At 45.1% G+C, this 288,358-nt stretch overlaps 1 protein-coding gene and 1 long non-coding RNA gene across 4 annotated transcripts; one reads left to right on the top strand and one right to left on the bottom strand.

The window, feature by feature from the left end:
- Positions 1 to 47,329: 47,329 nt before the first annotated feature.
- Positions 47,330 to 219,924, top strand: LOC137547203 (uncharacterized). Of its 2 annotated transcripts, none has more exons than XR_011026516.1 (5): positions 47,330 to 47,412; positions 126,887 to 126,976; positions 132,279 to 132,311; positions 206,907 to 207,053; positions 219,744 to 219,924. It is a non-coding gene; the product is annotated as an uncharacterized lncRNA (long non-coding RNA). The 2 variants fall into 2 exon arrangements; XR_011026515.1 differs by having other exon boundaries at positions 132,152 to 132,311.
- Positions 219,925 to 222,787: 2,863 nt separating this feature from the next.
- VGLL3 (vestigial like family member 3) lies at positions 222,788 to 258,376 on the bottom strand. 2 transcript variants are annotated; one of them, XM_068270491.1, is made up of 3 exons: positions 258,053 to 258,376; positions 231,380 to 231,626; positions 222,788 to 223,537 (listed from the first exon to the last, which is right to left on the bottom strand). In XM_068270491.1, the coding sequence occupies exons 1-3, from the start codon at positions 258,149 to 258,151 to the stop codon at positions 223,020 to 223,022; spliced, it is 864 nt and encodes a 287-aa protein (XP_068126592.1). In that variant the 5' UTR covers positions 258,152 to 258,376; the 3' UTR covers positions 222,788 to 223,019. The 2 variants fall into 2 exon arrangements, with proteins under 2 accessions (XP_068126592.1, XP_068126591.1); XM_068270490.1 differs by lacking the exon at positions 258,053 to 258,376 and adding an exon at positions 246,751 to 247,014.
- Between the last annotated feature and the right edge of the window lie 29,982 nt (positions 258,377 to 288,358).

Genomic DNA, 288,358 nt, shown 5'->3' with positions numbered 1-288,358 from the left:
GATGGAGATTTTCTTCCAAAAGATGGACAGCTGTGAGCAATGCGGTGGGCTCTGACCATCTCTCTTCCTCCAGTAACATCAGCAGGTCTCAGTGGGAGAAATGAAGGCTCCATTGGGCACAGCTGGACAGGGCAAGGTCTGCCTCATGCACGGTACACCGCAGGGAAGCCAAGAACACTAATGACTGGGTGAGGCAGCCAACCTCGTACTTGGCTATGCAGGGCACCTGTGCGATTATCCAGCCCTGACTATCTACTGATACTGGAGACATAGGTACTGGTTCACCGCAACTGAATATTGGATGTGTATAGTGTTCTCTTCTTCAAAATACTGCTTCTGCATTGTGCTGACAATATCTCAAAGTATTACCTTAAAGCGGTATAGAACCCTGACATAATATTCAATAAAAACATGTTTTCCTATTTTTTATATGCCATACTGTTATCATATTTGCATTTGTGCATAAGTATTATTATTCATTTAGAAATTACAAGTTCCCAAAAGTACAGTTTTTTGCTTTAACCACTTCAGGATTCTTGGTGCGTATATGTACGCCCCTGAATCCTGAAGTGTATTCCACATGTCAGTTCACGGAGGGTGTCTCCGTGAACACCCTGCGAGCCGATCGGCGGCTCGCAGGGTAAATGTAAACACACGGGGAAGATCTTCCCCGGTGTTTACATGTATACGGCGCTGCTGCGCAGCAGCGCCATAGAGGAGATCGGCGATCCCCGGCCTCTGATTAGTCGGGGATCGCCGGCATCTGATAGGCTAAAGCCTATCCCATCAGGCGCAGGACGGAAATCCGTCCTGCGCCGCTCACAGGGGAAGGGAGAGGGAGGGAAGGGGAAGGAGGCCAGGAAGCGCTGCGGAGGGGGGCTTTGAAGAGCCCCCCACGAGCGCAAGCAGCCGGCGGCGATCAGACCCCCCCAGCAGGACATCCCCCTAATGGGGAAAAAAGGGGGGAAGTCTGATCGGCCTGGCTGCAACCTGATCTGTGCTGTGGGCTGGAGAGCCCACGCAGCACAGATCAGCACAAAATAGCGTGGTACAGAAGTGGTTAAGAGCTGACTTTGCATTTTATTCATAACTAGTTTTATTCATTATGTATTGAAGGCAGAACTGCTTTGAGTGTCTGTCTGTGTCCAGGAGCTTCTGCACAGTCAGAGAATGTATCACATTCCTCACTTGATACAATTAAGTAAACAAAAACATTATCTCCACTTCGGATGCATCCAGATTTCTCTGCACTGAACTTTCAAGCCCTGTGTGTAACCCTTTGAATGCTTTTCTAGTTAAAAAAAATGCTGGTTGTATATAATATGCTGTAAATAATGTTTTAGAGCAAAGAAGAAATGCTGGGTTTTATTCCGCCTTAAGATAAGGGTTAAAGTGGACCTGAAATCTTGCACAGGACGGAAGGAAAACATAGATAAATGCACCCAGTATGTAATTAGAGACTTTAGCCTGTCTAAAGCCTCCTCATCTGTGTCTAATCACAAGTTGTAATTTGATTTCTCCTCTGTGTCAGCTGACTGATACGGCAGATAAGCTAATTTGAAAGCACAGGATTTTAACAATATGTCTGCTTCCATGAAAGCAGGAAGTACAAACACTGCAAATTTATTGTAGGATTTGTATCAGCTGTAACAAAGACATGTTTTTCTTTAAAGGTTATTATGCTGTTACTTATCTTTTAGAGCAGAGAGGACGTTCTGAATTCAGGTCCACTTTAAAGGGTTTAAGTTTAACAAGTATACATTAACATATAGACTGTTAGGGCTGGAACCCACAAGAGCGTTTTTTTGAGCATTTTGGCAGCGCTGCGATACGCTAGCGTTTTGCCAAAACGCTCAGCTGATGTTAATGGATGGGGCAACTTCCACAGGAGCGTTTGGGTTTCCCAGAAACGCAAACGCAGGACCTGCAGCATTTTGGGAGCGTTAGCGCTTCAATGTAAAGTATTGAAACGCTAGCAGAAACGCTCAGCAAAACCTAAACTGAGCGGTTTTGCTAGCGTTTTGCGGTTCAGCACACTGTAACAAAATTAAAAATAATTCACAGGACCAATCAGGATAAAAACGCGAAACGCAAAACGCTACACAACCGCTGAGGAAAAAAATACACTGTTGCAAAACGCGACCGAAAACTCGCATGAATCCGCTTGCAAACCGCTCATGCAAAACGCTAGCGGTTGCGTTTTGCGTTTGCGGATTTCAGTGGGTTCCAGGCCTTATATTGATCATCATTCAAGTAGCTAGCAATTGCTCACCATACTTGTTAGCAGTGATGAGCGAAAATGCCAATATTCTTTTTGCATGAATTTTCGCAAAAATAATGTAAAATTTGACTTTCAAGTGAAAATGGCAAAGAAAATAATTTTGTAAAAAGTTTGTGATTTTTCAAATTTTTCACAAATTTTCTTGCTAACATAAATTTTTTTTTGTGCTTTCCAAACATTGTTGCTGTAAAATAAAGTTATTTTTTACATCGGAAAGAAAACATTTTCCTTGGGCGTAGCAATAGCCATAGCAGCCATTAAATTGCTATGCCCCTCGATCATATTGGGCCCAAGTGGTAATTGACGTGTTAACTATTAATTTTCTTGTGTTTCTCCACCCTCTGACTTTACCTCGGTGCCCACAGACTGTTTGCAGTGTAACTTGCATAAGAATGCATATTGCCCAATCAATTCATATCCTATTGGGTAGGGACATGTGGTATTGCCAAAGAGTGCCTTAGTCTGAGGGCCCCATCAAAAGTCTGCTTTGGGGCCCCATAATTGCTAGCTACGCCTCTGCTTTAACCATGTTGCAAAAATACAATTTATTTTCGCAAAAATTTTTCTCAAAATCGAAAACAGAATTTTTGATGTGAAAATGAGCTGCGCAAAAATTTGCAAGCCGCACTGTCAGTATTTATAATTTTTCCTTATCTCATCTCCTTGTTTAGGTGTGTAGTAGACTACAATGACCAGATGTCCCAGTTTACCTGCAACATGTCCCAGAATTAGGGTTCCCTTTCGTAGGCACAAATATGGCCCAGTCAATGTCCCAAGTGGGCCGCCAAATATCCTCCTCAAGCCCACACTTCCTGCACAAAGGCCCTCTAAACATTTCTAACAAGTGCTTGTCATATTGGTTCTTGTGGCAACACTCCTGTCTGCAGAGCCGGGACAAGTTCCTCCAGCACCCAAGGCTGAGACACAAAAGTGCACCCCTCCATCCCTCCCACCCCAGCCGTCACACACTGATTGCCATTATGCTGGGTACACACAATGCGTTTTTTTAGTCGGTTTTTCGTCTGATCGATTTCCAATTTGATTCTGTTATCTTTTCTTATCTATTTCCATTCACTTCTATGAGAAATCAATCAGAAATCGATCGACAAGCCTTCCTGTGCAGCGTAGATCGGGAGCCTCTGCCGGGTGTGTGCACAGATCGCCCATCAGGTATTGCAACTCATAAAAGGATTAAGGAAACAGAGCAGCGGTCTGCGCCAGGATCCTGAGGAGCCTGGGATCACTGGAAGTGAGCGTGGTTGGCCAGTCTAATAGTGGCCAATATAGCTGGTGAGTTTGATCACTAGTGGGTGCTTATGGTGGAGGTGCTGCTGATATCTGATGCGACTACATTAATGCAAGGATATGGACAGTATATCGGAGCATATAAAGAGACAATACTGATGGTGTGCGCTGAACAATTGTAAACTGTAAAAAAGGTCTGCCTGAGCCTGGTGGTAGCGCACCCTATGCGATATAATTAGCTATAGCGCTTTGACATTTGTGTTCAAATTTGATTGGCTGTTTGTGGCTCTGCCCCTTTTTGGTGAATTTGAACCCCAGTCACCCAATGACTGAGTGGTGCAAGTTTGAAGCCTCTGCCATAAACAGTGTAAGAATGGCAGCAGTTTCAATATTCCCCTTGAAAATCAATAGGTGAATTTTGATTGGCTGTTGTAGGCTCCACCCACTTTTCTGAATCTTAATCTCATGCACCCAGTGACCAAGTGTGCCAAGTTTGAAAACCCTGCGATTAACAGTCTAAGAATGGTTGCAGTTTACATTTTCCCATTTAAAATGAATGGCTGAAATTTGATTGGCTGTTTTATGCTCCACCCACTTTTCCTTGATTTGTAACCTCGGTCACCAAGTGACGAACTGTCCCAAGTGTAGGGACTCTGGCTTGATTACTGTGAGAATGGCAGCCTTTTCCATTTTTTCTGATTGGCTGATTTGGGTGGAATCTGATTTGCTGTTTGTAGCTCCACCCAGGTGTGCAAGGGGGGTGCAAGACCTCCAGAACATACCATCCCAGGTAGTAAGGGATCTGTATACCAAGTTTTGTTCAAATCGATCAAGGCGTTTTCGCGTTATCGCGGTACATACACACACACACACACTCACACACATATATACATACATCTGAGAAATATATATATACATATATATATATATATATATACATATATACATACATACATATACACACAATCCACTTGGACCAATGCGTGGTTTCTGGTTTGACAATTTAATAGAACATGAGCAAAGAGTCCTTCCCACACCCACAGTACCAATAGATACAGTATAATGGTTTTCAATGGCAACAACAAGACCTGTCTTTGGACAGATAACTGGCTGTATTTACTCTCAGTATGACTAATGACCTGCTGGTCAGTAACACATAACCTGGATGTCTTGTATGTCTCATGCAGGGCTGGATTTAGGCCATGGCCTAGGGCACCACATTAGCAAGGGTACCAAAGCAGCAGGCTAAACTGGTGCAGCATTTGCAAGCTTGCAAATGCTGCAATACAGGGAGATCAGGCGAGCACCTGAGTGCAGTACTCTGCTGTAGGGCTGAGCTCTCGGATTCCGAATTTCGAGTTTGCCATCGGAATTTGGCAGTTCCCAGTAAGCACTCGAAACTCAAAAATTCAGCAATTTCGAGTACCGAATTCGCGTTTACGTTGAAGTCAATAGTGCTAAATTCCGTGGTTAATGGTGAAGCCCCCTTACATGCTATCATCACCAAATTTGGTATGTATATTAAGCAGATGAGTAGGAACATGGTAAAAAAAAATTGTGAAAAGACCTTATAGTTTTTTAAATAAACGATTTTAAAGTTTCATAGGAAAAATGGTTTTTAAACTGTGTAAAATGACACTGCTGCAGTACAGGTTACTGCATTCCGAGTTCTGTATACATACTGTATTGTATACATTTCATGAAAACAGCGTGGGGTCCCCCCTCCCAAGCCTCCTTAACCCCTTGTCCCCCATGCAGGCTGGGATAGCCAGAATGCGGAGTCCCAGCCACGTGGGGCTTCGCACCCTGAGCTATACCAGCCCACATGGTCCATGGTATGGGGGGGCTCTGGAGGAGAGGGGCGGTCAACCTTCCCCTCTCCCCCAGAGCCCTTGTCCAATCCATGGACAAGGGGCTCTTCTAGGGCTGCACGATTTTCCGGTTTTAAACCTGTGAAGACAATCTGGGGATCGTCAGTGTCCGGCGGTTTTCGGTTTTTAGTGCCTGCTGTGCCCGTGCTTGGCCGCATGGTCCGCCTACCGCTACGCGCCGAGGAGAGACGCCGTAGTGCATATTCCATATGTTAATGAGCCGAGGGGGGCTGGGGGCTTAACAATGTGCGTGCGGTAGTACTAATGTGCGGCGTACGGGACTCTTATGAGCCGGGCAGCGGGGGGAGGATCCACTGACAGAAGCAGTGCATATTCATGAACATGCCCGTTTCTAGCCCCGTGCGGGGCGTGCCACCGCCCGGGGCGCTGTTGGGAGGGGGGCGCTGTAATGTAGGGGGGAAGCACCGTAGCCGCGGGGAGGGCAGCCCGACCTCTCCCTCTCTCTCCCGGGCCGCCCTCCGTGCTCCCCCCTCAGATGTATAGCAGCCAGGGAGGGAGCGCTGTATACAACATACCTCCCTGGCTCCAAGCGCTGCTCTCTCGCCGCCGGTCTTCTTCTCTCTGCATACACGCTTATACACACGCTGCTTCCTGTTTAGCCGGAAGCAGCGTATGTATACGCGTGTAGGCAGATGGGAGAAGACCGGCGACGAGAGAGCAGCGCTTGGAGCCAGGGAGGTATGTTGTATACAGCGCTCCCTCCCTGGCTGCTGCTCACTATACATCTGAGGGGGGAGCACGGAGGGAGAGGTCGGGCTGCCCTCCCCGCGGCTACGGTGCTTCCCCCCTCCATTATGGGGGACAGCTACCTATCTAACCTATCCTGGGGGGCACCTACCTAATCTAACCTACGCTGGGGGGCAGCTACCTATCTAACCTATCCTGGGGGGCACCTACCTAATCTAACCTACGCTGGGGGGCAGCTACCTATCTAACCTATCCTGGGGGGCAGCTACCTATCTAACCTATCCTGGGGGGCACCTACCTAATCTAACCTACGCTGGGGGGCAGCTACCTATCTAACCTATCCTGGGGGGCACCTACCTAATCTAACCTACGCTGGGGGGCAGCTACCTAATCTAACCTACACTGGGGTGCAGCTACCTATCTAACCTATACTAGGGGGGCACCTACCTAATCTAACCTACACTGGGGGGCAGCTACCTATCTAACCAACACTGGGGGGCAGCTACCTATCCTGGGGGGCACCTACCTAATTTAACCTACGCTGGGGGGCAGCTACCTAATCTAACCTATACTGGGGGGCACTTACCTAATCTAACCTACACTGGGGGGCAACTACCTATCTAACCTATACTGGGGGGCACCTACCTAATCTAACCTACACTGGGGGGCAGCTACCTATCTAACCTACACTCAGGGGCAGCTACCTATATAACCTATACTGGGGGGCACCTACCTAATCTAACCTATGCTGGGGGGCAGCTACCTATCTAACCTATTCTGGGGGGCACCTGTCTAATCTAGCCTATACTGGAGGGGGGGGGCAGCTACCTAATCTAACCTATACTGGGGGGCACCTACCTATCTAACGTATACTGAGGGGAACCTACCTATCTAACCTATACTGGGGGGCAGCTACCTATCTAACCTATACTGGGGGGCAGCTACTTATCAAACCTATACTGGGGGCACTTATCTAACCTGTATTGGGGGCACCTACCTACCTAGCTAGCCTATACAGGTGACAACTATACTGGCTACCTATATTGGAGACACCTACCTAAATGACCTATACTGGGGGAACCTACCTATCTAACCTATGCTGGGGGCAACTATTCTGGCTACCTATATTAGAGGCACCCACCTAGCTAACCTGTACTGGGGCACCTACCTATCTAACTTATACCGGGGGCGCCTGCCTATCTAACCTATCCTGGGGGGCAGCTACCTATCTAACCTATCCTGGGGGGCACCTACCTAATCTAACCTACGCTGGGGGGCAGCTACCTATCTAACCTATCCTGGGGGGCACCTAACTAATCTAACCTACGCTGGGGGGCAGCTACCTAATCTAACCTACACTGGGGTGCAGCTACCTATCTAACCTATACTGGGGGGCACCTACCTAATCTAACCTACACTGGGGGGCAGCTACCTATCTAACCAACACTGGGGGGCAGCTACCTATCCTGGGGGGCACCTACCTAATCTAACCTACGCTGGGGGGCAGCTACCTAATCTAACCTATACTGGGGGGCACTTACCTAATCTAACCTACACTGGGGGGCAACTACCTATCTAACCTATACTGGGGGGCACCTACCTAATCTAACCTACACTGGGGGGCAGCTACCTATCTAACCTACACTGGGGGGGCAGCTACCTATCTAACCTATACTGGGGGGCACCTACCTATCTAGCGTATACTGAGGGGAACCTACCTATCTAACCTATACTGGGGGGCAGCTACCTATCTAACCTATACTGGGGGGGCAGCTACTTATCTAACCTATACTGGGGGCACTTATCTAACCTGTATTGGGGGCACCTACCTACCTAGCTAGCCTATACAGGTGACAACTATACTGGCTACCTATATTGGAGACACCTACCTAAATGACTTATACTGGGGGCACCTACCTATCTAACCTATGCTGGGGGCAACTATTCTGGCTACCTATATTAGAGGCACCCACCTAGCTAACCTGTACTGGGGCACCTACCTATCTAACTTATACCGGGGGCGCCTGCCTATCTAACCTATACTGGGGGCAACTATACTGGCTACCTATACTGGAGGCACCTACCTGGCTAACCTATAGCGGGGGCAACTATACTGGCTCACCTATGCCTGGCTACCTATACTGGGGTACCTATTCTTGGCTTCCTATACTGGGGGGACCTATACTAAGTGAAACTAGACCTGGCTAACCTATACTGCGGGCACCCATACCTTGCTCCGGGGGGGGGGGGGCTGCTAGGGAATTCCAGCTCTACGGAGGCCACCTCAGAGTGTCAGATTGAACGTTATTTCACATAAATAGGTGGGTCCAGGGGACCAGGGCACCTCCTGCTCTGGTCACCTAGACCCACCATCTATGTGAAAAATGGCTGGTCTTGCCACTGTAGTGTGGCCTCCAGCGTTCCGGGATTTCCCAGTGGCCATTTTGATCGCATCACTGTTTGCCGAAATTTCTTGTTTCAAAGGCAACATTTTCGTGTTCATAGCCTCTGCTATACAGATGCAGAGGCTGACTGTGACCATTCAGTGGCGGGAGTTCGTCGGTGTGGGAGGGTGGTGAGATGTCCTAAGAGGATACTGGCGTGGGACCACTTCTAAGGATACTGGCGTGGGATTTTCGCAAGGTAAGTATCCCTGGTTAATTCAGAGCAATAAAGGGCTTTTTTCGTTGTGTTTTTATTTCTTTTTTTAACTCTGCTGAAATGGGTAAGGGGTACTGTGTACCCCTATACTCATTTCTCCTGGGGGGGAGGCGGCTTCCGGGGCCCCCTGTTAAAGGGGAACCCCGGATGGCACCATGAACCCCCCAGGACGTCGGCGGCACGAACCTCCTCCTGGGGCTCCGGAGGTGGGGAAGAGCCCCTTGTCCATTGATTGGACAAGGGCTCTGGGGGAGAGGGGGATGTTGACCGCCCCTCTCCTCCAGAGCCCCCCCCATACCATGGACCATGCGGCCTGGTATAGCTCAGGGTGCGAAGCCCCACGTGGCCGGGACTCTGCATTCTGGCTATCCCAGCCTGCATGGGGGACAAGGGGTTAAGGAGGCTTGGGAGGGGGGACCCCACGCTGTCTGTTTTCATGAAATGTATACAATATGTATACAGAACTCGGAATGCAGTAACCTGTACTGCAGCAGTGTCATTTTACACAGTTTAAAAACCATTTTTCCTATGAAACTTTGAAATCTATTTGCTCAGAAACTATAAGGTCTTTTCACAAATTTTTTTTTACCATGTTCCTACTCATCTGCTTAATATACATACCAAATTTGGTGATGATAGCATGTAAGGGGGCTTTACAATTAACCGCAGAAGTTGGCACTATTGACTTCAATAGAAATGCACTCTGCTGCTACCTTGCTCTCTGTGCACACATCGTGGCCAGCGGCTATGGACTTGGGCAGCATTGGAGATGGAAAGTAAGAGGAAGCTTCTGCACTGAAGCCAAGTGAAGAAATTAGTGACATGAGTTATCTGGCTACCTATACTGGAGGCAAATGCGGTAGGGGTCATCTGGCTACCTATACTGGGTGAGTCATCAGGCTACCTATATTAGAGGCAAGGTGGAGGGGTCATCTGTCTACCTGTACTGAAGGGGTGCGGCTGGTGACAGTGGCCTTGGGCGGTAAAGAGTACAAATACGGCCCTGGTCTCATGAGTAAATAAAGCTTGTAGCTTTTCTAAAGATGGATTGCTGTACATTGCTGGGAACATTTTTCTACAGTACAGTAAACTGTGGCCATATATTGTATGCCAATACATACAAATTGTACTCTCCAGCGATGGCCTACTGCACCCAATTAATTGCACCAAACAACACCCTTCTGCGCTGTGTTAGCCAATAGCCATTACCACTGCACGCTGGAATGATTTTTCTTTTATAAGTGAAACTGAAAATGGTGAATTGAATAGTAAGTAGAAGCGCCCTGTTTTATCTCTCTAACTTCTTTATCTCTGTATGTAGTCTTAAAGAACAATTGAAGTGAGAAGAATATAGAGGCTACCATGTTTATTTCCTTTTAAACTGGACCTGAACGGGCCTAGGTGGCAGGCCCCCTAGGCCTGTCCCTAGGGCGTAAGATGGCTTGGGGCGCATGGGGAGCCACCCGCAGCATTTCCTATTCCCACATTGCGACAGTCTGCTCACAGCCCCCCACTTTCACACTGCAGATTGTCCCTGTGTGTGCAGCCAGGAACAAGATCAGCTGATCTGATCACCTGATGGGAACGCAGCAGCCATATTGATTTCCATTTAAACAATACCAGTTGCTTAGCTATACTGCAGCTCTCTTTGGCTGCAGTAATGTCCGAATTACCCATCTGAGACAAGTATGCAGCTAATCCAGTCAGACTTCAGTCAGAGGACCAGATCTGCATGCTTGTTCAGGGTCTATGGCTAAAAAGTATACTTTCACACTATGGGCTCTATCCAATTCAATTTTTCTCCTAAGTTTTCTCCTAGGAGATCATTTTTCATATTCTTTTTAAAATTACTGTTGCACTCTGCAATATTTTCTTGGTTGCTGGTAGCTTAAATGGCATTTTATTGATAAGATGGAAAATATCCCCTAGGAGAAAACATAGGAGAAAAAGTGAATTGAATAAGAGCCTACAGTATATCTGTTGAGTCCAGAATTTTCACATTTCAGCGCTCCTCCCATTAATTCCCCAATAACTTTATCACTACTTATCACAACAAAATGATCTATACCTTGTTTTTGCCGCCACCAATTAGGCTTTCTTTGGGTGGTACATTATACTAAGAACTATTCTATTCTAAATGCATTATAATGGGAATAATAAGAAAAAATGGAAAAAATCATTATTTTTCTCTTTTCAGCCATTATAGTTTTAAAATAATTCAAGCTACCTTAATTAAAATCCACACATTTTATTTGGCCCAATTATTGCAACATTAAAATTATATCCCTAGTATAATGTATGGTGACAATATTTTATTTGGAAATAAAGGTGCATTTTTTCAGTTTTACATCCATCACTAATTTTTAGCCCAAATTTTCATAATTATATGCCCTCTTGACATAGGAAACAATGTGTTGCTACATTCTAACTAAGGAAAAGACGCAGGCTTCCATTGGAAGCCTGCAATCACAGTGCCAGCGGGGAGATTAATGAATGGGAACTTAGTTCCCATTCATAAATGTAACGATCAGGCCGCGGAAACCGGCGGAAATCACAGCTGGAGATAGCACGACAGCTCTATGTAAGAATAAAAACTGTTTCTGAACAAAAACAGTGTTTATTCTTGTTGGTAATGTACGGATGCAGCCAATCTCCTCCTGCTCCCGGTAACAGCATGATCACAGGCATTTGCCCGCACGATCACCTGCAAACCCCCAATCTGCAGGGATGTGACTAGCGCATCCCTGCGGCTCTAGCAGCTGCCGCTGTGGACGTGAAGCTCACGTCCGCGCGGCATAAATGGTTAATTATCCAATTTCCTAAACAATCGATTGTCCAATCTGATTGTTGAGATTGATCAGAAACGATCATTCATGCCCACCAAAGAAGGGAGGAATATGATGATAATTATTCCAAAATTTGGAACAATCGTTCATCATCGAAAAATATAATTGTAAAGTGATACGATGTGATTATGTTGCCTGTTGCACCGAGAGGAAACAGACATAGGCACATATGCAATAAACATTTTTTCCTTTTCTCCTAGGAGATAATTGTTCAACTTTTTTTTTTTTTTTAAATAACTTATCAGCACTTTGCAACTGAAAAAGTACCAAAAAGTTGGCAAAAAAAGTTCTGCCAAAATTATTCAGGGTATCTTCTTGCTTGCTGATGCCTAAAAAGGCATTTTCCCTGGCAACTCCTATGGCAGCATAACATTTGGGCAGTTCCTCGCGTGTAACTGCCAGATAGGACCACCCCGAGTATAAAAGAGACTCCACCCACTGCTCAGTATTCCTTTTCATGTCCTCGCCGCCAGATAAGTGACCTTTTCCTTCTACTCTATTTCCCTGAGTACCTTTTTCGTTTTTTGTGATTTATTGTAATATAACCTTACCTCTGCGCTTTGCAGCTTCCAGCCGGTTAGGCCGCCGGCTGAAGCTCTGATCCCAGGTTTCTAAATGAGCCTATGGGGTCAGTAGTCTCTGGTTGGTCGCCAGTATAAACATACAATCATTAAATATGATTCATGACACTTCAGTTACCTGGTCTGTACTGGAGTTCGCCGGCCGAGTTAAGGCGCCTGGTGTATTGGGGCGGATAGAGGATACTATTCAGTAGACATAGCCGCCGATGTCAATCCCTTCCTGATGCGCCGACCCTGTGACGTTCTGCGCATGTGCGCAGGGAGCAAAGGTCGCGGCGGCCATCTTAGCTACTGGCACCTCGGCTATGATTATGGGGCTACAGTCGCATCCTGACTTGAGGGCAGCAGCGTCGGTAGGTCCTGCGGCAATAAAGCAGGATATGAGCCGGCGCTGTCTGTCCATAGACTTACCCAGGAACGGTGTGGACGCCTGGGGATCGCTGAGAGAAATTTGGTCTCAGGATTGGCATAGCCAAGGTGAGATGATCTAACTGATGCTGTAAAATCGTTCACTTACGCATACTAGTGGCTGCTGCAATATGGGCTCTAAAATGAGTCTTTTCTTTGTATTTATTACAGCTATCTATTGTTGTTACCATGGGGAAACATACATCAAAAGACCACTATAAAGATAATAGGTAAGGAAGGTAGGTGAGGCCTTTGCTCGCCGGAGGGTGAGCAGTCATTTATTACTTTGTTTTCTTTGTTTTTTGTTTAGCTCCAAGCATTATAAGAGACATAGTGAGGATAAGAAGAAGCATGAGAGACCCTCTACGTCTGCACAGCCGTCAAAAAATTCGTCTAATTCTCACACTAACTCGGATGGTTCAAAAAAGAGAAAACTTTCAGACAATAAATCCTCAGACTCATCGAGTGTTACCCACCAGCAAGCTGGGTCGTCAAACTCTACGCACCTTAAATCTCTTGCAAAGACAGATAAGCCTTCCGAATCTCAATGCTGGATCTGCGGTAAAGAAAGATTACAGGACAAGATGGTTTGTGCTTCTTGCCTTGGCGATATAGCCGGAGAAAGTAATGATCTGACAAATGTTATTAAAAAAACGGTTAAAGACGCATTGGAGGAGATGACAAAATCCTCCCATCATCCGCATACAGATGCCCAAACAAGCCAGCAGTTCAATGTAGATTCAGACCAGGAGTCAGAAGATTCAGAAGACTGGGATTCTGTTATAGACTTCTCCTCAATTCCATCTTTCATTTCTCATATTAAGGAAACTATCGAGTGGGATGAGGCAGTAGAAGAACCAGAGAGATTAAATAAAAAAGTTTACTTCAAACACCTGGATAAAACACGCATTTCCTTTCCTCTTATGGAAGAGGTTAAAAGTTTGGTGCAGGATGAATGGAAACAAACGACAAAAAAGCCGTCACTCAGAAATCGACTGCATAAGATGTATCCGCTCTCTGAAAAAGATGATTCCTTGGTAGATTCTTGCCCGGTTATTGATGCCTCTATTGCCAGGTTAGCAAAGAATTCGACACTACCTATGGAAGATTGTACCTCTTTTAAAGACGTGCAAGACAGACAGCTCGATCAGGATCTAAAGAAAGCATACATGACTGCAGGTGATGCTGCAAGACCAGCGATAGCACTTACATCTGTTTCCAGAGCAATGAAGTCATGGATCAATGACATGGGAGAGGCCATAAAAAGTGGAGCAGATAAAGATACGCTTTATTCGTTCCTAGACAATATGAGGTTTACTTCGGACTTTGTGGGTGAAGCCTCACTAGACATTATTAGAAGCGCTAGCAGGTCTATGCTATATTCAGTCCTTGGTAAAAGAACTCTGTGGTTGAAACCATGGGCAGCAGATCCTTCGTCAAAAGTAACCTGGTCGAGAATTCCATATGATGGCCAAAATCTCTTCGGTCCGAAGTTAGATACGGCAATTACACGCGTAACAGGGGGTAAATCGGCTCTAATTCCCCAGGACAGAAAATTCAGAAGACAGAGGTGGAGTCAACAGAGACAACAGCCGACACAAAGGTTCAGAGACTCAAAGCAATTCAAACCAGTAAGACAGTTTAACAAACCGTGGAGGAGCACTCAGTCTACATTTGTTAAGTCTTCCAAAAATAGGTCTACTGCGACTACTCTGGGCAACGAGAAATCTTTTTGATATAAGGCCCGCTCAGCTGGAAAGAGTGGGGGCAAGGCTATCTCGGTTTTTTCCAGTTTGGGCGGAAAAAGTAAAAGACCCATGGGTCAATCAGGTGGTGAAGACGGGTCACAAGTGGCGTTTCAAGAAGTTGCCGAACATACCTCGGGTGGTAGAAACAATGGTTCCAAACAATCCTCAAAAAAGAAAGATTCTGCAGGAGTATGTTCAAGCTCTGATCTTACAAGGAGCAGCAGTCCCAGTTCCGGAGAAGGAAAAGTTCAAAGGATACTATTCTCCGGTTTTTCTCGTAAAAAAGAAAACTGGGGACTGGAGACCGGTATTAGACTTAAAGGCCTTAAACAAATTTATCGAAATTCCAAAATTCAAAATGGAATCCTTACAGACCGTTATAAAGGCAGTGAGACCGGGGGATTGGCTATGCTCCCTAGACCTAAAGGATGCATATTTCCACGTGCCAGTGACTCGCTCGTATCAAAAGTATCTACGCTTCTGCATAGGGGAATGCCATCTCCAGTTTTGCTGCCTGCCTTTCGGCCTCTGTACTTCCCCAAGAACATTTTCCAAGGTGTTGCTGGCCGTCATATCTTTACTCAGACAGGAGGATATCAGGATTCTGCATTACCTGGACGACGTTCTGATACTGTCCAGGAGCAGGGAACATCTCGTGCAACATCGGGACAAGGTGATAACGACTTTAAATCAATTCGGATGGATGATAAACACGAAAAAAAGTCAGTTGGAACCAACACAGAATCTGGTCTACTTGGGGGCCTTATTTTCAACAGTAGCCAACAAAGTCTCGTTACCGAAAGACAAACAGGATTCATTGATGTACAGAATTGGCCTAATAAAGAAAAATCAGTTTCTAACAGCGAGAAAACATTAGGACTGATGACCTCAGTGATTCCTCTTGTCAGGTGGTCTCATTGGCATCTCCGGGACTTTCAATTGAATTTTCTTCGCCAGTGGGACGGAGAAAATTTGAAGTTTCCGATTTTTGTTCCTCCGAGAGTTTGGAAAAGTCTCCAATGGTGGAAGTCGAGAAAAAATCTCAACAACTGTTTTTCGATCACCCCACCAGCTTGGATTTCGGTGACATCAGATGCCAGTGCCCAGGGCTGGGGAGCAACTTGCGGAGACTGGGCAGTCCAGGGTCTATGGTTGACTCCTCAACATCACACGGTGTCAAACGTTATAGAGCTCAGAGCTGCCCTCCATGCATTACAAGCTTTCCTACCTCTAATCTCCTCAAAATCAATCCTATTGAGATTGGACAACAGGGCTGCAGTGGCCTACATCAAGAGGCAAGGGGGAACTCGCAGCAAAACCTTGATACAGGAGGTTCGTCCAATAATGGAGTTTGCACAGCAACATCTCTTGGACCTATCAGCTGTTTACATACCGGGTCGTCAAAATATTCAGGCGGACATTCTATCGAGGCAGATCGTTTCCAACAACGAATGGTCGCTGAATATGAGGATATTCCAGCAGTTGGTGAGAAAGTGGGGTCTGCCTCAGATCGACCTATTCGCAACGAAAGCAAATAGGAGGGTTCAGGCCTATTATTCTCGGTATCCGGAGGAACAGGCAGTAGCGACAGATGCACTGGCACAGGAATGGACATTCAGCAAAGCTTATGCTTTCCCACCAGTACCGCTCATATTCAAATTTCTTCAAAAAACTCTGACCTGTCAGGGAGAGATAATAGCTATACTTCCCGACTGGCCCAAGAGGCCTTGGTACACTCTGCTGAAGTCTCTTGTGATAGATCAGCCGATACGTCTTCCGCTAATACAGGATTTACTTTTGCAGAGGGAATTTCTACATCCCAGTCTGGACAAGTTGAGTTTGACGGCTTGGAGGTTGAGAAACACCGGTTACTAGCCCAAGGATGCCCGCAGGAGGTGGTAAGCACTTTACTATCGGCCAGAAAAGCTTCCACTACGAAGGTGTATAACAAGGTCTGGCAAAAGTTTGTTCAATTTGCTGAGGCATCTTCCTTTGATCCTTTGCATCCGGAGATTAGCCATTTACTTTCTTTTCTACAAAAGGGTCTGCAAATGGGTCTGGCATATAGTACCCTTCGCTCACATACGTCTGCAATATCAGCAGTGTTGGGAGTTACTTGGTCATCTGACATACTAGTAAAACAATTCTTCAGAGCAGCGCTGAAAATGAGACCTCCCAGGAAGCCTAGATTTCCACAATGGAACCTACCGTTAGTACTAGACTTTCTGTCTGAGCCTCCATTCATTCCAGTTCAAAAATGTTCCCTTTATAATTTAACCATTAAGACAGCCTTTCTCATTGCAATAACCTCCGGAAGGAGGGTTTCGGAACTACAAGCGTTAAGCTGTAAAGAGCCTTTCCTAACATTCTTCGAAGACAGAATAGTGTTGATGCCGGTGGAAGCTTTCCTACCAAAAGTTTCATCTTACTTCCACTATAACCGAGAATGGGCTCTTCCCTGCTTTAAAGACCCTTTGAATAAGAACAATCCTCATCCTCTCGACCCGGTCTCTACAATAAAGGCTTACCTGGATGCAACAAAAGCATTCAGAGTTTCGGAAAAGCTTCTGATTACTCCGTCTGGAATTAATAAAGGGAAAGAGGCGACAATTCGAACGGTAGCAAGATGGATTGTTGCCGCTATTCAAAAAGCTTATAAAGCCAAAAATCTTGCGCCTCCCCAAGTGATCTCGGCTCACTCGACTAGGGGGATGTCGACTTCTTGGGCTTCGCTCGGAAAAGTTTCAATTGAAACCATATGCAGAGCAGCAAACTGGGCCTCTGGCCACACATTTATTAGGCACTACAAGATAGAGCCGGCAGCTTTGTCAACCTCTGACTTTGGAAAGAAAGTTATTTCCCTAGCAGTTGATCAGAGTCTGTGATATAATTTCATGTGTACTACTGGGTTGTGTATTGTTCCTTTTTCTCTTGAGTGTCATATGATACTGTATAATTAAAAACCTTTCTTTGATTGCATTTCCCTCCCTTGTGTTTTTTTCTTAGCTAGTTAAGTGCCCAAATGTTATGCTGCCATAGGAGTTGCCAGGGAAATTGGAAAATTCAATTCTCACCTAAAAAGCAATTTTCCTTTCCTGGCAGACTCCATGGCAGCATACATTCCCACCCATTGTTCAGGCGGCTCGTACATTTTTAAGGAATACTGAGCAGTGGGTGGAGTCTCTTTTATACTCGGGGTGGTCCTATCTGGCAGTTACACGCGAGGAACTGCCCAAATGTTATGCTGCCATGGAGTCTGCCAGGAAAGGAAAATTGCTTTTTAGGTGAGTATTCAATTTTCCAATTTATTGACAACTTCAAGTTTAAAAATATCACCTAGGAGAAAGCACAATAGAAAAAGTTAATTGCATATGGGCCTTTGCTCCTTATTCAATTCACTTGTTCTTCAAAGTTTCTCTTAGGCCTGGAACCCACTACAAAACGCTATCACTAATCGCAATCGCTAGTATTTTGTATGAGTGGTTTGTAAGCAGGGGCCTAACTAGAAGTCCCCGGGCCCCCTTGCAAGAATTTGAGCGGGACCCAGGGGTTTGAGCGGGTCCCCCCCCCAGCCACCCCCAGCATGAGGGGAAAGCTTTGCACATTAGCGGGGAGAGGGGACAGCCCCCCCCCCCCTCCCTCACCTCGGGCTCTCCCCTCTGCGCTCCCCTCCTGCATCTACCTAAGTGTCAGCACTCAGCAGTGGCGGCAGCAGCTATAATTGCTTCCATTCACCACCGGCGGTCTCCGATCTGCAAGGGCTTCACATTACTTCCTGTTAACAGGATTGGCAACCTCCGTGGTGGATGGAGGTAATTGTAGCTGTTGCCGCCGCTGCTGCTGACACTTACATAGATGCAGGAGGGGGAGCGCAGAGGAGAGAGCCTGAGGTGAGGGAGGGGGGGATATGTTCCCCCTCCCCGCTGATGTGCAAAGCTCTCCCCTCATGCTGCGATGCCTCCTGCCCCCCCAAAACGGCCATGAGCGGGCCCCAGGAGGGCCCCGGGCCCCCCCGCGGGGGCAGGGGCTGCTTCCCCTATTGTTACGCCAGTGTTTGTAAGCGATTTCATAAGCAATTTTGGTAGCTTTTTTAAAAAGTGTCAGCTTTTTGCCAGAGATTGTGTAAAAAAGTGTCAGCTTTTTGCCAGAGATTGTGTAGCGATTAGTTTTTTTTAATTATGATTGGCCTCCGGGCACTAACCTGCGTGCTACAATTTTTGTAAAAGCGCTTTTCTAAGCGCTTTTGCAGAGCGATTTGTTTTTTTACTTCCTGACGCAAGTCAGGAAGTGAATCTTTGACCTGGAAAAGAATAAATACAATGTATTTATTCTTATAAGCGCTGGGGAAAATCGCTATACAAAGCGCATTTTCAATTGTTTTGTAATTTCCCTATACCTTCCATTGAGGCAAATCACCCCAAAAATGGTACAGGCAGCGCTTTGGTGAGCGGATCGGAATCGAACTGCTCAGAGATAAACACTCACAGGGCTCAAACCCACTAGAGCAATTTTCTGAGCGTTTAGGGAGCGATTCAAACCGATAGCGGTTTCCCTAAACGCTCAGCTGATGTTAATGGATGGGCCAAATTCCACTGGAGCGATTGTGATTACCAAATTGCAAAACGCAGGATATGCAGCATGTTTCTCGTTTAGCGTTAGCGATTAGCGTTTCTGCAATGTAAAGTATATAAACACTGGCGCAATCGCTCATCAAAACCTGCACAGAGCGATTTTGCTAATGGTTTGAAGCTACTGCACACTGTAACAAAATTTTAATTGAAAAGGACCAATCAGAATTAAACCGCTAATCGCTAACACAACCACTGGCAAATTGAATACACTTTTAAAAATCTCTCCTGAAAAAACGCTCATGAAATCGCTTGCAAACCGCTCATACAAAACGCCAGCGATTGCGATTAGCGATAGTGGGTTTCAGGCCTTATAGTGAATCATTGCACAAGCACTTTTAGGGCAATTTTGAAAATTGCCGGCGCTTAAAAAAGGGCAAAAACGCCCTAGGTCTTAGGCCGCATCCACAATATAAGAGATTGCGTTTTATTAGCACTTGCTGAGCGCTTGTAAAAAAAAAATCGCTCCCATTCACTTTCATTAAAATTGTTTTAAAAATCATGTAAAAATTGCTGTGATCGCATACACAAAAAATGTATGTGATTGCGGCATTTTTTACGTTATTTTTACGGTGATTTTAATGAAAGCGAATTGGAGTGATTTTTTAACAAGTGCTCAGCAAGCGCTAATCAAACGCAATCGCTTATATTGTGGATCCGGCCTATGGAGGTAATTTTTCATCTTCTGTTTAAAATAACTTTTTAGCCCCCTGCAAATGAAAAAGTAGGCGAAAAGTCCTGTCAAAATTACTCTGAGGATTTTCATACTTGCTGGTGGCTTAAAGAGAAACTCTGACCAAGAATTGAACTTTATCCCAATCAGTAGCTGATACCCCCTTTTACATGAGAAATCTATTCCTTTTCACAAACAGACCATCAGGGGGCGCTGTACAGAGGCAGCCTTAGAGTATGCGGGGCCTGGGGCGAGTGTCACATGCGGGGCCTAGAGCCATAAGTGTAGGCCATATACTGGGCACTATACTAGCTATATACTGGGCACTATACTAGCTATATACTGGGCACTATACTAGCTATGTACTGGGCACTATGCTAGCTATATACTGGGCACTATGCTAGCTATATACTGGGCACTATACTAGCTATATACTGGGCACTATACTAGCTATATACTGGGCACTATACTAGCTATATACTGGGCACTATGCACTTGGCACTATGCTAGCTATATTCCTGGGCACTATGCTAGCTATATACTGGGCACTATACTAGCTATATACTGGGCACTACACTATCTATATACTGGGCACTATGCACTTGGCACTATGCTAGCTATATTCCTGGGCACTATGCTAGCTATATACTGGGCACTATACTAGCTATGTACTGGGCACTATGCTAGCTATATCCTGGGCACTATGCTAGCTATATACTGGGCACTACACTATCTATATACTGGGCACTATGCACTGGGCACTATGCTAGCTATATCCTGGGCACTATGCTAGCTATATACTGGGCACTATGCTAGCTATATACTGGGAACTATACTAGCTATATACTGGGAACTATGCTAGATATGTACTAGTATATACTGTAGCTAGTACAGTGCCCAGAATATAGCTAGTATAGTGCCCAGGATATAGCTAGTATAGTGCCCAGGATATAGCTAGTATAGTGCCCAGTATATAGCTAGTATAGTGCCCAGTATATAGCTAGTATAGTGCCCAGTATATAGCTAGCATAGTGCCCAGTATAAAGCTAGCATAGTGCCCAGTATATAGCTAGGGATGCTCATTCGGATTCCGCGGAAATGCAATTTCCGAAATTCCGATCGGAAATTGCATTTCCGTATCGGAATGCGGAAATCGGTAATGCTAGTGCCGTAGGCGGATTTCCGCCGGAAATCACGGAAATTTCCGCCGGAAATCGCGGAAAATCCACCCGACTTTAACATCGATTTTCTCAAAAACTATAAGGTCTTTTTGAAAACTTTTTTTTGCATCTTGTTCACAAGATTTGGTTTAATAAACGCTGAAAATTTGGTGTTTCTAGGACTTAAGGGGGCTTTTCTATTAACCACTAAAGTCGGCGGTTTTTTACTGTAATGTAAAATGCAGAAAATCTGCATCTGCCTATTTTCTGCATTTTACATTACAGTAAAAATCCGCCGACTTTAGCAGTTAATGGCAAAGCCCCCGTAAGTCCTAGAAACACCAAATTTTCAGGGTTTATTAAACAGAACCTTCTGAGCAAGATGCAAAAAAAAGTTTTTAAAAAGACCTTATAGTTTTTGAGAAAATTGATGTTAAAGTCGGGCGGAATTTCCGCGATTTCCGGCGGAAATTCCGCCTTGGAATGCGGAAATTGGTAGCGGAAAGCGGAATCGGTAATCGGTACATGACGGAATGCGGAATTACCGCGGAATCGGAATTTGGCATTCCGACCATCTCTATATATAGCAAGCATAGTGCCCAATATATAGCAAGCATAGTGCCGAGTATATAGCTAGCATAGTGCCCAGTATATAGCAAGCATAGTGCCCAGTGCATAGTGCCCAGTATATAGATAGTGTAGTGCCCAGTATATAGCTAGTATAGTGCCCAGGATATAGTTAGTATAGTGCCCAGGATATAGCTAGTATAGTGCCCAGCATATAGCTAGTATAGTGTCCAGCATATAGCTAGTATAGTGCCCAGGATATAGCTAGTATAGTGCCCAGTATATAGCTAGCATAGTGCCCAGTATATAGCAAGCATAGTGCCCAGTATATAGCTAGCATAGTGCCCAGTATATAGCAAGCATAGTGCCCAGTATATAGCTAGCATAGTGCCCAGGATATAGCTAGTATAGTGCCCAGGATATAGCTAGTATAGTGCCCAGTATATAGCTAGTATAGTGCCCAGTATATAGCTAGCATAGTGCCCAGTATATAGCTAGCATAGTGCCCAGTATATAGCTAGCATAGTGCCCAGTATATAGCTAGCATAGTGCCCAGTATATAGCAAGCATAGTGCCCAATATATAGCAAGCATAGTGCCCAGTATATAGCTAGCATAGTGCCCAGTATATAGCAAGCATAGTGCCCAGTGCATAGTGCCCAGTATATAGATAGTGTAGTGCCCAGTATATAGCTAGTATAGTGCCCAGGATATAGTTAGTATAGTGCCCAGGATATAGCTAGTATAGTGCCCAGCATATAGCTAGTATAGTGTCCAGCATATAGCTAGTATAGTGCCCAGGATATAGCTAGTATAGTGCCCAGTATATAGCTAGCATAGTGCCCAGTATATAGCAAGCATAGTGCCCAGTATATAGCTAGCATAGTGCCCAGTATATAGCAAGCATAGTGCCCAGTATATAGCTAGCATAGTGCCCAGGATATAGCTAGTATAGTGCCCAGGATATAGCTAGTATAGTGCCCAGTATATAGCTAGTATAGTGCCCAGTATATAGCTAGCATAGTGCCCAGTATATAGCTAGCATAGTGCCCAGTATATAGCTAGCATAGTGCCCAGTATATAGCTAGCATAGTGCCCAGTATATAGCAAGCATAGTGCCCAATATATAGCAAGCATAGTGCCCAGTATATAGCTAGCATAGTGCCCAGTATATAGCAAGCATAGTGCCCAGTGCATAGTGCCCAGTATATAGATAGTGTAGTGCCCAGTATATAGCTAGTATAGTGCCCAGGATATAGTTAGTATAGTGCCCAGGATATAGCTAGTATAGTGCCCAGCATATAGCTAGTATAGTGTCCAGCATATAGCTAGTATAGTGCCCAGTATATAGCTAGCATAGTGCCCAGTATATAGCAAGCATAGTGCCCAGTATATAGCTAGCATAGTGCCCAGTATATAGCTAGCAGAGTGCCCAGTATATAACTAGCATAGTGCCCAATATACAGCTAGCAGAGTGCCCAGTATATAGCTAGCATAGTGCCCAGTGCATAGCTAGTATAGTGCCCAGTACCAGGGGTGTTTCTAGCCACTTTGTCACTCCAGGCAAGAAAACCTGTGGCGCCCCCACCCACATAGCGCCAACCCTTATTCCACCCCCACCCCCGTGCCCCCACCACAAGCAAGCACACACACACAAAAATGAGCGCATGGGCGTGATGTCACTCATGACGTCACGCACATGCGCAGAGAGTGCCCAGCAACAGGAGCGCGATACTAGGACGCGCACCACCGGACTACGCAGGCGTACTACTCCGGGTGATAGCGACCCGGAAGTAGCATAGGCCCAGATGTTCGCCAATCGCCAGCATCTCTGCTCAGCCACCCCCGCGCCCCCCCCCCCCCACACACACACACACTCAAATCTCAGGGCCAGCCAGGGGACAGTGGGGCATATAATATCAAGAGGGGGCACGCCACTCACTATGAGGGTCTCCCCTCTGCTGCTCTGCACACTGTGCAGCATGTGTGTCTCCCTCCGAGTCCTGCCCACTGTGCCCAGACCCACACAGCAGCAGGCATGATGCTATATGCTAATGCCCCTGTATTATTTAATATCCATTGCCAGAAGCAACATGGGCGAGCGGGGAGGGGGGGGGGGCGGAATCAGGGCCAGCCAGGATGCATATAGAAAAATTAGCAGTCAGATCTGCAGAGATGGCACTCACTGTATGTGAGGTGTGTGTGTCGTCGTCTCTGCTAGTTTGTGCGCACTGCGGTGCCTCAAGCACGTGTTGACAGGCGGGGGCGGAGTTAGGGGCGGCGCCGGCGCGGCGTGTAAACAACCTAGCGTGCGGCGGCCGCACGCTGTACACAGCGAGAGTGAGGGGGCGGGGAGAGGGGGCGGACCAGTAGGCGGCATCGCACTCGCACATAAACTAATGTGCGTGCTGCTGCTGCTCGCTCGGAGAGGAGGAGAGGATGGGGGCGGACCAGTAGGCGGCGCCGGGCACAGGCTGAGCTGCCTGTCACGGCCGGCGCCGACCTGGCTGGCAAAAATTAATAAATAAACACGCACAGAGCGGCAACTTGGCGAGAGGGCGCCTACTTCCACCCACGGCGCCATAGGCAAAAATGTAGAGTTGCCTAATGACTCAGACGCCCCTGCCCAGTACATAGCTAGCATAGTGCACAGTATATAGCTAGCATAGTGCCCAGTATATAGCTAGCAGAGTGCCCAGTATATAGTTAGCATAGTGCCCAGTGCATAGCTAGTATAGTGCCCAGTACATAGCTAGCATAGTGCACAGTATATAGCTAGTATAGTGCCCAGTATATAGCTAGCAGGGCCGGGCCGAGGCATAGGCTGGAGAGGCTCCAGCCTCAGGGCGCAGTGTAGGAGGGGGCGCAGAATTCAATTAGCTGTCATTCCTAATTGTGTTTGAAGCAGAAATAAATAAGAAAAGGGGATACATGGCAGTGACTGCAAGCCAGATAACTAGAGATTAAGGTGTTGGGGAGGTTGCGGGCCCTGTGGCGCCTCTTAGTCTAATAGCAATCAGTGTGTGGTGGCTGGGGTGGCAGGGATGGAGGGTAGTGTTGGGCGAACACCTAGATGTTCGGGTTCGCGAACGTTCGCCGAACATCGCCGCGATGTTCGGGTGTTCGACCCGAACTCCGAACATAATGGAAGTCAATGGGGACCCGAACTTTCGTGCTTTGTAAAGCTTCCTTACATGCGACATACCCCAAATTTGCAGGGTATGTGCACCTTGGGAGTGGGTACAAGAGGAAAAATTTTTTAGCAAAAAGAGCTTATAGTTTTTGAGAAAATCGATTTTAAAGTTTCAAAGGGAAAACTGTCTTTTAAATGCGGGAAATGTCTGTTTTCTTTGCACAGGTAACATGCTTTTTGTCGGCATGCAGTCATAAATGTAATACATATAAGAGGTTCCAGGAAAAGGGACCGGTAACGCTAACCCAGCAGCAGCACACGTGATGGAACAGGAGGAGGGTGGCGCAGGAGGAGAAGGCCACGCTTTGAGACACAACAACCCAGGCCTTGCATGAGGACAAGAAGCGTGCGGATAGCAATTTGCGTTTTGTCGCCACACAGTCATAAATTTAATACAGATGAGAGGTTCAATAAACAGGGACCGGAAACGCTAACCCATCACAGATGTTCATTGTTCATGTTACTTGGTTGGGGTCCGGGAGTGTTGCGTAGTCGTTTCCAATCCAGGATTGATTCATTTTAATTTGAGTCAGACGGTCTGCATTTTCTGTGGAGAGGCGGATACGCCGATCTGTGACGATGCCTCCGGCAGCACTGAAACAGCGTTCCGACATAACGCTGGCTACCGGGCAAGCCAGCACCTCTATTGCGTACATTGCCAGTTTGTGCCAGGTGTCTAGCTTCGATACCCAATAGTTGAAGGGTGCAGATGGATTGTTCAACACAGCTATGCCATCTGACATGTAGTCCTTGACCATCTTCTCCAGGCGATCGGTGTTGGAGGTGGATCTGCACGCTTGCTGTTCTGTGTGCTGCTGCATGGGTGTCAGAAAATTTTCCCACTCCAAGGACACTGCCGATACCATTCCCTTTTGGGCACTAGCTGCGGCTTGTGTTGTTTGCTGCCCTCCTGGTCGTCCTGGGTTTGCGGAAGTCAGTCTGTCGGCGTACAACTGGCTAGAGGAGGGGGAGGATGTCAATCTCCTCTTTAAAGTCTCCACAAGGGCCTGCTGGTATTCTTCCATTTTGACCTGTCAAACTCTTTCTTCAAGCAGTTTTGGAACATTGTGTTTGTACCGTGGATCCAGAAGGGTATAAACCCAGTAATTGGTGTTGTCCAGAATGCGCACAATGCGTGGGTCGCGTTCAATGCAGTCCTAGGCCGAAGAGGTCATAGCCTAGGGTCACAAAAACCTGTTTATTTGGGCTATTTCAATGGTAGTGATGGTGACGTACATAAATCTCAGCTATGGCCGTTAGCAACGTCTGAATTTCACGAAATGTCTCACGCAGGTAGAAGACATATTGTTAGACTTGGATTCCAAAGATGGGTTCCCTACATCTCTGCAAACTAGAGTTACAGGGGTCCAAAATTGGTAAAATCCCCCATAGACTTTCATTGCCTCCCTATTTCACTTTCCAAAATCTCACATCTTTTCAAAGGGCAATGGCTCAGCAGTACCAAATTTTCTAGCATTGTAGGGACCCTTAGGGGGAACATGACTGGTGAGTTTCGGGCCCCTAGGCCAAAGAGGTCATAGCCTAGGGTCACAAAAACCTGTTTATTTGGGCTATTTCAATGGTAGTGATGGTGACGTACATAAATCTCATCTATGGCCGTTAGCAACGTTTGAATTTCACGAAATGTCTCATGCAGGTAGAAGACATATTGTTAGACTTGGATTCCAAAGATGGGGTCAGTACATTTCTGCAAACCAGAGTTACAGGGGTCCAAAATTGGTAAAATCCCCCATAGGCTTTCATTGGGCCTACTATTTACCGTTCCAAAATCTCACACCATTTCAAAGGGCAATGGCTCAGCAGTGGCAAAACTCACCAGTCATGATCCCCCTAAGGGTCCCTACAATGCTAGAAAATTTGGTACTGCTGAGCTATTGCCCTTTGAAAAGATGTGAGATTTTGGAAAGTGAAATAGGGAGGCAATGAAAGTCTATGGGGGATTTTACCAATTTTGGACCCCTGTAACTCTGGTTTGCAGAGATTTAGGGACCCCATCTTTGGAATCCAAGTCTAACAATATGTCTTCTACCTGCATGAGACATTTCGTGAAATTCAGACGTTGCTAACGGCCATAGCTGAGATTTATGTACGTCACCATCACTACCATTGAAATAGCCCAAATAAACAGGTTTTTGTGACCCTAGGCTATGACCTCTTTGGCCTAGGGGCCCGAAACTCACCAGTCATGTTCCCCCTAAGGGTCCCTACAATGCTAGAAAATTTGGTACTGCTGAGCCATTGCCCTTTGAAAAGATGTGAGATTTTGGAAAGTGAAATAGGGAGGCAATGAAAGTCTATGGGGGATTTTACCAATTTTGGACCTCTGTAACTCTGGTTTGCAGAGATGTAGGGACCCCATCTTTGGAATCCAAGTCTAACAATATGTCTTCTACCTGCATGAGACATTTCGTGAAATTCAGACGTTGCTAACGGCCATAGCTGAGATTTATGTACGTCACCATCACTACCATTGAAATAGCCCAAATAAACAGGTTTTTGTGACCCTAGGCTATGACCTCTTTGGCCTAGGGGCCCGAAACTCACCAGTCATGTTCCCCCTAAGGGTCCCTACAATGCTAGAAAATTTGCCACTGCTGATCAATTGCCCTTTGAAAAGATGTGAGATTTTGGAACTGTAAATAGGAGGCCCAATGAAAGCCTATGGGGGATTTTACCAATTTTGGACCCCTGTAACTCTGGTTTGCAGAGATGTAGGGACCCCATCTTTGGAATCCAAGTCTAACAATATGTCTTCTACCTGCATGAGACATTTCGTGAAATTCAGACGTTGCTAACGGCCATGGCTGAGATTTATGTACGTCACCATCACTACCATTGAAATAGCCCAAATAAACAGGTTTTTGTGACCCTAGGCTATGACCTCTTCGGCCTAGGACTGCATTGAACGCGACCCACGCATTGTGCGCATTCTGGACAACACCAATTACTGGGTTTATACCCTTCTGGATCCACGGTACAAACACAATGTTCCAAAACTGCTTGAAGAAAGAGTCCGACAGGTCAAAATGGAAGAATACCAGCAGGCCCTTATGGAGACTTTAAAGAGGAGATTGACATCCTCCCCCTCCTCTAGCCAGTTGTTCGCCGACAGACTAACTTCCGCAAACCCAGGACGACCAGGAGGGCAGCAAACAACACAAGCCGCAGCTAGTGCCCAAAAGGGAATGGTATCGGCAGTGTCCTTGGAGTGGGAAAATTTTCTGACACCCATGCAGCAGCACACAGAACAGCAAGCGTGCAGATCCACCTCCAACACCGATCGCCTGGAGAAGATGGTCAAGGACTACATGTCAGATGGCATAGCTGTGTTGAACAATCCATCTGCACCCTTCAACTATTGGGTATCGAAGCTAGACACCTGGCACAAACTGGCAATGTACGCAATAGAGGTGCTGGCTTGCCCGGCAGCCAGCGTTATGTCGGAACGCTGTTTCAGTGCTGCCGGAGGCATTGTCACAGATCGGCGTATCCGCCTCTCCACAGAAAATGCAGACCGTCTGACTCAAATTAAAATGAATCAATCCTGGATTGGAAACGACTACGCAACACTCCCGGACCCCAACCAAGTAACATGAACAATGAACATCTGTGATGGGTTAGCGTTTCCGGTCCCTGTTTATTGAACCTCTCATCTGTATTAAATTTATGACTGCATGGCGACAAAACGCAAATTGCTATCCGCACGCTTCTTGTCCTCATGCAAGGCCTGGGTTGTTGTGTCTCAAAGAGTGGCCTTCTCCTCCTGCGCCACCCTCCTCCTGTTCCATCACGTGTGCTGCTGCTGGGTTAGCGTTACCGGTCCCTTTTCCTGGAACCTCTTATATGTATTACATTTATGACTGCATGCCGACAAAAAGCATGTTACCTGTGCAAAGAAAACAGACATTTCCCGCATTTAAAAGACAGTTTTCCCTTTGAAACTTTAAAATCGATTTTCTCAAAAACTATAAGCTCTTTTTGCTAATTTTTTTTTTCCTCTTCTACCCACTCCCAAGGTGCATATACCCTGTAAATTTGGGGTATGTAGCATATAAGGAGGCTTTACAAAGCACGAAAGTTCGGGTCCCCATTGACTTCCATTATGTTCGGAGTTCGGCTCGAACACCCGAACATCGCGGCCATGTTCGGCCCGAACACGAACATCTAGATGTTCGCACAACACTACACGTGACCCGTTCGGCCAATCACAGCGCTAGCCGAACGTTCGGGTAACGTTCGGCCATGCGCTCTTAGTTCGGCCATATGGCCGAAAAGTTTGGCCGAACACCATCAGGTGTTCGGCCGAACTCGAACATCACCCGAACAGGGTGATGTTCTGCAGAACCCGAACAGTGGCGAACACTGTTCGCCCAACACTAATGGAGGGGCGCACTTTGGTGTCTCAGCCTTGGGTGCTGGAGCACCTTGTCCCGGCTCTGATAGCTAGTATAGTGCCCAGTATATAGCTAGCATAGTGCTCAGTATATAGATAGTATACAGGATCTTCTAAAAAAATTAGCATATTGTGATAAAGTTCATTATTTTCTGTAATGTACTGATAAACATTAGACTTTCATATATTTTAGATTCAAGTACACACAACTGAAGTAGTTCAAGCCTTTTGTTGTTTTAATATTGATGATTTTGGCATACAGCTCATGAAAACTCAAATTTCCTATCTCAAAATATTAGCATATTTCATCCAACCAATAAAAGAAAAGTGTTTTTAAAACAAAAAAGTCAACCTTCAAATAATTATGTTCAGTTATGCACTCAATACTTGGTCGGGAATCCTTTCGCAGAAATGACTGCTTCAATGCGGCGTGGCATGGAGGCAATCAGCCTGTGGCACTGCTCAGGTGTTATGGAGGCCCAGGATGCTTCGATAGCGGCCTTAAGATCATCCAGAGTGTTGGGTCTTGTGTCTCTCAACTTTCTCTTCACAATATCCCACAGATTCTCTACGGGGTTCAGGTCAGGAGAGTTGGCAGGCCAATTGAGCACAGTAATACCATGGTCAGTAAACCATTTACCAGTGGTTTTGGCACTGTGAGCAGGTGCCAGGTCGTGCTGAAAAATGAAATCTTCATCTTCATAAAGCTTTTCAGCAGATGGAAGCATGAAGTGCTCCAAAATCTCGTGATAGCTAGCTGCAAAGACCCTGCCCTTGATAAAACACAGTGGACCAACACCAGCAGCTGACATGGCACCCCAGACCATCACTGACTGTGGATACTTGACACTGGACTTCAGGCATTTTGGCATTTCCCTCTCCCCAGTCTTCCTCCAGACTCTGGCACCTTGATTTCCGAATGACATGTAAAAGTTGCTTTGATCCGAAAAAAGTACTTTAGACCACCGAGCAACAGTCCAGTGCTGCATCTCTGTAGCTCAGGTCAGGCGCTTCTGCCGCTGTTTTTGGTTCAAAAGTGGGTTCATGCTTCCATCTGCTGAAAAGCTTTATGGAGATGATTTCATTTTTCAGCACGACCTGGCACCTGCTTGCAGTGCCAAAACCACTGGTAAATGGTTTACTGACCATGGTATTACTGTGCTCAATTGGCCTGCCAACTCTTCTGACCTGAACACCATAGAGAATCTGTGGGATATTGTGAAGAGAAAGTTGAGAGAAGCAAGACCCAACACTCTGGATGAGCTTAAAGAGGAACTGTAACGACAAAACGTCCCCTGGGGGGTACTCACCTCGGGTGGGGGAAGCCTCCGGATCCTAATGAGGCTTCCCACGCCGTCCTCCATCCGTCAGGGGTCTCGCTGCAGCCCTCCGTGCAGCGGTGACGTCAATATTAACCTTCCCGGCTCCTGCGCAGGCGCTCTGACGGCTGTCGGCTCCGAAGTAGGCGGAAATACCCGATCGCCGTCGGGTCTGCTCTACTGCGCAGGCGCAAGTTTCCAGCACCTGCGCAGTAGAGCGGACCCGACGAAGATCGGGTATTTCCGTCTATTTCCGTGCCGAAAGCAGCCACAGCACCCCCGCTGGAGCCAACAAAGGTAAATATTGAAGCTACAGTCGGCTTTGTCGCCGGCTGTTCGGAGGGCTGCAGCGAGACCCCCGTGGGACAGAGGACGGCGTGGGAAGCCTCATTAGGATCCGGAGGCTTCCCCCACCCGAGGTGAGTACCCCCCAGGGGAGGTTTTTGTTGTTACAGAGTCTCTTTAAGGCCGCTATCGAAGCATCCTGGGCCTCCATAACACCTGAGCAGTGCCACAGGCTGATTGCCTCCATGCCACGCCGCATTGAAGCAGTCATTTCTGCAAAAGGATTCCCGACCAAGTATTGAGTGCATAACTGAACATAATTATTTGAAGGTTGACTTTTTTTTGTTTTAAAAACACTTTTCTTTTATTGGTCGGATGAAATATGCTAATTTTTTGAGATAGGAATTTTGGGTTTTCATGAGCTGTATGCCAAAATCCTCAATATTAAAACAATAAAAGGCTTGAACTACTTCAGTTGTGTGTAATTGAATCTAAAATATATGAAAGTCTAATGTTTATCAGTACATTACAGAAAATAATGAACTTTATCACAATATGCTAAATTTTTTAGAAGATCCTGTATAATTATGCTCCTCAAATAATCCTACCTACCGGACCGGTATCTGTCCTGCCTGCCCCGGCCTCTAAAATATGTCCGGCGGCTGCTGCAGACAGAGTCTGTCAGTCCGAGTCGGCTCTTCAGGTCAGGCTGCCGCGGGGAGTGCTCTCTGCACATGCATATGACGTCAATCGTGACGTCACTCGCAGAGCGCACCCAGCAGCCGGGCAGAGGAGGAAACAAGGAACAAGCAGCGCGCCGTCCGGATGCCGATGCGCTCCAGTGCATACAGGAAGCCAGGGGCTTCAGGTCAGTGAGCGATCCGCGTCCCGGCCGCAGCAGTGAATATTTAATTTGTGGCGTGGCGGTGCGCGGGACCTCTTCAAGCGCGGGGCCTTGGGGCGATTGCCCCAGTTGCCCCCCCCAAAGGCCGGCTCTGTGCTGTATGACTGATATTGTGGTGAAACCCCTCCCACAAGAAACTCTGAGGACCTTGGTACTCCTGGCAGTTTCCTGTCTGTGAATCTTGCTGCATTGTGGGAAATAGCTGTTTACAGCTGTTTCCAAATGCCAAAAAAGCATGCAGCAGCTACATCACCTTCCAGCAGTAAAAATGTCACCATGTGATAAATGTCAGAATATAAATCAGAGATTTAACCTCTTGACGACCAGCTAACGCCGATTGACGTAAACTGGTCGTCTGCGGGTTTCCTTTCCATGTCCGTTCACGGAGGGTGTCTCCGTGAACAGCCGCAGAGCCGCCGATCGCGGCTCGCCGGCAAAATGTAAACACGCGGGGAAGAAATCCCCGCTGTGTACATCATACGGCGCTGCTGCGCAGCAGCGCTGTAAGGCAGATCGGCGATCCCCGGCCTCTGATTGGCCGGGGATCGCCAGCATATGATAGGCTGAAGCCTATCCTACAATGCGCAGGACGGATATCCATCCTGCGCAGCCCAGGGAGAAAGAGGTAGGGAGGGAGAGGGAGGGAGCACAGAAAACGCTGCGGAGGGGGGTTTTGAAGAGCCCCCCCCCCCCGCAAAGCGCAGCAAGCCGGCGGCGATCAGACCCCCCCAGCAGGACATCCCCCTAGTGGGGAAAAAAGGGGGTAAGTCTGATCGCCCTGGCATAATCCTGATCTGTGCTGCGGGCTGGAGAGCCCACACAGCACAGATCAGGCAAACCACCCCTGGTCGTCAAGTGGTTAAAATATTTTACAATGGGCAAACACTGACTAAATCGTTTATACATAATTATTGTAAAAATGAAGCACTTTTTTTAATTACATTATTTTCACTGGAGTTCCTCTTTAAAGGGACACTTATGCCAGAAAAAAAAATAAGTTTTACTCACCTGGGGCTTCCTAGTCACTCACTAATCATCTGGTCCCCCGCTGCCAGCTAGTTTCGTTTTTGCCGACAGGCCCGTCAGGACTGGCCACGCATAGCTTTTTCCGCATTCCCGACTGTAATTAGCGCTAAAATACCTTTTTAGGCATCAGCAAGCAAGAAGATACCCTGAATAATTTTGGCAGAACTTTTTTGCCTACTTTTTGGTACTTTTTTAGTTGAAAAGTGCTGGAAAGTTACAGTGAGATGCGAAAGTTTGGGCAACCTTCTTAATTTTCATGATTTTCCTGCATAAATTGTTGGTTGTTACGATAAAACATGTCAGTTAAATATATCATATAGGAGACACACACACAGTGATATTTGAGAAGTGAAATTAAGTTTATTGGATTTACAGAAAGTGTGCAATAATTGTTTAACAAAATTAGGCACGTTGGGTTTTTGTAGAGGCGTTTTTTTCCCTCTCCTGGCACTTGGGTGGGCGAAGCGGTTTTGTTAAAAGCGCTTTTCTAAGCACTTTTCTAGAGTGTTTTTTTTTTTCATTCACTCCCTGACGCAAGTCAGGAAGTGAACTCTTTGACCCGGGAAAGAATAAATACAATGTATTTATTCTTACAAACGCTCATGCAATCGCACAAAGCGATTTTAAGAGTGTTTTGCGTTTTTCCTATACCTTCCATTGAGGCGGAATCGCCTCAAAAATGGCCCAGGCACCGCTTATCTGAGCAGATCGTAAATGAACCGCTCAGATGTGAACTTTGTCATAGACAATCATTGCACAAGCAGTTTCACGACTATTTTGAAAATCGGAAGCGCTTAAAAAATCTCAAAAACGCCCCTAGTGTGAACAAGCCCTTACTTAGGAGAAAAAGTTAATTACATATGGGCCCAAGTGTGATAAGAGACTAAAGGCAGCCATACATCTAGGGATTCTGATTCAATCGACAAAGCGATCAACTTTATTAAGGAACTAGCTGATTGCCCGGCGTTGCCCGAGTATGTATTTGGCTGGTGTTGGCTCTGCATACTTTTTCTAACCCTAACACACAATCACTCACTGACCAAGTTTGTGAGCTTTGCGGTGTTTGGTATCAATAATTTGCATTGAAATAAAAAAAAAATCTGATCGGCTGTTTGTGGCTCCACACCCTTTTCTGAATTTGAACCCCAGTCACCCAATAACCAACTGTACCAGGTTTGAGGCCTGTTCCATTAACAGTGCAAGAATGGTAGCAATTAAATATTCCCCTTGAAAAGCAATAGGAGAAGTTTGATTCACTTTTGTAGGCTCCACCCACTTTTCTGAATATTAATCCCTGTCACCCAGTGACCAACTGTGCAAAGTTTGAGGACCCTACCATTAACAGTGTAAGAATGGCTGCAGTTTACATTTTCACAGTGAAATTTGTATTTGTCTCCACCCACTGATGACCCGGCATTGCCCGTGTATGTATTTGACTGGTGTTGGCTCCGCCCACTTTCTAACCCTAACGCACAAACACTCAATGACCAAGTTTGTGAGCTTTGGGGTACTTGGCATCATTAATTTGTATATTCCCATAGAAATTAAACAAATCAGATTGGCTGTTTGTGGCTTCACCCCCTCTCCAGCATTTGAACCCCAGTCACCCAATGACCAACTGTAGCAGGTTTGAGGCATCTGCTATTAACAGTGTAAAAATGGCAGCAATTTAAATATTCCACTTGAAAATCAACAGGTGAATTTTGATTGGCTATTATTGGATCCACCCACTTCCCTGAATATTAATCTCAGTCACTCAGTGACCATCTGGGCAAAGTTTGGGAACCCTTCCATAAATAGTGTAAGAAGGGCTGCAGTTTACACTTTCCCAGTGAAATTTGTTTTTGGCTCCGCCCACTTTTTGTAACCTGGACACAAAGTCATTACTCAATGATCAAGTTTGTGAGCTTTGGGGTCCTTGGCATCAATAATTTGTATTTTCCCATGAAATGAAACAAATCTGATTCACTGTTTGTGGCTCTGTCCCCTTTTCTGAATTTGAACCACAGTGACCCAATGACCAACTGTACCAGGTTTGAGGCTTGTGCCATTAACAGTGCAAGAATGGCAGCAATTTTAATATTCTCCTTGAAAAGCGACATGTGATTTTTGATTGGCATTTTTAGGCTCCACCCACTTTTCTGAATATTAATCCCAGTCACCGAGTAACCAGCTATGCTAAGTTTGAGAACGCTGCCATTAACAGTGAAGAAGGGCTGCAGTTTACAATTTCCCAGAAAAATCTGTTTTTAACTCCATCCATTTTTTGTAAACTGGACACACAGTCACTACTCAATGACCAAGTTTATGAGCTTTTGGGTTCCTGGCATCAAAATTGTGCTAATGGAAGCAGTTTATCCAGCAAAGAAATCTGGCTGTTTTTGGCTCCGCCTCTTTACTGAATTTGAACCCCAGACACTTAACGACCGACTGTAGCAGGTTTGAGGCCTCTGCCATTAACAGTGTAAGAATGGCTGCAGTTTCAATATTCCCCTTGAAAATCAAAAGGCGAATTTTGATTGGCTGCTGTAGGCTCCACCCACTTTCCTGAATATTAGTCTCAGTCACCCAGTGGCCAACTGAGAACCCTGCCAATAACAGAATAGCTGAAATTAATCTAACAAATCTGATTGGCTGTTTGCGGCTCCACCCCTTTAGTGAATTTGGGTCCCAGTCACCCAATGACTGACTGTATCAGGTTTGAGGCCTCTGCCATTAACAGTGTAAGAATGGTAGCAATGTGAATATTCCCCTTGAAAATCAATAGGTACATTTTGATTGGCTGTTGTAGGCTCCACCCACATTTCTGAATATTCATCCCAGTCACCCAGTGGCCAATTGTGTAAAGTTTGGGAACCCTGCCATGTTAAAAATTTAGTTGGCACCGCCCACTTTTTCTAACCTTGACATACAGTCACTCAATTATCAAGTTTATCAGCATTGGGGTCCTTGTTGTCAATACTTTGTATATTCCCATTTGAAACTAAACAAATCTTATTGGCTGTTTGTGGCTCCTCCCCCTTTCTTAATTTTTGGCCCTAGTCACCCAGTAACCAACTGTACCAGGTTTGAGGGATCTGCTTTTAACAGTATAAGAGAATGGTAGCAGCTTAAATATTCCCTTTAAAAATCAAAAGTTGAATTTTTATTGGCTTTTTAGGCTCCACCCACCTTCCAAAATCTTAATCTCAGTCACCCAATGACCAACTGTGCAAAGTTTTAGAACCCTGCCATTAACGATGTAAGAATGGCTGCAGTTTATACTTTCCCAGTAAAAGTTGGTTTTGGCTCCACCCACTTTTTGTAACCTTGACACACAGTCACTCAATGACCACGTTTGTGAGCTTTCAGGTTCCTGTCATTAAAAATGTTTGAATGGAAGCAGTTTATCCAGCAAGGAAATCTGATTGGCTGTATGTGGCCCCGCCCCTTTAGTGAATTTGGACCCCAGTCACCCAATGATGACTGTAGCAAGTTTGAAGCCTCTGCCATTAACAGTGTAAGAATAGCAGCAGTTTAAATATTCCCTTTGAAAATCAATAGGTGAATTTTGATTGGTTGTTGTAGCCTCCACCCATTTTCTTGAATCTTAATCTCATTCACCCAGTGACCAACTGTGGCAAGTTTGAGAACCCTGCGATTAACAGTCTAAGAATGGCTGCAGTTTACATTTTCCCATTTAAAATGAACGGCTGAAATTTGATTGGCTGTTTTATGCTCCTCCCACTTTTCCTGGATTTGTAACCTCGGTCACCAAGTGACCAACTGTGCCAAGTGTGGGGACTCTGGCTTGATTACGGTGAGAATGGCAGCCTTTTACATTTTTTCCATTGACATGAATGGGTGAAATCTGATTAGCTGTTTGTAGCTCCGCCCAGGTGTGCAGGGGGGACGCAAGACCCCCAGAACATATCATCCCAGGTAGTAAGGGATCTGTGTACCAAGTTTCGTTCAAATCGGTCAAGCCGTTTTTGAGTGATCGCGGCACATACACACATACATACATACATACATCCGATTTTATATATATAGATTGACTTCAGTATGGTCTATTGAATGTAGATCGACTATTGGCCCACACACTACAGACGATATCCTATGCCAATTCACCTTCACTAATCGATCTGACCGATGTTGTGTCTCCATGCTCTGAATGCAAAAATTAATTCAGAGTTGATAGAATGACATGTGAGCAGCAGCCCATTTCTGTGCGATCGACCAATAACTTGCATCCTGCACAATCCACTAAGCTGGTCGATTGGACATGAAATCAGCTACTTTTCATCGAATGGGAAATCTGGAACACACTCGATTCTCTCTCGATTCCCTCAAATGATCGAATTGAATAGTCGATCGCACAGCCAAGTTGTTTGATGTATGGCTACCTTTAGAGGCAGCGGATCAGTAGGACAGCCAGGCAATTTGCAAGGAAATAAGCATGTCAGCCTTCATATTCCTCTCACTTCAGCTATGCTTAAATGAATTTGCATTGGGATAACTGATCGGCCTTTATTCAAAGCATTGTGGAATTATTTTGTTGTGACTGCTACGACAGTAGCTGCTTGCAGAGCCAGCACTGTCCACTAGATGTCACTCTGTCACTGCCAATTAGTGGAGATATACTCTGCAATAGAAGACTTATGTGCAGAATATGCAGTACTAAAGTACATAAGCCTGCACTGAAGGGATATAGTGAACAGGAGTTGTTTAGCTCCATAGACACTATAGATTTTCTTCAATCAAAAAACTCATTCCTGACCCTCTCAGTCAGAAATCTAAATTGTGTGTATTCCAGCAAATCTCCGACTTACCCTCCGCCAGGGTAAAAATGGCTCTTGCCCGGTTAGCATGAAATATAGGAAATAGGAAAAATGGGCGTGGGGGTGAAGCCGAAATCTTTATAAACGATAACCATTCTGAACTGGGCGGAGGGTGAAGTCGAAAACAGGTAAACGATAAGTACTGAACGTAATAATATTGGCGAATGAAAATTGTTAACGATAATAAAACAGTACAGTGTTCTCCCCAGAATTTTTTTCCAGCCGGGTGCCATGAAAAAGCAGCCGGGTGGGGCGAGATGAAAATGCAGGGCAATTCTGCTTACAGCATAGGAGGAGGTGAGGAGGTGAGCCGATGACAGCCGGGTGGTCACCAAATCTAGCCGGGTGGAGCACCCGGCTAAAAGAGCCTGGGGAGAACACTGCAGTAGAAAATCTTACTGATATTTTACTACAGCCTAACCTAACCTTACTCTCACACAGTACCCTCCACTACCAATTCCTAACCCTAAACCCTCCTTGTGGTGCCTAACCCTAACCCCTCCTGGTGGTGCCTAACCCTAAGGCCTCCCCGGTGGTGCCTAACCCTAAGGCCTCCCCGGTAGTGCCTAACCCTAAGACCCCCCCTGGTGGTGCCTAACCCTAAGGCCTCCCCGGTGGTGCCTAATCCTAAGATCCCCCTGGGGGTGCCTAACCCTAAGGCCTCCATGGTGGTGCCTAACACTAAGACCTCCCTGGTGGTGCCTAACCCTAAGGCCTCCACAGTGGTGCCTAGCACTAAGACCTCCCTGGTGGTGCCTAACCCTAAGACCCTCCTGGTGGTGCCTAACCCTAAGACTCCCTGGTGGTGCCTAACCATAAGACACCCCCCCCCCCCCCCCCCCCGGTGGTGCCTAACCCTAAAACCTCCCTGGTGGTGCCTAACCGTAAAGACCCACCCTGGTGTTACCTAACTCTAAGACCATGGGTGGTACCTAGCCCCAAGACCCCTCTGGTGGTGCCTAACACCCCCCCCACACACACACACAAACACCCTTCCTGAAGCCTAACCCTAATCGTTTTCCCCTGCACAAGCACCCTTTCAAACATTAGATTTGTACATACAAACAATGAAATATTTGGTAACGTAAAATTTGAGCATACAAACAAAATAATATGACAAAAACTGTAATAATGGAATTTTCAAAACGATAACATATTTCAAAAACAACAATGTTCTAATGTTGAAAATTATATTTATCAGGCACTTAAATTTCTGCTTTGGCTGCCGCATTAACGATATTTGCATTAGAGCCCAGGGGCGTCGCTAGCCCTGTTTTAGGGGGGCACGTGCCCCCAATCTGTCCTGGGGTGCCACGGATCTCCGCCCGGCCGCCCCCTCTGTCAAGACTCAGCGGCTCCCTCCAGCCGCCGCGTCACTGACAGTCTCAGACCTCAGGATCAGGCGGCGAGCCGGCGACCAATCGTGCGGGCGCTAGGACCCAGCGCGCGCACTGATATGCGGAAGTGACATCACTTCCGCATATCGAGCGGGTGCGTCCAGCGCCCGCTCGTACATCTGGTCGGGTCGCCGCTGATCTTGAGGTCTGCTGAGAGGTAGGGGGGGGAGCGGCGGCGGCTAGAGGGGGGGCCTCCCTGTCACTCACTCACTCACTCACTCCCTAAAGGGGCTCCCTGGCACGCACTCACTCCCTAAAGGGGCTCCCTGTCACTCACTCACTCCCTAAAGGGGCTCCCCTGGCACTCACTCACTCCCTAAAGGTGCTCCCTGGCACTCACTCACTCCCTAAAGGGGCTCCCTGGCACTCACTCACTCCCTAAAGGGGCTCCCTGGCACTCACTCACTCCCTAAAGGGGCTCCCTGGCACGCACCCACTCCCTAAAGGGGCTCCCTGGCACGCACTCACTCCCTAAAGGGGCTCCCTGTCACTCACTCACTCCCTAAAGGGGCTCCCCTGGCACTCACTCACTCCCTAAAGGTGCTCCCTGGCACTCACTCACTCCCTAAAGGGGCTCCCTGTCACTCACTCACTCCCTAAAGGGGCTCCCTGGCACTCACTCACTCCCTAAAGGGGCTCCCTGGCACTCACTCACTCCCTAAAGGGGCTCCCTGGCACGCACCCACTCCCTAAAGGGGCTCCCTGGCATGCACTCACTCCCTAAAGGGGCTCCCTGTCACTCACTCACTGCCTAAAGGGGCTCCCTGACACTCACTCACTCCCTAAAGGGGCTCCCTGTCACTCACTCACTCCCTAAAGGGGCTCCCCTGGCACTCACTCACTCCCTAAAGGGGCTCCCCTGGCACTCACTCACTCCCTAAAGGGGCTTCCTGGCACTCACTCACTCCCTAAAGGGGATCCCTGGCACGCACTCACTCCCTAAAGGGGCTCCCTGGCACGCACCCACTCCCTAAAGGGGCTCCCTGGCACTCATTCACTCCCTAAAGGGGCTCCCTGGCACTCATTCACTCCCTAAAGGGGCTCCCTGTCACTCACTCACTCCCTAAAGGGGCTCCCTGTCACTCACTCACTCCCTAAAGGGGCTCCCTGGCACGCACTCACTCCCTAAAGGGGCTCCCTGGCACGCACTCACTCCCTAAAGGGGCTCCCTGTCACTCACTCACTGCCTAAAGGGGCTCCCTGTCACTCACTCACTCCCTAAAGGGCCTCCCTGTCACTCAATCACTCCCTAAAGGGGCTCCCTGGCACGCACTCACTCCCTAAAGGGCCTCTCTGTCACTCACTCACTCACTAAAGGGGCTCCCTGGCACGCACTCACTCACTAAAGGGGCTCCCTGGCACTCACTCACTTCCTAAAGGGGCTCCCTGTCATTCACTCACTCCCTAAAGGGCCTCCCTGTCACTCACTCACTCACTCCCTAAAGGGGCTCCCTGTCACTCACTCACTGCCTAAAGGGGCTCCCTGTCACTCACTCACTACCTAAAGGTGCTCCCTGTCACTCACTATCGGGGTCCCTGTCACTCACTACCTAACTGGAGGCGCCTGTCACTCACTAGCTAACCTGGGGGTCCCTGTCACTCACTACCTAACTTGGGGGGCTACCATATTAAGGGGGCATTCTGCCTATTTATGCGAAATGCTGTCTATTTATGTGCCTCATGACTGCTGAATTTGTCTTGTTGGGGGCCTCATGATTGCTGAATTTGTCTTGTTGGGGGCCTCATGATTTGTTGGGGGCCTCATGATTGCTGAATTTGTCTTGTTGGGGGCCTCATGATTTGTTGGGGGCCTCATGATTGCTGAATTTGTCTTGTTGGGGGCCTCATGATTTGTTGGAGGCCTCATGATTGCTGAATTTGTCTTGTTGGGGGCCTCATGATTTGTTGGGGGCCTCATGATTGCTGAATATGTCTTGTTGGGGGTCACATGATTGCTAACTGCGAGACTATGGGAAAAGCTGAATCCTTATCATATGAGACAATAGCATTAAACCTACTTTTTTAGCGTTTTAAAACAGAAAATAAAACTGGGAGGTTCTAAAAAATTGAATACATTTTTCAGGAGTAGGATGGATGAAATTGTTTATCTTCACAGTTTATTTTCAACTTGGATTTTCCATAATGTTCATGTATGAGTTAAAACGTTTGTACAGTATTTAGTTTAAATTGCTGTTGCCACTTTGCGATAGATAAGTGACTTTTGGGTTGCAGTTTGGGCACTCAGCCTCCAAAAGGTTCGCCACCACTGTCCTAATCTGATGTCCCACCATTGCTAGGTTCATGTAAATTTGTCTCCACCCGTTACCACACCTATATTCTGGTCCATGGCCCACCAATTTTTTGGTGCGGCGCGATAATCACGCCGCACAACGTGATCGTCATATTTTTGGCACGCTAGCTGCAGTGTGCTGAATTCTGCTGCCTACAGTATGTACAGTATACGCTGTTCTCTAGTGCCTGCACTGTGTGCTGATTTACCTCCAGTGTGTACAGTGTAAGGTGTTACTCTGTGCCTTTATTGATTGTAAACCAGCTGTATTGTATGCTGATCCCTGCTACTTTCAGTATGTACAGTATTAGCTGTAAAGCCCGGTACACACATACAATTTTGATTAGCCAATTTTAGCTCTGTTCATAAAATTCATTGTCTGTTGGCCCACTTACTGCACGGGGGTGGGAAAATTGGGGGTCAGTGATTGACCAATCAAAATTGTATGTGCGTATACATCTTTGATCTATGCCTATACTGATTGTTAATGATCTAAATAAAGGACAGGGGGCTCCGTCCAATATTTCGATGGGCAGGCCCGTTATCCGTAGCTTACACCGCTGCTAAGTTCATGTACATTTGGCTCCACCCATGGCCACGCCCACTCACATCATGGCCACGCCCATTTTTTGATGTACCTCCCCGCCTGGTGCCCACAGGTGCCACTGATCTCCAAGGACCCTAGAAACGCCGCTCTTAGAGCCTATGGGGCACCCAAATCGTCCAATAGCTACGGGCGCTCAAATTTCCTCCTACCCTTACCCGACACATTTTTTTCTTGTGGGGATTTTATAGAAAGTTGCTGCAGCAAGGCACCGCCCACATTTCTGCCAAGAACAGAACAGATTGCTCAGGTCAGCCAGACGCCCAGTAGTGTGTCTGTATCACTTAAAGGGCAACTGAAGTGAGAGGGATATGGAGGCTGACATATTTATTTCCTTTTAAGCAATACCAGTTGCCTGGCTATCCTGCTGATCCTCTGCCTCTAATACTTTTAGCCATAGACCCTGAACAAGCATGCAGCAGATCAGGTGTTTTTGACATTATTGTCAGATCTGACAAGATTAGCTGCATGTTTGTTTCTGGTGTTATTCAGACACTACTGCAGCCAAATAGACCAGCACGGCTGCCAGGCAACTGGTAATGTGTAAAAGGAAGTAAATATGGCAGCCGCCATCTTTTTCTCACCACAGTTGTCCTTTAAAGCACACCTGAACAAAGGACGTGTAGGCTGACTTATTTATTGATCTTTAAACATTGCAGATTGCCTGGCTGCCCTGATCCTCTGCCTCTAATACTATAATAGCCACAGACCCTGTTCAAGCATGAAGATCAAATGTGTCTGACTGGATTAGCCACATGCCTGTTTCAGTTGTGTGATTCAGATACTACTGCAGTCAAAGAGATCAGCGGGACTGCTAGCCAGGCAACTGGTATTGTTTAAAAGGAAATACATATTGCAGCCTTCATATCACTCTCAGTTCAGGTGTTTGTATTCTCACCTAAAACAATCCCTAATTATAATTTTGGATAGCAATTCTAGAAAGTTTGCGCAAGGCTTTAGATTGCATTGGTATGAAAAACAACTCAGCATTTGTAATAGTTACGACAATGATGAAAGTGACACATTTTTACTATGTAGAACAGATTCTAGCAACGACAGCAATCTTACGGCATTTACAAAAACTGCGTAACACTGCTCAAATGGAGAACTGCATTATATACGCAACACACGTTATATGCAATTATAGGCAAACGCAGGGGGGGATTACAGCTGCCCAGAATCCCCCCTCAGACCATAGCTGGTGCAGTGTCTGGGGACAGGCACAAGTTGAGACACGAGCTCACAGCACTGCCCCCTTTCTTTTCCTGCTACAGTTGACTTTGGATGGAGCAGCAGCGTGTGTACAGAACATGGAGCAGCTCTGGGGAACTTAACAGAGTCAGGTATGAGCACAGCCCTTTGCCCTGCTGTGTGATTGCTTCACTTTCCCCTTCATTATCAATGACGGCTGTTATAATCGGCAAAAATCAGACATTTAGGAAATAATTGTCAGATCCTCTTGAACAGGAAATGTGTACCTAGCATGATGTCCTACCATATTATTATACTGTATTGTGCGTGGCTGAGGATACCTTTCAGGACCCCCCCCCCCCCCCTTGAAAATCCTGAGTTTGCCCCTGAAAATGTTACGTGTATTTTCCAATATGCGGCAAAATGAATGCGATTCACATAAGTGTTCTCCAAGCCCAACATGCTTTATCCAAGTAATATTCGCATTGTGTACAGAACCTGCACTATTTGTGTTACATAGTTCTTATAAACACTGGTAAGATTTACGTGCGCTGCATGGCGTGCTCATTAACCAGCTCCCGACCGTTTAACGCTGATGGACAGTGGGACAGTGGCTCGCTGGGGACCGCCTAACACCGATTGGCACCAAAGTGCGGGGGGCAGAATTAGCAGGGAACGTGCACTCGCTTGCACGCGTGTTCCCTGCTGAGACACATAGCAGGGATACGTGATCAGCCTACCAGCTGCAATCGGAGCTGGCAGGCTGAATTAAAGAAAAAAAAGCAATTTACATTTGTACAGCACTGAGATTTAGCGCAGCACTGTACAGGGGACAGCCTAGTCACTTAACTGTCACCAGGAGTAACTCACAATCTAATCCCACTCATGAGCTGATGCCTATGAGAAGATACTGTAGCGTATGTATCACAGTCTAGGGCCAATTTAGGAGGGGGGGGGGGGATAAAAGTAATGGGCTTTTTTTTTTTTTCTTGCTTTTTTTTAAAGGTAAACTTTTATTAATTAAAAATAAATAAATAAACATAGGAGCAGCAATCAGAGACCACCAAAATACAGCTCTGCTAGTGGGAAGGAAAGGAGGTAAAATTCATTTGGGTGGTAAGCTGTATGACCGAGCAATAAATCATTAAAGTGACAAAGTGCTGAACTTTAAAAAATCGCCTGGTCACTAGGGGGGTATAAACCTCTGGTCCTCAAGAGGTTAAAGTTTACTGTAGTTTCATGGATATGCCCCTATATCACAAAACATGCACAACTATAGGAATGGTTATATGGGTGTAAATTGTAATTTTACAGCCTCCTTCCCATTATTGTTTTGCATTAACTTGACTGGTATAAAGCGCTCCTCCAACGATGCTGCGTACAACAGAACACTTTCACTTTACTGCATTGTCCACTAGATGGCTCCGCCTTCTCCAGAACAACAATAGTAGAGAACTGGAAAACTCAACTAGGCGAAAAACATTCCGATTCACTTTTAAAGAGGACCCGAACTCTTGCACAGAACGGAAGGAAATCATAGAGAAATGCACCCTGTATGTATTTAGAGAGTTTATACCCCCTCATCTGTGTCTAATCACAAGTTGTAATTTGATCCCTCAACTGTGTCAGCTGACTGCCACGGCAGAGAAGCGAATTGGAAAGCACAGGATGTTAACAAGAAGTCTGCTTCCGTGAAAGCAGGAAGTAGATTTACTGCAGATTTATTGCAGGATTTGTATCAGCTGTAACAAAAAAAATATCTTTTAAAGCAGAGAGGACGTTCTAAGTTCAGGTCCACTTTACGACTGCTGAAGTAAAACTTCACGAGTGCTAAATCCTGTGTAATCTGCATCAGCTATGGATGTACTAACAATGCTCAGCACTGAAAAGCTTTTCTGACAAAGAAGATTCCACACACTTAGGCCAGAAACCCACTAGGAGAGAATTCTAAGCACTAGTGGTTTGAAAAAGCTCTTGCTAATGCAATGCTATGGGGGATTTTTATAAAATCACATCGCTCAAGTGGGATCACACCCATAGGGCCGGATTTGTACTTTTTATCGCCCAAGGCCAACTATACCGTCTGTATGGTTGTTGTCTCTGTGTGCCCAAATGAGAATTTTACTTACTTTCATTGGATGTCACAGACAATAACTATTTTAGTAATACCAGTATAGATTATAAGTTATGTTTTCCTTAAGAACTTTTATGTTATGTTTGTCATCTCGTTAATGATGGACCCATTGTGTCACCATGAGAGTTAGGCTGATGTGTACCTGCAGGATAGAGCTTACAGGTCTTGTAGGGATGACACAAGTACCAGATAGAGAGTTCAAAGGTTAAAGCTGTCCTTGTAGATAGGGATGACTGCATAGAACCGCTTTACTGCCCCTCACTGAGCCGCCCCTAAATTTCTGGTGCCCTAGGCCATGGCCTATGCGGCCTTGCCAGAAATCCGGCCCTGCCCATAGCATTTCATTAGCAAGAGCTTTTCAAATCACAAAGCGCTCAGAAAATCGCTCCTAGTGGGTTCCAGGTCTCCATGTTTCCATCACAGCAGCTACTGTCAGGATATATTAATCTCTTTCACATGTGTCTCCCTCTATCTATCTATCTCTCTGCCTCCCCCCCCCCCCCCCCAAAAAAAAAAAAAGAAAAGAAAAAGAAAGCTCTGGTAGCCAAAAGATAAGGAATAGCTTTTGATCAGCAAGCAACTCAGAAGCTGAGAGACCAAGTGGATGGAAGACAGGGATTTCCTATGGCATGTATTATATCAAAGTGAAAAGCTATATCAAATAGAAGAAAGTAACCGGCACTGCTATATCTAGATCGTTCTGGATGGGATCTTTTGAGGGTCTGATGTTCAGGGTATGCTGCCCTTGATGTGCTCAGGAAGTAGAAAAACAACCATTTATCTCATCACCATAAGAAACAAATTTCCGGCACTATCACCAGGCTAGTCTTCAATAGGTTTAATGGTATCAACAAACCTTCCATCCATTTCAAACATTGTAAGATACACTTCACATACCCATATGATCTTTCTACCGTGGGGCAATGTGGGAGCAGCGGTCCGCCTGACGGCCGTTTCGCTTGGTGTAAGCTTCCTCTGAGGCTCCGTGCGCAGCAAAGACTCCACTTCCTTGTTCTTTTACACTACCGGGCGTTCGCTCCGTATACTGCGCCTGTCACGCCGCTTCCGCATCCCTTCCTGCATCCTTGCGTCAGCACGCACGCGTACATTCGTTTGCGTGTCACGCGTACGTTCGGCAGGAAGTAACATGCGTTCCACAGTGGGTCTTTGTACGTCTTTCGTTTGTGACATACAAATAGACCACTAGATGGTGCTAAATAATTAAATTGGCTCATGTGTTGTATCCTATATAGACTTATTTACACTAAAAACACATAAAAGGTATACTTTATTAATTCCATCATAAAAGAAAAAAGAGAGATATATTTGAGAAAAATATTTAAAGATATTATTCCTCTATATTATTTAAAAAGGGGATCTAGCTTCTCCTTCTGGGGCTATCAGGACATATTTTTGTTGTTCCTTTATTGAGGCAAAAACTACCTTATGGCGCTGTTTTTATACAATATCTGTTTTTCAATATTATTTCTTAAGCAACTTATTTAGCACCATGTAGTATCTTCTCACATTAATCAGAGGAAGCCTACACCAAGCGAAACGGTCGTCAGGCGGACCGCTGCTCCCACATTGCCCCACGGTAGAAAGATCATATGGGTATGTGAAGTGTATCTTACAATGTTTGAAATGGATGGAAGATTTGTTGATACCATTAAACCTATTGAAGACTAGCCTGGTGATAGTGCCGCAAAGTGAAAAGCTGTTAGAGGAACATGTTAGTCTTACAGATGCCACTGTAATGGGTGGCATGTTGGCATAGTGGATAACGGTCTCACCTTGCAGTGCTGGGGTCCGCAATCCTGACCAGGAGAACACTATTTGCATGCAGTTTGTATCTTCTAACTGGTTTTCTTAGATTTCCTCTTGACATTTGCAGTGACCTAGCTAAGGATCTATGCCTGCAAAGGCACAGAATGCTCCCGTCTGTGGGCGCACAACAAGGGGTAGGCGCGTGGCCAACCTGCGCATGTGCAGAGGAGTGCGGCTGGACGGATTGGGAGGCATAGCACAAGAAAGGAGGGGCCAAAGAGGACAACGTGGGAGGCCACAGTGCTCATGGGGCTGGAGGAAGCCCCAGGTAACTATAAATAGACGTAGTTTCAACATCTCAGATTCACTCAACATTTAAAGAAAACCCCACCTATCATCAGTACATACTTTTTCTCTAAGAGCATGGCTGTGCAGTGCTGTGGGGGTCCTGTCTGTGTTGTGACACCACTCAATGAGTCACACACAATGCTTCTGGCTGTGTGCCTGCTCTCTGTCTCTCCTCCTCCCATCAGCCCCAGCACAGTGTTGGGAAGTGAGGAGGAGACATGGGGGGCGGAGCTGAGCAAGTGGTGGACAGCAAGGAAACAGGAACTAGAAACCACCAGCTCAGGGAGGCGGGACAAAGAGGAGAACAGAGACTGTTGCAACATGAAGTGACCAGCCCAGGCAGGGTAATGTATTTAACATACACACATTACCACACAACACAAGTGCACATGCAACCTTCCCCCCCCCCCCCCCCCCCCCACACACACACACACACACAAACAGGTGGGTAGGGAGAGATGGAAAGAGCCGGGATGCAGGAATGGATAAGGGAAACTTTCAGTACATTACTGCAGCAGCTGGGGCCCAGTTTGTGTGACTCTGTGTTCACTGGGCTCTAGAATTAACTGGGCCTCCCTCCTGTCATATCTCTGATGGGCTGTAGGCAGCCCTGCCCTGGTGTCTCATGATCCTCCCTCCCTCATAGAGTTACCTGGTGTTTAGTGGTCATCCTTCCCTCCCCTATACAGTTCCCTGGTATCTAGTACCCTCCTCTCTCCTACCCCTATACAGTTCCCTGGTATCTAGTACCCTTTTCTCTCCTACCCCTATACAGTTCCCTGGTGTCTAGTGCCTCCCCCTTCTTCCCTCCCCTATACAGTTCTCTGGTGTATAGTGACCCTTCTCCCTCCCCTGTACTGTTCCTGGTGTCTAGTGCTTTCCCTCTCCCTCCCCCACATGGCCTCCCTTGTGATCTAGGGCTTCACCTCCAATATGGCCTCCCTTGTGGTTTAGAGTGGGTCAAAAATAATGCATAGATCAAACATAGATTGTCCAGCAAGCTCATGCTGAACCAGAACTTATAGGAGTGTGTAAGGGGCTAAAAAAAAATACCAAAAAAGCTCTTTTACTAAAATGCTATGCAAAACATAAATTTGCCTTTTTAAAACTGAAGATATTTGCAATTATTCAGTTTGGAGCGAGCGTATGATGTCTCCCACAATGCATCACTGGTGAATATGCAAACCGTCTCTTTGTTGTCCCTGTAAGCTAAACACACCTCCAGAACAGTTTGCATATTCAGCAGTGATGCATTATGGTAGACATCATACGCTCACTCCAAACTTAATAATCGCAAATACCTTTTGGTTTAAGAAGGCAAACGTCTTTTTTTGTATAGCACTTTAGTAAGAGGGCTTTTTGGTCCTTTTTAGCCCCTTACACATTCTTGGGAGTTTTGGTTCACCATGAGCTTGTTGGGCACTCTGTAACTCTGGGTGTTTCAGGTCCTACCCCATAAAGCCACATTAATCCAAGCCGTGCACTGATGAGGATAAATCAGTCTGAAACAATCTCTATGCATGTTGGATTATTCTGGCTCTAAAATTAACAAGCTCACGCATCATTGCATTCTAGTGGTTCTGGAAGTGTTTAGTTTACAGGGACAACAAAGGGACGATTTACATATTCAGCAGTGATGCATTGTGGGAGACCAGATATGCTCACTCCAATCTCAATAATCACAAATACCTTCTGTTTTAAGAAGGCAAACGTGTGTTTTGTCAGAAACATGTGATCTGCATGCTTGTACGGGGTCTATGGCTAAAAGTATTAGAGGCAAGTAGGCAACGGATCAAAAGGAAAACCAGGCAATCTGAACTGTTTAAAAGGAAATAAACATGGCAGCCTTCATATGCCTCTCACTTCAGATTTACTTTAATAAATAATACTTTGAATGATTTCTTATCTGGATTAGATGGTGCATGCCGTATATACTCGAATACAAGTCGACCTCGTATATAAGTCGACTCCAATATTCAACCCTCTTAAGCTGGAAAGTTTTATTGACTCAAGTATAAGTCTATCCAGCAAAGTTAACAGCTGCACTTGGGGACCAGGAGGGGTTAATGACTGCACTGCATACAGTACATTGCAGCCATTTATGCAGCCCAGCATTTTCCCCCTGCCCCTTTCCTTGTTAATTGATGTGGCCAGGACTTTCAGACCTGTGTTTTCTTGGCATTTCCTTTCCTCATAGTATCACTTTCAAATGGGTAAATTGCTGGCAATCGGAATGTCACTATTAGTACACACATTAATCAGTGTGCTCAGTGTTGCCCATGACTCGTGTATAAGTCGACCCCTATACTTTTATGAAGCGAATTGGACCTAAATTTCTAGACTTATACTCAAGTATATACAGTATTTCTGTTTGCTTTACGTTTATGAGTGTGTGTGTGTGTGTGTGGAGGGGGGGGGGGGGGGGGGTCTGGAATAACCACCTGGTCACATAGCCGTTAGTTTTGCTCTCCTCGTGTTGTACATTCTGACGGTTGAAGACTGGAACGCAGTGATGTATGATGGGATCATGGCGTATGGGGGGCCGTATTTCCCTGGAATGTTGGTCTGTGTGTATTTTATCACCCTTTTGATTTGTGGTAACTGTATCCTGCTGCACAGCAATGATATTGAACTAGCTACGCTCAGTAAAATGACATTTCACAAAGTTACATGTAAGTTTTCACTACCCGTTGTGCAGACCATCCACTGTTAGATTTTTGGGTAGATCAGGTAAGCAATCAGCATTTACCTAAAAATGCTCATTACCTGAATTACCACCTTGCAACACTAGATATCTGAGCAGATTACGGCAGAGATTTGATTGAGGCAGGGAACACACTTGACTGCTTTCGTACGCGTTTTCTGCACAGAATAACTGAGAACTCATGTTAATCAATGGGCTACTTCACACTTAAAGGGCTTGATTCACAAAGCAGTGCTAACTGTTTAGCACCGGTGTGCTAAACAGTTAGCACGTGAAGTGCCGTTCGCAGACTTTTGCGCACGCAAAGTGCAGCGATTCGCGCGATCGCGGACTTTTGCGCACGCAATTTGCGGCAAATTGCGCACACAAAAGTCCGCGATCGTGCGAATCGCAACACTTTGACCACGCAAAAGTCAGCGAACGGCACTTCACGTGCTAACTGTTTAGCAAACCCGTGCTAAACAGTTAGCACCACTTTGTGAATCAAGCCCAAAGTGTTTTTCGCGCACAGAAAAAAACCCTGACATTCTGTATCATGATTCTGCACATTCGTCAGTTTTCTATATCAATTACATTAGCTGCTTTGAAAAACCACGCGTGTTTTCCTGCATAGAAACACAGTTGGAGTGTAGAAAAGGTACGCAGAAAAACGCGCACAGAAAACTGAAAGAAAAGTGTGCTCCCTGCTTGAATACTGAATGGAATGTGACCATCGCTTGCTTTGTACTGCTCAAAGCAGCCATTGATTGTGCACCGTTCCCATACTGCACTCTGGACGCACTTCATCAAGAAAAAAAACACCATTCTCACTCAACAAAAATCGATCAAGCGGGCCAGGGGCGTAGCAATAGGGGTTGCAGCGGTAGCAACCGCACCAGGCCCCTTGGGCCAGAGGGGCCCCGAAGGGCCCTCCCTCAACTACAGTATTAGCTCTCTATTGGTCCTGTGCTCATAATAATCACTTCTATAGATACTTTGAATAGTAGTAATCATCAACAAGCTGCTCCCCATCCACTTCTTGCACCTCTGACACTGTAGTTGCCATTGGCAGGTTTTGGTGCGCCGTATCAATTGTTATGTATAGAGTGCTTGGGGGGCCCCATTGTAAAACTTGCATCGGGGCCCACAGCTCCTTAGCTACGCCACTGAAGCGGACCTTCAGTTTTGATTGTTATCATATACACTGTATTGGCTAATAGCAGCAACAGCATTGCAGCAACAGCGTCTTCTCTTAACAAAAACACTGTAGGCTATTTCTGTACATGCAGCTGCAGTATAAATCCCAGTCTTCATTCCTTCCCTGTATTTCCAACCCCTTGCCGTAATAACACTGGTATATGTATAAATGTGGCCAGAAAAATTAACTGTAAGGGGGTCAGGGGGATGCAAAGATTGCTGCTATGGCTATGTGAAAAAGGAGCAATGCTATAGACTCCCATTATAGAAGCCGTGATTTGCAGGAAAGAGAGGAAATGTGGCCACCGAGTCTATGTAAATTGCGGCTTTGCATGGCAGATGTGGAGGTGGGTTAAAGTTTAGACACCACCGGGGGGGGGGGGGGGTGTTAGGTTCAGGTGCCACCTGGGGGGGGGGTTTACGGTTAGGCGACACCGTGGGGGAGCCAGGATTTGCGGCAATGAGAGTAAAGTTGGATGCAGGGAGGCTGTGTTTCAACCTACGTGTGGCATTGGTGATCATTAGCATCTGTTTGGTATAATTGGTTTGTCATACACCTGACTATAATCCTACAAAATCCCTCACTTCGCAAGTGTACCTATAAGAGTTGATGCTGGTTTTATAGTAAAGGGTAGTAACACCAAATATTGACTTGATTTAGGCTGGGAGCACACATAACATAGCGTGAAAAGCTGCGTTTTATGTTAATGTTGTGTGCGTTTTTGCTGCATTTTTACTGCGTTTTTGCTGCATTTGCGATGCGTTTTTCATGCGTTTTGTGTGTATTTTAATGAATCTGTTGTTCGCATATACATATACGTGCTGTGCACGCTAATCACGATCACTAATCACGATCGCAAATCGCGGAACGCTCGTCTCCGGCAAACCGCTGCATGCAGCGCGGTTGCGGTTATCGGTAACCGCAGCCGCGGCAGTGAGAACACTGCCACTCGCTACATTCTTGCAGAACCGCTAGAACCGTAAATTTTGGGGTCCTAGACATCAATAATGTGAAAATGGAAGCATTTTACATTTTCCCATTTTAGTTGATCAGAGAATCTGATTGGCTGTTTGTGGCTCCACCCAGTTTTCTGACTTTAAATCCCAGTCACCTAATGACCAACTGTGCCAAGTTTGAAGATCCTGCCATTAACAGTCTAAGAACGGCTGCAGTTAAAATTTTCCCATTTAAAATGAATGGCTGAAATTTAATTGGCTGTTTGTGGCTCCACCCACTTTTTCTGATTTTTCAACCCCACTCATCCAGTGACCATCTGTGCCAAGTTTGGATTAAATGCTATGAGAAAAAACATCCTTTTTAAATATTGCCTTTGAAGTCAATAAGTGAATTTTGATTGGCTGTTTGTAGCTCCACACACTTTATCTAACTTTGAAGCACAGTCACCCAATGACCAACTGTGTGAACACTGGGGTCCTTGGCATTAATTCTGTAAGAATGGTAGCATTTTACATTTTTGCATACAAGTCAATGATTGAAAATTGATTGGCTTTTGGTTGCTCTGCCAACTAAAAAACAAAACAAAACAAAACACTCCAGTCCAGTGACATTGTAACCAATTGTGCTATGTTTGGGGACTCTGGCATTAATACTATGAGTATAGCAGTATTTTAAATTTTCACTTTGAAATCAATAGGTTAAATCTGATTGGTTGTTTGTGGCCCAACCCACTTTACCTAAATTTTGACTGCGGTTACCCAGTAATTAATTGTGCTATGTTTGGTACACTTGGCCTTCACACTGTGATAGTAGCAGCAGTATGTATTTTCTCATTAAGATCAATGGCTGAAATCTGGTTGGCTCCTGTATATAAACCACTGTAAATATATATTTATACACATACACACACTAACTGAAGACCCACCGTTGCTCGGGTATGTATTTGTTTTTGGCTTCGCCCACTTTTTCTAACTCAATGATCAAGTTTGTGGGCTTTGGTGTCCTTAGCATCAATAATGTGAGAATAGTAACATTTTACATTTTCCCTTTAAAATCAATCAAAGAAATCTGATTGGCTGTTTGTGGCTCCAGCCACCTCTCTGAATTTGCATCCCAGTCACCTGATGACCGACTGTGTCAAGATTGAATATCCTGCCATTAAAAGTTTAAGGATGGCTGCAGTTAAAATTTTTCATTTAAAATGAATGGCTGAAATTTGATTGGTTGTCATAGGGTCCACCCACTTTTTCTATTTTTTTAGACCCACTCATCCAGTGACCATCTGTGCCAAGTTTGGCGACTCTGGATTTAATGCTGTGAGAGTAAAATCTTTCAAAATGTTGCCACAGAAGTCAATAAGTAAAATTTGATTGGTTGTTGGTAGCTCCACCCACCTTCTCTAACTTTGAAGAACAGTCACCCAATGACCAACTGTGTGTCCAGAGGACGTACCACCAAAAGCAGGTCTTCGGGGATTAGTTAGTACGCGGTCATCCCCATCTGGCAGCTGGGCAAGCAGGAAGTGATGCTCACTTCCTATGTCTGAAGCGATCACATGCGCGAAAGCTCATTGCTAAAATACACATCTGCGCCTGCGCAACGTGTAAAACTTGCGTTTGGCATTTTAACAAACATGCGTCATCATAGACCTACATGACTTCCGGACCGCCATACGTCGCTGCAAAGCTGTACGGTACTGTAGGTTTGCCCTTGCGTTGGGGATGTGGTGAAATCGTCACTTGCATCGCGTCGCACTGCGTCGGTATGAAAGGCCCTTAGACTAACATTGCCCTGCAGTGGGGTGTGGTAAAAATGCAGCACCGCCCCGCCCCAGTGTGAAAGGGCCTTGAGGTCCTTGGCATTAATACTGTGAAAATGGTAGCATTTTAAAATTTTGCATTCAAGTCAATGAATGAAATTTGATTGGCTATTGGTTGCTCCGCTTTAAAAAAAAAATTCACTCCAGTGACCTTTTAACCAATTGTGAATCATTAATACTGGGAAGAATAGCAGCAGTATTTTAAATTTCCAGTTTTACTTTAATAGGTGAAATCTGATTGGCTGTTTCTGGCCCAACCCACTTTTTCTAAATTTTGACTGCAGTCACTCAGTAATTAATTTTTTGTAAGTTTGGTACACTTGGCATTTACACTATAATAGTAGCAGCAGTATATATTTTCTCATTAAGGACAATGGCTGAACCTTTCATTAATTACAGTTTAATATTAGCAGCAATTTATATATTCCCATTGTAAATCAATGTGAAATGTAATTGGCTGTAATTAGCTCCAACCACTTTTACAACCTTGTCCCATTGTGACATCTGATTGGCTGTTGTTGGTCCACTCCTTTTTTCTCCAATCCGTGAACCACAGTCACCCAGTGACCAACACTTTAATGTTAAAGAAGCCTGGCATTAAAAGCACAAAAATGGCAGCAGTTTTCATTTCTCAATTGTATGTAGGTAGAAAAAAAACAAAGTCTTGTAAAAGTAACACCTTTTAATGGCTAACTGATAAAGTTAAATAATGCAAGCTTCTGGGATCTAGTCCCCTTCTTCAGGCATATTTCCAGATGTAAGCTGTAGTAAAACACTGATGCAGGTAAACAGGGTCGGACTGGGACACCAAGGGCCCACCAAGGAAGTTTCAGCCTGGGGCCCACCCCCCTCTCCTCCTCCTACTCCCTCCCCCCCCCCCCCCCCCCCCCATTTTGGGCTCACATACACATGTACTTTAGAAATTTTGCATGACTTTATGGTAGGGAATAGATTGTGAGCAATTCTGAGGACAGTCTCCAATAGGGATATGTCTAAATGCGAAACTAAATGGGTGTCACCATGCACTGGAACATCGGCGTGGTCATGATGAGTCATGGGCAGACTTAAAAAAAAAAAATACAAAACACAAAATAAGTAGCGGCGTTATTCACAGAGATTAGGTCCGACCAGATACATTGTATATTCAAGTAGTTACATGCCTCATGATCATTCATCAAGTAGTCAAATGGCAGCAGATACCCCCACAAAATGCAATCAGGTTGACGGCAGATACCCCCACACAATGCAATCAGGTTGGTGGCAGATACCCCCACAAAATGCAATCAGGTTGACGGCAGATACCCCCACACAATGCAATCAGGTTAACGGCAGATACCCCCACAAAATGCAATCAGGTTGACGGCAGATATCCCCACAAAATGCAATCAGTTTGGCTGCAGATACCCCCACAAAATGCAATCAGTTTGGCTGCAGATACCCCCACACAATGCAATCAGGTTGGCTGCAGATACCCCCACACAATGCAATCAGGTTGGCTGCAGATACCCCCACACAATGCAATCAGGTTGGTGGCAGAGATACCCCCACACAATGCAAGTCCCCCCCAGCTTGGAAGGGGGGGCAGAGGGCACAGATCAGCGGGGAAGCCTCCCCCCTCCCTCACCTAGGGCCCCCCCTTCCGCGCAGCCCCCTCCTCGAGAAGTGCAGCCAGCAGCGAGCGGAGTATAGCTTACCAGCTTCAGATGATGCTATCTCCGCTCCGCATGCCGCTGCTGCCCTGCTGGTCTCTGTCTCCTGTAGTGACGCTGTCCAATCACGCTCTAGCAGGAAGTACTGCGAGAACGTGATTGGACAGCGTCACACACTACAGTCAGAGACCAGCAGGGCAGCGGCATGCGGACTCGGAGCGGAGATAGCATCATCTCTGTAGCTATTCTCCGCTCGCTGCTGGCTGCACTTCTGGAGGAGGGGGGTGCGCGGAAGGGGGGGGGGCCCTAGGTGAGGGAGGGGGGGACGCTTCCCCCCCTCCCCGCCGCTCTGTGCCCAATTCCCCCCCTTCCAAGCTGTGCCCCCCTCCAGTGGCGTAGCTAGGGTGTTTGACACCCGGTGCGGATAATTTACCAACACCCCCCCCCCCCCCCCCAAAAAAAGCAAAGCGCGCAGCGACAAAAAAAATGGGTGTGGACATGACATCACATGGGTGGGGGGTAATTGTAATGTAACTGTAACAGTAAGGCAGTGGGCTAATATAGGTAGCCAGAATAGTTTCCCTCAGCATAGGTTAGATATGACAAATATGACAACATGACAAATTCAGCAATCTTGAGGCCCCCAACAAGACAAATTCAGCAATCATGAGGCCCCCAACAAGACATTCAGTAACCATGAGGCCCCCAACAAGACAAATTCAGCAGTCATGAGGCACATAAATAAACAGCATTTCACATAAATAGGCAGAATGCCCACTTAATATGGTATACACCTCTCACCTGGCTTCTGAATTCTCCTCTACTGGCTGCTGTGCCAGGCAATACTGTTTTTGGCTGGATTGGGGATGATGTGTGGGCTGAAAGGCCTGGCGGTGATGCTGTGGCCGGCCTGGCGGTGATGCTGGGCTGTACTTGGCTGGTTGAAGTAAATGTTGGCCTGACTGTTGGTGGTGATGCTGTGGCCTTTTTGACAGTGATTCTGGGCTGGTTGGCTGGTGGTGATGCTGGGCTGGCCTGGATAGTTTAGGTAGTGACAGGTGCACCCTAGTTTAGGTAGCACCAGGAGCCTCCCAGCTTAGGTAGTGACAGGACCCCCAAGTTTAGGTAGCGACAGGAGCCCCCCAGTTTAGTTAGTGACAGATACCCCCCAGTTTAGGTAGTGACAGGAGCCCCCAGTGTTTGTAGTGACAGGTGCCCCCCAGTTAAGGTAGTAACAGGTGCCCCCCAGGGTATGTAGTGACAGGAGCCCCCAGTGTTTGTAGTGACAGGTGCCCCCCAGGGTATGTAGTGACAGGAGCCCCCAGTTTAGGTAGTGACAGTGCCCCCCAGTTCAGGTAGTGACAGGTGCCCCCAGTTCAGGTATTGACAGGCGCCCCCCCAGTTCAGTTAGTGACAGGTACCCCCAGTTTAGGTATGACAGGAGCCCCCCAGTATAGATAGACAGGTCTATAGGTGTCCCCAGTTTAAATAGCCAGATCTATAGGTGTCCTCAGTGGCAGCGGAGAGAGAAGAGAAGCGGTGGGGAAGGGAGGACGTTTCCCCCTCCCCCTTCCCTCACCTTGGGGCTCCCCCTCTCTCGCTCCCCCCTTTAGAATTAAGTGATGCGGCAGGCAGCGCCGCTGTGCCTGCCGCTTCTTTTCTCTCTCCGCTGCCACCCCAGGGCGGGCGGGCCAGCCACGTCCGGGTAGCTAGGGGGGGGCAGCAGCTAGCCAGGGGAGTGCGCATGCCCCATTTTGCCCTATGTAGGGACGCCCATGGCATGGTAGGCAGATAGGTAGCCGGGTAGGCAGTTATGTAGCCGGGTGGGAGGGTAGGCAGATAGGTAGCTGGGTGGGCAGTTAGGTAGCCGGGTGGGAGGGTAGGCAGTTAGGTAGCCAGGTGGGCAGATAGGTAGCTGGGTGGGCAGTTAGGTAGCCGGGTGGGCAGTTAGGTAGCCAGGTGGGAGGGTAGGCAGATAGGTAGCTGGGTGGGTAGATAGGTAGCCGGGTGGGCAGATAGGTAGCCGGGTGGGCAGTTAGGTAGCCGGGTGGGCAGTTAGGTAGCCGGGTGGGAGGGTAGGCAGAAGGGTAGCCGGGTGGGAGGGTAGGCAGTTAGGTAGCCGGGTGGGCAGTTAGGTAGCCAGGTGGGAGGGTAGGCAGATAGGTAGCTGGGTGGGTAGATAGGTAGCCGGGTGGGTAGATAGGTAGCCGGGTGGGCAGATAGGTAGCCGGGTGGGAGGGTAGGCAGATAGGTAGCTGGGTGGGTAGATAGGTAGCCGGGTGGGCAGTTAGGTAGCCAGGTGGGAGGGTAGGCAGTTAGGTAGCCGGGTGGGTAGATAGGTATCCAGGTGGGCAGATAGGTAGCCGGGTGGGCAGATAGGTAGCCGGGTGGGAGGGTAGGCAGTTAGGTAGCCGGGTGGGCAGTTAGGTAGCCGGGTGGGAGGGTAGGCAGAAGGGTAGCCGGGTGGGAGGGTAGGCAGTTAGGTAGCCGGGTGGGCAGTTAGGTAGCCGGGTGGGAGGGTAGGCAGATAGGTAGCTGGGTGGGTAGATAGGTAGCCGGGTGGGCAGCCAGTTAGGTAGCCGGGTGGGTAGATAGGTAGCCGGGTGGGAGGGTAGGCAGTTAGGTAGCCGGGTGGGCAGTTAGGTAGCCGGGTGGGAGGGTAGGCAGAAGGGTGGGCAGTTAGGTAGCCGGGTGGGTAGCCAGTGGGGGCCCCGACTCCTATGCTCCCCTTCACCTGGGTGTCCCCCCTCCTTACAAGCCGCGGGGAGGGCAGCCCGACTGTTTTTTTTGGGGTTTTTTTTCCCTTAAAAAAAACTATTTTCCCCGTGGGCCCCCTCCTATCCTCCCCCTCCCTCACCTCGGACTCTCGGAGGGCCCCCTCCTGTTACGAGCGGCGCCGGCGGGTACAGCAAACTTCCGGGGAGGTAAAGCAGAAGATAGAGGTCCAGCTGCCTCCCAGTCGCTGTCTCCTCTATGCCGCTCGCACTAAACCAGGAAGCAGTGCGAGCGGCATAGAGGAGACAGCGTAGCCCGAGAGGCAGCTGGACCTCTATCTTCTGCCTTACCTCTCCGGAAGTTTGCTGTACCCGCCGCTCGTAACAGGAGGGGGGCCCTCCGAGGTGAGGGAGGGGGAGGATAGGAGGGGGCCCCCCCGGGGAAAAGAGTTTTTTTTAAGGGACATAAAAAAAAAAAAAAACCAGTCGGGCTGCCCTCCCCGGCTCTCCCATGCAGCGCACGCCTTCTAGGGGCCCCCAGGTCAGGAGGAGGGGCAGTCGGGTCGGGGCCCACCGATGGAACCGTCGGTGGTTCGGCGGCTCTGTCCGAGCCTGCAGGTAAACAGCAAACACGAAGATGGCAGTTGTGCAGGTGGCTGTTTAGCAGTTAGATGTCAGGTGATCAGCAGCCTGCTTGCATGAGCCAGTGAGCTCATGCAAGCAAACATGAAATCTAGCATGAGCATGAGCATGAGCTCACTGGCTCCAGCCTGGTGATCAATAGGTGACATTTCATTGGCTGTTAGTGGCCCCACCCACCTTGTCCCATTGTGACATCGCGAGCCAAGACACATATTTACCACTGCACCTGACCTCCCATGCTCAGACCTCAGAGACTCTCTAGCTTGCGATTTGGATAGTGAATTACTGATACTGATTATTGGCTTTGGATTTACGGATTACGGCTTTGGATATTGATTTTGTTTTGACGACCCGGCACTGACTTACCTTATCTTCTCAACTCTTGGCTTTGGTTTACGGATTACGGTTTTGGATATCGATTTGGCTTAGACGACCCAGCTTGGATTGAACTTTCTGATACCGACCTTTGGCTTTGGACTACCGATTACTCTTTGAAAACATGGAAGACCTGTTTATGCTCAGCAGCAAATATCTTACCACACAGGCTGACGGAGAGCTGCTGGCTATCGAACTCTCCGGAGAGATTCTGCGCAGAATCTCAGGGCCTCTGCGCAGTTCTGGGATAAATGCCATTGAAGAACACCTGCCCTTCTTGATGCTTCAGCTGGAAAGCAGCAAAATACCACCGAGTGAAGCTGCAAAACGTACTCTCCTCGAGTGCATCCGCCATCTGAAGTGTACCAGAGCTCCCTGGTGGAGGCGACTTTTCAGACCTCGCCAACGACAACAAGATGCACAGCAACTCGCTGGCCTAGAGGCGATCCGAGACATTTATTCAAAGCTGAATAGCTTAAAGCTGTTGAAGACCGTTTTGTGTAACTGCCACAAACTGTTACAAACGGCAGACAAACCAGCTTTATGGAGGCTCATAAACCACCTGAAACAGAGCATAGCAGCACATGACTTACCTCTAGAGGACATCCAGCAAATACATCAGAACATGATGACTGCACTGGCCAGCTGTGATGAGGCTACAAGGAGCAACGCGCGCCTTATTATACAGGTGCTGGAGGTTAAATGGCCAGTCCTGCGTGTGAATGTTCCAGAGACTTTACCATTTCACCATCGGCTTGGAATTAAAGACCGCAGGAGGCTCCCAACGGACTAAAGAGTACAAAACCCAGTGTACTCCACTAACTATATATTTCTTTAAGTATTTATCTATTTCTTTAAGCATTTATCTATTTCTTTAAGTAATAATTAGTTTATTTAAGTATGCATATATACCACTGCATCACCATCCTGGCACTAAACATCTCAGACGGCTCCCAGCTATATGAAGGGCAGGAAACTCTGTGCACTCCACTAACTGAACACCACTGCATCACCATCTTGGCACTAAAGATCTCAGGCGGCTCCCAGCTATATGAAGGGCAGGAAACTCTGTGCACTCCACTAACTGAACACCACTGCATCACCATCTTGGCACTAAAGATCTCAGGCGGCTCCCAGCTAAATCAATGGCAAGAAACCCAGTGTACTCCACTAAATACCTCTGCATCACCATCCTGGCATTAAACATCTCAGGTGGCTCCCAGCTATAAGAATGGCAAGAAACCCAGTGTACACCACTTACCAAATAACACTGTATTACCCTCCTGGCATTGACGATATCAGGCGGCTCCCAGCTATTTGAGGGGCAGGAAACTCTGTGTACTTCGCTATCTAAATGCCACTGCATCACTATCCTGGCACTTAAGATCTCAGGCGGCTCCCAGCTATATAAAGGGCAGGAAACCCAGTTAATTCCACTAACTAAACACCACTGCATCCCCATCCTGGCATTGAAGATCTCAGGCGGCTCCCAGCTGTATGAATGGCAGGAAACCCAGTGTCTCCACAAACTGAATACCACTGCATCCCCATCCTGGCATTGAAGATCTCAGGCGGCTCCCAGCTGTATGAATGGCAGGAAACCCAGTGTCTCCACAAACTGAACACCACTGCATCCCCATCCTGGCATTGAAGATCTCAGGCGGCTCCCAGCTTTATGAATGGCAGGAAACCCAGTGAATTCCACTAACTGAATACCACTACATCCCCATCCTGGCATTGAAGATCTCAGGCGGCTCCCAGCTGTATGAATGGCAGGAAACCCAGTGAATTCCACTAACTGAATACCACTACATCCCCATCCTGGCATTGAAGATCTCAGGCAGCTCCCAGCTGTATGAATGGCAGGAACCCCAGTGTCTCCACAAACTGAACACCACTGCATCCCCATCCTGGCATTGAAGATCTCAGGCGGCTCCCAGCTGTATGAATGGCAGGAAACCCAGTGAATTCCACTAACTGAATACCACTACATCACCATCCTGGCACTGAAGATATCAGGCGGCTCCCAACTGCGTATATCAAGTGCTGGAAACCAAATGTATTCCACTAACTAAATAAATGACAAAAAACACAATGTTGACTTGGTGTTTTCTATGGTTATTATAGTTAATGATTGAGGTGTTAGAATGATATAAGATAAGGTATAAAGGTGTATAAGAAAAAAATCCAAAGTGTATTTTATATCTAACTTCATCCTTAACCCTCCTGGCGGTTTGCTAAAAAATCGCCAGGGGGCAGCAAATCCTTTTTTTTTTTTTTTTTTTTCATGTAGCGAGACAAAGTCTCGCTACATGATAGCCGCTGCTCAGCGGCATCCCCCCAGCCCCTCCGATCGCCGCCGGCGATCGGCGATCAGGAGATCCCGTTCAAAGAACGGGATCTCCTGGAGGGCTTCCCCCGTCGCCATGGCGACGGGGCGGGATGACGTCAACGACGTCGTGACATCATAGGGGATTCCGATCCACCCCATAGAGCTGCCTGCCACTGATTGGCCAGGCAGCGCACGGGGTCGGGGGGGGCGGCTGCGGCGCGACGGATAGCGGCGGATCGGCGGGTAGCGGCGGAGATCGGGCACTGCACGCAGCTAGCAAAGTGCTAGCTGCGTGCAGGAAAAAAAAAATTATGCAAATCGGCCCAGCGGGGCCTGAGCGGTGCCTTCCGGCGGCATAGCTCGAGCTCAGCTCGGGCTTACCGCCAGGAAGGTTAATGCTGGGTACACACTATGAGATTTTATGGTCGATTTACTGTCATTGATTATTTCCAACATTTCCGATTTGCGTTCCGATCAATTTCCGATCGATTTCTGTTAACTTCAATAGGAAATCGATCGGAAAATGCTCGGAAACCGATCGGAAAGCAAATGGGACATGTTGGAAATAATCGATCTGACAGTAAATCGACCATAAAATCTCAAATTGCACTGGTGGGCTGCAGACAAGAGGCTGAACTGCTTGGCAAACACACAGTTCAGACGCTCGTCTGAAAGGGGCCTTATGCTGGGTACACACTCAGCATAAGGCCCCGTTTGCCAAGCAGTTCAGCCTCCTGTCTGCAGCCCGCCAGTGCAATTTGGGTGCAGTTAAAATGCAGCCGAACTGCAGCGGTTGTAACACCACGTGTGTCAAGCATTGACACATTGGGGTGGCGCTACTGGGCGGCGGAGGAGGAATGCAACATGTCAGTTCTCTCACTCTGTGGGGAGGGGCCCCGGTACTGTATGCTAACAAGCGCCACTGCAGATGAGCAGCTGACAGGCGGTGACTTCACCTCTTGTCAGCTGCCTGTGTGAATCACACTGGCAGTCACACTGGCAGTGAAAACGTTCTGCTTCTGCGGATCAGCAGAAATACGAATGAATTCTATGCAAAGCAATAGGATCCGTTCACATCGGTCCATTTGTAATGGATCTGTTTTTTCCGTTCCGATGAGCGGATGCTTTCCAAGCTGTATACAATCTGCATTAAAGAAAACCTGTAACTAAAAAAAGTTCCCCTGGGGAGTACTCACCTCGGGTGGGGGAAGCCTCCGGATCTTATCGAGGCTTCCCCTGTCCTCCTGTGTCCCATGTAGGTCTCGCTGTGCCACTCCGAACAGCGGGATGTAGATATTTACCTTCCCGGCTCCAGCACAGGCGCAGTATCGGCACTCCGCTCAGAGATAGGAGGAAATAGCCAATCACTGTTGGTCCGCTCTACTGCGCAGGCGCACGTCTCCTGCGCCTGCATAGTAGAGCGGACCCGACAGAGATCAGCTATTTCCGCCTATCTCCGTGCTGAGAGCCGCAACAGCGCCCCCGCTGGAGCCAGGGAAGGTAAATATATCAAGCCTTGTCAGGCTTGTCAAGCCAGGATTGCGGGACACTTCGGGGAGCCAGCGCTGGATTGCCTGCAGCTACAGCAGAGGGGAGAAGCCCCTGAGGCTTCCCCCTCCCGAGGTGAGTACCCACCAGGAGAACTTTTTTTTGTTACAGAGTCTCTTTAAATTTGTCTTCAAGCTGGAAGCAATTTACATCTCATTGACCATCTCTAGCCATAAGCTGTGATCTTTTCAGTACAGTCCGTCTGAGCCCCACCATCTTATAGTCTCAACAGGGGGTGGGGCACAATGACACAATTACTGCATTTTGAGCCAATCAACAGGATCCTGCCAAGCTGATTGGCATCAGGTGTAATTGGGGGCTGCTGTGCTCAGGCTGGATTCATGGCAGAGGTGGTTGTTATCAGTAAGCCTCAGGCAAGTTTCGTCTAGCGTGTGTAGGAGGCTTAAAGAGGAACTCCAGCCTAAACAAACATACTGTCATTAAGTTACATTAGTTATGTTAATTAAAATAGATAGGTAATATAATCTATTACCCACCCTGTTTTAAAAGAAGAGGCAAATGTTTGATTTCATGATGGCAGCCATCTTTTTGGTTGAAAGGAGGTGACAGGGAGCATGAGACACAGTTCCAACAGTCCTGTGTCCTGAGCACCTCTCCCAGTTGCTAGGCAACGTGAATAACAACATAGGAAATCCCATCATGCTCTGCACAGCATCAGGGAAAAAAAGCCCAGGCTTTTTTTCTTTGATGGGTGGAGCATAGCTAAAAATGCAGCTAAAAATGATGCTTAGGTAAGAAAAACAAACTTCTGATGCTGTAAAATTGTTAAAGAAACACCAAGCCTTTCAGTCCTGCTGAGTAGATTTTTAGTCCGGAGGTTCACTTTAACACCTTTATTCACAGAGGAGCAGAGTCTCCATTGAAGACATTAATAAAAGTGCTGTTACAAAACATAAGCGGATAATGAGACATGTAATATTAAATACTTGCCAATGCAGTTGACATTCTTAAGCCCATTGAAGACATCTTTAGGGATTTTCTTGATCTTGTTTTCGTGGATGCGTAGCTCGACCAGGGCTTTAGGCAGGCTCTTGGGAACCTCCTCCAGACTGTTTTTAGAGATGTACAACTTGTGCAACCTCTGACATGGTTCAAAGGCCTTCTCGTGAATTTTGGAGATTTTGTTGTTTACCAGCACAAGGGCCTGGAATATTCAGAAAAGAAAAAGACCCTTATTTATCAATAAAGATACATCTTGAAAGTATCTCAGTGGCTCAAATTTCCAATCAGATGTTAAAGAGAGACTGAAGTGAACAAAAATTGCTATTTTTACCTTCTAGTTCGCTTCAGTACTCTCAGTAGATGTAAACCGCCGCATCCCCGTCGCAAAACGAGGGCTTTAGCCCCCCCAAATCCCCGGGGGGGGGGGGGGGGCAATCCGACCAGCGCTTCCTGAAAGAGGCAGAGCTTTCAGCTGCAGCTCTGCCTCTACTGATGTCAATTGCCGCGGATCACTGCCTCTCCCCGCCCCTCTCACTCTTCCTTCACTGAGAGGGGCGTGGAGAGGCGGAGATCCGCATGGCGATTGACGTCAGGAGAGCCAAATCCAACGTTTTGGGATGTCAGAGCGACCCTTTATCAAGGCAATACAATAAACCAGAATCTGCAATATAAACATGAGACCATCAATTTTGTGAATACCCAAATATCAAGAGAAATAGTCCAAATAGACAGCCAGAAATAGCCAGAAAAGCCTGTATAAGACATAAGGGTAACACTGTGTCACCACCTGCTATAGGAATCACCACACCTCTGCATATAGAATCTGGGAAAGGAAGTATTACATTACACCACAATGTGCTGAGGTACCATGAATATAGCTAAGAAATAAAGGTATGATACATAGCTGTGTTTCACATAAACATGTATAGCATTGCAGATGCCAGCACAATACTCTCTGTGTATGTAGAGAGTATTGTGCAGGCATTTGCACTACTGTCTTTTCTTGGGGGGAAATATATGCTAGGGCTTATTTTCGGGGGGTTGAGGGGCTTACTTTTAGGAGAGTGATAGACACTGTGTATGGGGAGGTGTGTGGTCTCTTTCCACCCTTGTGGCTATGTCCCCCCCTCCGTTCCTGGTAACTTCTTTGGTGTTGCAGCAGCATAGTATTGATGCTGTGAGGACGCCCTTTGACCCTCACACTGACACCGTACGACGCAGTACGCTTTGCCGGCTCTGCGCTGGTGCTCCCCTCTTTGCATAATCAATGTGTGCCTGGAACACATCAGCCGGGCGCACATTGATTATGACAAGAGGGGAGTGCCAGCGCAGAGCCGGCAAAGCGTACTGCGTACAGTGTCAGCATGATGGTCAAGGGGCGCCCTTACAGCTTGAATACTATGCTGCCACTACACCAAAGAAGTTACAAGGAACGGAGGGGGACGCAGCCACAAGGGAGGTGCGGTAAGAGACCACACAGGGGGACGCAGCCACAAGGGAGGTGCGGTAAGAGACCACACACCTCCTCATACACATAGCGTCCCAGCTAGGTCATATTTTCGTGGAATGGCTTATATTTCAAGCATGCTTGAAATAAAAGATAGGTCTTATTTTCGAGGGTGGTCTTACATTCGGGGAAAGATGGTATCAATCTGAAAACACGATGTTTTATGCCCTTATGTCCTATACAGGCCTTTCTGGCTATGTCTGCCTGTCCCAAATTTCGGCTTTCAACACCAAATAGTTGATATTTGCATTGGGCCCTATTGGGGCGCCCAATTTGTCCCTTAGCCGGTGGCCATCCTAATTTCTTGCTTCCTATGAGGACTCCTATAGGCTAGCTGTTATTTAGAAACATGTCTTTACAGTCTGTACATGGCAGACCAGAGGTGACATTGTATTATGCTGTGTACACGTAGTAGCATCCCCACAGATGTGAGCATTCCTCCTCCCCTAAATGAAATGATTGTGTCTGATCTCTGTCGGGTCTGCAGTAGAGCGGCCCGACAGCGATCGGCTATTTCCGCCTATATCCGAGCAGAGAGCCAACTGCACCTGCACTGGAGCCTGGAAGGTAAATATTTACATCCATGCCATTCGGAGGGCCAGAGCGAGCCTGCTGTGGGACACAGGAGTTCGGGGGAAGCCTTGATAGGATCTGGAGGCTTCCCCCTACCGAGGTGAGTACTCCCCAGGGGAATTTTTTGTTGTTACAGGTTTTCTTTAAAAAGTAAGAAATACTGTATAATGCATTACTGCAGGACGGTGCATGTATCTATTCACCCACTGCTCCACCCACGTATCTGCATTCTGCACATTTGGTCTGATCTGTAGTTGGAATACAGACAACAATGGAATAGATTAAACTGAGCACTTATCTACCTGATGTGCAGATAACAGATTACAGATACAGATCTCTAGTTTCATAGCATTTTTTTTTTACAGTCGTAATGTAAGGTAGACAATAGCTTTGACAGTCCTGAGTGATCTTTAGATTGTCAGCTCGCAAGGGCAGGGCTCTCTCCCCCTTTTGTGTCTTGGTAACCATTATACATTTTATTCATCATGTTAATTTTATCACTGTTATTACCAATTCTATAATTTGTATCATTCTTTGTATTTTGTCACCAATTATGTATCTTGTATATTGGTGTACACCATTGTCTGTATTATTATGTACCCCATGTTTGTTTCTTACTTTGTACAGCGCCACGGAATATGTTGGCGCTTTATAAATCAATAATAATAATAATAGCTTTGACAGTCCCGAGTGATCTCAAAATTATATTTTATATTACAAATACAAAAATATTAGCATTTGAAAAACGTCACTCACAGATATCTAAGTATTGCTGTAAAGGTACCCATACACTTCTTGATCTGCCACCAGATCCACAATCAGATCTTTCTCTCATTTAATCTTTTCACAGAGGGATCTATTGCCTGCCCACACACTGCAGACTGATTTTGTCTTAGCGCCACTGCCTGCTGGGCTTCAGCCCCATGTATGTGTCCCACCCCTGGGCCCATGGTGAGTGTTGCTGGCTCACCTGACATGCTGGCGTGACTCCTCACCTCTTCCTGTGTCTGGCGTCTTTTTTAATTGCCACCGGTGTGCCTGTATCCCTTGACAACTCCTCCTGTAGTGATGTCAGTACATGCAGCGGCGTCAGGTGGTAGAAGCACCGGGCGGTAAAGGAGAAAGACGCGGGACACAGGAGGAGGCGGGGAGGCATGCTGGCATGGCAGGTGAGCCTACAATACTCACCATGGGGTACAAACAGTACATATACGCTTGCGGGGGGGGGATCGGCTAGTTGGTTGTAGGAAAATCGAACGCTGTTACCACCACGCACCCAGTTGAGCCATTTCTACTGAGATTTTTCCAGCAAATCGAAATTGATCCAAAATGATCGACCAGGTGATCATGTTGCAGCATCGTTCTATGCCAGATTGTATCGTTATGATTAAATGGGCCGGATATCGAAGCCAAAAATTGAGTAATGTAGGATGAGCACCATTACTCACAGTGGGGGTCAGTGACAAACAGGGACGGGTTAAGAGGCTTGGTGGCCCTAGCACAAAGGTAATAAATCCCCCCCCCCCCCCCCCGATTTTTGGGGGGAGATGGAGGTGTGGTCCATGAGATAGACGTGAGCTCAGTAGGCATGGACTGGTTGCAGGGATTCATACTTTACCTGCTTCCGTTGGCATCACGGTTACCATGGTCCACTTCCTGTCTGCTGGACCACAGCGGTGCTCAACCCGACGTGACACAGGCATGTGACTTCACGTCGGATAGAGCTCCGCTGTGGTCCAGCAGACAGGAATGGTACCATGGTAACCGTGATGCCAACGGAAGTAGGTAAAGTATGTATCCCTGCCTCCTGTCACCTGCCTGCTGAGCTTGCTGCCATCTCTCGGTCCTCACCACAAAGATACAGTGCAGCCGCAGTGCCCAGCGGCAGTACAGTTAGAATTTGGGGGGAAATAGGAGAACCCTTAGGTAGAGTGACCAGATGTCCCGGATTGCCCGGGACGCGTCCCGGATTCGGGGTCCCCTGTCCCAGGCTTAATGAGGTCCCGGGAAACGTCCCGCTTTCAGCAGCGGGACGTCCCGGCCTCGGGACTCTGGCCACTCTCTCCTCATGAACTGGCAGCAGCGTCTATAGACGCCGTGCCAGTTCATTGCCTGCAGCCTTGCTCCAGCCTCCTCTTCCGGTGTCTGTTCCGACACCGGCAGGCGAGCAGGGCTACGGCAAGATGGCTGCCATCTTGCCGTAGCCCTGTCAGCGCGGGAGATATGCAGGGGGAAGGTGGTCCCGGGAGGAGGCTGGAGACTTCTGCCAGGTGAGTAAATGCTTTTTTTCCAGGTGAACTTTGCCCGCATTGCGTTTCTTGTCTGGTGAAATGTTTGCCCACATTACGTTTCTTTTCTGGTGAAATGTTTGCCCGCAGTGCGTTTCTTTTCTGGTGAAATGTTTGCCCGCATTGCGTTTCTTTTCTGATGAAATGTTTGCCCGCATTGCGTTTCTTTTCTGGTGAAATGTTTGCCCGCATTGCGTTTATTTTCTGGTGAAATGTTTGCCCGCATTGCGTTTATTTTCTGGTGAAATGTTTTCCCGCATTGCATTAATTTTGTGGTGAAATGTTTATTTTGCGTTTATTTTGTACTGACATGTTTGCCCGCATTGCGTTTATTTTGTACTGACGTGACATGTTTGCCCGCATTGCGTTTATTGTCTGGTCAAATGTTTGCCTGCATTGCGTTTATTTTCTGGTGAAATGTTTGCCCGCATTGCGTTTATTTTGTACTGACATGTTGCCCGCATTGCGTTTATTTTGTACTGACATGTTTGCCCGCATTGTGTTTATTTTCTGGTGAAATGTTTGCCCGCATTGTGTTTATTTTGTACTGACATGTTGCCCGCATTGCGGTTATTTTGTACTGACATGTTTGCCCGCATTGCGTTTATTTTGTACTGACATGTTGCCCGCATTGCGGTTATTTTGTGCTGACATGTTGCCTATTACGTTTATTTTCTGGTGTCCGGGGTAACTGTTACTGCATTTATTATTTAATGGTCATAGATGGCTATGTTTGCTGCTTTGTGGTTACGGTATACTATTAGCATCACACAGTTTCTGCACACCCATGATGCAAAGTCTTGTTTGTCCACATCATGGCGTAAACACTGCTTTCTTATGCCTTGCTGTTACATCATTACGTTAGCTCCGCCCATACAATGTCATGGCCACACCCATTTTTCGACGCCCCCTCCCCCCAGTCTTCGGCGCTGCGCGCTCCTCAGTCCTCCCCACTTTTCGTCCCACGTTCCCCTCCCCATCCCAGGTTGGACCCACAAAAATCTGGTCACTCTATCTATGGGCCCCAGTGCGAGTTTTACATTGGGCCCCCCAAGCACTCTATACATAACAGTTGATACGGCGCACCAAACCTGCCATGGACAACCACAGTGTCAGAGTTGCAAGAAGGGGATGGGGAGCAGTGTGTTAATGATTATTATCATTCAAAGCATCTATAGAGGTCATCATTACAAGCACAGGACCAATAAAGAGCTGATACTGTGATTGAGGGAGGGCTCTACTGGCCCTCTGGCCCACGGGCCCCGATGCGGTCAACCACCTCCACTATTTCATCCCCCCCCCTTCCATTAACACCCCCCCCCCCCGCCTTTGTGTGGCCACTGGCCAGTCACATACACAGCCACAGAGTTCCCCCTGCATGCAGAGTAATATGTGTATATTTATGTACTCAAGCATTGCCTGCGGGTGTCCTCTTCCTCCTGGCAGCTACTCCTTGCATGTTGTATCCCCGGATCCCAATCACATGACTTGCGCCAGGAACCAGTGGTATAGAAGCATAGAGCTTGTGGCTGCTGGGAAGAAGAGGAAATTCGACACAGAGAGAAACAGCACTTTCTTTGCAAGGTGGTAGGGAGGCCAGCCAGATGTGTCCCCTTCCCTCCTACAGACAGCCACATGTGCTCCCCATCAGACAGCCAGATGTGCCCCTTTCCCCCCCTACAGACAGCCACATGTGCCCCCCTTCCCCCTACAGACAGCCACATGTGCCCCCTTCAGACAGCCACATGTGCCCCCCTTCCCCCCTACAGACAGCCAGATGTGCCCCCTTCCCCCCCCTACAGACAGCCACATGTGCCCCCCTTCCCCCTACAGACAGCCACATGTGCCCCCTTCAGACAGCCACATGTGCCCCCCTTCCCCCCTACAGACAGCCAGATGTGCCCCCTTCCCCCCTACAGACAGCCACATATGCCCCCCTTCCCCCTACAGACAGCCACATGTGCCCCCCTACAGACAGCCACATATGCCCCCCTTACCCCTACAGACAGCCACATGTGCCCCCTTCAGACAGCCACATGTGACCCCCTTCCCCCCTACAGACAGCCAGATGTGCCCCCTTCCCCCCTACAGACAGCCACATATGCCCCCCTTCCCCCTACAGACAGCCACATGTGCCCCCTTCAGACAGCCAGATGTGCCCCCTTCCCCCCTACAGACAGCCACATGTGCCCCCTTCCCCCCTACAGACAGCCACATGATCCCCCCTACAGACAGCCACATGTGCCCCCTTCCCCCCTACAGACAGCCACATGTGCCCCCCTTCCCCCCTACAGACAGCCACATGTGCCCCCCTTCAGACAGCCAGATGTGCCCCCTTCCCCCCCTACAGACAGCCAGATGTGCCCCCCTTCCCCCCTACAGACAGCCACATGTGCCCCCCTATAGACAGCCACATGTGCCCCCTTCCCCCCTACAGACAGCCAGATGTGCCCCCCTTACCCCCTACAGACAGCCACATGTTCCCCCCTTCCCCCTACAGAAAGCCACATGTGCCCCCTTCAGACAACCAGATGTACCCCCTTCCCCCCTACAGACAGCCAGATATGCCCTCTTCCCCCCTACAGACAACCACATGTGCCCCCCTTCAGACAGCCAGATGTGCCCCCTTCCCCCCTACAGACAGCCACATGTGCCCCCCTTCCCCCCTACAGACAGCCACATGTGCCCCCCTTCCCCCCCCTACAGACAGCCACATGTGCCCCCCTTCAGACAGCCAGATGTGCCCCCTTCCCTCTTACAGACAGCCAGATGTGCCCCCCTTCCCCCCTACAGACAGCCACATGTTCCCCCCTTCCCCCCTACAGAAAGCCACATGTGCCCCCCTTCAGACATCCAGATGTGCCCCCTTCCCCCCTACAGACAGCTAGATGTGCCCTCCTACAGACAGCCACATGTGCCCCCTTTAGACAGCCAGATGTGCCCCCCTTTCCCCCCTACAGACAGCCACATGTGCCCCCTTCCCCCCTACGGCCACACGTGCCCCCCTTCAGACATCCAGATGTGCCCCCTTCCCCCCTACAGACAGCCAGATGTGCCCTCCTACAGACAGCCACATGTGCCCCCTTTAGAAAGCCAGATGTGCCCCCCTACCCCCCTACAGACAGCCACATGTGCCCCCTTCCCCCCTACAGCCACATGTGCCCCCCTTTTAGAGAGCCAGATGTGCTCTCCTTCCCCCTACAGACAGCCAGATAAGCCCTCTTCCCCCCTACAGACAGCCAGATGTGCCCCTTTCCCCACTATAGATAGCCAAATGTGCCCTCTTACCCCTTTAAGATAGCCAGATGTGCCCCACTTTAGATCACCAAATGTGTTAATAACAGCAGAAGACTCACCGGCTCCAACGTTCCAGTGATGATGTCATCTCTCCTCTGCAGCATTACCAGCATCTTCTCATTGGTAACAGCAGTGTCTCTTGTCACATGACACAGCTATTACCAAGAAGAGGATGCTGGGCGCGCTGCAGAGGAGAGATGATGTCATAACTGGAACGCTGGAGCCGGTGAGTCTTCTGCTGTTATTAACACTTCCATCCTCTCTGATGCACGTGGGGGTTCCGAGGCTGCGCTGAGCGCCCTCACAGTGCTGCGCTTAGGGATATACGGTATGTTCCCCCTTGCCCCCCTATAGCTACGCCTCTGAACAGAAGTGACTGGAGGACACCGAAGGAGCCCACATACTACAAGGGGCTGGAGGAAGCCCCAGGTAGGTATAAATCCTTTTGTTGTCTTTGCATCAGGTACACTTTAATGTTGTGGCTTACTGATGTATATGGGTTTTAGTTTATCTACAGTTTTAGTTCATGTTTAAAGAGACTCTGTAACAAAATTGTGAGCCTTATTTCTTCTATCCTATAGCTGTTCTAATGTGCTCTGTCTTACTGCAGCCTTTCCTAGTTGCACAGTGGCTGTATTATCTCTGTTATATGATCTAATCTTCTCTCCTCTGTCGGGCTGAGGCAGTCAGGCTGGAATGTGCTGTGCTGCTTGTGATTGGATAGAAGCTATACACACCCTCTCCAGGCCCCCTGCACACTCTGTATGACTCACACACTGAGCTACTCTCAGCGTATCCCTTGCTATGTCTTTTGTTTGTAAACACTGCCTAAAACTGGCAAATACAAGCCAGGATTGCAGCAGGGAGAGGCAGAAACAGCACAGAGGGGCCCAGGAGAACATAATGAATAGAATGGTATGTTTTTTGCTGTATGAATTTTACAGTACAGATTCTCTTTAAGAAAAATTTCTTTAAAAAAAAAAAAGTTTAGTGGAAACTACTAATGAAGTCTATGCTTTTATTTTATTTTGTTTATGTCTGTGTGCCCCGATGGCCCGAGTATAAACAGACCATATTCTGCACGCTTTATTTTTTTCCAAACTACTTAACCTTTGTACATCCCAGGTCCCTGCTGTCAGTCACTGCGCTTAGGCCGAGCCCTATCCACTTTAGCAGTAAGAGGGAGGGAGCTGAGAGGAATGTAAAGCAGCCCTTGGATCCCACCATGCAAAGCTGCCAGCTTGGCTGCTTTCCAGGAATTAGGGCTACTTTTAAAGCCTAAGGCTATATTCTATTCCTGTCTTTTGGACTTTGGACTCCTCTGTGTGAAACACACACTGAAGACAGTGAAAAGGGCAGACATGCTGTCTTCTGTCTATATTGCCAGCCATAAACAAGCTGCTAAAAAGAGTACAGTGGAATAAATGTTCTTAAGGAGGGACCCCAAACAGAGGCAGAAATTGAAAATCTGGACTTTCCTGGGGCTTCTTCCAGTCACCCGTAGCTTGCGAGGTCTCCCAGTATCCTCTGCGTCCCTTCCATGGTCCCGCTGGTGGCTCCAATAATCCGGCAACCTAGGCTGAAGTCGCGCATGCGCGGCCCATGGGTGCATCTGGTGCATCATCACCTCGTAGGCGTCCTGCGCATGCGAGGTTCAGTCTTCAGAGAACCACGCATGTGCAGGAAGCTTACGTCGACCAGCGTGATGTCACACCGGGTGTGCGCACGGGCAGTGCATGCGCGACTTCAACCCGAAGTTTCCGGATTACCAGAGCAGCCAGCGGAACCACGGAAAGGACCCAGAGGATGCCAGGGGGCCACCTGAGCTATGAGGGGCTGGAGAAAGCCCCAGGTAAGTGCATATTTTAAATGTATGCCTCTACTCAGGGTCCCTATAAAACAGTCGCATTGTTTTTGTCTTTTGATGGAAGTCATCCAGTACCCTTGTCACTAGTTCTAAGTGGATGCCCCCGTTTTCTTCTTAGGTGCCGCCATACACCTGCTCAGCCGCCAGATATTTACTGAATCCCCTGAGATGTCAACTGATGATGTAATCTGTTTTATGGTCTAGTTTTCTATAGGTTTGCGCAGAGGCATATCTACAGGGGTACAGGTTTGGCATGTGCCATGGGCGCCTCATACAGGGGGCGGTGCTCTATAGCAACATTAGTGCTCTCCATACAGATACTAGTTTTTATCTTCTGGGGGACATTCTGCTGCCTGGTTGCATCTTTTAGGCGAACAAGCTGCCTGATATTTGGAGGATATGCATAGGCTGACCCAGGGTTGGACTGGGACACTAAGGGCCCACCAGGAAAGCTTCAGCCTGGGCCCCCCCACCCCCATTTCGGGCTCACATACGCATTTACTCTAGAAATTTTGCAATATATATATATATATATATATATATATATATATATATATATATATATATACAGTATATAGTATATATACACATAATTTGGATAATTTGGTAGGACATTAGATTGTGGTAGCGAATAAATTGTGAGCACTTCTGAGGACAGTCCCCAACAGGGAGATGTCCAGTTGTCCACATGCGGTGCGCGCAGCAAAAATAAATGGGTGTCACCACGCACTGGAACATGGACGTGGTCATGATGGGTTATGGGCAGATATTAACCAGTTCAGCCTTCAGTCATTTTCACTTTATGCATCCGAGCAATGTTCACCTCCCATTCATTAGCCTATAACTTTATCACTACTTATCACAATGAACTGATCTATATCTTGTTTTTTCCGCCACCAATTAGGCTTTCTTTGGGGGGTACATTTTGCTAAGAGCCACTTTACTGTAAATGCATTTTAACAGTAAGAATAAGAAAAAAAATGAAAAAATTCATTATTTGTCAGTTTTCGGCCATTATAGTTTTAAAATAAAACATGCCTCCATAATTAAAACCCACGTATTGTATTTGCCCATTTGTCACGGTTATTTCACCGTTTAAATTATGTCCCTATCACAATGTATCGCGACAATATTTTATTTGGAAATAAAAGAGCATTTTTTCCGTTTTGCATCCATCACTATTTACAAGCTTATAAAAAAAAAAAGAAATATTTCATCTTTACATAGATATTTAAAAAGTTTAGACCCTTAGGTAAATATTTATGTGTTTTTTTTTTTTTTATAGTAATGTTTTTTTGTTTTTTTTTATTAAACATTTTATGTGGGCATTTTTGGGAGGGTGGGATATAAATAGTGTTTTATTTGGGGAAATATTTGTGTATTGTTATGTTTTTTTACTTGTTACTAGTTTTACTTTTTGGCCACAAGATGGCAATCTCGATTTTGTTTACATGACGTCACTCTAAGCGTACAATGTACGCTTAGAGGGACATAGCTTCAGAAAAAGCGTCGCTTCCGAGAGAAGCTGTCGCTTTTTCAGCGGGGGAGAGAAATCAGTGATCGGGCACCATAGCCCGATACATTGATTCCTTGGCTACCAAATCTGCGGCCGGGAGTGCGCGTGCACGCGCGCGATCGGCCTCGGGAGCGCGCGGACGCGCACGTGGCCTCCTGGAGGTAGGTACTACGCCCTGGAGGCATAAATGGTTAATACACAAAAAAACAAAAAAATACACAAAATAGGTAGCGGTGTTATTCACAGAGATTGGGTCCTACCACATACATTTTAGATAAGATAATCAAGTAGTTACAGGTATATAGGTGTCCTCAGTTTAGTCAGGTCTATAGGTGCCCCCAGTTTAGTCAGGTCTATAGGTGCCTCCAGTTTAGTCAGGTCTATAGGTGCCCCCAGTTTAGTCAGGTCTATAGTTGTCCCCAGTTTAGCCAGGTCTATAGGTGTCCCCAGTTTAGTCAGGTCTATAGGTGTCCCCAGTTTAGTCAGGTCTATAGGTGCCCCCAGTTTAGTCAGGTCTATAGGTGCCCCCAGTTTAGTCAGGTCTATAGGTGTCCCCAGCTTAGCTAGGTCTATAGGTGTCCCCAGTTTAGTCAGGTCTATAGGTGTCCCCAGTTTAGTCAGGTCTATAGGTGTCCCCAGTTTAGCCAGGTCTATAGGTGTCCCCAATTTAGCCAGGTCTATAGGTGTCCCCAGACTAGGTAGCCTGGAAGGAGGTTCAGTGGCAGGCATAAAGCAGCGGGGAGGGGGGCAGTCTCCCCCCCCTCCCTCACCTGGAGCCCCCCCCTTTGCCGCTCCCCCCTCCAGGCTACAATGAGCAGAGGCAGCGAGCAGGCAAAAACTTTCTACTTACTATTTTCTGCATCCCGCCTGCCACCACAGTGAGAGCGTGATTGGACAGCAATGCAGAGAAGACCAGAGCAGTGGCATGCACAGTGGGAACCAGGAAGTAGTAAGTTGATCGGTTCCCCGCTCGCTGCCGCTCTTGTCTACATTGTAGCTTGGAGGGGGAAGCGCAAAAGGGGGGATCCCCAGGCGAGGGAGAGGGGAGACTGCCCCCTCCCCGCTGCTCTGTGCCTGCCGCTGCTCCTCCTTCCTCTGCAGTGTTCGGGGTCCCCGGGGGCCACTAAAAGGGAGGCCTACTGGGCAAAATCCCGAGCTCTCGCCGGCCCTGTCCGAGCCTGGGCTGACCTATTGCGATACTCCATTCTTACAGGCCATGCTTCAACTCAAGTTGCACACAACCAATTAAACCAACATGTTAAGATATTTGAAGGATGCGCTCCGCTAGTGTTTGCCATGGGTGCAGTTTTCCCTAGATACACCTCTGGGTTTGCGTCAGTGTGAGAAGAGTTGCAGATGGCAGGAATCTTAGATAGTGTAAGGAGGAAACATGAATGATTTCCCAAGTGGCGGACCGCTGTGGGAGAATATAAAGGGGTGAAAAGGGGACATATGGGAGGTGGTGACCAAGTGGGCAGCTGCAGGGAGGGGGAGTAAAAAAAAATAGATTTGGGCTCTAAGGTGCTTAAAGAGGAACTCCAGTGAAAATAATGTAGTAAAAAAAGTGCTTCATTTTTTACCATAATTATGTATAAATGATTTAGTCAGTGTTTGCTCATTGTAAAATCTTTCCTCTCCCCGATTTACATTCTGACATTTATTACATGGTGACATTTTTACTGTGGGCAGGTTATGTAGCTGCTCCTAGCTGTTTTGGCTGTTAGAGACAGCTGTAAACAGCTAATTCCTGTCTGTGAACCTTGTTACATTGTAACAAAGTGCCAAAAGTACTGCGGTACTCAGAGCTTCTTGTGGGAGGGATTTCAGCACAATATCAGTCATACAGCGCCCCCTGATGGTCTGTTTGTGAAAAGCAATATATTTCTCATGTAAAAGGGGGTATCAGCTACTGATTGGGATAAAGTTCAATTCTAGGTTGGAGTTTCTCTTTAAAGAGAGGCTGAGGTGGGCTCATAAAAAAAAGGAGGCTACTTGATCTGGGGGGCTGAGCGTATCAAGTAGCCTCAAAAACTGCTGCACCCCGCCACTCCTGTGGGCCGCAATGGCCCACTTTCACCTGCGTGACCTCTGTGTCACGACGCTGCACCGAGAAACTGTGTGTCTCTCACAGTGTGCAGGGAGGCAGGGAAGCAGCAGGAGGTGCGGCCAGGGAGAGAGAGCTCTGGAAACCCTGTAGGAACACCCCTGGCAGGTGTTTTCAACAGGAGATCCCTCTCCCCTGTGCTTACCTCTGGGATAGTGACAAATATTGTCATCAACATCAGGGGGGGGGGGGGGGGTCATAGCACGGCAGTGGGGGGGGGGGGGGGGCAGTTAGCGGTGGTGTGGGGACACAGAGGCATGTCATGAGACAGAGAACATGCCTCTATGTCCCATCTGCCCCCCATGGAACCACCTTGAGTTCTCTTTAAAGACCGACTATCAAAGAAACTGTCCTTCTGTAAACACCACTTAATATTGAATTGTGACTTTTTTGTGCTCTCCGCTGCACTGTATCTTCTGACACCTTAAAGGACAACTGTAGTGAGAGGTATGTGGAAGCTGCCATATTTATTTCCTTTTAAGCAATACCAGTTGCCTGGCTATCCTACTGATTCTCTGCTTCTAATACTTTTAGCCCTAGACAATGAACAAGCATGCAGCAGATCATGTTTCTGACATTATTGTCAGATCTGAAAAGATTAGCTGCATGCTTGTTTCTGGTGTGATTCAGACACTACTGCAGCCAAATTGAGCAGCAGGGCTGCAGGGTAACTGGTATTGTTTAAGAGGAAATAAATATGGCAGCCTCCACATACCTCTCGCTACAGTTGTCCTTTAATGGATAATAAGAGCCAAATGTGGACTAGTTACAGCTGCAAAGTTGGCACCTTGGATAGTTTTGCAACCCACAAGTGATGCACCCTCTTGCTGGATGGAGAACCAAGCTGGGGGGAACAGTGTTTATGGGTAACAGAACTAAGCTAAGCCTCAGTTTGGCTGCCATGGGTATGCCACTATTCCCTCTGGGTGCCCAGCTGCAATCTGATGGCCCATTCAAGCAAACAGAGCTGCACACAGAGGCGTAGCAATAGGGGATGCAGAGATTGCGACCGCATCGGGGCCCTCCCTCAACTACAGTATTAGCTCTCTATTGGTCCTGTGCTCATAATAATCACTTCTATAGATACTTTGATTAGTGGTAATCATTAACAAACTGTTCCCCATCCCCTTCTTGCACCTCTGACACTGTAGTGTTCATTGGCAGGTTTTGGTGCGCTGTATCAATTGTTATGTATAGAGGGCTTGGGGGCCCCATTGTAAAACTTGCATCGGGGCCCACAGCTCCTTAACTATGCCACTGGCTGCACATGAGCACTTAGAGAGGAACTGTAGTAAAAAATAATGTAATTAATACTTTTTCTTTTTTTTCAGTATTCATTTATAAATGATTTAGTCAGTGTCTGCCCATTGTAAATTCTTTACTAACCCCGATTTACATTCTGAAATGTATCACTGGTGATCTCTGTCAGGTGATCTCTGCAGAATGGTTGCTTACTGAGAGTACCAAAGCGGAGCAGTGGTTTTCAGCGCAGACTGTCATAGGAATTACAGCTATAGCGCGCTCAGTGAGTAACATCTGCGCTGTCGGAAGACGGAGCTGAAGTTGCTTTTAAAACACAATAATTCGGCCTCCAGCAATAGGTGGAAGCCAAATTATATCATTCCCCCACTATCCATGTGGACCTGGAGGGAGAATAGCAATTAACGTAGCCGGGACTTGTGCAGGAGCAGGATTAACCATATACCGGCTGTATCCTGCGCCCAAGTCTACCGGCGCCCATTTCAAATGTATGCTACCAAAGCCAGTATAACTAATACCTGATCTCCCAGAATGCTCTGGCAGGAGGATTTTGCACAGCTAATTTGCCGAGGCTAAGCATCACTGGGAGAGTGGGACGGCATACCAATAGACAGCAATATGGAGATATAGGAAGTGGGTTTTGGTGCTTAAATCAGGAAGGCTGCATTTCCACTTGTGCGGTGCGGAATCGCCGGGAAATCACCGCAGACGAAATCGCATGCGGGTGCGATTTTGCATGCGTTTTTTCCCGCGATTTCGCATGCGATTTCGCATAGGGTAGTAGGTGGGCGATTTTAACCATGTCACTGCCTGTGTAAATTAACATCACCTCCTATGCGAAATCGCGGGGAAAAACGCATGCCAAAATCGCATGCGATTTCCCTATTAGATACATTGTATGCGATTCGCTTAGCGGTGTGCGGGGAGCGAATTCTGACGGCTCTGCCGTGCAGATTTTCCCCGCACACAAAAACGCTCCGCACAACGCACAAGTGGAAACAGGCCCATCCACTTGTATTGGCTGTGCGAATCCGCATGCGGACAACGCATGCGGATTCGCTATAGTGGAAATGAGCCCGAAAAGTACTGTAAAAGTGGGTATCCTGGATAATTTATAGCATTATACTCAGTGGCGGCGCTGCACTGGGGCAGGCTGGGGCACTGCCCCCACCCTCCCCAGGAATCACAGTGCCCCCCTGAGTGCCCCTCCCCCATTCAGTAACATACAGTTAACTGTTTCAAGCCTCCTGCAGCATGCACTGAACAGGATTGGGTCTATAGAAATACACTCTAGTTCAGTCTGAGTATATGTAGGCATTAAGAAAATGTCAATTTGCCATAAATACCTCTCAATCCTTGCAAAATCCCTTGTAATTAATGTACCTGGATGACACTTATATTTGCAAAAAAAAAAATCTCTCTTCCGCCTGATTGTGTGTATTAACATTGTCAGTCAACAGGAATAGAGTCTGAAGAATGCTTGCTAGCTGAAAGCTTAGGGCTCATTTACATTTAAGCAATGCAGGAGCCGAGCTTCAGTGGCTCTGCGTTGCATGTGACTTTCCCGGGGGGCGGTGCTTGCAATTCCATTCATTAAAATGAATGGGATCGCAGGCGCAATCGCCAAGAAATGCAGGCAACCATGCACTGTGATTCAGTGGTGAATCGCAGTGCATATATGGAAACATCAGATAGTGCAGTTTATGCACTCTCTGATGTCCCTGCAAACACGTTTCCAAAATTGCATCTGAAAGCACGCATATTGAAATGAGCCCTTACTGTTTTTCTTTTAAATTGGCCAATACATGTTTTTTTCCTGATTCAAAACTTCCTGTCTGTAAAATACAAGTTCTAGTCTGCAGCAATGCTTAGCTACTAAAACAAGGAATTACACACAGTGCTTCTCTCCCTTCTGCCTCTTCCAACTCCCCTTGCATGTAGATTTGTCAGACACAGGCTGGGGGCTGGAATAATTTGTCTGTAATCTGTCCACCCAGGAGCAGCTTGGTAGGAAATAAGGATTGGTGCACGCCAGCCAAATAGCCAAGTAAGGGCCAGTACACACCAAAAACCGCTAGCGTATCTGCAAACACTAGCGGTTTTTGAAGTGGTTTTTTTAGAGCGATTCTAGGCATGTTTGGAGCAATTTTCTAAACATGCTTAGCGTTTTTTGGAGCATTTTGGTGTAGCGTTTTTTATATTTTGTTACAGCACAGCTGTAACTGAACAGCTACTGTAATAAAAACGCTTTGAAAACCACTCTGATCTGCGTTTTTCAGAGCGGTTTTCCACTTTCCTATACTTAACATTGAGGCAGAATCGCCTCAGAAATCAGCAAAAATGCTGCAGGACCCGAGTTTGCGTTTAGGGAAAAAACGAACCGCTCTGGTGTGCACCATTCCATTGCAATACATAAGCCAAGCGGTTTTCAGCCCTCAAGCGTTTTTTAAAACGCTCAGAACCGCTCTTGGTGTGCACCAGCCCTACCTCTGTAAATAATTCTTCTTCCATAATAGCACCATCATTTGGACAATCTGCTCTGCTCAAAACCCTCTGAGTTCTGTTTGTGATGTTTACATTTGGTTCCTATCATCACTCAACTAGTTAGCCTCAATTATATCGCCTGAAGCAAAAAGTATCTAAAGCTCACCATACAAACATCGATTTTGATCATCCAAATGAGTCTCACTAGCCAGCCATCATGTCCCCTTTGTGCCCATATTACATTTTGAAACTAGAGCCGCCACTGATTTAACTAGATGTCACTACAGTGCCTCTTTAATCATAATTATATTACAAGATTGAAGCACTGATTGGCACTGCAGTTAATCAGACTGACCCTTTCTAAATGCATACATGTTAAGTCTGCTTTTTAAAAGATAACAAAGAAAGGATCCTTAATCCAGCTGTTACTAATTGTCATGCTAATTCAGAGCATGGCATACATGTTATATAAAGAATAACCACTAGATGGCATTAGACACCATTTTTCTATTAAAATTCAATGCTGTTAAACATGTGCTTTATTTATTTATTGTATTTATAAAGCGCCAACATATTACGCAGCGCTGGACAATATTTTAGGTTACAGGCAGCCAATATTTAGATACTGTACTTGCTTTAATATCTTAACGCAACAGATTCTTCTTCCAAGGAACTTAAACAACTGACATCTGTTTAATGAATGCTAATTGGTTAGATGGCTTATTGGCTGAGGTTAGTGAATCACTTGTACATAAAATGATTGGCTATTTCTTACTGCATTAGGACGGAAGAAGTTGTTCATAAAAAGTCTTCTAGAACTTAAAGGACAACTGAAATAAGAGGGATATGGGGGCTTCCATACTTGTCTCTTTTGAAGAAATACCAGTTGCCTGGCTGTCCTGTTGATCCTTTGCCTCTAATACTTTAGCCATAGACCCTGAACAAGTATGCACCATACCAGGTGTTTCTGCCATTATTGTCAGATCTCATGTTTGTTTCTGGTGTGATTCAGACACTACTGCAGCCAAATAGACCATCAGGGTTGCCAGACAACTGGTGTTGTTTAACAAGAAAAAAATATGGCAGCCTCCATATTCTTCTCACTTCAGTTGTCCTTTAAAGAGAATCTGTATTGTTAAAATCGCACAAAAGTAAACATACCAGTGCGTAAGGGGACATCTCCTATTACCCTCTGTCACAATTTCGCCGCTCCTCGCCGCATTAAAAGTGGTTAAAAACAGTTTTAAAAAGTTTGTTTATAAACAAACAAAATGGCCACCAAAACAGGAAGTAGGTTGATGTACTGTATGTCCACACATATAAAATACAACCATACACAAGCAGGCTGTATACACCCTTCCTTTTGAATCTCAAGAGATCATTTGTGTGTTTCTTTCTCCCTGCAGTTTTCACAGTTTTCATGCACTGAAGTTTCAGGCTGCTCTTTTTTCTCCTGCAAACAGCTTTGCCCTTGTCTGTAATTCTTCAGTATGTGAAAGCCCAGCCAGCTCAGAGGACGATTTATCCAGCTTGTAAAAGATAAGAGAGAAGAGAGAAGCTGCTCTAATCTAAATAATACACAGGCAGTGTGCATAGAGGGGCCTGGAAGGGGGAATTCATAGCAGAACCACAACACTGAAGAACTTGGCAGCCTTCCAGACACAGGCTGACAAGTCTGACAAGGGAAAGATACATTGATTTATTACAGAGACTGTGATAGCAGAAAGTGCTGCAGTAAGCCAGAACACATTAGAATAGCTTTTGGAACTTGTAGGATGATAAAAAACAGGATGCAATTTTTGTTACGGAGTCTCTTTAAGGCACTCCTACACTGTCAATATAAAAATAACATTGGATTTGATACAAATCTAATGACCATTTTAATCATTTTTTTAAAATCAATACTATTACTTAAATATCAATAATACAATGTAGATTGGACATACAGGTTCTTTGCTTGCTTAATCGTGACAAGAACCACAAGAACTGTGGGGGGGATTGTCTAACAGTAGAGCAGGATCAAGGTTCTGCCTAGCTTTGTAGTGCATCCGGTAGTATAAAGCTCGCACTGGTCAGATTGATATTAGATCAATAATGGACATTACCAAGTCAACAACTAAGTGCCCCTCATCAGCTGTTTTAGCATATGCTATATGCTGTTTTGCAGTTCGCGAACAGGTGAACCCGGCAAACTGCCATAGACTGCAATGGGCAGGCGAATTTTGAAACCTACAAATTCTGTTTCTGGTCACAAAAGTGATGGAGAAGTTGTTTCAAGGGGTCTAACACATGGACTGTGGCATGCTGGAGGGGGATCCATGCCAAAAGTCCCACCACAAATAGTCGGATTTTAATCCCTAAAGGGCAGAAATCACATTACATTCCTACAAATAATGCACAGGAGTGCTACTGTGCATTCAACACAATTTAGCAACAAAAGCAGTAGTGTGCACAACTCTGGGTGTCAGTAGGCTGTGGAGTGTCACACACAGAGAAATGCAATAGTACTATCAGAATAAAGTCTAAACTAATGCACTGGAGTCAGGGCCGGATTTACCATAAGGCACTGTAGGCACATGCTTACAGGCGCCTGATGATGGAAAGGCGGCTCACACACCTACCTTAGCGCCTCCCTCCCTCCTTTCCTATGCATGAGTCCTGAGCAGAGCGTAAATGTGAGGCTACTCACCCAGTTCTTGGCATTCCACTGACGAGATCTCCCTTTAGTTGGGGCAACCTCTAGTTACTTAAAACTGAGGCTACCTCTGGCTACCTGATGCTAAGGGACACCTGTAGTTACCTATGATGGGCAAGGGAAGTAAGTGAGAAGTAACAGCTGGGCAAGCCAGTACACCTGCAGTGTAGTTCAGCGGGAGGTTTGGAGATTCCTGGAGGGTGAAGTTTAAGATGTCAGGAAATCTGTGCCTATAGGCTCCTGTGATGCCTGACTGGAGTGATTCTGTGCCTGCAACTTAATGAGGCAACAACAATAGCAGTAGCGTGCACACAGCTCTGGGTGTCAGTTGGTTGTGCTAGCCCTCAAAAGTTAGGAATAAGAACACAGGCCTAGCTAATGCTTTCCCTGCCAATCTGCAGCAAGTCTGTCCCTGCTCTCACTAACAGTCAGCAGCCAGCAGAGAATGAATCCAATATGGCCTCTGCAACTGCTTTACTCTCCTGCACTGTATACTAGACCCTTGCTTGACACATTTTGTCAAGTTACAGGGAAAAAAAAGTTTTAAAAATACATTTTATCACTGTTTGCACAGAAATCCTGGGAATATTGAATGCCAGGGAGGTTAATAGGGGTGGGGAGTCCAGGAGGAGGTGCTAGCTGATTGGCTGCCATGTGTCTGCTGCCTGTGAGGTAAGGGCTCAAAGTTTGGCTCCATGATGATGAATAGGGGTGGGTCGAACACGCCATATGTTCGCAGTTCCACCGAGAACGCGAACAGTGGAAATTTGCCGGTAACTGTCTGCCGGCGAACTGCTCGGGCCATCTCTAGCTCCGATATGCAAACGGGTACTTATGCTGCTTTCAGGGGTTAGCTGAACTTTTTGCAGTGAATCCCTCATGATAAGTTTTGTGATTGATATAAAAAAGATAAATCATCTATAAATAAACCCAAATAAGTACTTCTAGTTAAAAGCCAAAATAACTGCTTTAAATGCTTTTAAATACTAGTCTAGCAAGAAGCGCACTATTGCGCATGTGCTGACCCAGTGGAGCGACTCCTTGATCATACTCCCATGGCCGGGAGTGTTCTGCGCATGTGCAGTTCATTAAGTGCTTGCACAGAACACTCCCAGCCACAGGAGCGCGATCAAGGAGGCACGACGCTGGGACAGCGCATGCGCCGTAGTGCGTGACTCAGCTGAGTCACGGACTTTACTGGCCCCCACAGCAGATCAATGAAGCAGACCGGGAGGGCTGCAAGGGATCCTGGGCCGGATTTACCATAAGGCACTCTAGGCACGTGCCTACAGACACCTGATGATGGAAAGGCGGCTCACTCCCCTCCCTGAGTGTCTCCTTCCCTATGCAGAGTCCCGAGAAGAGTGTAAATGAGAGGTTACTTACCCTGCTCTCAGCACTCCACTGACAAGTTGTCCTTCAGTTGGGGGTACCACTAGCTACTTAGTACTGAGGTTCCTCTAGCTAACTAATACTAAGGGTCACCTCTAGCTGCTTAATACTGAGGATACTTCTGGCTACCTAATACCAAGGGGCACTTGTAGGTACCTGTGACGTAAGGGAGAAGTGACAGCTGGGACAGTCAGCACACTTGCAGTGCGGGTCGGAGGGAATGTGTAAGTTCATGGAGGGTGAAGTCTAAGGTGCCAAGCAATCTGTGCCTATAGGCTCCTGAGATGTAAATCCGGGCCTGAAGGGACCTAATTACGACTTTAACTACTTTGGCCTCCTGGGCGTACTAGCTACGCCCAGGAAGCCATGTGCGTGTCCGAGCGCTCCCGCGGCCGATCGCGCGCGTGCACGCGCGCTCCCGGCCGCGGATCGTTAGCCCACGAATCAGTGAATTGGGCTATGGTGCCCGATCACTGATTCCTCTCCCCCGCAGAAAAAGCGACAGCTTCTATCAGAAGCTCCGTCGCTCTAAGCGTATGTTACGCTTAGAGTGACGTCATGTAAACAAACTCATGGCCGCCATCTTGTGGCCAAAAAGTAATACTACAACTAAAACAAAAAAAAAAATAAAAATCAACACACATTTACATTATAAACCTTTTGTTTACATCCCACCCTCCCAAAACTACCCAAATAAAATGTTCAATATAAAAAAATAAAAAAAAACATGTAAATAAAAAAAAACATGTAAATATTTACCTAAGGGTCTAAACTTTTTAAATATCAATATGAAGATGAAATATTTCTTTATTTTTTTTATTTTAAACTTGTAAATAGTGATAGATGCAAAACGGAAAAAATGCACCTTTATTTCCAAATAAAATATTGTCACCATACATTGTGATAGGGACATAATTTTAACGGTGTAATAACCGGGACATATGGGCAAATACAATACGTGAGTTTTATTTATGGAGGCATGTATTATTTTAAAACTATAATGGCTGAAAACTGAGAAATAATGATTTTTTTACGTTTTTTTCTTATTCTTCCTGTTAAAATGCATTTACAGTAAAGTGGCTCTTAGCAAAATGTACCCCCCAAAGAAAGCCTAATTGGTGGCGGAAAAAACAAGATATAGATCAGTTCATTGTGATAAGTAGTGATAAAGTTATAGGCTAATGAATGGAAGGTGAAAATTGCTCGGATGCATAAAGTGAAAACGACTGAAGGCTGAAGTGGTTAATATCCTTTAATAAAGACATTTCTTTTGTAATGATTTTGAGGAACACTGCTTTAAAGGATACCTGAACTAAAAGGTATATGTCATATTTATTTCCTTTTCAACAATACAAATTGCCTGATCTCTTTGGCTGCTGTAGTGTCTGGATCACATACCGGAAACATACATGTGGCTAATCCAGCCAGAATGAAGTCAGAAACATGTGATCTATATTTCTTGTTCAGTGCCTATGGCTAAAGGAATTAGAGGTAGATGATCAACAGGATTAAAAGGAAATACATATGTCACCCTCCATATCCCTCTCAGTTCAGATGTCTTTTAAAATACAAAAAAAGAAAAATAATAATTTCTGAGACTTAGATATAGTTGCTGTATTACATAGAACCACTGGGTGGCGCTAGAATGCCTCATTATCGTCTCCAGGATTGTTACAGCTTATGTCTAATCCAGTTACTTTTATAGCATTGTTAGTCATCAATGCAGCAAGCCTGGAAACTAATGGTATTGTTAATATTTTATGTGATCAGCTTGTTTATTAGATTTAAATGAACTTACTGCCAAGAAGGAAAATGGTAACAAATGGAGTATACAACAGACTGTGAATGAGAAAAAAAATGAAGACAAGTATTTCAAACCTGATAGATGTCATGGAGTTTCACTTTAGAGATTTATTGATTACTTATGGTACAATAGGAAGCAGAAATTTGGGTGCCGGCGGCTAGTGGACGATTTGGGCGGGCCTAATGCAAATATCGTAAATACGGCGCCCCAAAGCAGAAATTTGGGCACCCGATAGATAACGTTTTCAACATCACAGTTTTTGAAATATGTTATCATTTTGAAACTTGCAACGTTATAGTTTTTATCATATTATTTTATTTGTAGTTACAAATATTATGTTACCAAATATGTTATAATTATGGTTAGGTTTAGGCACTAGTGTTGGGCGAACAGTGTTCGCCACTGTTCGGGTTCTGCAGAACATCACCCTGTTCGGGTGATGTTCGAGTTCGGCCGAACACCTGATGGTGTTCGGCCAAACCGTTCGGCCATATGGCCGAACTAAGAACGCATGGCCGAACGGTCCCCGAACGTTCGGCTAGCGCTGTGATTGGCCGAACGGGTCACGTGGTTCGGACCCGAACGCGCTCTGATTGGCCGAACGGGTCACTCGGTTCGGGTAAATAAATACCCGATCCACGTCATTTCTCCGCCATTTGTCTGTGGGTTTAGCTTTGGGTAGGCAGGCAGGGTAGTTCTCTCTCCAGCCAGGCTAGCCAGGGTCCCCCCAGTCATTGTGTCGCTGCTGGGAACAGTAGTACACCGCTCACCAGAGCCGGGACAAGGTCCTTCAGCACCCAAGGCTAAGACAGCAAAGTGCGCCCCTCCATCCCTCCCACCCGTCACACACTAATTGCTATTAGACTAAGAGACGCCCCAGGGCCCCCAACCTCCCCAACACCTTAATCTATCTGGCTTGCAGTCACTGCTATGCATGCCCTTTTCTTATTTCTTTGTGCTTCAAATACAATTGGGAATGACAGCTGAATGAATTGTGCGCCCCCTCCTACACTGCGCCCTGAGGCTGGAGCCTCTGCAGCCTCTGCCTCGGCCCGGCCCTGCCGCTCACCCACACTATATAGCATTGTGTTTATTGCCACTCTGTGTCTCTGCTGGGAACAGTAGTACACCGCTCACCCACCACTGTATAGCATTGTGTTTACTGCCACTCTGTGTCTCTGCTGGGAACAGTGGTACACCGCTTACCCACCACTGTATAGCATTGTGCTCTGTGTTGCTGCTGGGAATAGTAGTACACCACTCACCCACCACTGTATAGCATTGTGCTCTGTGTCGCTGCTGGGAACAGTAGTACACCGCTCACCCACCACTGTATAGCATTGTGCTCTGTGTCGCTGCTGGGAACAGTAGTACACCGCTCACCCACCACTGTACAGCATTGTGCTCTGTGTCGCTGCTGGGAACAGTAGTACACCGCTCACCCACCACTGTATAGCATTGTGCTCTGTGTCGCTGCTGGGAACAGTAGTACACCGCTCACCCACCACTGTATAGCATTGTGCTCTGTGTCGCTGCTGGGAACAGTAGTACACCGCTCACCCACCACTGTATAGCATTGTGCTCTGTGTCGCTGCTGGGAATAGTAGTACACCGCTCACCCACCACTGTATAGCATTGTGCTCTGTGTCGCTGCTGGGAACAGTAGTACACCGCTCACCCACACTATATAGCATTGTGTTTACTGCTACTCTATGTACACCGCTCACCCACCACTGTATAGTATTGTGTTTACTGCCACTCTGTGTCTCTGCTGGGAACAGTAGTACACCGCTCACCCGCCACTGTATAGCATTTCTGTACTGCCACTGTACTGCTGCCAGTCAGCGTGTACTTTAAGGATAAGTGAAATGAAGAAGAAATCCTGTGAAAGAGGGAGGGGCAAGGGAAGAGGTGTTTCCCCTGATGGTTCACGTACAGGCCACAGTGGAGCACCGAAGAAAACCCACTCAATACCGCCCATGTTGTCCAGGAAATCAACCCTCACAAATCCAAAAGAACAGGACCGTTAGCGTTACCGGTCCCTTTTCCTGGAACCTCTCATCTGTATTACATTTATGACTGCATGCCGACAAAAAGCAAATTGCTATCCGCACGCTTCTTGTCCTCATGCAAGGCCTGGGTTGTTGTGTCTCAAAGCGTGGCCTTCTCCTCCTGCGCCGCCCTCCTCCTGTTCCATCACGTGTGCTGCTGCTGGGTTAGCGTTACCGCTCCCTTTTCCTGGAACCTCTCATCTGTATTACATTTATGACTGCATGCCGACAAAAAGCAAATTGCTATCCACACGCTTCTTGTCCTCATGCAAGGCCTGGGTTGTTGTGTCTCAAAGCGTGGCCTTCTCCTCCTGCGCCGCCCTCCTCCTGTTCCATCACGTGTGCTGCTGCTGGGTTAGCGTTACCGGTCCCTTTTCCTGGAACCTCTCATCTGTATTACATTTATGACTGCATGCCGACAAGAGCAAATTGCTATCCGCACGCTTCTTGTCCGCATGCAAGGCCTGGGTTGTTGTGTCTCAAAGCGTGGCCTTCTCCTCCTGCGCCGCCCTCCTCCTGTTCCATCATGTGTGCTGCTGCTGGGTTAGCGTTACCAGTCCCTTTTCCTGGAACCTCTCATCTGTATTACATTTATGACTGCATGCCGACAAAAAGCATGTTACCTGTGCAAAGAAAACAGACATTTCCCGCATTTAAAAGACAGTTTTCCCTTTGAAACTTTAAAATCGATTTTCTCAAAAACTATAAGCTCTTTTTGCTAATTTTTTTCCCTCTTGTACCCACTCCCAAGGTGCACATACCCTGTAAATTTGGGGTATGTAGCATGTAAGGAGGCTTTACAAAGCACGAAAGTTTGGGTCCCCATTGACTTCCATTATGTTCGGAGTTCGGCTCGAACACCCGAACATCGCGGCCATGTTCGGCCTGTTCGGCCCGAACCCGAACATCTAGATGTTCAAAGTACACACAAGAAGTGCTGTGCACCTTCCTTCAGCATGTTTATTTTCTCATCATCTCATAGCCAACAGCCAGCATAAATGACACTTGGAAAAGCAGAATGGTCAAACCTGGATCAATGAGGGTGCCGGGGTGCTCACCCCGGCACCCTCATTGATCCAGGTTTGACCATTCTGCTTTTCCAAGTGTCATTTATGCTGGCTGTTGGCTATGAGATGATGAGAAAATAAACATGCTGAAGGAAGGTGCACAGCGCTTCTTGTGTGTACTTTGAACTTGAATTTGTGCTCTGCACTGCCCCAAAGCTTGCTGCACTTCCTAATGTTTGGACTGAAGCTAACCTTTGGGTGCCGTTGAATGGGTGATGCTCTATGCAGGCATATTGGAGCTAGCTGTACCCCCCACGTAACCAGCTGTGTGCCAAGTGTTATTTTTCTACTGGAGTGTACATCTAGATGTTCGCCCAACACTATTAGGCACCACCAGGGTGATCTTAGGTTTAGGCACCACCAGGGGGGGTCTTAGGTTAAGCACCACTAGGGGGGATCTTGGGGTTAGGCACCACCAGGTGGATCTTAGGGTTAGGCACCACCATGGGGATCTTTGGTTTAGGCACCACCAGTGGGGTCTTAGGTTTAGGCACCACCAGGGTGGTCTTAGGATTAGGCACCACCAGGGTGGATCTTAGGGTTAGGCACCACCAGGAGGAGTTCTGTGTGAGAGTAGGGTTAGGTTAAATTGTATTTTAAAATTATGAAACAGTTTTTAAAGTAAATATCCTTTCGTTTTCATATCCCATCTGTTATAAAACTGTCCTTATCATTTACATGTTTTCGCCTTCACTTTGCAAACGATCGTTATCATTTATTGAGATTTTGGCTTCACCCCATGCCCAATTTTCCTTTGCCCCTATTTCATGCAGGCGTACAAACGCCTACAGACAGTTGCATAGCTATGGGGAAGCAGCCCCTGATGTTGGAAGGGGTGGGCCTGGTGGGAGGGGGGAGGGGCACATTTCTTACTTTCTCTGCGTGCATGAAATAGAGGCACAAAGAAAATTTGGTGTCGGGTGAAGCTGATTTAAGTCTAAATGATAAATACCATTGTGAATTGGGCAGCACATGAAAGTTAAAACATATTTTCACTGGTAATGAGGATAGTAAAACATTGCTAAGTATTAACGATATTTTACTACAACTAAACGTAGCCGCACTCTCACACAGAACCCTCCCCCTCCCTGACACCTGACCCTAAAACCCCCCTTTTCGGACACCTAACCATAAAATCCCCTTCCTGATGCCTAACCCTAAAACCCCCCTTCCTGACATATAACCCTTAAACCCCCCCTTCCTGATGCCTAACCATAAAAAAAACCCTTCCTGACACCTAAACCTAAAACCCCCCTTCCTGACACCTCACCCCAAACCCCCCGCTTCCTGACATTTAACCCTAAACCCCCCTTTTTGACACCTCACCCTAAACCCAAACAAATTTGTAATTGCGTAATTGCCATACAAACCGTTATTCGGAATTCCTTAATTGTAATTTCCATTCCCTAATTTCACCTTTCACTGCAAATTCACGTTTAAAGCAAAATTTTGTAATTTCGTGTCTTCTATAGAAAAAGTTATTTTAATTACGAAAATGGACATGATTTCGTTTCTAATAGTAATTATGTAAATGTAAGTAATTAATAACTCAAGAAAGTCACTCATTGATTGCAATTGCTGATTGCAATAACTAATAATGCAAAGGCACATGCTGTCGTTTTAAATGTATCAGGAGGCTCTACCTGCAGCCACTTCTAAGACAGGTGCTCTTTGTCAAGGTGCACTTAGCAGTTATGCTGAGACACTTGGTTTTGGGCTTTGTAATATCTGATAATGCAAAGGTCCCTGCACATGCTGTCACTTTAAAAGTATCAGGAGGCACTGGACTGGAACACAATTTTGAGAACAGCCGAATCTCCGAATTAAACACGAAAATTCCGTTATGGAAAAGATTGTAATTATGAAAAACAATCAGAACTACCAAATTCCGAATTTCCGATTACGGTCATAAATGTAATTAAGCTAAAAATGTTGTGTGATCGCAATTAGGTCATTACGCTCATCACTACTGAGTACTGATGCCTCACCCTGAAACCCCACTTCCTGATGCCTAACCCTAACACCCCTCTTCCTAACTCCTAGCCCTAAAACCCCCTTCCCGATATCTAACCCTAAACCCCCCCTTTCTGATGCCTAGCCCTAAAATCCCTCTTCCTGATGCCTGCCTCTAAAACCCCACTTCCTGACACCTAACCCTAACTCCCCCCCCCCCTCCTGATGCCTAACCCTAAACCCCCCCATCCTTACACCTAGAGCAGGGCCGAGGCAGAGGCAAGAGAGGCTCCAGTTTCAAGGCGCAGTGTAGGAGGGGGCGCACAACTTACTCAGCTACCATTCCCTTATTGTGTTTGAAGCAGCCAGATGACTAGAAATTAACATGTTGTGGGGGTTGGGGGCCCTGGGGCGCCCCTTAGTCTAAAAGCAATAAGTGTGTGACGGCTGGGGTGAGAGGGATGGAGGGGCGCACTTTGGTGTCTCAGCCTTGGGTGCTGGAGGACCTTGTCCCAGCACTGCTAACACCTAACCCTAAACCCCCCCTTCCTGACACTTAACCCTAAACCCCCCTTTCCTGACACCTAACCCTAAACCCCCCTTCCTGACACCTAACCATAAAACCCCCCTTCCTGACGCATAATCCTAAAAACCCCCTTTCTGACGCCTAACCCTAAAACGCCCCTTCCTGACACCTAATCCTAACCCCCCCTTCCAGACACCTAACCCTAAACCCCCCTTCCTGACGCCTAACCCTAAACGCCCCCTTCCAGACGCATAACCCTAAAACCCCCCTCCCTGATGCCTAACCCTAAAACCCCCCTCCCTGATGCCTAACCCTGAAACCCCGCTTCCTAACTTTATACTTCTCAAAACAGATTCATTTCAAAATGATCATTTTCAAAAACAAAAAATTGTGAATACAATGCCGTGAAGGGCACCAGGGTAGGCAAGGGAAGGTTGTGGATATGGGGGGGGATCATATTTTCGCTGGTGGGCCCTATAAATTGTAGTTATGCCACTGTGGTCTGTAAAATCACAGCTGCACATCATACAGCTCTCGGCTGTCTGTAGCCAGCTTTACACACAGTGATGTAAATTAATTTCCAAGACAAAAGAAAGTTGAATTACATTAGAGTTTACCTGCGGTCCTCGTAGTGTTGTCTGCTGGCCATTCTTTATCTCGGTGGCAGTGATGAAGGAAACAGGCAGAAGAAGTGTGGGAGGTCCCAGAGTAACTTCAGAAGCCTTGAGCGTTCCTCTAACAGCGTTCCACCATATTCCATGCAGTAATGATGTCTGCACCCTGCTGGGAGATAAATCGCATCTTTAAGTGGAAGTTTGGTTAATTTTAGATGAAGTAATTCAGTCTCGGGCTTCCCGGCATTACATATGTTCATTTTTCTCTGTGTTGCCAGACGTGTGTACAAATTGCCATAAATCACCGCTCGCTCTGCACTTACAGAAAACTAAAACATTGTCAGATACGTGTGTCTGCTGAACAGCGTATTACAAAAAGAAAAAAAATCACAACTAGTCTTATGGAAAAAGCTGTGAATATTTCTTCTCAGTGCCCCAGTTTTTGTTTTCTGAATTTGTTAGCAATATTTTAGTTTTAATACTTTTTTAGAGTAAGTTCTTTTTTAAAAATAAAAATAATAAAATGTAAAATACTTGGTGCAGATATCCGTTGCTCATAGCTCCCAATTGTCCCTCTTTTGGAGGGACAGTCCTTCTTTGGGAACCTAATCCCTCTGTCCCTCTTTTCTCCTCACGTGTCCCTCTTTCAGGACTGATGTGGAGATCTGTATATTTTTTGACTGCAAAAAGTGTTTAATTGACTCTAAACTTTATTACCATCCTTTAAATTGATATATTTCTTATTTTCAAGTGTTAATATGAAGGAAAACGAACCAGGATAGAAAGGACCAGTGTGGTCTGAATGACAAAACAACATATTTTTCTTCTAAAATCTTTATTGTATTCAAGACTAGAGGTGTTTTGGGAGGGGGGGAGGGATTAGGGGTGTGGCAGGGGCGTAGCCAAAGTGTCCCTCTTTCTTATCTCAAAAAGTTGGGAGGCATGTGGATGCTGCTGGTCTCCTTGCTTCAGGCTTGCAGTTGCTTCTCATAACCTACTCCCTCCTCTCAGTTGGAACAGGCTCTCTGAGGCCCTGGGGCAATTGCCCCCCTTTGCCTCTATGGAAGCGCCGACCCTGGTTGAAACTCCGCCTTCAATAGGGATGAAGGGTGACCTTTCTCTACGCTGAAGCCACACTTCCCTTTTAGCTAACATGTATTTCATGGCACACAAAATGAATTGGTTGCAGTACCACACATGGGGCCCTATTGCAAAACTGCCCTAGGGGTAGAACCCCCCCCCCCCCCCTGCCAATTAAATGGGTCTAAGGGTTCTAGTGTACCTATTACCCATTTCTTCCCCCAAAAAATAAAATAAAATTGAAATAAAAGCACAACAATGCAGAAAGTATTTTAATATTCTTAATTGGCTGTATAGTGTACAGGTCACATGAAACCTGAGTTTGAATCTTGACTCTTCCTCTTCAGTAACCCTGCACTGATTCAGTAAAGAGACCTTGGGCAAGACTCCCTAACACTGCTACTGCCTACTGAGAGCACCATAGTGTCTGCAGCTCTGGCCCTTTGAGTCCGACACAAGAAAAGCCCTATATAAATGTTCTGTGAAAGCAGAGTTTCACTTTAGTCTCAGTAATGTACAGAGCTGACATGACGAGAGTGGGGTTTCCCTTTGAGCTAGAAAGATGGCTTTTTGTTTTTTCCCTAATATGCCTAGAGTTCTCTCTTAACTTTGAAACCGAGTTTGTTGTTTCAAGCTTTCAAAATGTTCTTTTGACACGTCGGAATTTCTGGAAATAAGCGACTCCCACCTGGCCAGGCCGGGAAATGCGGCGATTGATGTTTTTCGGCAATGAAAAAGCAGCATTCCTCCGTTCATTTCCATTTGCAATAAATGTGGGAGTTTTTAATACATTTTATTATGTCTGTGCTTTTTTAGAGTATCTCAATCTTTCGCAGTGCAAACCGCTTCTATTTATATTGTTACAATCCTTTGACGTTATGTCACTGCAAGCAATAAGAACAGCCTTGTAGTGCGATACCATATTTGGCAAAGTCATGTGGGACGCCCAAAGCAATAGTGAAAGAGGAAAAAATATATAAAAACAGATTGTCTTGCTGATGAGCAAAGCCATACCAGTAGCAACGGCATTCATTTAAAGCAGGCGCATCAGGGTTGATTTATTAAAGGAGTCATATTCACTCAAGGTATCTGAGCAGCAGAATGAAATATTCTGCATTGGCATTAAGGCTGGGAAAAGAAAAAGAAACAAAAAACAAAAGTTTTGAAAAAAAAAAACAAGAATAAAAAAAAGAGAAACTGTCTCATCTTGAAGCTGTGCTTTAAAGTAAATCTAAAGTGAGAATAAACTGATAAGATAAACAATTACTCCTAATAGGAGTTTTCTCAAATAGTGTTATTTCGGTATTTAAAGCGTTCCTGAGATGTCGCTTAGGTATGTATTTATACTTACCTAGGGCTTCCTCCACCTCCATGAGGTGCATGGGCTACCTCGCCATCATCTCCGGTCGCTCCGTTCTCTTACTATGCCTCCCAGTAATCTGGCCAGTCGCGGACAGTCATGTGCTTCTGCGCATGCACCGCCCAGCTATGCTTGCGCTCCCGATGGAGCATTCGGTGCCTGCGCCGAACTCTCCTGGCTGCAGGAACGCGCTGCTGAGCTATGCATGCTGTGCGCACAGCTGAGCTATGCATGCCCAAAAGAGGTCGGCCAGCTGCATTACCAGGTGGAATTAGAAGATAACTGAGCATCCAGAGAGGATGGCGAGGGAGCTGGAGGAAGCCCCAGGAATTGGAAAGTATAAATACACCCTTGAGCGACATCTCAGGTTTATTTAAAGGCTAAAAATCTAGGTCAAGAATGCCACAAGTACATGTAGATAGATATTTTCATGTTTTTTCGCTCCCATAGAGGCATACATTTAAAATGGGCATCTTTTGAATTTGGGCGGCGGAGATAGCCACAAGTACAATATCATTAATTACCAATATTCTGCTATACATTACTAGTAGGGAATTTCGGTAATCTTTACTGATATTTTACTATGAACTAACCTAGACTTACTCTCACACGAGACTTCCCTCTGATGCCTAACCGACCCCTTTTCTCGATGCCTAACCCTAACCAACACCCCTCTCCTGCCATTGCCCAACCCTAACCAACACCCCCCCATCCGCCATTGCCTAATGCTAACCTACTCCACCACCAATGCCTAACCCTAATGGACCTCTCCTCCTCGATGCCTAACCAATTCCCCACACCATTGCCTAACCCTAAGGCCCCGTTCACATTACAAACACGGACGGCCTTGCGTGCGTAACGCAACGCATGTGAACAGGGGTGAGCCTGGGGTGCCTGGCACCTGGGTGCAAGATTTTCTCTGGCGCCTATGGGAGTGGTTAAATTAACCGCGCCCAACCACATAACCACGCCCATGTCCTGCCTAATCTTACCCACACCTTCCACCTCTTTACGCATGCATGTGATACCCCATTCCTACCCCTCTTCCATGGGCCTGCTCCTCGCTGGCTTTGGCTGCCTGCGAGTCTGCTAGTCTCTGGACTGACTCAGATTGAGAGGCTCTGCGAGTGCGACGCAGTCACACACTGCGTATTTATGGCTGCATGTGGCCACCCTATTCTTGCTCGCTGTCGTCGGCTCCTCCCCCAGCCCAGCCCAAGCGTGAGGTGGGCTGCCTGTATCTGTCCCGTTGCACCGCGCAGCCTGCCAGTGTTGCCAACCTTTCACGCTATTTTTTACTGACAAATACCTAAAAATTTACTGACAAAAGATTTTTACTGACAAAATTTCCCCACTAAATGCACATAAGAGACAGCGTTTTACCAGTAAATGCACGTAATGACAGACAGCTTTTCACCAGTAAATGCACATAAGAGACCATTTTTTCCACCAGTAAATGCACGTAACAAGAGACCGCTTTTCACCAGTAAATGCACATAATAAGAGACAGCTTTTTACCAGTAAATGCACATAATAACAAGAGACCGCTTTTCACCAGTAAATGCACTTAACAAGAGACCGCTTTTCACCAGTAAATGCACTTAACAAGAGACCGCTTTTAACCAGTAAATGCACATAATGACAAACAGCCAGTGTCCCCAGTATATGTAGCCAGGGATATATGTGCCCAGTATTTGTATCCAGAGGTATATGTGCCCAGTATATGGAGCCAGGGGGTATATGTGCCCAGTATATGGAGTCAGGGGTTATATGTGCCCAGTATATGGAGCCAGGGGGTATATGTGCCCAGTATATGGAGCCAGGGGATATATGTGCCCAGTATATGGAGCCAGAGGGTATATGTGCCCAGTATATGGAGCCAGGGGGTATATGTGCCCAGTATATGGAGCCAGGGGGTATATGTGCCCAGTATATGGAGCCAGGGGTTATATGTGCCCAGTATATGGAGCCAGGGGGTATATGTGCTCAGTATATGGAGCCAGGGGGTATATGTGCCCAGTATATGGAGCCAGGGGGTATATGTGCCCAGTATATGGAGTCAGGGGTATAGGGACCCCGTTTAGTTAGTGAGTGAGTGAGTGAGTGAGTGAGTGAAAGGGACTCCCCCCCTCTAGCCGCCGCCGCTACCCCCTCACCTTTCAGCAGCGTTAGACCTCGATCAGCGGGCCACCCGACCAGTAAGAGGGCGCCAGACGCACCCGCTCTATATGCGGAAGTGATGTCACTTCAGCATATCAGTGTGGCATGCTAGGTCCTAGCGCCCACACTACTGGTCGCCGCCTGATCGAGGTCTGACGTGGCGCCGGCGGCTAGAGGGAGGGAGAGAGCTGCGGCCACAGGGGGAGAGCGACGGCCGGGCAGCACCTCTCAGAGACGGGCGCCTGGGTGCCTTGCACCCGCAGCACCCGCCTAGGCTCGGCCCTGCATGTGAACGCACGCCATCCGCATTTGTATGCATTGCGTGGCTGATCCCATCACTGAAAAGTGAATGGGACTGCCGCACGTTTTGGCAAAAAATGCATGCAGCATGCGTTCCCAGACCGCACAGATCCGGAACGCATGCAGTGTGAACATCAGACAGTGCACTCCATGCACTGTCTGATGTTGTGCATGTCGGCCTCCCGCACGCGTTTCCAAAACGCGGCTGGAAACGCATGCAGTGTGAACGGGGCCTGACTGGTAACCCCCCCTTCAAAGTTAGCGAATACCGATGCCCAGCACTAACCTACCACCCCCTCCACAATCTGTGCCGATATAACCGACACCTTCGCTGAATGCTCCCTTCCTTTATGCTAATTAGCATGCACCAGAAGTCTAATCCCAATATTTATCGGGCTCCATCAGCATCCAATTTGCCCCCTGGGTTTTGCTATAGCTGACATTTCACATAGTGCCGCCAGTGCCCAAATTAACTGCTTGGCCATAGAGACATATCTTATATTTTTGAAGTTGTTACTTGTTCCCTCAACTTAGATGTGTTTTCTCAGCCACACAATGTAGTTCAGCTTTTTTTTTTTTTTCCTGCTTTTCGATTGAGGCCAACATAGTGAAAATCGAAAATGCAAAATGCAAAAAGTGTTTGCATTTTGAAATTGCGGTTTAATGATTTTTGGTGATAAATCTACGTACACTATTGTGTGAATCTTTGAAAGCACATTGAAAATAACCAGAAAAACATTGTTTATACTATATGTTCAAATCCAGAGCTGTCCGGAAGGAAATCATTTATCCCTGTTTCACCATGTTCAAGGCCTGGAACCCACTATAAAAAACCCACTCAAAAATGCTGCATGTCCTGCGTTTGCGATTTTGGTAATTGCAATCGCTCTAGTGGAATTTGCCCACCCATTAACATTAGCTAAGCATTTAGGGAAATCGCTAGCGTTTTGAAAACCTCCCTAAATGCTCAAAAAATTGCTCTAGTGGGTTCCAGCCCTCACACAGGACTTGACTTACAAACAACCAAATCAAACAATCTCCCAGAACCAGGGCCGGCGCTGCCATAGAGGCAAAGGGGGTAATTGCCCCGCACCGCAGACCATACTAAATTCTGCCTGCTCCCCCCACTTTCACTGCAGCAGCAGTAATTAACCTGTCCCGGCGGGCGGCGGCACCTACACAGTCCGGGCACTCTTTCCACCCAGTCCTCTTCCTTCTCTATGACTCGACACGTGTTTCTGCATAATGCTGGGGATACGCGGTACGTTTCTGTACCGTGTATCGAGCAGCTGATCCGGCCAGCTGATAATATTCAGCTGGTCCGATCACGCTGCTCGACCCCCGCCCACTCGATCCCCGCCAGCGGACAATGGCAGGGAATCGGGCGGCTGATAAGGTGCGCCGGCGGGGACGAGCGGTAATCGATCCGCGCGCACGCGCGAACGAGCGGGGACGCGGCTGGAGTCGATCCGGCGGCTAATCGGCTGCCGGATTGACCCGTGTATTCCCAACATAACACACGCCGGGTCTTAGAGAAGGAAGAGGACAGCGTAGAAAGAGTGTCTGGACTGTGTTGCCTCCACTGCCCTCCGGGACAGGTTAATTACTGCTGCATCTTTTCACACAAAGGCCCCAGAGAACAGAGGGGAGAAATAATTGCCGTGGGTGGTGGGGTGTCCGGGCAGGGGGCTCCCGATTCAGCTAGCCCCGGAGCCCCTCAAACTGGCCATGCCCAGAATGGAACCTGCTTGTAGGTAGGGGACCACCTGGTATTATTAAAATTGAAAAAAAATTCCCTTCCATAAATAATCACATTTGATTTGTTGTGTAGCAGTTGCGAATAAGCAACGCAGCCACCACATTTCATCCTGACATGTATTAATATGGCGAAACAAGGCGGTCATTGTACCACGATCCTCCCCGAAGGAATGTATGAAAATATATGTTTGAGAGAGACGCACATGGCGAGTTGAATGGAGTCTTGTATGTTATCATATAATTACTGGCACTGTGCTTCGTACTGGATGAGTTCATTGGGGTCTCCATACACCAGTGCCCTCGGTCAATGGGTAAAAGGGACCGACGGGATATTTTATAACTGCGGCATTAAACGGAATCTGAGTTATGCAGAACGTTCACAAATGTATGCAGTGCCACTAGTCGTCATCCACAATGCAGCCTTTCTATCAGCTGTCAATGAGGCCATTGTGGCATCAGGACACCAGGAGAAAACTGTCAATTCCATTATTGCATTGACATTCCACACATGCTGTTTTCAGAGTTTTGTCTCTTTTTGCCCAATGGAATTGTAAATGATTCCCCCTCCTTTACCAGACACCAAATGGTCCTCAGATGGATGTCCACTCCCCACCGGAGACCATCATTCTGAAGCCATTACAACTGTTTATAACACCTGAAAAGAAATGTTGGTGACATCTGCTGCTGGGTATTGTCAATCAAGTTTCTGAAGTTAAAAGTTGCCCATGCATCTAGTGATGTATGGGCAGATCGACCAAAAAACAGAGCTTTCTCTGATCAAATCTGATTATAGAGAGATCTGTTTGATGCCCATACACCGCAGGCCTATTCCCAACCAATTCCCAATGTTCTAAGTGTCGTCTCCACCTCCCCAGTGCCCAAGCATTCTAACATCACCTGCTCCAGCTGCTCCTGGTCTCTTTCGCGGTCACCCCTGAGCGCTGTGGTCATGCTGTATAGCACGTTGCGCATGGAGCAGTGCTTTTCAGCGCTGCTAGATTTGGGCGCAGCCGGCGCCTCCATAGACTACAATAGGAATCTCTCCTATTGCAGCGCTCAGTGAGTAACGTCGGCTCCGTCAGAAGACGGAGCCGAGGTTGCTTAAAAACACAATAATTCGGCCTCCAGCAATCGCTGGAAGCCAAATTACTTCATTCCCCCACTATCCATGGCGGCCTGGAGGGGGAATAGTAATTAAAACGGCCCGAACTTGTGCAGAAACAGGATCAGCCATATACCGGCTGAATCCTGCGCCCAAGTCTACCGGCGCTGATTTCAAATGTACCCTGTTGCGCATGCATGATGTCACACACATGCGCTTGGCGGCTCTTGCAGGGGGAGACGGCGGACAAGACCAGGAGGTGCAGCAGCTGGAGTAGGTAAGTTTTACAATGCACATGCAATTGGGGTGGAGGGGCACAATTACTTTTTGGAGGACAGCAGCCAGGGGTCTGCTGCGTTCATCAGTGGCCGCGTTATCCAGAGGAGAAGCTATGGGTGGGCAAGGGGGGACACATGTCCCAGGGTGCAGCACTGTAAGGCGGCGCAAAGCATGGCCACCGGTCCGCACCCTCAAGTGAGTGAGAGGCGGCTCGTTTGCTGCCCGAAGTGCCCCGCTTCTCTCCCTTCCTTCTGCAGAGGAGTGCAGAAGCATTAACAGCAGCAGAACAAGGGGGTCACATTTGACTAACTATAAGGGGTGCATCTGGCTATCTAAACGAGGGGAAGGGAGGCACATCTGGCTATCTAAATGGGGGCTCATTTGGCTATCCAATGGGGGGGGGGGATAGGGCACATCTGGCTATCTAAACAGCATTTGTACATTTGGCTCTAGAGATCTTGTGAAACTTCCGTAAATGTTTGTGAACAGGCGAATCTGGCGAGCCGCCATAGACTTCAATGGGCAGGCAAATTTTAAAACCTCACAAAATACAGAACACCAACACCAGTTTAGCTGCACTCATAAGAGAGAACCATTTATTGCACAAAAATATGCTTCACTGTTTGAAAATTTGAGCAAAAAAACCCCCAATAAATATAGGGTATAAATTGCATAAATCTAAAAATGACAAGATCCAATTGGGGCCCCAATACATCTACCAGAGAGAAACCACACTCACATCACCCACTCACTCATAAATATGCAGGGATACGACTTTAATCCGAAGATGCAGTAAATTATGCAGTGATTGATATCAACAATTCATCAAGATTAGCTAATCAAAAAAAGCTTTCTTCTGAAGTAAAGTGCACTTTTAGATAGAAAAAAACTGCATATGCAAAAAATAGTAGTTCCTATCCAGGAAATCCTATGTATAATTCAAGCAATCTTCTATTATGCCCATATAGTCCATGTGAGATGGTTAGCAGCATCTCTGCATCAAAAACAATGTAATGCTGAGGCAATGTTCCAATAAGGTTTACTTGTCATAATAATGATAAAAGGCAGCATACGACCTGGTAGATGAAAAAATCACATTCAAATTTTAAAACCTACAAAGACAGTTTATGGCCACAAAATTGATGAAAAAGTTGTTTCAAGGTGTCACCTGGACAGGGGCATGCCGGAGGGGGATCCATGCCAAATGTCCCACCAAAAATTACAGAGTTGACACAAAGTTTGGTTTTAATCCCTACAAGCAGGAATCATATTATGCACAGCTCTAGGTGTCAGTGGACTGTGAAGTGTCTCACAAAGAGAACTGCAATATTACTATCAGAATACAGTGAAAATAATAATGCACTGGAGTGGTTCTGTGACTGCAACTTAATGAGGCAACAGCAGTAGTGTGCGCACAGCTCTGGGTGTCAGTGGGCTGTGAAGTGTCACACAGAAAAAAAACCACAGGAAACCGATATGCAAGCCCACAAAAGGGCTATTTGGGATAATTTCACAGCAAGTGAGAAACAAGAACACAGGACTAGCTAATGCTTTCCCTACCTATCTGCAGCAAGTCTGACCCTGCTCTCACTAACAGTCAGCAGTCAGCAGAGAATTAATCCAATATGGCCACCGCAACTGCTTTTTGTAAGAGGAGTGGCGGGTCCAGGAAGAGGTGCTACCTGATTGGCTGCCATGTGTCTGCTGACTGTGAGGTAAGGGGTCAAAGTTTAGCTCAATAATGTATAGTGGGCGAATCGAACACGCCAAATGTTCACTGTTCACCACGAATATGAACAGCGGATGTTTGCAGAATATGGCTCGCCGGCAAACAGTTGCCACACCCATATTCTGATGCGTGGCCATGCCCTATTTGTCCAGAGGGTGGCGAAAAAACTGTCTTTGGACCCAGGCGCTGAAAAGCCTAGCTATGCCTCTGGCGTTATCAGTAGAGATGGCCCGAACGGTTCGCATGCGAACGGTTCCAATCGAACTTTCGGTGGTTCGTGTTCGCCAGCGAAGGCGAACTTTTGCGGAAGTTCGATTCGCCCCCATAGTGCGCCATTAGGTTCAACTTTGACCCTCTACATCACAGTCAGCAGGCACATTGTAGCCAATTAGGCTACACTCTCTCCTGGAGCCACCCCCCCCCCCCCCCTTATAAAAGGCAGGCAGCCGCGGGCTTTACAATCACTCGTGTACCTGCAGTAATTAGTGAAGGGACAGCTGCTGGCAGACTCTCATAGAGAAAGATTAGTTAGGCTCTTGTAAACTTGTTAGCTTGCTCCTGGCTGATTGTTATTGCTAAAATAGCACCCCTCAACAGCTCTTTTGAGAGCTATTGTTCTCCTGATGTGTTTTTTTTTTTGTGTTGCCCACTGACACTGACATTATACAGCCCTATCTGTTGCAGCTGCACCTTGGTAATTGTTATTACTGTGCCAGCCAGGCCCTGCCTAACTATCTATACTGGGACTCCTACCTATGCCTACCTAACTGCTGGGGCACCTACTTACCTATATGGGAACACCTACCTATGCCTACCTACCTATACTAGGGCACCTACCTATGCCTACCTACCTATACTGGGTCTCTTACCTATGCCTAGCTAACTACTGGAGCACCTATCATCTATGCCTGTCTACCTCTTTACTGGGACACCTACCTATGCCTACCTACCTATACTGGGACTTCTACCTATGCCTAGCTAACTACTGGGGCACCTACCTATACCTACCTACCTATACTAGGGCACTAACCTATGCCTACCTACCTATACTGGGTCTTCTACCTATGCCTAGCTAACTACTGGAGCACCTACCTATGCCTACCTACCTATACTGGTACTCCTACCTATGCCTAGCTAACTACTGGGGCACCTACCTATGCCTACCTACCTATACTAGAGCACCTACCTATGCCTACCTTACCTATACTGGGTCTCCTACCTATGCCTAGCTAACTACTGGGACACCTACCTATGCCTAGCTAACTACTGGGGCACCTACCTATGCCTACCTACCTATACTGGGGCACCTACCTATGCCTACCTACCTATACTGGGGCACCTACATATGCCTACCTACATAGAAGAAGATAATAAGGTTGTTGCTTCATTGTGGACAGACCAAATTTGATTAGCTGGACAGTCACTGTTGTTCTATCATTGAGCTACCACAGCCCGGCGACCATATGGACTGGAAAACCGCTATCGCCATGGTGCGCACCAGTCCAGCACGGCCGTCACAACGCAAACAGCTGTTTACGGTGCGTTACACAGTGAGTTTGGTGTATCAGTGTGAAGCAGTACTCTAATTACACTCCCTGATTGATGTATACACATGCAAGATGTTTTAAAGCACTTTAGGCCTGCAATTTAGCATTCAATGTGATTTCTGCCCTTAAAGTGAACCTAAAGCCGATAAAAAAAAAATGAGATTAACTCACCTGGGGCCTCCCTCAGCCCCCTGCAGCCGATCGGTGCCCTCGCAGCTCCGCTCCGATGTCCCAGGACCCGCCGGCGAGCACTTCCGGTTTCGCCGTCACTCGCCGTCACCGGCCGACAGGCATGGGAACGCGAGTGATTGTTCGCGTTCCCAGCCTGTATATCGTCCCCTATGCTGCTATTGCGGCCTCCTGGCCGCAATAGCAGCATAGGGGGCGATATACAGGCTGGGAACGCGAACAATCACTCGCGTTCCCATGCCTGTCGGCCGGTGACGGCGAAACCGGAAGTGCTCACCGGCGGGTCCTGGGACATCGGAGCGGAGCTGCGAGGGCACCGATCGGCTGCAGGGGACTGAGGGAGGCCCCAGGTGAGTTAATCTCATTTTTTTTTGTCGGCTTTAGGTTCACTTTAAAACGCTGCTTTGCGTCTAATCCAGATTTTTCCCCGAGACTTTTGGCGTCTATCCCACTCATCCATGCAAAAATTCAGATGTTAGACCCCTTGAAACATCTTCTCCATTACTTTTGTGGCCAGCATAAATGTTTCTAGTTTTCAAAGTTCGCCTCCCCATTGAAGTCTATTGCAGTTCGCAAAAGTTTGCGCGAACCAAACCTTTTGCGGAAGTTCGCAAACCCGGTTCGCGAACCGAAAATCGGAGGTTCGGGCCCAGGGGCAAAACTCAAAATCACTGGGCCCCCCTGCAAAACTTTGGATGGGGCCTCCTTCCACCAAAACAAATCTACAAATCTTTGTCCGCAAAACTATGTAAGATTCCTTATCAGTGGCTGAGCAAATGCAGTCATTAGAACAATTGTGCAGAGAGCAGAACGTTTTTTCTCTTCTTGCCCTTAGTTGTCAGTCTCTCAGGACGGGGCCCCCTTTGGCTTCTGGGCCCCCCTGCAGCTGCATCCCTTGCAGGGTCTATTGTTACGCCACTGTTCGGGCCATCTCTAGTTATCAGATGCCCTGACCACTGTGCACCCGAATGACCATGTCAAACCAAAATTTTCCAGCCTGCACAATCAATACATTTGATCAATTTCATCTTGAAATTATCGAATCTGTCAACTGACCATACATCACAGGCCAATTCCCGATCGATTTCAGCATGTCTGCCACGTGTACAACCTCCCTGCTGCCCCTAGTGTATAAATCTACCCTTGTGTGTGCATTTATACATTAACACTAAAAGATAAACCATCTGGCACTACGTTCTATAGGTCCATTGATCCATCATTTATTGCATCATTATTTCAACGTGCACGGAGCCTCAGAGGAAGCTTGTTCTCTAGCGAAACGGCCGTCAGGCGGACCGCTGCTCCCACATTGTCCCACAGCAGTCATGGACAGGGTATGAATTACTGTATGTATGAAATACTGAACATGGACCTATGCATGGTTTAAAATAATGATGCAATAAATGATGGATCAATGGACCTATAGAACGTAGTGCCGGATGGTTTATCTTTTAGTGTTATATGCATTGGATGATCCTTTTCAGCATCCTGAGCACACGGAAGGCTATTACCCTGTCCCCTCTGTACCAGGAAATCCCGCCATGTTTGTCTTATGACCGCAGTGCCAGTCTTTTTTCTTTTTTTCTTTTGTTTTTCTTCTTTTGATGTGCAGCATTTATACATTACCTATTCTGTGTCATCAAACGTGCAGAGCCCATCCGACTTCGGAATCCACAACCCTTCCATTTAGCAGTATACACACCACCAGCACTTAGCACATGGCATGTGTGATGGGCACCGCGCAGTGAAGGACACAAGACGGGTAATATATAAATGCTCACATGGGGGGACATTTATACACTAGGGGGGCAGCGCTGGGGGTTTTGTCGCATTTGTCGCTTATCCCGTTATTGTTCGCCGTTACTGCTGTGCACCTGATCGACCACGACGGCCCGACATCTTGCTGCATGTCCACTCGATACATGCGACCAATTTTGGCCCAAGATTGGTCTCATTGTCGATTGGGCATGCTCTTGGGAGCACTCATTTTCCTCTGATTCGATATTATTTATTGTATCGGATGGTCGTTTGGTCGGCCGGCTACCAAGTTAAGAGATGAATGGGCACCCTAAGAGGAAATATGACATCAATAGCTAGACAAGCGAGTGCGCTGTAATCTCTTCAAAGGCGTTCGGGAGAACACATCTTTGTTACAGGCCTCAGAATTACAAGGCTTAGTTTTTCTCCAGGCTTGCAGCAAGCAAAAGAGATAACATGAGTTTAGCTCAACTCTGTGGGGATTTGAAACAAATTGGATGCTAATTCCATTGTCCCCGACACCCAGTCATTGTTCTCCCAGTTCCCCAAGCAGAAAATTCCAAGTGTGCTTCTCAAGGAAAAAAAAAAGATCCCAGCCTCCCTGCTTGTTTGTTTAAGTCAAAGTCCACAGTGGCAGATCTCAAGGAACCTGAATTGACAGGTAACCTGTCCCACAATATGTCCCACTGTGAGGCCTCTGTGAGGGTGACAAGCCTTCAGAGTTAAGGGACTTTTGCCCTCAGGGGTGTCTTGTTTAGTATGTGCTGGTGATTGGCAGCTGTTGGCAAAGATGACAACAAAATAGTTTACATCTGTTTAGTATCGTGACTGCTGTCCACTCCTTCCCGCATCAACCATTGTCATTCTGGCCACATCTAGGAATTCAGAAGCTGCCAATGGACATGCCAGACCACTGTGGAGCTATAGTGCACACGTAACACACATTATATCAGGAATCAAAAGTGCAGCAGGGTCATGCCAGAGTGGAATGTGATGACTGTATTTCTGACACACAGTCAGCATTCCTATCATTCATATCATTCGGAACTACGTTTGAATAGGATTCTCAATATGGTGAACAGACCTCATCAAGACGCAGCAAAGCAAAGCTCGGGAGACGGTCTATACAGATCAATGACAGAAAACATGACATAAACGGGAATGATTCCTAGCCAATACACAACTCTAATTCTATGCACAAAGTACACATTTTCACTAAAGTTCATAGAAAGATGTAATGGAGGCTCCTTGACACCTACTAGGCCTCAGGCACCTTCCTCGGTTGCCTGGTGGATGATCTTGTTCTGCTAATGTTCCTTTAATACATACTTTGTGTATCCTGGCAGGGGCATAACTACAGACAGGGGCTAAGGGGCCACGGTCACAGAAGTCGCTCGTGCGACTGGGCCAAGCCCCTGAAGGGCCCGCTTGTTTCCCGCTACGTGCTGCCGCTGAGGGAGTCATCATATACTCACTTCGCCACGACCCACGCGCTGCATCTACAAACTTTTTCCTGTCCTACGTTCCAGCAAGAACAGGAAGAAGTTTGTAGATGCAGAGCGTGGATTGTGGGCGAAGTGAGTATCTGATGGCTGCTGGTTCGTGCTAATGCGTCCCCTCTCCGTCTGTAGCCAGGCGGAGAGAGGATGCATCAGCACGAACCAGCAGCCATCAGATACGTCAAATGTGCAGAGCCCATCCGACTTTTGAATCCACAACTCTTCCATTTAGCAGTAGTAGCTACCTATACTGAGGCATCTAATCCTGGCTATCTATACTGAGGTACCTGTTCCTGGCTATCTATACTGAGGTACCTATTCCTGGCTATCTATACTGAGGTATTTAATCCTGGCTATCTATACTGAGGTATCTATTCCTGGCTATCTATACTGAGGCATCTAATCCTGGCTATCTATACTGAGGCATCTAATCCTGGCTATCTATACTGAGGCATCTAATCCTGGCTATCTATACTGAGGTATCTAATCCTGACTATCTATACTGAGGTATCTAATCCTGACTATCTATACTGAGGTAACTATTCCTGGCTATCTATACTGAGGCATCTAATCCTGGCTATCTATACTGAGGCATCTAATCCTGACTATCTATACTGAGGTAACTATTCCTGGCTATCTATACTGAGGCATCTAATCCTGGCTATCTATACTGAGGCATCTAATCCTGGCTATCTATACTGAGGCATCTAATCCTGGCTATCTATACTGAGGTACCTATTCCTGGCTATCTATACTGAGGCATCTACTCCTGGCTATCTATACTGAGACATCTAATCCTGACTATCTATACTGAGGTAACTATTCCTGGCTATCTATACTGAGGCATCTAATCCTGGCTATCTATACTGAGGTACCTGTTCCTGGCTATCTATACTGAGGCATCTAAACCTGGCTATCTATACTGATGCATCTAATCCTGACTATCTATACTGAGGTACCTATTCCTGGCTATCTATACTGAGGTATTTAATCCTGGCTATCTATACTGAGGTATCTATTCCTGGCTATCTATACTGAGGTATCTAATCCTGACTATCTATACTGAGGTATCTAATCCTGACTATCTATACTGAGGTAACTATTCCTGGCTATCTATACTGAGGCATCTAATCCTGGCTATCTATACTGAGGCATCTAATCCTGACTATCTATACTGAGGTACCTGTTCCTGGCTATCTATACTGAGGCATCTAAACCTGGCTATCTATACTGAGGCATCTAATCCTGACTATCTATACTGAGGTAACTATTCCTGGCTATCTATACTGAGGCATCTAATCCTGGCTATCTATACTGAGGTACCTGTTCCTGGCTATCTATACTGAGGCATCTAATCCTGGCTATCTATACTGAGGCATCTAAACCTGGCTATCTATACTGATGCATCTAATCCTGACTATCTATACTGAGGTACCTATTCCTGGCTATCTATACTGAGGTATTTAATCCTGGCTATCTATACTGAGGTATCTATTCCTGGCTATCTATACTGAGGCATCTAATCCTGGCTATCTATACTGAGGTATCTAATCCTGACTATCTATACTGAGGTATCTAATCCTGACTATCTATACTGAGGTACCTGTTCCTGGCTATCTATACTGAGGCATCTAAACCTGGCTATCTATACTGAGGCATCTAATCCTGACTATCTATACTGAGGTAACTATTCCTGGCTATCTATACTGAGGCATCTAATCCTGGCTATCTATACTGAGGTACCTGTTCCTGGCTATCTATACTGAGGCATCTAATCCTGGCTATCTATACTGAGGCATCTAAACCTGGCTATCTATACTGATGCATCTAATCCTGACTATCTATACTGAGGTACCTATTCCTGGCTATCTATACTGAGGCATCTAATCCTGGCTATCTATACTGAGGTATCTAATCCTGACTATCTATACTGAGGTATCTAATCCTGACTATCTATACTGAGGTAACTATTCCTGGCTATCTATACTGAGGCATCTAATCCTGGCTATCTATACTGAGGCATCTAATCCTGGCTATCTATACTGAGGCATCTAATCCTGGCTATCTATACTGAGGTACCTATTCCTGGCTATCTATACTGAGGCATCTACTCCTGGCTATCTATACTGAGGCATCTAATCCTGGCTATCTATACTGAGGCATCTATTTCTGACTATCTATACTGAGGCATCTAATCCTGGCTATCTATAATTAGAGTTGGGCCGAACCTCCGATTTTAGGTTCGTGAACCGGGTTCGCGAACATCCGCGGAAGGTTCGGTTCGCGTTAAAGTTCGCAAACCACAATAGACTTCAATGGGGATGCGAACTTTGAAAAAAAAAAATTATGCTGGCCACAAAAGTGATGGAAAAGATGTTTCAAGGGGTCTAACACCTGGAGGGGGGCATGACGGAGTGGGATACACGCCAAAAGTCCCCGGGAAAAATCTGGATTTGACGCAAAGCAGCGTTTTAAGGGCAGAAATCACATTGAATGCTAAATGACAGGCCTAAAGTGCTTTAAAACATCTTGCATGTGTATACATCAATCAGGTAGTGTAATTAAGGTACTGCTTCACACTGACACACCAAACTCACCGTGTAACGCACCGCAAACAGCTGTTTGTGTAGTGACGGCCGTGCTGGACTGGTGCGCACCATGGCGAGAACAGGTATGCAGTGGCAGGTTCACTGAACAGAACAGGTATGCAGTGGCGGGTTCACTGAACAGAACAGGTATGCAGTGGCGGGTTCACTGAACAGAACAGGTATGCAGTGGCGGGTTCACTGAACAGAACAGGTATACAGTGGCGGGTTCACTGAACAGAACAGGTATACAGTGGCGGGTTCACTGAACAGAACAGGTATACAGTGGCGGGTTCACAGAAAAGGTATACAGTGGCAGGTTCACTGAACAGAACAGGTATACAGTGGCGGGTTCACTGAACACAACAGGTATGCAGTGGTGGGTTCACAGAACAGGTATGCAGTGGCCGGTTCACTGAACAGGTATACAGTGGCGGGTTCACTGAACAGAACAGGTATACAGTGGCGGGTTCACTGAACAGAACAGGTATACAGTGGCGAGTTCACAGAACAGGTATGCAGTGGCAGGTTCACTGAACAGGAATACAGTGGCGGGTTCACTGAACAGAACAGGTATGCAGTGGCGGGTTCACAGAACAGTACAGGTATGCAGTGGCAGGTTCACTGAACAGGTATGCAGTGGCAGGTTCACTGAACAGGTATGCAGTGGTGGGTTCACTGAACAGGTATGCAGTGGTGGGTTCACTGAACAGGTATGCAGTGGTGGGTTCACTGAACAGGTATGCAGTGGTGGGTTCACTGAACAGGTATGCAGTGGTGGGTTCACAGTACAGGTATGCAGTGGTGGGTTCACAGAACAGGTATGCAGTGGCAGGTTCACTGAACAGAACAGGTATGCAGCCAGGAACAAGCTAAGCCTAACTAATATTTCCCTATGAGAGACAGTCTGCAGCAGCTCACCCTACTCTCACTAATGCAGGCACACGCGTGAGCGTAATGGCCGCCGCTGCCTGCCTTTTATAAGGGGGGGAGTGGCTCCAGGGGCTAGTGTAGCCTAATTGGCTACACTGGGCCTGCTGACTGTGATGTAGAGGGTCAAAGTTGACCCTCATGGTGCATTATGGGGCGAACCGAACTTCCGCAATACTTCGCCTGCGGGACGCGAACGCGAACCACGGAAGTTCGCATGGAACCATTCGCAGGCGAACCGTTCGGCCCAACTCTATCTATAATGAGGTACCAATTCCTGGATACCTATACTGGAGGCACCTACTCCTGGCTATTTGGGAGGATACTGGATTGCCTGGAGGAAACCTGTGCAGAAACGGGGAGAACATACAAACTCCTTGCAGATAGTGCCCTGGCTAGGATTCAAACTGAGAACCCAGCACAGCAAGGCAAGAACGCTAACCACTACACCACCATGCTGCCCGATTTGCATGGTTCTGGCAGCTGTCCTTGTATCTCTCCTGCAAAGTCCCTTACAAGCTAGTTCCTACCATAGTCCAACATCCTAAATGGTGCCCACTAATGATCCAATCTTGATTGAACAATCTTACCACTTCCATTTAATATGAGGGACTACCTTATGTATTTGTTTAAAGGTGGCCATTACCAATACAATCCCATGGATGATTGATCATTTCTGATCACCGCAGTAATCGATTGAAACAATCGATTGTGCCCATTGATTGCAAAAACCTGCTAACCAATCCGATCAGATTGATAGAATTGATCCAGAAAACAAATCCATTCCATTAATCTGATCTAATTGGTTAGCAGATTTTCAGTCGTTAATAGCTACGACCAATCACTCTGAATGGCCAGTACCCTTTAACTACGGAAATTTGGTAAGATTGTACAATCAAGTTGTTATCATTAATGGTCATCTTAACACAGTCAGGCCAATTTCTGGGGAGAGTCAATTAATTTACAATTTGTTTTTGGAATGTGTAAAGAAACCAGAAGAAACCCACACAAACATGGGGAGAGCATACAAACACCATCCATGCAGATAGTGTCCGGGGGGATGGGGGACCTGGTTTAACCACTTAACCCTATAGGGGTTTTTACCCTAATGGACAAGAGCAATTTTCACTTGTCAGTGCTCCTCCCTTTTATTCGCCAATAACTGTATTACTACTTATCACAACAAAATGATCTATGCCTTGTTTTTTTGCCACCAATTAGGCTTTCTGTGGGTAGTACATTCTGCTAAGACTTATTTTATTCTAAATGCATCTAAATGGAAATAGAATGAAAAAAAAAATGGAAAAAAACATTATTTCTCAGTTTTTGGCCATTATAGTTTTAAAATAAAACATTCTCCTGTGGATAAAACCCACACATTTTATTTGCCCATTTGTCCCAATTATTTAACCGTTTAAAATATGTCCCTATCACAATGTATGGTGACAATATATTATTTGGAAATATAGGTGTTATTTTTCAGTTTTTTGTTTGTTTATTTTAGACCGGTCCATAATTACAAGCCCCTATGTGGTGAAATAACAGTAATATACCCTCATAAGATATAGATTAAAAAAGTTGAGTCCCTAAGGCTACTATTTTTTTAAACTGATTTTTTTTTTTTTACAAGTGTTTTTTTGTTCTAGTTTTTTTTTTGCGGGGGGGGGGGGGGGGGGAAGCTTTGGAAGTGTAAGTGATTAATGTTATTAATATTTAATAAGTTTATGTGAATTTCTGTGCCTGTATGTATTATTTTACTTTTTGGACACTAGATGGTGCTAGTGCACACTACCCTGTTTTATAGGAAGTGTTCACTTTTTCTTTTTTTTACATTTTACTACTTCTGACTGCTTCCTGTTTTATGAATGGGCATGGCCCCTTATCGGAGTCATGTCCATTCATTCCAGGCATTGCGATTGGGTAAAGACGCACTCGGTTCTCTTCCCCAATCAAGAATCCTCGGTGTCCCAACGGAGAATGGAGGCGGGGGGCGCACACACGTGCACATCGGCAGCGAGCGGCTTATTAAAACATCCTGGAACCGTTAACAGGCTCAAACAGGACGTTTTAATAAGGCGGCTTGTCAGGGAAGTATTTAAACATAAATCTGCACATTTCCAGTTGCGTCCAGTACTGGCCTGTCCTGTCAGTTTGTACCAGTTTTTATAAGTTTTACCTAACTGGACTGGAAATCTTTTATGTGTGAACACACCCATAGAAACACGTACAAAACTGATTAAAAACTGACAGGACTGGATCGGACCGGAAATGTACACCTTTTATGTGTGAACACATCCATAGAAACACATACAGAACTGATGCCAACTGTCAAAAACTGATTGGACAGGACTGGACACCTTTTCATGTGTGAACTGAGCCTAAGTATTTCTCTGATAAAACCATAAGGCCAGGGTCACACGTCGCAAAGTCAAATGAGTTTTCCTCATAGCACAAAGTGGAAAACTCAATTCTGCTAAGTGCGACCATGGCCTAACTAAAAAGTTATGTTCAAATAATTAAAATTCTAAATGGTTAATTTTAATGACACAAGGCTTCTCAAATTGGTGTAGATGCTCAAAAATGCACACCTGCTGCTACCTTTTTTGTACAAACTATTGATTCCTAGTGAGAAGAATTTGGGAATGGAAAAAAAAAAACGTTTTCTATATTGACGAGCGACAAAGCTCAAAACACCTACAAATGTAAAAAGTAGGAAGGGGATAATTTACTAAAAGAGATGTCAAGTGTAAACCAGTGATAAGAACGCATGGAATAAATAACCTATAGCAAATAAAAATAAACTTTTGTTTTTCATTTGTACGATCACAAAAGAGTTGATACAAAGATTACCTTTTTGAACAAAAATGACTCTGACTTTCACTGTACTTTGCTGACTTTAACTTTTAGGTCTGTTGTTATAAAAACATTTTGTTTGTCTTTTTTTTCCCTTCTGGGTCTATTTTCTTTATTTCTTGCCTTGAATTTAGCATAACAATAAAGACATTCTTTGCAGGACAATCGGTTGCTCATTGGGTGGTTCCAAGTGTTAAACTCAGTCTTAACAGTAAACTTAAACTAAAGATAATGTAACCCGGAATCAAGTCTGAGATTACCGGTTTAATAAGCTTTGGTGTCAGTGATCTGTAGAAGGAATTACAAGTTTTTATGTGATCTTAACCAGCAAAGACTGTCTCACTTGATTTAACATGTTAGCCCCTGCGTTTCATGGCTCATTAGCCTTTTAATGGCGGGATTAGTCAATACTCAAACCCCTGCGGTGGGGAAGTGCTTCAATAACCAAGTATTGAGACTTTTAGCTGTTCTTACACTATTGCTGCTTATTTACACTTATACTTATCTACACATTTTGTTTTGTTTTTTCTGAGGATGCACAGTTAATGTTAAAGTGGACCTGAACTCTTGCACAGGACAGAAGAAAAACATAGAGAAATGCACCCTGTATGTATTTAAATAATTTTTGGTAGCGGTTTTGGTAGCGTTTTTAGAACCGCTTGCGAATGTGGAAACGCTTGGGTAATGTATTTCAATGGGCTTGTGCACACCAGAGCGGTAGGCGTTTTGCAGAAACGCATACTCCCGGGCTGCAGCATTTTTTGGATTTCGGAGGCGTTTCTGCCTCCAATGTTAAGTATAGGAAAAACGCAAAGCGTTTGATAAAATGCCAGATCAGAGCGGTTTTCCAGGCGTTTTTGCTACAGTAGCTGTTCAGTAACAGCTTTACAATGGCCTCGATTCATCAACACTTAGCAAATTTGTTAACAACAGTTTGGTAAAATACCGAATTTGTTAACTTCATTTCAGGATTCATCAAAGTTATCTACAGCTGTTAGCGAACATTCGTTAACGATTCGTTAACGATTCGCTAAAACGGAATAAAGTGCAATTCATGAAAAAGAAAGTGAGCGTGGTTTAGCGTTACATTTAGGATTAGTTATCTCCTTCACTGCTCTGTCGTTATTCCTGTCAGATCATTGCTGACAGAGAAGATGGAGCCATTTGAAGTGGTTATGTATCAGCTGAGAGTGATTCAAAGGCGCAGAAGGGAAAGAATAAGGTCTGCAACCATATAAATTTGTAAGAGAATAGATTTATTTGCTATAACACGACATCTGCATTTCTCTTGAATCATCTTGTAAGAGAACACAGGTAGTGTCAGGGATAACTAATTTGCTAGCTGCACTATAATTTTTTAGAAAAGGCTCCTATCAAATTGTGGGATTGTCCCAACCACTTTCAGAATCCTGGTCCAGGTGTTAAGCCCTATTCAGAATGTTGCTACGTAGTGTTCAAAGGACTGCCTTTTACCCACAATTCCATGGGAATCTTATGGCCTTGTGTTAAAGTACCACTGTAAAATGGAAATATCGACACGTTACCGAATTGTTATCGAATTCACACCGAATGAGGAAAAACCTTGATGAATACAACTAGAAATCGCTAAACTTCGAATTCGGTAATTTAACAAGCTGGAAAAAGTTATCTCAAAGACAATGATGAATCGAGGCCATATCTGTTATCTGCTACACAAAAAACCGCTACACAAAACCGCAAAACGCTAGCAAAACGCTTCCTAATAATAAGAAAAAAACGCTTCACAAACCGCCAGCGTTTTGCGCATATGCTAGCGGTTTTTGGTGTGCACTAGGCCTTACTCCCCCTCATCTGTAGCTAATCACAAGTGTAATTTGATCTCTCAGCTGTGTCAGCTCAAGGATCTCCTCTGCCACGGCAGAGCAGCTAATTTGGAAACACAGGATGTTAACAATATGTCTACTTACATGCAAGCAGGGAGTAGACGCACTGCGGATTTATTGCAGGATTTGTATCAGCTGTAACAAAGAAATGTTTTTATTTAAAGGTTATTATGCTATTGCGTATTTAGAGCAAAGAGGAAGTTCTGAGTTGAAGTACACTTTAAAGAGGCCCTGTAGTGACATAGTAGAATGTAGTAAAATATTTAGGATACCCACTTTTTCTGAGATTTTCCTGGTTTCAGCATCAGAAACACTTCCTATAGCTTTACATTGCTGTATATTGGAATGAAGCTCCGCCCTCCCAGTGATATTAAGCCTAGGCTGTTTAGCCATGTGGAACCCTACTCCCAGAGCATTCTGGGAAACCAGGTATATTTTCTACTGGTTTTAGAGCTCTCAGTAAACCAACATTCTGCAGATGTCACCTGACAGGACTAAAGACATCGCCACCTGTGATAAATGTTAGTATGTAAATTCAGGTGATGAAAGGTTTTACAGTGGGCAAACACTGACTAAAGTAAAAACTAATTTTGAAAAAAAAAAGCAATTTTATAAATTGCATAATTTTCACCACAGTTCCTCTTTAATATTTATCTATCAAAACCTATTCTATGATCTGCCAAAGGATGTCATTTATATAGCAGCAGTTTGCTCTTAAAATTTAATTGACTGACTCTCTTTGGATAGAGAAAATTAGTAAAAATATATTTTATCGATTCTTCTTATTATTACATTGTGTATATATTTTTAGGGTAAGTTCACGAAGAATCCACAGAGTTGTACATGCAGCACATCACAATGGAATCCAAAATTAGAAGCTTCTGGTCACATGCATGGCTATACAGAGGACCTGGTCACCATTCATTTGTGACACAGGTGCATTGTCTGGCAGCAGATAGCTCAGCTTGCATTGTTATGTGAAGGAGCCTGGTGCACCATGTAAGCAATGGAATTTTACAAATTTTTACTCTCACCCCCCAGATGTAGCTGGACTCCAGGCCTGTCCATGATGCCAAGTGAGGTGACTTCCTCAAGCGGCAGAAGTCTGGGGACAGCACCAGGCAGAAACAGGAAGTGAAGAGAGTGCCTTGCCAACCTATACTGGGGCAATTGTACCTGGCTAAACTATACTGGGGGCAACTGTACCTAGCTACCAATACTGGGGACACCTATACCTGGCTACCTACCTATACTGATTGTGTTTTTTGAGGGGGCTTACCACAGCTTTAACGTGCAGTGCTAATTTGTTGGGTGCTGTGCAATCATTACAATTTGGGAAAAAGGGGGGGGGGGGGGGGGGGGTGGAACGCATCCTCACAAGTTTGCCTCAGGCAGCAAAAAGTCTAGAATGGCCCTGCTGGACTCCTCTGCTGCTGCAGTGTACACTGGTGCCATTCCCGGAGCTCTGCCAAGACAGCTTGGATGCCATTCCCACATGGTTCTCTTCCTGTGTGCTACCTCATGCATTTTCTGTGAATGGGGGGAGCTATGGAAGTAGTGAGAAGTCCAAGGTTGTTTAAAGTGTACCTGAGACAAAAGTAAGAACAGCATTTATACTGTTCTGCCAGTCCTACCCTCCAGTCCAACCTACCCTCCATCTTGTCCTGCCAGTTCTACCCTCCAGTCTTTCCTGCCAGTCCTGTTTTCCAGTTCATCCTGTCTGTCCTACCCTCCAACCCATCCTGCCAGTCCTGCCTTCCACACGATTCTGTTGATCCTCCCATCTTGCCAGTCTTAGCCTTTAGTCTGTCCGGTCAGTCCTACCATCCAGTTAGGCTTACCAGCCCTACCCGTCCATTACCCCAGCTAATTTCCCTGCCCCTCCTTCCCTTACTATAGGGCCCATCCTCCTTTTCTTTCCCGTCACAAGTAATCCTGGGGGTCATGACCTGGTGCCCACTAGTCAGCAAGTAGTCCATTACATGCTATTGCTGATGGCCCATAGCCAACCAGCAACTAGGGTTCAAATCTTGACTCTTCCTGTTCAGTAAGCCAGCACCTATTCATTTAGGAGACTTTGGGCAAGACTCCCTAACACTGCAACCACCTATAGAGCACGCCCTATTGGCTGCAGCTCTGGCACGTTGAGTCTGCCAGGAGAAAAGAGCAATATAAATGTTCTGTCTTTTCTTGTCTCTTGGTCACTTAGACCCTATGCACTAGGAGCGTCCACAGCAACCACCAGTGGCAAGATCAATAGGGTCCTGACAATCACACTGAGAATGTAGCATGTGCTGTGCAATGAATGTGTTAAAGCGGGCATGGTCGATTCTAGTAACAATGGGGCCCTAGGGAAAAATTTACCCGAGGGCTCCCCAACAGACACTCCCCAACCAAAAATCGGCATTAGGGACTTTTTAATGCAGCCAAATGTCCCCCCTGGGCCCCTAAGCTGGCTTCTGTCCCTCCTCTCCACCCCCCCCCCCCCAATCACCTCCCAACTTAATTGTGCTCTATGGCAGAGCCGGGACAAGGTCCTCCAGCACCCAAGGCTGAGACACCAAAGTGCGCCCCTCCATCCCTGCCACCCCAGCCATCACACACTGATTGCTATTAGACTAAGAGGCGCCACAGGGCGTACAACCTCCCCAACACCTTAATATCTAGTTATATGGCTTGCAGTCACTGCCATGTATCCCCTTTTCTTATTTCTTTCTGCTTCAAACACAATTAGGAATGACAGCTGAATGAATTCTGCGCCCCCTCCTACACTGCGCCCTGAGGCTGGAGCCTCTCCAGCCTATGCCTCGGCCCGGCCCTGCTCTATGGAGCCCCCATCCAGTCTTTGGCAGTGTAGCATCTCACCTACCTGCCAGCACAAGTGGGACACTACTCTGCCAAAGACACTGCAGAGGTCCCAGGGAGCAACAGTTAAGTTGGGGCGGAGATGCCTTGGGGGCACCAACAGGCTCTGGGGCCCTGGAGCAATTGCCTCCTTCGCCACTATGGTGGTGCCGGCCTCGATTATGTGGGCATCACTAGTGTAATGTGTGTTTTATGTGTGTTATGCTACTTGCGTAGCGCACTTTGTGCATTATCCTTGCAACACTCATGGTACTGCAGTAGCATGGGTCACGCTAATCTGATATGAGTGTCCCAGTAGTTGTAATCCAATCTACTAATGGGTCCCACAATCTAGCACCTAAGTATCTCTTGACAAAGTGTTGATAGAATCTTTCTTCAACTCTGAAGGTCCACCCCTGCATAATAAACATGGGAGTATTAGTGCTGGTGGATATGATAGTTCAGTGAAAAAATCCTGTAGCCATCGAAAAAAAAATAGTCTAATAAAACATTCTAATCATTGGTGCTATTCAGCTCTACTCTGCAAACCAAATAGTCGAGCAACACTAGCAGCATACTGTATATACTTCTCATGTTTTCTGTATGTTTATGAAAAGTTAGAATTACAAAACTTCACTAGTATTTATATCCTGCAACTCCAGCCTCTTGAATAATGGCACAGAATGATCTCTGGTTCTCGAGAGTCAAAATGTTCCATATCCACAGAACACATTGTTCCCTGGCTAGGAAACATTATGGGATCAGGTGGGTCCTAATAAGTTCAATTAAATATAAGAGAATGAAAAGAAAATACAATAACGCCCTTCAGCAGCAAATCATTATAGACATCCCCGTCAGTTATCAATCAACAGATAAACAAACATGGAAAGAGAAGGTTTTCGATTTTCTTTGATACATACAGCACTGTGATAAGATAGGTGGTCTGTATAATGAGTTGTAGCCTTGCTTCAACAAAAAACATACAATTCCCTTCTGTCTTGGAGGACGTGTATGTATCTAAAAAATAGAATAAATCGAGGAGCTGCAGATGGAGCCGAGTCTGGCTTGTTTTTAAGTATTTGTAAATCAGTCTACACTTTTTCCAGACATGTTTCTTGTTATATTAGTAGCTTGACATCGTTTGGTTAACGTTTCCTAGAATAAAGTCTGGGATTCACCAAGAAGGAACTAAAGCCCCATCTACACGATACGATTCTTTGTGCGATTCAATTACGATTCTATTTACGATCCGATTAAATCTGACATGTCCAATCGGGATTTGATTCGATGTGCCGTTGTTTTGCAATGGCAAATCAAATTGAATCGAATCGAATACCGATCGGACATGTCGGATTTAATCAGATCGTAAATAGAATCGTAATTTAATCGCACAAAGAATCGTTTCGTGTAGATGGGGCTTTAAAGAGACTCCGTAACAAAAATTGCATCCTGTTTTTTATCATCCTACAAGTTCCAAAAGCTATTCTAATGTGTTCTGGCTTACTGCAGCACTTTGTACTATCACAGTCTCTGTAATAAATCAACTTATCTCTCTCTTGTCAGACTTGTCAGCCTGTGTCTGGAAGGCTGCCAAGTTCTTCAGTGTTGTGGTTCTGCTATGAACTCCCCCTTCCAGGCCCCTCTATGCACACTGCCTGTGTTTTATTTAGATTAGAGCAGCTTCTCTCTTCTCTTTTACAAGCTGGATAAATCGTCCTCTGAGCTGGCTGGGCTTTCACATACTGAAGAATTACAGACAAGGGCAAAGCTGTTTGCAGGAAGAAAAGAGCAGCCTGAAACTTCAGTGCATGAGAGATGCAGGGGGAAAGAAACACACAAATGATCTCTTGAGATTCAAAAGGAAGGCTGTATACAGCCTGCTTGTGTATGGATGTATTTTCTATGTGTGGACATACTGTACATCAACCTACTTCCTGTTTTGGTGGCCATTTTGTTTGTTTATAAACAAACTTTTTAAAACTGTTTTTAACCACTTTTAATGCGGCGGGGAGCGGCGAAATTGTGACAGAGGGTAATAGGAGATGTCCCCTAACGCACTGGTATGTTTACTTTTGTGTGATTTTAACAATACAGATTCTCTTTAAGAAAACTGCAAGAAAGGGCATCTCAGTTCTGAAGCTTCAAACCTTTGTTGAAAATTATTTAACAGTTGCAATGAAGGAAGAACTGGATGAAGATTGTGAAGATGTGGAGTTTTGAGTCTGGGTGCCCATACATTACTCCATTTTGTGGGCCGATCAACCTTTCAAATTTAAAGGATCAGAGAAGAATCGATGTCACAACTTGGCCATCCAATCGAACCTTGGCTGGTGCGCTCCCAAGTGTATTATAAACCTCCTACCTGCTTCGCCCATGGTGGGTGGCTTCCACTGGAGCAAATCCTGGCCTACCCTATTGCCCAGCCTCACCAAAGTGTCTGTACCACGTGACACCAGAGCATGTAGTGTCACGTGGTACTGACAGAGAATGCAGATGTAGACTTTTGAGTCTGGTGATTGGCTTAAAATCTCAGTGGTATTCTGATTTCCATGGTGCACTTCTGTATTCTCTAATTGGTCCAATAGTTACATAGTTATTTTGCTTGAAAAAAGACATTAGTCCACCAAGTCCAAACAGAAAAAAATAAGTAATTGTTAGGTACCTTTCTCTTCTGCACCCTCACCTATACCAGTTGATCCAGGGGAAAGCAAAAAGCCTTACAAGGTTTTGTGTCAATTAACCATTAATTTCTTGCCGACCGCTCCACGCCAAGTGGTGTAAATGCGGCGGCAGCCCCAGGACCGCTCAACGCCAATTGGCGTGAAGTCCTGGGGGCGGAGATTGAGGGGGTGGCTCACGCTCTCCGCTATCGGTCTCCTAGCGGCGATCACCACTAGGAGACTGTCAGACGCCATCTATTTACATGGTACAGCGCTGTGATCTATGGCAGCACTGTACTGGGGACAGCCGTGTGACACAGCTGTCCCTCTATGAGGCTCAGGAGTGATCTGCTGTCATAGGCTGAAGTCTTTGACAGACGATCGCTGTCATTGGCTGGCAGGGTAAGGGAGGGTGGGAAAAAAAACAAATAGATAGGAAAATGTATTTTTAAACATGTATAAACAAATAATAAAAAAAAAACATGCTGGCAGCAATCAGAGCCCACCGACAGAAATATCTGTTGGTGGGCAGAAAAGGGGGGGAATCACTTGTGTGCTGAGTTGTATGGCCCTGCAGTGAGCCCTTAAAGCTGCAGTGGTTTAATTTGTAATAAATAGGCCGGTCATTAGGGGGGTGTAAGCCAATGGTCCTTTATTTTTATCTGGTAAACAAGTATTAAGGATGCTAGCCAGGCAATCCAAAAGTTAAAGTCACGATTACTTTTCTTGTTGATAAATGATTATTCCCCAGTGTACCTGACTCTTATTTGGTACACACAAAATTTGGTATGCACAAAGGAAGTTGCAGGGCATGCTGGGTTGTACTTTTTTGCTTCTCTGCTTTCCCCTCAGACTTAACTGATACAGCCTGATTGGCTGAAGCCTCTTTCCCTCCTATTTTCCCCTCCCACACCTCTGTTCCTCTCTGATTGGCCAATATTCCTCATGCTGAGACAATGCACTTTCTATAGTGGAGAGAGAGCAATGCATACACAATCAGGCAGAGGAGAGTAAGGGAGGAAATGACATCAGGATTGGCTTCAATGTAGCCACATTTAAAATGGGAAATGCTAAGAAGGATTTTCTATTTTTTTTTTACTGTAGAAAAATCACTAAAATCAAAATGTGGACAGTGCAATACATATGTTATGTAAGTAGAGCAAGTATTTATCTACTTACATTTGTGCATTTTTTTTCTAAAATAATGGCTGACAGCTCCTCTTTAAAGGAAAAAAAGGTGGCAGTCAGATAAAATCCCTGATCAACTTTGCTGGGAATTAACAAGTTATTATAGTAGCAGATGTCCTTCAATTTAAGGAAAGCACCAAACCCCTTTTAAATGCAGATATAGAATTTGTCATAAGGACTTCCTGTGGTAAAATATTCCACATATTTACTGTACAGAACCCCTTCTTAAATAGTTGTTTAAAACTTTTTCCTCCATACACAGATCATGCCCCCTTGTCCTTTGTTCAAGCCCAGGGACAAAAAGCTCATCTGCCAAGCTTTTGTATTGCCCTCTGATGTGTATATGCATATTAATTAGGTCACCCCTTAGCTGTGTTTTTGTCCAAGCTAAATAAACCCAGTTTGTCCAACCTTTCTTGGTAAGTGAGATCTTCCATCCATCTGATTAATTTAGTTGCCCATCTTTGTACCTGTTCCAGTATATGAATGTCCTTCCTATATTGTGGTGCTCAAAACAGTATTCCATACTCTAGATCAGTGATGGCTAACCTTGGCACTCCAGCTGTGGTGGAACTACAAGTCCCATCCCATGCAGGGCCGGTTTAAGCAACAATGGGGCCCCAGGGCAAAATAAACTTGGGGGGCCCCCCGACAGATATCCCGGACCAAAAATCGGCATTAGGGGACCTCTTTTGCAGCTGGTATAGTCAGGGTGTGAAGTCCCAATCGGTCGGAGCTCCACATTCTGGCTACCCCAGCCTGCATGGGGGACAAGGGGTTAAAAAGTTTCAGGAGGGGGGACCCCACATAATTTTTTTTTTTTAAATTTCCCACACTCTAAACATAAAAAAAATTGGGAAAATAGGAAAAAATGCCAGGGATCTTCATACAGCGATATTGCGGCTGTATAGCGATCCCTGGCCAAAGCGCTGCGGCTATGTATGGACCCCCGAGAAACCCCGTCAGGAAATTTATTGCGCTTTCTTTTGATGCATGTAAAATTACACTACCGTTAGGTTTGCTACTAAAAGTGACATTTACCGCATTTAAAAGTATACTTTTTTCCTTAAACTTTTTTCTTTTTTCTCAAAAACTATAAGGTCTTTTTGAAAAATTGTTTTTTCCTCTTATTCCTAATGATCTCTTTAACAGATCCTGCAAATTTAGGGTTTCTAGCATGTAAGGTGGATTTGCTATTAACCATTAACCAGCTGAGCGGTCTGGACGAGCTCAGCTCGTCCAACACCGCCAGTGGCTGCCGCTCAGGCCCTGCTGGGCCGATTTTGATGAAATAAAAAGCAGCACACGCAGCCGGCACTTTGCCAGCCGCGTGTGCTGCCTGATCGCCGCCGCTCTGCGGCGATTCGCCGCGAGCAGCGGCGAAAGAGGGCCCCCCTAGCCGCCTGAGCCCTGCGCAGCCGGAACAAAAAGTTCCGGCCAGCGCTAAGGGCTGGATCGGAGGCGGCTGACGTCACGACGTCGGCTGACGTCGATGACGTCACTCCGCTCGTCGCTATGGCGACGATATAAGCAAAACAAGGAAGGCCGCTCATTGCGGCCTTCCTTGTTTATTCTGGGCGCCGGAGGCGATCGGAAGATCGCCTCCGGAGCGCCCTCTAGTGGGCTTTCATGCAGCCAACTTTCAGTTGGCTGCATGAAATAGTTTTTTTTTTATTTAAAAAAAACCCTCCCGCAGCCACCCTGGCGATTTAATCAGAACGCCAGGGTGGTTAAAGTCTGCAGGTTTTTAAATGTGTATTTTTTTGCCTTTGAAACTTTCTCAAAAACTATAAGGCCGATTTGAAAAAAATGTTTTTCCTCTTGTAGCCACTGGGGGCCCCTACAAGCTCTGGGGCAGCTGCCTCCTCTGCCTCTATGGTAGCGCCGGCCCTGGTCCCATGATGCATAGCAATACTCTGACAGCTCTAAGCATAACTCGGGGAGGCAGAGACATGATGGAGTTTGTAGTTTTGTCACAGCTGGAGTGCCAATGTTAGCCATCACTGCTCTAGATGTTTATAAGTGATTTATACATAGGGAGTAGTATACTAGCATCTCATGCAGGGCCGGATTACCGACCAGGCAAATCAAGCATTAGCTTGGGGCCCCAGTAAGAGTCTAAGGGCCCCATCAGCCAACCGAGGAGCCAGCATCTTACATTCTATCAGTCGCTCTCTGGCTGGAGCTCCTCCATGCCTCAACTCCTCTCAGCCCAGACCAATGAGCGAGTGAGCAGCGGCCGTTGCTATGGAGATGTGGCCGCGTGCCAGCTCTGCTCACTCCAGCCCAGTCTTTGCAGTCAGACGTAGACTGATGTCAGCAGCGTGCGTCACGCTGTTGACATCATCAGTCTGCGTCTGACTGCACAGGCTGGGCTGGAGAGAGCGGGGCTCGCATGTGGCCATATCACCATAGCAACGGCCGCTGCTTGCTCGCTCGTTCATCTGGGCTGGATCACATGCTGCCGCATCGTCAGCAGAGTGCTGAGAGGAGTTGCAGCATGGAGGGGCTCCAGCCAGGTAGAGGATGATAGTAGGCAAGATGCTGGCTCCTCGGTTGGCTTCATATGGGGGGGGGGATCTGTAAGTCCGCTTAGGGCTCCATTCAGCCTTAATCTGGCTCTCATCTCATGATTTTATTTCTCGTTTTATGCACCCAAAAATTTTACATGCTTTAGATGCTGCTGCATGGCATTGTACATAGGTGTTTAACGTGTTATCAATCAGTATTCCCAAGTCTTTCTCCAAGCCTGATGTTCCCAGCTGAAAGTCATTTATATTATATTTTGCTCTACCATTGGCATGTCCAAGGTGCATGACCTTACATTTATCTACATCAAATTTCAGCTGTGCCCAAAATAGCTATGCTGTAAAAATCCTATTATAAAATGTCACTATCATGGTTAGTGCTTATAATGAATTCACCACTTCATAAAAGCTGAGCATGTTGGTGAGACATGACCTGTCTTTAGTAAAGCCACGTGGATTGATTAGCTGAAATTAGATTATTCTGTGAAATAAAATCTTGTATAGCGTCTCGTAGAATACCTTTAAACAATTTACACACTACTGATGTTAAGCGCAACGGGCGTTTTAACTCACCTCCCCCGGGATCCAGATGCCGGCAGCCATTCTCCTTCCTGTCCTCCGGGTGGCGCTGTAACCCTCTGGTGAGATTGCTGTCCGTCGTCATGACGTCAGCCTGCGATCTCACTGCGGGGTTACAGTGCCACCCGGAGGACAGAGGGAGAACTGCAGCGATAGATCCCAAGGAGGTAAGTGCTGGAATGCTGCAGGCTCTCTAGCAGCATGATTTTCTTCCGCTTTTGGAGTCTAAAAGCATGCAAAAATTGCACCACTTTTAGACCCTAAAATACATAATTAATCATACCACCAGGGATGTTAATGCAGATACAGTCCCCTCCTGCTTTAGGGCCCTAAAGGCACTTTATTTTTTCACTTAACGGATGCCCGAGGTGACATGTAACACGATGAGATAGACATGTGTATGTACAGTGCCTAGCACACAAATAACTATGCTGTGTTCCTTTTTTTCTTTCTCTTTTTTCTTTGCCTGAAAGAGTTGAACATCAGGTATGTAAATGGCAGTTCCTGTCTAAGTCAGGACTGGGTCAAACTACAGTGTGACCCTCACTGATAAGAAATTACAACTATAAAACATTGTCCTAGCAGAAAATGGCTTCTGAGAGCAGGAAAGAGATAAAAAAAAGGTCAAAAGTTCATAACTTTTAGCTCTGGCATACTTCAATGAATGAGTCATTGAGCAAAAACAATAAAACAGTAAAAACTTAAAAAAATAGATTTAAATATAAAATAAAACTGTGTAATATCTTAAAAAGTCATTTTTAGGAGAAGAAAGATGGATACAATTGTTTATTTCATTAGTGTATTTTAACCTTGGGTGTCCTTTAATTGTGTCCACAGCTGTATTATTTATCCATACTGGCCCTTTTCTAGATCTAGAAAATGACCCGTATCACGTCCTAAACTTTCCTGTTTTTGTTTTGTAGACTTTTTTTTTGCAGTTTCCGAGATGCTGCAGTAAATCTTAAAAAATCTACATGTTTAGAAGAGTGGAGAATTATGTTTTTTGTTTTTTTTTGCTGCTTCTTACGTCAGAACTAGACAGATATTAACTCAAATGTCGTGCCTGCATAATTTGCGGTTCCACCAAAGAACATTAGTTTAAGGGGCTTTTGTTCAAAATGCATTTATTTAATATTTTCTTTTTTTTCAGCCTACGCTGACATAAATGGATATCCTTGACTAAACATTCAATGACCCTATGGAGAGCCAAGCAATTAATTATCAGGAATCCTTTTTTCAGGTATTGCCATAGTAACTCTTGTGTAGATAACAGGGTAAGATGCTCCTGAGATTCTTAAATAAAGCCAGTAAAATGTATTTTATTTTATTTTATTTTGAGCAAAAGGTCAACATGTATTCGTGTTTAGTATCTATGGGGGTTTTTTATATTTATTTGAATGGATACAAAGAATATGTATTTGAATTCGGAAATACATAATTAAAATGTACCGTAAACAGAGTTGCTTATTAGTATTCTGTTTTGTTTTGTATAATTATTTTTACTAACTGTATCTTGTGGATATTGCATATCTCTGAAGTTTTGTATTATCAAAATGTCTATGTAAAAGCTCAGTGATTTTGATACATCATCATGTCCACTGGAGCAGATACTTGGGGCAGCCGCAACACTCACACATTCTCTACCTGCTGGACTCCACCCACACTCCCCATGACCCCTCCTCCAACTCTCCTCCACCCCCATCCAGCCCATGGCTAGCTGTAGTGGCATCATTAGGGGGGTGCGGTAGGTGTGGACCGCACTAGGTTTCACCAGCAGATGGGGTGACACCAAGCTCCAAGCTAGGGGAGAGCGGACCAAGGCTCCTTAACCACTTCAGTTTTCAGTTGTTTTTCACCTTATGCATTCGAGCAATTTTCACCTCCCATTCATTCGCCAATAACTTTAACGTAACACTAATTATCACAATGAATTGATCTACTGTATATCTTGTTTTTTCCGCCACTAATTAAGCTTTCTTTGGATGGTACATTTAGCTAAGAATTATTTTTTTCTAAATGCATTTTAACAGGAATATTAAGAAAATTAAAAAAAAAAAATCTTTATTTCTCAGTTTTCGGCCATTATAGTTTTAAAATAATACATGCTACCATAATTAAAACCTATGTATTTTACTTGCCCATTTATTCCAGTTATTACACAATTTAAATTATGTCCCTATCACAATGTATGGCACCAATATTTTATTTGGAAATAAAAGGGCATTTTTTTAGTTTTGCATCCATCACTATTTACAAGCTTATAATTTAATAAATATTAGTTGTGTACCCTTTTCACATGCATATTAAAAAAGTTCATTACCTAAAGTAACTATTTATGTTTTTGTTTTTTTTAAATTGTATTTTTTTTTATTTATTTTTTAGTAAAAAATTTTATTTGGGTGTTTTTGGGGTGTGCGAAGTAAACAGTTAATTTTAAATATAATTTATTGTGTCTTTTTGTGATAAAAAATGTATGTGAATGTAGTTTTACTATTTGGCCACAAGATGGCCACAGTGATTTTTTGTTTTTCTATCCTGTGAACAAGCACGCTCGCTTACTATAAGGAGGACGTGTTTTTTTGTTTTTGTTTTCAGAAAGACCGCGGCTTCTGATTAGAAGCTGTCGGTTTTTCTACTGGGGACTTAAATCGATGAATGGGAATTATGTTCCCATTCATTGATCTCCGGGCTAATGGGGGGCACGACAGCGCACACAGGAACATGCAGCACCACAGCAGCAGCCGCTTGGATGTGACAATCACGTCCAAAAGGCTAAAATGGTTAAAAATAGACCAGGCTAGTGCCTGATGTAAATCTCCCTTCTGCAGATAATGGAGTTTAGAGGCCAACAGGGCCATGTGGTAATCAGTTTAACATCCCCTAAGCACCTAAATAAGCTAAGCCACCACCAAGCCTGGATTTACCTCACAGGAGCCTATAGGTGCAGATCTCCTGCCTTCTTAGGTTCTGCCATCTATGGACCTATAAACCCCCTCCAAACGGCACCGCAAGTGTGCTGGCTGGCTCAACTGTCACTTCTCCCTTACTAGCCCCTGCCTAAAGGGAGCTCTCGTCAGTGGAATGCTGAGCCGGGTGAGTAACCTGTCATTTACACTCTCATCAGGACTATACATAGGGAAGGAGGGAGGCACTCGGAGAGGGAAATGAGCCACCTTGTCATCATTAGGTGCCTGTAGGCACAAGCCTACAGTGCCTTATGGTAAATCCGGCCCTGGCCACCACATACGTTGTGTAGACCAGTTTTGGATAAAGCTTGGAAAACATTCTTTCTGCTTATGATGCTTATGATACTAATGTTATAAACATATACCTGATACGTCATCATGTCTACCATAGCAAATACTTGGGGCAATGCACACATATCGTCTATCCGCTGGACATCACCCACACTCACCAGGACCCCTCCTCCAACTGTCCACCAACCCCCATCCATCCTATGGCTACCTGTAGTGGCATCACCGGGGGGGGGGGGAGGGGTAGGTGTGGACTGCACTAGGTGTCACTATGTCACTGATGTCGATATCCCTCCTGCTCTCCTTCCTACTGGCTGCTCTCAGTGCTCTGTGCTGAGCTGATGAAGTTCAGAGGCCTCCAGGGCCAAGTGGTCATTATCTTAACATCCCCTAAGAGCTCAGCACCTGCAGCCACTGCATATGGGGACTCAAAGAGTAAGTTACAAGAAACGAACCCTGGAGGTATTTATAATTTTCTCTGGGAAGAGGATCTGTACAATGTTTAGTTTACAAGTCCAGCTATCTCTCCTTTCTCCTACCTTCTCTGGTAAGCACTCATGATAGTCAATGAGATGCAAGTAATTTTGAGTTGATGCAGGGTTATGCAAGTTTTGTGTGCACATTTTTGCAGCTTGAAAATGGACCCATGTTTTTACCATAGCAGGATCTGATTGGTTCATTTTCAAGCTGCATAAACTTGCATGCAAAATCTGCATAATCCTGCATCAACTCAAAATGATTTGCATCTTATTGACCTTCTCTAGCAATGGCTATCCATTCAGCTGCATCTCTACTCCCCTGCTCCACCTGCTGGCATGTGGCATTAATTCACACAAAACAGTGAGAAAATGTGAAAACCAAAGTGGAAAAAATAGACGATTAAGGTGGATTTCTGCAATTGCAAGGCTTGTTGTGAAACCTAATTCAAACTAATTAATCTGCTCATCAGTAAAACTCTGTTGTTAAGGTGTACCCAAGGCCATGGATGACATGATGAGATAAACATGTGTATGTACAGCACAAAACATATTAATAACCAGGCATTGTTACTTGCTTTATTTTTGTGCCTGAAAGAGCTAATTTTTAGGTATGGAAGTGACAGCTTCTGCCTTGCCGAGAATATAGTAAACATCACTGATAAGCAAATTACAGCCATAAAAGTTTTCCTGGCAGAATACAACTACGGAGAGCAGAGGGAGATACGAAAATGTTAATAGTTCATGTATTTTCATATAGGGACACTTAATAGGCTGCCACTGAGCAGAGACAACAAAATATCCAATCTACTTTGTAAATGTTTAAATATAAAATGAAACCACTAAATATCTAAAAAAAAAAAGGTCATTTTTAGGAGTAGGAGGATTAACACAATTGTTTATCTCATCAGTTTATTTTCACATCCGGTTCACTTTAAATGTTTTTCCATCAGCAGGGCCGGCGCTACCATAGAGGCAAAGGGGGCATTTGCCCCGGGGCCCCGACCTCTGCTGAGGCCCCAGCAGCGCCGACCCTGCTACATTCTCTCCCGGGGCCCTGTGCGGGCGGGCAGTGCAGTAAGTAACCGAACCTGCTGGCAGAGGGAGAGACATGATCTATATACATACCTCCTCCGAGCGGTTCGGTTCCAGCGTCTGTCTCCTCCAAGCGGTTCGGTTCCAGCGTCTGTCTCCTCCAAGCGGTTCGGTTCCAGCGTCTGTCTCCTCCAAGCGGTTCGTTCCAGCGTCTGTCTCCTCCAAGCGGTTCGGTCCCAGCGTCTGTCTCCTCCAAGCGGTTCGGTTCCAGCGTCTGTCTCCTCCAAGCGGTTCGGTTCCAGTGTCTGTCTCCTCCAAGCGGTTCGGTTCCAGCGTCTGTCTCCTCCAAGCGGTTCGGTTCCAGTGTCTGTCTCCTCCAAGCGGTTCGGTTCCAGCGTCTGTCTCCTCCAAGCGGTTCGGTTCCAGCGTCTGTCTCCTCCAAACGGTTTGCTTCAACCAAACCGAACCGTTTGGAGGAGACAAACGCTGGAACCGAACTGCTTGGAGGAGACAGACGCTGGAACGGAACCGGAGCCGGAGGTATGTATATAGATCCTGTCTCTCCCTCTGCCAGCAGGTTCGGTTACTTCGGGGGGTGGGGGGGGGCGGGAGTTGTAGTTGGGGCCCCCCTTGCTGAAGCTTGCCCCAGGGCCCCTGGGCCCCTTAAACCTGGCCCTGTCCATCAGAACATGAGACCATAATAGTATAAAACATAACTGATACTACTTTATTATTGGTTGTGCTTCCTTTTCTTTCTTCATATCCCTTCCAGTTTTCTGAAGTGTCTTGGGAGGAACAGATAGAGAACAAAGAGGCAGAATATGCAGATGACTTCCTCCCTGGGCATAATGATTTCATATAAGGAAGTGGTCCCACACTGGGATCTCAGGAGCAGAATGATAATGGTGTCTTCTTATATATAGCAGCAGGGGGGCCACTGTACTTGTACTGTCTATTGTGCTGGATTGAATGGACAGGTCCTCCAGACGCTCCAAATAGAATGACAGCGGTAGAATCAGCACACTCCATTCCCAGAGATATTCTGTGTTCCCTTACGTTGCAATTAGCATTATGGATCATTGCATCCAAAATATGCTGTAAGGTTAATTGGCTTCTTCTGTATAAAATAATCTTATAATAGTTTGACCTTGATCTAATAAAGAGCTTTTATTAACTACAAGTTAGTAATCCATTTATAGCGTAGCCTAATACATTGGTGCGTTAATAATAACTAACAATACTTGTAATAATGATTACTATTAATAGTTGCCTATGTAGTTTCTACTACACACTATAATAATGTATACCAGCCTGTTTAAAGTAAATAGCTTTTACCCACAAGCGTCTTCATTACTAAAGTCTCTCCACAGCTGGAGAACATTGGAGAGTGTAAAGAGAGACGAATTTAATGATTAAAAATGCTTGCTTTTTTAATTTATTTATTCATTCAAAATTCATTTATACACTATTTAATCAATTAATTTAATTCAATAGTTTGCCCATTGTACAATCTTTCCTCAACTCACTTCACATCTTTAAATCTTTCACATGTGGCATCTTTACTGGTGGCAGTGGCAAGGTGCGTGTTTGTTTGTTGTTGTTCCGAAATGAGCAGAAACAATACCTGGCTTATATGCAATTCACTTTTAGATGTTATTAGATGCTCGTACCTGTTACCCCTGACATTCGGCGCTGTTTGCAGATATTGACATGAGGAAGCGTGTGAAACCTGAGAAACGCATTGTCAAGCTTTGATTGTGCAATCAATTTTTTTCAGCTTAAACCATTGGCTGATGTTCTTTCAGGAAAGGTAAGCTTACACCTCCTTTAATAACCCTTTCTGCTGTATAGTTTACACTTCTGGAAGGAGTTTGTAATTTTAGTTTAGTACCTTTAGGTCACTAATGTACCGTAATCACCAAGGAGAGCTACCATCTGTGAATCCCGGATAGTCAGAATGGGGAAGGCTAATTCCCCGGTATTCTTTAAAGGGGGTTGCTTATATGTGCAACCAGGAAAGTGTGAGTATTATTCCTCTTGTTTACATCTTTGGTGCTTTTGACCATCTACACTATTGGCTCCCAATTTTCTTTGAGCCTTTCTGGTCCAACCTTTCAACTACAACTTTTTAGTACCGCTCCCTTCCCCACCATTCCAACTAACATAAAGAAGGTCCCTCCACCACCATTTTTGCCACTCACACCCTTAATCATTTTACAAGGGTAACTATTAAAGCCACAGACCACCCTCCACTCCAGTATATCAAGTATTGGGGGGCATGGCTTTGGCAATGAGACATGATGAGGGGTGTGTTTATGTTGGAGCTACATGGGGTTACTTATGATGTGGAGCGGGGGGAAGGGTATGGTCACTACTGATAAGTGCCAACTAATCTCAGAGGGATGTTGGCTCGATGGCTGCCCAACCTGATGGGGCCATGCACTTCCAAATTTGAACATTCCTCAGAGGTCAGCATGGGGTGTTTTGGAAGGGCCACTAAAGGTCCAATTTCTAGCAAAGAATCATTTGAGCGATTGGATAATTCTTATCGGAAGTGAAATTATTCACTACACCATCAACGAACCAATCTTTGATTCCTATCTATCACAACTAACAAGAAAATCCAAATTTTACAACCAATCCAATCAGAATTTCTGATCGGTCAAATTATTTTTTGCTAGAAATTGTATGGTTAGTGGCCACCTTAAGTTAGTTAAGTGAATACAGAGGTGTTAGGGTAAAAATGTAGAAAACGGCTTTACGTGTGTGGATGGGGAAGTGGGTTTGTAGGAAGAGCTATTACGTTACATAGGTTTGCTTGCAGAGTGCAGAGACATGAGAGTGGGAGCAGAGGATTTATTTCATAGTATACAGGCTGCTCCTTGTAAACAAAAGGCCATCAGGGGGTTAGAAACTACTATGAATTACGTAGATTGACAATACTGATCAGGCAGGAAGTGGTGGCTAAGATCGTATATCCTATGTAATAATATCCCTATGTCCCTGCATCCTCCTTTTGCTTCCTGCGTTCATGCGTACATGTCAGTGACAAGCATTGTGCGCATGCGTGGCCAGCGAATCCACTTTCAGAGGCCGCCAGCACGCAGGTCAGCCGCCTGTGTCCGGCAGTGTCAGCAGAAGATGGTGGGTGTGGCGTCTCCGGGCTGAGGCGCCACCAGGAAAAAGTGAGTGTCTGGGCAGAGGATGTGGGGGAGGGGTGGCAGCGGAAGAGGCTATCATGCTAGCGCGCGTTATTCTAACAGGCCTAAGAGATGGTTTAGTATTAATAAATACATGTCACTGTACTGGATCATGCATCAACATGGGTATAAAAAATACATTTTTAATCCAGTAAGAAATATCTGTAGAATAGAAATATGAATTAACGTCGTAAGAAGAACACAAAGCAAACCAGAGGTCCTGAACTCACCTGCTTAAGGAATATAAATTTTACGGATTTTCCAGTGGCACACACTGTATTGTGTAACTTTTCCAGTGAATACAGAGAATCCAAGAAGAAGAACAAAGCCGTGAGGTTAAACTCCAACTCCCGCTAATCAGACTTATTGCTAAAACGCTGATGACATAAGAGTCTCCTAATGACATAAGAGTAACATGGGAGTGAATGTAAAACACATGTACCATTACAATTATCTGCACTGTAGACTAATGGTAATGAGCGTTTCCAGGAGGATGACTAGTAGAGAGACTGGAAAGCAGAATGGCTTTATACATTAAAGAAGAACTCCGACCATGATTAAACTCACCATCCAGTATTTATAAGACCAGTGTGGACTGTGGATACTTGCCATTTGTTTTCAGCATTAAAATCTGCATAAATGCCCTCAAAATTAATGTTCAAAATTCTTATTACAATAGGTGATTGCCAACAAAGATTAGGATAGTTAAAGCGATGATCTGGGCGCAGGATACAGCCGGTATATGGCTGATCCTGCTGCTGCACAAGTTCCAGCTGCGTTAAATACTATACCCCCTCCAGGCCGCCTTGGATGGTGGGGAATGAAATAATTCGGCTTCCAGCAATTGCTGGAAGCCGAATTATTGTGTTTTAAAAGTAACTTCAGCTCCGTCTTCTGACAGCGGCGAAGTTACTCCCTGTGCGCCCAAGTCTCCTGCGCTGGATTCACTGTGTCTGCTTTCTGGTAGTAGCAAGTGGCTTTGAAAGTTGGACTATAAATAAGGCCGGCCTTTATGCAATTAACTTTTCCTCTTGAGTTATCTCCTAGAAGATAATTTTCATCTTTTCTATAAAATAACTTTTCCAAATTGTACAATTGAAAAAGTACCCAAAAGCTGGTGAAAAAGTACTATTAAAATGATTTGAGTATTTTCTTGCTGGCTGGCAGTTTCAAAAGAATTTTATGACAAAGTGGAAAATATCACCTTGAAGAAAACGGCGAAAAAGTGAATTGCATATGGGCCCATTTGTAGAAAAAAATGTGTGGAGAAAGCTTCTGAGAGTTCCTTGGACTGCTAAAGCTCTAACCAGTCAATACTTATAGGACTAAAGGCCCATACTCACGGGCTACATTTGTTGCCTGTCGCTAGCACACGGGAGCGTGTGCGCGACAGGCCGGCGACAGCTCGTCGCCAGGTCCCTCCGCATACACACGGCGATGCGCTGATGTTCCTCCCCCCGCCGGAAGCTCAGGGTATTCCCTGCTGGTTGCTGTCGCTAGTCCGCATACCCACGCGGACTAGCGACAGTTGCGGCGGAGTTGCGGCGGCAACTGTCGCCAGGCAATTGATCGCGCCAATCGACTGGCGACAGCGGCGACAATTGTAGCCCGTGAGTATGGGCCATTAGGCCAGAGGGTTCCCTAGAAGGGTTGATATTACTAATAAAACTCAGATATTTTGGTCACCTATTAAATTCTTTGGGAAAATCCTTCATGCTTGGAAAAATTGAGGGAAAAGATGCACAGGACGTCAGAGGCTAACATGGATAGACAGCATGGCCTACCGTATATGCAATTAACTTTTTCTCCTAAATTTTCTGCTAGGTGATATTTTTAAACCTGTCAATAAAATGTCTTTTAAGCCACCAGCAAGCAAGAAAATACTGAAAATAGTATTTCCACCTACTTTTTGGTACTTTTTCGATTGCTAAGTGCTGAACAGTTATCATTTTAAGCCAAAGTTGAAAATGTATCTCCTAGGAGAAAAGTTGGGTGAAAAATGTGAATTGTATACAGGAAAAGACAATAGTGCGGCACTCTCTATGTATTCAACGTATATGTGTGAGAAAGTAAAGAAAAGCAATTCTCTCACCACTGTTGTTGTATTCTTCTACTGTTCCACTGGGACGTGTACTCCGTCGTAGTAGAAGAAGAAAGAGATCCAATCTATTGCATATAAGAAAAAGCATGTGCACCTTTCGTCCGTTGCTGTGAACGTTTATTGGCAGTGGATCATATCCATTACAGTGAATACCTTACATCATGGTCATAATGTGGTGTAGACCTGCATGGCAGCCATGGTGGAGGAGGTGGGTGGCAGGTAGTAACTGGGGACAAGCGACGGCCGTTTCGTGTCAAACTGACACTTGGTCATGCTGCGAAAAAAGTGAATTGCATGTGTGCCAAAGGCCTTTCAAGCCACCAGCAAGCAAGAAAATACTAAAAATAATTTTGACAGTACTTTTGTAATTTGCAAGGTACTGAAAATGTATTATAAAAAGAAGTTTAAAAATTATCTTCGAGGAAAAAACATATGGGTCCATATATGAAGCTAAGTTGATGCTTATGCAATGGTTGAAAGAAGCAGTGATTGACATGCACATGTGGAAGAGGAAACGAGAACCAACTCAATCAAAGGCGGCATATGTTTTCCATGTTGAAATAATGTACTTTGCTACTACTGTACTTACTACTGACTGTAGAGGGTGTGGTATTTGCAAGCAGGGAGCACCTCTATCAGAGCTCCCTGCTTGCAAATCGCTAGTATTAAGACACTTTTGTTATTTGATCTGAGGAAGTGACTGCGATCCGTGAAACGCGTTATCATTGTCATGGTTTCTATTAAAACTTTTATTACTTTTTTGGGCTACCCCCTTCTGTTAGAGGTAAGCCTATTTACATATGTTTTATCCAGCTTATATTATCCATTCCACACATCACATCCTGGGGTGCCTCCTCCCTCCCATTAATTACTACTGACTGCTACGCTTTTCAAAATTAGAAGCCGCTGCAGTTGATTGGACCACTTCCCAGCTGCAAACACTTGTATTAAAGAGAGTCTGAAGCCTAAGAAAAACTACCTGTTTTTACTGGACAGTCCTCTTCAGCAATAAGACCATAGCTGAAACGCCGCATTCCCATAGCTGAACAATCAATACCCCAGAAATCCCGGGGGGAAATTCCATGACTTTCCAGGTCATTGATTTTGGGTGGCAGAGCTTTGCGCTGTAGCTCTGCCTCTGATGCAGTCCAACCTCCGCCGATCTCTGCCTCCTCCTGCCCCTCTCAGTGAAAGAAGACCGAGGAGGTGGAGATCGCGGAGATTGACGCAAGCAGAGGCAGAGCTACTTCACAAAGCACTGCCTCTACCCGGAAGGAGTACCAAATTTTTCCCCGGAGATTTCGGGGGTTTTGATTGATCGTTCTGCCACGGGAATACAACATTTCAACTATGGTCTTATTGCTGAATAGGACTGCCCAGTAAAAAGAGGTATTTTTTTAGGCTTCAGACTCTCTTTAAAATCTATTTAACTTGGAACAGAAATCTCATTGACCACCCTTATTCAGAGTACACAGGCTTCATTTCCAGTGACAGGCACACACAAAATTGGACAAAATAGCCAGGTATAGTGTTATGGTGGCCACTAATTATATAAATTGCTGAACGATAGATTACGAACGATTATTCATATGAACGATCGTAAATGATCATTTTGGGACCACTAAAGGACAAAAATCTCCTAGGTGTAATTTGCCTTCTTAAAACAGAAGGAAATCTGCAATAATTCAGCTATAAGTGAACATTTGTGGTTACCCACAATGCACTGCTACTGAACATGCAAATTATCCCTTTTCGCCCTCGGTAAGCCAGGCAAGCATCCAGAACCGCTGGTGTATAGCAAGCCTATAGCTTTAAATTTTACACAGCCATATCAAACCCACATGTAGACAGCCTGTTTTGGACTTTTGGTCCTCATCAGTACATGGCAGGGATTGATAAGGCTCCTAATCAATCCAATCCCATTAATGAAATTGATCCGTTTTTTGGTTCGATCTCATCAATCTGATCGAAATTGGATAGATTTTTGTCCATTAGTGGTCCCAAACAATCATTTCCGATCGTTCATACAAAAAATTGTTAGTAGTCTATCGTTCAGCAAATTGCATCATTAGTGGCCACCTTTAGTCAATTTTTATTACCAAATCTTGCTATTTGTTTGCCACGTTTCTCTCTTTCTCATCAAACCTAGACATTCATTCCAAATGAGAGAATTTTTTTTTAGTACATGCCAAACATTAGAAGGGCCAAGGCTAAGAAAAGCCATGTAGGGTGAGAGTTGTTTGGGGGGTGGTTAATAATTATACAATTTTATTGGAAATTCTTAAACAATGTATATCTGCCTCATCCCCTCCACCTGGTGGTGCCTAACCCTAACCACTCCCTCTGCAGAAGCACTCTTTTACACATAGAGACGATAATATCTTTGATAACGTAAAATCTGTGCATACAAATGAAATAATATGTTAAAAACTATAACTTGGCAAACTTCTAAAACGATAACATGCTTCAAAAACTGTAATGTTCTAATGTTGACGATATTTATCGGGTGCCCTTTTTTTTGCTTTTTTTCGCCGTATTAACGATAATTGTATTAGAGTCTATGGCGGTGCCTTTTTTGTCCTCCCTCAGCTGGTGCCCTTTTTTCCTGCTACCAGTTTTTTTGTAGCTATCTATCACCCTTATGTTGTATCTAAGCTTTCCAGTAGCACCCATATGGAGGTTTCTATACAGCAGTGGTCCCCGAATTGTTGCCCAAAGGATCGTTACCTGAACTCCAATGGGTGACATTTCTCACATGTGTGTACTTAGCTTTTGGCTGCCCAAAACAATTGTTCATGATCATTTTAGGAACTTTTGCAAATTTGCTTAGGAGTCCATCATCAGCAGACACATCCAGACATGCACAACAACTTATCTGAGTACACACACACACACACACACACACACACACACACACACACACACACACACACACACACACACACACACACACACACACGCTTACCTGTACAGTGAAGAGAAGCCTAAAATAATCACAATTGATTGATGAAAGTGTGTACTTTACGGTAGTACTATCACTTTTAGGGCTAGTGCACACACTAGATACTTCTCAGTCAAGGCCACCACCAGTCAGGCCCATCATTGCTGGGAATCTTAATGCCTCAACCAAAGATTTGCCTGGTGGATCATCTCAGCTGAGTTCAGGTCAAGGGCACAATTCTCCTAATTATCTCGTATGCACTGCTGCTTTGTGCACTGTGCTGTTGGCCCTCCTTCATAGCAGCAGAAAGCATTGCTGGCCTACAGACTATGCACAACACAGCCCCAAAGTGTCAGCTGAGGGTTATAATCCCGATCAAGTCCCTGTGGGCGACAGTTTTTGTATGCGTGGGTGAGGCTTTCGGTTTGAGAGGAGCGCACAGAATGAGCAGATTGGATGGAAGGGCACGTAAACTTTATCAGTGGAGAGGGCAGTGGTGCCTGGAGGTTGAAGACTCAGGTCCTGTACATTAGTGCTTCCTAAACTCCCTGAAAGTAGCCATGAAAAGAAAAAAAAACATCCCCATGCAAACTCATTTTATGTATTCTAGGCTGCATAAATTCTACTGATAGCCTGTTAATTTACCAATATCCACTAAGTACTATTACCGTTTAATAAGCAAGAGGAGATTACAACTAGGCAAATGAAACAGATGAAGAAACTGCCTATTTTATCAGCCAGAACAAAGAGATTTCATGAAGTAAAATGGATGCCCGTAATGCAATGAGGCAGGTTTATGTTGGTTAAATTACTTGCGCATCAAACAGCGCTGGGAATATTGATCCTTTACACACAAAGCAAACCCACAACATCTTAACGCGTTACATTCCTGCTATTTTGGAGGTTTTGTAAACATACTTCGCTACATGTGGAACGTGTTGCGTTTACAATCGGCGAATCGTGAGCTTTCTTCTAAATATATGAGCGTAAGCGGACGCACACATGTTTAATATTACAATTAACCTAACTTGTGTTTTCTTCTGCACTTGATGCGATGCCAGCATTCCTCTGCATTGTTAAAATATACATCAGTTCTTGCCTTTCGTATACATTAGGTGAATTAGCATGCGGGCAAATTGCTGTTAGAAAATGGGAAAATTAGCTGGAGAAAATCATGGCTCATTTAAAACTAAAATGCCATTCAGCTGCGAAAGATCAAGGCAAACAAAGCATGACTTTTCAGTCACTTTTATGTGGCACTTTTTTTTCCCTGAGCGCTTGGGGAGGTTTTGGCATTGCAGGTGTGTCAGCATTGTTAGCGCAGCGAATATTCAAATGGAAGTTTGTGGTTTAAAACAAAAACAGTATTAATTAATTAACATCCGTACACCTGAAGTGACCTCGAAAAAGAGGGGACCTTTGCTGCTTGCCTCATATATTAACAATCATGCTGCCTGGTAAACTCTTGATTGGTGATTGTCTCCACAGCAATACAGCACTCATAAAATAGTGATCCGCCCGCACCCATCAAGTACACACAGTGTGAAAAAGATAGTGTAGGACTAAAAGGTGAGTATACACACGGGCAGTATGGTGGTATAGTGGATAGCACTCTTGCCTTGCAGCACTAGGTCACCAGTTTAAATCCCAGCCAGGGCACTATGTTCACGAGTTTGTGTGTTCTCCCCGTGTCTGTGTGGGTTTCTGCTGGGCACTCTGGTTTCCTTCCACATTCCAAAAACATACAGATACGTTAATTGGCTTCCTGCTAAATTGACCCTGGACTACAATATATACACTACACGATATTAACATATGACTATAGAAGGGGTTAAATTGTGAGCCCCTCTGATTGACAGTTAAGTGGCGAGACAATATACTCTATACAGCGATGCAGTAGATGTTAGCACTATATAAATACCTAATATTAATAATAGGGTTGGGAACTTGATCCCTCAGGTAACAGTTTTGGGCAGAGTGCTGTTTAGATGCATTGCTAGGCTATTGCTACTGGGGAAGGAGCTGACAGTTAAGGCGGGATTTGTACTTTTTTTTAGACTTAAACCAGTGGTTCTTAAACTTTTTGGGACGAGGGCGCCCTGAGGCCTTTGAAACTTTTTCAGGGTACCCCTAGGCAAAAAACTACTGAAAAGCTGTTATAACTTTTTATTAGGCAGCATCCCCCCCCCCCCAAGTTGCTAGTGATACTAATTAGTCTTCAACCCCCCCCCCTCCCCCTCCAAGAAGTTAGTGACCCCCATTAGGCAGCATACCCCCTCCAAGTGGTACCTGGCCCACCCATTGTATATCAAAGTGCGGTTGCATTATCTGATGGCAATGCACAAAGGATGGGGATGAATGCCGAGGCACCCCTGGGGGGTGTTTGAGGCACACCAGGATGCCGCAGCACCCAGTTTGAGTACCCCTGCCCTTGACTAACTTTCTTCTTACTTTCAACCCATGCGTAACGGTGCTTCTCCCATTCCCTGTGCTGCCCCCTCTTCTGAGTGTAATATCCATGTATAGCAGTTCCACTCATTCATCTACAGCTCCCTTGAGCAGCATATATTGTCCTCCATATGTTGCTCCCGATTTGTACCCTTTCTTTTCCATTTCTAGACTTTCTTCCATATTAAGCAGCCCCTTTTCCATGTCCAGCCACTCCCTTTACAAGGAGCCGCCCAAGGCTGGGCCTTAATGGCCTTTCCAGAAATCCAGTCTTCATGACGTTGTGGTGATGAAGCGGGGAGTTGCTGTTGTTGATAGATCTAAAAATGACATGTTGGAGCAACAGCACACATGCTAGATTTTCGGGCCAAGACAGCCCTGATTGGTCACCTCTGTCGAGTTTCTAGCGTCAGAGCAGGATCATCCACCAGGTGCCTGGGCCCTAGTGGGTGTCATGGGGCCCACCAGCCTCCTGCTGTGACCTCTCTCCACTTCATCTTTTCAAAATGACTACAAGGAGACCCCATTACATCTTAATCCATCTCTGTCTAGTGTGTGTGCAAGGCTTTAGCAGTGCAATACAGGTTCTACTATACCCCCTTGTATTGCTCTGGCTGTCTCTTCTCCTTGAACACCTGTAGTACATACAGTATATATATATTATATACTAGGCATAAGCCCTCCCATTGAAAATGGGCACTAGGGTTCAGCCGCCACTCCCTTCACCACCACGTTGTCCATGCTGCAAGCCACGCTCCCCGCCTGGATCGCGCACGGCCACGCCAGCGCACATGTCCACGCTCCCCCTACACCCGTCCTCCTGCTCTCCAACGCCCACCCGCGTGCCACACATGTGCAGTAGCGCAAACTCAGGGACACTGGGATTTTATTATAGAGGAATTATATACAGTATATGTTATGGCCAGAACCCGAAGTCTGGTCACTTCGGAGGTGGGCAGGGGAGGAGCCAGAGCCGAGGAGCCGACTTCATTTGTCACATTGCCACCAGGAATCCGGAAATCTTAAATTATTTCTGACATTGGCGGCAGTGAGACGGCCACTTCTAGTTTTGCCCAGCCAGAACTGTTCTGGAAGTAATATATATGTATTTATATATACATTATATAATTTATTTAATTTTTGTTTTTTCAAAGACAGGCTCAGTAGTTATACCATCACTTCCTGGTGATTTATAGTTCTATTGAAACTTCCCCTTCTGTTGGCTCAGGTATGTTAGAATTTTGCAGTAGAGCGCAGCTCTGCATTTTCTAGCCTTACTTGATCTTCAATAACATTTTCTCAAAATCAAAAATTCCATTTCCAATGCAAAAATGACTTTAGCGGAAATGTGCGAGCAACACTGCTGATTTCATTTAGAAAGTGCATTTCTATCTCTCTCTTCAGTATCAGTAATACATGCTTATGGTTTCCTATTTTTGTAAAGCTTCTTTGGATTTCTCAGAGTGCTAGGCTCTTCTAGGTCCCATTTCTGTTTAGTTTTCTTTCTTCCTTTTATTATATTCTTCCATATTTTCTCTTGTTGCTTTTTGAAGGTATTTTTTGCTTCACTTCATTCTTTTGATCCATTGCGTGTTTACATTATGGGAAAGAAGGCAGCAATAAGAGGGAATATAAACCTAATGCACTACATTAAATAAATGCACACACACCTGAATCAGTGGAAATAAATGGCTGTGGTACTTTATCACAGGTTTACTCATCAACACATAACTTCAAACCAGGCCAATAAATAAATAACCAAAATACTCAAATCACTTAAAGGAATACTATCGATACCCAAGTGTTCTAAAATGACAATGTACAAATAATGTCTAAGTAGCTGTGTAAACATTTTCCTACTTTTCATGTTAAATATCAGAGGCAAAAACTGTAATTTATTGAGGGTAGGATTTAGCTATATTGGGACAAATCAATTGCAGAAGGGGTGTCTGCTTCAATGCACAGCCAGAGTTGCATATCAGACTACAGAAAGCAAATATCAAACATATCAAACTCTGAAAGCAAAAATAGTATGAAAAGCTGTGACAATTAGTTACATTTGCTCTGCTCTCTTCAGACACTTCAGTCAGAAACACAGGAGGACACAGGAGCTGCAGCTGTTGGGAGCTCTCTTCTCTGTCACAAACAGAGCTAACTCTGTTAACTGATCAAGTGTGAGGGGAATTTCCCCTCTCCTCATGGCTCAGTCAGCCGTCAGTTTTGGCTTCAGTAAACTTTGAATGTATTTTGCTAACAGTAAACAAAGAAGTTGCTACTAAAATGTATACACCAGTACTTAGCAGCACTTCCCAAACAATTCCTGTGTCAATTGAAAAAAATATGTGAATCGATAGTATTCCTTTAACATTACACCGATATCTACACCACTTCAGCACTTTCACTTACAGACTCCCTAGACACACAGGGATCGATTCACTAAAGCGTGATAACTGCTATCATAGCAGCTATCACGCGGTCTGCCGCGTGCGGCGATTTGCGCACGCAAAGCTCCGCGCACGGCGGATCGCATGATAACTGCTGTGATAGCAGTTATCACGCTTTAGTGAATCAAGTCCACCGTGTGTCACATTTAAAGAGAAACCATCACCAAGGATTGAACTTCATCCCACTCAGTAGCTGATACACCCTTTCCCATGAGAAATCTTTTCCTTTTCTCAAACGGATCATCAGGGGACTCTGTATAGCTGATATTGTGGTGAAACCCCTCCCACAGTGTGATGACAGTGTGCTGACATCACAATGTGGGAGCCTCGTTTCACTGTGGGAAATAACAGCTGTTTCCAACTGCCAAAAACGCAAGCAGCAGCCACTTCCACTGACATCACCTGCCAGCAGTAAAAATGTCGCCATGTGATAAATGTCAGAATTTAAATCAGGGACAGGAAAGATTTTACAATGGGCAAACACTGACTAAATCATTTATACATAATTATTGTAAACATTAAGCACTTCTGCTTAATTTACGTTATTTTCACTGGAGTTCCTCTTTAAACACTACCAAACTAGACCCGCCCCCCCTGCCCAAGTTTCCTGGATGGCACATATATTTTTCACTCACGCTACATCGATCCCATGGAAGTGCACACCCTTCTTTCATTCAGATCTTCATTCTTAGGTCTCTTCTTACATCCTGCTGTGTTTTCTGCCACATTGGCTATTTCCTGCGGAACACTCACCAAACCTTCATCTTCTCTTTAGCTACTTACAATCCAGAGCCGGAACATCCGCAAGGCAAACGTAGGTAGTTGCTTATATGGCTGGATAGTGTACTGGTTAAAGGATACCCGAGGTGACATGTGACATCATGAGATAGACATGTGTATGTACAGTGCCTAGCACACAAATAACTGTGCTGTGTTCCTTTTTTTCTTTCTCTGCCTGCAAGAGTTAAATATCAGGTATGTAAGTGGCTGACTCAAGCCTGACTCAGACAGGAAGTGACTACAGTGTGACCCTCACAGATAAGAAATTCCAACTATAAAACACTTTCTTAGCAGAAAATGGCTTCTGAGAGTGGGAAAGAGATAAAAAAGGTCAATAGTTCATAGATTTTTAGCTCTGGCACAATTCAATGAATGTGTCACTGAAGAAAAACAATAAAACAGCTAAAAAGTACGTTTAAACATAAAATAAAACCGCTGAGTATCTTAACCACGTGAGGACCGCGGTGTTAAACCCCCCTAGTGACCTGCCCATTTTTAATTAAATAGGCCACTGCAGCTTTAAGGCCAAGCTGCAGGGCTGTACAACTAACCACACAAGTGATCCCCCCCCCCTTTTCTCCCCACCAACAGAGCTCTCTGTTGGTGGGATCTGATCGCTCCCCAATGTTTACTTTTTTTTTTATACAATTTTTTTTTATAAAAAAGCCTGTTTCTTTAATATTTTTACCTCCATACCCCACCAGCCTATCACAGTGATCGGCGGTGATAGGCTTCAGCCTATCATCGCCGATCGCTTCTGTGTCCCCCGGGGGGACAGCCGAGTCACATGGCTGTCCCCAGTACAGCGCTGCCTTAGATCGCAGTGCTGTGCTACCCTATTATTTCGCCATCTAACAGTCTCCGACCGGCGATCGCCTGCGCACGCTCTCCTGCTAGCCCCATAGAAGGCCGTTCACACCAATCAGCGTGGAGCAGTCCTGGGGCTGCCACACTGCTCACGCCAATTGGCGTGGAGCAGTCGGCAAGTAGTTAAAAAGTAATTTTTAGGAGAAGGAAGATAGATACAATCGTTTATTCATTAGTTTATTTTCTCCTCAGTTGTCCTTTAAGGGCTCTGGCTCTGACACAGGAAACCAGGGTTTGAATCTTGGCCCTTTCTGTCCAGTAAGCTGCACCTATTCAGTAGGAGACCCTGGGCAAGACTCCCTAACAATGCTACTGCCTATAGAGTGCATCCTAGTGGCATCTTAATCCTTTTCCGCTACTATCTATCTTTAATTATTGAGGAGTTCAACATTCAGTTCCATCATCCGAGCTTCCACATAATGTTCTAGCGCACAGTCTAACTCTGCTCACATAAATTTACCAACTGACACATCACGTGCTTAGTGAAAGTCATCTATATTAACGCAGTGACTTGTGACAGTTTAATTATGTTTTATTTATTTAATATACAGCGCTGTAGTCTCTTAACAGAATGCAAATTGTTCGCTACATTGCGAGTTTTTGCATTACCCCAATAAAAATGAGCATAAGTCCTAATTACTGCATCTCCTCAAATTATATTGCAGGCAAGTTATATATTCCCAGCAGAGGACAAAACTAATGCGAGTCAGCTTTGGAAATTTATGTACTTCATACAACCAAGCCCCTCGGATTTTCACGGGGCGATAAAACACCAACGGGACTATTAAGGCAGACAGTGGGAATATCAAATATTAATTACGTGTTTCTTAATATTCGATGTAGGAATGATAGAATGACTCCTTTTCAGTCAGCCCTGGAAGAATCAACAGAAAATCGTGAGGCCAGATACTTGTAATAACACAGCGAATGCGATGACATCATTCACATTCAATGAAAAGAGCCGCAAGGAGGAGATGTATAAATACTATCAACATATTTTTGGAGCAGAGTGGTCTGTACACACAGATAGGCAGACAGTATGACAAGTTAGAACTCTTTACTGAAGAAAAACATGCAAGGATAAAATATAAACCACCATCAGGTAATGCAGTTTGCTTAGAACAAAAAGGAACACAGAGAGAATACAGGAAATAACAATACAATAGAGATCATCATCACATTTTACAGACAGTGACGTCTTGTGGTTGTTTTACCAACCTGCAGTTTAGGTGATAATCCTGTTGATATTACATATTGGTTATGTATTAGATATGAGGGGCTGATTCACAAATCATATGAGGGGCTGATTCACAAATCATATGAGGGGCTGATTATTTCACCTTACTTATTTTTCGCCTCAACTATAAGGAGAGATAAAGTATTTTTACGAGATAACAGAATAAAGGATTTGATTCACAAAGTTTTTCTGCTGAAGTATCTCACCACAATTATTTTTGACCTCATCTTTTAAAAAAGCCACAGGAAAGTTAAATAGAGGCCACCTTTATGTCCATTTAGGTTTCCCTAAAGGACTACTGTAGGGGGGTCGGGGGAAAAAGATTTGAACTTACCCGGGGCTTCTAATGGTCCCCCCAAGATGTCCTGTGCCCGTGCAGCCACTCACCGATGCTCCGGTTCCCGCCTCCGGTTCACCTCTGGAATTTCCGACTTCCGACCGCTGACGTCATCAGGAGTGTATTGTGAAGGCCCAGTACAGTCTGCGCCTGCACCTGGTGACATCAGCAGGAGCGAGGACACGGCTGCTTAGGTGCAGTGGTTTTCTGACTTTAATGTCGTAAATTCCAGAAGTGAACCGGAGCATCGGTGACTGGCTGTGTGGGCACAGGAAGTCTGCAGTGGACTATTAGAAGCCCCAGGTAAGTTCACCTCTTTTCCCCCCTTCCCCCTACCCCCCATAGTAGTCTTTTAAGGTACAGTGACCAGATTTTTCTTGGCTCAACCTGGGACGGAGGGGGCGCAGTGCCAAAAAATGGTCATGTCCGTGAATACAGTGGAAAAATGGGCATGTCCATAACATGGTGTGGGCAAAGTGAAATGTAATGTAACTCTGAGGCAGTGAGCCAGAGTTTCCTCCCAAAACACAGATAGGCAAAGTGACCCTAAAGGTAATTTGGTAATGTTCCCCAAACACATAAGAAAAAGCAGTGTTCCCACAGTGATGTGGTGAAATGGGAGATTTGCATCATGGATGTCAGTCCATGGCATGACTATCTACTCTGTAATGTGCTGCAGAAGATGCAAGTGCTACAATACAATAAATACATAATAATATGGCGGGACATTAGACTTTGACTATGGCTGGGATTAGATTGTGAGCTCTGCCAAGGTCATGACTACATTCTCTGTAAAGTGCTGCCTTAAGATGCCAGTGCTATATAAATACATAATATTGTAGGACATTAGACTATGACTATGGTGGGATTAGATTGTGCGCAAAATCTGCAGAAGTTGCTAATGCTACAGTATTAGCATACCCTTTAATAATCATGAGCCTCCAAAATGCCAAATGCTGCAACAATAACCCCAAAGTAGCAAATGCAGTCTCTATGGCCATCAAATAATAACTGCAGCAACTGTTACCTCTGACACATGAATTGCAATAACTGTTACCTCTGACAAATTAAATGCAACTACTGTTACCTCTGACACATGAAATGCAGCAGAAAACGATTACTCCGACTCCACAAACGGTAAATAAGCCAAACATTACCTCACGCGGCCACAGAGTCCCACGGCTAGGTCATCCGGCGGTCAAAGTGGGACATAACCTGGGACACATTGCAGCCTGGGACAGTGGACCCTGAACCTGGGACGTGTCCCAGGTAAAAAGGGACGTCTGGTCAGGGTATTTAAGGGAAACCTAAATGGACATAAAGGTGGCCTATTTAACCTTCCTGTGGCTTTTTCCAGCCCCCGACAGTCCTGGTCACCTGCAGTTGTTCCACTCTGCTCAGATCAGCATCTGTGCCCCTCCAAAAGCTGCATACCCTGCCCTAGTCTGTGCTCCTTCTGATCACGCTCTCTCAGAGTGTTCTGCGCTTTCCCAGTTGGTAAAAATTGCAACTGCACATGCTTACAATCGAGGAGACACTTGGCTGGGGCCGTGCATGGGCAGTAGCCCCCGTCTGGCCCAACTGGCCAGCTTTCACAAGGACACTGCCGCCAAACAGAGCAGAGAGGAATGACGGTGAAGGGCCAGAAGGAACACAGGGGGCTAGAGGAAGTCCCAGGTAAGTTAAACTGGCCACTTTTATTTCACTTTAGGTATCCTTTCAGGAAAACAAATTCAGAAAAGGAGTGTTAACTCAGCAATGCACTACAATTTTACTGTTTGTTACGCAAGTAGCATAATGTGCATTGCACACATAGCACAACTCACATTATGTACACAATGCTTGAGGTGGCCATACACTTATAGATTTGCAGCAGATTCGACCATCAGATAGATTTCTATCAGATACCTGTCAAGTTTAATCTGCCAGGAATCTATCTGATATGTGCCACACACTAGGAACAGATTTCCAATAGATTTCAGGATGAAATCTATTGGAAATCTATCTAATGCATTATTGGACCATTAGATCCAATGCAACTCTATGGGCCATGGATCTGCTACCAGCGAGCAGATCGACCTAGATCTTCCATCTTGTCAGATAGATCAAATCCATCGAAATCAATCAAAATCGACCACAAATCGATCGATCAATAGATCTGAAAGAATCGATTTCTGACCGATCGGTCAAGTCTATAGAATTAATCAATCGATCGATCGATGGCTGAAATCGTCTAGTGTATGGGCCCCTTTACACTAGCTCTACAATATGCATTACTGCAGTGATTGGCTCAATGGCAGAGCCGTGGTCCTGCCCGTGGGACCAGCGGCTCCAGTTAGAACAGCGGGCAGTGATGATTGGATGGATTTGTTGCAGCTCCCCTGCCTGATTGGCCACACAGCGCTGAAGGCTGAAGCAAGTCCTGTTGAGCCGGGGACAGAGGAGACACAGGGGGACAGAGGAGACACAGGGGGACAGAGGAGACACAGGGGGAAAGAGGAGGCACAGGGGACAGAAAAGGAGAAGGGGCACAGAGGAGACACAGGAGGACACAGGGACAAAGAAGGACTCAGGACACATGAGGGGCAGAGAAGGACACAAGAGGTACAGGGGGGGATATTTGGGAGGGATTAAGGGGAGAAGATCCACAAGACACCCCTGCACCATGGATGCACCAGGTTTAGTGTTTTGGTTTTTTTTTAACCTTGTTTCCCTGGTTTTTGTCCTCTAAACCTACTGTAAGTGTGTTTTATTGTCAGGAGTGTCTTAAGGTCCAAAAAATGCGGTAATTTAACTTCAGTGGGATTTGATTGGTTCAATTTCCAGTATTAATGGACATGTCTGTGTGTTGTTTCCTCTCCGATAAGTTGTACTCATGTCCCATGTACTCCCCTTTCCCCACTTCATAGAATAAACAGGAACATCCTCCTTGCACTGCTTTCTAACAGGACCACCAAACAGTATAATATATGGGTATGACTGATTGTAAGAGCTACTCACACGCAACTAGTGAATTATGGTGGCATCATGTGAATATCACCCTGAGCAATAGCGTAACATGTCCCTAAGCATTTAGACTACAGATAACAAGGACTATTTGCAGACACTAATCATGGTAATTACACTTGGAAATCTATTAATTGAGCCCTCTAGATCAGACTTTCATTTACCTTGGGAAACTCGAATTGCTGTTTCAATAAATATTTTTATTTCTTTGTAAATCAATAAGCAGAGGCTTGGGAACAGCCGTCAATAGGATGACCAATGCTAATCAGCCTCTCGATCTCGACGTGCGTGCTCCCCCACAACATTGAAAATCACTCTGTAGATGAGCGCATAATGTGATCAGGGACAATTAGCAGTGTATAAAAAGACATCTCTGTCATTGGGTAAGCTTTAGCAATGTTCAGTGAAACAAAGAAAATAAGTTTTAATTACACTTAAAAGAAATAATCAGCTTTATTATAACCATATGTCGTAGAAGCAATGTTAGTGCTTATATAGCAATAAGCTTTGCACAGATGTTACTGCATTTTGCTTAATCATGTACTTAATCATGCTGGAATGTGGCACAAAACTTTGTTTTGACAATTTCCAAACCCCAGCAGACAATTAATGGTGAAGAGTCAAATAACGTTGAAAGGGAAAGAATGTAGAACTACGGGATGGTCTGACGTTGGGATTGTAGAACTCTGTGCAGTAGGTAGGCAAACTCTGCTAGCTTATGTACAGTATTTTCTCAGCAGCAGCAGCAGCATCCCAGCACCTAACTGAGCATTGTGTAAATATATATATATACTGGAGATAACAGTGTACTGTATATTGCCATTTATAAAGTTCATGGCCCTTCATTACCTCTTCAGGACTTTATCCTACAGCTAAGTACAGGGCAGCACGGTGGCATAGTGGTTAGTGCTCTCACCTTGCAGCACTGGGTCCCTGGTTCAAATCCCAGCCAGGGCACTATCTGCACAGAGTTTGAATGTCCTCCCCGTGTGTGCATGGGTTTCCGCCGGGCATTACGGTTTCCTCCCACACCCCAAATTTCATAGAGATAAGTTAATTGGCTTCCCCCTAAATTGGCCCTAGACTACGATACATACACTACACGATAACACATGACTATGGTAGGGACTGGATTGGGAGCCCCTCTGAGGGACAGTTAAGTGACAAGACAATATACTCCATACAGCGCTGAGGAAGATGTAGGGCGCTATATAATTACGAAATAATAATAATAAGTGTCCACTTGAAGATGGATCGGGGATTAGCAGTGACCAACTATCATTCCCCATTCCATGCTCATGATTGCAGTAATAACAGTGCGAACAATGGTTGCAACAGTGATCATTCTTTCATTCATTGGACACTTTGATTGGATTTGGTAACATATGTTCCCATTCATCAGTCTGTGCACTGCCGCTCAGTAACAGGAAGAAACGAGTAACTGCGTCCCTGGGAGCTAAAGAGTAGTCTTCAGGGACGTAGATACTTGTCCCGCTGGAGAGGAAGTGGTTAACTGTAAGGGAAGCTAATGCATGAGATAAAGAAATGAGGAGAGATATTTCATGAGATAAGTACGGGTAAATTACTAAAATTACCAAAAAGGTCCTCTTGTTCAGTTCTGCAACACTGTTGGATGGTTGATGGTGGATGTGGTCACGTCATTTCAGGTACCCTTTAAAGTGGATGTGACTTCTTGCAAAGGACAGAAGGAAAACATAGAGAAGTGCACCCTGTATGTATTTAGAGAGTTAAGCCTGTCTAATTCCCTCTCATCTGTGACTAATCACAAATTTAATTGAATCTCTCAGCTGTGTCAGCTAATATGTAAACACAGGATCTTAACCCTATGTCTGCTTCCATGAAAGCTTCCACCATGCATATTTATTGCAGCGTTTGTATCAGGTGTAACAAAGAAAAGTTTTATCTTTAAAGGTTATTATGCTGTTGCTTATCTTTTAGAGCAGAGAGGAAGTTCTGAGTTCAGGTTCACTATAGAAGGAAGCCAGCAATGGCACTCTCTGTATTACCCTTGCTGTAGGTTTCTTGTAAAGAATAGGGTGATGCTATAAGAATGTCTAATATGAAACATGCAGTAAATAAATATTTGTACATATTACAATAATATTCAAAAAATAAAACTGAGCCCTTCTGAAGGACAGTTAGTGACATGAATTGCTCAGCGTGCTCATAAAGTGCCACAGAAAATGTCAGAGCTCCATAAATGCACAATAATAATATTAATAGCATATTGTGTATTTATTATGTGCCCTAGTGTTAGTATAATTAGTTCCTGAAAATGCAAAGTTTTAATGTTTCTGTTTATTCTTTTGTAGTAATTTTCTTCATTTTTTTTTAAATCTTTAATGTGATCATTATGTTTCTCATTTCAATGTACAGCATTTTTGTTATTTGATTTTAATAATGTCATAAAAAAAAACAAAGATTTTAGTTGCCTCTGCCAGAAAGCGGATGTTTCAACCTGCCGTTATTGGCGTTCTCACCCACTGTCTTTCCCTCTGGCGAAAAAGAGTTGATTTTAAAATCAACATAAACCAGCCGTAAAGCTCAGCCGAGCCTAATATATTTATTTTCGGTTTCATTTAGCACAGGTTGGCGCTCACGCAGTTTAAGAGTAAGTGCAGATTGTTTCACGGGGAGAGAGAAATAAACATATGCTGGGTGGCAAGGAAAGTTTAATGGCAATATGCAACAGCCCGCCAGTCATTAACACGCTCGATTCCTCCGAGGGTTGGTGGATGTGGCACTACAATGAACGGAGTATCCTCCTGGCAGTCAATAGGTTACAAAAAGGAGCAAAGCATTTAAAATGCGCACTTAAAAAAATGAGAAATAATCCAAGTTTTTCCTCAAAGTAAACCTGTGATTGCAAAAAATAAAAAAAATAAAGAGATCGATACATAGCTCAATAGAGGGAAGCCTCTGGGTAGTCCACAGGTTTCCCTAACAATCCTGTGGCCCCTTGTCCCAGAGTGGGGTCCCTCTAAGCATATTCATTCCCGTACGAGCACAACCATACTGGGCATGCCTAAGTATGGCCCACTCCTGCATTGTAGCCAGGGGCAAACCTAACATGAAGTCACTTAAATGAATCGCTGATTCAGATGGCAAAATCTAGGTCACAGCCCTCCACTGCTCTTTTTGCTAACTGGTACCCATGGTCTCGTGGGCGGGCCCACGGCACCATCATTGGGCCAATCACTGCACTCGATCGGTAGCAATGACATCTGATAGGTCACTGCAACTGATCAAGTGCAGTGATTGGCCTAATGAAAAATAAGGTAAGTATGCTATCTTCTTCATTGCAAACACCTGTTAATGCCTATAAATACCTTACTTACTTACTTACAATCAAAGGCAGGTAAGCAGAAATTCTCTGAGATACACTTGTATGCACTGCAGTTTCTCTAGAAACTTCCATCACATGGTTCCAAATGTTATTGAAAACTAGCAGAAATTGGATATATTACTGGGTGGGGAATTTTGAAACAAAAGCTCTGTGTTGGGCATCAAGGCCGGATTTATACTTTTTTTTACCTCTTGACCAAGTATGCTGTGGCTCCCCTTTTATGTGCAGCAGCGCCCCTCCCATTCTATGTGCAAACCCCTCTTTAATGTGAACCATCCATGGAATCTTCCATGTGAACCATCATAGGGGATTCTCAGGGATTTATTTATTTTCAAAAGCACTTAGTGAATGGCAGTTGCTATGTCCAACTGCCAAAAAATTGTGTAGCAAGCAGGGAAGCTGGACAGCATCCGTGTGTAAATCCTTCTTATGATGGCCATACATGGTACAATTTTTTCATCCAATCTTACCATTTCTATGTAATATAAGGGAACTGCCTAAATTATCCTTTCAATATATTCACTTAATTTACCCTTATACTACATAGAAATGGTAAGATTGGATGAAAAAATTGTACCATGTATGGCCACCATTAGGGAATATCTTTATAAAGAAAAAAGCCTTGCTTAGAATCCCCTATGAAGAGATGGATTAGTCCAAAACCTGTCACTTCTGTCAGTGAACACCTACTGTAAGCGACAGCAACATAGGAGAAAAGTAATTTATGGCTCATTTTACTCTGGAAAAAACGTACTTCTTATTTGTTTGTTTTCGCCATAGTGCCCCTTTAAGTTATTGTTTTACTGCATACATTACCAAGAAGTAAACTGTACCTTTTCATCAACAGAGGGGGATGGGTAATTAGAACAACTTCTTAAAAGATCTTGTCCAGAGTGAATGTGTGAAGATAACATCTGTGTCTTCTGAAAATAACTGTGAGAATGGGAGGGGGTAACATGGCAGCTCCTATAGCGAAAGAGAAAGAAAGGGTGCTTAGTTCCCTTTAAAATTGATATATTTCTTATTGTCAAATGTTAATATGTAGGAAAATGAACCAGGATAGAAAGGACCAGTGTGGTTTGAATAATAAAACAATATATTTTTCTTATGAAATCTTTATGATATGCATGACTAGGGGTTTGCCAGGGGTGTGAATAGGGGTGTGGCTTAATTGTCCCTCTTGTCTCAAAAGTTGGGAGGTATGGTGACATACTGTCTAACCTTTCCTTTTCGCTCAGGGACAGTCAGCTGAGTTTCCATAGATCTCATGCAATTCACACTCAGTTGGAAAAGGTCCTTCCACTTAGACTCCTCAGTATGAGTCTCTGTTACTTTTAAAAAACAACTCAGTTCTGTCAGATCCCTGTAAAATTCTTCTCTCAGTACATACTGTAGTCTCCACACACACTTTAATTTAATAATTGCTAAACAGCTCACTGAATTATTATTACATTATATTGAATGCTTTAATTCAATACAGACTTGTAACAATGGAAGCCATGAGTGTAGCTTTGAGGAATGTATGAAGAAAAAACTATTTTGAGCACCATCACATTTTCAGACATCAACATCAACACTTATATTTTTCTTATTGTTTTGATTTTGTATAGTGATTTCAGATTGCTACACATGGGACTACATGGCGACAGACCAAAGTGCCCATGCTGTCCCCTGTCCATAGACGAAAGAGCGTCAGAACTGGACAATGGGGCAAGGGAAGATGGTGGCCTTTTTTGATGAATTACTTTTCCTTCTAGATCATGTGACTACGGTAACTATTAGGATGGTAGCAGGAAAAATGGGTGTAGGCTGAGGGTGAACGAAAAGGGCGCCGCCATAGACTCTAATGCAATTATCGGCGAAAAAAGCAGAAAAAAGGGTGTCGTGATGAATATCGTTAATAACATTAGAACATTAAAGATTTTGAAGTATGTTATCATTTTAGAAGCTTGCAAAGTTATAGTTTTTATCATATTATTTCATTTGTATGTTCAGATTTTACGTTATCAAAGATATTATCGTTTCTATGAGTAAAAGGGTGTTCCTGCAGAGGGAGTGGTTAGGGTTAGGCACCACCAGAGGGAGTGGCTAGGATTAGGTACCACCCGGGCAGTGGTTAGTTTTAGGCAACACCAGAGGAGGTGGTTAGGGTTAGGCACTACCAGGGGGTGGTTAGGCACCACTGGGGGAGGAGGGGGCGGTAGGGTTAGGCACCACCGGGGGGGTGGTTAGGGTTAGGCACCACCCGGGGAGTGGTTATGGTTAAGCACCACCAGGGGAGTGGTTCTGTGTGGGAGTAGGGTTGGGTTAAGCTGTATTGTTGAATTACATAACGATTTTTAACGTTGATATCTCTTCGGTATTATTTCCCGTCTGTTTTTACAACTGTATATATCGTTAACCAAGTTTGACAATGATGTTTATCATTATCAGATTTCGTTATCCACCGCCGCCATTTCCTTATCGAGCCGTGCCCTTTTTTCACGGCGCCTTTTTTTCATGCATGCATGAGGACCCTTTATGGCAATGGTATTCCCTGTTGGCAAAGGACTTAAAGCAGCAAAATGATCATGGAAAAGCCCCCCACCCACGAGCGTCATAGCCAGACAGAGACCAACATAGTAGCCATTTCACCTCTATCCCCCCTCCCCCCTTGTTGAGCGTAAGCACAGGGTATGCTGTTATATTTACCTAGTCCATTCTGCATCTGATTTGCACTGTTAGCTGTAAAGTCGAGATATCCTTAGATCTCCTTAAAGGGACTCCGAGCTTAAAATAAAAATGAAATTGCTACTCACCTCGGGCTTTCTGCAGCCCAGTGTAGGTCGGGAAGTCCAACGACGGCGTCCTGGCTCTTCTCCTAGGCCCCGCTCAAAAATGGCTGCTCGGCGGCTCCCGGTGACATTTCATCGCGGCGGCCGGCATGACAGTACGGCGCATGCGCGATTAAACCGCGCATGCGCGGTAAGGTCATGCCGGCCACCGTGATGCGCGAGGCGGCCGGCGTGGTGACGACAGCCATGACGAATGAGGAAGAAGGAGCCTGACATTCGGTCCAAATGTCACCGGGAGCCGCCGGGCAGCCATTTCTGAGTGGGGCCTAGGAGAAGAGCCAGGATGCCGTCGTGGGACCTCCCAACCTACACTGGGCTGCAGAAAGCCCAAGGTGAGTAGCAATTTCATTTTTATTTTGAGCTCGGAGTCCCTTTAATCACCACTGCAGTGAATCTGTTTCTTCAATGCACAATACATTTGTTTAATTTATTATGCATTTAAATAGCACTGGCGCATATTTTGTGGTGCATTTCTGAGAACGTTGAAGAAATCACATCACTACATGCCACTGGACAGGGTTCACAATCTAATATCATAGTCATAGGGGTGGCTTAGTGACATAGTGGATAGCACTGTTCTCTGACGGCACTAGGGCCGTGTTTCAAATCTGTGCCAATATGGAGTTTGTATGTTCTCCTTGTATTTGGATAGGCTTCCTCTGTGCACTGAGTTTTATTCCCCCACATTTCCAAAACACACTGGTAAGTAAATTGACTTCCCAACATTCCCTTAGCGTATGATAGGGCCAATATACTACAATAGGTATTAGATTGTGAGCTCCTCTGAGGGGCAATCAGATACAAAAGTCATGTTCAGTAAAGTCCTTCAGAAGATATCAGCACTGTATCCTCTATAATAATAGACAACTGTCCCTGCGTAGCCCGCTGCACACCCGGCTGGCCGCCCGCTCGCACGCCCGCCTGGCTGCGTCCCTCTCGTCCTCCCTGTGTGAGGCTGGGTCCGTGCTGCGCACATGCGCAGTAGCAAAAGGCACGGACACAGCCTCATACAGGGAGGACGAGAGGGACGCAGCCAGGCAGGCGTGTGAGCGGACGGCCGGGCGGGTGTGCGGCGGGTGCGCGCGGAGACAGACCTAGCCTGTTTTTAAACGGGCTAAGGTCACTAGTAACATAATAATAATGCATAGTCTATGGCCAATTTTGGGGGCAGAAGGAAAACGTGGAAGAAACCCACAAATATACAAGGAGATCATGCAAACCCCATGCAGAAAGAGTTCTGGTTGAGATTTGAATCTGAGAATCCCAGACTCCATCACTAAAGAGTGTAAGTGTTAACCACTTCATCCCCATCACGCGCACACATTCTTCAAACTTGTGTGGAGGATCTTTAAATCCAGTAAGGGCTGAAAGCCACTAGCAGCCTTTTCTAATTGCTAGTGATTTGAAAAAGCTCTTGCTAATGCAATACTATAGAGGATTTTTATAAAATCACATCCCTCAAGTGGGATCACACCCATAGCATTGCAGAAGCTGAGGAAGATAAGGTGTTCTGTGTTAAATAGTCAACTATGTCCTAACAATCTTGGGAGTTGATGGCATGTGCCTTCTGAACACTGTACTTTGGTCCAGGGCCTCACGAAATCACGCCAGCACAACCTCGAACAGACCTGCTGGGTGGCCTGCCATTGGCTCTGCCTGTTGTTTTGTCCATATTGGGGAGGATGAAGTGAAAGTTATACACTGACTTGACCAATACAATGTGCAGTCACACAGATGCAGTGAAAGGTATGCAGTGACTAGTGGTATAATACAATGTGCAGTCACACAGATGCAGTGAAAGGTATGCACTGACTGCTGTATAATGATGAGACGAATACACTTGAAATCCTATAACGAGAATCTGTTATGGAGGGCAAGTCTTCCATCCATTCAAGTGAAAGGTATGCACTGACTGGTATATAAAACAGCGTGCTGTCACACAGATGCAGTGAAAGGTATGCAGTGACTGATGGTGGTATAATACAATGTGCAGTCACACAGGGGCAGTGAACAGGTATGCACTGGCTGGTATATAAACAGCTTGCTGTCACACAGATGCAGTGAAAGGTATGCAGCGACTGCTGGTGGTATAATGCAATGTGCAGTCACACAGGTGCAGTGAACAGGTATGCACTGGCTGGTATATAAAACAGCATGCTCTCACACAGATGCAGTGAAAGGTATGCAGTGACTGTTGGTGGTATAATGCAATGTGCAGTCACACAGGTGCAGTGAACAGGAATGCACTGACTGGTATATAAAACAGCGTGCTGTCACACAGATGCAATGAAAGGGATGCAGTGACTGCTGGTGGTATAATGCAATGCGCAGTCACACAAGTGCAGTGAACAGGTATGCACTGACTGGTATATAAAGCAGTGTGCTGTCACACAGATGCAGTGAAAGGTATGCAGTGACTGCTGGTGGTATAATGCAATGTGCAGTCACACAAGTGCAGTGAACAGGTATGCACTGGCTGGTATATAAAACAGCATGCTGTCACACAGATGCAGTGAAAGGTATGCAGTGACTGCTGGTGGTATAATGCAATGTGCAGTCACACAGGTGCAGAGAACAGGTATGCACTGACTGGTATATAAAACAGCTTGCTGTCACACAGATGCAGTGAAAGGTATGCAGTGACTGCTGGTGGTATAATGCAATGTGCAGTCACACAGGTGCAGTGAACAGGAATGCACTGGCTGGTATATAAAACAGCGTGCTGTCACACAGATGCAGTGAAAGGTATGCAGTGACTGCTGGTGGTATAATGCAATGTGCAGTCACACAAGTGCAGTGAACAGGTATGCACTGGCTGGTATATAAAACAGCTTGCTGTCACACAGATGCAGTGAAAGGTATGCAGTGACTGCTGGTGGTATAATGCAATGTGCAGTCACACAGGTGCAGTGAACAGGTATGCACTGACTGGTATAAAAAACAGCATGCTATCACAGAGATGCAGTGAAAGGTATGCAGTGACTGCTGGTGGTATAATGCAATGTGCAGTCACACAGGTGCATTGAACAGGTATGCACTGAATGTGCTGGGCCTGGCACAGTATTGCAATTAGCAAGGGCCAGCTGCGACAGACGGCTGTATATGCAGTGTCAGTGGCACACACACACACAAAAAAACTATTCACAAGAAAATTTGTGGTGCTTTTCCGCAACAAATATCAGCAAGGAGCAAGCTAACAGACCTCCTAACTAACCCTTGCAGCAGCAGTCAGAGTGAGAAAATGGCCGATGCTGCTGCCTTTTATAAGGGGGGGAGTCCAGGAGGGAGTGCAGCCTGATTGGCTGCCATGTGTCTGCTGACTGTGATGCAGAGGGTCAAAGTTTAGCCCAATGATGTAGTATAGGGGTTCGGGCCATCACTACTGACAAGATGTGAAAATATCACCTAGGAGAAAACTTAGAAAAACAAGTGAATTTAATAAGTGCCAATGACTGTTGCTCTATTGACAGTGACAACAATTCGACTTGCCAGGATTTAATAGAACCGTAAGTGAGAACAATCAACAGCTGCTTATGTAGTAAGGCCTTACTGGCAGATAGGAAAGCAGTAACTTTAAAGTGGACCTGAACTTTTAGGCCATAAGGAAAATATATAGAAATGCACCCTGTATGTATTTAGAGAGTTTAGCCTGTCTAAGTCCCCCTCATCTGTGACTAATCACAAGTTGTAATTAGATTCCTTAGCTTCATCAGCTGATTGCCATGGCAGAAAGGCTAATTTGAAAACACAGGATGTAAACCACTTAAGCTCTCAGTCGTTTTCACTTTATGCATCCGAGCAATGTTCACCTCCCATTCATTAGCCTATAACTTTATCACTACTTATCACAATTAACTGATCTATAGCTTGTTTTTTCCGCCACCAATTAGGCTTTCTTTGGGGGGTACATTTTGCTAAGAGCCACTTTACTGTAAATGCATTTTGACAGTAAGAATAAGAAAAAAACGGAAAAAAAATCATTTTTTCTCAGTTTTTGGCCATTATAGTTTTAAAATACTACATGCCTCCATAATTAAAACCCACGTATTGTAATTGCTCATTTGTCACGGTTATTTAACTGTTTAAATCATGTCCCTATCACAATGTATGGCGACAATATTTTATTTGGAAATAAAAGAGCATTTTTCCCGTTTTGCATCCATCACTATTTACAAGCTTATAAAAAAAATATAGAAATATTTCATCTTTACATAGATATTTAAATAGTTTAGACCCTTAGGTAATTGAGAGGGTGGGAAGTAAATAGTGTTTTATTTAGGGAAAAATTTGTGTAGTGTAATTTTTTTTTTACTTTTAGATGTAGTTTTACTCTTTGGCCACAAGATGGCAACCTTGAGTTTGTTTACATGACGTCACTCTATGCGTACAATGTACGCTTAGAGGGACATAGACTCAGAAAAAGCGAAGCTTCCGAGAGAAGCTGTCGCTTTTTCTGCGGGGGAGCGTAATCAGTGATCGGGCACCATAGCCCAATTCATTGATTCCTGGGCTACCGAATCCACGGCCGGGAGTGCGCATGCACGGGCGCGATCAGCCGCAGGAGCGCTAATGTCCTCCTTGACATTTTTATACGTCAAGGAGGACAAAGTGGTTAATATGTCTGCTTCCATGAAAGCAGGAAGTAGATACACTACATATTTATTGCAGGATTTGTATCAGAAATGTTTTTCTTTAAAGGTTATTATGCTGTTGCTTATCTTTTAGAGCAGAGAAGAAGTTCTGAGTTCAGGTCCGCTTTATCAGATCACTTCTTCACATGCTATTGTAGTTTGGCAGAGTGTAGCTAACTATAAGCTAAGGATTGCACCGCAGGTCTTATAAATGAACAGGTCAACTATTTTTCCTGATACACAGTAAATAAAAATTTAATGCATGAGCATTAAGTCAATAAATTAAATGATAGCGTCAGCTGAAATGAAGATTCCAGGGCATTGCTTATGAAGTCATCCAGAGGAAAGAATGTGTTATATGCTAAAACATCCCCCCTGATGAGGAATGATGGAGGCCCACACAGCTGCTCCAAGTGTCCCCAGTAGGCTCGGCACACATCTTTCTTGCTGATGGAAAACTGTGCAGCACGCGTCTCCCCAGACAGCTCTATATAGCAGCAGACTGACTCCACTATCTGATGCTAGATTCATTCTATTCATTGCAGCAGAATCCTCTTGTTCATGAAGAGCTCTCATTCCAAAATAGTTTGGCTAATGTCACACCATAATGTTAATAACAAGTGAGTGTTTCTCACACTATGGAAAACAAAAGTTTGCTTTCTTAAAACAGAAAGTAGTTGTAGATAATTCAGGTTGGAGTGAGCTCCGAGATGTCTCCCATCATGCATCACTGCTGAATATATGCAAATCAACCATTGTTGAGTTCTGGTTCACCATGAGCTTGCTGGTTAGTCTGTACCTCTGGGTGTTTTAAGCCCTACTCCACAGAGCCATATTATTCATAATAATGTTCACTCCACTGGCTACCGATAAAATGGAGAAATTTGTTTAATATTGGCTTACTGACATTCAAATCCTTGCACAATCTGGGCCCTGGATACCTGAAGGACTTGCTGAAACTGCATCACCCCCTCCCCCCCCCATCCCCCCCACACACACACACAATCTTAGATCAAAAAGATATAACACCTTGGTCACCCCCAGAGTCCACCTCAAAACCTTTGGAGACAGAGCCTTCTGTCATGCTGCCCCTAGACTTTGGAACTCCCTGCCACACGCAATTCAGATATCGTAGCACCATCCCTGGAAGCATTTAAGTCTAAACTGAAAACCCACCTCTTCAGTCTGGCATTTATGAACATCTGACTATCTCCTCTGTTTCACAGTCCAGCCTGCAACCCTGTATTGATCTGAGACACAACTATGCACTTTGAGTCCTACGGGAGAAAAGCACTTTACAAATGTTATTGTATTGTATATTGTATTGTTAATCCATGCCATGCACTGATGAGGATCAATCAGTCCGAAACAGTCTGTATGCATGTTGGATTATTATGGCTCTGTACAATTAACAAGCTGACGCATCATTGCATTCCAGCGGTTCTGGAGGTGTGTTTAGCTTCTAAGGGCAACAGTGGTTGATTTGCATATTGTAACGATTGGTGAATGATCTCCACGGTCAGCTGACTCTGAGGAGATCTCCCACAAGCGTTCAGACAAAGGAGCCCAGTAATCGTGGAACACACTTGTGGAGGAACAAAACCAGCCAGCAGGTGGAGCTGTGAAGCACAGAGACAAATGCTCTGAACAGTCCACAGACAACAGACAGAAATTGCATGAAGCGAATGCGGCGATGAGCAATATATTAACATGACAGGAACAGGAACAGATCTGCAATAGATCAGATGAATGTCTGTCAAACTGATAGCAGACTTTGAGGAAACAGATATTCATTCACAGAGCATCCATACATGCCAGACAGAAATTGCACAATGCAGAGCAGCAATGAGCAATACAAAAAGTATAAAACATAACAAATCAGTATACTTTATTATTGTGAGAAGTACACGTGTTTGGTGCACAGTAAAGTGGCAAACGTCACCAAGGCGGTAAGCCCCAGTGGGAGGAACCCACTGGTGGCAGAGTAGTCAAACAATCAGGAGTCGGCAACAGATCAGGAGATACAGTACAGAATCGTAAGGCAGAAATCAGGGTCGGTAATCAGGCAGAGAATCGGCAACAGATCAGACAAGAACAGTACAGAATCAGGAGGCAGAGAGTGGAGTCAGAGGTTCAAGCAAAAGGTCATACACAGAATATCAATAAAAATTACAATAATGAACCTAAGCTATGTGTGAATCCCCAGGGTCCTGCCGGATCAAACACACCAGGATCTGACTAAGGTCTGACACAGAATATCAATACAGTAATAGTAACAATCCTACGCTATGTGTGAATCCCTGGGGTCCTGCCGGATCAAACACACCAGGATCTGACTAAGGTCTGAGAGTTATCACAGAGAAGTGTTCGCATGAACATAGACCCAGGACTACAGTCCTATAGACTAGCAATATGTCGGGCGGGGAGGCAGAGTCAGGAAGTGACTTTTATGGATGAACACACCAATCAGAGAGAAGCATGCAAAAGGACAAGGCAGCCATCTGCATTCACTTAGCATGCATCTCATAAGTTCATGCATCCCCATGCAAACAGCATAGCACTTGAATTCAGAATAGCAGACCACACCACAATGGAATGCGAATGAAATGCAAATGGACAATTCATTCATTGTAAATGTCAGAAAATCTCTGCAAACAGCAGCCAGCATAGTCTGCAGTAGTGTCTGAACACAAAACAAACCTCACAGAGGAGATCATTATACATATATTCAGCAGTGATACACTGTGAGACATCTCGGAGCTCACTCCAACCTGAATTACCGCAAATACTTTCTGTTACAAGAAAGCAAACTTATTTTCCATAGCATTTTAGTAAGAAGGCTTCAGGGACCATTGTAGCCCCTTATGCTACGCACACACATGCGACAACGATCGTTCGTTGAGAACGACAAACGAACTTTTAATTGATGAAAGAACGACCTAAGTAAAGTTAGTTTTAAAAGGTGTGTAACGATCTGATCGTTAGAACGAACGTTACATCACGTAAAGCAACTATTGCGCCTACGCATAAAAATGAGAAGTTTCAGGGAGAAATAGTGAAATGCGCATGTCAAGCCTAGTACGAACGACCGTTTCCAACGATGTACTACTTTTGCAAACGATCGTCGTTGGTTAAAATCCGCCGAGACAGAACTTTCTTTTGTAGCGATTTGGCTCGTTCGTCGTTTGCCTTAATAGTCGGTGGTTGGTTTTTTGTAACGATCGTCGTTGGTAAAGATCGGGGAACAATCGTTACAAACGACTATAGTCGCATGTGTGTACGCACCTTTACACTCCAGTGAGTTCTGGTTCACCATGAGCTTGCTGGTTAGTCTGTACCTCACAACACAAACCCCTGCTATGCTTACAGGGCTGGTTCTACAGTAGGGCCATGGGGAAAAAGCAATAGATTTGTACGCTATATTTTTTCAGAAGGACAATATTAAATATCCCTAATGAAAATATTGATTTTTTTTTAGCACCACCACCATCTTTTTTTGTGCATACATTTAAAAAAAAGGTGTGGGCTAAAACGGACGTGGATTTACTGGTTAGTAGAATACTGTTACATTTATTGATATTCTATGATCTTCTTTTTCCTTTAGCAGAATATCTGTAAATTTACAGATATTCTACTATACCCTAACTTAACTCTCACGTTAGCCAACACTAACCCCTCTCACCTATACCTAACGATAACCCCCCAGCCCCCACCTATGCCTAACACTAACCCCTCCCCATCTACTCCTGACATTAACCTGGCGCCATAAGCCCGAGTTCTGCTATAGACATATAGCAGAGCTCTGGCACTCGCTATAGCTGCAATGAACCTGGAGCCCAGATTAAACTACCAGCGCTGGCTACTGGTGCTAAATATAGATTTACAGAGATTTGGATTTTTATTCACTAACTCGCTAAAGCTTTTTACCCAACAGAAATGAACTATGGTTTCATTCCCTAAGGAAATTTACCATGCTTTGATACGTGACCCTGCACCCAATTTTCCTCTGTCCTCCACTAGAATCTCCTCCTCACAGTCCCATATACAGGACTTCTCATGAGCTCATCCACTCCTCTGGAATGCCCTTCCAATACATTGTAGTTGCCCACCAACCCTTTAAACCATTACACACATACTTAAACCTCCCCTCTTTATGCAAGCATACAGTCTAGCCTAGGTCATTCCTCCAGTCACCAGCCAAGCTTTGTTGCAAAGCCTGAATTTTGAAGGAATCATCAAGGAAATAATAAAAAGATTTACTTACCAGGGCCTTCTACCAGGTTCAGGAAGCCTATGTGTAATGAACAGCAGAGATGCTGCCGCGTGGTCTAGTGACAGGGCGGCTATCTCCGCTTCCAGACCGGCGGTTTCCGCGCAGCGACACGCCACACGCGTCTGGCTTGGCTGGACCTTCTAGTTCACACAGATGGAGAGCTACCCGTGCGCGCGACAGGACATTTATACCAGCAGAAGGGGAATCAGCTGATCAGGCCGATCAGCTGATCCCAGCTGGACTCTGGATTGGCTGAGTGGCTCGAGCGGAGCTGCACAGCACTGCAAGTATATATAGATCTTGCTTGTCAGTTGCTGGTTGTCTGCCGTTGCGAATACTTACGTGTGAGCACTCAGACCATAGTCAGATCCCACAGTGTGTTAGAACCAGGTGGACCTGGGAATTCACACTTAGCCAGATTACGCTATTGTTGTATACTGTGTTATACTTTAGACCAGTTCCAGGGTGTTGTGACCAAGGACCTCACACCCAAGCTTAGGATTACTGTGTTATACTTTAGACCAGTTTTAGGGTGTTGTGACCAAGGACCTCACACCCAAGCTTAGGATTACTGTGTCATTACTGTGTTATACTTTAGACCAGTTCCAGGGTGTTGTGACCAAGGACCTCACACCCAAGCTTAGGATTACTGTGTCATTACTGTGTTATACTTTAGACCAGTTCTAGGGTGTTGTGACCAAGGACCTCACACCCAAGTTTAGGATTACTGTGTCATTACTGTGTTATACTTTAGACAAGTTCCAGGGTGTTGTGACCAAGGACCTCACACCCAAGCTTAGGATTACTGTGTCATTGCGGTGTTATATTTTAGACCAGTTCCAGGGTGTTGTGACCAAGGACCTCACACCCAAGCTTAGGATTACTGTGTCATTGCTGTGTTATACTTTAGACCAGTTCCAGGGTGTTGAGACCAAGGACCTCACACCCAAGCATAGGATACTGTGTTATTCTTTAGACTTGTTCCTGGGTGTCTAGACCAAGGTCCTCACACCCCAGACTAGGATTGTGATTTATATCTGTATGACCATTTGCTCGGGTGTTGCCGACCTGGCCTGCCCGACCCTTCTGGCTGTCACTCATCCCTCGAGTGTTCAGTCTGTCTGTACTACCCGTGACACTATTCCACCAAGTGTCAGTCAGCTGCAAGGACCTCTTGCTCATCAGAGAGTCCTTCCTGCAACACAACCAGTGGCCTCTATCCCATTGGAGTCCCCTGGCTGCAGTACAGTCTGATTTCCAGTTTACAAGGGAAATACTGGCTGCCAGATTATCTCTATCTCCTCTCTCAAGGAGATAGTCCCTGCACTGCCCAGGGCCACCTGCCCCTCAGGTGGTTCCTGGCTGAGCTGCCCGTATCTCCCAGCCTACAGTTACACTTAAAACTTACACTTTATTAGGTGTCCAGAGGTTAGCCATACTTGTATTATTGGTGATTCTGCAGATCATCCATAATCAAGTATACATCTGTATTGTTGATGATTCTGCAGATCATCAATAATCAGATTCTCTCTGTGTGCTGACACCGATCGTTACACTATGTGTGCGAGAGCAGAGCTGTGGCGAGGGACACATAAGCTTCCAGGGGCTGGAGGAAGCCCCAGGTAAGTAAATCTGTTTTATTTTGTATTTCCCTGATGTTTCCTTTAAGGTGCTCATCACTTCTGAATACTTATATATTTGAATACGTCTATATATTTGCACCATAAGCTCGCAAGGGCAGGGTTCTCTCCTCTTTTCTTTAGTGACTGATGTGTGTTTCATTAGAAACTGTATTAGTCACTGTGGTATGTATTTTGTCTACTGCCTCTGTACTGTGTACCCATGGTTATATTATGCGCCTACACTTGTTTTTTACTTACTTTCGTACAGGAGCACAGAAGATGATTAAGTCAACAATAATATTAACAATAATACTGTTCTACAATGACCTGACCCACAGTGTAGAGCTGTGCTGACAGCATATTACAGAAATTCTAAAAATAGTGCCACCTGCAGATTGACCTGAGTTGGCAAAGAAAGATGAAAAATGTCATTATTAGTTTCTACAGGATGCACAAATGATCAAAATTACAAACGTGAAATGCAATTATAATTCTTTGATTTGTTTTCATTGCAGATTTCTACTTCACTAATGTACGATAAATTAACAATACATGTAAATATGAAAACCTAAGCACAGTAAGCCAGAAACACTGAATTAGGAAGGTGATATTATTATGATTACTAACTAATGGCCCAGTGTTGCCGAAGTATGTATTTAGCTGGGGTTGGCTCCGCCCACTTTTTCTAAGACTTACACACAATTACTCAATTACTCAATGACCTAGTTTGCATTAAAATAAAACAAATCTGATTGGCTGTATCTCTACCCCCTTTTCTGAATTTGAACCCGTCACCCAATGACCAACTGTAGCAGGTTTGAGGCTTGTGCCATGAACAATGCAAGAATGGCAGCAATTAAATATTCCCCTTGAAAATCAATAGGTGAATTTTGGTTGGCTTTTGTAGGCTCCACCCACTTTTCTGAACATAAATCCCAGTCAACCAGTGACCAACTGTGCAAACTTTGAGAACCCTGCAATTAACAGTGTAAGAATGGCTGCAGTCAGGGGTGCAGCTAAGGTTTTTGTGGCCCCAAGCGGACTGCAGTAAGTTGCCCTATCCTGCCATGGTGAAAAATGGGCGTGGCTATTCCACAGAAAGTGGACGTGGCCATGACATGTGGGTGGAGGGGGAACTGGTGTGGCCGAAAAATGGGCATGGCCATGACATTGTATGGGTGGAGCGTAACCGTAACCCCAAAGCAGCAAATATAGCCAACTATGACCATTAAATAATAAATGCAGCAACAGTTACCCCAGACACCAGAAAATAAATGCAATGTGGGCAACATTTCACCAGAAAAAAAAACACAATTTGGGCAACATTTCACCAGAAAGAAACGCAATTTGGGCAACATTTCAGCAGAAAAAAAACACAATTTGGGCAACATTTCACCAGAAAGAAACGCAATTTTGGCAACATTTCATCAGAAAACAAACGCAATTTGGCAACATTTAAGCAAAAAACAAATGCAATTTGGGCAACATTTCAGCTAAAAACAAACGCAATTTGGGCAACATTTCAGCAGAAAACAAACGCAATGTGGGCAACATTTCAGCAGAAAACAAATGCAATTTGGGCAACATTTTAGCAGAAAACAAGCGCAATTTGGGCAACATTTCAGCAGAAAACAAATGCAATTTGGGCAACATTTCAGCAGAAAACATACGCAATTTGGGCAACATTTCAGCAGAAAACATACGCAATTTGGGCAACATTTCAGCAGAAAATTAACGCAATTTGGGCAACATTTCAGCAACAAACAAACGCAATGTGGGCAACATTTCAGCAGAAAACATACGGAATTTGGGCAACATTTCAGCAGAAAATAAACGCGATTTGGGCAACATTTCAGCTGAAAATAAACGCAATTTGGGCAACATTTCAGCTGAAAACAAACGCAATTTGGGCAAAATTTCAGCAGAAACCATACGCAATTTGGGCAACATTTCACCTGCAAAAAAAATAATTTACTCACCTGGCCTCTGGCGCGCAGCTCCCCCGGACGATCTTGCTCCTGCAATCTCCCAAGCTGAATGGAATAGCAGGGCTACGGGAAGATGGCACCTGAAGCCCTGTACTGGAGACACAAATAGTCTCCAGTACAGGGCTTCGGACGCATCTTCCCGTAGCCCTGCTCTGCCTGCCGAAAGACTATGCAGGCTGGAGCGGGGCTGCGGGCTATAAACTGGCGCTGCGTCTATTAGACGCCGCAGCCAGCCCAGTGCGGACAACAGTGTGACGTCACGACGACGTCACAGAATCTCCGAGGCCCCTAAAAACATGAGACCCCAAGCGGCTGCTTGGTGCCTGGCATCGCCCCTGGCTGCAGTTTACATTTTCCCAGTGAAATTTGTACTTGTCTTCACCCACTTTTTAGTTATGGGGATAAAAAGTATCCTATATGTTATTCTAGGTAATGTACTATGTGTGTGCCAAATCTCATTCAAATCCGTCCAACCATTGTTGCGTGATTGAATAACAAACATCCAAACATCCACACTTTGCACTTATAATATTAGTGAGATGATGATGATGACTATTATTGATTTTATTTCAAACAAATTGTATAGAATCAGACAAAAATAAAGTCATGACATTTCTATTATTAGTACTTCTACTAAAAAAAACGTGATGCAGAGATAACATAAACAACATTTTCATCATCCTCATAACACAGCAAGGAAGTCTCCCAACAGGACAATACAATGCTTAAAGGGATTCTGAGGGAAAATGAAAAGGTTCCAATTTGGGTACTTACCATGGTAGAGGCACCTGGAGGCTTCCCTCTCCCGAGTTAAGTATCTACATCTTTCAATTTTCAAACTCCCAAATTTGCTTGAGACTGGATTTACATCTAATTTTTGTGTTGCGGTGGGAATGCAAAGCTCCTGCTGCATCCCACCGCAACACAAAAAATGACCAACATATGACCATGCGGCAGAGTGTGCCAACAGGATCATACGCATAGGGCCATCCTGCTGGACAGGAAGTCCGTCACTGAGATTCCCGCCACAACGCCACCACCAACCTTTTTAAAAGGTATGCATCACCCATTGACTTCCATTACTTCCGCCGCCACGTAAGTCCGGCAGTAACACGCTGTTGCCCCTGTGTTGGCTGAGTGGCAGATCAGGGTACTTCCAATGTGATGAAGTAAGTGTGCTAGGCCCCATTGCCTTGCGTTGCGTTACCCTGCTGTAAAACAGGTCAATGCAATACACACTTGCAATGCAAGTGTAAAAGGGGCCTTAAAGGACCACTATCGCGAAAATCACAATATTTTAAATACACGTAAACACTTTCAAATATGAAGTGCATTTTCTCCAGAGTAAAATGAGACATTAATTACTTTTCTCCTATGTTGCTGTTACTTACAGTAGGTAATAGAGTTCTGACAGAACCGACAGGTTTTGGACTAGCCCATCTCCTCATGGGGGATTCTCAGACTTTTCATTATTTTTAAAAGCACTTAGTGAATGGCAGTTGCTCAGTCTAACTGCCAAAAAAATGTGCAGCGAGCAGGGAGGCTAGCCAGCTTCTTTGTATAAATCCTTTTCAGAGAGTGTCCTTATAAAAAATAAAGGCCATGGTGAGACTCCCCCATGAAGAGATGGACTAGCCGAAAACCTGTTGGTCCTGTCAGATTTCTACTACCTATTGTATGCGATCGCTAGGACCGTTGAGCGGTCCTGGGGCTGCCGCCGCGTTCACGCCAGTCGGCATGGAGCAGTCAGCAAGTAGTTAAAGGATCACTATCATGGAAAAAGTAAGCAGTTAAAAGCTGACAGAACCGACAGGTTTTGGACTAGTCCATCTCTTCATGGGGGATTCTCAGGGTCCTCTTTGTTTTCAGAAGCAATTCCTGAATGGCATTTTAACTGCCAAAATAGTAATATAACAGCCAGCCTCCCTACTCACTTGCACACTATTTTTACATGTTATGTTAGACTTAGCAACTGCCGTTCAGGAACTGCTATTACAATCAAAGAAAAGCTTGAGAATCCCCCCAAGATGAGATGGACTGGTCTAAAATCTGTCATTCTGTCAGCTTTTAAACTGCTTGCTTTTTTCGCGATAGTGGTCCTTTAAAAGATTCCCGAACTGACATGTGACATGATGAGATAGACATGTGTATGTACAGTGCCTAGGACACAAATAACTAGGCTGTTTTCCTATTTTACTTTCTCTGTCTGAACGAGTTAAATATCAGGTATGCAAGTGGCTGACTCAGTCCTGACTCAGACAGGAAGTGACTACAACCTGACCCTCACTGATAAGAAATTCCAACTATAAAACACTTTCCTAGCAGAAAATGGCTTCTGAGAACAAGAAAGAGGTAAAAAGGGGGAATTTCTTATCAGTGAAGGTCACACTGTAGTCACTTCCTGTCTGAGTCAGGACTGAGTCAGCCACTTGGATACCTGATAATTAACTCTTTCAGGCAGAGAAGGAAAAAAAGGAACACAGCATAGTTATTTGTGTGCTAGGCACTGTACATACATGTGTCATCTCATCATGTCCCATGTCACCTCGGGTATGCTTTAAGGTACGTATTATCAGCAGATGAATTCTCATACAACAATGCATAACTCAAATCCTTGGTTGGAACATTTTAGGTGTTAAGCCGTCAGCAACATACTGTACTACTGTATGTCATCAATCTGATAAAATAGCAAGTGAGAAGAAACAACAAAATAAAAGTATGGACTAAAGTAAGATCCAGTCCTTATATGATATGTAAATTCCATATATTAGGCCGCCTGTAATTTTATTTTTACTTCTTATAGAAATACACACGCGTGCACTTTAACACAGACACACACTTTTAGTGCTGTAACCAATGAGATTCTATCTCCTAACAGGCCATTTGTCATTTTATGCGGATTAGTGACACAGTGCAACACAGCAAATTAGTATAAATGCCGGAAGCATTCTCGGGTTTTAGCGTTAATCTCGGAGGATACACAGTTTCTGAACTCTGCACAGCGCTGCAGGCCTGTTGTGACTAGCAGCCGGGTAACCTGAGCACAGCTGGGATTAATGTTTGATATCAGGTCCTTCTACCAAAAATCCAACAGGAAGCAAGTGCTACCAAAAACAAAAAACAAAGAAAATTCACTTACAAAGCGGATGAAAAAGCTCTTATTTCTACCATCGCAGCCGTTACTTCCCAAGTCACAGCGTTACATTCTGATCAGCCTTGAGAAAAAGTTACAACTGCATTTATTTGGTCCAAGACAAAGCGCTTTGTTAAAAACAATTGTTGACCAAGGGTCTCTGTAGGAGAAGCAACCTGAATGGGTGACATACTTTTTATGTGCAAAGCTGCTATGCTATCTTTAGGGAAGGTCATAGTCAGCCAACTTCGCTACGCTGGAACTACGCGTAGTTCTACGCAATTACACTTCGCAAACTACGGTTTCCAAATCAAACTTCGCTACGTTCGCATTTCGTAAGCGTTAAAATACAGAAGCTTCGCGTAGTGCGAAGCGTAGTGTATGTGGACGCTTATGCCCTTATGCGAAAACATTTCTGCAATAATCCGCTAAATATGCGCATGGGTGAACTAATATATGTGTACATTCCACCTTCCAATGCGGAATTGTATACGTAAAGAAGGGCAATAATATTTCTGCGCATGCGCAATGATCCGTATAGACGCAGTTACCGCACACGTAGTTGACTTCGCAATACGTACGTCAACTACACGTAGCGGGCGAAGCTTCGAAAAGCGGTACTACGATTACGCGGAAATACGTACGCGATGTTTTTAAACTTCGTCTATGAACTACGATGCGTAGATTCGCACTGGCGTAGTTTACGAGCAACCCTGGCTATCTTTATGTCTTCACTGCATTTGCTATTTAACAGATGTTGTCGGTAGCTGGTGCTCATTTGAATCAGAATCAGAATCAGAATTATTTATTTCGCCAAGCATGACAGGATCATGCCTGGAATTGGGTTTGGCACATTACAGAGCTCAACATCTACAAGGACATGAATAACAGTGCATTAAACAAGAGGGATACATGATAAGCATTTAAACAAGATACAACAGATAGTGGAGGCAGGCTATGAGGGCTCGGCCCACAAGTTCCAAGCGCGTCTGTGAGTCTAAGAACAATGGGGTGGAGATGAGCCGTGGGCGGAGTTCAGGAGATTGACTGCCGAAGGGAAAAAAGAGTTCCTGTGCCTCGTGGTCCTGGTGGGGATGGCCCGGAATCTACGCCCTGAACGCAGGCGACTGAAGTAGCAGTGGCCAGGATGAGAGGGGTCCATGGCTATCTTTAGCGCCCTCTTGTGTAGTCTCGAGGTGTAGAGAAGATCAAGCGGAGGGAGGGGTTTCCCGATGATTTTCTCCGCTGATCTAATGACCCTCTGGAGTTTTTGTCTGTCCCTGGCGGAGGAACCAGCGTGCCAGACCAGGATGGAAGAGCAGAGGATAGATTCTGTGGTGGCAGAGTAGAATCTTGTGAGGACATGATGGGGCATGCCAAACTTTTTCAGCTGACGGAGAAAGAAGAGTCTTTTCTGGGCCTTTGCCACGGTGGAGCTGGTGTTAGCTAGTGATGGGCGAACAGTGTTCGCCACTGTTCGGGTTCTGCAGAACATCACCCTGTTCGGGTGATGTTCGAGTTCGGCCGAACACCTGACGGTGCTCGGCCAAACCGTTCGGCCACATGGCCGAACTAAGAGCGCATGGCCGAACGTTCCCCGAACGTTCGGCTAGCGCTGTGATTGGCCGAACGGGTCACGTGGTTCGGGCCCGAACGCGCTCTGATTGGCCGAACGGTCACGTGGTTCGGGTAAATAAATACCCGAACCACGTCATATCTCCGCCATTTCTCTGTGGGTTTAGCTTTGGGTAGGCAGGCAGGGTAGTTCGCTCTCCAGCCACGCTAGCCAGGGTCCCCCCCAGTCATTGTGTGTCGCTGCTGGGAACAGTAGTACACCGCTCGCTCAGCCACACTATATAGCATTCTGTTTACTGCCACTCTGTGTACCTCGCTCAGCCACACTATATAGCATTCTGTTTACTGTTCTGTGTCTGCTGGGAATAGTAGTACACCGCTCGCTCAGCCACACTATATAGCATTCTGTTCACTGTTCTGTGTCTGCTGGGAATAGTGGTACACCGCTCGCTCAGCCACACTATATAGCATTCTGTTTACTGTTCTGTGTCTGCTGGGAATAGTGGTACACCGCTCGTTCAGCCACACTATATAGCATTCTGTTTACTGTTCTGTGTCTGCTGGGAATAGTGGTACACCGCTCGCTCACCCACACTATATAGCATTGTGTTTACTGTTCTGTGTCTGCTGGGAATAGTAGTACACCGCTCGCTCAGCCACACTATATAGCATTGTGTGTACTGCCACTCTGTGTACACGGCTCAGCCTGACTATATAGCATTGTGTGTACTGCCACTGTGCACCTCGCTCAGCCACGCTATATATAGCATTGTGTTTACTGCCACTCTGTGTACACCGCTCAGCCAGACTACATAGCATTGTGTGTACTGCCACTCTGTGTACACCGCTCAGCCAGACTCTATAGCATTGTGTGTACTGCCACTCTGTGTACACCGCTCAGCCAGACTATATAGCATTGTGTGTACTGCCACTCTGTGTACACCGCTCAGCCAGACTATATACCATTGTTTACTGACACTCTGTGTACACCGCTCAGCCAGACTATATACCATTGTTTACTGACACTCTGTGTACACCGCTCAGCCAGACTATATACCATTGTTTACTGACACTCTGTGTACACCGCTCAGCCAGACTATATACCATTGTTTACTGACACTCTGTGTACACCGCTCAGCCAGACTATATACCATTGTTTACTGACACTCTGTGTACACCGCTCAGCCAGACTATATACCATTGTTTACTGACACTCGGTGTACACCGCTCAGCCAGACTATATACCATTGTTTACTGACACTCTGTGTACACCGCTCAGCCAGACTATATACCATTGTTTACTGACACTCTGTGTACACCGCTCAGCCAGACTATATACCATTGTTTACTGACACTCTGTGTACACCGCTCAGCCAGACTATATACCATTGTTTACTGACACTCTGTGTACACCGCTCAGCCAGACTATATACCATTGTTTACTGACACTCTGTGTACACCGCTCAGCCAGACTATATACCATTGTTTACTGACACTCGGTGTACACCGCTCAGCCAGACTATATACCATTGTTTACTGACACTCTGTGTACACCGCTCAGCCAGACTATATACCATTGTTTACTGACACTCTGTGTACACCGCTCAGCCAGACTATATACCATTGTTTACTGACACTCTGTGTACACCGCTCAGCCAGACTATATACCATTGTTTACTGCCACTCTGTGTACATGGCTCAGCCAGACTATATAGCATTGTGTGTACTGCCACTCTGTGTACACCGCTCAGCCAGACTATATAGCATTGTTCACTGCCACTCTGTGTACACGGCTCAGCCAGACTATATAGCATTGCGTACTCTGCCAGTCAGTGTGTATATTGCTGGGATCAGTAATACTCCACTCACCGTCAACCACTATATGAGCTCACCATGAGTTCCTCAGAGACCTCCGCTGTGAGCAGCACTCCCAACAACAGCAACAGCCAACGCCCCACGCAAGCTATAACATCCACCCCAGCAGCCAGTGGTCAGCAGCAGCCCTCCCCGGAGGAGAACGTTGTGTCCATCGGTCCGGCGCCAGAGCGATTAATGAGGGCTGCCATTGAGGGGATGATGGGGCCTGATGTGGAGGAGGAGGTCGGGCTCAGGCCAGCATCCCAAGTTAATGTTGAGGACGATGAGGGGTCTGTGACTGTGTCTGGGGATGTTGGGGTGGCAGAGGTGGTGGGTGGGTCAGACTCAGGAGAAGAGTTGTATGATGAGGATGATGATCGGGACCATCTGTATGTGCCTCAGAGTCCGACCCCGGAAAACATGTTGTATCGTGTGTTTAGGTACTAAAATCTGCGTTCCCAGTAGTGTTGGGCGAACAGTGTTCGCCACTGTTCGGGTGCTGCAGAACATCACCCCGTTCGGGGTGACTATATAGCAGACTATATAGCATTGTGTTTACTGCCACTCTGTGTACACGGCTCAGCCACACTATATAGCATTGTGTTTACTGCCACTCTTTGTCTGCTGGGAACAGTAGTACACCGCTCACCCGCCACTGTATAGCATTGTGCTCTGTGTCGCTGCTGGCAATAGTGGTACACCGCTCACCCACCACTGTATAGCATTTCTGTACTGCCACTGTACTGCTGCCAGTCAGCGTGTACTGTAAGGATAAGTGAAATGAGGAAGAAATCCGGTGAAAGAGGGAGGGGCAAGGGAAGAGGTGTTTCCCCTGACGGTTGTGCTGGGGAGCTGTACTCCACGGCGGCGGCCCCCCACAATGACATATGACGAGTTTGAGGAGATGGAAGAGGAGGGTATGGACAATGTGGACATAGACCCAGATTTTGTTTGTGAACGAGAACATCGCCGTCGTAGCAGCAGCACAGATGAGTCTGTTGAAGAACCCACTGCTGCACGAGTTCGCCTTGTGCCACAAGGTAGGCGGCGCGCAATTTCAGGCACCACAAGCGTGGAAGTTCAAGTGAGAGGCAAAAGAGGCGCAAACAGAAATCGCCAGCAAGGCAGGTGCTCCAAATTCCGGGCTTTCTTTGAAGACTGCACTGAGGATGTTACCATGGCGATTTGCAAGGTGTGCAAGACCCGCCTGAGCAGGGGGAAAAGTATTAACAACCTCTCCACCACCAGCATGAGCCGCCACATGCTATCCAAACATCCCACTCTGTGGGCAAACGCGGCAGGACAGGGTACCACCAGCAACACTGCCTCCCTTGGGTTCACCAGACTCACCACCAGACCCGCCTCAGCAGCAGCAGTAGCCCAGCCATTGCGTGGTTCAAAACATTCCAAAAAATCAGATGACGCTGACACTGTCACTTTCCGGAGTAGTGCTCTTGAGGTCTCCCAGTGTTCATCAAACACAACAACCAACAGCCCTTCGTTGTGCAGCCCTACGGTTCAGTTGTCTGTCTCGGAGATGTTTGAGCGCAAGAGGAAATTGCCAGCAAATGACCCCCGGGCCGTGGCAGTAAGAGCCAGCATAGCCAAGCTTCTGGCCTGCGAAATGCTGCCATATCGAGTGGTGGAGACAAACAGCTTCAAGGGCATGATGTCAGTGGCCATCCCACGTTACGTGGTTCCCAGCCGCTACCACTTTGCGCGCTCTGCAGTGCCTGAGTTGCATGAGCACGTGGTCAGCAAAATAACCCGAAGCTTGAAGAATGCCGTTGCCTGCAAGGTTCACGTATCCGCCTCTCCACAGAAAATGCAGACCGTCTGACTCAAATTAAAATGAATCAATCCTGGATTGGAAATGACTACGCAACACTCCAGGACCCCAACCAAGTAACATGACCAATGAACATCTGGGATGGTTTAGCGTTTCCGGTCCCTGTTTATTGAACCTCTCATCTGTATTACATTTATGACTGCATGGCGGCAAAAAGCATTGCTGCTATATCCGCACGCTTTTTGTCCTCATGCAAGGCCTGGGTTGTTGTGTCTCAAAAAGCATGGCCTTCTCCTCCTGCGCCTGCTCCTGTTCCATCACGTGTGCTGCTGCTGCTGGGTTAGCGTTTCCGGTCCCTGTTTATGGAACCTCTCATCTGTATTACATTTATGACTGCATGGCGGCAAAAAGCATTGCTATATCCGCACGCTTTTTGTCCTCATGCAAGGCCTGGGTTGCGTCTCAAAAAGCGTGGCCTTCTCCTCCTGCGCCTCCTCCTGTTCCATCACGTGTGCTCTGTGCTGCTGCTGCTGCTGGGTTAGCGTTACCGGTCCCTGTTTATTGAACCTCTCATCTGTATTACATTTATGACTGCATGGCGGCAAAAAGCATTGCTATATCCGCACGCTTTTTGTCCTCATGCAAGGCCTGGGTTGCGTCTCAAAAAGCGTGGCCTTCTCCTCCTGCGCCTCCTCCTGTTCCATCACGTGTGCTCTGTGCTGCTGCTGCTGCTGGGTTAGCGTTACCGGTCCCTGTTTATTGAACCTCTCATCTGTATTACATTTATGACTGCATGGCGGCAAAAAGCATTGCTATATCCGCACGCTTCTTGTCCTCATGCAAGGCCTGGGTTGTTGTGTCTCAAAGCGTAGCCTTCTCCTCCTGCGCCTCCTCCTGTTCCATCATGTGTGCTCTGTGCTGCTGCTGCTGCTGCTGGGTTAGCGTTACCGGTCCCTGTTTATTGAACCTCTTATCTTTATTACATTTATGACTGCATGGCGGTAAAAAGCATGCTATCTGCACGCTTCTTGTCCTCATGCAAGGCCTGGGTTGTTGTGTCTCAAAGCGTGGCCTTCTCCTCCTGCGCCTCCTCCTGTTCCGTCACGTGTGCTCTGTGCTGCTGCTGCTGCTGGGTTAGCGTTACCGGTCCCTGTTTATTGAGCCTCTTCTCTTTATTACATTTATGACTGCATGGCGGCAAAAAGCATTGCTGCTATATCCGCACGCTTCTTGTCCTCATGCAAGGCCTGGGTTGTTGTGTCTCAAAAAGCGTGGCCTTCTCCTCCTGCGCCTCCTCCTGTTCCATCACGTGTGCTGCTGCTGCTGCTGGGTTAGCGTTACCGGTCCCTGTTTATTGAACCTCTTATCTTTATTACATTTATGACTGCATGGCGGTAAAAAGCATGCTATCCGCACGCTTCTTGTCCTCATGCAAGGCCTGGGTTGTTGTGTCTCAAAAAGCGTGGCCTTCTCCTCCTGCGCCTCCTCCTGTTCCATCACGTGTGCTGCTGCTGCTGCTGGGTTAGCGTTACCGGTCCCTGTTTATGGAACCTCTTCTCTTTATTACATTTATGACTGCCTGGCGGTAAAAACCATGTTACCTGTGCAAAGAAACATGACATTTTCAGCATTTAAAAGACAATTTTTCCTTTGAAACTTTACAATCAATTTTCTCAAAAACTATAAGCTCTTTTTGCTAAATTTTTTTCCCTCTTGTACCCACTCCCAAGGTGCACATACCCTGTAAATTTGGGGTATGTAGCATGTAAGGAGGCTTTACAAAGCACAAAAGTTCGGGTCCCCATTGACTTCCATTATGTTCGGAGTTCGGGTCGAACACCCGAACATCGCGGCCATGTTCGGCCTGTTCGGCCCGAACCCGAACATCTAGATGTTCGCCCAACACTAGTGTTAGCCTTCCACCTCAGGTCGTTTGATATGGTGGTACCCAGGAGGCGGACGCAGGGAACAATCGCCACTTCAGTTCCGTCAATGTGGATTGGTGATGGAGAAGGGGCATGCTTCCTGAAGTCGATAATCATCTCCACAGTTTTAGCTGTGTTAAGGACCAACCTGTTCTCCCTGCACCAGTGGCAGATACTGTCTACCTGCTGACGATAGGCACTCTCGTCTTCTTTGGTGATAAGGCCAACGATAGTGGTGTCATCTGCAAATTTGATGACCTTGACAGAGTCCGCTGTAGATCTGCAGTTGTTGGTGTAGAGGGAGAACAGCATTGGAGACAGGACGCAGCCTTGTGGAGCCCCCATGTTCGTGGTCCGTGGTTGGGAGGAAATGTCACCCAGCTTGACAGATTGTGACCTGTGGGATAGGAAGTCCGTGATCCAAAGGCGTAAGCTGGAATGGACACCGAGTGTAGCTAGACCCTCCTGAAGTCTGCGTGGACAGATGGTGTTAAATGCCGAACTGAAGTCCAGGAGGAGGACTCTGGCATACGAGTCTGGCCTGTCCAGGTGGTTGCTGATGAGCTCCAGGCAGATATTGATTGCGTCATCGGTGGACCTGTTTTCCCTGTACGCAAATTGGTATGGGTCTAGGAGGGGCGTGGTGGAGGACTTCAGAAAGGACAGGACAACCCTTTCGAGTGTCTTCATGATAACGGAAGTTAGTGCCACAGGCCTGAAGTTATTAAGGTCAGTGACGCCCTGCTTTTTGGGGACTGGAATGATGGTGGACCTCTTAAAGCAGGCAGGAACCTTGCCCATTTGAAGTGACTTGTTGAAAATAGTGGTGAGAATAGGTGCAAGTTGCCTAGAACAGGACTTCAGGCAGGCAGGGGACACTCCGTCCGGGCCAGAGGCTTTCCTGGAGTTCATAGTTGACAGGTGATGTATGACGTCGGATTCGTTCACAGCCACGGGGGGTGGGCTTAGACTCAAGGTGAGGTCCGCATGTGCCAGAGGGGAAGTGGGTGGTGACAGATCCCCCGCCGGCAAGTCCTGGCACTCGAACCTGCAGTAGAATTTACTGAGTTCTTCAGCAAGTTCGATGCTGGGTGGAGCGTGACGGGGGGGAGGCTTGTAATTGGTGGCAGCTTTAAGGCCTTTCCATACGGCTCGTGAGTCTTTTGAGCAGAGGTTTTGTTCCATCCTCTCAGCGAACTCCCGTTTGGCAACCCTCAATTCACGATTGAGGTCGTTCCTCACCCTCCTATATTCCTCAAGGTTGCCTGATTTGTGCGCAGCTTCCTTGCGCTTCCGAAGTTGCCGTAGCTTGTTGGAGAACCACGGCTTGTTGTTCGGAAAGACCTTGTAGGTTTTGGTTGGTACACAGGAGTCCTCACAAAAGCTGATGTACGATGTAACGTTCTCCACCCACTCATCCAGGTTGGGTGCCTCCAGAGCCTGCCAGTCCGTACAGTCAAAGCAGGCTTGGAGTTGGAGCTTGGCCTCACTAGACCAGACCTTGGAGGACCTGAGGGCCGGTTTTGCTGACTCCAGACGCCTCTTGTAGGTAGGGATGAGATGAATGAGGCAGTGGTCAGAGGAGCCCAGCGCAGCCCCTGAAACCGCTTTGAATGCATCTTTCAGTACGGTGTAGCAGTGGTCGAGTGTGGCCGAGTCTCGCGTGGGGCAGGCAACATGCTGCTGATAGCGCGGAAGCTCGTGGCGGAGGTTGGCTCTATTGAAGTCGCCCACAACTATGAACAGAGAGTCCGGGAGGGACGTCTCCCACTGGGAAATGGAGTCGCTCAGGTCGAGCAGGGCAGAGTTGACATTGGCATCCGGTGGGATGTACACTCCAACCAGGACGAAGGAGGAGAACTCCCTTGGTGAGTATACTGGCCTGCAGTTAACAAGAAGGAGCTCAAGGTCTGGGGAGCATTTCCTGGCTAGTACTGAGATGTTGGGACACCATGCAGAGCTGATATAGAAACAGATGCCGCCGCCTCTCTTTTTCCCGGACAAAGCGGTGTCTCGGTCAGCTCGTATGAGGCTAAAGCCAGGGAGTTGTAGGGCCTCATCAGGGATATCCTTGTGGAGCCAAGTCTCTGTGAAGCAAAATATCGGGGTGTTAGCGCTGTACTCCTTCCTGTCGCAGAGGAGGAGCAGTTCGTCCAGCTTGTTGGGCAGGGAGCGTACGTTTCCTAGGAGGATTGAGGGGATGGGTGACCTTAGGCTTTTCCTCCTTAGCCTCACCAGTGCACCTGAGCGACAGCCCCTACGCCGCTGTTCCCCATGGGACCTTGGGGCAGAGGCAGAGATTAGTAGTTGGGCATGGCTCCAGACCGAATCGTGAAGTCGCGTGCCCTCAGGGAATGAGGAACCATATGCTTCCCACTGGAGGAGCTGTGCTCTGGAGAGGGTGATGCGACTGGTCTGTGGAGTGGGGGGAGCAGATCCCAGGCGGTTGACGTTGGGTTGTCGGGTGCTGGTGGAGGTGGAGAGCCATCGGCTGCTGGCGGGTGGCATAGCCAAGTGGATGGGTAAGGTCAGAAAGATCGGCCCAGACGATATGCCCCAATGCAGATAGCAGATCCCGCAGCCATGCAGGTTAACAGCCTATACGCCCCGGTGCAGTAAATAACAGTCCGTATGCCGCAGTGCAGAAATATAGTTGGATAACAGTCCATAAAGCCACAGTGCAGTTACATAGTAAAACAACAGTCCATATGCCACAGTGCAGTAAAATAACAGTCCATGTGCCCCAATGCCGTTGGTTAACAGACTATATGCCACAGTGCCGAAAATACAGTTAAATAACAGTCCATAATGCCACAGTGCAGTTACATAGTAAAATAACAGATCATATGCCACGGTGCAGTAATATAAAATAACAGTCCATGTGCCCCAATGCCGTTGGAAAATCGACTATATGCCACAGTGCCGAAATACAGTTAAATAACAGACCATAATGCCCCAGCGCAGTTTTGTAGTTAAATAACAGTTCATGTGCCACGATGCGGTAAAGAACAGTCCATAGTCCACCGTGCTGTTGGATAACAGACCATATGCCCCAAGTGCAGTTAAATCGCAATCCATGTACCACAGAGCAGTTGGATGGTCCCAAACAGTCGATATGCTCAATACTAAGCGCAGATCTCGCAGTCAGTATGCTTGATGTCCCAGTGTAGGCAGAAAAAGTACGGTACAGGACATGTAGGGAGCCTGCTCACCCCAATTGTAGCTGGCAATGCAGGGCTGGCTGGCTGGGCCTGTTCAGCGGATACAGGGGACAGGGAGCAGGTGTAAAGGAAACAGGCTTACCCTTTTAGTGAGCAGGCGATGGAGGAGCCTGGAGGAGGGAAGAGGGGTGTTGCGGTTGCCGGGCGGTACGTGACCCGCAGTATGCCTGCGGGGAGGCCGGCCGTGACCCTTCCAGATGTTGGGGAACAGCAGCAGTGAGGTCCACGTGGATGGCCAAGGTGCCGATGCCCAGTCCGCTGTGCTGCGGTGAGGTCTGCTTGTATGTGGGTGGTCGAGGAGCAGAGCTGGTACCAGGGCTTCCCCACCCGATGCAGGGCCCAGCCAAAGAGGAAGCAATCCACGTGGTGGCACGTGGGAGCAGGCCTGCAGTGATGGCGGGCTGGAGCGGTGGCTCGCTGCAGTAGACGGGAGGGAAGCAGCGGCGCACAGCCGGAGGCGGAAGAGCAACGCGGCTTGCTTCTGCACCTGGCTGGAGACCAGCGTGAGGGGCCGCGGCTCTCTGTCGGCGGCGGATGGGATCAGCTCTCTGGCGGCGGATGGGTAGAGTCTGGGAGACCCCGCGGTAGGGGGACCTGAGGACACAGCCGCGATCTTCCGGTGGCGCCGGGATGAGGGCACTCTGCGGTCCAATGGCCCAGTGCGTTCCGATGGCCCAGTGCGAGCAACCTTGGAGCAGCGGGATCGAGCAGCTGGATGGAGGCAGAGGAACAGTACCAGACCGTCTGCGTACCCGAGGGTGAGCAGGATCAGGAGGCCAGGAGGTATGCTACCTAAATGCTACCCTGCACTAACCTAGCCGACTGCAGGACTAGAAACTACTGACGGGAGCCAACTGGACACTAAAGCAAACTAAACAGACTAAAAAAGAGAGAAAAAGAGACAGCTAACAGACTAAAAATACTAAAAAAGAGGAAAACTACCGGAGCTATGTGCCGAGGCAGCCTTCCTCGGCGCCATCTTGATCCACTTTTTGTGTACTCCATTTGATTGTGTACTTATGTCGAAGATATTTATGTGTACAGTGTATCCCCTTATATAAATGATAAGTGCATTTATACATAATGTATGAAATCAGCTCCAAACTGCCTACGATTCAGGGGGCGTGTCTACAGGGGGGCAGCCACTACGACTGCAGGGGAGCCCAGAGCTGGAAGGATGTCCTAACTACTACTTCTCTCCCTCTAATAAAGGGGTCCATCCTTCAGATCGGTTGTTTGTGTGGTTACACTTGTTATGGGTGTAATGATTATGATGTCCACAATTGTGTTAATACCCTTACAAGATGGGCCCCCAGGCTGTGTGGGTCACTAGGGGTAGACAAGGGAAAGGGTGTAAACTTTGGTGAGCCCCATCAAAGTTTTGCTGGGGGACACCCCTGTGATTTGTAGTTACGCCGCTGCTCTGATCAATAATGCCATGTACAGATTACAGTATTCCCTGCTACCCTTTCTTCTTTATTGTAAACAGTGACCTGTATAATGTATATGTTACAGCCAGAACCCGAAGTCTGGCCAATTCAGGTTCTGGCCAGTCAAAACTAGAAGTGTCCGTATCGCTGCGGCTAATTCGCGATATGAATTGAATTCGTGGTGGCTCCGTTTATGTCCCCGGGCACTGGCTCCTCCCCCTGCTCCCTCCTATTGGCTTCTGGTAGCTGGGGACACAAGCAATGCAGCCAGAGTCGTTCGTTGCAGCAGGGAAGCAGAGTGGGAATGCTGCAGACATTGCTTCTGCCAGCACCCGCTCTGCAGGAACAAACGGCATGAATCCCTGCTTTCCTGCCGAGATGAACAACTCTGGCTGCATAGTGTATGTCCCCAGTTGCCAGAAGCCAATAGGAGAGGGGCAGGGGGAGGAGCCAGAGCCGAGGGGGAGAGGAACGGAGCCACCGTTATTCAATTAATTTCGCACATTGGCCGCAGCGAGACGGCCACTTCTAGTTTTTTGACTAGCCAGAACCCGAAGTGGCCACACTTCAGGTTCTGGCCTAGCATATACACTAAACCAGGCTTTCTCAACCAACCCTGAGGACATTGCAGGGGTTCCATGGCATTTTACCTCCAGTGAGACTGGCCACAGTTGGAGGAGTAAAAAAGTAACTCCTTGGCAGTTGGCACCTCTATGAAAAAAAGGGCTAAATCGGGGGTCAGTATAAATAGGAGTGCAGTAATAAAAAACAGTATGATAGTGAGGTAGTGTAACCCCCCCCCCCCCCCCCCCATCTACTCCTAAGAATTTTGGGCACACTATAATTGTGGTGGGAGCTATAACTTGACACAATAACACTGGAGGAACATGGAATAGGGGCTAAGCAACAAAGGTACAGTACTCTTTACTTTTTTTGTGGACGTAGAGCTGATATGGATTGTCTCGACTATTATCCCATCTGTCCAAAGGATTATCACCCACAAGCTTTGCTGCAAAAATCCAGGGTGGTTTTTCATGTCTTTGTTTCAATAAAGGAATTCTCCTGGATCTTCTTCCTCTGAGACAAGAGATAGTGTGACCAGACACTGGTGCACCTCGACTTTGGGGTTGTTTGGACGTTGCCTTGGATTCTTACCTAAGACTCTCATTATCATTTTGCGCATTTTAGGGTTGCTGTTCCAATTGCAATTGCATCTAGGAAGGTTGGCTACAAACCCAAGGACCTTAAACTTCTTAGTAACATTTGCAATTTTTGTCATGGAAACACCAAGCTTCTTGATGATGATCTCATAGCTTTTTCCTTTGATATACTTGTCTTTAATTTTCTTTCTAACCTCATCAGACAACTCTCTCCTTTGCTGTGTCATCGGGTCCATGTGCAGCGTGTTTTACATGGACCTACCGAACAGCGTGACTACTTTCCGCCACTTAAATAGGTTGAATGACTGGCTGCACCGTTGGACACAAGAGTGATGCAAATTAATGAAAACAGTTAGTTTGAAAAAAAAGATCTCTCTACTCCAATTACAGTATTTATAATATTTTCTAGGAATATAATGTATTTAGGCCAATTTTGAAATATCTTCTCAGAATAAACAATACGTTAATTCCTTTCACATTTGCCTTGCTTTTCATTTCATACCTTTTTGTAGCATAAAGCACATTTGCTATAGGGGTACCAGCAAACATTTGTTTCCATACGCCTTAATCATTTTTAGGAGTACTCCATAATTATGTTTACATTTTTAAAACTTTCTTTTATGCATTTCATTAATAAAATTACTTGTGTATGTTTTTAATATGATTCCTAATGTATTAATTATTATTATAATTTAGTACTTATTATAGCACGTTGTACAGAGGATATCAACTTTTGTCACTAACTGTCCCTCAGAGGGGCTCACAATCACAATCTCTGTCATAGTCATATATCCATTGTAGTCTTGGGCCAATTTTTAGGGGGAAGCCAATCAGATTGTCTGTATGTTTTAGGGGGTGTGGGAGGAAACTGAAGTGCCCAGAGGAAACCCATGCAGACACAGGGAGAACATGCAATATCTGTGTAGCTAATGCTCTGGCTGGGATTCAAGCCAGGGACCCAATGCTGCAAGGCAAGTGCTATCCACTATGCTGCCACGTTGCTCACCTTGCTACTCTCAAAACTTACAGTAATGTATTGACTGAGACAAGTTAAAATATCCCTGATCACAACATATTTAACAACAGATCCAGGGTCTGAACTGTGCTGCCCTGTCTGCTTCTGCATGGCTCTCCTCATTGCCTACCAACCCCTCTCTGTTGTATAGCTTATTTCGGATACATGCGCAGTTGCCCTATAATCGCGGCTGACCAACACAGAAGCAGCGCTGGAAGCTCCTAAAAGGACTGAACCATTCTCAGTAGGGGTCTGCACCATTACTTTAGTACTGCAGCAAGATATAGGGGAGACAGGAGGAGGTGGAACATCACCCACCTTCTCATTTCTCTGCTATGGCTTGCTATAGAACTAAATATAACTACTATAGAGATGGCTCAAACCTCAGATTTTAGGTTCAAGATCCTCAAATGCGAACTTCCGCAAAAGTTCGGTTCGCGTGAACTTTCGCAAACCGCAAAAGACTTCAATGGAGAGGCGAGCTTTGAAAACTAGAAACATTTATGCTGGCCACAAAAGTGATGAAAAAGAGGTTTCAAGGAGTCTACCACCTGGAGGGGGGCATGGCGGAGTGGGATACACGCCAAAAGTCCCGAAGAAAAAATCCAGATTTTACACACAGCAGTGTTTTAAGGACAGAAATCAGATTGCATGCTAAATTGGAGGTCTAAAGGGCTTTAAAACATCTTGCATGTATATACATCAATCAGGTAGTGTAATTAGTGTACTGTTTCACACTGACAGACCAAACTCACTGTGCAACGCACCGCAAATAGCTGTTTGTGTAGTGACAACCGTGCTGGACTGGTGCGCACCATGGCCAGAATGCAGGCGATAGCAGTTTTCAAGCCCATATGGTCACCAGGCTGAGGTAGCTCAATGACAGAACAACAGTGACTGTCCAGCTGATCGAATTTGGTCTGTCCACAATGAAGCACACACAGGTACCCTGAACAGGTACAGTGACTGGTATATAATATAACACTTCGTGCAGTCACGTAGGTAGGTGCACTGAAGAGGTGTGCAGGGATTGGTATTACAAATGTGCAGCTGTCACACACACACAGGTACCATGAGCAGGTGCAGTGACTGGTATATAATATAACACTGCGTGCGGTCACGTAGGTAGGTGCACTGAACAGGTATGCAGGGATTGCTATTACAAATGTGCACCTGTCACACACACAGGTACCGTGAACAGGTGCAGTTACTGGTTTGTACTATAACACTGCGTGCGGTCACGTAGGTAGGTGCACTGAACAGGTGTGCAGGGATTGGTTTTACAAATGTGCAGCTTTCACACACACAGGTACCGTGGACAGGTGCACTGACTGGTATATAATATAACACTGCGTGCGGTCACGTAGGTAGGTGCACTGAACAGGTATGCAGGGATTGGTATTACAAATGTGCAGCTGTCACACACCCAGGTACCGTGGACAGGTGCAGTGACTGGTATATAATATAACACTGCGTGCAGTCACGTAGGTAGGTGCACTGAACAGGTATGCAGGGATTGGTATTACAAATGTGCAGCTGTCACACACACAGGTACCGTGAACAGGTAGTCACTGAATGTGCTGGGCCTGGCAGTAGCACAGTAGGAATTACCAAGAGGCCAAGGGCCAGCTGCGACTGACTGATAGGGATGTGTATGCAACAAGTGTCTGTGGGACACACACACACACAATAAAAAAAATAGATCACAAGAACAACATTAGCTCTCAAAAGAGCTGTTGAGGGGTGATTTTTAGCAATAAGTATCAGCAAGGTGCAGGCTAACAAGCCTAACAAGAGCCTAACTAAGCTTTCCCTATGTCTCTCTGCAGCAAGCTCTCCCTTCTCTAATTACTGCAGCCACACGAGTGAGTGAAATGGCCGACGCTGCTGCCTTTTATAAGGGGGCTCCAGGAGGGAGTGTAGCCTGATTGGCTACCATGTGTCTGCTGACTGTGATGTAGAGGGTCAAAGTTGAGCCTAATGATGTTGTATAGGGGGCGGGTCGAACTCGCATATAGTTCGTGGTTCACCGCAAAGGCAAACCACCGAAGTTCGCGTGTTCACGTTCGAATGTGAACCGTTAGGGCCATCTCTACTAAAGTAATGGTGCAATGCAAACGAAGAATGGTGCAACCCCTACTGAGAACGGTGCAGTATTATAGGGCAACTTCACATGTATCAAAACTAGTTGTCCGCTTATTATATTATGGACAACTAATGAAGCAATATGTCATGACGTTAAGGTGACCCTAACAATCTAGAGAATACAGACACCACACCCGCAATGGCGCCCCTATGATATTACGTGGTTCAGTGACGGAGCATGGAACCATTGCGTTGGACATAGTCCAACACTTTGATCTAAAGAGGCTGACGTGACGTCATGTCGGACAAGATGCCCCTAGTAGCAGCCATGTTTTCCTATGTCAGACACTGGTGCCGAACTGGAAAATGCCAGTGTCATAACAATCGACACAGGACTGGAAAGGGTTAAAAAATGTGAACTAGGGCCTTTATAATCAAATGCAATGATTAGCACACTGTAGTATTTTAGTGATTTTAGTTTGGGTCTTTAGTTTTTATAGAAAGCATGAAATTAAGTCCTGCACTGAGTATGAGAAGCGGTTGGGGGAGGGGGGGGGGGGCTTTGAGGAAACAGGAAAAGGAAGATAAAGGGTAAGTGTATTTTGTTTATTATTTTTTATGGAGACAGGCTTTAAGATTTGATATCTCTCCTATAGATCCCTGTTAACGTGAGATATGTTCTCTTTGTAAAACGGTATTTGTATTGGATAAAGTGTGGTTATGATTTTATAGCTGTTGTGGCTGTTATTTTATTTATACCTATCAAGAGCTGCCCAGGATGGAAGAATAATTGGGTGGAAGAGGTTCTATGTACCTTGCTTAATAATAAATGTCTAGAGCTATTAGTGAGCTGTTAGTCATTAACATGAATTAACCTTTATTAATGAGCATCGGTAGAAGGTTGTAGTGATTATAAAAAGGCAGCTATGTGCAGGTAATATGCTGATCTGGCTGATGTACACCTCTGCACCATGAGCATTGATCATTTATATGTCATGGATCGTATGCTTCTCCAGTACACATAATTAGCAAAGTCATCATGCTGAACCCAGGGGGGGGATGAATGTTGAGCCTGATGTGTGTCTACAGGGCCGGCCTTAGGTTTCACAGCACCCTGCGCCAAACCAAACCTGATTTTGATGCCCCCCCAGCCTCTTTGCGCGTGCGCACGCACACACACACACACACACACACACATGCACACGCACGCACGCACACGCGCACGCGCACACACACACACGCCCATATGCAATTCACCTTTACTCCTGAGATATCTCCTAGGACAGTGGTTTCCACCTTTTTGAAGATAGTCAAGTATAGGTGCCCTCAGTATAGGATCTCATGAGTAGGTGCCCACAATATAAGTAGCCAGGCATAGGTGCCCCCAGTATAAGTAGTTAGTATAGTAGCCCCCGTATAGGTAGCATAGTTGTCCCCAGTATAGATTGCATAGTTTCCCCCAGTGTAGGTAGTATATTTGCCCCCGTATAGGTAGTATAGTTGCCCCCAGTATAGATAGCATAGTTTCCCCCAGTGTAGGTAATATATTTTCCCCTGTATAGGTAGTATAGTTGCCCCTAGCCCCCCCCCCCTTCTGCGGCAGCGAGTCGGGAATGTCTGACCTGACTTCCGCGTTCCAGCGCTGACATCACTCTTCTCTCCCCGCCTCTGCTCTATCTGTAGTTAGAGCGGGGCTACAAGAAAATGGCCGCCGATGTCCGCATTTGTGGACATCGGTGAGCATTTTCTTGTAGCCCCGCTCTCATTACAGATGGAGTGGAGGTGGAGAGAAAGAGAAGGGCGGCGAGGGGCAGACACTGTCCAGTGCACATGCGCCCTTGAGAGGTGGCGCCCTGAGCGACCCCTCCAGTCGCCCAGGTCAAAGGCCGGCCATGTGTGTCTACAGGCCAGAAAGAGTAGGGAGGTAAGTTAAAAGGAAAACTTGATTAGGGTCCTTTCATACTATCGTGTTGCAGTAGCGGTGTGATTCAGAACAATCACACTGCACCGTAGGTGAACAGTCATTGCACTGTGATGTGCTATAGCTGCGGTGCAACTGCAAAAAAAAAAAAATTAACATGGCGCTTCCGCTGCACTTCCAGGAGTCGCAGGGTAAGGCACTGCAGCTTGTGCGCTATTTCTACAGAGGCCGGAGCACTTCCTTTGCATCGTATCACAAACAATGTGGCAAGACTCAAAGGGGTTGATGCAGAAAAAGGCCGATAACATTGTACACCGCGCGGCAATGTTACCGGCTTGTACTGAACCTAGTAAAGCTCGTTGTGCCGATAGAGCTGGAGTGTTACCATAGCAATGTGCATAAACAGTGTAAAGCAGTGGTGTGGTGCGCGATACGCTACTTCCGTACCATGCGTACACTGTTTACGTGGGTTGCTATGGTAATGCTATCGAATCCGGTCAACGAGCGTTACTAGGTTCAGTACGGGCCGGTAATATAGCCACACAGTGTTCAATGTTACCTGCCTTTTCTGCATCACCCTAATAAACGGGGAAGAGTACCGTACACAGTGTGACACAGTGGGCTTGATTCACTAACCGGCGCTAAGTATTAGCGCCATTAGCGCCAGAGTGAAAAGCCACTCAGTGCCTAAAATGTAGCTTTGCGGGCACTAATAGCCGCGCAAAGCTACATCGCGCATAGCCCAGGGCAGTGTGCGCGCAGCCATTAAGAGTGTGCAATAACGTCGCACCCGCTGCCCTGTAAACGTCACACATGGTGCACCGAAAATGGCGCATCAGGTGCCCCCGAAATGGCGCATCAATGTGCTGCTTCACGGGGCACCCAATCCACCGTTTTCGGCGCACCAAGTGCGACGTTTACAGGGCAGTGGGTGCGATGTTATTGTCGCACCGCGCACTATTAACGGCTGCTTGAACACTGCCCTGGGCTGTGCATGATGTGTGAGCGTAAGCCATCTAATTCCATGGTTTACGCCCGCTAGGTCATAAGGCTCGCTTAGTGCCGGTTAGTGAATCAGCATGAGTAAGTGTAAAAGGGGACTCAGGAAACAAGAGTTATGCAAAAAGCAGATGCTACAAGGTTCTGTAATCATTTCTCTAAGGACCGGTTTCCACTAGCGCTGGCCGTCCGTCTCCGAGAAGGATGTTGGCACTTGTGCAAGCCAATTAACTATCCGAATCCCTGTAGCTGTGCCATGCATGGTTATGGGGCTTTGGATGCTCTTTTTGTTCCTTGGGGAAATGACAGGTTTACCTAATACACAGCTCTTTTGTCACTCAAAAATGTTCATATGAAGCATTCTTTGCAAATAATTATTAACAGATTATAAAAAGTCTTTCAATACTACGCTTTATGAAGCTAAACAGTCAATGAAAATCTGTGCTTGGAATTCGGAGGCACCTTTGCAAAAGCCCACCTTACTATTTAGTAGAAGTCATGTTTACAGTTCAGCCGTCAGACCCGCTTCACGCACACCCAGACAGCTGCAAATTGAAAAACAATCCTTTCACTTTACACTTCCATCTGGCTGCAGATGGTTTAAATATGACCCACTGGGAACAGGATTTCACCATAGAGGAAATGTCAATGATTGCAGATTGTAGCACGGAAAAGGACACAAGAGCTGCCTATTGGATTTTTAACATTTGTGCTTATATTTAAATTGCGTTTTAACTACCGGTACTTAGTAATTGTTTTTTTACAAAGTCAGAATGGTAATATGATTTAATGAGGGCAGCCAGTACAAACCACACTCAGAACTCTCTTTCTGAAGCATGTTGTTTGGAAACATTGTGGTGTCTCACAAAAACAATGCAATGATTTGCAAACCATTTAACCAGTTCACCCCCAAGGGTTTTTACCCTAACGGACCAGAGCAATTTTCACCTGTCAGGCCTTTTTATTCCCTATTAACTTTATTACTACTTATCACAAGAAAATGATCTATACCTCGTTTTTTCCCCACCATTTAGGCTTTCTGTGGGTTGTACATTTTGCTAAGAATTTTTTTAATCTAAAGGCGTTTAATGGGAAAAATCAGAAAATAATGGAAAAAAAGTATTATTTCTCAGGTTTCAGCCATTATAGTTTTAAAATTAAACGTTTTCCTGTGGATAAAACTGACACATTTTATTTGCCCAGTTGTCCCGATTATTAAACCATTTAAATTATGTCCCTATAACAATCTATGGCAACATTACATTAATTTGAAATATAGGTGTTATTTTTCTGTTTTTTTTTTTTTTTTATTTTGTCCGGTCCATAATTACAAGCCTCTATGTAGTAAAGTAAAAGTAACTTTCCCTCATAAAATATAGATTAAAAAAGTCCCTAAGGCAACTATTTATGTAATTTTTTTTTAAAGCTGATTTTTTTTACAAGTGTTTTTTGGTAATGAAAGTTATTCATTTTATTAGTATTGTGTATGCATGTATGTGTAATTTTACTTTTTGGCCACAAGATGGCGCTAGTGAACACTCTCCCGTTATAGGAAGTGTTCACTTTTTTTTTTCTACATTTAAAGGGAACCATAACTCTAAAAAAAATAAAAATGAACTTTACTTACCTGGGGCCAGCTAGTGCCAGCTAGTTTTGTTTTTGCCGACTGGGAGTCGGCTGGCCGCCATGCGTACGTTTTTACGCATTCCTGCTGGTGCAGGAAGCTATTGCAGACATCCACAAGTACATTTTTACGCGTTACGGGTGTAATGCATAAAATTGTACGTATTACATACGTAACGCGTAAAAATGTAAAAAATGCGTAAAACGTAAAAACTTACGCATGGCGGCCGGCCGACTCCCAGTCGGCAAAAACGAAACTAGCTGGCAGCGGGGGACTAGAGGAGCCATGAGTGACTGTGAGGGCACAGGATGGCTGCAGGGGGCTGGTAGATGCCCCAGGTAAGTAAAACTAATTTTTTTTAGAGTTAAGGTTTCCTTTAAGTCATGTTTCCTGTTTTATGAATGGACGTGGCCACTGATCGCGGTCACGTCTATTCATTCCAGGCATTGCGATTGGGTAGGGGACCGCTTGGTGCTCTTCCCCAATCATTGAACACGGAATCCCGACGGAAATGGCGGTGTGAACGGAGCGCACACGTGTGGAGTGGACGTTAACAGGCTAAAACATGATGTTTCAATACGATACATTGTCGTTAAGTGGTTAAAGAGGAACTGTTTGCGAAAATCCTAAAATTTAAAACACATACAAATAAAAAGTAAATTTCTTCCAGAGTAAAATGAGCCATACATTACTTTTCTCCCATGTTGCTATCACTTACAGTAGGTAGTAGAAATCTGACATTACCGACAGGTTTTGGGTTAGTCCATCTCTTCATGGGGGATTCTCAGCATGGCCTTTATTCTTTGTAAGGACATTCCCTGATAAATATTTATACAAAGATGCTGGCAGCTCACTGCACACTTTTTTGGCAGTTGGACGGAGCAACTGACATTCACCAAGTGCTTTTGAAAATAAAGACAACCCTGAGAAACCCCCATGAGAAGATGGGCTAGTCCAAAATCTGTTGGTAATGTCAAATTTCTACTACTTACTGTAAGTGACAGCCACATAGGAGACAAGTAATTCATGGCTCATTTTACTCTGGAAGAAACGTATTTCTTATTTGTGTATGTTTACATGTATTTTAAATTTTAAGATTTTCGCGACAGAGGTCCTTTAAAGCAGATCCGAGATGAAAAACTAACTATAACAAGTAACTTGTCTATATATCTTAACTAAAGTTTAGATTTAGTTTACACAGCATATCTAGCTGCAAACAGCTTCAAAAGTTTATGATTATTTATTCCTGTGATACAATGAGGGCAGTCATGTTCTGTTTGTCACATTGTCACAGGCTGATGGCTGGAGATGCTGTCAGCTTGCCTGTGTGCAAATTCAGTCCACTCTCCTCCTCCCCTCTGCCTCTGAAATCAATGGCTAGTAACCTCCTCCTCCTGCCCAGACTGAGCTCCCATAAGCCCTTGCTACAGTGCCAAGGCACAAAAGGAGCTGTGGATGAGGCTTGTTTAGTTTATAGGAAATTAGAGTATTAAAACAAAACAAAAAAAGTATTTGGCTTGAGGAATGCCCTATAAACTATATGAAATGAACACAATTATGCAATGAGTAAAAGTTTATCTCGGATCCACTTTAAACCCTATATTTGCATCCAGACCTTTTAGCATTTTAGCTACAGTATGTCCCTATTTAATCAGCAATAACTTTATCCCTACATATGCCACCTAAAAATCATTTTTTTCAAGACAAACTAGACTTTTATTAGGTGGTATTTTGTCCCAAGAAGAAATTGGTTTTCTATGCATTTTCATAAGAAATTCCAGTTTAAAAATAAAAAGTGCTATAGTAGATAATAATCACAAATATGATTTGACTCTTTCTACTTTTTTATCACAAAACTTACCGTAAATTATATTCCGGTCACAATTTATGGTGATGATGATATTTGATTCTGAAATAAAGGTGTTTTTTTGCTACAATGGGCTTGATTCTCAAAACGGTGCTAACTGTTAGCACGGCTGTTAGCATTGCTTTCCATGCGTTTTAGCACGTTTTTGCATGAAAAAACAGGTTTCTAGCGAAAAACGGTAATTTACGCAAAAATTCGCGTTCGCGCGTAAACGCACGTTTTTCAACGATTATGTTTGTGCGATAACGCGAATTTATCGCGCAAATGCGACCTCTAATGCACGAAAAATTCGCATTAACGCCTGAGCGCAAATTTTTCCACACAATAACCGTTATCACGCGAACCACTTTACACAGCGTGCTAACAGTTAGCACCGTTTTGTGAATCAAGCCCAATGTGTACTTTTCCCTTTAGGAATTAGGAAATAGTAAAAGTATTTTTAATGGTAAAGAAGAAAAGTTTAGTAAGGGAGGTTACTTAATAATTTTATTATGTAGAAAGTGTGTCTTAAAAGTGGGCATGGTCTAAAAAGTGGGCATGGTCAAATTGTACATTATTTGTAATAGGTTGTACTGCATCCCCATTATTACGTTTTATCCTATTACATTTCCCCGTTTGACTCAGGGTCCCCCTTACTTAAAATGATTGTACCAGTAGCCTAGTGGCATCCCCATATGCTCCAATGGCAGGGCCGGCCAAGGTTCTCCAGTAGGGATGATCACAGATATGCAAATTGTTCTGAGTTGATGCAAATATATGCAAATATATGCAATTTAAAAATGGACCAATTCATTTAAACCTGGGTTTAAATTGATTGGTACGTTTTCAAACTGCATACATTTGCATACAAATTTGCATAATTTTGAAACAAAAATTGCATCTCATTGATCATCCCTATTCTCCAGCACTAAAGATTTTAAAATGACCCCCTTGCCCCCGGCATTCTGCCCACCGTAATGTAGGTAGCAGACATTACCCCAGTATTAGGTGGGTCCCCCCAATATAAGTAGTGAGATGTGCCCCAGCATTAGGTCCTCCCCAATATAGATAGCCAGAGGTGCCCCCCCCCTGTATTAGGCCCCCTATAGATAGTTAGCCATACCATGAATATTAGGTCGTCCCCCCCGCAAAGATAGCCAGATGGGTTCCCAGTATCAGCCCCCCAGTATAGCAAGATGTGTCCCCACTATCACCCCCTCCCCCCCACAGCCTGATGTGTACCCTGTATTTGCCCCCCCAGTATAGATATATACATTTGCCCCTGTATAAGGCGTGTGTATTCCTCTAAAGCTAGCCAGATGAGTCCCCAGGATTAGCCCCTCCACACACACATTATAGCCAGATGTGTCCCCAGTATTAGGTTCTCCTCCCAGGAATCTCCAGATGCGCCACAATTATTAGTTCCCGACAATCAAAGTACTAGTCGACCGGCTACATCCAAACACCCTAGTCGAAGTATTAACCAATTGGTGAGTAATAGCCAATCGGCTAATATTATTATTATTATTATTATTTAGTATTTATATAGCGCCGACATATTACGCAGCGCTGTACAGTGTATATATATATATATATTGTCTTGTCACTAACTGTCCCTCAAAGGAGCTCACAATCTAATCCCTACCATTGCCATATGTCTATATTATGTAGTATAAGTACTGTAGTTTTAGGGCTAATTTTTAGGGGGAGCCAATTAACTTATCTGTATGTTTTTGGAATGTGGGAGGAAACCGGAGTGCCCGGAGGAAACCCACGCAGACACGGAGAGAACATACAAACTCTTTGCAGATAGTGCCCTGCCTGGGATTCGAACCAGGGACCCAGCGCTGCAAGGCGAGAGAGCTAACCACTACGCCACCGTGCTGCCCATTCTGCCTAATGCTAGTTGAATCTCCACTAGCAACTCAGGAGGTTCCCAACTCCCATGTTTGACGCCATATACTGCAATTAACATTGCAATGCACAGGAGCGCCTGGTGTAGCTGGTGCCCAATTCACCTACTTCAAATTAACCAACCAACATGTTTTCGGACAAAAGCGCAACAGACAATTTATAAACAGCGCCCAGGCAGGGCATTGAAACTGGGAGTCTAGCACTGCAAGACGAGATTGCTAGCCACTAAAACACCATGATGACCACATTTACTAACTTTTTACATAGCAATTATTATCACTTTGGTTGTCCAGCATTCTCCAGTGTTCCCCAACCTTTAGTAAATCAACCCCATGGGAAGCTCTGGTTCCATCTGACTCTACTAGTATTCTAGCATTATTACATTACCTCATTAATAAGGAAGAGTTTTGCTAGCCTAGTGAAGTAACTTTTCTGACCCATTTCAATCAGTTACACAGAGAATCCCCATTGGAGCTCACAATTTCTGCTTCGGGGTGGATCCAGTAACATGCTTATTGTCAAACTAACAAAGGCTGCAGTGGGGAGTAATTTACATTGAGCATTCCATGTCACATTTGCTAACTGTACCTCAATAGTGGGATATTGTACCCTGGTGGTCACCAGTTTAAAAAGAACATTTCGAATCCAAGAATTGGCATTTGTAAGTTAAAGAGAAACCATAACCAAGAACTGAACTTCATCTCAATCAGTAGCTGATACACCCTTTCCTATGAGAAATATTTCCTTTTCACAAATGGATCATCAGGGGGCTCTGTATGGCTGATATTATGGCAAAACCCCTCCCACAGGAAACTGTTAGGACCATGGTCCTGGCAGTTTCCTGTCTGTGAACCTTGTTGCATTGTGGGCAATAACTGGTTACAGTTGTTTCCAAATGCCAAAAAAGCAAGCAGCATCTGCTTCCACTGACATCACCTACCAGCAGTAAAAATGTCACCATGTGATAAATGTCAGAATGTAAATCAGGGAGAGGAAAGATTTTACATTGGGCAAACTGACTTAATTATTTATACATAATTATTGTAAAAATGAAGCACTTTTTTATTACATTATTTTCACTGGAGTTCCTCAGAGTAACTCAGAAAATTAGAACAGAGGGCTTTCCATGTATTCCTAGGAGTATGAAAAATTATACCTCAAAAAACTTGGACTTACCTGAGAAGAGGGAAGCCTCTGGATCCTATAGGTGGTTCCCATACCGTCCTCCGGTGTGGGAACTCACTTCAGGTTATATACTTACCTTAGTAGAAAAAAGGTTCTCAATACCATAGAGCCTTCCGTTCCTCTGTCCAGGTCGTCGTTCAAGTGCTGTCCTACTATGTGTCAAAGAGCTCCATTGGACGAGCGCATCCCTACTGGGCATGCACAGACTGGACTCGCACATGCCCAGTAGGGATGCACTTGTCCTGGGAACTACTTGGAGATATGAGTATTTCCAAAGAGCCAATATGTAGAATAGCTACACTGGAGGACAGCGCTGGAACGGTGGGCCAGATGGTAGAATGGGAAGGCTTTATGTTATTCACATAAAAATTCACGACTGGGTCTCGACCTGGATTTTAGGCCTGATTGGCCAATTTTATTATATGTACCACAGTGCAAAAACACTTTTTTTGCACTGTGGTACATATAATAAAATTGGCCAATCAGGCCTAAAATCCAGGTCGAGACCCAGTCGTGAATTTTTATTTGGACTGTTGCAGCACCTTAGGTGGATACGGGTGTGACTGGTCGACTCCCTGGTCTGAAGCAAATACCTGGGTTGTAGTATTAAGGTAATCTGCTTTATTTTATGTTATTCACAGCCTTCCTTCTACTAGTGTAATTATCATACCTGAAGTGGATTTTCTCACTTGCTTGCTTTACATCTTTTGAGTTAGTCAATAAATGGTATCATGCTGATTTTAAACTTCCTGTTTTGACTGTAATTCAGAAAAGCTCACAATCTAACTAAACTCTTGCATGGTTGAGAACGATGCATCTGAGTATAGGGAACAGTCAACAAGTTCAATGGTTGAAGATTTGTCTGTATGGGCAATTGTACCACTTTTTTTTTTTTTTTTTTTGCACCAATCTTGATCAATCAAATCACATCTCCCATAGAGGCAGATATAAACTTTGTAAGGTGTCAACTAATGATACAATCTTTTTGTGCGTTCTTATCTATGTAGTAGAAGGTTAAACCAAGTGAATATACTATGGATATTTTAGGTAGTCCTTCATATTACCTTATATACTCGCGTATCAGCCAAATTTTTCAGCACAAAAAAAATGTGCTGCAAAGTTACCCCCTCGGCTTATATGCGAGTCAGTGAAGGTGAACGGATGGTTGAGCAGGTTTTGTTACTGGCAGAGAAGCGTTCTAGTGATCCTTCTCTTGCCAGCTGGCTCCCTGCTATTTCCGGGCCCCCATCCCCCGCAACATGGTGTGTAGTGTCTGCTGCTGAAGAATACCTGTGTCCCCTGGCTTGTGGAGCAGAGCATGCAAGCAACATGTCAGCGGTGCAATGATCTGGTGTTCTTCCTGTGTGGCAATCGCTGTGTCTCATATCTATGACGCCATCTAGTGGAGTCTTGAGACGCACTTGTATCATCCTTGGGGCACATCTGGCTATGCGGGGAGGGGATGAATTGTACTGGGGGCACATCTGGCTACTGTGGAGGGGGCTATACTGGAGAGGGGGCTTATATGTAAATCAATCACTTTTTCCTGGTTTCTGGGGGGAAAGTGGGTTCCTTGGCTTATATGCGAGTAAATATAGTACATAGAATTGGTAAAATTGTACAAATATCTAAGTCTGCATTTTCAAAGAAGTTCAGTGTAATAGGGAAGACATGCAAAAGCTTGATTATGAATGACTACTATAGAAATATCAACTGCACACATAGCAGTGGTGGGAACCAATGCAGAAGAATCCACGGCACAGTAGTAAAGCAAAGTGGTACATTCCTCAACAGCAAAAGTGGTTAAACATTGTACAAGATGTTTTCGAAGGTTTACGCCAGAGAAAAAAAAAAGACCCCAATTAAGTGATAGATTTTGCCCAGGGAGAAACACACTTCAGCTGTGAGGAATTCTCTCCAGATGGCCTGCTGTTCACCCCACACATTATCTGACTCAAGAAATAAGAAGTCACTCACTCAGTAAATGTAAACTCCACTAACTGTAGTATGTTATTTACTATCAAAAGCAGAGCCGGATCATCCACAAGGCAATTCTAGGCAGCTGCCTAGGGCCCGGAGAGAGTCTGGGGGCCTGGTGACTGCTAACCTCCACCAACTCTAGATTAAAAAAGCCAGGTGACTATCAGTGCTGGGCAAAAAGTGCTTTCTTGTCTAAGGTCCCATTTCATTGTAATCCTTTTCTGACCATAAGTACTAAATATACAGTATTGTAAACATGCAGTCTATTCACTATGAATAGATGGAGCTATTCACATCACTACTATTAACCAAGCTTGCCTGATCCTCATCAAAGCATTCCATGAAGCCACTGTGGTACCCATGGTACTAGCCATGCCTGCCCCTCCATTCTCGTGTTGCACCATTATACTGGGGGATGCCTCTCACTACCTATACTTGTGGAGCTATTTAAACTGAGGGACACCTCTCATTATCTTGTGGCGCCTATGGCACGAGCATTGCCTGCACCCCTCTAGATACGCCACCGTTCACATGTTTGCCTTTTTTGTACACAACTGCAAAAGTCTGTCAGTTTTCTTTTATTTAAGTGCACTATTTGGTTTTGCACTGTTTTGCACCTTGTTCACTGTTCCTTTTATTGATGTGGCAGATGGTGAAAATGATGCCGAAATGGGAAAGAGAAACTGTGCATTAGTCCAATCCACCACTTCTGCACATTGGTATTTAAGCTTTGAATAATATATTCCCATTAGTGCCTTCATAGTGGTGAACTTTACATTTATTTGCATACTCTGCATGCACTACTAGATAAGCTCCGCCTCTCCTCTTCCCACACGTCCATGACGTAATTCCCACACTCTTATCAACTACAATCACTATGGCTGAGGGAGGAAGGGGCACAGCCTCAGCCTGTTTAGCTCCGCTCTGCACTTCCGCGTGCCAGCCGGGGACAAAAATGTGACCAAGCATCCTGCAGAGATGCAAAGCGGCAAAGCTGGTGCTTTCATCCATGTAGCGCATGACTTAGCTGTTGCTATAGTACTAGTGCACTCTGCTGGACCCCAAAATACTTTTCCCTCAGAGTTGGTATTTTACACCACCAGAAACTTGAGTGGCAGCAGATTGAGCCATCATTCTCGTCACCCGATGCCCAACTCACTGGTGGCGTACATATACGAATGCAGAGTCAGCCACCATTGAGTCCTTTTAGGGCCCACACACCCGCTTACACTCCCACCTCTGCTTATCTCGCCACACACGGCAGGAGCCATCACGTATCAGCAGTGGCAATCTGATTGATGTTTCATGTTTGCGTGGTGCTTGTAATCCAGAAGCTGTCACAATAAATCCACATTGTCGCCGCAACATTTGGTCCCCGCCCCTTTCTTCTGGATGTCCACAATGTATATCTAACCTCCATCAATGAAATCAACACACTATATTTGTGAAAAACCCTGAAAGTATTTATAAACAATAAACCACAGATGATATATTAAAACAATATCTAATAACTTTCTCAGTAATAAGGTTTAGATTACACTTTTATTGATAGTAAAATGTACATGTGCTATGTTTTAACATTTCTATGCTTTTATTGGCTCTGTTTTGGCCAGAGCACGCTCTGGTGCTTTCTAAAAGGAATGCTGCCTATGTCTAATAATCATTGTGTTTTATGAATGCGGTGGGGTAGATTTAGCGGGGAGGGTTAATGGCACAAATAGTCGATTTGTGATTGATATAAAGACGTGTTCGTGGCAGAGGGAAGGGGTGAGGTTCTGTAAACAAGGGAGCTGCAAGCTATAAAACAGTTGTAAAAGTTTACCCAGAGTTCAGGAATAAGGAAAACATTTTGCATGGGTTATTGTGGGGAGGGATATTGTGGTGCGGGCTATCCACACACAGCTGGTTCCTATAATGTCATCATCAGTGTAGTACCAATAACAACTGTTTGTTTGGGGAGAGTTATTATTAGCAAGGCTTGGAGGGTTTAGGGAAGAAACAGGGATATATGTAGCATTAGAGAGGTGTTGCATTATGGGTTACTAAACTATTAACTCTTGTAACTATTTTATTATCTATCTATCTATCTATCTATCTATCTATCTATCTATCTATCTACCTATCTATCTATCTATCTATCTATCTATCTATCTATCCATCTTTGGCCCATGTGCAATTTCCTTTTTGTCCCAGGTGATAATTTTTCATCTTCTCTTTATAAAAAACTTTTTAGCATTTCGCAATTACAAAATACCAAGTAGTTTGAGGTATAAAATGCATGTTATTGACAAGGTGTGAAAATATCAACTTGGAGAAAACTAAGGAAAAAAGTGAATTGCACCTGCGTCAATCCAGTGAAATCCCCCCCTCCTCCCCCCCCCCAAAAAAGAGGAAAAAGTAAATAAGTGGTAGGTTTGGAGTGTCACTAGATGTAGGTGGGTGCTTTGAACCTTTGAAAAAAAAAAAAGGAAAGCCGTGGGTGTGGCGTGCTAAGAGCGTCACAGCTGGTAATGCCAGGTATAGGTGCCCCCAATATAGGTAGCCTGGAATAGTTGTCCCCAGTATAGGTAGTAGGTAGCCTTGAATAGTTCCTACCAGTATAGGTAGCCTGGAATAGTTGCCCACAGTATAGGTAGCCTGGAATATTTGCCCACAGTATAGGTAGCCTTCTATAGTTGCCACAGTATAGGTAGCCTGAATAGTTTCCCCAGTATGGGTAGCCTGGAATATTTGCCCCCAGTATAGGTAGCCTGGAATAGATGCCCCGTATAGGTAGCGTGGAATAGTTGCTCCCAGTAAAGGTGTTCTGGAATAGCTGCCTGCAGTATAGGTAGCCTGGAATAGTTGCCCACAGTATAGATAGCCTGGAATAGTTGCCCACAGTATAGGTAGCCATGCAGAGTATTTGCAGCTTGAAAATGTGCTGTTCTTACCTGCTCCATCGTGGAGTCCACTGTGAGACTTCCTGTCATCCCTCAGCTCTTCCCTACTGCCTTGCAACACTTCCTGCATCCCACGATTAGACGCATGCAAAAAGTGATGGCAGAACTAGGGGGAGAGTTTAGCCGTGACAAGAAGTCTAACATCGCTGGCAGGTGAGATAGCTGCAAGTGGGTAGCTGCAAGGGGGTAGCTGGGACACTGCACTGCAGACCCAGGGTGGGCCGCTCCCTGTGCTACTCCCTTAGAATGCCTCTGGGTCTATTTAGCTTTCTATCTATCAGTCTATCTATCTACACCAACCCGAGCTGGCGCTATAACTAAAAAAAAGTACTACCTGATCCAGGGGCGAGACGGATCAGGTAGTGCCGCTTACCACTGCTCCCCGACGCTCCTGCAGCCGACAGTAACTAGTCTAGTTTTTTTTAAATGGCCATGACCCCGGAGTCATGTCTCTGCAGCTCCACACTGTGCTCTGATTGCAGAGCACAGAGAGGAGGGGAAAGGCCAGGGAGCTGCAGAGAAGGGGCGGGAGAGAGGCAGTACACAGCACACAGAGGCTTGATTTTTTTCTTTTTTGAGGGGCGAGTACAGTGGCCAGGAGGGACCCACAATAAAGCAGAAAGGACACAGAGGTATGTGGTTACATGCCTCTGTGTCCAAAGCAATAGACACATGGTGCCTCAGGTACACTTTAACAAGGTACTAAAATATGTAGAGATGCTCATTCAGATTTTGAGGAATGTAAATTTCCACAATTCCAATTGGAAAATCAGCATTTCTGACTGGAAATCTGAAAGCAGAGATTGGATTTCCGCAGAAATACTGCATTAATTGTAGCCCAATCACAGAACTTGGAAGTATTGGACCAGTCTAAGAATGCAGAGTCAACTCGGAAGTCAAAATCTTGTGAAAAACAGCAAGGGTGCCCTTGCTGTTTTTCTCAAGCTTTTGACTAGTCTTCTTTGAAAGGAGCACGCTTCCGGGGACCTCTGCTAATGCAAGTTTTGCCTCCCAGCCGCATCCCGGTGGTGGTAACTTCACTCGTTATACGCCAGTTAATCAACTCGGAAGTGTTTGGCCAATCAGAGAATGCAAAAAAATTACCCAAAGAGACTCCTCAGGAATCGGAAACTGGAAATCAGAAAAAGGAAATCCGGAAGTTGGAAACCCGTGGAATCGGCATTGGCGGAAATCGGAGATTCCGCAGAATTGGACATCTTCATTTCCGACCATCCCTAAAAATATGTAGAGATGCACCCCATAACATAGCAAATATACAAACCAAAAATCCCTATACAGTTATATTACGTATGCACTCCACCCAGCACCTATACATTTATAAGCTGTACATTCCACCTGTTTTTATTTGTGACAGGTCCTCTTTTACAAACAATACAGAGATTTTTTGAAAAGGTTATTGTGGCCTTTTCTCATTAGTACGACAAAGCCATCTGTAAACCAGTTGCTTGCACTGCTACACCCGTCTGTAAATTCCAGCCTAATAATCTTTGCGTTTGCCTGTTGAGAGACATCTTGCAGGCGGTAATTACTGCAGAATGTGTGTTTCACGAGGTGCTAAAACATAAATGCAGCGCTCAGCAGATCTCTGTGTTAACAGGTCTGCCCGGCAGAGCCGAAGACGCTTACTTCTGTTAACTTGGCGTAGTCGTTGACTTTTCTTCATATTTCTACCCTGTGCGATGAGTGTTATGCTTTCATAAAGGTTTATTATACTTGCAAAAAATGTGGAGATCTTTTTTCCATTTCAAAAAACAGAATAGCTCAGTAACTAAATCTACCTACAGAGGTTAGATAATTGCTGCTTGATCCAGCAGTTTATGATCACAGCAGGCAATAATTTTATGTCTATTGTAGTCCTGTCTGTCCTTTGAAACTAAGCATGCTCGAAAGATTTACACTCAACCAGGTTGAAGTTTTACAGCAATAACTATTGGCTATCTCTCCAGAGGGCCCCCCGCCTTTTTAGGGATGCTCGTTCAGATTGCACCAAATTGATACTACCACAGTTCCAAGAATTCGGAAAACCGAATTCTGCAGAAATCAGATTTACCACAACTAAACATAATTTTAGCCCAATTACAGAACTCAGTAGCATTGGACCAATCAGAGAATAACACATTTTTTGGCAAAAATCGTATTCCCGCGTTCATTTTAAACCAATCACAAGATTCTATTTTTCCGATTTTCAAAAAAATCAATGCAAAAACATGACAAACAAAATACTCCTCAGAAATTTGAAAATCCAAAAATCTGAAAAACAGAAAATCTGAAAAATGGAAATCTGTAAAACGGAAGATCAGAAAAAAACTGAAAATCAGAAATCTGAAAAACGAATGTCAGAAAGCATTGGCGAAAATCAGAATTTCCACAGAATTAAAAATGGGCATTTCTGACCATCCCCACACCTTTTCCATAGACAAGACCATGCTTCACATCGCCTGCTCACATGCTAACCTTCAGGAGGAACTGTAGTAAAAATAACATAATGAATAAAAATGCTTTTTTTTTTTTTACAATATTCATTTACACATTATTTAGTCAGAGTTTTCCCATTGTAAAATCTTTCCTCTCCCTGATTTACATTCTTATATAGGAGAGAACAGAGGCGCCAAAAGGATAAAAGGGGTTTTAAAGGAGCTTAAAAAAACAAAAAATTAATAATTAGAGGAGGCAGTGGTGGACTTACCTCCTCCAAGCAGACACAACACGACTGTACATTCAGTCTATTTATTAATGAACTCCAGATAAAACAAAGCACCGCGTTTCACGGGTCAGCGCCCGCTTCCTCAGGCAATAGAAAAAGGAGTTACAGCATCCAGCAAAACAAACAACACTCGGCACCTCTGTACATTTCTGATTTACATTCTGACATTTATCACTGGTGGTGGCAGCTTTAGTCCTGCAAGGTGGCCTGTATGGAATGTTAGTTTACTGAGAGCACAGAGGGAGACACTGCTTGCTTGGCAGTTGGAAAAAGCTGTTATTTCCCACAATGCAACAAAGTTCACAGACAGCAAACGGTCAGGATCATGGTCATGGCATCACACTGTGGGAGTGGTTTCATCACAATATCAGCCACACAGACCTCCCCGATGATCCGTTTCAGAAAAGGAATAGATTTCTCATGGGAAAGGGGGTATCAGTTACTGATTGGAATGAAGTTAAATCTTGGGTTAAAGTTCTTCTTTCAGTCATGGGTGTTAGAATATGTTTTGTACACACGGTAACCATCTCAGGGCTGTTTCCACATACCATACAGTAAATACTCAAATATAAACAAAGTATTCATTTTTGAAACATTGTTGGATTTGAGTACAAACCAAGGGTAGAAATCCAAGCCACTACATTTAACATGGTTCTCCCCCATACCATCTAGGGATGATCAATGAGATTCAAATTGTTCCAAAATTATGCAAATGTGTATGCAAATGTATGCAGTTTGAAAATGGACCAATCAATTTAAACTCAGGTGTAAATTGATTGGTCCATTGTCAAGCTGCATACATTGGCATAAAAATTTGCATACATTTGCATCAACTCGGAACAAGTTGCATTTCTGTGATCATCCCTAATACCATCACAGTATTACCTGGTGTTCTACTGGTTCCCCCTATTCTGTATAGCTTGCCAGGCGGTCTAGTGGTCCCCCATCCTCATACAGCTTCCCTGGTGGTCTAATGGCTCCACTAATCCTAATAAATCTTCCTTGGTGGTCTAGTGGTTTCCCCTCCCCCTTACAGTATGCCTTGGTGGTCTGATGGTCCCCCCATCCCCATACCGCATCCCTTAGTAGTCTAGTGATCCCCCATGCTCTCCTAATAGCAGAGTACCAGCAGAATGCCACTACACTGGGTCTCCCACCTGATCCATCCCCTGCAGTGGCTGATCTCTACCTGCCTCAATCTACCAGAACCAGGAAGTAGAGAGAGAAAGTTGCAGCCATTAGAGGATGGATCGGATGGAAGACCTGGTGTTGTGTCATACTGGCACTGGATCAGGTGAGGCTCTTCTTGAAGCACCTCTGCTACTGATACTCTGCTATTAGGGGAGGTTGCAAGTGTGTGGAGTAGTGGCACAAAACACACCCATGTATAAATCAAAATTTTGTTTTGTGGGGCATTTTAGGAGTACTGTGCTTAGATCTGATTTGAAAATCAATTTGCATGTTTCACCTGCACTTCCCTGATCACAAGGGCACTGTGATAATCATTTTAATTATAGTGCCCAAATTCCATAGATGCATTACTTATTCTTAATGTTCATGTTGAGAAACACATGGCTTCTTTACAGCCTCTCCAATAGGTGTTGGTAGGGGTTTGTCATAATGACATCATCACGCTGTGCTTAATTCCAAATGCCTATAAAGGACATATTCAAAAACCAGACACAAAGCACTTGGCAGACCTACCAAGAAATGGTCTCACAGTCTCACAACTAACCGTTCCATCTTTACATGCAAAAGTGAAATTATGATTCTCACTCAACTGAAGTTTGTTTTATACAGATATGGCTGGTGGATAGGAGGTGCTCAAAAAGGAAAAACAGTAAAAAAAAATGTTAAAATGAGAGGAAGTTGTTGGCTTTCCTCTTTATTTGAAAATAGACAATCGTATAACGGTTTTAGACACTTATGTCACCCGTAGGCTATATAAGTGATTTTCCAAGCTCTAACTTCCTGCTCTCCTCCTTTTCCCCATCATATTGCAGGTCTGCCGAGTGCCTGGTGCCTCTAAGAAGTACCGGTAACTGTCCCCTCACCTCCTGTCACAATTGTGTTGGCACCACAAGATCCTTGAGCTGGCTGGAAATGAGAATGTCGGGAGCTGTTATGAGGCACCTCTTTCTCCATTGCCGGTAGGCCACACCAACTATGTAGGCGACTGCTAATCCTGGCAACCAGAAAAAGTTTGAGTACCCTTCTTTACCTTGTCTGAGAAATGCCATTGTTTTAGGCACTAATTTGACCTCATCATGTTTTGACTAGACTCTCATACACATGCTAACTGAAACTCGGCCCAGGTGGCTGATAATGATCACCTCTGCCGAGAATCTGGTGTGTCGCAGGGCCGGGCCGAGGCATAGGCTGGAGAGGCTCCAGCCTCAGGGCGCAGTGTAGGAGGGGGCGCAGAATTCATTCAGCTGTCATTCCTAATTGTGTTTGAAGCAGAAAGAAATAAGAAAAGGGGATACATGGCAGTGACTGCAAGCCAGATAACTACATATTAAGGTGTTGGGGAGGTTGTGGGCCCTGTGGCCCTCTTAGTTTAATAGCAATCAGTGTGTGATGGCTGGGGTGGGAGGGATGGAGGGGCGCACTTTGGTGTCTCAGCCTTGGGTGCTGGAGGACCTTGTCCCAGCTCTGGGTGTGTGTACAACAGCCTCCAATGCCCACCAATGCCTCGGTCAGTATTGTTCTCCCAACTCACCCCGTATGCTATGTGATGTCACACCATTGACCCTCCTCCCACATAGAAACAGAACCCGTCGCTAGCCTGCAGGCCTCAACCCTGCAATGTCGCCTGAACGATCGAGTCCCAATCCCCACCGTGCAACATACCTTCTACTATGTACAAAGCTTATGTGCTGAATAAAACTTGGTCTGATTATTTTTGTGGATGGACCCAATATATAGCTGATCATATAAATAAATAAGAAAGGTAATCTTACTTCTCCAGATAAATAACACCAATTATTTGGAAACGTTCTTATTCACGCTGAATTTAAGGATGGCAATTAGTGTTGGGCGAACAGTGTTCGCCACTGTTCGGGTTCTGCAGAACATCACCCTGTTCGGGTGATGTTCGAGTTCGGCCGAACACCTGACGGTGCTCGGCCAAACCGTTCGGCAACATGGCCGAACTAAGAGCGCATGGCCAAACGTTCCCACGTGGTTCGGGCCCGAACGCGCTCTGATTGGCCGAACGGTCACGTGGTTCGGGTAAATAAATACCCGAACCACGTCATATCTCCGCCATTTCTCTGTGGGTTTAGCTTTGGGTAGGCAGGCAGGGTAGTTCGCTCTCCAGCCACGCTAGCCAGGGTCCCCCCCAGTCATTGTGTGTCGCTGCTGGGAACAGTAGTACACCGCTCGCTCAGCCACACTATATATATAGCATTGTTTACTGCCACTGTGTACCTCGCTCAGCCACGCTATATATAGCATTGTGTTTTCTGACACTCTGTGTACACGGCTTAGCCTGGCTATATAGCATTGTGTGTACTGCCACTGTGCACCTCGCTCAGCCACGCTATATATAGCATTGTGTTTTCTGACACTCTGTGTACACGGCTTAGCCTGACTATATAGCATTGTGTGTACTGCCACTATGCACCTCGCTCAGCCACGCTATATATAGCATTGTGTTTTCTGACACTCTGTGTACACGGCTTAGCCTGACTATATAGCATTGTGTGTACTGCCACTGTGCACCTCGCTCAGCCACGCTATATATAGCATTGTGTTTACTGCCACTCTGTGTACACCGCTCAGCCAGACTATATACCATTGTTTACTGACACTCTGTGTACACCGCTCAGCCAGACTATATACCATTGTTTACTGACACTCTGTGTACACGGCTCAGCCTAACTATATAGCATTGTGTGTACTGCCACTGTGCACCTCGCTCAGCCACGCTATATATAGCATTGTGTTTTCTGACACTCTGTGTACACGGCTCAGCCAGACTATATAGCATTGTGTGTACTGCCACTCTGTGTACACGGCTCAGCCAGACTATATATCATTGTGTGTACTGCCACTCTGTGTACACCGCTCAGCCAGACTATATAGCATTGTGTGTACTGCCACTCTGTGTACACCGCTCAGCCAGACTATATAGCATTGTGTGTACTGCCACTCTGTGTACACCGCTCAGCCAGACTATATAGCATTGTGTGTACTGCCACTCTGTGTACACCGCTCAGCCAGACTATATAGCATTGTGTGTACTGCCACTCTGTGTACACCGCTCAGCCAGACTATATAGCATTGTTTTTACTTCCACTCTGTGTCTGCTGGGCCTGGGAACAGTAGTACACCGCTCACCCGCCACTGTATAGCATTGTGCTCTGTGTCGCTGCTGGGAATAGTGGTACACCGCTCACCCGCCACTGTATAGCATTGTGCTCTGTGTCGCTGCTGGGAATAGTGGTACTGTATAGCATTTCTGTACTGCCACTGTACTGCTGCCAGTCAGCGTGTACTGTAAGGATAAGTGAAATGAGGAAGAAATCCGGTGAAAGAGGAAGGGGCAAGGGAAGAGGTGTTTTCCCTGACGGTTCACGTACAGGCCACAGGGGAGCACCCAAGAAAACCCACTCAATACCGCCCATGTTGTCCAGGACAACAACCCTCACAAATCCAAAATAACAGGACCAGATAATTACTTGGATGACCTCTCAAGCGTCCAGCAGTGGGTTAAGCAGCACCAGCACATCACGCACGAGGTCCGAGTCCTCAGCCAGTTACAAGGAGCCAGTGGGCACAAAGCTGACACAACCGGCAGCGACACCACGCACACAACTGCCAGATAACCAGTCCGATGAATTACTTCAGGACACAATGGGGTATTCGCAGGAGCTATTCCCAGCCCAACAAACTTCCACCTTTCAAAGGTCAATGGAGGAACAGCCAGAAATGTTGTGCCCGGATTCACAACCATTAACTGTGGGAAATGCACCGCGCACTGAAATACAAGGCGAGTTCGAGGAGGTCTCGGAAACCCAAATCCCAGAGCAAGTTGGGCAGGAGGGGTTGCAATTGCAGGAGGTCGGCCGACAAGATCTGGAAGACGACGTTGGAGTGAGCTGCGCAGAGGTTGTTCTGGGGAGCTCTACTCCACGGCGGCGGCCCCCCACAATGACATATGACGAGTTTGAGGAGATGGAAGAGGAGGGTATGGACAATGTGGACATAGACCCAGATTTTGTTTGTGAACGAGAACATCGCCGTCGTAGCAGCAGCACAGATGAGTCTGTTGAAGAACCCACTGCTGCACGAGTTCGCCTTGTGCCACAAGGTAGGCGGCGCGCAATTTCAGGCACCACAAGCGTGGAAGTTCAAGTGAGAGGCAAAAGAGGAGCAAACAGAAATCGCCAGCAAGGAGGCAGGTGCTCCAAAGTCTGGGCTTTCTTTGAAGACTGCACTGAGGATGTTACCATGGCGATTTGCAAGGTGTGCAAGACCCGCCTGAGCAGGGGGAAAAGTATTAACAACCTCTCCACCACCAGCATGAGCCGCCACATGCTATCCAAACATCCCACTCTGTGGGCAAACGCGGCAGGACAGGGTACCAGCAACACTGCCTCCCTTGGGTTCACCAGACTCACCACCAGACCCGCCTCAGCAGCAGCAGTAGCCCAGCCATTGCGTGGTTCACAACATTCACAAACATCAGATGACGCTGACACTGTCACTTTCCGGAGTAGTGCTCTTGAGGTCTCCCAGTGTTCATCAAACACAACAACCAACAGCCCTTCCGTGTGCAGCGCAAGAGGAAATTGCCAGCAAATGACCCCCGGGCCGTGGCAGTAACAGCCAGCATAGCCAAGCTTCTGGCCTGCGAAATGCTGCCATATCGAGTGGTGGAGACAAACAGCTTCAAGGGCATGATGTCAGTGGCCATCCCACGTTACGTGGTTCCCAGCCGCTACCACTTTGCGCGCTCTGCAGTGCCTGAGTTGCATGAGCACGTGGTCAGCAAAATAACCCGAAGCTTGAAGTATGCCGTTGCCTGCAAGGTTCACCTCACCACTGACACCTGGACGAGTGCGTTCGGCCAGGGTCGATACATCTCCCTTACCGCGCACTGGGTGAACCTTGTGGAGCCTGGCAGCGATTCCTCACCTGCTACGGCGCGGGTGTTGCCCACGCCGCAAACAGCTGCACCGCCGTCCCTCCCACTGGATAACAACAGCAGCACCTACCTCTCTGACTCCTTCTCCTCCAACGCATCTCAAAGCTGTACCTCATCCGGAAACGCTAACCCAGCAGCAGTAGGATCGTGGAAGCAGTGCAGCACAGCTGTTGGCATGCGTCAGCAAGCGTTGCTGAAGCTGATCTGCCTTGGGGATAAGCAGCACACAGGGGAGGAAATTTGGAAGGGAATAAACGAACAGACGGATTTGTGGCTGGCACCGCTGGACCTGAAACCGGGCATGGTTGTGTGTGATAATGGGAGTAATCTCATTCGCGCTTTAAGGTTGGCTAAGCTGACACACTTCCCTTGGCTGGCGCACGTGATGAACCTAGTAGTTCAGCGGTTCCTGAGGACATACCCAGGCGTGGCCGATCTTCTGTTGAAGGTGCGTCGAGTGGCCAAACATTGTAGAAATTCCAGTACTGCTTCGGGGGCACTCGCCAAGATGCAGGAGCGCTTCAATCTCCCCCACCATCGCTTGCTGTGTGATGTCCCTACGCGCTGGAATTCTACGCTGCACATGCTAGCACGCTTTTGTGAGCAGAAGAGTGCAGTGGTCCAGTACATGACGGTGCAGTACCGAGGCGCATCCGGACAGCTGCCAAGCTTCTGTGGATCCGATTGGGCCAACATGTTGGACCTCTGCCAAGTCCTCCAAAATTTTGAGCAATCCACGTTGCTTGTGAGCAGTGACAACTCTTCAGTCAGCATTACCATACCACTGCTGTGTTTACTGAAGAGGTCAATGTTGAAAATCAAGGAAACAGCTGTCATGATGCAACTGGGGGAATCTGAAGGAGAAAACGATCAGCGTGATGGTACCAACATCAGGCCATCCGCCTCAGGGAACGCTGGCCCCAGCAGCTATGACGAAGAAGAGGAGGAGGAACAGCTGGAGTTGGAGCAGGAATTTCATGCCACCACTGACGAGGGCCAGAGCGGTGCACGTTGGACTTCCACAATTCAGCGCGAATGGTCAGCAGAAGCAGACCAGGAGGAAGGTGACGACTATGATGCATCACAACAACTATCACAACGCTCACAAGAGGATGATGAGGATTCTGGTAGGACTCTGGCACACATGGCTCAATTCATGCTAGACTGCATTGAACGCGACCCACGCATTGTGCGCATTCTGGACAACACCAATTACTGGGTTTATACCCTTCTGGATCCACGGTACAAACACAATGTTCCAAAACTGCTTGAAGAAAGAGTCAGACAGGTCAAAATGGAAGAATACCAGCAGGCCCTTGTGGAGACTTTAGAGAGGAGATTGACATCCTCCCCCTCCTCTAGCCAGTTGTACGCCGACAGACTGACTTCCGCAAACCCAGGACGACCAGGAGGGCAGCAAACAACGCAAGCCGCAGCTAGTGCCCAAAAGGGAATGGTATCGGCAGTGTCCTTGGAGTGGGAAAATTTTCTGACACCCATGCAGCAGCAGCCCACTGAACAGCAAGCGTGCAGATCCACCTCCAACACCGATCGCCTGGAGAAGATGGTCAAGGACTACATGTCAGATGACGTAGCTGTGTCGAACAATCCATCTGCACCCTTCAACTATTGGGTATCGAAGCTAGACACCTGGCACGAACTGGCAATGTACGCAATAGAGGTGCTGGCTTGCCCGGCAGCCAGCGTTATGTCGGAACGCTGTTTCAGTGCTGCCGGAGGCATCGTCACAGATCGGCGTATCCGCCTCTCCACAGAAAATGCAGACCGTCTGACTCAAATTAAAATGAATCAATCCTGGATTGGAAATGACTACGCAACACTCCAGGACCCCAACCAAGTAACATGACCAATGAACATCTGGGATGGTGTAGCGTTTCCGGTCCCTGTTTATTGAACCTCTCATCTGTATTACATTTATGACTGCATGGCGGCAAAAAGCATTGCTGCTATATCCGCACGCTTTTTGTCCTCATGCAAGGCCTGGGTTGTTGTGTCTCAAAAAGCATGGCCTTCTCCTCCTGCGCCTCCTCCTGTTCCATCACGTCTGCTGCTGCTGGGTTAGCGTTGCCGCGTGGTCCCTGTTTATTGAACCACTTATCTTTATTACATTTATGACTGCATGGCGGTACAAAGCATGCTATCCGCACGCTTTTTGTCCTCATGCAAGGCCTGGGTTGTTGTGTCTCAAAAAGCATGGCCTTCTCCTCCTGCGCCTGCTCCTGTTCCATCACGTGTGCTGCTGCTGCTGCTGCTGGGTTAGCGTTGCCGGTCCCTGTTTATGGAACCTCTTATCTTTATTACATTTATGACTGCATGGCGGTACAAAGCATGCTATCCGCACGCTTCTTGTCCTCATGCAAGGCCTGGGTTGTTGTGTCTCACAAAGCGTGGCCTTCTCCTCCTGCGCCTCCTCCTGTTCCATCACGTCTGCTGCTGCTGGGTTAGCGTTGCCGCGTGGTCCCTGTTTATTGAACCACTTATCTTTATTACATTTATGACTGCATGGCGGTACAAAGCATGCTATCCGCACGCTTCTTGTCCTCATGCAAGGCCTGGGTTGTTGTGTCTCACAAAGCGTGGCCTTCTCCTCCTGCGCCTCCTCCTGTTCCATCACGTCTGCTGCTGCTGGGTTAGCGTTGCCGCGTGGTCCCTGTTTATTGAACCACTTATCTTTATTACATTTATCACTGCATGGTGGTACAAAGCATGCTATCCGCACGCTTCTTGTCCTCATGCAAGGCCTGGGTTGTTGTGTCTCACAAAGCGTGGCCTTCTCCTCCTGCGCCTCCTCCTGTTCCATCACGTCTGCTGCTGCTGGGTTAGCGTTGCCGCGTGGTCCCTGTTTATTGAACCACTTATCTTTATTACATTTATGACTGCATGGCGGTACAAAGCATGCTATCCGCACGCTTCTTGTCCTCATGCAAGGCCTGGGTTGTTGTGTCTCACAAAGCGTGGCCTTCTCCTCCTGCGCCACCCTCCTCCTGTTCCATCACGTGTGCTGCTGCTGGGTTAGCGTTACCGGTCCCTTTTCCTGGAACCTCTTATATGTATTACATTTATGACTGCATGCCGACAAAAAGCATGTTACCTGTGCAAAGAAAACAGACATTTCCCGCATTTAAAAGACAGTTTTCCCTTTGAAACTTTAAAATCGATTTTCTCAAAAACTATAAGCTCTTTTTGCTAATTTTTTTTCCCTCTTGTACCCACTCCCAAGGTGCACATACCCTGTAAATTTGGGGTATGTAGCATGTAAGGAGGCTTTACAAAGCACAAAAGTTCGGGTCCCCATTGACTTCCATTATGTTCGGAGTTCGGGTCGAACACCCGAACATCGCGGCCATGTTCGGCCTGTTCGGCCCGAACCCGAACATCTAGATGTTCGCCCAACACTAATGGCAATGCGTTTCAAGGGTCTTGGCCCGCTTCTTCAGGTAAATTACACACTCTAGCCATTTTACACTCACTGCACTTAGGAATGTCTATAACTTGCTATACCTGCATGTGATCTGCACTAGAAACAGAAGCACGTAAAAAAAACTTGGCAATTATATCAATTTGGAACACAAGTTTTAGGAACTTTACTGTGAAATTAACCTGAAGAAGCTGGCTGAAACCCGTGAAATGCATTGTTGTCCTTACGTTGTGCAAAATCAATTCCAAATAATTGGTGTTCTTCATCTACAAAAGTAAGATTAGCGCTCTTACTTATATTATCAGTTATATATTGGGTGCCTCCACCCTTCTGGGTCAGTTAGTTCACACCTCTAAATGAAGTGATAGCTTTATTGGTTTTAACCATAAAGATCCATAGGAGAGTGACCATCCAGTTCCTGAGGTGACCTGGAGAACCAAGCGTGGACGATTTTTTTACCGTAAGTGCATTTGGTGGTTGCAAAACCTTCAACCTACCTTTGTGAGTATTACAATTCACACCCTATCTATCATCCTTACCTGACGATACTGCACCATTAGGCTTCTAGTCTTCCTCTTGTCCATAAGTGACTGGGGTTCAAAAAAGAAAACCATGTGACCACTTACTGCATCAATCTTTTTAAGTCTTTTTTCTAACTTACACTTTCTCTTCTTTTCAAAGTGTTTTAAGCTTGTTTTATACCTTTTGAGCTCCTCTTTATTGTACCTTTTTCAGTAGTTCCAGCTCTGTCAGGTAGTTGTGTTTATTTTGAATGTAACCCCAGCTACTTACAGTGAACAGTCCATAGATCCATAGAAAGTGTCAATTTACCAGAGTGAAAACGGGTTAGTATCACCATATGCCATATCGGTGGTTTTGAATTCCATTTCAATCTTCTGTTCGATTTGTAAAGAGAGATTTTATAATGAAATTCCACACTCACTAAAAGAGTTTTTATGAACATTTACTAGTCCCCTACACCTGTTATTGCAAGTAAAAATTATCTCGCCATTTTACTTTCTAGTCAGCTATTAATTTCCAGAGTCAAATTTGAGCACAAGCTGCACTTAGAGGTATTGTAGTGAATTAACGTAATGAATAAAATTGCTTTTTTTTTTTACAATTTTCATTTATAAATAACTTTAGTCAGTGTTTACTTTCCTCGCCCATTTACATTCTGAAATTCATCACAGGTGGTGACAACTTTAGTCCTGCTAGTTGCATCTCTTCAGAATGTTTGCTTACAGAGAGTTCCAAAGCCAGTACAAAACATACCTTGTCTCCCAGAATACTTTGGAGGAGAATCCTCAATAGCTAAACAGCCTAGGCCAGGGATGTCAAACCGGACCTTCGAGGGCACACGTTTTTGACTGAGCTGAAATTAATTGATGGGTCTGAATCAGGAAAGGTGTGGTCCATCAGGTAGAACACATTCCTCTGTTTCTCAGTCTATCCTAAACACTGGCATGGATCTGGCCCTCCAGGCCTGGAGTTCGACACCTGTGACCTAGGCTAAGCATCACTGGGAGGCGGGGCTACACTCTGATATACAGCTCATCAATATATACAGTGGCTTGCAAAAGTATCCGACCCCCTTGAAGTTTTCCACATTTTGTCACATTACTGCCACAAACATGAATCAATTTTATTGGAATTCCACATGAAAGACCAACACAAAGTGGTGTACACGTGAGAAGTGGAACGAAAATCATACATCATTCCAAACATTTTTTACAAATAAATAACTGCAAAGTGGTGTGTGCGTAATTATTCAGCCCCCTTTGGTCTGAGTGCAGTCTGTTGCCCATAGACATTGCCTGATGAGTGCTAATAATTAAATAGAGTGCACCTGTGTGTAATCTAATGTCAGTACAAATACAGCTGCTCTGTGAGGGCCTCAGAGGTTGTCTAAGAGAATATTGGGAGCAACAACACCGTGAAGTCCAAAGAACACACCAGACAGGTCAGGGATAAAGTTATTGAGAAATTTAAAGAGTAACTGTCAGGCTGCAAAAGCTAATTTAAACCTCTATTCTCCTGTGTTAAACAGTTTAGAAGGAAGCCAAAAAGGCAGCACTGAAAAATCACAGGGCAGAGTATACTGCATGAGTCCACTATTGTTCCTAGCCACATGGCTAATTAATATTCACTGCACAGTAGTGTTGTCCATTACGATCTTTTTTGTGAGTGGAATCATCAGGAAGCAGGGAGGACATGATAACACAATTGGCTTCATAGGAGACAGACAAACATGGAACCTGCCATGAGCTGTCAGGAGCATCATTCTCTGCAAATACTATATAAAAATTCTGTGAAATCCAAACGTGGACAGTGAAATGCATTTGTAATGTAAGTACAGCCAATATTTAGCTACTGATATATGTGTTTTTTTTCTCTGAGACCTTATACCTAACAGCTCCTCTTTAAAGCAGGCTTAGGCTACAAAAAGATTTCCAAAGCCTTGAACATCCCAAGGAGCACTGTTCAAGCGATCATTCAGTAATGGAAGGAGTATGGCACAACTGTAAACCTACCAAGACAAGGCCATCCACCTAAACTCACAGGCCCGAACAAGGAGAGTGCTGATCAGAAATGCAGTCAAGAGGCCCATGGTGACTCTGGATGAGCTGCAGAGATCTACAGCTCAGGTGGGGGAATCTGTCCATAGGACAACTATTAGTCATGCACTGCACAAAGTTGGCCTTTATGGAAGAGTGGCAAGAAGAAAGCCATTGTTAACAGAAAAGCATAAGAAGTCCTGTTTGCCGTTTGCCACAAGCCATGTGGGGGACACAGCAAGCATGTGGAAGAAGGAGCTCTGGTCAGATGAGACAAAAGTGGAACTTTTTGGCCAAAATGTAAAACGCTATGTGTGGCAGAAAACTAACACTGCACATTACTCTGAACACACCATCCCCACTGTCAAATATAATGGTGACAGCATCATGCTCTGGGGGTGCTTCTCTTCAGCAGGGACAGGGAAGCTGGTCAGAGTTGATGGGAAGATGGATGGAGCCAAATACAGGGCAATCTTGGAACAAAACCTCTTGGAGTCTGCAAAAGACTTGAGACTGGGGTCAGGGGTGCCTCTAGTCATTTTGTCACTCCAGGCGAGAAAACCTGTGGCGCCCCCCCAAGTCCCTCCCCCCAGGAAAATAATCATAATGCAGCATCGTTTCACCAGAAAATAATCATAATGCGGCAGTGTTTCATCAGAAAATAATAGTAATTATCGTAATTTAGAATCGTAATTCACCAGAAAATAATCGTAATGTGGCAGTGTTTCATCAGAAAATACACTTATTGCAGCAGCAGTTCACCGGAAAATATTCGTAAGGTGGCAGCGTTTCACCAGAAAATACACTTATTGCAGCAGCATTTCACCAGAAATTAATCATAGGGCAGCAGCGTTTCACCAGAAAATAATCGTAATGGGGCAGCGTTGTCAGAAAATAATCGTAATGTGGAAGCGTTTCACCAGAAAATACACGTAATCGGAGCAGAGGGAAAGAGTAGAGAGGGAGAGGAAGCATAAGATGTAAGAAGGGGGTAGAGGAACAGAGGGGGGGGGGGGGGATAGACAACATAAGGTGGAAGAGGGTGCAGAGAAACAGAGGGGAGAGGGAGAGACAGCATAAGATGGAAGAGAGTGCAGAGGAACAGAGAGGGGTAGAGATAGCCTAAGATGGAAGAGGGGGCAGAGGAACAGAGAGGGGAGAGGGAGAGACAGCACAGCACTAAAGCACAGGTTTACAGCTTTACCAGCCTACAGCCTAACCAGCTTTCAAAGAAAACTCTAGTATCAAAAGAGCAGGGCACATTCTAGCAGTTATAACAGTACTGGGAGTCTGCACACAGGACAGGAAGTGTTCTTAGCAGCCTGCCTGCATACCTTCCCTGCCTGCATACCTTCTCTTCTGCCTGTGCATGCAGCTTATCATCTCTGGAGTCTGGAGCAGAAACTTCCCTTCTCCTGGGCTGTGTTGCTGTCTTGTGCGGGGGCGGGGCTCCAACACGGACACATCACATTCTTCTCTCTGTGACTGCATCTGTCCCCTGGCTGTCTCGCTCCAGTGTCTGTGTGCAGCCAGTGACACAGGTGGGGGGTCAGACTGTCGGGGGCATAAGCTGGCTGGCCGCTGGCTCCTGGTTTGACTGGCGTGGGGCGGAGTTAAATGCTGGGCCACACGAGGTAAACACTTTACCTGTGTGGCTACTGAGAAGAAGGGGCACGGCTTTAAAGAAGGAGCCTGGCAGAGAAGAGCAGTATTGATTGCTCTATTGGTTGGGGAGAAGTGAAGGTGGAGGCACTGCTGAGCACATGGTAGTGTGCCGAGCACCGGGGACTGAGTCGGGAGATAATATAATATATAAAAAAAAAAAAACATGGTCACGGTAGCAGCGGCGGGGGAATGCGCCTCACCACCTCATGGCGCCTCACCACCTCATGGCGCCCCAGGCAACCGCCTATACTTGCCTGGTGGGTGAGACGCCCCTGACTGGGGTGGAGGTTCACCTTCCAGCAGGACAATGACCCTAAACATAAAGCCAGGGCAACAATGGAATGGTTTAAAACAAAACATATCCATGTGTTAGAATGGCCCATTCAAAATCCAGATCTAAATCCAATCGAGAATCTGTGGTAAGAACTGAAAACTGCTGTTCACAAACGCTGTCCATCTAATTTGACTGAGCTGGAGCTGTTTTGCAAAGAAGAATGGGCAAGGATTTCAGTCTCTAGATGTGCAAAGCTGGGAGAGACAATACCCTAAAAGACTGGCAGCTATAATTGCAGCAAAAGGTGGTTCCACACAGTATTGACTCAGGGGGCTGAATAATTACGCACACACCACTTTGCAGTTATCTATTTGTAAAAAATGTTTGGAATCATGTATGATTTTCATTCCACTTCTCATATGTACACCACTTTGTATTGGTCTTTCACGTGGAATTCCAATAAAATTGAATCATGTTTGGGGCAGTAATGGGACAAAATGGGGAAAACTTCAAGGGGGCCGATTACTTTTGCAAGCCACTGTAGATATAAAAAACTGTTTCTAATGCTGAAACCAGAAAAAATACCAAAAAGGTGAATGTCCTTAATAATTTACTTCATTCTACTATGTGTCACTACAGAGCTTCTTTAATTTTCTGCCTTCCAATCTGTACTCTGTCTTTACAGTATAGACAACCCAGGTATTTCCTCTTTCTGCATGAGTAAAGCAGAGAATGCTTATTTCTCAACAGAGATGGAATTTCACTTCAACAAGATGATTCAAATGATTGTCTGGAACAATCTGTGGGTAACCATTTCTACAAAGTTATGAACAATCTTCTGAAAATACAGAAACAATGATGAGATAACATTCCGATCACAAAGTTTTCTGATATGAAGTACTACACTGAAAAACTTCATTCCAATATTGTTCTGTGCAAGTGATTTGCACTTTACTAGCTTTTACCAGCCTTGTTTTTAGGGGCGTGCAGCCGCCCTGAGCTCTGGGGGGGGGGGGTGCCGTGATGGAGGGGGGAGCCACGGCTGCGGGGAGGGCAGCCCAACTTCTCCCTCCTGGTCTACTCTACATTGCCGCTTATACACACTCTACTTCCTGCCAATAAGGAAGTAGTGAGTGTATAAGCGGCTATGCAGAGACCAGCGGCAAGTGATCGGCGATTGAAACGGTAGGGAGGCGAGTTGCTCTATATACAACGCTTCCTGCTGTTTTAACTATGTAGCGGGAAGGCAGGCCATGGAGGGTGACCCCGGGGAGAGGAAAGGGGGAGAGGTCAGTTCACCCTCCCCGTGGCTGACACCCCCCTCCATTATGTAGGGAGCACCTACCTATCTAACCTAACCTTGTTTTTCTGCAGAAGACAGTTCAAAAGTTCACTAGCCTGCTCTGTAAAATCATTTAGAATGCTGAGCAGTGTGTAAACTGCAAATATTAGAGAATGATGCAATGTTATAAAAAACACTATATAACTGAAAATAAAAATATGAGAATAATTTATTTGCTACTATTGTTCTAGTAATTACCCGCAACCAACCAATTCATTATATCATCATTTTTTTTTCGCTTCAGTGTCTCTTTACATATTCAACTTTTGAGTACATTTATAAAAAGTTACATTTTACAAGATTATTCCTCTCATAACTGTGTTCCCTCTGCAAATCAGATATTGTGAATTCATTCAGCATTGAGGTCCCTGGTTTAAACCTGCGGCAGGACACTATCTGCACGAAATCTGAATGAAAAGGCCACAATTAGCTCAGTAGAGGGAAGTCTCTGGATCTTCCAGAGGCTTCCCCCATTCCCCTCCACCTCACCTTTACAGCACTAGAACTCCTCAAAGCTACGCACTGCAGAGGCGCTGAACAGCTCGCATCTGCGCAGTAGCATGGAGCCGCCACTCATTTGGCTTCATGCTACTGTACAGGTGAAGAGCTTCGGGGGGTCCCAGTGCTGGAACAACGAGGAGGATGAGGAAGTCTTTGGATTATTCAGAGACCTCCCATTATTTAGGTAAGTTCCCATTTGGAGCACTTTTTTTCACTACAGCTACACTTTAATTTAGCTCTTCTCTCGATCCACTCCCTTCCTCTGGAACACCCTCCCTCAACACATCCACCACTCACCCACACTTACCCTTTTTAGGTGCAATCTGAAAACTCCCCTCTCCAGGCAAACATGCTCTCCTACCTAGGACACTTCAGCCACTGACCACCATTTGCTTCCCTTCACCTGCTGTCCTATCCCTAAAAACCCTTTAGACTGTAATGCCGGTTGTTACACATCATAGAATTACCCATTAGACAGACATGTCAAATCGACTATTTTTGACATGTTCAATCTGATTTCCAATCGTTTTTCTGATCGACTTTCTGATCACTTCTATACAAAATCGATCATAAAAGTCAGAAATCAGATCAGACCTGTCAGATATAATTGATTTGACCCATCTATCTGATGGGGAAAATGCCTGGTGTGTACCAGGCATAAGGCCTTTTGGCCGGTCTCTCTTCCCCTTTTGTCTCAATGCTGTGTAATTTGTGTGCATACCTCCCAAATCTACAAATCTGTCATTAATTTGTTCACTGTATCAATTATACTCCACCATTCACCTGTTTTGTTAACCATTGTATTGTTTACTTTGTATCGTTATACCCTGTATGGCGTTTCACAGCACCACGGAAGAAGCTGACGCTAAATAAATCATTAATAATAATAATAATAATAATATATGCCTGGTTCACTTATTCGCTGAAAACTTTCGGGTTTGGGCTATCTGCCATGACTGGTTACATGAAATTATATACAACAAAAAACAAAACAAAAACCAGAAGATAAGACGTTTTCACACACACTGTGGGCCATATGCAATTCACTTTTTCACCTGTGTTTTCTCCCAGGTGATATTTTTAAACATGTCAATAAAATGCCTTTTAAGCCCCCAGAAGGCAAGAAAATGATTAAAATAATTTTGATAGTACTTTTTCACCAACTTTTTGGTACTTTTGTAGTTGAAAAGTACTGGAAAGTTATTTAAAATCAAAGATAAAAAATTATCTCCTAGGTGAAAACTCAGGTGAAAAAGAGAATTGCATATGGCCCTGTATTTCAGCTGCGTATTTAGCTCCCTGCCTGGGGGCCAGTTTTAAAGTGCAGATTGCAGGTCACAGTTCTGCCTTTGTTCCCCAAGAATTACACATAACTGTGTATTGTATATTTATACTGAATATATATTTCTTAATGCATTTAATTATATTGTAGTGTTTTTTATAGCTATTTACGCACATTTTCCACCCTAGGGTAGGCGAACCCTCATCTGCGATTTATGAGAAATGCACTGAACTTATTCTGATTTTATAAACCTTTTATGAACCAGCTATTGTTGATTAACAAGCTGCTTAGAAATATTTCATTTTGTTTTTACAGACCATGAAATATTCTAAGATACAAACAAATAAGAGAGATAGACGTAGAAGAAATATACTGTATATATGACCCAGTTTGAACATATGCTGCTCTCCTTCCAGATCGCTTATGTGTAACCCGTTGTACAGAGGCTATTTATGATGAAACAGAGGGCTTTGCAGAGACTGTCACACCTGTTTCCAACCCCATAAATTGGGGCTTAATCACTTATTATTTCCCCCTAGAGGGATGTGGATTTAATCAGTTCACCGGAGGTACTGTAAAGCATTAATACAGACCACACACACAAAAACTAGACCCAAGCTTAAGAAAACAGATTAAGAAATCATTAATATTTAATATAAAAACAGCCTATTTTTTTCTCAGTAATTCACAGAATGTTTTTGCAGAAAAAAAGTCCACAAAAGACAGACATAGTACAAAACAATAACAGGGAAAAGCACTTTTTGTTTTCAGTGGGGAAAAGTATCCCTTAAGGCAGATTTGGTTAAATTCAGATCCTTACAATGAACATGGAATGCCAACATCCAGAACTTGAAGATGATGCTCCAGCGGTACTGTCCACACGTACAAGTATATGGTATATTTAGGCAGAAAAGCCATTACCCGTCTCAAAGCCAAAGCTCGGTACAATGTCTACAGTGCCGTGAAAGGCCCCGGCCCATGTCGGCGTACTCATTGTGGAGACTGTAGCTTCTGTTTTAGTCACGTCACATTGTTGTGCCGAAACCCTGGCTGCTCGCATGGTGGGCATGACAAGAGGTCCGTATCGTGGGTCCATGTGGGAATTGGGGTGATGATGATGGTGGTGATGGTGATGCATATGGGGATGGTGGTGGTACATGTAAAGGTCATGCATGTGGGCATAGGGTGACGTTGATGGTGACGCCAGTGGATAGTGCCAGGATTCCGTCACAACTGGTGGGACAGTCTGGTGCATATTGTCCCCTGGCCAACTCTGTTCTGTTGTTGATAGGGTGCTGGTGGATGTAGCTGGGAAATCTGGGTGAACTCCACTCAAGCAAGTTGGAGCTGTTGACTGGTACGAGTTTGTCCAAAAAGATGGAGGTAGGCTAGTCCGCTGACCTGGCATTATTGGGCTCTCTGAAAAATAATAAGAACATATTAATCTCTAATTCTTAAGGTGACATTTTATGAATAATTACATAAATGAGTAATTTACAAATTAGAAGTGTTCAAGGAAGCATAAAATAGGGAGAGATCTTCCCCTCCATGCTTTTCATTTTTTATGATTTGGAGGTGTGGGTGGAAGTCATAATAATATAAAAAATAAATAAATTAACATTTGGTACATTTCTGTCCTGCACCTTCACATATTCCAGTTGATCCAGGGAAAGCCAAAAAAAACTTATAAGGCCAAATAACCTTTAAGGGGAAAAAAATTCCTTCACTACTACAGATGGCAGTCAGCTAAGATACCTGAATCAGCCCTGCAGGTAATTATCTAGAAATTATAGCTGCTGATCTCCTTCAATTCAAGAAAAACATCCAAACCTTGTTTAAATGCAGATAAAGAATTTGTCATAATAACTCCTGTGGTAAAATACATTTTAACAACTCACAGGGCTGGTGCACACCAGAGTGGTTCTGGAGCGTTTTTAAAAACGCTTGCAAGCTGAAAACCGCTTGGGTAATGTATTTCAATGGGCTGGTGCACACCAGAGCGCTTCATTTTTTCCACAAACGCAAACTCGGGGGTTGCAGAATTTTTTAGATTTCTGAGGCGTTTCTGCCTCAATGTTAAAGTGTAAGAAAGTGGAAAACTGCTCCGAAAAACACTAGATCAGAGCGGTTTTCCAGGCGTTTTTGTTACAGAAGCTGTTCAGTAACAGCTTTACTGTAACAACATATGAAATCTGCTACACAAAAACGCTCCAAAAAACGCTAGGCATGTTTAGAAAACCGCTCTAAACATGCCTAGAATCGCTCTGAAATCTGTTTCCAAAACCTCTAGCGTTTTGCGGATCTGCTAGAGGTTTTTGGTGTGCACTGGGCCTTACTGTAAGGAACTCTTCCTAAATAGATGGCAAAACCTTTTTTTCCCTCCATATGCAGATATGTCCCCTTGTCCTTTGTATAAGCCTAGGGACAAAAAGCTCACCTACCAAGCTTCTGTATTGCCCTCTCATAAAGCTCTGGATCTATTAACCATCGACATAATTAAATATCCCTGCCACAATCTAAGGCCAGTTTTGTTTTTTAGGGTTACCAACCAACTAAACTGCCCAAATATTTTGAGACTTTGGGAAAAAAACTGAACTGACAGAGAGAACCCATGTGACAACCAGGTGAATTCTAATACTAATTCTGCATGATCTCCATGCTGAGACTCTAGCACTACCAGGTGAGAGTACTAGGTACTTAAAGTGGTACTTAAGTGAAAACAAAGTGAAGAGATAAACAATTGTATCTATCCTCCTACTCCTAAAAATGATTTTTAAATATCCCACATTTTTATGTTATGTTTAAAAACATAAAAAAGCTGATTTAGGCCCAGTGCACACCGAGCGGTTTTTGGAGCGATCCGCCGGCCGCATCCGCCTATAAAAACGCTTGTCTAATGTAATGCAATGGGATGGTGCACACCGGCGGTTTGCGGTTTTTGCCAAGCCGCAAACGCGCCTCCTGCTGCGCGTTTGCGGTTTTCGGAAGCGTTTCGTCCTCAATGTAAAGTATAGGAAAACCGCAAACCGCTCTGAAAAACGCTAGTTCAGAGCGGTTTGCCAGGCATTTTTGTTACAGTAGCTGTTCAGTAACAGCTTTTACTGTAACAATATGTGTAATCTGCTACACAAAAACGCACCCAAAACCGCTAGGTATGTTTAGAAAACCTCTCTAAACATACCTAGAATCGCTCTGAAATCAGCTCCCAAAACCGCTAGCGTATTGCGGATCTGCTAGCGGTTTTGGTGTGCACTGGGCCTTATTGTTTTGTCTCAGCTGAATATAATGGCCCATACTCACGGGCTACAATTGTCGCCGCAACATGTGGCGCGCGCGTGTTGCGGCGACAGGTCGCCCGTGAGTATGAGGCGTTGCACGGGCGCGCACCCCGAACTGTCGCTCGTCGCTGATGTTGCCAGGCGATTGAACCGGTCAATCGCCTAGTGACAGTTGCCGCCGCAACTTCGTCGCAACTGTCGCTAGTCTGCATGTGTATACGGACTAGCGACAGCAACCCCATAGCCGGCGCACTGAGTTCCCGGCGGGGAGGAGGAACGTTGGCGACAGCTTCCGTCGCGCCACTAGTCCCTTTTCCGCAGTGTGTATGCGGAGGGACGTGGCGACGAGCTGTCGCCGAACTGTCGCGCACACGCTCCCGTGTGCTAGCGACATGCAGTTTTGGTTGCCCGTGAGTATGGGCCATAACAGTCTGTCTCTGTGTCTCAGAGTGCTCAAATATATGAACTAATGAGCTTTTTTATCTATCTCTCCTAGCTGAGTAACTGGGCTTCCTAGGTCAGTGATCCGCAAACTTGGCTATCCAGCTGTTAAGGAAATACAAGTCCCATAATGCATTTGCCTTTATGAATCATGACTGTGGCCGTCAGACTACCGCAATGCATTGTGGGACTTGTAGTTTAACAGCTGGAGAGCCAAGTTTGCAGATCACTGTCCTAGAGCAAAGTATGTTATAGCTGTAATTCTTTATCAGTAGTCCGACTGGCTCCCGACTGGAGAAAAACTGTCAGTTGCATCGTAGAATATTAAGCAGAATTACACCTTTAAGAAGATGAGCAGTCTGTTCTGCACAAGACAATTACAAACAATGATGTTTAGTGATACTGTATTAACGAAAATCTAGCGTCTGTGTTTAGTTTTAATATTAAAGTGTGACAGATACGTTGATCCGTGATGATGTATTAAGACATCGTACGAAGATGTATTAAGTGTTTAAAATGCATGAGCATAACCATAAATAACACAAGTATGCAAACAAGCACAAAAATGTTGTAACAGACACAACACAGTAAACAAAATCTTAAAAAATCAGCGTGATGGACTCATGAGATAGTGAAAATGCCTTTTATAGGCATGACAGGAGATGGGAAACCACATATTCAAGAGTGAATAAATCCGTAGTTTGCTGGAGAATTTTTCTCCTTGTTCGGGGCTGAGCATGCTCATTTTTCTAATTATAAGTAAAATGTCAGCTATTTTAAGAGGGAAGATCCCATGGGAACAGTATCTGATGCCTGCAATACATTTGTCTTTCCATGTCTAGCAAAAATGGCATTGAAAGTGGAGGCGTTGCTTGTCATTGTCTGCGATTGTAGGCTATCTGTCGCTTATACTTAAAGAAGGACTCCGCAAAGCTTCACTAAATTTGGCACTGTCTAAATATAACGTTTTTGATTTATGTGTGTGTGTGTTTTTTTTAACAAATTTGTCCTTCAGAAGTTCCTTATATTCCCTAAAGCATCTTCTTTAGTAAGTTTTCTGACTACATGTTCAGGAATCTTGGAGCGCACTTGCACTTGTTTTACGCCTTGCAGCTGTGTCAACAATGAAAGGCGATCTCAGACAGCAACCTGACAATTTTTTATACAGCAGGAGGAGGTGGCAGCACTTCCCAAAGCAGGCTGCATCTGATTGCATAGTTTGCATCTGTTTTGAATACAAGGTATGTATTTAGCCTCTAGGGGGCTCTGCACACCTCTGTTGGTAGTCATTTCAGATGTAGCCTCATTAGGAATGCTGCCAATTTCACCTTGTTCCCAAGAGAAATATGTAGACAATTTCTGTTGTCTGTAAAGATCCCAGCTAAGCATTTACCTGTCCATTCCATTGCATGTGGTCCTGCCAATTAAGCAAAAGAGGACATAGGGTCATCTCCTGCCAGGCCACTGACTAGGGCAAGCCTCGAGGACTATTTATTTAATTACAGTATGAAATTGTCAGTTCAGTATTTTTTACCAACAACAAGAACAGTAGTTTAAATTCTAAAACATTTTTCTCATAATGTTTTAGTAATTCTCTACCTAAGTGTTCACAAATGTATTATCACAGGTTTAAGTTGCTGTTTTAACTACCCATCTCTCTACTCGTATGTTCTTTTTAATTAGATGTGGAAAAAATACATTTTGTAGAAAAAAAAAACAGGAATCTGAAAAAAAGAGATGTAATATTTTCCCAAATGCCAAAATATTATTTTTTTTATTCAATATTTAGTATCAAAACAAATAAATAAAGTAAAAAACAAAAAAACAATGATTACATTTCCTGTAAATTGGCATATTCTCCCTCCTTTTCTAAACCTCATCAGTTTTCTGCTATTTAGCAAGATTATTTACTTCTTAATAGTTTTTTTATACACTTTTCAAAATGTTTATCCTTTTGCAAATCACCTGTACAGATGTCAGAGTTAATGTCTTGACCTCAGAAACGACTGGCTGACTTACTCATGTGCGATGTTTTGCCGGTCAGCCACTCACTATAACCAGGCATCTGTTGACTGGAATCAAGAAGGGTGGTCTCACTTCAGAAGAAGGCAACAAGTTTAAGCAACCGTCTAAGGCAGGGGTCCCCAAACTTTTTTGGTCAAGGGCCGGTTCAACATGCTTCAGACCGCCGGGGGGCCGGAACATACATAAAATTATGTTGAAAAACATTACAGTAAATCTAGGTATTGATTTCCCCCAATCATGCCCGGAGGAGAACTCAAAGCAGCAGCCATTCAGTCATGCAGCACATGAAGAACATCTTTGCGCACCAGACAGTGAAGCATACCCAGGTGACAGCCTGCCGGTCAGTTGGATAGCAGTGTCACCTGATGCAGAATTGAATTGGAAGCCAGTGAATGACTGCTCACTGGCTTCTACAGTATGTGGATGGGTGGGGCTAGCACTGCTATTCTATATGCGGGCCACCGTTATTTAAAGGTGCAGTGGGCCACACCTATAAGTTATACATTTTGTTTGGGGGGCCAGTGAAAAAGCCTTGTGGGGCCGCATTCAGCCCACGGGCCTTAGTTTGAGGACCACTGGTCTAAGGGCTGGTGCACACCAGAGCGGTTCTGGAGCGTTTTTTAAAAAGCTTGCAGGGGGGAAACCGCTTGGCTAATAAAAGTGAATGGGATACATGACTACAAATTAAGTTGTACAGTAGTACCTTACTCTACCTGAGCACTCCCTGCAACGCTGTTATGATTCCACTGAGAATGTTGTGCATATTGAACACAGAGGTGTTGTCTCTCACTCATAAACCTGAAGGCAAGGTGGAGAGGCGTCCAAGAGTATAAAATAATACAAAATTAAAATAATGAGGTGGCTTACCTCAGAGAAGACAGCACTTACGGTTCTGATCAAAAAAGTTTATTAGCACAGGGCTTGTTCTCCACAGGTGATGAATGGATGGTTGCCCAATATTGCAACCTACTTTGGTGAGTATACATTTTGTATATTCAGTTTATTTCAAGTTTTTGAACATGCTAAACCATCTGGGGCCGCTGTGCCTATCTGCTTTTTTTTTTTTTCTTTTGCAAAATGTATAACCTTTTCACCTAGTTTCTCATAAACCTGGTGCAGATTGTGCATTAATAATGTGTAATAGAGGAAGAATACCCTCATTCTCTGTGAAATCATAAACTGAGGAGTCAGAGTTGAAGTCGGAGGCTTTTTGTACTGACTCCACAGCCCTGCATTTTAGGTTGATCGACATAACTAATCATTTTCAAAAATCTTGAGCACTTAAAAAAATAAAGAACTGTGTATGACATCTTTAGCTATTTTGTTTTGAACATTTTGGCTGAATACAGAACATTTTGCATTTATTTTAACACTAAAAGAACTTAAAAAAAGGAGATGGAAAAAGTAGACAGTTTTTTTTCATCTGTGCTTCAACTATGCTACTGAGTTAACATGGAATAAAACTCTGATATAACATTCAATATAGATGTGTTTTCTGCTTTTGTGCACAAGTAATATTGTCCAATTACAAATTACAAGTTCCCAAAGTACAGTTTATCTGCTTTGAAAGCTGCCATTACATTTTATTCATAACTAATGTAATTATTTATTAAAATCTTCTACTGAGCTCTTCTCAACTGTGTACATGCTAGAAGCAGACAGAGCTAATTTTCAGCACAGCTAGGAATGTAGCAACAGATGAATGTAAACAAAAGATAATGTTATCACCTCTTTGGATGCGGATCAGAAGCTGAAGGAGCTTTCCACTGAAGAACAAAGTGCTGTGTTTAACTGTATGAATGCTGCTCTGCTACAATTTTTTTTTTGTGGTAGTAGGTTTGAAGAGGATCTGTATCGAAAAAAAATGCCCCTAGAGAGTACTCACCTCGGGAGGGGAAGCCTCTGGATCCTATCGAGGCTTCCCCCATCCTCCATCCCACGGTGGTAGCAATAGAGCCCCCCGGATGTAAATATTTACCTTCCCGGCTCCAGGCGCAGTAGCGGCTCTCAGCTCGGAAATAGCCAATCCCAGTCCGCTCTACTGTGCAGGCACAAGTCTCCTGCTCCTGCGCAGTAGAGCAGACCTGACTGAGATCGTCTATTTCCGTCTATTTCTAAGGGGAGAGCTGCAACAGCTGGAACAGGGAAAGGTAAATATTGCACAGCCTGACACTTTGTCAGCTGTGCATTCCGTGGGCCAGAGCGAGACCGCCGTGGGATAATGGAGGATGGGGGAAGCCTCGATAGGATCTAGAGACTTCCCCCTCCCAAGGTTAGTACCCCCCAGGGACATTTTTTTTTCTCTTTAAGGCTGTAAGTAATCTTTTAGATCAAAGAAAAAAATGCAGAATTTCAGACCACTTTAAAGAGACACTGAAGCGAAAAAAAAAATATGATATAGTGAATTGGTTGTGTACTATGAATAATTACTAGAAGATTAGCAGCAAAGAAAATATTCTCATACTTTTATTTTCAGGTATATAGTGCTTTTTCTAACATTGCATCATTCTATAATATGTGCAGATTACACAACACTCAGCATTCAAAATGAGTCTTTCAGAGCAGTCTATGAAGTAATGACCTCTCCTCTAGCAGAGAAAAAGTAAACAGTTCACTTACAGTTGAGATAATAAAAGTCAGATAACAGCCCTCTCCACGACTAAAGGTAGCCATACACTGGTCGATTTGCCATTAGATCGAACAGCTGACAGATCCCTATCTGATCGAATCTGATCAGAGAGGGATCGTATGGCTGCCTTTACTGTTTCAGCCTGAAACCGATCACAATCTGTGGAGCCGCCGCTGCCGCCTGTCCCCCCCCCCCCCCCCCCCCCGCGCATACATTACCTGGCGCTGGCTCCCGGGCATCTTCTCCGCATCTTCTCCACGCTGCACCCGCTCCATCCCGGCGCTTCCTGTGTCACTCCGTGACCAGGAAGTTCAAATAGAGCGCCCTCTATTTGAACTTCCTGGTCACTGCAGTGACAGGAAGCGCCGGGATGGAGCGGGTGCAGCGCGGAGAAGATGCGGAGAAGATGCGGAGAAGACGCCTGGGAGCCAGCGTCAGGTAATGTATACCTGATCGGATCGGCCGCCGCTAGCGACGCGCTCCCTACCCGCGGGCGATCGAGGGTAATTTCCCGCACGGCGCGATCGACGAACCGATGCGATTTCGGGAGGAAATCGGATCGGCGGGTGCGTTTAGCGCGAACGATTGGCAGCAGATTCGATCCCAGGATCGAATCTGCTGTCGAAACGGCCGCGAATCGGGCCAGTGTATGGCCACCTTAAGACTTAGTCGGAGAGCTTAATGGCTTGTTTGCATAGAGATAACAACTGGAGTTTCTCAACTCTTCCTGTACTGGAAACAATTAGACTGATGTATCTGATCTTAATGTTTTATTTCTTAGCTGTACTACACATACAAATCATAATAGCATCATTTTTGTTTCGCTTCAGTGTCTCTTTAAGTTCTACAAACACCACAGTAAAGATTGAACTTAGATTTTGTCATTACCTCGGCTAGATCCTGCTTTGGTCTTAGAACTTGAGTTTTCGGGGTTTAAGGTGCTTATTTGGCTCAAGGCTCTTGTGAAATGTTCATCTACTACTGCCCCAATGTCTCCATGAAAGTAAGTGAGAAGGACACAACGTGAATTCAGGTACTCCATCTCTGCAGGCTGGTCCTTTTCATCCTCTTCCTGCTTGGTGGGAAAAGACAACTCCAATGCTTCTTGCATCTTATTATATGCAGCAATCTTTTTCTGTAGGAGAGCAAAAGACTAATTAGCACAAATGTTCACAAGCAAGTTTTATAAAGCTTACAGGGCTTATTTTTGATATTTTCTAAAATGTAATATTACAGGTAGGCAAAAAATCCAGCAAAACACGGGTGCCTAGGGGGCGCCAAAATCACCTGCTTTGCTTACATATGGTGTGGATTAGATTGTGAGCACCACTGAGGGACACTTATTGACATGACCATGGACTGTATAAAGTGCTGTGGGATGATGTCAATCCTACCTAATAATCTGTGTCCCTGCGTCCCACGTCTGTGTGTCAGTTCTTTTGCGCTACTGCGCATATCCTGCACTGACTCAGCCGTTGGGACAGGATGCAGGGGCCTTGAGGTGGGCCGGCTGGGCGACCAGGCGTGTGTGCGCGCTTGGCAAGGGTGCGGGTGGCGTCGGTTGTGCGCAGCGGGTGGGTAAGTGCGTGCAGTGACAGACCTAGAGGTCACTAGTGCTATTTAATTCATAGTAAGAGTAACAACAAGTTGGACCACATTTACTTAAAAAGGGAACTTTATGGAATGCAACTTTATTAACAAAATGGCTTATTTTCAAAAAAATATTCCTAAGTTATTTAGTCAGTGTTTTCCCATTGTAAAATCTTTTCTCACTCTGATTTACATTCTTAAATTTAGCAGTGATGCCAGTATCTTTACTGTTGGCAAAGTGCATCATGTGGGATGTTGTTTTCTTCCCCATCTGTGTAGTGAGCAGGAACATCACATGGTCTCCCAGAGCGCATTAGGGCAGAAGGCTGCATTACATCATAGCTTGGGTACATATCTCTAGTAGGGCAGGGTTACATATGAATAATACAAAAATATATAAAAATAAAAATAATTTCTGATACTGAAACTAGGATAATTAACATAGTAATTGGCAGTGTTTTCTTATTTAGATAAGAAGGGAAAACATCTCCTGTGAATTCTAATAAAAAAGGCCCACCTGTTAAATAATAGGCACTAGGCAAATAGGTGCAAGACAGTGGCGTAGCAATAGGGGTTGCAGAGGTAGCGACCGCATCGGGGCCCTTGGGCCAGAGGGGCCCCATGGGGCCCTCCCTCAAACACAGTATTAGTTCTCTATCGGTCCTGTGCTGTTAATAATAACTTCTATAGATGCTATAAATAATTGTAATCATTAACAAACTGTTCCCGATCCCCTTCTTGCACCTCTGACACTGTGATTGTTCTTGGCAGGTTTTGGTGCGCCGTATCAATTGTTATGTATAGAGTGCTTGGGGGGGCCCCATGTAAAACTTGCACCGAGGCCCATAGCTCCTTAGCTACGCCACTGGTGCAAGAGAATGCAAGGCTGCACCCCCCCCCCCCCCCCGCACACACACACACACACACACACACCCGCAATGTGTGCACAGCCGCAACCCACGGCCGCGGCCCACAAAATTGTTATATAGGATAGCACATCTCTACTTCCTATTTTAAGCAGTAGAACTGAAATATGATCAAAAGACCACAATGAGCCAATTGAACATTTCTAAACTGGCTCTAATGTTTCTCCATATCATCTTCTAGATGAGAATTTATGTAGGAAAATTGACTTTTCCCCAACCATCAGTCTGCACTGTCAGCTCCTCTGATCCAACAGAGTTACATAAATTAGAACCACAAGACAATCAGAATTTCATATGGTTTCCACACCTGCTTGATCCAAAAAGTAAATGTGAACTATTTTATGCAAAATGTCATGTGTAACCAATTGAAAGAAAAAAAGTTGGTTTCTGAAATATTCCTAGAAAAGTAAAACACATGTTAAGACAGTTTCTTTTAAAAAGAAATTCCACTTTTGCTAAACAATCGTAACAAGCATATGCCAGTGTTCTACGCCTTTTTTAATTTAATATTTGAACTTCACTAAATATAATTTTTCCTTTTTATATTACAGCCAGTTGTTAATGTCCAAAACAGACTGCAAGCTAACATTGCACTTCTTTGCAAGCATGACACCTACACTACCAAGCAGGTTGCTACGGCGCTCGGCGCCAGGCCATGAAATGGGCGCCACTATAGCAGTGATGCTATAACGCGCACCACGTGCAAGGGAAATTTAGGGTTCTGGCGATCACCGGATCGGAGGGGGAATAATATTTAACACTACCGGAAATTTGAGCCATTGCGCCAAACTGGCAGTGTACCTATACGTAACCCTACAATGCGCTAAAACTTTAAGAGAAATGTGAAGCAAGAAAAAAACTTAGATGATCTAGTTGAAGCATCCTGGTCCTCTCTAGGTGTCCTCATTCCAGTACTCTTCTCCTGGTGAAATTATTAGACCAAGTACTTTCCACAGACACGCGGATCTGTACTGTGCATGTACGAGTCCAAACTTGAACAGATGCCCCAGTCTTCAGAAGTACGCCGGGATGCGATTGTTTCCGAAGCCTTTTGAGAAGTCCCGAAGGCGCAGAATTTCAACAGGGTACAGCTGTGAACCGAGAACACAGAGATTGGACCAAGAAGGCTCTATGGGATCCAGAGCCTTCCTTCTCCATAGGTGAGTATCTATGTTTTGTTTTTGTTTTTTTTTTCTCGTTTCATATTTGCTTTAGCACCCCTTGCCTCATATTAGATCGATATTTCTTGCCCTGCCAAAAAATAGCTGTGATCCTTCCAGGCCTGGACACCTTGAGATTTCCAAACATGTCCTGTGGTACCTGACACCAAGATGTTAGCAGCACACCCATTAAGTCCTGTATGTTCTGAAATAAGGGCTTCATAGATCAGACCTGTCTGCCCAGAACATCCTTCAGATGCCCAAGTAGACTGAAACCTAGGAATTATGGAAGCCAAAGAAAACATGATTCATCAGATCAGGCCACCTTCTTCTATTGCTCCATGGTGCAGTTTTGATGTTCCTTTGTAGAAGTTGTTAGTGGTGGACAGAAGAAAGCATGGGTACACTGATTTGTCTCCAGCTATGCAGCCTCATCCACAGCAAGTTCTACAGTATATGATTCAACACATTTCATTCATGCATAAAAGTTTTGTTTTCGTAATTTGCACTCTACTGTGATGGTGGACCAGATGAGCCTTGGTCTCCCATGACCCTCTTTCCAATTTACCAGTGGTCTTTCCTTGGATCAATTTTAATAGGTACTAACAACTGCATACTGGGAACACCACCCAAGAGCTGTTGTTTTGTAGATAAGCAAGACAAAATTATTTACTTCCATCCCTAAAGTGTGATGAAAATGTTATCTAGTGTAAACATTAAGCATGTCGTAAAACCTCTATTATTGGTATAAAAGGTACTGGAAGGGTTAATACTCAAACTTTTCACTTCACAAATTGTTGTAGCCATCCCAGAATTGTCAGGTTGACTTGAGCTGTACTAAGCTGTATAAACAATGTAGAAAAGTTTCTGCTGCATCCAGTAGGGTAACAGCCAACTTTCTTTCCTTTATTTGCTCAATAATTACTTAATTGCAAGTCAGTCTGATCATTTGTACTGAAACTGGCAATATTGTCAGTTTGCATCAGTGAAGTATTAAAATGCCTTCAAATTACATTAGAACAGTCTTATAAAGTTTAATATTAGAGTTTTACTGAGTTTAATGTTTTAGAGAAAAAAAAATACTTTCATCCCACTTTAATCTGTATTGTATATTTAGTTTATTTTGTTCCTAGCAAAAATGAAATTTAACGTCAAGAATTTTTTTTTGTCTACAACTGAAATGGCAATGAAAATCCAATGCAAGAATAATAACATTTCACAAATAAACAGCAGCGCTACAGACACCGTGTGGAATTCTCTCCCACCAATCAGAACGCGCGTAATAAATTATGTGTGTAAAAGAATGCAGCATACCTCCTAACCTCATCCATTTCCAGGCAAACCTGATGTTCCATTAACACTAACACATACACACCAAAGCATGCAGCCTGAGGCTGTTATGTAACAATGCGAGCCAAGATATAGACAAGGAATAAGACAAATGTTTCCTTTTCCTTCATCTGCCAAGAAGCTCCTCAGCCTGACATTTTCTTAGGCTCATGTTCAAAACTCTGGGGTGACTTCACAGGAAAAAGTTCAGCTGCTTCATTCTTAAAGCGCCGGCTCAGGTACGGTTCTTATACACATCTGTCAGAACATTATTTTAAATTAATTATAGTTAAAAAAAGTTTTGTTAATTTTGGTTTTCTTTTTCAAGATGGAAAAGGAAAGCACCTGCTGGACAAGTTCTTAGATTCTCATTTACAATCAATGAGACATTTTGGGAGAATCGGTTTTCAGCAGATCGACTGAATTTTCCAGGAATTGAATAAAAATTGATAAGCGTATGGACATGTTATCTTTTCCCCTAATGAACATTCATTCCTAACCCTAACCTGGTCCCTAACCTTTCCACCTAATGAACACCCTATCCTGACCCCTAACCCTAACTTTTCCACCAAATAAACATTCCTTCACAGCTACTTACCCTAACCTCCCCTAATGAACACCCTATCCTGACCCCTAACTATAAACTCTCCCCCAATGAACATTCCTTCATGACCCTTAACCCTAACCTCTCCGCCTAATGAACACCCTATCCTGACCCCTAACTCTAACCTCTCCCCCAATTAACATTCCTTCCTGACCCCTAACATCTACGTCTAATGAACACCCTATCCTGACACTAACCTCTCCCCCTCAAGAACATTCCTATCTGACCTCTAACCTATTCCCCAAATGAACAACCTATCCAGACCCCTAACCCCTCCCCCAAATAAGCACCCTACCCTGACACATAACCCTAACCTCTACCACTTAAAGAGAACCAGAGACGAAGCACCCTCATGTATTTTATTACATTTATCAGTGGGAACATGACAGTAAACACCTACCTTGCTTTTAGTTTCAATCTTATCTGCTTAATTAGTCTATTAGCAGCTGTGATAAGAATCCCCGACTGGCTCAGTCTAGGTTTGACCTGGAATCATTATAGCTGAGTCACTCTTCTGTGTAGTCTTTTCAAGCCCGAGCCTGCCACCTCCTGGCTCAAATTTCCTGCTTTGCGTACTGAGAGCTGGGATGACCTGGGAGGGGCTGCTGCTGCTGAGAGAGTCTCTGAAACAGACAAGTGTGGCTGCAAGCCTGTAATATGATCTATGTGCTCTGTGTGCTCTCAGCATAGATACTGATGATGACTGCAGTTTCATTCCTATGAGAGACTTCCTACAGGCAGCTGTACATCATACCAAAATGAAAGCACAGAGATGAAAGGCTGCAGCAGCCTTTCTCATATAGCCTAGACAGCAGCATAGTCTCATATAGCCTAGACAGCACATCCAGAACAACTCATAACCCGGAAGGAGAAGGGATATGAGCCGGCAGCCATATTTGATTTTTCCTGGAGCAATATTGGATAAAAAACACTAAAAAAGGCACACCAGAGCAGCGAAATTATCAGATAGAGCATTTATTCATTACAAGCTATCGACTGATATGTTTATTTTGTGTGAAACGTTCATCTCTGGTTCCCTTTAAAAACATTCCTATTTGACCCCAACCCTAATCCTTAAAACGGACCTCCTCCTACCTTATCACCTATCACTAACACTCTAAAAGTATAATTTTTCTTTAACCTGTATTTCTGACTAATACTAATCTTCCATCATCTTCATAGCTAGGTGTCTGAGTGCTGGTATTCAGTGCTTGGATTTCAAATAGCTGAATGCCGGCATGATGTACTATAGCCAAAAGCCGCCAGTCAGCAATACAATAACCAAGCACAGGTACCTACAATAAACACAGCTGTGCATATTTGTAAATTTGCACTGACTCTGTGGCATGACCCAAATTAACAGCCACTATTGGGTTACATTTTAGGCATTCATTAAATTCAACTTTGTTGAAGGAAAATAGGGCATTACACTAGAATTATTAGCTTGTTCCCTGAGAGATAGTAAAGCGTACCTGTACAGAAGTGTTGCTATGCAACAGCCTAGCAACGCATCCTGTGACTATGAAAGAGGGATGATGACACCAAAACCAATGGGGCGACTTGGTGGGGTAAAGTGAGGAATATGGGACCATCGGCCAGTGATTCTCGTGTAAAATTCGGACATGTTGGATCATTAAAGAGAACCCGAGGTGGTCCTTGGGGGGGGGGGGCAGATGGGACACAGAGGCATGTTTTCTGCCTCATGATATGCCTCTGTGTGCCCCCCCCCCCACTGCTGCGCTATAGCCCCCCGAGATTGGCAATATTATTTGTCGCCATCTCGGAGGTAAACACAGGGGAGAGGATTTCCCTGTTCAAAATGCCCGCAAGGGGCGTTCCTACAGGGTCTCCAGAGCTGCCATTGGCAAGCTCTTTTTCCCAGGCCGCGCCCACTGCCACTCCCCCACCTCCCTGCACGCTGTGAATGAGAGACAGTCTCTCGTCTCATTCCAGCGTCGTGACCCAGAGGTCGTGAAAGTGGGCCAGTGCAGCCCACAGGAGTGGCGGGGAGTGGCGTTTTTTTGCGGCTACCTGATCTGCTCAGCCCCAAGGATTAGGTAGCCTATTTTTTTAAAAATGTTATGAGCCCACCTCTGGCTCTCTTTAAGCAACTTTGGGGGACACCTGTACATGCGCTAGACCGTCTGCCTCTGTTGAGAACTATCGAGCACATGTCTAATGCTTTAGAACTGATTCATTCATTCATGCATTTTCACAAAAGACAATGGAATACAGTAGAATCCCTTTATAGTAAACTCCAAGGGACCAAGAAAAGTCGTTTACTATATCAGAAGTTTACTATATCAGAATTAGTCACACATTATACAGACGCATTTACTGGGTCTTGAAGACTGAGTTTACTATATGCAGAGGTTTACTATATCAGAGTTTACTATAATGAGATTCTACTGTAGTGAATACTCTGAGAAGCTGCATCTGTTTGTGCTCTGGTGATGAAATGACTGATGTCTGACACGCTAAGCTTCCGATTACACTGGAGAACCCAAAGAGCAAGTTTTAGCATCACAAAAGGTGAGCAGTCCTCTCTATAGGGAGAGTCCAGTAATCTGTCTCATCCTACTGTAAGACAGACATGAGTGATGACTGTCCACCCACTTGTGCAGTAAATAGCCTCTTCCCAGGGGGACTTCCTGCATCTTGCACTTGAAAGGGATAATGAGGACTCTGACTGACAAGCCAGCAGGGAATGACACAACATTTAGAAGACTCTGCTGACAGGTAAATATTGGAGCGGACAAAGCAAAAAAAAAAGGAAAAATAAAACCAACAACAAAAAAAAAAAGTTGATAATGGTATCTACAAAGACCGTCCTTAAACAATAAAGCAAAAATGAATTTAAAAAAAAAAACACCCCAATAGGCAAAGTGTATAAAAAAAACTGTGATTTTTTTATTCTAATTAGTCACAGATTGCCCAGCAAGCTCATGGTGAACCTGAACTAGGAGTGTGTAAGGGGCTACAAAGGACAAAAAAAAATTCTCTTACTAAAAAGTTATGGAAGACAAGTTTGCTTTCTTAAAACAGAAGATATTTGCAAGATATTTGCAATAATTCAGGTTGAAGTGCGCTCCAAGATGTCTCCCACGATGCAACACTGCTGAAATCTGCAAATTATCCATTGTTGTCCATGCAAGCCAGCCACACCTCCAGATCCACTGGAATGCAATGATGTGCCAGCTTGTTAATATTACAGAACCACAGTAATGCAACATGCATACAGACTGTTTCTGATTGGTTGATCCTCATCAGTGCATGGCATGGATTAATGTGGCTCTATGCCTATGGGGTAGGACTTAAAGTACCCAGAAGGAAAGATTGCTCAGCAAGCTTATGGTGAACCAGAACTCCAAGGAGTGTGTAAGGGGCTACAAAGGACCAAAAAGCTCTCTTACTAAAATGCTATGTCATTTTTAGTAAAGTGACAGAAAACAGAGCTTTAAATACTGGTATTATAAATGCTGGAAGCTAAGCGGTGTGAGCATATTTCATAAAAGTCCTGAGACAAACCGCAGAGCGCTTTTTTCGATCTGTCAGCGCTGCGTTTTAAAAGAACGGCTCCCAATGACTGCATAAAAATCACAGTATAAATCAAGGCAAAGTCGCCACGATTTTTTGAAAAATTACAATCACTTAGATTTTGCCTCGATTTTACCACGATTTTTATGCAAGAGAATGGGAACACTTGCAAATGCAAAAATGCAAATGGATTGCTGATGGATCCACAAGCTCTCTGCAGTGTGCCTAGGGCCCTTTTTCACTAAGCGCGATCACAAGTGAACTTGCCTGCGATTGCGCAAGCTGCTTTTTCCACTATCCGCGATTGCACCGTAAAGCTGTTGGGAGTGGAGCTTGATGGTGATGAGAATTGCACAAACTGTGGGAAATAAGCACCACAATTTACATGTAAATTATGGGGCTCTAGCGATCGGCAAAACAGCCACGATCAACTTTTTGAAGCGGATCATAGCTAGTGGAAAAGGGCTCGTGGATAGTGGAAAAAGCAGCTTGCGCAATCGCAGGCAAGTTCACTTGGACTGTTTTTCATTAAAAAAAATGCATTTAGAGCTGTGATGTGATTGCATTTCTTCTATTTGCCAGTACCGCGATTATGCTGCAATCTGTCAGATGTACAATGCGATTGTAGTGCGTTTTGGGATTTCTGACGGAAGAAAAAAATACAGGAGGCCAATTACATGAAAAATGCAGCACGTGTGATGATTGCGATCGGAGAGAATCACATTGCAAATGCAGGGCACAAATGGAAACACCCCCACGCGGTTTCCCTTAGTGTAAAGTGTCCTTAGCGTTTTGCGATCACAATCGGAGCTCGAAACACACTCAATGGGAAATATCCCTTACCTTTTTAGCACTGCAACCTAATCTTTATTGCATTTTCTCCTAGCCAAAGTGGTACAAAATTACTTTTTATTCTATTTAATGATTGTGATCTTTCACTAAACAAGTTTTTTTTCGGATTTTTTTTTAGTATTCATATAGCACATATTTTTTGCAGCACTGTACACAGCATATAGTCTTGTCACTATCGGCTTACAATCTAATCTCTCACAGATTGATAGCTCTTTCTCGATTCGATGGGTGGTGGTGAGTGGCTGTTCTTAGTTGGTGGTGCGGGGATCGGGACTCGATCCCTCAGGTGACAGGTCGGTGCTGAATTCTGTACAGGGACATCACTTCTTTTCGTTGTGTGAATACCATATTTTTCGGACTATAAGCCGCACCTAGTTTTAGAGGGCAACAATCAGGGGTAAAAAAATATTTACTAAACCTGGAGCGTCTATGGGTCAGTGGCGTCCTGTATGACTATTGCGCTGCCATAGCCTGCACTAGTACTCAGAGGGCGCCGTACTTCCTGCTTACTGATGCCCGCTGCATGACCCCAGTGGCCCACGTGGGCCATAAGGTCACGCAGGAGACATCAGTAAGCAGGAAGTACGGCGCCCTATGAGTACAGGTAAAGGCTATGGCAGCTCATTCTGATAGCACGTGATTCCTCGATCTCCCAGCGGCATCTAGCCATGGAAGAGCAGATGTCTGGAAAGAGTTTGGACAAGGGCTGGTGAATGGAGCCCTGTGCTGAGACGACCACTGCCATCCAAGTACTAGTGCAGGGACTGACAGCACAATATGACGCCACGTGATTCCCTGATCTCCCGACAATGCAGACAGTAGCATGTGGTAGTGGAATAGTGTATGGCCTGAAGTTATTGCAAAGGGCTGGTGAATGAAGCCCCATGCTGTGACAGCCTCCTGCATTATCAGAGGTGCTCTGTTCCACTTTCGATGAAGGAATTGTGGGGCACATTCGGACTATAAGATGCACCCACTTTTTCTCCCCACTTTTAGGGGTAAAAAAGTGTGTCTTATAGTCCGAAAAATACGGTAAAAGCGTTTGAATTTAAGTTTCTGACAGGACCTTGCACCCCTTCATGGTTACATTTCAAAGAACAAACATTTCTCTCTGCATTATTTCATCAGGTTTCATGGGGTTAAGCAGAGCAAACTGGTTGATTAGCAAAAAATAGCTGTGTATAAAATAGTTTCTGTTCATCTTTCACCATCTTCTTTTTTCACATATCATTCCACCACATTGGCGGATTTGCTCTACTGAGCATGCACGGACCCTACTCGCACATGCCCAGTATGCATGCTCTCATCCATGGCCAGGTATGTGGCCAGAAGAGGGATCCAGCGTTGGATTGGTGGGCTTTACAAGGATGCAGAAAGCATCAGGACCATCCAGAGGCTTCCAACTACTGAGCTATCACACATTTTTATACCTCATTTAAACATATACAAACTCCACAAACGTACAATAAGCACAAAGACACCACCACACAATTTAACAGCAAAAACAGGTCTAAGACAAGCAGGTCTCAGAAACCAGTAATCAGGATAGAGAGAAAAATATGCAGGCAAATACACCATCAACAGAAGCCAAGGCAGACTGAAGTTATCTCAATGACCTGAGGGGTATGGAGTCCTCTAACACACAGTTCCCCAACCCTGTCCTCAAGGCCCACCAACAGTACATGTTTTGCAGAAAACCACAAACATTCACAGGTGAGGTAATTAGCATCTCAGCAGAGCTTATAAACTGCCACTCTGGATTTCCACAAAACATGCACTGTTGGTGGGCCTTGAGGACAGGGTTGGGGAAACAGGACAGTTGTTCAAGATAACTAAACTATACAGCTGCAGCGGAAAGCCTGCTGGAGGGAGGGGGAAGTCCAGGCTCAAAATACAAACCTCTGGTGAAGTGGAGAACTGCAGGTGAGTCCAAAGCAAAGACGAGCCATCTGCTGGTGAGCAGTGGAATTTCACCGTGGACAAGCAAGCAATGCCACCACCGAATGGTGAAAAGGTGCTGCAGCATTCCTAACAGAGGGATGTAACGATTGGTGTCAGCAACACAGATTTTTCTGATTATTGGTGATCTGCAGTATCACCAATAATACAGATGCTATATCTGATTATGTGGTGATCTGCAGAATCACCAATAATACTAGTATAGCTAGACACAGGACACCTAATGTGGTATTGTGTTTGGTGCAACAGTAATAGGAGAAGTTATCTCCCAAGGAGCGGGAGATACAGACAATATTGCAGCCAAGGATCCCCTGAGGGGCAGGGGATTCAGACTGCACTGCAGCCAGTGGACGCCTGAGAAGCAGGGACCACTGACGGTGTTAGAGAGTCTGATCACCTGAAGGGCAGGTGATCAAGACTAAGCAATAGCCTAGGATCTCCTGAGGAGCAGGGAATGCAGGCTATACTGCAGCCAAGAATTCCCTGAGGAGCAGGGAATTCAGATAGTACTGCATCCAGTGGACACCTGAGGAGCAGGGGCCACTGACTGTGCTGCAAGTAAGGTCACAGGTGGAATGAGTGATTATGACTGTACTTCAGCCAAGGATTCCCTGAGGAGCAGGGAATCAGACTGTACTGCAGCCAGTGGATCCCTGAGGAGCAGGGATCACTGACTGTGCTGCAAGATGATCTCCTGAGAAGCAGGTGATCAACAGACACTATTTGCAGCTAACAAACACCTGAGGAACAAGTGTCACAGACAGTACAGCAAGACTGATCACCTAAGGGTTAGGTGACAGCCCTTAAGATTTCCCTCACTAGTGGTAAGACCAACTAGTGAGGACAGAAAGGTCAGACAAGCAAGGTCAGCAACGAATGGGCAGATACAGTACAGAGGCGGAAGACTGATTCGGTATCTAGGTACAGGCAGAGTCGGCAACAGTAATCAGATAGGCAGAAGTACCGAATCAGTAAGCAAGAGAGTAGTGAGGAGAGCGAGAGATCATAACAGTTAAACTGTAGTAATATAGCAATATCCTAGTCTAGGTGTGAAGTCCTTGGTTTCAACACCTGGGAACTAGACTAACAGATGTACAATAGCAATATCCTAGTCTAGGTGTGAAGTCCTTGGTTTCAACACCTGGGAACTAGACTAAAGAATGGTACACAAGTCTTACAATATAATAGTACTTAAAGCTATCAACGGAATCAGTGTGAATTCCGAGCTCCGGCTGGTTCTAACACAATGTAAGATCTGTGTAGGGTCTGAGTGCTCACACGTAAGCATTCGCAACAGCAGACAACTTGCAACTGACAGGCAAGTCCTATAAATACCCAGAGCGCTCCACAGCGCCGCCCCAGTCACTCAGCCAATCCCTAGTATAGCTGGAGTCAGCTGATCGGCTTGATCAGCTGACTCCCCTTCTACTTGCATAAAGGCCCTGTCGCCTGGCGCGTGCGCGCGTAGCTCTTAATCTGTGTGCACTAGAAGGACCAGGCGAACCAGCAGCATGTAGCTGCGTGGCAGAAGCCGCCGGCTGGAACGTGGAGATAGCCGCCATGCCGCTTGCCCATGCGGCGGCATCTCCGCTATTCTTTACAAGGAATAGAGAAGAGACTTGACCATGTTTACAAACTAGTCTGATCCCTTCACCCTCTGCAGCTCTCAGCTGGTGGTGTGCAGAGCATTCATCGAAAATAAGACCTTTGCAGAACAGTCTGATTGGGGCAATTTTCCGCTTGTGTGAATCATCTTGCTAAAGTTCATTTAAAGAGGAATACTCATTAAAGAGGAACTTTACTGAAAATAGTGTAATGAATAAAATTGCTTACTTTTTTTTACAATATTCATTTACAAATTGTTTACAAATTATTTAGTCAGCCTGATTTACATGCTGAAATTTATCACAGGTGGCGACTTCTTTAGTCCTGTCACATTATGTCTGCAGAATGTTTGTTTCTGAAAATTCTGGAGCCAGTGAAAATAATTTTGCATAGCTAAACAGCCTAGAATTTCACATAGCTAAACAGCCTAGGCTAAGCATCATTGGGAGGGTGGAGCTACATTCTAATATACAGTAATATATAGATATAGGAAGTGTTTCTGATGCTGAAAGCAGGAAAATTACCATAAAAGTGGTTATCCTGAATAATTTATTGCATTTTACTATGTGTTACTCTTTAGGAGAAATGACTTGCACTCTGGATTCTTACCTGAATATTTTCTAACTGACGCTGTACCTCCCTGCAGGCATGTGACCCTCCCGATGAGGCTTTAATCACCATATATGGAATAAACCCTCCCTACTGTGACATGCTGACCTGCAGCTTGGTTGCACCCATAAGTGGCAAATGGTAAAAGTAATCATGGAAGGAAGGAGCGGGGGTCCCAAGATGCACAGCGTTATATGAGAAGTGAGAAGGCGGAGGAGAGGTGCAAAATCATGGAGGAGGAGAAAGTGCCAGCAGATTAGGGATGGTCGTAGTCAGCCAACTTCGCTACGCTGGAACTACACGTAGTTCTGTGCAATTACGATTCGCAAACTACAGTTTCGAAATCAGAAACTTCGCTACGTTTGCATTTTGTAGACTATGCGTTAAAATACGGAAGCTTCGCGTAGTGCGAAGCATTGTGTATGCGGACGCTTAGGCCCTTATGCGGAAAAATTTCCGCAATAATCCGCTAAATATGCGCATGGGTGAACAAATATATGTGTACATTCCACCTTCCAATGCGGAATTGTATACGTATAGAAGGCAATAATATTTCTGTGCATGCGCAATGATCCCTATAGACGCAGTTACCGCACGCGTAGTTGACTTCGCAATACATACGTCAACTACGCGTAGCGGACGAAGCTTCGCATAGCGGTACTACGACTGCGTGGAAATACGTAGGCAACGTTTTTAAACTTCGTCTATGAACTACGATGCGTAGTTACGGACTACGACGCGTATATTCGCACTGGTGTAGTTTATGAGCAACCCTGCAGCAGATGCCAACCACAACCACGGTGCTCACCAAAATCTACAGAAGAAAAGCGGGAAAAGGTGGACCACAGGCAGAAGCAGGCAGAAGGGTAGAATATGCTTATATCACAGATTTCCAAAGGGGAAAGCAGTATTCGGAAATCGGAGCGGTATTCCATGTACCAAGACTCTGACTTTTTAGGTCAATCACGAGGCATTAGGAAGTGCGGATTCCACATTAAACAGCGTACATCTGCAAAATATAGCGGATTTCACCGAATTTGAAAATCAACATAAACTTTATAAAAAGCAATCACAAAAAACTATTTTGCGGAATTCAGAATGTTACAAGTTGGAATGCGGAATTCCATCGGATTCGGAAATCAGCAATTCCGACCATCCCTAGTTTTAAATAGAGCATATGCTTTTCTTTTTTTTTATCTAGTTTAATTCCATTTTAAGATAAAGAGGAACTTTAGCGAAATGGGGAAACAAATAAATCAATACATTGCAAAGAGAGGAAGATACTGGTTGCTTGGCAGTTGGAAACAACTGTTATTTCCCAAACTGCAACGAGGTTCACAGAAAGGAATTTGTCAGGACCATGGTCATGACATCACACTGTGGGAGGAGTTTCACCACAATATCAGCCACACAGACCTCCCTGATGATCTATTCGAGAAAAGGTAAAGATTTCACATAGAAAAGGGAGTATCAGCTACTGATTGGGATGAAGTTCAATCCTGAGTTACAGTTCCTCTTTAAGGAGACACTGAAGCAAAAAAATAAAATAAAGATATAATTTGTTGTGTATTATGGATAATTACTAGAACATTAGTAGCAAAGAAAATATTCTCATATTTTTATTTTCAGTTATATAGTGTTTTTTTTATAACATTGCATCGCTCTCTAATATTTGCAGTTTACAAACTACTCAGCATTCTAAATGTTTTTACAGACCAGTCTTGTAAACTATTGAACTGTCCTATGGAGAAAAAAAGAAGATACAATGACTGACAGTTGAGATAACGAGCTTCAGAAGACAGAGCTCTCTGTGACTTTGAAAGTCGTGGAGCTCAATGGCTTTTTTGCATAGATAACAACTGGAGTTTCTTAACTCTTCCTGTACTGGAAACAATAGTAGACTTATGTCTATGCTCCTAATGTTTTATTTCTTAGCTGAACTACACATACAAATCATTATATCATCATTATTTTTTTTCGCTTCAGTGTCTCTTTAAAGCTAGAGCTAGCTAGAGCTAGTTTGTATTCAGCTATTCTTTAAGGCAATAGAAATAAGTGAAACAGATATTCAGGAATTTATAGAAATACCTCTATGGCGATAGCGTCCCTGCTACGAACTGAAGCCAGAGTCCCCAGACGTTTACCCCAAAGGGTGGATGTGTTCAGAGTATTCCCCAAGCCTTGATGTAAAGCATGTATGCTGGAACATAAGATAACAAGCAGCAACAGCATGCCAGAAGCTCTCCTCCATGTTCCTGCGGCCTGAGATAGCTGCTTTCCCTGTTACTGGCCGGAATTCTGGCTTTCAGGGATACTTTTCATGTAGAGAATGATCTTCAGGCTTAATAATGATAAAACTTCATGGAATGCAGCAGCAGAATTCTCTACTCTCCAATGACTGCCGCCTCTCAGCCAAGTCAGAGTCAGCCCCGCCCCACACCCACGCTCTGTGCATGCTTGTGTACTGCTGTCAGTCTGATAAGAATACACACATTGCTACATTCCAGCGTCGCTACACACAGACCTGGCTTTTTATCCTATTATATATTGTCTTATGTTCCTGGTGGAGTTTACTATAGAAACTATATACAGCTATATATTATTTCTACATGCAGATCACTATCCACAGGGGCAAACCCAGGATTTTCAAGGGGGGGGATTCCTGAAAAGTCTCCCTCAGCCGTGCACAATACAGAATAATAACATGGTAGGACATAGTTCTGGGTACACATAATGCAATTTCTTGTTCGACTGACAGAATCTGACAATTATTTCCTAAATGTCCGATCTGCTCCCAATCAACAACAGGATCAGGAGCAGTTTGGATACAGATACTAATGAGGACAGCCGACATTGGTAATGAAGGGGAAAGTGAAGCAATCACACAGCAGGGCACAGGGCTGTGCTCATACCTAACTCTGTTAAGTTCTCCATAGCTGCTCCATGCTCTGTACAAACACTGCTGCTCCATGCTTTGTACACGCGCTGCTGCTCCATGCTCAGTACACACACTGCTACTCCATGCTCTATACACACACTGCTGCTCCATGCTCTGTACACACGCTGCTGCTCCATGCTCTGTACACACGCTGCTGCTCCATGCTCTGTACACACGCTGCTGCTCCATGCTCTGTACACACGCTGCTGCTCCATGCTCTCTACACACGCTGCTGCTTCATGCTCTGTACACACATTGCTGCTCCATCCAAAGTCAGCTGTAGCAGGGAAAGAAAGGGGGCAGTGCTGTGAGCTGCAGGAAACCTGCACGTATCCTGGCGTCTCTACTTGTGCCTGTCCCCAGACACTGCACCGACCCGGGTCTGAGGGGGGATTCTGGGCAGCTGTAATCCCCCCTGCGTTTGCCTATGAACCATTGCGCTTGTATTTTTCCTTTAGGCAAAGGCATATTAGGCTTAAAGGGAGCTGAAAGTGAACATAAAAAAGTGTTTAATTTACCTCAGGATTCCATAAGCCCCCTGCAGCCGCTCTGTGCCCTCGCTGTCACGGAACGATTCTCTGGTCCCCCGCAGCAGCTGAGCTCTGTGTCCCAGCGTCAGAAGGAAACTTAGCCGCTGTGGGGGATTGGAGGATCGTTCCGTGGTGGCGAGGGCACAGGGCGACTGCAGGGAGCTGGTAGAAGTCCCAGGTAAGTTAACCTTTTTTTTAAGTTCACTTTAGGTTTTCATTAACTTTTGCAAATGCTTACACATAGCATTTGTTCACAGTTCTCCAGGTGAAAAAGGTGGGCATTACGATGCAATCCTGCAGTAACTGATCGGAAACAATCCATCATGCCCATGCTACTACCTTGCCAAAGACTATGCAGGGGCCCCAAGAAGCACAGTTAAGTTGGGGCAGGGGCACCTTGGGGGCCCCTACCAGCTTTAGGCTGATTGACCCTTTGTCTCTATGGTAGCATCGGCCCTGGAGGTCCCCACAGGAGAAGGTGTGCTGGAGGACTCTTTGGTTTGTACCTATGCCCCTGCAAGCTACATACAGACAGCAATGTTTGCTCAATCTCAAATCAACCTTTCAGCTGCCCTGACCCTTATTACTTGATATAACCCAGATGATGATGGAAAAAAAACACCTAATAGCAGAAAATTAAAATAGTCCTCTCAAGGTTTCTGAAATGGTTCTAAGTAAAATGACTGAGGCCCACAACAAAAATGAGTGCCAGGCCCGACATATTTATTCTGTACTGCGGATACAGCGCCATTTCATATATAAATACCATTGGAATTTGGCCAATCAGATGAACTTCCTGTCAGTTTTTAGCTTCCTAGTTTCCTCAAAGGATACATCCGAGCTAAAATAAAAAACGAGATCTACTTACCTGGGGGTACCTCCAGCCCCTGGCAGCCGGTATGTCCCTCGCTGCAGCTCCGGGGTCCCGGGATCCCCTCCGTTGCAGATGCCGGCCTCGCCAGGTCAGCATCTATTGCACCTGCACAGGCACGCTGTGCCACTCGTGATTGTGCTCACGTGGTCAGGAGCATTCTGCGCAGGTCTGGCGAGGTTGGCATCTGCAACAGAGGGGATCCCGGGACACTGGAGCTGCCACGAGGGACATAGTGGCTGCCAAACGCTGGAGGTACCCCCAGGTAAGTAGATTTTGTTTTTTATTTTAGCTCGGACATATCCTTCAAGCCTTGTAGACATCCTATATGAAACTTGGCCATGGCGGCCATAACTTCTGCACAGAACCTAGCTTGTGCACAGTGCCCAATTTGAGGTGTGGTTTAAAATATAAAACAGCATATTTTTCCTATGAAATCTTTATAGCATGCATGACTAGGGGTATGGTGGGCGCATGGCTAGGGGTGTGGCAGGAGCGTGGCTTAAGTGTCCCTCTTTCTCATCTCAAAAAGTTGGGAGGTATGTCACTGTATAATAATTCCTCACCCTCATTTACATTCTAACATTTTTCACTGGTGATGACATCTTTAGTTCTGCCAGGTGATCTCTACGGAATGTTCGTTACTGAGCGTTCTCTGCACAGAGGGCCATACTGCTTGCTTGGCAGTTGAAAAAAAGCCGTTATTTCTCACAACGCAATGAGGTTCACAGACAGCAAACTGTCAGGACCGTGGTCATGACATCACACTGTGGGAGGGGTTTCCTCACAATATCAGCCATGCAGAGCCCCCTGATGATCTATTCGAGAAAATGTAAAGATTTCTCACGAGAAAGGGGGCATCAGCTACTGACTGGAATGAAGTTCAATCCTTTGTTAAGGTTACTCTTTAAGTTTCCTTTAACTCACATAAACCAGGAGAAGCCAGGCAGAGAGAACTAGAAGTTGAGGTGTAGGAATGCTGCTGGGTGTTTTGTTGCAGTTGTACTATCATTGTTGAGGCTACATTAGGAACATTTAGCAGATGTGAGGGTCACAGTGACAGTGAAGCAGATGATCTTGGAGCAGTGACTGCAGTGTACATTATGCAATTCCCAGGTGCAGTTGTGTCTGCTGTGCGCTGCATTCCATCACTTGCGGGGTAACATTTGGTCACACAGCAGCAATGATCTCTGCTACGAGACGCCCCTAGCAGCGCTGTTGGCTTATATAAAACAGCTCCGTACAGACATAAAGCAGAACGTCCACAATCTGTCCTGCGCATGTTGATCACTCGCTCTCAATGCAAACATTTAGATTAAAAAAAAGTTTCAATAGCACCCCTTTTCTCAGATACAAGTTGTTCAGTTAACATTATTATTATGTATTTATATGGTGCTGACATCTTCCACAGCGCTTTATATAGTACAGAGTCATGTTACTAAGACTCGGCTCACACATAAATCTGCACATTTCCAGTCCACTCCTGTCCTGTCAGTTTTGCACCAGTTTTACCTGACCAGATTGGAACTGTACACCTTTTATGTGTAAGCACACCCATAGAAAACGAATACAAAACTGATACAAAACTGACAGGACAGGACATGACCAGTGTTCTCCCCAGGCTCTTTTAGCCGGGTGCTCCACCCGACTAGTTTTGGTCAGCACCCGGCTGTCATCAGCTCACCCCTCCTCCTATGTTGTAAGCAGAGTTGTGCACAGAACCACCGGCCCTGCATGCTCTCATCTCGCGCCACCCGGCTACTATTTCATGCCACCTGGCTGGAAAAAAGTTCTGGTAAGAACACTGATGACTGGACCAAAAATGTACACCTTTTTATGTGCGAAACAAGCCATAGAAAACTCATACAAAACTGATGCCAAACTCACAGGACAGGACTGGAAATGTACAGATTTATGTGTGAAGTAGGGATGCTGATTCGGATTTCGCGGAATTGAAATTTCCGAATTTCCGATCGGAACTCGGAAAATGGAACTCGGAAATCGGATTTCTGCGGAAATACTACATTACTGCAACTCGGTAATTTTAGCCCAATCACAAAACTCAAAATCAATGGACCAATCAGAGACTGCAGAAACAACTCGGAAGTATTTGGCTAATCAGAGAATGCAAAAATTGACAAAAAAAACACTACTCGGAAATCCGAACCAGGAAATCGGAAACCAATCGCAAATCCGTGGAACCGGTAATCGGCATTGGCAGAAATCGGAACTTCTGCGGAATCGGAAACGACATTTCCGACCATCCCTGGTGTGAACCAATCCATCCATGTAGTTTGCCTTCTTTAAACAGAAGGTATTTGCGATAATTCAACTTTAAAGGAGTACTGTAGGGAGCTTGTAGAACTTACCCGGGGCTTCTAATGGTCTCCCGCAGACGTCCTGTGGCCACGCAGCCACTCGCCGATGCTCCCTACCCCGCTGCTGGTAACCTCCGGAATTTGCGATTTTAAAGTTACAAATCTACTGCACCTTACATCGCCTGCGCGGCCTTGTCCTCGCTCCTTGTCCTCTAGAGCGTCCTGCGCCGGCCCAGACCGTGCAGCGCCTGCGCAGTACTCTGGTAAGGCACAGTTGATTTGTGACTTTAAAATCGCCAATTCCGGAAGTTACTGGCGGCGGGGACCGGTGCATCAGGTACAGGGCATCTGCAGGGGACCTTTAGAAGCCCCAGGTAAGTTCAACTCTTTTTCCTACGAGCCCCCTACAGTACTCCTTTAAGTGAGCAACCTGGTCTCCCACAATGCATCACTACTGAATATGCAAATAAACTATATACCAAGCCATAGAAAACTCATAGAAAACTGATGCCAAATGTCAAAAACTGACAGGACGGGACACCCCTTTATGTGTGAACCCAGCCCATATGCAATTAACATTTTACCCCGAGTTTTCTCCTAGGTGAAATTTTCAAATCTTGTCAATAAAATGTCCTTTGAGCCACCAGCAGGCAAAAAATACTCAAAATAATTTTAATAGTACTTTATCACCTACTTTTTGATATTTTTTTCAATTTCAAAGCACTGAAAAGTTACTGTATTTTAAAGAGAACAAGAAAAAAATTCTCCTAGGTGAAAACTCAAGAGAAAAGGGGAATTGCATAAGGGCCCAGGCCCCTTATTCAATTCACTTGTTCTGCTAAGATTTCTCCCAGGAGATAATTTTCTTTCATTTTAATTTTCAGTTCAATATAACTTTTCAGCACTCTGCAATTACAAAAAGTACCAAAAAGTAGGTTGCTTTTTGGTGGCTTGAAAGGCATTTTATTTATAAGGGCCCGTATGCAATTAACTTTTTCTTCTGAGTTTTCTCCTAGGAGATTATTTTCATCTTCTATTTAAAATACATTTTTCAGCACTGTGCAATTGAAATAGTACCAACAAGTAGGTGTAGAAAACATACTATAAAAATTATTTTTAGTATTTTTTTGCTTGCTGGTGGTTTAAAAGGCATTTTATGATGCAGGCATGTCACCTACATTATCTACCTATAAAAGTTGGTAGTCTGTACTGATAGAAAACTAGCTGCAGTGTGTGATGATCCTTGCTTGAAATTTCTGCATCTAAATGAGTTTGCTCTCCCTATCTATCCTCTATGCAGATTATCAGAATATTGAGGTTGAAGAAGAGGCTAGATATAAGTCATTTCTTTGTGTAAACAGTGAGAATGACAAGCCAGAGTCTTAATCCTGAGCTAAAACTGATAATGCAGGCCCAATGCAGTATTGATCAGAGCCTCATGCTAAGGTTTATAAACACACTAGGAACACACTTAGCAGAAATGCTAGCGTTGCAGAAAAAGCAGCGTTTTTGCCGCTAATGGAAGTCTATTGGCCGCATGAAAAACGCATATAAAAAATGGGTATGCAATTTGTATATGTTTTCAAACGTGTTTTTAAAAACGCTGGTTTTGTTGCATATTATTCAAAAACGCATCAAAAACGCTCATAATTAAAGTCAATGGGAATGAACAGGGGCGTAACTAGAAATCACTGGGCCCCCCTGCGAAACTTTGGATGGGCCCCCACAAAACCGCAGAGAGGCTGGGGGTAGAACGGCACTGTACACAAGACCCTGTTGAACACTGAATAGGGACTGTCTACAAATCTTTGTCTGCAAAACTTTGTAGGATTCCTTATTAGTGGCTGAGCAGATGCAGTCATTATAAAAATTGTGCAGAGTGCAGAACGTTTTTTCTCTCCTTGCTCTTAGTTGTCAGTCTCTCAGGACAGGGCCCCCTGTGGCTTCTGGGCCCTCCTGCAGCTGCATCCCTTGCAGGGTCTATTGTTACGCCCCTGGGAATGAATGTATTGCGTTTTGTATGTGTTTTTTATGCGTTTTTATATACATTTTAAAAAAAATATTTTGTGATGTATTTCCGCTTCCTGTTGTCTTCCTAGTGATTTGCATAAAACGCTAAGTAAAAACACATAGAAAACACATACACATGCGTTTTGTATATGCGACCCGCAAATGCATAAAAACGCACGCAAAACACTTGAAAAACGCATATGCAGATAAAAAACACTAACGCAAATGCACTAAAAGCGGACTAAAAACGCACACACAAAAAACGCACACAACCTAAAACTCAACCTTTCACGCACGGCCATGTGTGCACCCAGCCTTAAAGGGAAACCGAGGTGAGTGTGATATGGAGGCTGCCATATTTATTTCCTTGTAAACAATGCCAGTTGCCTGGCAGACCTACTGATGTTCTGGCATACAGACTCAGCTGAGTCAGAGTAGCTGATCTGCTGCATGCTTGTTCCGGGTCTATGGCTGAAAGTATTAGAGACACAAGATCAGGAGGACTGCCAGGCAACTGGTATTGTTTAAAGGAAATAAATATGGCAGCCTCCATATCACTCTCACCCCAGGTTCCCTTTATAGATAAGTACACTTTAATTGAATTAGGTGAGCATTAAAATCACTTGATATTTTAAAAAAATTGTCAGTGTTCTAAAGACAATCCATCAAATCAAAACAATGCAAAATTGTAAGTTTGAAAGGGCAGTGACCTCCTCCTAGTGTTTCTTATTTTGCTGCAATTTATCAAAAGAACATGTACCAGTACAGGTGATGTCTCAACTATTTCTGTATTTGTACTTGTGTTGCCGAATGTCCTGATTGTACAGAGCTTTATACTTCTCAGGTATCTATGTCCCCCACTATTTGTTTTGTACTATGTACAGTTCTATGGAATATGATGGCGCTATATAAATAAAAATAATAAAATAATAATAATAACCTTGGGCAATTCTCAGCAGTTTCGGGGCACTGAGTGTTACCAAGAGCATCAGTATCTATGCAGATTTCCATGGTGTTCGAGAGTTAACCATTATGATTCCATATTCTATATTCTAAATATTCTAATTTTCCACTGCTGATTACTCAGAAAGGGCAGATGATTTTATAATGTTACTAGGTTTTAAAGTTTACTGTTTGTAGGTTAAATAAATGTTTTACCAACCCTTTAGATTTCTACATAATTCTTGACAAATACACATAAGGGGTCTAAAGAGCTGGTATTTTAAGTTACTAAATATAGTAGTAAAGGTTCCCTAAAATGCATCTTCATCTATAGCTTTAAAGGCTGACGTGGAAGAAAAAGACACCATCTCATATTAGCACTTCATATTTTAGCACTGAGTTACAAAGTTTAATATTACTATGGCTGTTGGCGTTACTTTGGCACCGACTGCTGCTATTGCAGTAATATTTAATGCCTTGCTGGAAAGTTTTTGGAAAACAGCTCATATACTCAGTACACAATTCAAATGATAGTTGGACGGGTAAACTTATGAGCTGACTGGTTAATACTCTTTTTTTCACAAGATACTAGTGAATAAATATCATTATTTAGTATTTATATGGCGCTGACATCTTCTGCAGCACTGTACAGAGAGTATATAGTCATGTCACTGACTGTCCCTTAGAGCAGTGTCTCTCAACATTTTAGTAGTATGTACTCCTTCTAAAACCCTGTACTGGCCAAGTACCCCCCAAAATAGAAAACATTATCACAAGTACCCCTTGACAAATCTATATTTAATCGTAGTACATAATTGGTTCTAAACCATTTCCAAGCATTTACAATTGCTTTTAATTATATAAAATACTAATTTGGTGTTGTTTAAATAAGATTTATCATTTTCTAAAACTCTAAATTTGATATTCTTGGTTAAGCATATCAAGCCTGAGTACCCCCTGGAAGCACCAGAAATACCCCCTGGGGTACGCATCCCACATGCTGAGAAACCTAGGCCTTAGAGGAGCTCACAATCTAATCCCTATCATAGTCATATTTCTATCACAGTCTAAGGCCACTTAACGTACTTGTATGTTTTTGGGACGAACACGTGGCTTGGCTGACTGTGCATATTCTATTGAGGTGGGAGGAGGAGAAGACAGTCCTCAGTGGTATTATCTCAGTGGAAACCAATGTCGGTCATCCATAAAAATCCAACCTGGTCATTCTTTTTTATCCTCAAGAAGGGTTGGAAATTGAATGTCAGGCAAGCTGTACATTCAGTTATTTCTCAGTCTGGCTATAGATAGTCACATTGCCCATTGGTCATCGAAACTCTGTATAGTTTTACCTAGTGCTCTTTAAAGAAAAAATAAATAAATATATATATATATATATATATATGTATATATATATATATATATATATATATATATATATGTGTGTGTATATATATGTATATATATATATGTATATATATATATATGTATATATGTATATATATATATATATATATATATATATATTTTACAAATATTCTTTTTTGTTTTTTTTTACTTTCTTATACAAAGTAATTCAATAAATTGAAGCAACAGTTAGAACTGCACACAGATGTTTAGAGCACAGAAGCCTTCCCCTATATATTGTATACATATGATATAACTATTCACTCTCTGGAGTGGGACAGAGTAACAAGTCATGTGTGCTGCAGATTCATATTGCTTGGATTTGGATGGAAGTAGCAGAGCTGTCACACTAGTGAATGGGCTGCTGATCTGCTGCGGTGAACATCGACCTACAATGCCAAGATTCGCTGTGTTTTCATTCTGTCTGAATTTATTTGAACTGAAAAGGAAGTTATTTCTGAACTGTATGACTTATGAGCAAAACTATGCAAGAAATGAAAACAATGCGGGGAAACGGTCTGCAGACTGTGATAGGACGGTCATTAGACAAACAGTGACTCGTCTGAGATAGAATTCCTCATACTGTATGGTGATGAGGAGTAGAGTGCACTGACTGACTCACTGACTCACTGACTGACTGACAGCCATCCAAGAGGTTCTGCAGCAGCCTAAATATGACTTTATGGGGGGATTAATTATACAGTACTACCGTATATATACTATTACTGTAATCTAGTTTTACATTCTACTTGCCCAAATCAATCTTATTTTATTCATTTCTAGCAATGTTTTGTTTTAAGGGCAAGTATGTTTCTATTTTATACTACACTATACCATGGCATGTTGAAATATATCATCCTGTACTGTAATATGCTATACTATACTGTATATTATAACATGCCATTCTGTATTATACTACAATATATCATGGCATATTGCAATATATCATCCTGTACTGTAATATGCTATACTATACTGTATATTATAACATACCATTCTACAGTATATTATACTACACTATACCATGGCATATTGCAATATATCATCCTGTACTGTAATATGCTATACTATACTGTATATTATAACATATTATAACATACCATTCTGTATTATACTACACTATACCATGGAATATTGCAATATATCATTTTATATTGTAATATGCTATACTATACTGTATAGTATAACATGCCATGCTATACACTATACCATGGCATGTTGATATATCATTCTATATTGTAATTTACTATACTGTATATTATAACATGCCATACTATACTACAGTATATCATATGAGGTCATCATTTAATAATATATAGTATAATATAATATCCCACACTATATCATACTATGTAATGCCATACCATATTATACTGCACTATAATATACCGCTCCATACAATTTTATGATAAGGAATGTCATAACTCATAATACAATATAATGAATATAATGTAGGATGTATCCCATGCTATATGCTATGTGATACTATACTATACTATACTATACTATACTATAACATACTATACAGTGGGCTATTATTCATTTACAGCATGAGTGCTGCTACAATGAGAGTTATTTTTTATTTATTTATTTTTCAGCTCTGCAAAGCAACAAGTAAATGTTACCACCTACTTCTACACGGCTTTCAACTAAGTTAATAAGTTTAGACACTGAATAGCTATCTAATATATACATATATATATATATATATATATATATATATATATATATATATATTCATGCAAATGGTGTCGCACTGTACGATCGTGTTGTACAATCTGTTAAATTTCAACAGCATACCTCTGGAATTTGCACGCGCTTGTATGAGACAGTGATTACGTAAACAGAGATGCAATATGGCCACAAGTAAATAGAGGGTCATAAATGAAGCAACTTTCAAATTATTCTTTAGTTGTTTTTTGATTTTTTTTTACGTTTGGTTTGCAAGGCATTTTAAAATCCCTACCACAATTATTCAGACATGAATAGCCGTACATCACACATTATTTATCAAAACAAAACAATTTCACACCAATTAAGATATTGCCAAACCAACAGCAAACAATTCCCTGGGAGCTAAAATCACAGACAACATACTTCATTTTATAAGTGCCACTGATCTGTCCTAACAACTCAAGGTGCCCACTAATGATACAGTCTTGGTTGTACAATCTTACCAGTTCTATGCAATATGAGGGCTACCTAAAATATCCATACAAAGTGTATTGCTTGCTTCAGTTTACTCCTCCACTACATAGGGGTGGTGAGATTGTACAATAAATATTTTATCATTAGCGACGCTGACCAGACTGGCAGTCCAGGGTAATAGGAGCAGATGATGACACTGCGTGGGCTGCACAGGTAGTGAGGGACTCACCTGCTGGTTCTGGTGATGATGGTAATAGGCTGTAGTGCTAGGCAGATACTGGTGCATCCCATACACTTGGTGATGATACATAACATCCAGACAACTCATTGCAGGACTCCCAGCTGAGCTTCTCTCTGGCCAGTCCCTGAAGTCTTATCCTAGGAGTGTGTAGGCGAGCCTAGCATATCCCCTGCTCCTGGATGCTGCCTCCATAGGTCCCTTATAGGCGAGCAGGCTGAGGACACAGGCAGCTGCATTAGCATGCACACAATAGACATGCCAGCACCCGGCCAATGAGCGGCTCAGCTCCGCACACACAGCACTGGGGCTCAGCTGGAGAATGACATAGGGCTGGGGGCAGGGACCAGTCTCCCCGCATCTCACTGGAGGAAAGTTTCACACTGGGCTGGCCTGTGATTGGCTGCTGTTGGCAGCGAGGTGGATTCTTACACTTTCAGACTGGGATGAAGTTTTTATCAGAGCATCTGCAGGAGTCAGTACGTCGCGCAGACAGGGCAGCTGCTCCGTGTGTTCCTATGGGGAGATAGCGGCAGAGCTGAACTGTGTGCTGGAATGCAGGGGAAATTCCTATTGCATTTGTATGCCAAGAAGTGAAATAACCTGTAATAGGTGCATTACCAGTCTCAGCTGACTGCACTCAGCCTCATTTATGCACTTTGAGTCCTATGGGAGAATGTTATTGTGTTATTATATATTATGCTAATATAGCAGTACAGTGGAGCCTAGCTTTGCAAGCACTCTTATATGAAAGTGAATTCCCCCATATGGATTAATGGATGGTTCTCTCCACCATCCAAAACATTTAAAGGAAGATATTAAAAACAAAGTACTTTACTGTATAAAATTAAAACGCAAAAAAAGACTTTCACTATAGCTGAGGGCCCGTTTCCGGTATCGCGAATTTGCATGCATTTCCCGCATGCAAATTCGCCTAGGCAATACAAGTTGATGGGGCTGTTTCCACTTGTGAGGATTTCTTTGGTTTTGTGCACAGGAAAAATCTGCATGGCAGAGCCATCAGAATTTGCACACCGCTAGGCGGTTTCGCTATGCGAATTTTCTATGCAAATTCACGTACGATTTCACATAAACCCAATGTAAAAGCACACAGGCACTGACATGGTTAAATGTGCATACATACAAACATATGAGAAATCGTATGCGAATTTGCAGTAAAATTTGCATACAAGCGCTAACGAATTCGCATCCGCATGCAAATTCGTTAACACGGTTTCTGTGACAAATTCGCACCACACAAGTGAAAATGGGCCCTGACAGAATCATTGCTATTTGTTGGCTTACCTCAGCCTTTATGTTTTTTTGGGTATGGCTGTAAGGACGGGTTTACACTAGGAGCCACGGTTGATTCTAATTCAGCCGCGGCTCCCGTCATGCTGCAAAGACGCGGGCCGGATCGCTCAGCCATGCACGGTTATAGGGTTTCGGGTGTGTGCTGCAGGTATCTGCAGCATGCTGACCAGAACTGCATTTCAGTGCAATTTGGACGGGCAGCACATTGTGGGTATAGACATTGTTTCCCCGCCCCTCTCATATGCGAGGAAACCCTGACGATTCGCTCCAAATTTGGCCCTAGTGTAAACGGTCCCTAACAAGGAACTTATCCAGTGATAGTTACTTTTGTCTGCTTTTGAGAATTCCATGGAAATTTGACGTTGTACAGTCCCTACACGTAGGTTAAAGAGGAACTCTAGTAGAAGAATGTAATAATAAAAGTGCTTCATTTTTACAATAATTGTGTATAAATAATTTTAGTCAGTGTTTTCCTATTGTAAAACCTCTCCCTGATTTACATTCTGACATTTATCAAATGGTGACATTTTTGCTGCTAGCAGGTGATGTCAGTGGAAGGGGATGCAGCTTTTTTGGCAGTTGGAAACAGCTGTTCTTTCCCACAATGCAACAAGCCTCCCACAGTGTGACATCAGTACCTAGGTGCTGACATCACACTGTGGGAGGGGTTTCTCATGGGAAAGGGGGTATCAGCTACTGATTGGGATGAGGTTCAATTCTTGGGTTATGGTTTCCCGTTGTAATGGATTGCGGAGACACCACCGCGCGGTCTGACAGTGAGGCGGCTGTTTCCGCGTGCAGACTGGCGGTTTCTCCGCAGCAGCATGCATCTGGTTTGTTGGAACCTAGTAGTGCACACAGATGGAGAGCTACGCTCGCGCGCGCTGCAAGACAGGCTCTTTATGCCAATAGGAGAGGGGTCAGCTGATCGGAACGATCAGCTAATCTCAGCGTGGCAGGGGATTGGCTGAAGGGAACTGGGCGGCGTTGGGGAGCGCTTTGCTATATATACTCCTTGCCTGTCAGTTGCTAGTTGTCTGGCGTCGCGAATACTTTAGTGTTAGCACTCAGACCTTAGTCAGATCTTTCAGTGTGGTGGAACCAGGAGGACCTGGGAATCCACACTTAGCTAGATAACTGTGTTACTATTGTGTTATACTTCAGACTAGTCCCAGGGTGTTTAGACTACGGACCTCACACCCAAGACTAGGGATACTGTGTTACTATTGTGTTATACTTCAGACTAGTTCCAGGGTGTTGAGACCACGGACCTCACACCCAAGACTAGGGACACTGTGTTACTATCGTGTTATACTTCAGACTAGTTCCAGGGTGTTGAGACCACGGACCTCACACCCAAGACTAGGGACACTGTGTTACTATCGTGTTATACTTCAGACTAGTTCCAGGGTGTTGAGACCACGGACCTCACACACAAGACTAGGGATACTGTGTTACTATTGTGTTAAACTCCAGACTAGTTCCAGGGTGTCGAGACCACGGACCTCACACACAAGACTAGGGATACTGTGTTACTATTGTGTTATACTCCAGACTAGTTCCAGGGTGTCGAGACCACGGACCTCACACCCAAGACTAGGCCTTATTTGATATCTGTTATGACCTATTGCTTTCCTGACTCTCCTTCTGCTTTCTGATTTGGTACCTACGCATATCTGATTACCTGTTGCCAATCCTGCCTGTCCCTGGTTACCGAATCAGCCTTCTGTCTCTGTACCTTATCTGCTCGTGTGTTGCCGACCCGATCTGGCCGACCCTTCTGGCTGTCACCCACCTCCTGGGTGTCCAGTCCATCTGCAGGGACCCCTTGTCTCTCAGAGGGACCTCTCTGCAAACCAGTCAGGGACTCATTCACTAGGAGTACATTGACTGCAGTAGAGTCTGACTCTCCTGGGTTAGAGTCATCTCCTGCTCTAGTGTTTCTACTCATTACTGTTGCACCAAACACTTACACGTCTCCAGGTGTCCAGAGGTTAGCTATACTTGTATTATCGGTGATTCTGCAGATCATCAATAATCAGGTATATATCTGTATTGTTGGTGATACTGCAGATCACCAATAATCAGATTATCTCTGTGTGCTGACACCGATCGTTACACCCTTTAAGTAGAATTAAATACAATCCTGCAGAGTCATAGGGAGAAGAATCATCAGCTCAGCTGTGATGACGTGACCCATGTACAGTATTTATTCTTTGCTTGCATATCAAGGTGATGCTTGTATGTCAGGTTGAAATTTCATTAAAAATTGCAAAGCACTCTTCAAGAGAATCTTAAGCCAAAAATAATAATGTCTCTCACAGTCCCCTGTTGCATTCCACCGCTGGCTCCTGCTGTGGGAGCAGGGGCGTAACAATAGACCCTGCAAGGCATGCAGCAGCAGGCGGGGGGCCTAGAAGCCACAGGGGGCCCGTCCTGAGAGACTGACAACTAAGGGCAAGGAGAGAAAAAGCTTTCTGCTCTCTGCACAATTGTTCTAATGAATGCATCAGCCACTGATAAGGAATCATACAAAGTTTTGCAGCCAAAGATTTGTAGACAATCCCTATTCAGTGTTCAACAGGGTCTTGTGTACAGCTTTTTTCTACCTCCAGCCTTTTTACCCCTCCCCAAGTGCTGTGTCCTGTAGTGATGCTTGAGGAGTATAGGCATGGAGAGAAAAAGTTTTCTATTCTCTGCAGGTTTGAGGTTTATACAATAATATACAATACAATACAATAACATTTGTAAAGCGCGTTTCTCCCATAGGACTCAAAGTGCATAGCTGTGTCTCAGATTAATACAGGGTTTCAGGCTGGGTTGTGTTACAGAGGAGATAGTCAGATGTTCATGAATGCCAGACTGAAAAGGTAGGTTTTCAGTTTAGACTTAAATGTTTCCAGGGATGGGGCTGTCCTGATTGGGTGTGGCAGGGAGTTCCAAAGTGTAGGGGCAGCATGACAAAAGGCTCTGTCTCCAAAGGTTTTGAGGTGGACTCTGGGGGTGACCAAGGTGTTACGTCCTTTTGATCTAAGATTGTGGGGGGTGTGATGTAGTTGCAACAAGTCCTTCAGGTATCCAGGGCCCAGATTGTGCAAGGATTTGAATGTCAGTAAGCCAATCTTAAACAGAATTCTCCATTTTATCGGTAGCCAGTGGAGTGAGCTCAGGGTTGGTGTTATGTGGCAATGGCGGGGTTGGCTCGTTAACAGCCTTGCGGCGGCATTCTGTACTAATTGCAGGCGGCGTAAGTCTTTCTTATGCAGGCCTGTGTAGAGGACGTTGCAGTAGTCTAACCTTGATGTGACGAAGGCATGAACTAGGGTTGGAAGATCCTCTGAAGGAATTAGGTGTTTAATCCTTGCAATATTCCTTAGGTGAAAGAAGGAATGTTTCACAACAGCTGAGATTTGATTCCTGAAGCTTAATTTCCCATCAATCAGTACTCCCAGGCTGCGCACACAGTCTGAGTTGTTCAGGTCTGAGCTCCCTATCCTTAGCGGTGTTGGTTGAGACTGGAGCTGCTTTGCTGTTGAGCCCTGGCCCTCGATAACAAGAACCTCAGTTTTGTCAGCATTAAGTTTTAGTCAATTATTATTTATCCACTCCTGAAGCTCAGCTAAGCATGCGTTTATTTGTGGAGTAGGGTCTGTGACGTCAGGTTTGAATGACAAATATAGCTGGGTTTAGCAGGAGGGGGCCCCCTTCCAAAGTTTCGCAGGGGGGGGGGGTGTGATTTCTAGTTACGCCCCGGTAGGGGAGGGGCCTAACTAGACTTAACAGGGCCCCCCTGCAAAAATGATAGCATGGGGCCCCCTCAGTCCCCAAACCCGATGAGGGTCACGTTATTAGGAGCTGGCAAATGGCAGCAGAGAGTGTTCTGCTGTGAAGCAACATCTGGAAGCAGGAAAAAAATGACAGTGCTCCCGCTACTCTGCACGGCGGGAGGAGTCGGCAGGGATGTTTTTTGTGAACAAACAGGGTTTCTTTTGCTGATTGGCTGCACTTGCGGATGCGGAGAGGAAGGAGGTGTGGCCCCCAAAGTCTCTGGGCCCACCTGCAATGGCAGTGTGTGCAGGGGTGATTTCTACGCCCATGCTTCGGAAGTCTTCAGGATCCCAAATGCTCCCGAAAATGGGCGGCTCCGTACTCCACAAGAGAGCGAGCTCGCACATGCGCAGTATGGAGCTGCAGCTCTTCGGGAGCCCGAGTGCTGAAGCCTCTTGCAGCGGCAGAGAGCAGTCTCCGATCAGAGCCATTTTGTTTCAGGACAGGTAAGGAACGAAACATTATTAGCAAAGAAATAGTCTCATGTTGTTTTCCAGTACAGGAAGAATTAAAAAAACTTCAGTTGTTATGTAGGAAAGAAAGCTACTCTGAGCTCTTTGACCCACTGGGTCCAATACAATCCTGTTTTTCTGAAGCGCTTATACAGTCAAGAAACAGAGACAGCTTGAGAGAAGGTTTTACTGCAGGAAAGTTCAAAGGGTCAATAATTCTGTTTTTTTTAAGCTTCAAAGACTAAAAATAGACTGGTTTCTAAGCTGCAAATATAACAGAATGATGCAGTGTTATATAAAAAAACCCAATATAACTGAAAATTAAAATATGAGACTCTTTTCTTTGCTACTAAGGGTCTTTTCCGTAACTCATACTACACATACAATTCATTATAGCATAACTTTCTATTTCCCAGCTCAGGTTTGTTTGAAGCACTGATTACAACGCAAGGATTTTTGCTGCCAGAAGCAAACTTGTGAGGATGTGCCATATAATAACGGTCCATAACACATAACTGACAAACTGTCAATAACATATAATAACTGTAACCCATCTAGGCTGGCATAGCTAGAACTTGGACCCCGGACTGTGTGGGCTCTGCACTCTAACCTATATTAGCTCGTATAGTTTATGATGTTGGGGCCTCCCGAAAGCCCTTGTCCATACCATGGACATTAGCACTGGTGGTGTTCCTAGGGCGAAGCGGCAGGGGCGGCCCACCCCAGGTGTCTTCATGGTGGGGGGTGACACCAGCAGCCCTGTGCAGCCACCCGTGCCCGCTGTGCTCAGCTACCCCAGCTTGGATGCAGAGTGTTGCGCGTGCGAAAGCCATGCTAATATCTTACCCGCGCCTGGAGTCCAGCATTGCCAAACCTCCTGTTTGCTCAGCTCTCCCCCTAGTGTTGGCACCTCTTCCTACACTCGTGAAATCACACGATGCAGGAAGAGGTGCCAGACGCTGGGGGGGAGAGCTAAGTGGACATGATGAGGTTGGACAATGCTGCACAGTGGATGAGGTAAGATATCAGCACGGCTTCCAAGCGTGCAATACTCTGCATTCATTTTCTTAGCTGAGGGGGCCAAGCACAGCTGAGGCCACATGCTATGTATTTATACAGCACTGATTTCTTCTGCAGCACTTTACAGAGTACATAGTCATGTTTCTGACTGTCCCCAGATGAGCTCACACAATCTAATCCCTACCGTAGTAAATGTCTAATGTCCTGCTATAGTATGTATTTATTTAGCACTGACATCTCCTGCAGCACTTTAGAGAGTACAAAGTCATGTGACTGTCCTCATAGGAGCTCACAAACTAATCCTCTCATAGTCGATACCTTATGTCCTGCCATATTATCCTATATAATAAAACCCCTGTGTTTCTGCATCCGGCCCTGTGTGTGTGTGTCCGTGCTTCCAGACCTGCTGACAGTTTGCATTGTGGCAAATAACAGCGTTTTCCAACTTCCAAGATAGCAACATCTCAGTGTGCATATGCTGCAGATAGAGGTGGAGGACCGGTGAGTGTGTGTGTGTGTGGGGGGGAGGGATGCCCGTAGCCCATTTTAATGGGCAGGCTTTTTTACTAGTGTATTTATAAAGTACTGACATCTCCTGCAGCACTTTACTGAGTACATAGTCATGTCACTGACTGTCCTCAGATGAGCTCACAATCTAATCCAACCACTGTTTAGCTATCACACTCACTACTTTTCCTTTTTTTTTGGGGGGGGGGGGGGTGTCTGTGGATCATCGGTACCAGGTGTCAAATAACCTAGGTACGCCACTGATTAACACATTACGATCGTCACCATTCAGCACTTTCTCCTCATGGAAGCTGAACAGCATTAGACCTGAGACCCACTACAAAGCACAAAGTGCTATCGCAATCCCTATCGATTTGTGGTAGCGCTTTGCAAGCAATTTTAGGAGCGAGTTCCCTGATCCTAAACAATACATTAGGATAGACACACTCCTAAAATGCTGCATGTCCTGCGATTGTGATTTACCTAATCGCAATCGCTCTAGTGGAATCTGTCCCATCCACTTACATCGGCAGAGCGTTTAGGAAATCGCTAGCTGTTGAAAGTGATCCCTAAACGCTCAAAAAAATGCTCTAGTGGGTGACCTGAAGGTGCCCCTCAATGATACAATTTTGATTGTACAATATTGCCAAATCTATGTAGTAGAAGGTTAAACTAAGTGAATACATGTTTAGTGGATTCTTTAGGTAGTCACTCATATTACAAAAACATGGTAAGATTGTACAGTCAAAATTGTATCATTAATAGAGATGGGCCGAACGGTTCGCCGGCGAACGGTTCCAGGCAAACTTTGGTGGTTCGCGTTCGCCTGGACCAGGCAAACTTTTGCGGAAGTTTGATTTACCCCATAATGCACTATGAGGGTCAACTTTGACCCTCTGCATCACAGTCAGCAGGCACATTGTAGCCATTCAGGCTACACTAAGCCCTGGAGCCCCCCCCCCCCCCTTATATAAGGCAGGCTCGCTGGCCATGACACTCACTCGTGTGCCTGCTGCAAATAGACAGACTGGGGAGAGCTGCTGCAGATTTTTTCTCCTAGGGAAAGATTAGTTAGGCTCTTGGCTTGCTCCTTGCTGATTGTTATTGCTAAAATAGCACCCCTCAGCTCTCTTTTGAGAGCTAATGTTTTTCTGATGTGTTTTTTTTTTTTTTTGTGTGTTGCTCACTGACATTATACAGCCCTATCTGTTGAAGCTGGACCTTGGTAATTGTTATTACTGTGCCAGCCAGGCCCTGCCTAATTATCTATAGTGGGACACCTACCTATGCCTACCTAACTACTGGGGCACCTACTTACCTATACGGGGACACCTACCTATACTAGGGGACCTACCTATGCCTACCTACCTATAGTGGGTCTCCTACCTATGCCTAGCTAACTACTTGGACACCTACCTATGCCTACCTACCTATACTGGGACTCCTACCTATGCCTACCTACATACAAGAAGATAATAAGGTCGTTGCTTCATTGTGGACAGACCAAATTTGATCAGCTGGACAGTCACTGTTGTTCTATCATTGAGCTACCACAGCCCGGCGACCATATGGGCTGGAAAACTGCCACGGCCTGCACTCTGGCCATGTTGCACATCAGTCCAGCACGTCCGTCACTACGCAAACAGCTGTTTGCGGTGCGTTACACAGTGAGTTTGGTGTGTCAGTGTGAAGCAGAACTCTAATTACACTCCCTAATTGATGTATACACATGCAAGATGTTTGAAAGCACTTTAGGCCTGCAATTTAGCATTCAATGTGATTTCTGCCCTTAAAACGCTGCTTTGCGTCACATCCAGATTTTTCCCCGGGACTTTGGGCATGTATCCCACTCCGCCATGCCCCCCTCCAGGTGTTAGACCCCTTGAAACATCTTTTCCATCACTTTTGTGGCCAGCATAATTTTTTCTATTTTTCAAAGTTCGCATCCCCATTGAAGTCTATTGCGGTTCGCAAACTTTTCCGCGAACCGAACCTTCTGCGAATCGGAGGTTCGGCCCATCTCTAATTATTAACCTCCTGAGCGTTGCGCCGCTCAGGAGGGTTTGCAGCCGAGAGTCCCCCAGTATAATTTTTAGAGATTGCATTGTTTTATTAGCTTCAGCTAGCACTAGGCTAGCTAGCAGTGGTGGCTGGCATCCCCTGATTGATCCCCCCGATCGCCGCTAAATACATTACCCAGCCTGGATCCAGCAATCGGCGCAGCCTCCCCGGACAGCTCCGCTCTTCTCTATGGGGAGGATCGAACATGACGTCGGCGACGTCATGCGCAGACCCGATCCTCCCCATAGAGAGGACCGGAGATGTGCAGGGAGGCTGCACGGTCGCTGGATCCAGGGGGGGGGGGTAAAATGTATTTAGCGGCGATCGGGGGATCAAAAGTAATCAGGGGATGCCGGCCACCACTGCTAGCTAGCCTAGTGCTAGCTGAAGCTATTAAAACAATGTGATCTCTAAATATTATACTGGAGTACTCCTGGGGACAGCCGGCGGTATGCCCGACACTGTGTACCGCTAAGGAGGATAATTGGCACCTTAAAGTGGGATAAAATTCTGATAAAATATTCAACAAAAATGTGTTTTCCTGCTTTGTATTACCCATACAGTTATCATATTTGATTTTTTACACAAGTAATATTGTCTGTCTACAAATTACAAATTTCCAAAGTACAGTTTATCTGCTCTGAAAGCTACCGTTACATTTTACTGCATAGCTGTTGTATTTATATATTAAAATATGTCTAGCGATCACTTCTCAGCTCTCTCTGCCCCTCAGCTCAGTACAGCTCAGTTTTGTTTACGAAATGTATCTGACAAAGGAATGTAAACAAAAGGTATTGCTTTCACCTGTGGCCAGAAGCTACCCACTCAAGCATGGAGCTTTCCACTGAAGAACAAAGTGCTGTGTTTAACTGCTTGAATGCTGTTCTGCTAAAGGTTTTTTTTTTTTTTTTTTTGTGGTAGTAAATGTAATGCTGTAAATAATCTTTTAGGCTACTTGCACACCAAGACGTTGCGTTAGGTGCCACGTTAAGGTCGCATAACGTGCACCTAACACAACGTATGGTGCTGCAAGAGCCGACGGTAGAGTGAGCCGCGTTAGGCGGCTCTATTCCGATAAAGTCTCCCAGAGTGGCGCTGATTGGCCGGCGGGACCACGTGACGCGGAGCGAGACACTCCGCATCACGTGGTCCCGCCGGCCAATCAGCGCCCGCCAGTGCAGTGAATATTAAGTAGCCATGTGCGCGGCTACTGTAGCTGGCTCTCCCCGCCTCCTCTCCGGCCCCCACTGCGCATGTGTAAACAGTCTAACGCGGCTATAGCCGCTCCAACGCCGTAGCATGCTGCACTTTGCGGAGAACGTGCAGCGTTACATGTAACGCAACGTGGGCTGTGTGAACAGCCCACTTGTGTTACATTGCTGTGCGTTGGGGGAGCGTTACAGGCGCACTAACGTGCGCCTGTAACGTCTTGGTGTGTAAGCAGCCTTAGAGCAAAAAGGAAATGCTGAGTTATTTTTATTTAAAAAAAAGAGAGAGTGAAAAATAATTTTTAAGTTCAGAAGCATTTTTGTCTAAAGATGGAAAACCTCTTGAACTCCACCATCTAAGCTGCCTGATGGCATATTCCGATTTGTTTCTTGAGATGGGTTTTTAATTTCCATATAATTTCAGGTTTGACTGGAGAGTCTTTTGAAAGATTTTAAAAGCCTGCGTTACTTCAGAGTAGCTGAAAACCCAACCTTTCTTGTCCGGGTTAATTTGTTTGGAGCGTGGATTATAATCTGCAGATGAGCAGATGCTGAGGATGCTGTGTATGGTCAGTTAGATATAATAACAGGTATACAACTGGCTACTAGTCATTTAAAGAGCAGGTTTTAGCTGATCAGATCTCAAAGGACTTGCAGATTAGTCTACAATTACTTAAATGCAAGCAACCTAAAATTAGCCAACATATCAAGACTATTATTTTCACGCACTCCTGATTTTCCAGAATATTGCAATTATATTATTCTTTATTTGATTTTTCAACAATTTGTATAATTATGTGTTATTACAGTGTGAGTATGCTTTTTCCAGGGCTTATGTCTTGAATACAGCAATCAGTACAACTGGAATCACATCTCTTAACCTGGTATGACTGAACTACAGAACACAAAAGTAACTCTGCTCTGTAAATAAATTGTAGCATTTATATATAGTTACACTCTGGCACTCATAAGAACGGGCAGTAGTACCCTGAAAAGTGCCTTGCTTCGAAGAAAGACCCATCTTTGGATATTTTTCCCATTACAGAATAAAAGTGATGCTTTATTTATTTATTTAATTTTTAAAAGGAGAAAAAAACTTAAAGCACCGCAAAAAATTGTAAAATTTAATACACATGCAAACACATATAAATCAGAAGTAGGTTTCTTCCTGAGTAAAATGGCTATAAATTCCCTTTCTCCTATGTTGCTGTCACTTACAATAGTCACTGGAAAGGATCTATACAAAGATGTAGGCCGCCCTCCAATCGGTTCGCGAATTGTCCGCAAACAATTCTGCAACTGTTTACAAACTGGCAAACGCCAGCAAACCGCCATAGACTACAATGGTCAGGCAAATTCTAACAACTATAAGGACTGTTTCTGGCCACAAAACTGATGTAAAGTTTGTTTCAAGGGTCCTAACACCTGGATGGTGGCATTCCGGAGCGGGATCCATGCGAAAAGTCCCACCAAAAATTACAGAATTGACGCAGTCCTGTTTTAATCTCTAAAGGGCAGAAATCACATTATATTCCTAAAGTTATGGAATAAAGTGCTTTAAAACATCCAGAGTGTGAACACGTCGATCAGGTAGGGTAAGAGTTAGGCCACGTTCATACTGACAGACGAAAGGCCACGTTTATCCCACCACAAACAACTGCAAAGAGCATTAGTGATAAACCTCAGGTGAGCGAATCATTGTTTTTACTAGCTGACACCTCCAGAAAATAAATGTTAGTCCTTTCAGGGGCAATATTTATGCATCCCCTGGCATATACATGTTTGGAAAATTATGTTTTGTTGCACTTGCTGTAGCAGAGGCCAGAAGTATTTGGCACATATATTTTTGAAAAACGAAACTTTTTATTGCAGCCACTGTAGCCGAGGCCAGAAGATTTTGGCATATACATTTACATTTTTGAAAAAAAAATATTTTTGTTGTATCCCACTGTAGGAAAGGCCAGAAGACTTTGGTAAATTGGCATATATATTTTTGAAAAAACTTTTTGTGTTAAGAAAAAAATTAGTTTAGGGAACTGCATGACACTTAACGACAGTCAGGTTTATGCAATGTGCAACAACAAGTACCAAAAAAAGGTCCTGCCAGTTATGTCTTTACAGGACAGTACTAAATAGATAACAGTCCTTTTTAAAAAAATATTTTTGTTGTATCCACTGTAGCAGAGGCCAGAAGACTTTGGCAAATTGGCATATATATTTCTGGAAAAACTTTGTTTTGAAAAAAAAATTGTTCAGGGAACAGATCGACACTTAAGGTGACGGTCAGGTTTATGCAATGTGAAAGAACAAGCAGCCAAAAAGCCCAGTGATGTCTTTACAGGACAGTACTGGATAGATAACAGTAACTTTTGAAAAATTAGGCTGAAGACTATCACAGCCTATCGCACTGATTGGCTGGCAGAGGAAGGGAGGGAGGGAGAAGGACAAAAAAAATAAAAAAACATTTGTATTTAAAATTAAAAGATAAAAATATTTATTAAAAAATAAACAAACATCTGGGGGGCGATCAGACCACACCAACAGAAAGCTCTGTTGGTGGGGAGAAAAGGGGACGAGGAATCACTTGTGTGCTGAGTTGTGCGGCCCTGCAGCTTGGCCTTAAAGCTGCAGTGGCCAATTAAGTGAAAATTGGCCTGGTCTTTAGGGGGGTTTAACACTGCAGTCCTCAACAATACAAGGACAAACAGTATATATAAATATGTATTACAAGTCGAAGACAGTATGTAAGTTCTAATGGCAGTGAACAGGATAAGAGTTGTTCATTTACAGTTCTGTGCTGAATGCTTTCAAGACCTAGGAGATCCAGCGTGGTTCTGCATTAAGCATGGCTACCGCCTTCAGGAAAAAGCTGTTCCTGTGTCTAGAAGTTTTACTTGAGATTGACCCGGAATTTTACTCCTGAAGGCATGAGCTGGAAGATGGAGTGAGTTAGGTGTGGGGGGTCAGAGGCAATCTTGGTAGCTCTCTTTCTGCACCTGCTAGAGTAAAGATCCTGCAGGGAAGGTAAGCTACAGCCAATTATCCTTTCCACTGTTTGGACGGTGCGCTGCAGCCTCACCTTTTCTAGTAATGAGCAGAACCCGAACCATACAGTTATAGTTGATGTCATGATTGATTCAATGATCGCAGTGTAGAACTGCACCATTCATTTTTTAGGTAGGCCAAACTTTTTCAGCTGTCATAGGTGGTACATCCTCTGTGGCGCTTTCTTGATGATAGTGACAGTATTGTTGTCGCATTTTAGGTTGTTTGAGATTGTGGACCAAAGGAACTTTATCCGGGTTATTGTAGATCAATTTATGGTTAGGGGAAGGTGCTGAGGGGGAGATCTCATCATCTCCATGGTTTTAAGAACATTTAGTTCCAAGTTGTTGCTGCACCAGAAGGAAAGCTGTCCCAGTACATGCCTGCATAGCCAGCCTTTGACCTGAGCGACCGGAGCGGTCGCTCAGGGTGCCGGCTTTCAAGGGGGCACCAATAGCTGGCTACATATACCGAGGGCACCTACACCTGATTTCCTATACTGGGGGCACCTATAGCTGACTACCTATACCGAGGGCACCTAGACCTGACTTCCTATACTGGAAGCACCTATAGCTGGCTACCAATACTGAGGGAGGGCACCTACTCCTGGCTACCTATACTGAGGGCACCATCACCTGGCTACCTATACTAGAGGCACCTACACCTGGCTACCTATGGAGGGAGACCTACAACTGACTTCTAATACTGGGCGCACCTATGCTCAACTACCTATATTGAGGGCACCTACACATGAGATCCTATACTGGGGGCAGCTATACCTGGCTCCCTACCTATACTGAGTCTGAGGGCATTTCTTTTTTGGGGGGAGGGGTGCACTGTGGCTATAACACGTGGTGCAAATTGTCGGTGCTGTGCTGTCATTCCAAATGGGGGGGGGGGGCTAACTGTCCCACTGATCGTTTTTATTAATATTCCTGAAAGGTTCTAGCCCTCATTTTTAAGTTTATTCAGGACTAGCTGATTGCCCGGCGTTGCCCGGGTATGTATTTGGCTGGTGTTGGCTCCGCCCACTTTTCTAACCCTAACACACAATGTCTCAATGACCTAGTTTGTGAGCTTTGCATTGTTTGGCATCAATAATTTGCATTGAAATGAAACAAATCTGATTGGCTGTGGCTCCACCCTCTTTTCTGAATTTGAACCCCAGTCACCCAATGACCAACTGTACCAGGTTTTAACCACTTGAGGACTGTGGGCTTTACCCCCCTTAAGGACCGGCCACTTTTTTTCCATTCAGACCACTGCAGCTTTCACGGTTTATTGCTCGCTCATACAACCTACCACCTAAATGAATTTTGGCTCCTTTTCTTGTCACTAATAAAGCTTTCTTTTGGTGCTATTTGATTGCTCCTGCGATTTTTACTTTTTATTATATTCATAAAAAAAGACATGAATTTTGGCAAAAAAATGATTTTTTTTACTTTCTGTGCTGACATTTTTCAAATAAAGTAAAATTTCTGTATACATGCAGCGCGAAAAATGTGGACAAACATGTTTTTGATTTTAAAAAAAACCCATTCAGTGTATATTTATTGGTTTGGGTAAAAGTTATAGCGTTTACAAACTATGGTGCAAAAAGTGAATTTTCCCATTTTCAAGCATCTATGACTTTTCTGACCCCCTGTCATGTTTCATGAGGGGCTAGAATTCCAGGATAGTATAAATACCCCCCAAATGACCCCATTTTGGAAAGAAGACATCCCAAAGTATTCACTGAGAGGCATAGTGAGTTCATAGAAGATTTTATTTTTTGTCACAAGTAAGCGGAAAATGACACTTTGTGACAAAAAAAAAAAAAGTTTCCATTTCTTCTAACTTGCACCAAAAAAAAAAAAGAAATCTGCCACGGACTCACCATACCCCTCTCTGAATACCTTGAAGTGTCTACTTTCCAAAATGGGGTCATTTGTGGGGTGTGTTTACTGTCCTCACATTTTGGGGGGTGCTAATTTGTAAGCACCCCTGTAAAGCCTAAAGGTGCTCATTGGACTTTGGGCCACACATGTGGTATTGCCTCACGGTTTAGGGCCCCTAAAATGCCAGGGCAGTATAGGAACCCCACAAATGACCCCATTTTAGAAAGAAGACACCCCAAGGTATTCCGTTAGGAGCATGGTGAGTTCATAGAAGTTTTTAGAAATTGATTTTAATTGTTTTTTTTCACAAAGTGTCATTTTCCGCTAACTTGTGACAAAAAATAAAATCTTCTATGAACTCACCATACTACTAACGGAATACCTTTGGGTGTCTTCTTTCTAGAATGGGGTCATTTGTGGGGTTCCTATACTGCCCTGGCATTTTAGGGGCCCTAAACTGTGAGGAGTAGTCTTGAAACCAAATGTCGCAAAATGACCTGTGAAATCCTAAAGGTACTCATTGGACTTTGGGCCCCTTAGCATACTTAGGGTGTAAAAAAGTGCCACACATGTGGTACCGCCGTACTCAGGAGAAGTAGTATAATGTGTTTTGGGGTGTATTTTTACACATACCCATGCTGGGTGGGAGAAATATCTCTGTAAATGACAATTGTTTGATTTTTTTTACACACAATTGTCTATTTACAGAGAGATTTCTCCCACCCAGCATGGGTATGTGTAAAAATACACCCCAAAACACATTATACTACTTTTCCTGAGTACGGCGGTACCACATGTGTGACACTTTTTTTGCAGCCTAGGTGCGCTAAGGGGCCCAACGTCCTATTCACAGGTCATTTTGAGGCATTTGTTTTCTAGACTACTCCTCACGGTTTACGGCCCCTAAAATGCCAGGGCAGTATAGGAACCCCACAAGTGACCCCATTTTAGAAAGAAGACACCCCAAGGTATTCCGTTAGGTGTATGGCGAGTTCATAGAAGATTTTATTTTTTGTCACAAGTTAGTGAAAAATGACACTTTGTGAAAAAAAAACAATAAAAATCAATTTCCGCTAACTTTTGACAAAAAATTAAATCTTCTATGAACTCGTCATACACCTAACAGAATACCTTGGGGTGTCTTTTTTTTCTAAAATGGGGTCACTTGTGGGGTTCCTATACCGCCCTGGCATTTTACGGGCCCAAAACCGTGAGTAGTCTGGAAACCAAATGTCTCAAAATGACTGTTCAGGGGTATAAGCATCTGCAAATTTTGATGACAGGTGGTCTATGAGGGGGCGAATCTTGTGGGACCGGTCATAAGCAGGGTGGCCTTTTAGATGACAGGTTGTATTGGGCCTGATCTGATGGATAGGAGTGCTAGGGGGGTGACAGGAGGTGATTGATGGGTGTCTCAGGGGGTGGTTAGAGGGGAAAATAGATGCAATCAATGCACTGGGGAGGTGATCGGAAGGGGGTCTGAGGGGGATCTGAGGGTGTGCACCAAACACTCATATCTCTCAGGTGTCCAGAGGTTAGTAATATATCTGATTATCGGTGATACTGCAGATCATCAATAATCAGGTATATATCTGTATTTTTGGTGATACTGCAGATCACCAATAATCAGATCCTCTCTGTGTTACACCGATCGTTACAGAACGGCAGACCAAAAAATACAAATGGACGCACTCACCAGCCGTCTGGGCACACTTACCACTTCTGTGGAAAACATCAATATAGTGCTGGGCAGCCACCAGACGGTAATGGACGCTTTGTCTGGATCTTTACAAACCCTCCAGACGGCTGTGAAGGATGTGCGATCTCCTCTTAGCACAGACATACGTATGCCTGTTCCTGAAAAATTTTCTGGTCACAGATCTGACTTCCGAAATTTTAGAAGTAGAGTGTTATCATACTTTGAGTTAAGACCTAATTCTTCAGGCACTGTGGCCCAAAGGGTTACCTTTATTAAAACCTTGTTATCTGGCGATTCTCAGACCTGGGCGTATATCCTTCCCACCAGTCACCAGGCCCTAACCTCTGTAGAGGAATTTTTTAAAGCTATGGCTATAATTTACGACGATCCAGACATTGCCTCGACTTCTGAGCGGAAGCTCAAACTTTTATGTCAAGGCAAGAGTCCGGTAGAAGATTATGCTGCTGAATTTAGGAGATGGTCAGTATCGGCCAGGTGGGACACATTTGCCCTATTAGATTGTTTTTTATCAGGGTTGTCAGACGAGGTCTCCAATCTTATGTTAAGTCAGCCGGAACCTAAGTCCATCGATGAAGCCATTTCATCGGCCATCAGGATAGATCGCCGGCTGCGATATCAGAGACAGACCCGGGGTAAAAGCCATGTGAGAATGGTGTCCCACGCTGCATCCCCAGTGACTCCACTTCCACCCGCTTCACCTCCACCGGAGCCAATGCAGATTGGTCGGTCAAAGTTGTCTCAAGTGGAGCAGAAACGCAGAATCTCAGAGCGTCTCTGTCTTTATTGTGCAGAGGGGGGTCATAGAGTACAGAATTGCCCTAAAAAGTTGGGAAACGCTACTGCCTAGGTGTAGTCGGGGGTAATACCCTAGGCATGCAGTTTTTACCCCTAGATGATAAACGTTTGCTTCTTCCCTGTACTATTTCATGGGAGGATAGGTCTGAAGTCACTGAAGCCTTCATTGACTCGGGCTCAGCGGCTAATTTTATGGATTTTGAATTTGCAAAAAAATTGGGTATTCCGGTCACCCCGGTAAAACCACAGATACAGGTTACTGCAGTAGATGATTCCCCTCTGCAGGGTAACAGTCCTCTGTTGCATAGGGAAAATTTGTTTTTTTTTGTGTTACGTATGACGACCTCCACGATCATTCTTGGTATGCCTTGGTTACAACTTTACTCACCTCAGATTAACTGGGCCACGGGTCAGCTAACGAGCTGGTCTTCCCAGTGTTTTCATCATTGTTTAGCGAAGGTAACCTTGGGTGAGACCAAGATTCATGTGGAAGGATTGCCAGATCAGTATTCTGAGTTTGCAGACGTGTTTTGTCCTAAATCAGCCGATAAACTTCCTCCACACCGCCCTTTCGATTGTCCAATTGATCTCCGCTCTGGTTGTATGCCCCCAAGAGGTCATCTCTACAATTTATCTGGGCCCGAAAAATTGGCCATGCAGGAATACAGCCGTGAAAATCTAGCTAAAGGGTTAATTCGCCCTTCCCGGTCGCCTGCTGGTGCAGGTTTCTTTTTTGTAAAGAAAAAAGACGGAGGCCTTCGGCCGTGCATTGATTATCGGGGCCTGAATAAAATCACAGTAAAAAATCGCTATCCATTGCCTTTGATAGACGATTTATTTACTCAGGTCACCAATGCTAAGAGACCTGGTACGGATCAGAGAGGGCGATGAATGGAAGACGGCCTTTAACACACCCGATGGGCATTACGAGTACCTGGTGATGCCCTTCGGGTTGTGTAACACCCGGCCGTCTTTCAGGAGCTCATTAATGAGGTGTTCAGAGAGGTTTTAGGCAAATTTGTCCTGGTATATTTGGATGATATACTAATCTTCTCAGCCAACCTCTCAGAGCATAGGGATCATGTCAGGTTTGTGTTGCGCAAGCTAAGACAGAACATGTTATATGCCAAATTGGAGAAATGCATTTTTGAGGTAACATCTGTCACCTTTCTGGGGTACATAATTTCCACCTCGGGCCTTTCTATGGACCCTGCCAAGGTCTCTGCTGTTCTGGAGTGGCCTCAGCCCGTGGGTCTGAAGGCTCTCCAGAGATTCTTGGGGTTCGCTAACTACTATAGAAGGTTCATAAAGGGGTACTTCACTGTCATCGCACCCCTTACCAGTCTCACAAAGAAAGGAGCAGATACTAACCACTGGTCCTCCGAAGCTCTTGCTGCTTTCTCCACCCTGAAGGAATTGTTTTGTACTGCACCCATTTTAAGACACGTTGACATCTCCTATCCCTTTATTGTGGAGGTAGATGCTTCAGAGGTTGGGGTAGGGGCTGTGCTGTCTCAGCGTTCTGGGTTGCAGGGAAGGTTACACCCGTGTGCCTATTTCTCTCGTAGATTTTCACCCGCAGAGAAAAACTACGATATAGGCAACAGGGAGCTCCTAGCCATTAAATTGGCCTTTGAAGAATCACGTCATTGGCTAGAGGGAGCAGAACATACGATTACAGTTTACACTGATCACAAAAATTTGGAATACATCAAGGGGGCTAAGAGATTGAGTCCCCGACAGGCTCGGTGGTCACTGTTTTTCTCGAGATTCAGATTTATAATTACGTATACCCCGGGTAGTAAAAACATTAAAGCAGATGCTTTATCCAGATGTTTTGAGCCAGAGACAGCACAGCCCTCAGACCCAGAGACTATTCTCCCACAGAAAGTGGTGTTGGCAGCCACAGAGACCTGGAGGAGCTGGACTGAAACTTTAGGTCCTTTCCAACAGGATGTCCCTGAGGTAAAGCCTGAAGGGGTCATGTTTGTACCATTGCCATTCTGCCTCCAGATCTTGCAGATGTTCCACCCCCACAAAAATGCTGGACATCCTGGTGCCACCAGAACACAGGATCTTGTTGCTAGGTGTGCATGGTGGCCTTCATTGGCAACTGACTGCAAGGAGTATGTGAGAGAATGTGCAGTATGTGCAAGAAGTAAACCCTCCCGTCAGGCACCTGTGGGAACGTTGCAGCCTTTACCCACCCCGAGTGAACCATGGACCCATTTGTCCATGGATTTTGTGGGTGAACTCCCGAAGTCTGAGGGCATGTCGGTCATTTGGGTGGTAGTCGACAGATTCAGTAAAATGGCCCATTTCGTGCCCCTGAAAGGACTCCCCTCGGCCCAGGAGTTGGCCGATCTCTTCATCCTGCATATTTTCTGGCGGTATTCCAGAAAATATAATGTCAGATCAGTGATTCCAATTTGTTTCTAAATTTTGGAGGGCATTCTGTCATTAGTTGGGCATGGAACTTTCGTTTTCGTCAGGCTACCACCCACAGACCAATGGTCAGACTGAGAGAATTAATCAATCTCTGGAACAGTTTTTAAGGTGTTATGTGGCGGATGCACAGACTGAATGGGTCAAGTTCTTGCCGTTTTCAGAATTTGCACACAATAATTTGAAAAGCTCTTCTTCTGGATTCTCTCCATTTCAGGTGGTAACAGGAAGGTTGCCTAGGTTCTCCCCATTGCTAGTAGCTTCTACTCCGTTTCCAGCTCTGGAGGCTTGGCAAAAGTCATTTAAAAACATTTGGGGAATGGTGAAAAAGAATCTAGAGAAGGCTTTTCAGAGTCAGAAAGGACAAGCTGACAAGAAACGTTCCATAGAGTGGAAGTTTCGGCCAGGAGACTTGGTATGGGTGTCCACTCGTCATTTGGCCCTAAAACAGCCTTCACCCAAGCTAGGACCCAGATTCGTGGGTCCTTTCCCTGTAACCAGGAAAATCAACAATGTTACTTATGCCATTGATCTTCCTGCCAGTATGTGGGGTGTGAGATAATTCCATGTATCCCTGCTTAAGCCAGCAGTGCAGGTAGATTCCACTCCTCCTCCCCCTGTGATGGTGGATGATCAACCTGAGTATGAAGTGGAAAAGATTTTAGACTCACGTATTGTACAGAACTCAGTACAGTATTGGGTTCACTGGAAGGGTTATGGCATTGAGGAAAGAACATGGGTACCTGATTGCCGCATGCATGCGGATGAATTGAAGAGGGAGTTTCACGCCCTACACCCTGAGAAACCGGGTAGGAGCTGTCCGGAGTCCACTCCTCAGGGGGGGGGGGGGGTACTGTGAGAAAACGCGGAAAAGCCGCCGCGTGCGCTCAGAACAAGGCGGCTGATTCCGCATCCAACGCGGCGGTTTGCACTCGTAGGCCTACATCTTTCAGTGTGGCTGAACGCGGAGAAACCGCTGCATGCCTTGATAGCGGTGCGGCTGGTTCCGCGTCCAGCGCGGCGGGTGATACGCAAGACATTTCTGGTGTGGCTGGGACTGATAGTCCACACAGGTTTAGAAGGACGCGCGCGCGCGCTGAGAGGCAGAACTTTTATGACAGCCAGAAGGGAGTCAGCTGACCCAGCCGGTCAGCTGACAATTGTACCAGTTCCTATTGGTCCAGCACTTAAGGGAGGCGCTGGAGAGCGCTGGGCTATATATACTGGGTGCTGGTCATTCACTGGTTGTCTGCCGTTGCGATCACTACGTGGTAGCACTCAGACCTTATTGTCAGAATCTGTGTTATTACTCTGTTATACTTAAGACTAGTTCCAGGGTGTTAATTATCAAGGACCTCACACCCAAGATTAGGAATCTGTGTTATTATTCTGTTATACTTCAGACTAGTTCCAGGGTGTTGATGATCAAGGACCTCACACCCAGATTAGGGAATTGTATTACCATTCTGTTATACTCCAGACTAGTTCCAGGGTGTTGATGATCAAAGACCTCACACCCAAGATTAGGAATCTGTGTTATCATTCTGTTATACTTCAGACTAGTTCCAGGGTGTTGATGATCAAGGACCTCACACCCAAGATTAGGGACTTGTATTACCATTCTGTTATACTTCAGACTAGTTCCAGGGTGTTGATGATTAAGGACCTCACACCCAGATTAGGGAATTGTATTACCATTCTGTTATACTCCAGACTAGTTCCAGGGTGTTGATGATCACGGAGCTCACACCAAGACTAGGCATTGTTTATTATCTGTTATGACTTTCTGCTTTCCTGACCACTCTTCTGATTACTGATTTGGTGCTTCGCTATATCTGATATTCTGTTGCCAAACTCTGCATGTCCTAGGATTTCTGAATCTGTCTCCTGTCTTTGTACTTATCTGTCCGTGTGTTGCCGACCTGGCTTGTCCGACCTTGAGAGCTATCTCCCCAGTTAAGAGATAGTTCACAGATCTGTCAGTGACATCCTCCCTTTGGTGTCACTCACTCTCTGGTCCTTCCCTCTCCCAGTCTGACTCCTCCCTGCGGGAGAGTCTCAGGCTGCTGAAAGGTACTCATACTCTAGCAGTATTCCTTACTGCCTTGTACCTGTCCTCCTGGTATTGTTCTTAAAGTATTACTGTTGCACCAAACACTCATATCTCTCAGTTGTCCAGAGGTTAGTAATATATCTGATTATCGGTGATACTGCAGATCATCAATAATCAGGTATATATCTGTATTTTTGGTGATACTGCAGATCACCAATAATCAGATCCTCTCTGTGTTACACCGATCGTTACAATTTTTTTTAAATGCGGTTCCCATTCACTTTAACAGTGTAAGAATGGCTGCAGTTTACATTTTCCCAGTGAAATTTGTATTTGTCTCCGCCCACTGATGACCCAGCATTTCCTGGGTATGTATTTGGCTGGTGTTGGCTATGTCCACTTTTTGTAACAGTAACACACAATTACTTAATTACTCAATGACCAAATTTGTGAGCTTTGCAGTCTTTGGCATCAATAATTTGCATTGAAATGAAACAAATCTGGTGGGCTGTTTGTGCCTCCACCCCTTTTCTGAATTTGAACCCCAGTCACCCAATAAATAACTGTACCCAGTTTGGGGCCTGTGCCATTAACAGTGCAAGAATGGCAGTAATGAAATATTTCCCTTGAAAATCAATAGATGCATTTTGATTGGCTTTTGTAGGCTCCATCCACTTTTATGAATAATAGCTGATGAATCGGCGTTGCCCGGATATGTATTTGGCTGGTGTTAGCTCCGGCCACTTTTTCTAACCCTAAAGCTGGGTCTACACGCTGCGATGTAACTTATCAATGCGGCTCGCTTGATAAGATCCGACAGGTCCGATCTCGCCGCCGCTCGATTCCCCGCGAGCGGACAATAGCGGGGAATCGAGCGGAAGATAAGTGGCACCGGCAGGGATGAGCGGGTATCGAATCGACGCACGCGCGGACGAGCAGGGCCGCGGCGGGTACGCGCGGGGATGCGGAAGGGGCGATCCGGCGGCTAATCGAGCTGCCGGATCGCTACGTCTAGATGGAGCATAACACACAAATACTCAATGACCAAGTTTGTGAGCTTTGGGGTCTTCGTCATCAATAATTTGTATATTCCCAAAGAAATTAAACAAATCAGATTGGCTGTTTGTGGCTCTGCCCCTCTCCGGCATTTGAACCCCAGTCATCCACTGACCAACTGTAGCAGGTTTCAGGCATCTGTTATTCACAGAGCAAAAATGGAAGCAATTTAAATATTCCCCTTGAAAATCAACAGGTGAATTTTGATTGGCTATTATAGGCTCCACCCACTTCCCATAATATTTATCTCAGTCACCCAGTGACCATCTGGGCAAAGTTTGAGAACACTTGCCATTAACAGTGTAAGAATCACTGCAGTTTATATTTTCCTTGTGAAATTTGTTTTTGGCTCTGCCCACTTTTTGTAACCTTGGCACACAGTCACTCAATGACCAAGTTTGTGAGCTCTGGGGTCCTTGGCATCAATAATTTGTAATTTACCAGTGAGATGAAACAAATCTGATTGGCTGTTTGTAGCTCCACCCCTTTTCTGAATTTGAACCCCAGTGACCAACTGTACCAGGTTTAAGGGTTGTGCCATTAACAGTGCAAGAATGGCAGCAATTTAAATATTCCCCTTGAAAATAAAGAGGTGAATTTTGCTTTTCTTTTTAGGCTCCACCCACTTTTCTGAATATTAATCCCAGTCACCCAGTGACCAAGTTTTAAGCTTTTGGGTTTCTGCCATCAAAAATGTGTGAATGGAAGCAGTTTATCAAGTAAAGTAATCTGATTGGCTGTTTGTGGCTCCACCTCTTTAGTGGATTTGAACCCCAGCCACTTCATGGCCGACTGTAGCTGGTTTGAGGCTTCTGCCGTTTTTAGTGTAAGAGTGGCAGCAGTTTCAATATTTCCCTTAAAAATCAATAGGTGAATTTTGATTGGCTGTTGTAGGTTCCACCCACTTTCCTGAATATTAATCCCATTTATCCATTGTTCAACTGTGTCACTTTTGAGAACCCTGCCAAGAACAGAATGGCTGAAATCAATTTAACGAATCTGATTAGCTGTTTGTGGCTCCGCCCCCTTTAGTGAATTTGGACCCCATTCACCTATTAGCTAAGAGGCCTCTGCCATTAACAGTGTAAGAATGGTAGCAATGTAAATATTCCTCTTGAAAATCAATAGGTGAAATCTGATTGGCTGTTGTTGGCTCCACCCACATTTCTGAATATTAATCCCAGTCACCCAGTGGCCCACTGTGTCAAGTTTGGGAACCCTGCCATTAACAGTGTAAGAATGGCTGCAGTTTATATTTTCCCCTGGAATAAAATGTAGTTGTTGGCTCCGCCCACTTTTTCTAACCTACAGTCACTCAATGATCAAGTTTATGAGCTTTGGGCTTTTGGTATCAATTATTTGTATATTCCTATTGAATTGAAACAAATCTGATTGGCTGTTTGTGGCTCCGCCCCCTTTCCGAATTTGAACCCCAGTCACCCAGTGACTAACAGTACCAGGTTTGAAGCATCTGCTATTAACAGTGTAAGAATGGCAGCAATGTAAATATTCCCTTTTAAAATCAACAGGTGAATTTTAATTGGCTGTTGTAGGCTCCACCCACTCTCTTGAATATTCATCCCATTCACCCAGTGACCAACTGTGCAAAGTTTGAGAACCCTGTCAGTAACAGTGTAAGAATGGCTGCAGTGTAAGAATGGCTGCAGCAAGGCTTGGTACACAGAGGCGCTCACTTCTGCATCTAGACCCATTGAGTTATACTCCTGTTTGCCTGATGAAGCAGGACCACACCTGCGAAACGCGTTGCACTAAGTGGAGTTCAATAAACATTTTTGTATTGATATATTGTGACTCAATTGAGTTTTATATTTTTGAGGTAGGTAAGTCCACCTGAACATCCCCCTCTTTTAGACGGTTTTTAAAAGTTTTTATTATACTCTGGCGCCTCTGTACACCAAGCCTTGCTAAAAAGAATTTGGACCCCAGTCACCCAATGACCGACTGTAGCAAGTTTAAAGCCTCTGCCATTAACAGCGTAAGAATGGCAGCAGTTTTAATATTCCCCTTGAAAATCAATAGGTGACTTTTGATTGGCTGTTGTAAGCTCCACCCACTTTTCTGAATATTAATCTCATTCACCCAGTGACCAAGTTTGCCAAGTTTACAAACTCTGCGATTAACAGTGTAAGAATGGCTGCAGTTTACATTTTCCCATTTAAAATGAATGGCTGAAATTTGATTGGCTGTTTTATGCTCCGCCCACTTTTCCTGAATTTGCAACCTCGGTCACCAAGTGACCAACTGTGCCAAGTGTGGGGACTCTGGCTCAATCACTGTGAGAATTGCAGCCTTTTCCATTTTTTCCATTCACTTGAATGGGTGGAATCTGATTGGCTGTTTGTAGCTCCGCCCAGGTGTGCAGGGGGGACGCGAGACCCCCAGAACATATTATCCCAGGTAGTAAGGGATTTGTATACCATGTTTCATTCAAATCGGTCAAGGCGTGTTCGCGTGATCGCAGCACATACATACATACACACACACATACTGTACATACATACACACATACATCCGATTTTATATACATAGATAATGCACTCTTTCCATCCATTTTTTGGTTATTAATAGTATTTTTTACATATGTGATGTATCACGGAGATCTGAGCATTTGGAGTGATGTGTCACGACTTCAAAAACGTTGGGAACCACTGTCCTAGGAGAAAAAGGTGAATTGCATATGGGCTTGTGTGTGCACGCGCAAAAAGGATGAAGGGGGGGGGGGGCACAAAAATCATGCTTCGCTCAGGACGCTGTGAAACCTAAGGCCGGCCCTGCATGCCTGTATGCAGACTTGTCTCCAACAAATAAGAAAAGGAGATACATGGAAGTGACTACAAGCCAGATAACTAGAGATTAAGGTGTTGGGGGCCCTGGGGTGCCTCTTAGTCTAATAGTAATCAGTGTGTGACGGCTGGGGTGGAGGGATGGAGGGGCGCACTTTGGTGTCTCACTAGGTGGGAATAAACCTGTGGTCCTCAAGTGGTTAAGCAGGAGAATTACCATATGTTTACTAAATGATCCATTTTGAAGGATGCACTTATATTTTGTTTTGTTAACCTCCCTGGCGTTCTGAAACATTGCGGCGCACGGCCGCGGGAGGGTTTTTGAAGGTATTTTTTTTTACGTGTAGCTAGCCTATCGCTAGCTACATGCTTCCTCCCTCCCTGCGGTGTCCTTCCGTACCTTCCGATCGCCGCTGTCGCTATTGCGCAACAGGAAATCCCGTTCTGAACGGGATTTCCTGTATGGGCTTTCCCCATCGCCATGGCGACGATTGCGATGACGTCATTGACGTCATGACGTCAGGCGGAGTCCCAATCCACCCCATAGCGCAGCCTGGCCGTGATTGGCCAGGCTGCGCAAGGGGTCTGCGGGGGGGGGGGGCCTTTTTCACGGTGGGTAGTGGCGGATCGGCAGTGATAGAAACAAACACGCAGCTAGCAAAGTGCTAGCTGCGTGTTTGAAAAAAAAAATTGTGCAAATCGGCCCACCAGGGCCTGAGCGGTGCACAGCGGCGTTACTGAACGAGCTCAGCTCGTCCGTAAAACTAAGGAGGTTAATGAAAATCTAACATGTGTACAAGTGCTCCACTAGACCCCAGGGATAGGTATAAATAAGAGGAGAACCACTAGTTCACTGGGACAAGCTATAACAAAAAGAGGGGGCTAATACTTTAAAAATACCATTTAGTCACATCTTATAGCCCCACCTACTTTTAAAATCACACCCCTGCATATAAATCAAATAATACACTTTCTAAACACCATTTATTCCCTGTGTTTACTTTTAGACTTTTTTTTATCATTGCAGTACTAGGAGAAAAACTACATAATGCAGAAAAATAAATCTTTATTACAAAATTGAATATCATCACCATACATTATCGCAGCAAGAAAATGTAAGTTTTGTAATATTGGGATAAATAGCCAGATTTTTTTCTTTTTCTCTTTAAAATGCATAGTAAATAAAATAATTCCTGAGACAAAAATCAAAAACAAGCAAAAAGTATAGTTTCACCCTCCAAAAAACATGTATAAAGCACTAAGGTGCCATAAGTCGTGATAAAGTAATTGCTGATTAAATAGGGGCATAGCTAAAACATCAAAACTGCTCTAGTCCATAAGGGAATAACAGGTGTAGTTATGAAATTTGGGTACACAATCACACACTACATTATCTAATCAGAGGGAAGCCTCTGGATCCTATAGAGCAGCGGTGGCGAACCTATGGCACGCGTGCCGGGCCCGGCACGCGTAGCCTAATCTGCTGGCACGCCACCGCTGCCTATGAACTGGCCGCAGCGTCTACTAGACGCCGCCGCACCAGTTCATATCCCGCAGCCCCTCAGTCTCCCGGGAGACAGACCAGGGCTACGGCAAGATGGCTGCCGAAGCCCTGTACTGGAGACTATTTGTGTCTCCAGTACAGGGCTTCGGGCGCCATCTTCCCGTAGCCCTGCACTCTGCCTGTCAGCGGCAGCGCGGGAGACTGCAGGAGGAACGTCCAGGGGAGATGCGCGCCAGAGCCCAGCCGAGAGAGAAGACTTCTGTCAGGTGAGTACAATACTTTTTTTTTTTTCAGGTAAAATGCGGCCCACTGTGTTATTTTCTGGTACAAATGTTTTGTCACAATGGCCTCAATTCACTAAGATCATGCTAGAGATAATAAGGCAAGAGTAAACTTACCTCCACACGTGAGAGAGTTATCTTACCTCTTCATTCCTTAAGTTACCTCTCCTGTAGTTAATTAACCTCCTCTGTAGTTAATTTACCTCCTCTGTAGTTAATTTACCTCCTCTGTAGTTTATTTTCACATGCAGCTAATTAACAGCCTGTCTTTAACTCTGGAGTTATTTTAAGGATTGGAGAGTTAATTTAAAGACAGAAGAGTTAACTTTAGGCTTGCCTGAGGTAAAACGTTTCCTGAATACTACATGCCTTATCACCATGGTAACAACTCTAGAAGCGTTATTAAAGACAGGAGATAAGCTTTGTGAATTGAGGCCATTGTGTTTATGTCCTGTGACATGCTGCCCACTGTGTTTGTTTTCTGGTGAAATGCGGCCCACTGCGTTTTTCTGGTGAAATGTGGCCCACTGCGTTTGTTTGCTGGTGAAATGTGGCCCACTGCGTTTGTTTTCTGGTGAAATGTGGCCCACTGCGTTTGTTTGCTGGTGAAATGCTACCCTCTGCGTTTATTTTCTGGTGAAATGTGGCCCACTGCGTTTGTTTGCTGGTGAAATGCTGCCCGCTGCGTTTGTTTTCTGGTGAAATGTGGCCCACTGCGTTTGTTTGCTGGTGAAATGCTACCCTCTGCGTTTGTTTTCTGGTGAATTGTGGGCCACTGCGTTTGTTTTCTGGTGAAATGTGGCCCACTGCGTTTGTTTTCTGGTGAAATGTGGCCCACTGCGTTTGTTTGCTGGTAAAATGCTACCCTCTGCGTTTATTTTCTGGTGAAATGTGGCCCACTGCGTTTGTTTGCTGGTGAAATGCTGCCCGCTGCGTTTGTTTTCTGGTGAAATGTGGCCCACTGCGTTTGTTTGCTGGTGAAATGCTACCCTCTGCGTTTTTTTTCTGGTGAAATGTGGCCCACTGCGTTTGTTTGCTGGTGAAATGCTGCCCGCTGCGTTTGTTTTCTGGTGAAATGTGGCCCACTGCGTTTGTTTGCTGGTGAAATGCTACCCGCTGCGTTTATTTTCTGGTGAAATGTGGCCCACTGCGTTTGTTTTCTGGTGAAATGCTGCCCGCTGCGTTTGTTTTCTGGTGAAATGTGGACCACTGCGTTTGTTTTCTGGTGAAATGCTGCCCGCTGTGCTTGTTTTCTGGTGAAATGTGGCCCACTGCGTTTGTTTGCTGGTGAAATGCTACCCTCTGCATTTGTTTTCTGGTGAAATGTGGCCCACTGCGTTTGTTTTCTGGTGAAATGTGGCCCACTGCGTTTGTTTGCTGGTGAAATGCTACCCTCTGCGTTTGTTTGCTGGTGAAATGCTACCCTCTGCGTTTGTTTTCTGGTGAAATGTGGCCCACTGCATTTGTTTGCTGGTGAAATGTGGCCCACTGTTTGTTTTCTAGTGAAATGCTGCCTGCTGTTTGTTTTCTGGTGAAATGCTGCCCACTGCGTTTATTTTCTGGTGCAATATGGCCCACTGCGTTTGTTTTCTGGTGCAATGTGGCCCACATTGCATTATTTTCTGCTGAAATGTTGCACACATTGCGTTTATTTTCTGGTGTCTGGGGTAACTGTTGCTGCATTTATTATTAAGGGCTCATTCACACTACAGAACGTATGCACGAATGCGATTTCATTTATGCGCTGCCAACGCACAGTGATCGCACGGAATGCACGTTGTGGTGCGCTAAAGCGTGGACGTCGGCAGCTGTACCCATCGGGGAACCGTATGCGTTGTGCGTTAAAGTGTTCCCAGATGCGTTACAACGTAACGCCTGGGAACGCACACCTGTAGTGTGAATGGTAACATGGAAGTCTATTGACTTTCATGTTACCATATGAATCTTACATTATGTGCGTTGCGTCAAAACTGACAGTGCAGCAAATAGTGTGAATAAGCCCTTAATGGTCATAGTTGGCTATATTTGCTGCTTTGGGGTTACGGCGGGTATAAATAGCATCATACAGTTTCTGCACACCCATGATGCGAATCCTCGTTTCACCACATCATGGCGGAAACACTGCTTTCTTATGCCTCGCTGTTACATCATTACGTTAGCTCCGCCCATACAATATCATGGCCACGCCCATTTTTTGGTGCAGCGCGCGCTGCGACCCCCCCCCCCCCCCCCCCAGTGGCACTCGGAGATAAAAAAGTCGATGTTAGGTCGCAGTTTGGGCACTCGGCCTCTGAAAGGTTAGCCATCACTGCTATAGAGGCTTCCCA

The sequence above is a fragment of the Hyperolius riggenbachi genome, chromosome 2 (genome assembly GCF_040937935.1).
Source record: "Hyperolius riggenbachi isolate aHypRig1 chromosome 2, aHypRig1.pri, whole genome shotgun sequence".
In the NCBI taxonomy this organism is placed as follows: Eukaryota; Metazoa; Chordata; class Amphibia; order Anura; family Hyperoliidae; genus Hyperolius; species Hyperolius riggenbachi.
This window is presented reverse-complemented; position numbering and strand designations above follow the sequence as displayed.

Coding starts and splice junctions, on each gene's coding strand:
- VGLL3 (XM_068270490.1), bottom strand. CDS start 246,894: ATGCTGTTGCTGCTTGTTATCTTATGTTCCAGCATACATGCTTTACAT. Junction 231,627..246,750: donor GGGACGCTATCGCCATAGAG/GTATTTCTATAA, acceptor GCTCTCCTACAG/AAAAAGATTGCTGCATATAA. Junction 223,538..231,379: donor CAAAGCAGGATCTAGCCGAG/GTAATGACAAAA, acceptor ATTATTTTTCAG/AGAGCCCAATAATGCCAGGT.